This window comes from Microtus oregoni, unplaced genomic scaffold (genome assembly GCF_018167655.1).
Source record: "Microtus oregoni isolate MIOR12 unplaced genomic scaffold, Mior012 000033F_ref0000390, whole genome shotgun sequence".
Lineage (NCBI taxonomy): Eukaryota > Metazoa > Chordata > Mammalia > Rodentia > Cricetidae > Microtus > Microtus oregoni.
In genome coordinates this window covers 23,790,834-24,079,191 of record NW_024543092.1, presented here as the reverse complement: position 1 = coordinate 24,079,191, position 288,358 = coordinate 23,790,834, and the positions used below count along the sequence as shown (strand labels likewise).

At 46.8% G+C, this 288,358-nt stretch overlaps 1 protein-coding gene across 2 annotated transcripts; it reads right to left on the bottom strand.

The window, feature by feature from the left end:
• Positions 1-133,329: 133,329 nt before the first annotated feature.
• Smoc2 (SPARC related modular calcium binding 2) lies at positions 133,330-264,350 on the bottom strand. 2 transcript variants are annotated; one of them, XM_041680126.1, is made up of 13 exons: positions 264,071-264,350; positions 216,821-216,992; positions 204,877-204,983; positions 203,118-203,217; positions 193,994-194,041; positions 190,695-190,778; positions 189,089-189,163; positions 168,977-169,163; positions 163,093-163,175; positions 140,479-140,581; positions 138,522-138,796; positions 136,539-136,576; positions 133,330-134,651 (listed from the first exon to the last, which is right to left on the bottom strand). In XM_041680126.1, exons 1-13 carry the CDS (start codon positions 264,152-264,154, stop codon positions 134,634-134,636), a joined length of 1,374 nt encoding a protein of 457 aa, XP_041536060.1. In that variant the 5' UTR covers positions 264,155-264,350; the 3' UTR covers positions 133,330-134,633. The 2 variants fall into 2 exon arrangements, with proteins under 2 accessions (XP_041536060.1, XP_041536061.1); XM_041680127.1 differs by having other exon boundaries at positions 190,695-190,745.
• Positions 264,351-288,358: the final 24,008 nt, after the last annotated feature.

Here is a 288,358-nt window from a genome sequence, read left to right as displayed (position 1 = left end):
TTACGCAGTGTTAGGCCGTGCCCTGCCCTGAGTGACTCCATTTTACAGCAGTGGTTGGGTCCAAACTCAGAGGCAGGTTTCCTCCTCCACGGTCTGTGCAGCACAAACCAGAAAGCAAAGTTGAATGAGTAACTTATTTATGCAAAAACATTACCACCTATGAACTAGCCCAGCCGTTCTCAACCTTCCCAATGCTGTGGCCCCTTAATTCAGTTCCTCGTGCTGTGGTGACCACCGACCATAAAATTATTTCCTTGCTTCTTCACAACTGTAATTTTGCTGCTGTTATGAATCATAATGTAAACATTTTTGAAGACAGAGGTTTGCCCAAGGGGTCATGACCCACAGGCTAAGAACCACCAAACTAGACAAAACATGCCAGGAAACATGGTATATGAAATCATATCAGGAAAACTGGGCCAGTGAATGATGCAGTCCTTCACTTGGATCATATAGAAGGTATTTGGGGTTGATAATTCTACTCACCTCTCCTGGGGCTGAGTGAGTCAACTTCCTAGAGGGGCATGGTTACCAGAGACCAAACAAGGTACCCTATGGTTCCTTTCCTTGAGTCTTTGCCACTGTCCCTTGTTGTTGGGTTGGTCACCCAGGCATATTTTCAGGGTAGGCATCCTTGATGTTTTCTTATCTGTGGACGGGCAAGGCTGGTACCCCATCTTCCAGTTACTTACACCATTGTTCATTTATGAGGACAGTGCCATTTCTGAGGTGTCTGTTACACTTGAGTTGCAACGTTGTAGTGACGTAGTGACAAAGAGACTTGGGTGGACTAAGCATCATCGAGATGAAAGTGCTGAGCACAGTGCCCCACAGAAGGTGACTGTCCCAACTGATGGGCCACCAGGCTAAGAGCTTTCCCAAGCTGGAGGTAGATCTGTAGAGCCTTGGAGACTGGACTAAGAGAACAGAGCTGGGTGCTGTGCTGTATCCGTAACTCTGCAACATCGTGCTGGTGTTGTGTGGGCCAGGAACGAGTGATGTGAGTTCTGGTCTCACAGGGTTGCCAAACTCAAGAAAGATAAATGGTTAAACTCTACACATCACCTGAGTGCACCATGGCTGCATGGACAATGCTGGTCCTTCGAGATCACCATGTGATGTCATATGAGTCTTAGATGATGCCAAGCCCTGGGTTCCACACCTACCAACTCCAACACAACCAAACAAATTTTAAAGGGGCCTCTATTAGACATGTATAAAGTTACAAGGACCAGGACTGACCAAAACCATGACCCTCAGTTCTGGAATAGACACTTCTTTCTATTCAAAGGTTGGGCAACTGCGACGGTGATTCCACGCCTGGCCACAGTGACTGAAGGCCATAACTTGTGCCTGGTGAGGATGTGGACAGGTGGCACGGCCACTGATGTGTATGTGAGCATGCTCCATGACGTCCTTACAATACCGGCCACTGGTGTTGTGTCCCATCACTCCCTCCTGAGTAGGCAACACATGGCCTCATAGCGCGTGTGTCTAATGAGAAGCCCGTATGTTTTGCTTAGAGCCTCCTCGTTAGAGGAAACCACAGACGGATTTGTAATACGAAATAAATGGAAGGAATTTTTCCTTTCTGAACATCAGAGTGGGGAAAATGCCTTTAAGCGTTTCTCAAACTATGTAAGCAGGTTCCTAATTTTGAGTCAATTTTCAAACCATCTCCTTTTCACAGTTATTCCTTGATGAATAGCTTCCTCTGTGAGAATCTGCTCCAACTCCTGGTTTAGCAGAGTCCCCAGGTCAGGAGGACCCGCAAGTCTGCAGAATTGCCCACTCTCTGTTGTCTCTCCTGGGTTTTCACGGCAGAGGGAGCTCTCCATCACAGATAGCAATGACTGGTTCAGGGCGAGGTTCACAGCATGATCTGTCTTTGGGTCCTGTCCCTGGTGGTTAAAATCTCCCCTCAATCCTCTGTGAACGAGGTAACATCTGTGCACAGATGTGCAACACATTCTCTTCCTTTATCTTGCATTAATATTCATGTATTTCTCTAATCATTCAAGTTCAAAGAAAGCCCTGCTTCTCTGGTCACACTTTTATCCCTGTGTGCACAGACTGGGGAGGACAGGGGATCAGCTAAAATGATAAACTTTCCACTTTCAGCTGTGGGAAAATCCCCCCCTTAAGGTTCCCCTAGAGGCTGCTTTCCAGGGTACTCTGGGATTCATGGCATCCTGTTGTCACCTCTTGTTGGTGGTTTACCACAAGATATGAAAGCTTAGATACAAAAGTGGACGCTTCCTTTCCCACCCATGCAGCCGTGAGAACGTCCTATAGATGGGGGTGCTGAAGTGGATGCAGAGGGCATCGACTCATCACCTGTCCCCTCCTCTCTGATTCTCCACAGCTTCCTCCAGAGAGCACCCCAATTTCCTCCCTGTGCTCTTCATACCGCAGCCAGCTCTTCCAGTGATGTCACCACCACAAAGAGACCAGTCCTTTCTAGTCTCCCTTGATAACAGCACTCTATTCTCTCACAGACCTTGTCTAGATTAGTGATTTTTTTTTTGCTTATTTACCTTTTGTAGACCATGAATGCTTCAGCTAGGATGTTAATAGAAAGTCTATGTACATCTGCATCCTCAGGAGGAGCTCCTGGAGCCTCGCAGACGGCCCCTCACTTGCAAGGAATGTGATGGATTATTGCAGAAAAAAGGAGCCCAAATATTCTGAGTGTTCAGACATCAAAGGTAAGGATCCACTGGGAGTCTTAAGCTCTGAGGAGGACTTAAGCCAGCCTTAGAGAGAAAAGCAAAGATCACATCTTCAAAAAATGTGAGTCCAGGTGGTATGAGCTGGCTCCCTGCAAGACTGCAAACTAAAGCGGAACGTGTCATTCTTGTCCTGAACGCAGTCACAGGCAGGTCACAGAAGCAAGCTTCGCGGCTCGGAACTGCAGGAGTGGCCCATCTTAGGAGGAGAGAAAGAATGCCCAAGGACGTGGCTGGTGTTCACATGACGGGTCCACAGATAATTTCCCTTATTTCCCCTCTGAATTTGTCACATGAAGCCAAAGGTTGTTTCTTTAAAGTGGGCACCATCTTCATGCCTGGCAATGTGTTGTTGGTACATTCCCTGGGGATACTGGCTTATTAGGAAGCCCTGCAGACGGGAAGACAAGGCATTAGGAAATGATGAGGTTCTCCTGTAGGATGGGTGCGAAGGTTTTGTTCACAATGTACCAAAGAGCAAACAACTATTAATTAATTGATGCATTAAAATGGAGGGTTTCTGTTCAGTGGAAGATGACATTAGCTATTAGCCACTGGTCTGGTCTCTCACACACCAGACAGACCCAGAATGGCCTGGGATACGAGGGAGAATGGGTGCTGGCCATTGCTGTATAGAAAATGCAAGTAGGTTGGCAATGAAAACAATTTGCCATAACAAGACAGGAGAAGCTGGAAATGAGAGACACTGTGTGGTAGAAAGCATTCAGACAGAGAGTTCCAGGAAGCGGGCCTGAGATGTACATAGTTATGGTCACCACGGAAAGTGATAGAGGGCTGGTTTTTATCTCTCCTTGCCTCATGACTTTATCTGAGAACAGCATTATGATATGCAGCCTAGGCTGGCGTCAGATGTCTATCAACACACCAACTTCTTCCGGGGTCCTCCATGTGTAACATGACCCTCAGCCCTCACTCGCTTCCAACACCAGAGACAGGACAGATAAACCAGTATCCTAAAGTCCTTGGGTAAAATAGTGCTTCCAGCTCTTTGGGATCCTGGTTCTGCTGACCTTTGAACCACTGTGCGCACAAAGTGTCCTCAACAAAATGAAAGTGTGCCAGCTTGTCACTAGGTGCCCTTGGTTAGGTGTTTCCGTGTGAAATGGTTTGTGTAACCTCAGTGAAGAGAGATTATCCTGCCCAGCCTTAGAGTTCAGCTCCTGTCCCCATCAGCTCGCTCCCTTCCCACATTCTCTTCTGAGGATCCGTTTTCCAGGGGCGTCATTGTTACAACGTTGAGAATTAAATAAAAACACTTGCATGCATTTCCCAAACCAAGTCTGATGTCTCGGGAAGCAGAAGAAATTCAAATACTAATACAATCCAGCTAGGGTCCAAAGAAATTCTCAAAACCACTCCTCAGTGTGGCCTCCAGGGTTGTCCGTAGAGACACCTTCTCTGCCAGGCCCGATGCCCTCACCTACACTAGCCACCTCCGGCTGGCCTCCAGGGTTGTCCGTAGAGACACCTTCTCTGCCAGGCCCGATGCCCTCACCTATATTAGCCACCTCCTGCTGGTCTCCAGGGTTGTCCGTAGAGACACCTTCTCTGCCAGGCCCGATGCCCTCACCTACACTAGCCACCCCCTGCTGACCTTCAGAGTTTTATCTAGGTTCAGTCTTTAATAGAAATGTGTATTTATGTGGGAGACTGTGTGATGGTACTGTGTTTACTTAAAATCAGAACATCAGAATAATGGCTAAAGCTTCAGAAAACCCTTTGGTGGAGAGAAAAGAGCACAGTCCTCCTGAGCGGTGTGCGGGTCCCAGGCTTACACACACTGAGTTCCAAGTGGACAAGACAGAGAGCTGCAGCACTGTGAACTTACACATGAGAGTGTTTGGGGTCTCTCTCCTTCCTTTGGAAGGCCAGTGACTGTCACTCAAAGTGATACTCGGTTGCAAATCCCAATGGTCAGAAGCATGAAGAATGCAATGCCAGCCAGTTCACGTCTAGACTTTTCCAAGGACAATGAGGTAGCAACTGTTACCAGACAGGACAATGAGGTAACTGTTACCAGACAGAACAGCTGAGAAGATGGAATGACTCTCCCTCACCTTCCCAAGACTAACCTTCCTCTCCTATTGGACACAGCCACCAGGACAGTGACGAAGTGTCCCAGATTAGCTTCTGCCAGTGTGACCCGTGGACCAGAACCATCTGGATCTGCTGTATGATGGAGGTTCCCCAGCCCCGAGTGGTAGGTGGTTGTCATATAGGGCCCTAGGTCAGTGTCTCAGAGTTTTGAAGTGGAGGATCAAGGCCACAGCATGGGTACAAAGGCTCTGAGATCTAGGGAAAACCTCCTTCCCCCCCAAACCTTCCCACGGCAGCTCTTCCTTGAGGTTCCTGGTCTGTGGTCTTCATCTTCACACCCTTGTTGTGTCTGAGTGTGGTCTCCTCTTCCATCTCATGAACAAATGGAATTCAGGGCCCACGAAGGCACCTGGGGATTACCTCATCTCAAGGTTCTTACCTGAATCCTACCAGAAGAGAACCGCTTATTTTTGAGGCCATCATTCAGCACAGTACCTGACAAATTAAAGCTGGGGTAGAGGGGAAGAAACACCCAGACATACCAAAGAGGGAGGGGGTCAGACAAGGCATGACATAGGTCTACCCACTGCTGACCCTGGCAGGTAATTATAAACACACTTCTTTACCAGACTCTCAACTATCCACATAGTTGGCAATTTCTTTCTTTTCTTTCTTTCTTTCTTTTATTTTGAAATTCTATTCTGTGTGTATGAGTGTGTTACCTGCATGTGTGTATGGGCACCACAGGCATGCCTGGAACCCGAGGAGGTCAGAAAATGATGTGGAATCCCATGGAACTGGAGTTATAGGTAGCTGTGAGCCACCATGAAGGTACTGGGAACTAACCCAGATCTTCTCCAAGAGCAGCAAATGCTCTTCTCTGCTCCAGCCCCAGCTGTTGAGTATTTTTAAGTGGATGAGTACATGGGACAGTGGTCACTTGGAGGAATTAAACTTTGTCTTTGTGACCAAAATCCGAGTCTGATGGATTGTGGGCTTGGATGGGCATTTTCTTATAATGATCTTGTTCCTCTACAGAGCCTGTGATGAACTCACCCTCTCATTATGGATGGGCGTATTGCCTAGTTCAATTTTAATCCGTGTTTGGATACATTAATTTTGAAACCACTCGAAGTGGTTCCCCTCTGTGAGCATTAGAGCTGGTCAGCCCAAACACAAATTCCACAGCAATAGACAAAGCTTCTGACGGGGTGGGGGAAGCTTCTCTAAAACCGAAGGTCTGGGATGTTGCAGAATATCTGTGGACACTGTGAAGATGTGTCTTTGCCAAGGCGCCTTCTGATTGGTTTACTAAAGAGCTGAATGGCCAATGGCTAAGCAGGAAAAGATGGGCGGGATTTCCAGGGAGAGAGAGGAAAAGGAGAAGGAATGTAGGTGTAGGGATTACACCAGGTAGATGCCAGAGAGGCACTGAAAAGTTCAGACATACGGTACAGAGCAGTATGTAACAGAATTCTCATCTATGGCTGCAGGAGTAGGAAATGCAGACCTGCAGGAGAAGCTCCACCTGCCTGTATTGCACAGTCAGGGGTCATAAACCAGAAAGTACCTAGAGGGTAAGTGGGAGTAAGATGGGGTAGATTAATACCACTAAGGAAAAGAGAGTCATGGCTCAGAGCCTGGCAGGCAGAGGAGACACAGGCATTGCTCACAGTCAGCCCCTCTCCTCAGTGGGTGGGCTGTAGGCTCATTGGTCTAGAACACATGCAGACAAGCCATGCAGGCTGTATGTTCACACACACACGTGCACATTGTCAATATCCAGAGAACACACAGATATGTGCAAGTTGTACACTTGTACGTGCTCTCAAGTGCTCATTCTCAGTGTCTAGGGCCCACAGAAGACACGTGGAGGCGGTGCGTGCCACAGGCGCACAGGTGCCCAATCAGAAGTCAGATGAGCTCTGCCCAGGCATGTGGGAGTCTGAATATTTTCTTAAACTTATATAAAGTACACTCACATGATTCCTTATTAGCATTTGTAAAGTTTATAAACTTCTTAAGTATAAAGGTGATGGAGGAAGGCCATTGATTAAGTAATAAAGAAACTGCTTGGTCTCATAGGTTAAAACATATGTGGGAGGAGTAAACAGAACAGAATGCTGGGAGGAAGAGGAAGTGAGCTCAGAGAGGCCATGCTACCTTCTCCTGGGTAGATGCACACGATGAATCAAGCCGCCAGGTCAGACATGCTGAATCTTTCCCTGTAAGACCGGTGCTACACAGTTTATTAGAAATGGGTTGATCGGGATATCAGAATTAGCCAGTGAGGGCTAGAGCTAATGGGCCAAGCAGTGTTTAAATGAATACAATGTGTGTTGTTATTTTTGGGCATAAGCTAGCGAGGCAGCCGAGTTGCTGGGGACGCAGCCCTGCCGCTCCTACTACTACATAAAGGCCCACACTACGGATAAAAACAAATGCAAACTAAAATGGCTAGAAAGGCCACTTCTGGTTTGGGAGACCCTAAATACTAAAGGCCAGTCTCAGGCGCCCTCTGATGGTCATAGTTGGGTATTACACCACAAAGGGGTAAGCGGCTGAGATTTGTTATTAAAGTTCATTAGATTAAAATATCTGGTCTTTAAATGATGAATGGCATTTTCCTTACAAATTTCTCTGGTAACCCTGATACCACACAAGCTATAGTCATTTGAGGGGAGGTAACCTCAATTGAGAAAATGTCTCTGTAAGATCAGGCTGTAGGCAAACCTGCGGGACATTCTCTTAATTAGTGATTGATGGGGGAGAGCCCAGCCCATTGCGGACGGTGCCATCCCTGGGCTGGTGGTCCTGGGTTCTATTGGAAAGCAGGCTGAGCGAGCCATGGGGAGCAAGCCAGTAAGCAGCACCCCTCCATGGTTTCTGCACCAGCTCCTGCCTTCACGTTCCTACCCTGTTTGAGTCTGTCCTGACTCCCTTCAGTGATGAAGAGTGACGTGGAAGAATGAGTCAAATAAACCCTCTCCTCCCCAATTTGCTTTTCTCATCATGGTAATTTATCTCAGGAAATAGATTCTAAGACAGCAGGTGATGCAATAAATAATCAGGAAAACAACATAAAGTGCCAGCGAAGTCTCCCTCCTTAAAATGCTCAGGGCTTTGGAATAGTGTATCCAAATGCTTCCTTTGTACCCCAAAGTTCCCGTAGTCAATGAGAAAGTCACCTAAAACAACCAAAACAGGCAGAAAGAAAAGCAGAGTTTAAGGGAACCGTGGGAACGAAGGAGGTATATTTAAATTCAGGAAGCAGAAATGCATGCACTTGGGTTTGGGAGGTAAAGGACGTCAGAACTCTTAGAGATGATCTCTCTCTGGAAACATTATTGTAAGAAATCCAGCGTGAGGCTTAGTGTAGTCATGGATGGGCTACGGCTACACAGAGAAAAACAGCAGCGTGGTACTATGGATTACGTGACTCCAGCCACTGTCCCACAGAGATAATACAGGCACAGCTGGGTGGCAACCCCCAGTGAGTGTTGCTGAAATAAACCCATCTAAGAGGTTCTGACTCTACAGTGTGGCAGCGTCAGTATGACTGTTACACGGTGCCACTCTAGAGGAGGTGCCAATCAACCCTGACGGGTGCCACTCTAGAGGATGTGCCAATCAACCCTGATCGGTGCCACTCTATAGGAGGTGCCAATCAACCCTGACGGGTGCCACTCTAGAGGAGGTGCCAATCAACCCTGACGGGTGAGTCTCTGTAGGAGGTGCCAATCAACCCTGATGGGTGCCACTCTAGAGGAGGTGCCAATCAACCCTGATCAGTGTCGCTCTAGAGGAGGTGCGAATCAACCCTGACGGGTGCGTCCCTGTAGGAGGTGCCAATTAACCCTGATAGGTGCGTCTCTGTAGGAGGTACCAATCAACCCTGACTGGTGTGTCCTCAGTAATTACACTGAAAGTTGAGATCAGGGGCAAGAAAGCAGCCAGGCTCCTGGGGAATGTTAGCCTGATTCCTGTGTGTGGAACAAGTGAGGCTCACTAGACTAGAGGGCTGGTGTGGGAATCCTTCTGGATATGTGTTGCTTTTATTGGTTAATAAATAAAGAAGCTGCTTGGGCCTACGACAGGACAGACTAGAGCAAGGTGGAATTCCAAGCAGAGATAGAGCAGAAAAGAAGGCAGAGTCAGAGAGACGCCATGAGCTGTCGAAGGAGACAGACGCCGGAACCTTACCAGTAAGCTACAGTCTTGTGGTAACACATAGAACAATAGAAATGGGTTGATTTAAGATGTAAGAGTTAGTTAGTAAGAATCCCAAGCTAATAGGCCAAGCAGTGTTGCAGTTACTACAATTTCTGTGCGATTATTTTAGGTCTGGGCAGCCAGGACATGAACAGAGAGCCTCCGTCTACAGAGGCAAAGTTATTTATGACAAGCATGGCCAGAGGAGCAATGGATTACAGGGTGGCAGGTGGCTCTGCAGACGGCGTGCTCCAACGTCATAATGAGCCTGAATAGTCACATGACAGGGAAATAGAATGAAAGTAAATGTCAGTGCACCATCATAGGCATGGGCAGGAAATGTTGGAGAGCGGACATTGAGAGGGCCCACCGAACGTAAACTGCTAAGAAAGAGGTTCTTCTTGAGCAGGAAGCAGGGAGGCATACTTCACAGGGTTCATGTGAAGCACACGGCAGGGCAAAGTCACATGTCCTGACTCCCGTCTCAGGCCTGAAGGAACGCCCTGGGAAGGGATTCCCCAACAAAAGCCCAGCTCCAGCGGGGCAGCCACACCCACTTTAGAAAAGTCTTGGTACCACACTAAAGTGATAAAATAATAAGTGACCAAGATATCGATCTTCAATTCCATTTACAGCTCCAACTGTTGTCGTCGGAACTCTTGTTTGACCCAAGGGAAGTGAGGCATGCAGCCATCTGGGGCTTAGAAAGGCCACACAATAGCGGTTAAAGACAGGTCAGGCCAGCATAGATCTCCTGCAGCCAGCTGCTGGCTTCTCTGCCTCTCGGAGCTCAGCCTGCAGTCTGTGTTGGTTCCCAGGTTGGGAGAAGGTCCTCAGCGGACCTCTGAGTTGTGCCGCAACAGTGCTCTACCCTGAAGGAGGTTCTGCAGCTCCGTCTAGGGTTCTCATAGCTCCGTGAGGGTGTCTGGGCCTTTGGTATCCATCCTGCTGTGCTGCACAGACCAACACCCTGCAGACACTGTACGCTGTTTCCAGGGAGAGCTGGGAGGGCTAAGGTGGTGGCGTTTCTTAGGTGGGCCTTCCTTAGGGCTGTACTTCTAAGGTAGTGCTGGTAATGCTGTTGTGATGTGGTTTATTTCCCCAGGGCTCTCTCTTCCGCTAAGAGGAGTTAAGGAGGACACAGCAGGCAGCAGTTAGAACAGCACAGACAAGACCAGCACAGGACATAGTAGGTCCACGAGATGGGCATCCCCTTTCTTGCAAAGCTAGCAAAGCCCACCTCTCATGTTTTTTCTTCACACAAATCCTCTATTCTTCAGCTTGGCACCGGCTCCAGGGCAGCGGGGCCTGAGATGCGCCCAACGCTCAGGCACCTGCGCTGTGTGGGAGCGGAGGGCACACGCCAGCAGGGCTCAGCATCTACTGACTTTTTGCACCATCCCTGCTGGGCCTAGTGGGGCTCCTGAGAGAGCATAATTTGAATACAAGACTTCCTGGGGAGTCAGACCTTGTCTCAGTAAGAGCCAGAGGCCAAGGATGCCTCCTACAAAGCCGAAGGCTGCTGACTATACTCTGTGCCTTCAAGACTGGACTCCTGGAGCAAGACTGAAGTGAAGGTTTGTGGGGTTTAGGCAGGGCTTGGGAAATCTCTCCAACCACCCCAACCACCGTAAAACCCTTCTGAGGAGCGAGACTTTTTTCCAAAACTTAATGTTGTAGAATCTTCCCCCTTCTTACCTCCTATAGGCCCTGCAAAAAGCTCCCGAAGCATCTGGGACACCATCAAGCCCACTGGCCTCTCAGATATCCCCTCTGGGCTGTAGAGGCCAGGGGAATTTCTCGTTTTCCATCTGCACATACCCTGCTCTGGAGAGCTGGCTGAGGGCCAGTTCAGTGAAAGAGATGGATTAGAGCTTGCTGGAGAAGTTCAGGACTCTGCCAGTAGGTGGCAGGCATTCTCCTTGAACAAAGACTGCTTGAAGCTCGTGTCTGAGACCAGACCCCATTAATGTCCAGGTTCTTAAACTATGTTTCAGAAGGGCTCTCAAGATTCCACTAATTAGCTCTGGGCTCTAACAATCAAAGAGCAAACAGAACAAAAAAAAAATACAAAGAAAACAGATTCATCCTCTGTCAGCCCCCAGTCTTCTGCTTAAGAGTTTCTAGGTGTATGGAATAGGATGAATAGGATGGTTTCCCAGCCCAGCCAGCCCTGGGAGCCCTGGCCTCATTTTCCTTGCCCTCAGTGTTAGCCTTTTGTGTTTCCACTGGCGTTCAGGTCTGCTGAGTGACAGAAAATGACCTTTGCTTTTCAGCAAGCCAGCTTTGCATTATACAATTTAGTATGTGGTCGATATTTATCAATATCTGATAAGCCGTGCATAGTGGAATGTTCCTGTGTGGCTGGGATAAACTTAGCTACACCAAGCTGCTGGTTTGAAGGACTGTCCACCCCAGGACCATCTACCCCAGATCCAGGCTCAGGGGTGGAGCAGAAGACTTGGAATAATCCCAGGGCTGCTGACATACGTCAAGTCTAGACCACAGCCTAACAATTGCTATTCTCAGTGAATCTGACACATTCGTAACACATACAGCCAACTTCTGTCTCGCTGAAATAAACCTTTATAAAAATAGAAAAATCAAACCACAGATTTTGCTCTGAAGCATTCTCAAAGCATTTTTTTCCTCTTATTTCTGCCATGAAAGAAAGAAAGCCGCTAAGTTTAGAGGCATGTGTTTAAACAACTCGTACTTGTTGACAAATAAGATTTGAAATAGAACATTGGAAGCTGAAAATACCTGTGTGGTCAGGTCAGACGAAAGGCATGAAGCCAGTCCTGAGGACCGCCTTGGGGACTGTTTGCAGCCTCAGAACGGGGCTTTGGTTTCTGTTTAAGTACGGAGGACCAGTGAAACCTTTCCTCATATTAGGTACATTTGAGTCCTCGGTCCTAGACACAGTCTAAGCTCAGAGTCTCACCCTGGAAAATGTTTACCTCTGGGTTCCAGGATCCTAGAGCCTCAGTATGGTTCCCAGCTTTTCTCCTCACTAATTCTGGATTAGAACATGGATCCCAGATCTCTGCTCTGTCCCCCGTGAAGAAGGAAACGGCACCATTTCCATCATGGGAAACCCTAGTCGATGCGGAGACCCTCAGAGGCTGAAAGAACACTGAAGAAAGGGGTTTGGCCTGTGGTCTGCCGCCCGGTGGCTGGGGAACGTTTTCGGGTGTGTATTAGTTTCCAGTCTCTGCGATAACAGATCCCCCAGGGAGCAGGCCTAGACTCCACAGTCCTGGGGATCACTCATTAAAAATATCCTGGAGTCACGGGATCACATTCTGTTGGGAGGCTCATTTTTCAAACTGCAGCTTTCACAAACACGGTTGAGGCGGTGTGTGGTGGATGTTTAAGGACATAATGCAGAGGCCCCTCCCGGAGGAACCAGGAGAGGTGGGCATGACGCGGAGGTTCCTCCTCGAGACAACAGGCCAGGCGATGAATAATGAGCCTGCCACGCTTGAGGCAGGGGTACCCAATTTTTCTCGAGCTGAATTCAGGCGCACTCCTTTCCACACCTGGTACCACTCACTTAAGTCTCCACTGGGAGGAAGAAGTTCTGCAGGCCCCTTTTCAATTGTCCACACAGTGCCGATGCCGGGATGAGGCTCTGAGCACGCGCTTCCGAGTCCACCTCTCAGCTACAGCGGCGATGGACACACATTGCTCTCACATTCGGGGTGGGAATCTGATGACCAAATGTATTTCTCTCACCCTGTTCACTCCCCAAAACAAAACAGAACTAAACACAAAACCCAACCCCACCCGCCTTCTCAGAGAAGTTTCCCTGGAGAGCAAGCTTCCTCCCTGCGGGCTGAGAGCCTGGCCTTACCCCCGCCCCATGGGAAGAGCCTGTGCTGAGTGCTCCTGCACCCTCTGAGGTGGCGGAGTCTAAAACAGCCATGAGCTGGCACCATGGGGAGGCTGAGGTCTCGCTGGCCCCAGGAAGCAGAAGAACCCCCTTCCGCGGCTGCAACTGGTACTTTGGGGCTCCTCTTGCTTCAAGTGTGTTCCTGTGCGTGCTGAACCTTGCTTTCATAGATTTCTTTTTAGGAGAAATTAAATAGGACCCATAGCCAGGTAATGGAACAAAAGGACGGTGTTCTAGTGTGTTTCCCTCGAGCCTGTGGACACAGCCTTGCCTTGTGCTCTGTTTGCTCTGACCAGCTGCCTGCGGAAGCCGCCTGTGATAACTCTTGCTGACAGGCACCAACCTGCGCCTGAAGGGCCGAGCCAAGTGGACACAAAGCGGTTTCCAAATATTAGCAAGCCCTACCCGGCTCCTAAATCAGCCTTTCTCACCTCAGGGCTGCCTGTGGGGTGCAGAAAAAAGGCCCGCGCTCTGAAGGAGAAAAGTCACTAGCAAGAAAGCCACGTTGCTATTAGGGTATTTCTCCATTCTCACTTGCTGGGAAATGGTAGGTGGCGTGTCACATGCTCTGACTTGCTTTTGGAACTGATGAAAGAAAGGTGGAAAAGAGCAATGGCCTCAGGCAGGGACAGAACTCCCTCTGCTGGAAGTCCGTCCCAGAAGCTAGGTCCCTGACGCTGAGCCAGGTGGGTCCCTGAATGTTTTAGCATCTATCACAGCAGATTTCTTATTGTCCTTAACACCTTCAACTAGATACAACCAAACAAGACAAGTCTTTAACCTCACGTTGCTCAGCAGCCCTGTGGTGGGTATAGGAAGGAGGGGTACCATCTTGTCAGTGGGCACCCACAGAGTGTAAACCCTGTCAGGCAAGGCCTGAGTGGCCAGCCTGTGGTCAGTGTGGAAGAGCCCAGCTCTGCCAGCCACTGTTAGCCTGTCCCTGGCCAGCACCAGGGCTACCTCTGCCCACAGCCTACATCCATGGCCACCACCTAGGGAGGAGGTCTCCTTGATCACAAGGTCCACTTACTGGAATCTGCTGCCACGCCATGGGGTCAGGCCCTGTGAGAGCCATAAATAACGCCCGGAGAAGCACCTTTTCTATTTGTGGTAACCCCTTCTCCTCCCACCCCTCCAAGCGATAAATCAGGTAGGCAGCTTGAACAGCACTGTTGTTCTTCAGACACTGCGGTCACAGGTGACTGACTGCCACCGTGTCCCACAGCCACAGATGAGACATAAACAGATGGTTATTAATCTCTGCCTAATGGAGTAGAAGCCTGGCTGCTTAGCTGCTGGGAAAGGGTCAGAGCCACCAGCAGTGAGCTCTTTATTCCTGAGCTGGAAGATGGAGTTGCACTGTCCCCTGAGAGGAGACAAGGGTCATTACAGATGTCCTGAGATGGCCACACATCACCACAAACAGCATGAATGATGTGTGCCCAGCCCTTGAGCTGGGACTCCAGAAGTAGTTCCCATGCATTGCCTCAGCGTGGAGAGAATGGACCCTCTGGAATGAATGCCCCTGGACCACCGTCTGTGTGACAGCTTGGCCCTATGCGGAGATATACCCGCCCTGGCATGGTGGGGGCCTGTCCTGAGGGTACAGAGGAGAAAGAAAGCCATCTGGCTCTGGCAGCCAAACAGGCGGGCGCTCCACAAGCCTCTGTGGGGCCAGCTCTATAGTCTCTCAGGAAGGCGCCATTTTATACCTCATTTTAACAGTGCAGATGAAAACACATTAAGACTCACTGAAAACTCCAAACATGGTGGGTCACGACTGTATCCCCAGTGCTTGAGAAGCTGAGGTTGGTGTGCCACCATTTCAAGGCCAGCCTGGTTTACGCTGTGAGTTCCAGGCTAGCTTTGACTATAAACTACAACATGAGACACTGTCTCAATACACACACACACACACACACACACACACACACACACACACAGTAAGTTATTCTGCTAAACCCTTGCAATTGGAGGAAACAAGTGAGAGACCCATATCTAACTGAAACTCCTCTTCCTTGGGTCCACAGGCCCATGGTGCCCTAAGTCTCTGAAGGATGACCTGTTTGGGTTAGGGGGATGAGTATATGACACTGGGTCTATACACAGGAAAGTGGACAGAGATTTGCCCCCTATCCCGATACTGCCAGTTACCAAGCAGTGTCCAGGTGGACTCCTGCTGGGTCCTTAGGACCTGCTTCTGGCTCTCTCTATCTCCTCCCAACCTGATGAGAGCTTCAGATGCCTGTTCCACGGTTCCAACAGGGGCTGGGATGGGAGTCCCCTAAGACAGAAGAGGGACAGAGGGAACTGAGGGTATGAGGACAGGAAGACAGGCCCCAGGATTCCAGCTCCTCCCACAAATAAAGAAAGCATCGCCCCCTTGTCTGGTAGTGTTTGCTTGCCTTTAACCTCAGGACTCCCCCAAATGCTGAAGGAGTCCCTGGCCTGGCTCATCTGTGGCCTCTCAGAAGAGTGGTAACGCCAGGGGGCGCTGGTTCACCTAAAAAGAGGACGTGCTACAAGTTGTAAAACTGTTTCTTCTTCATCCCCCAAAGGGCTTCAAAAGTATCAATACACCGTGCATTCAACAGCCAAATGTAGCGTGTGATCTGAGCCCTTAACACATCTCAGCTGATTCTTCTCTGCGCTCAAGGTAGGGTGGGTCTAACACCTACTTCAACACTAGGGAGCACACAGAAAGTTCATTTAAGAAGCAAGCATTCGTCACAACATGGAGACAGATGTCAGCAAAGTATGCATTCTAAGGTACCTCAAGCATAAAAATACTCAAGTGATTTGTTTTATTTCATAGCTCCCTAGAAGGTTCCAAATTCATCTCTCAATTTTTGCATATTATTTAACCATCTTTTCATGTACAAAGTAACTTTTTTTGATGTAATTGTCTATAGAGGGAACAGAAAGAAAATCTGATTCAAGTAGAATCACTGCATTAATTGTGATTTATCAGTAGTCATTCCAAACCCATGCACTCTATCTGGCACATCTGTGACTGCACACACAAATGTGTCATGTATGTTTTCCTCATGTTTTATGGATCAAATACCCTTGACAGGAGAGGATGCTTTAGTTGGAGCACATTGGGCAGGCAGGCTGTGAGCATTTTCCATGACGTAATGCCTGGTCTTGTTGCTTACCCCGCCCCGTTGTCTGGAGGAAGCATTTGCAGTGATACTGGTCCTGTACCGCAGGCTGATGAGAGGAGGGTGGGTAGGAGGATGTTCACTGGGAAGACCCATAGAATTTCCTTGTCTGTAGAGAAGAAAAACCTCAGAAACAGACCTTGTCGCCTCCATTTAACACATGAATGAGCAAGCGGCTTTGCCCTCTAAACTGGATTTAAGACTCTTGAGATGGTTCTAGGGCCACCCGACAGGACGGGTTGATGAGCAGAATGCTGGAGGGGAGTGAGGCGGTCATGACCACTGTAGTTACAGCAGCTTATTCTTCAGACATCTGTAGGTCCGTCCGCAGCCTCTCTTGGACCTGAATGAGTCTGAATCGGGGGCCTGATAGCTCCTCAGCTGTGCAGTAAGTCTGTGTGAAGACACAGACGTGAGACACGTGTGAAATGGCACGGGAAAAGGGTTAGGATCACGTCTTTGTGAAAAAGCCATATCCCCCACCCACCTTAAGCCTCTGTTCACATACAGTTTGCTTCTCCACCCCGGCGGGGCAGCCAGCAGTGTCCTCTCACAGAGGATGTGTTCCTCATGGCACGGCATCACCGGAAGCACAGTAGGTCTCACGGCACCTATGTGGTAGCAGTCAGCACTACCAAAAGTTTAATGTTTCTAATTCAGGCACTGCAGTAACCTTAAAAAGATTTTTTAAAAAAAGCATGCAAAGAAGTCCTGCATCCCATGAATGCCTTCTATGCAAGTAATGTTTAGCATCATCCACTCCCAAGTAAGGATTTAAAGGGGAGGAGAGGGCAGACACTAAAGGAAAAGGCAGTATGGGAGCTCTGCTACGTCTCTGTACACACCAAGGGTATGTTTGGTCACATGGCAAACCCTCTGGCCTGTATTTTATGGCTGTGTTCTTATAGCTGGTAGGACTGTTTGAGTCACAATAGGCTTAAGAACAAGAGAGTAGGCTTGCACAAAATGAGGAGAGACTGGATAGATTATATCAGGGCGTGCCTCCTCCCTTTCCTATGCAACACAAGCAAACCAAAGCCCAGCGTTTATGGTTTCTGTTTTGGAAGCTCTGACTTTATATGCTTTCCTTCTGAACAGGGTCCAGGGCTGTTGCTGTGAGGCCAATAAAGTACATTGTGGAATTAAGCTCTTGGCTCCCGCCCAGAGAGGTTTTCCCCTCCACGTTTTCATGAAATAAACTATTACTGTCACACCTTGATGTAGTCATTGCAATTAACATGGACACATCCGATTACCGCTCACAGGCCCATGAGCTCCTCGTTAGGAAGCTGAAACCATTCTTCTAGATAACTTTGTACCCACCGCCAGGTATATTTCTGCTGTCATAGACCTGAATCAGCCTACTTTTCCACAGTTAGTCTGTATTCATTCTAATATTCCTGTATTGAGTGACTTTACTTTGCTATCTGCCATTCTGTGTCAGAGTCCAGCAATGGAAGAAAACTAACTGCACACCCTCCCTTCTCTCCCAGGGTAAAACCTAAAGCGGCTTCTCCCACTTCTCCAGTGTCTCCAAGACTGAACTCAGAGCACAGATCTCACACACAGAGAGAGACTACTTTTCCTTGGTCCCCATATTCCCCAAACTACTTTGTGCCTAGGATTTTTCTCTCTGCACATCACACTGTGTCCAGGCCTGTAGATGAGTCAGTAGGGCTGCAGGACCCCGACCGTGAGCCTTCCCACTCTCTTGTGCTGCACACTCTGACTGCCTGGGCTCCTTCCTGCCTACCAAGCAGAGTCTAGCTCCACAGGGCTGCAGCTCAGCCCACCCTGGCTTCCCACAAGGTCACACACAGCAAAGGAGTCCCTGAAACTGGAGTTAAATGGCTTGCTTCTCTGGTTTCAAGGTAATTTGCATATATTTTCTCACTTAGCATAGCAACCTTATCTTAATTATGTATTTTCATCTAATTCTCCCATTACAACATGGGCTTCTGGAAGTCCCCCTCCATCCTGCTGACTCAGAACACCGTGCCTTGATTTAGCCAGGTAAGATTATGAGAGAGAAAACTGCTAAGGGCAGGAACGGGCAGATGGACTTAATTGAAATAGACGGACAAGACACTGCCAGACGATGCAGGTCATGTGCCCAGTGATAAGCTGGACCAGTGTTAGAGTCAGAAGAACATTCAAAGTTCTCCGAAGTTACCACTGAATCTCCACAGCCCATTCACCCTCAATTCTGTACCTTGGGTCTTCCAAAGCCCCTGTCATGGTCAAAGACATCAGAATATCCCAGGTAGCAGTGGCGGGCCACCATTAGTTTCGTGGAAGCTTCACAGCACAGGAATGAAGTCTTTGTTTCTGGGCTCCAGGATGAAGAGGGGGCTGCGCACCTTTGGGGAGGGACCCAGGAGTCCACAATGCTGGCCTCCACAGGGATTGTACCATCAAGTGCTAAGTAATTCAGGGAAGAACTGGGTTTGTTTGGGGAGCAGGGAAGGGCAGGTCTACTGGTTCTCCCCAGGGACCCAGATGAACACCACTGAGTCCCCCACCTTCCACCAATATTCTCTCCATTTTCACAAAAGCAATAAAGGTGACCATTTTGGTAATAAACCTCCATTCTGAATGCTAAGAATTGCACTCAGTTCTTTGTGTGTACTTAATTTATCTTTTAAATCTTTGCCAAAATAGTAAGTCTATGGTGTATATAACACCACACACACACACACACACACACACACACACACACACGAGGCAAAATGATTCATCATCTGGCCTAAGGCCAAAGTTTTACAAGATAAAGACCCTTGGGGTCATCCAGAGATGGCTCTAGAATTTTGTACAGGTGGGTTGAACCAAAATGAGGGTGCATAGAAATTCATGTAATATTGAGATGGTTTCAAAGGCAGTCGAATAAGATGGGACAGAGGGGAGACCGATAGGAACATGGGAAGAAGCCAGGCCCAGCTCCGACTGTAAAGCCCTTCACTCAGGACAGTGTGTGGTGCCGGTCATCTATAGTACTGCACTGCCCTGCCCCGCACCAAGCTGTGCCCTCTAGCAAAGCCAACAGAGGCCACTTCAGGAGACCACCGCACCATCCTGCAGGTAGAGATCCAGAGCCCCGATCCGTTTCCCCCTTTGCTGCTCAGTCTCCCTCTCACTGAATGTGAAACAGATGCCGCGGGAAACACGGGGTAGATGTAATTTCAGTGTTGAATTCACCACGATTTTCTGTTGCCAATGCTCCAAAAGTTTATGTCATTTCTAAATATATCTAACTCCTAAATATGTAGGTTACCGCCTCCACACATACAAAAAGTATGCGCAAACACCATTTACCCCAGCCATTAATAGCTGACCAAATCAACCTGAGCCAGGAACTCAGAATGATTCTGTAAGGCTTCATTTATTATACATTGAGATTCACACTCAGAAATATTGGAATAACGTTTGTGAGCGATCAAGTATACTTCTCTGTGTTTAGACACGGTTTGGACTAGTCTTTCAAAAATTGCTCAGATAAGCTGGGGACCTTGGAAACTTCTGACTCTGCTATTAGATTTCATAGCAGCTCCCGTCGGAAAAGACCTTCAGCGTGTACTTGTTTTATAAGAGTTCATGAAGATGCACACATGGAGAGAAATGTGGCCGTTTCACTTTCATCTTTCCTTAATTTTCACGTCGTATGTTGAGACGCCAGGGCCGGTTGGGCTTTTACCGATGGTTCATTTAGGAACGTGTCTGTCTGGAACTGAGGGAAAGGGGATCCTTGCCTGTGTGAGATGGTCAAGCAAGGCTGAGGAAGGGGTGTCCAGGGCCTGTCTAGCTCTCTCTCTCTTTCTCTCTCTCTCTGTCTCTGTCTCTCTCTGTCTCTGTCTCTCTCTTTCTCTCACACACACACACATACACACACACACACACACACACACACACACACCTGCCATATTATCTGTTAATTCCTTTTGATGTTTAAGAGAAAAAAATCAGATGGGATCCCATTTTCTACAGACAAGTTCAGGCTCCACTGGTCTTGGCAGTGCCTAAGCGCTGTTTGTCTCAGAGATGTTCTAGACAATACCAGAAGGTGCCGACTTGGACTGTAGCAGAACACCCTCTGTCCTTTACTTTGTTTTCAATGGCACAGGGCTACACAGGAACACCAAAGAACAACAGTTAAAGGCGTGCAGTGTTCCTTGTCCCCAACCCAGGAGGATGAACCCGTCGCAACGGTGTGGTTCAGAGCCACACACGAGCTCCCAGTTCATAGCTGAGAGCCAACTTCCCTTCAGATTAACAGCGACTCTGGCTCGGGCTTTCCTCGCAGAGTTCTTTCCTCTCAGGGAGCCACTCCTTGGCTGGGCATCCAGCTCATGTCTTAGTCCGATCCACAGAGGAGCCTTGGGTGATTATGGTTTATAGGACCAGCATATTCCCCCCAGTGTGGCCAGCATCTTGTAATAAGAGAGGGTGTTCAGAGCTGGGCCATTCCTCAGCTGGTGGGGCACATTCTTTGGCCTGCTGCCAACAACTCCATCTACCACCTGCCTTTTAAAGGCTCTGCTTTCAGATGGTACGCACCTGGAGGGGTCAGTTAGCTATGACTTCATTGATTGTATCGGTTCTGCAAGCCTGGGCTTAAACACCTTCTGGGGCTCAGTGGTTCTGCAGAACACTAGAGAGTAAAGCAAGGCCCTCCATACCCCAAACACTGGGCAGATTTGGGAACTGGGGACCTGCAGAACTTGAAAGGTAGGGATTCAAACGTACAGTTTGCTCTCCTCTGCCCCCACGGAGATGATTTATTTCCTAAATTCTCAGAATTAGACAAGCAGATATGCAGGGCAAAGGTCAGGTTTAAGTTTTGCCTCTTTGCTTTTTCATTTGAGACATGGTCTCACCGTATAGCCCAGGGCAAACCTCAAGTCCTTAGACACCCAAATGCTAACAGACAAACCACCACCTCTGGAAGTAAATCTCCTTTTTACACAGTAATTTCTAGCTGATATTATTTTCCTGGATGGGTAGAAAGCTGTAGAACCCCTGCAGGAAAATGAGCTTCTCTCTGCCTGGCCATATTGCTCAGCGGTCCTAAGCTCACGTTTCTGTCCTTTGTCTGAAGTTTATGTGTTCATTCCAATTACTTTTGATGAATTTTTCGCACGGTGTCTCCTCCATCACATTACGTGTGATCCACATGTACCTTTGTAAGCCCCACCTGAAAGTGGATTTCTCATAGGCAACAAACAATTGGGTCTTTATTGTGGTTATGCATCCTGATCATCTTTGTCTTTGACGTTTAGACAGTTCTTACCTGTGATAACAGATCGTGGTGGATGTCTGATGTGTCCATAACCATTCCTCCCTTTGGCTGACTTCGCTTCTTTTGCCTTTCCCAGGTATTGGTTACCTCACACTGCTGCCTCCCTCCCTCTGACTGACCATTCATCTGCTCCCCTTGCTTCCTCCTTCCCTCTATTCTAGGCCTCAGAAGCTGACCCCACCCGGCTGGATCTGAAATCATCTGTAAGTTATTATAATCTTCAGACTCATCTTCCACAGCAGACGGTGGGCTCTGAGGAGCCCTTAGATTGGCTCATAGCTCTGGGCAATGGAATCTTGATTTCTCAAGCATCAATCAAGAATGAATTTAAACAGGTTTCTTGAGACGTTTCTTCAGACACATTATGTTCCTCTCTCCCACCCCCGTGCCCCTCTGTCCGATGCCGTGGGCCTTCCCATACACAACACCACCCGCATGCATAGGTTTGCCCGCCATTCCTTAAGCTCCCCTCTGGGAAGAGGTGGCCACAGCTTCTTGGCACAGGCTGAGGGACCCTCCTGAGGGGCATAAGTGGGAACTGGAAACTCTCATATCAAATCACACATGCCTCCAGCTGGGACTCAACTTAGTATTGCACCATGTTTGGGATCCTGGAGGTGACTGCCAGTTAGGGCTGCAGGCAGGAAGCTTCGAGCCCAGGGAGAACTTGCCCTGCCTTGGTTGTCTCTATTAAAAATTTTTAAAAAGAAATTTATCAGGACTCAGAAGAACTTTAACAGATTGCAACTCAGGCCCCTTTATTTACTACAAAAAGTCAAAACAATAGAGTAAAAGGTACCAAGCCAGGGCCGGGCGGTGGTGGCGCCCGCCTTTAATCCCAGCACTTGGGAGGCAGAGGCAGGCGGATCTCTGTGAGTTCGAGACCAGCCTGGTCTACAAGAGCTAGTTCCAGGACAGGCTCCAAAACCACAGAGAAACCCTGTCTCGAAAAACCAAAAAAAAAAAAAAAAAAAGGTACCAAGCCAGGAGTACATGCATCTCTCTTTGCCTTCAATGCATGCCCATAAAATATTTAACTTTACTTTATAAGTGGTATCTCACCCAGAATTTCATCTTTTCTCGAATTATAAAAATTTTAGAACTGAAATTGAAGAACTCCTTCACTTCTCAGGTAGGAAAATGGAGGCTTACTGTGCTCGAAAGGCTTGCCAGAGGGAGAGCCACTTTGATAAACTGTCCAACAGGTTGGGGAAAAGCAGCCACTTAGAAAATGACAGCACGGACTCAAAAGGATAGTGGCCCATCTCCCCCAGGAAGCTTGCCCTGGTCTCCACCAGAGCAGGCCGATATGGGCCTCATGACTGAGGTCTGTTTTCAGCAGACTTACAGGGCTTCAAAAGCAGCGTCTTTCCAGGGATATAGAGGAACCTGGAGGGAGGTGTGGGTGGGCCGCCTTAAGGAGGTGATTGATGGTTCTAGAAAAGTCGTGAATGAGCAATGAAAGGCTACAAACAATACATTTCCCCCCCTCAGGATCTGAGAGTTCTGACAGGCCTATACTTTAGTAAATGATGACAAAAACAAATTACAGGAAAATAAGAACTACTTCAAAATAAAGAAATTACAAAATATAGTCAATTCTTAAATGACCTAAGTAAGTTAAACTCCTAAATGCTTTTCTTAGAAGTCTTCGCTCCCTTTAGTGTGAGAAGCTGCCTCACCAAGTGCTGCCTCTTGACCAAGTGACCTGACACCAGCCAGTGAGACACCGAACCTTTGGTTTAAAGACTAAAACATATTTACACTTTGTATACTTGCACTGTGGAAATCAGAAAGCTATAGCTAATATTTAGCTACTTTGTGACAATCAGAGTGTTCACCAGACACAGCTGTGAGCATGGAGCTGCTGGCACGTTCTCCCTGGGAGCCCTGGGCCACCCCAGGAGAACCAGATGTTCTCCTCCTCTCTGCCATTGGCTCATCGTGGAGAAGGTGGCTGCTTGTTATCCAGGAGAAACGCAGCAATATGTTAAAGCACCATGGAGATGCTGAACCTCTCAGGATGAGAACAGTTGGGGCTCCCTCCCCCACAGTAGTGCTCATTTTCCTTGGGGTTCACATTTGCTGATGCACCCATTCTTTTGAGTTGTCTTACACCAGATGTTTAAAAGGCCACACTTCCAATCGTCATCAGCCCTTACCAAGCTCAGAAAGGGGTGTCCCAGGAAAGAAAAGCTGATAGTAAGAACAAACAGCAAGAGAATCATACAGAAAGTATTCAATCCTTGCTTCATGCCATTTTTCTGGAAGGCCCAGACAGAAAGCAGATCTGTCCCACCTCTGAAAAGTGATTCCTCCCTGTGTACGAGGAATCAAGAGAGATGATTTCCACTATCATCTCCGGAGACTTTGACAATTCCTTCTGATTCGTGACCGTGTTTGAGCAGAGGACCATTAGAAGTTCAGAACCCAAAGAAGTCTGAGTCCTAAGCAGAGGGTTCACGTGCCATGTAAACAGGGGCAAACGCTGGTGCCAGTGTGGCTTCACCATCATGAAGTCATTACTGAGGATTCAAACACCTCTCCCAGCACTGGAGTTACGCCCATCCCATGTGGATTTACAAATGTTTGCACATCTGTGTTTACACAGAGGCATTTAATTATATTCATACTTTTATTTGTAGTTAAAGTTATAAGCCACTTTGTTTCACTAAGGACTGTTCATTTCAAAGTACAGGGGGCTGGGAGCTTAGCTTGCTACTTTAGCAACTTGTCTGGATTTGGTATTTCAATATGATAAAATAAAAATAAATGAACAAATAAACTGTGAAAACCAAATAAATAATGGCAATATAAGCAGTTTAAAACTCTGTGGAGAGCCTCTCCATTTTAAATGTTTTCTTCTCACATGGCTCTGTCAAGTCAATGAGGTACCCCCTGCACAAATTCACAGTGAGTTGAATGTGGCAAGACTTAAGAATACTGCCACATAGAGCGTGGATGTTGGGACGGTTCCATTGCTTGCTTGCCTGACTGCTTCGTAACATTGTATTTGCCCATTGTGCAGCCCAACATCTTTATTCTGGTGGTGAGCAGGGCTCAAAACTTAAATCACAATGCCTGAGAAGTCATACATTTCTCCCCTACTTTCCTTAAAGTAAAAACAAACAGATAAAACTCAAAACACAAACTGTGAAAGCTGCTGCCTAAGCTTTCTAGGGAACACCGCAGGTGCAGCGGTGATGATGCTTAAGCAATCTCTATTACTTATTCAAATTATTCCATAAACGCACCCTATTACTATTTTTATTTACCCATTGTTTTTAAGGTAGAGTCAGAAAGATCAATAGTTCAAGGTCATCCTTGGCTACATGGTAAGTTCCAGAGTCTAGCCTAGGCTACAAGAAACTGCATCTTTAAAGAAGAAAAAGTCTCATAGATGGTTTGTGATTTCTCACGAGTGGAGCAATGGTGAGTCCCATGGCTGTGTTGAGAATGGGTTTGAGCCACACACTCAAAGCTTTATGGTTGTCATTGCTGTTGTTGTGGTAGAATGTTCCCTGTCACACATCATAGACTTCTGGTTCCTAGTCTTAAATGCTCATTTAAACTGGGCATTTCTCTTGGGTTTCCCTCTGTCTAATTCAAGCCCCCATGCTGAGAGGAAACCAAGCTTCCCACCATGATCTCTGACACACAGGACTGGTCCCCAGCTCATCTGACAACAAAAATTTTGGAAATCAGCCCCAAAGCCAGCTGCTCGTTTTCCTCTGGCCAGGAATAGAAGTTGCAGCTGGGGTGCGTTCCGTGTCCTGAGGTGGCTTCTCAAGGCCACATCCCCACATGAAGTGGTCCTCCAGGCCCTGAGGTCTTCACACTCACTGTTGGAGCAGATGGTTTCTTGGAACCTTCTCAGATGGTGGAAATGGGAGCCAGCAAAGGGCATTCCACTTGCCCTGTAACTGGTGGCCTCAGTCAGGTCTTATGGCCAGTCTCAGTGCTAGCCTTCAGCTGCCGATATCACTGTTTGCTATGGACATTACCTGGTCCAAAGCTGCTGCTTTCAGACATGGGTCGGTTGCTGACATTTTCCTCCACTTAGCTTAAATGTCTCTCTCATCCTTTAAAGAGAGCTCACAATTACAACTTGGACCTTCTTAGAGTTTTCAAAAATGCCATCTCTTCCTTCAGTTACTGTACTTCCCTAATAACAAGCTGAGAACTGAGTCTCCTGAATTCATTGCTTTTAGCCACTTGTTCTCAGTTGACTGAAGGGTGGCCCCTTCGGGGCGGTCACTCACCTGGGCAGTAACAGTTTCCCATGAGCCCTGTCATGAACAGAACCCTTGATGATGGCTTATGGCCTAGGTTATTGTGCAGGGAGGGACCTCAAGCCTCAAACCGCTTTCATGGGTGCAGCCCATTCTTTAGTAGGATCACACAGGAGTCTCATGGGTGACAGGAGGAGGAGTGATGGCTCCAAGAGGGAACGGATGGACAACTTTATAAATCTGTCAAGGCTTTGTCACACTGTGATCCCTCTCTGTCTGTCAGTCTGTCTCATATACACATGCACACTAACACACGCATGCTAGCACACACACACATGCTAACACACACACAGTAACTAGGCACAAGCAGGAGATAAGCCATTTAACTTTTATAACTGGAAGATGCCAAGTGTCCACATCCATGAAAAATCAATCATAATGACATCAGCCAGCACTGTGGGAAGCGTGACTATGTACACTGTCCCCAGACACACGTTCTGAAAGAGAAGGCTTCTGCTATCTTATGCTGCTATCCCTTGCTTCAAGCAGCGGAGAAAGACAACTATAAAGAGCATCTCTGTCAAGCCAGGGCTTGTCTGTAAATCCTGGAATACTGGTCATGAAGTCTTGACTTAATCCCACACAAGTGTTCTGTCTTGGGCTAAGGGGATTTGGAAAAATTAACATCCTTTTCCACTAAGTTGAATTTGAATGTAATGTAATTTGTGATCGCCAAGGAACAAAACAAGACCAGGGTAATTAATTATGTTATATATGTGAAGAAAAGTTTGAGCGTGGTTATTTACAATGATTTCAGGGTGTGTTAAATGTAAAATGAATGTAAAAATAGGAGAAAGCTGTGCAGGCTGACAGCTGGTTCAAATTAAATAAAGTCTGACTCAGAATATTAATTTTTGAATGTTACATGCATGGATATGAGTTCTACACTCTGCACGATTCCAGAGTAGCACAAGAGTACTGTAACTTCCATGGTACTTATATCATTGAACATGGAGACATTGAGCTGGCACTAAATAAAAAACTTCACCCCTACTGACTAGCCTTCATGGTGCTGGAAGGTACCTCATGAGCTACAGGACGAGAAAATCAATCATCAGTATCACCCAGCTACAAGCCCTATAACTCACAACAGCAACATACAAGCCTGTAAGATATGCTGAAGCAATAGTGCACAGACGTTATGGGAGTAACCAAATACTGTTTTTTAATTGGCTTTAAGAGCCACTCCATGATGGGGCTGGAGAGATGGCTCAGAGGGTAAGAGCATTGCCTGCTCTTCCAAAGGCCCTGAGTTCAATTCCCAGCAACCACATGGTGGCTAACAACCATCTGTAATGAGGGCTGGTGCCCTCTTCTGGCCTGCAAACATACACACAGAAAGAATATTGTATACATAATAAATAAATAAAAATATTTAAAAAAAAAAAGAAAAGAAAAGAAAAAGAGCCACTCCGTGAGACAGACTCAATATCCAAAACTGCCACAGTAGCCCAGAACCTGACCCTGGGTAGGCTATGGGCCTAGGGGAAAACCAAATGCTGTGATTCTGCTAAAAGTGCATAGCAATAAAATGATTCCTAATGTCTTATTACTATACCCATAAATCAAAGCACCACTCAGCCCTCCTCAGAGATGCTTCCTGTAGTAGAAGGGTATTAACACAGAGACCCACAACTGAACAGTGTGAAGGAAGTGGGGTGTTTTCATCAAACTCCTCCCCCCAAGGCTCAGAGATCTGTGTGGCAGAGGAGTAAGAAAGATGGTCATTCCAAGGAAACAGCATCTTCCAGATACAACAGAACTGATACCCATATTCACAGAGACTATGACAACACTCACAGGACTCATGCAGGTTCACACCAGGGGAAATCCTAGTGCTGAGATGGGGAGGTGGACCCTGAGTCCTACCCCAACCAAGAGCTATTTGCAGCTGATATCTGCTGGGAAAGTGAAAATCATTTTCTTTCCAATATACTGTCACTAGATGTATCAACCACACTGAAAGGCGGATCCCATGACCAAGAGTCAACATAAAATGGATGTCATGTTTTGTTGAGTTCTTTCTGTTCTGTTTTTTCTATTTCCTTTGACTTTTTTTTTTAAGTTAGTTTGTCTGGTTTGAATTTTTGAGAGAAAGAGAAAAATAATATAAAGATGGCAGGGTAGGGAGGTAGGGAGGAGCTTTGAGGACCTGGGGGAGAATATGATCGAATATATGTTATGACAAAAATTTATAGATTAGTAAATATCAATTTAAAAACTTTGGTGAAGACATCTGGAGAAATATCAGAATAATGGCCTTGAGAGAACCATCAAAAATGAAGAGTTCATCCAGTCCTTTAAAAATCTCATTTTAAAATCCAAATGAAAATGCAAACCACCCCCAGAGAGTTGAAGCAGTGTACTACAGTGGTAACTTAATCCTCTGGCCTTGTGTACTTTCCACCCTTGAAGTGTTATGCACCCTCAGGCCAAGTCCAGTGGTGGAGGGGTCTGGATCCTTGTTGGTCTGCCTCGGTCCACAGAGAAGTGTGTTCCTGGAACCCAGCAGGGCTGTGTTTCTGAGGTTGCTGCCTGGCAGGGCAGGATCCCTCTTCACACCATCTGGCCACAGCCTGGCAGCAGACAAGCTGCTAATGTGGGCACTTGCACATTCTTGGTCATAACGTTTAATAGCATAAGCAAGTTGCACATATTAGCTGTGCAGAGACAGTCTTCAGTATGTTTCACACGGGCATTCATGTACTTTGGCCAGTCTGCCACCCTTACCTTACCTTGTCCCACCCAGTCTGACCCTACTCCCCTCTCCAAATGGTCTCCCTGCTACTTTGGTGTCTGTTTTATTATTGTTAAGTCTTAGTTTTTGCAAAGCAGAGAAAGTGTGGGATGTGTGTCTTTCCAAGTCTCATCTACTTAGCTGAAGATGATGAGCACAAGTTCCTTCTGTTTTCCTGAAATGAACATGACTTTGTTCTTAGCTAAATAATAGCGCACTATGTATTCTCACCCATCCCCCTGCTGATGGGCACCTAGGCTATTGGTGGGTCTTTGTGATTCCGCTTCTTTTCTTCTCTCTCTCTCTCTCTCTCTCTCTCTCTGTCTCTCTCTCTCTCTGTCTCTGTCTCTCTCTCTGTCTCTGTCTGTCTGTCTGTGTCTCTCCCCTCTCTCTCTCTCTCTCTCTCTCTCTCTCTCTATATATATATATATATATATATATATGTATGTATGTATCCTCTCTCTGTCTCTGTCTGTCTGTGTCTTTCCCCGCCCCCCTCTCTCTTTATATATATATATATATATATATATATATATATATATATCCCCTCTCTGTGTCTCTGTCTGTCTGTCTGTCTGTCTCTCCCTCCCTCCCTCCCCCCCATCTCCATTTTCCCCCACCACTCAGATTTGTAGGGCAGGGCTCTTGTACAGCAGTTTCCCCAGAGAGCTCTCTCTGCTCTTAGAGCCCTGAGCTCCCTTTCTCTAGAGTCACGTTGCATTCTTCGCTCCTTCGGGCCATATCCAGGATTTTGGCCTTGAGTTCATGGCAATTACCGGAAATGTCTTCCCGCATTTTGGGAATTATCATCAAAGGTTTCGGTCTAATTCTATTTTTATTTTCGTCATCAAAGCAGAAGTGAAAGGCAGGTGTGCGCGTTCCCAGGAGGCGCTGAAGGTGGAGTATCTCCCCGGGGCCTTGACTCCTGAGTTGTTCAATCACTGGAGAAACTGAAGTATCTACATTCCACGCTCAGCAATTTCCTGCCCCGAGATGAACAGAGTGCACCTCTTCCCCTTGGCACAGTAATCTTTTCTCCTGGGTCAGGGTCTGATTGACAGGGGCATGGCAGCGTCACCTTGCCTTACTTATCCGTTTTTAATCTTGTCAGAGGTTGTGTTCTTTCCACCCTATTTTACGAATGTCAAGAAGGCCTCTGAAGAGGCCTCTCCCCTGGCTGCGGGTATTCAAAGCACTCTCTGCAGCTTGTTGACCAGGCCTTCCTCTGTGGAGAAGCTGCCACAGTAAGAAGGCATCTGTGTGGAGTGTGGATATCTAGGATTAGGAGGTGGGCTGCATTTGCCTACCCTGTGCAAAGTCCTGGGATCCTCTCCCAGCCTCGCCCCACAAAAACAATTAAAAAACAGAAAAATGCAAGTATTATAAATTACCAATTCTCGAGTGGTGAGTATCGATCCAGGCCATGTCACACAGCCGACGTCTGCAAAACTGCTGCTTTTCAGGCACCCGAAGGTGGCCTGGCCTGCGCACACATCTGCCTGGAATATTGACAACCCTGCACGCTGCAACCAGTGCCAGAGAAGCCGAATAAATTACAGCTCCATTAATGGGCCCGTCTGCCTCAATGAACGCCAGATGTTGCACAGGTGACCTGAAGGAATGCTGCAGTCCCCTGGCTCCCATAAATAACGGGGAAAGTTGTCAGGAGGAACAGGCAAACATGGTGCACACGGCCCCAGCCAGCATTCCTGATGTTTTAACCCTTTGCCAACAGAATATTCTGCTTTTCTGTGCATGGAGGAAATGGAAGCAGTGCAAGTCAGAAACAAGCAGGGCATGAGGAGAATTTCAGACGTGGCAATGAGAACGGACCGGCTTCAGAGTGAAGCATTGTGGGATGGCGTGTAGGGCTGGGGTGGGAAAGGCTCGGTCCCAGCCAGCATTGTAAGTATGTGCCTCAGTTTCCTGACTCTCTGTCCTGGGTGCTCAGAGGAGACTCCCACCTCATTTCCAACTCTCAATTCTAAGCCTCCCTCTTCATGACATTTAAAACCTTCTGCCCCAGAACCACTTTTGTCTCAAGTCTTCTTTGCTAGACTGTGTCTTGCTGGGTTATTCTTTAAGCCACGAGCATTTAAAAAAATCCTTATTTTTAAAATTTCAAACAGGCTTAAAATGAAATACGATCGTATCTACCACCATTTTTCCTTCCAACATCCCCTTTATCCTCCCTAACACCTCCGTTCCAACTCCATGCCTTTAAAAAAAATAGCTCACAAAGCTCTTAAGTGTGTGGGCGTGAGGCATTCACTGGAGTACAGGAAACCTGCGGTGGCCATGTCCTCAGAAAAAGAATGAGTCTCCTTCTGCGGGAAACGATCAACTGCCAATAGCCCCAACCCATGAATAAGCAGCAAAACAAAACAAACAGAAAACCCCAGCCATATACCAAGCATGTAGGACCCTAGCAGCAACATAGGTGTGAATGGGGGAGAATCCCCAGTCCCAAAACAAGTCCCTGGGGGCCTCGTCCCATTGCGTTCTTCTCGTACCATTATTTGAGTATTTTATTCAGCCGTGACTGACATACAACATATGACACATGTTTAAAATGTACAGTTTAGTAAGCTTGCTGCTGAGTTCTGTACCATGGGAAATTGACATCCAGCCTGGAGCCCGTGGTAAAGTGTGCAGTTTGGTAAGTTCACACCTGTGCTTCTTCACAGCCCCTCCAGTCCCTGTCCCCCTTTGTCCCCTGATGACTCAGCTGGGATGTCTGCCTTGCAGGCCACCCCATGTGTTCTAGAGCTGGTCTTTGCGGACTGAGTGCTGTATACTTCAATACGATTGAGGGTGAAGATACCAACTGGCTGTTTTTTCTCTTCCCCACCTGTCTATCCCTTCCTTTCTGGTGTAGGCAATCTTTAGGGTTCGGGTTTTCCGCATTTGCTGATCATCATTCACACCCTCTGTCTCAGGGGATGCCTCTGCAGGATTAAATGACCTGTGCACTCCAGACACCTCTCCATCAATGAGGGTGGGGAAGAACAGCATCCCCCACCCCCGGATCTTGGGGCTGGGATCGTGCTAGCCTCTGTGTGAGGAGAGCCTTGCTCTGTGTGAAATAGCCTCCTGCATTTTAAAGACGTGTCTTGCTAGGAGAGGGACGTAGACCCTGTCTCTCCCCATCTCAAGGGCTTCAGACTCTTCCCCAGGCCGTCAAAGCTCCACAGGCTCCTCTTGGGGCTATTTTTGGACTCTTGCTGTGATATTGGATCTCCATTTTGCTTATTAGAAGAAGCGTTTCTTCTTCATTATCTCTTGAAGTACGTTTGGGATAACATCCTGCTAGGACCATCTGGGACAATCTCATGGAGCAATACCACCCACCTGGGGTTTGTACCCAGGATACACTTGCTACATCACGTTTACATCTTGGTGGGCAGCTTTGGCCAGACAGTTCCCAGTGGAAAACCAAGGATTGTGTGTGGCTTTCTGCCACCACAGCCAGAGGACTTGGGCTTCCAGCCCTTCCCATGGGGTGGCCTACTCAGCTATGACTGGTCTCAAACTGCAGACTACTGTTCTACAGTCCAGAATGTTTTTCTGGTCCCCACACCCCATCCGAGCCTCGTCCCTCAGACTCAGTCCTCCCTGGTCCTCATTAAGAGTCTTTCTTCTGGGTTTTGCTAGTTGGATTATGTTAGACCTTGGTAAGAGCTCTTCTCTCTCTGTCCTCCATTTGTGTCTCCATCTCTGCCTCTATCTCTCTGTCTCTCTCTGTCACTCTCTGTTTTTGTGTGTACTTTGTTTCACTCTTGGAGTGTTTAAAACACCCTAGAGCTACAGAAGCATAGTTCTCATTAGTTTAGAAGTGATTTTAGCCACCGCTGTCTGAATTCTTCTCCCCTCCCATCGGATGCCCAGGCAATAGCTGTTGAGCTTCTTCCTATTACTCCCAGGACCAGGGAAACCCTGTTTTCCCTGATTCTTTCATTCTCCAACATTTAGATTTGAAGTTCTTTAGATTCACTGAAAACAGGCGGAAAACCCAGATTGTTCAATTTCAAGTACAACTCTCACAATAAATGAAAAAAAGGTATTTCCCTAGAGAAATGGCCGGGGCGTCCGCCAAGGATTTTTTAAAGATTAATTGATTATTTTTATATTCTGTGTGTATGATGTTTTGTCTGGATATATGTATGTGTACTGCTTGAGTCCCTGGTGGTTTCCCAGCCAGAAAAGGGTTTTTGGACACCTGGAATTGGAGTTAGGGACAGTTGTAAGTACCCATGTGGGTGCTGGAAATCGAACACTTGGTCATTTGCAAGAACAGTTTATGTGGGATGCCCCTCTGTATGCTGTGAATATGTTTTCTTATAATTGGTTAATAAAGAAGCTGGTTTTGGCCAAGGGCTTAACAGACTATAGCCAGACTGGAAAAGATATATAGAGAGAGTAGGCAGAGTCAGGAGAAGCCATGTAGCTGCTGCAGGAGACAGAACCCCCTTCCCCCCGACCAGAACTTTGCCAGTAAGTCACGACCTCTTGGTGATGCACAGATTAATGGAGATGGGTTAGTTTAGGAGATAAGAGCTAGCTAGAAATACTCTTAAGCTACTAGTCAAACAGTATTGCAAATAATATAGTTTTTTTTTGTGATTATCTCAGGTCTGGGCAGCTGGGAACGAACAAACAACCTCCTGCCAACAGTTTAAGTGTTCTTGCCCATTTCCAGGCCCATGTGTGAGGAAACTGAGGCTGAATTACCTCGCTGCAGTCATACACTTCCGTGTGACGGCATGAACGACACAGATGACGCCACATGTAACGGCGGCCATGCGACCTGAGGGATCCAAAGAGTCATCTGTCACTTTGTAGGTGTTGGTTTTGGAAACCTGGGATCAGAGACCCTGAGAGGACATCCCGAATAAGACAGAATCAGGTGGTTAGGAACTTGGCCACCTTTCTCACAAGCAACAGGTTTTCCTCGCACTTAAATGGAGAATTTATGTTTCAAAAACTTTCATTCCGTCTCCGTGTTTAATGGATGCCTGAATGTGCACGGAATGTGTCTCCTTCATAAAATCCCACCACACTCCACCGCCTGGTGCAGAGGGGGCTTCTTGGTGGATCTGAGATCTCACGGCTGGATTAACAACACAACACCTGCTGTTCTGGAGTTGCTCAAGGTGTCACCTGTGCCTACTCACACCTGCTGTGAGAACTAACTGGAACTGCAGCAGATCTGATCTCAGCAGACACCTTCTGCTGCCCTATCCCAGGTGACACTTGAGGGGACACGGATGAACTCCCAGCTGGCCCCTCCCTGAGTCATTCATGCCTACCTCCAGCTGCTGTGAATCACCATGAGAGGCTTTGTCACAGTGGTTCTCAACCTGTGGGTCATATGACCCCTTCGGAGTCACATATCAGATATTCTGCATGTCAGATATTTATATCAAGATTCTTAACAGTAGCAAAATTAGTTGTGAATTAGCATCTAGAATAATTTTATGGTTAGGGGTCACCACAACATGAGAAAGTGTATTAAAGAGTTGCAGGATTAGGAAAGTTGAGGACCATTCATTGTAAGGGGTTTTACTGTGGGGATGTCCAATGGACTCTGAATATTTCCTGAAAAAAAACATCACATGAAAGAGTGTCTGTTTTCTACAAAATCTTTAGACTTGAGGCTTTGGACAAGGAGTGGAGAAAGGGCCTGCAGTGTTCACCAACTCAGCAACCACCAGGAGAAACATTCTTTGTCTCTCACACACACATATTCACACAAGCACATATGCATGCATACAAGTGCACACGTGTGGGCTCAAATTCACACATGCACAACCATGCATAAACATATGTACCCATGCACACATGTGTGCACATCCATGCACGTGTGCACTCAGGTATACAAGGGACTCTCCCCTCTCCTCCAAAGGGATGCTCACCACACATCATCTTCAACACCCTCTTCTAGAGTCTCACCTACTTTCTGCCATTTCTCCAGCTTCCAGGGACCCAGAAGAAGTCGAGCCTTTATTGACAATGGCAGTGACATCTGTGAGTTCTCATCATCTCTGTTCTAGGTGGTCTGCTCTTCTCCACCTGTTAACCTCCCCTATTCTACCAGGGGTCCCCATCCTCATTCCATCTAGAAATGGGCACAATATCTGGAAAGAGCTGGGACTGGTCTACCATAGGATGCTCTGTGGATAAGGCGAACATCACCAGCTTCCTGTGTGCAGATGTGGATATAATGGCAGAGGTTATAGAGAAGGTAATGCCTGTGGAATCCAGTGAATTATACCAGAGAGATGGCTTTCCTTGTTTATGATTTATTCTCTCAAGTGCTCTGCTATGTCTTCTGTAGCTTAAATCTAAAAGTACACGCCCTATTGCTGGATGTACCGTTGCTGATGGGTGTCGAGCTGTTACTGTCTTCACTGGTTTCTATCATACTTCATGGGCTCCTATGTAAGAGGAGGTAGATGACAGAGACAGCACCCCCCTGCTGGAGCTGCAGAGACCTCAGAACTGCACCCACTTGTGTGGGAAGATCCCCTCCATCACATGCTGTCAGCATGACATTTGGACCGGGATCACGCTGGAATATATACAGGACTGGCTTCCCTACCGTGAAAGAGGTGAGGTTCTCAGGGAACGAATGGCCAGAGCAGAAACTCCTCCCTCCCTGCTTCGTGCTTGGCCAGGGTGTGAGGCCATCTGTGAGCGAGACGGAGAAAAGGTCTCTCCCTCCATCTCCAAGACCATTCCATGTGTCTAAGGAAAGAACCCACTGTTTTTCCAGATACGTAAGGATGCAATTTCATGCATGGCAGCTCAATAAAGCATATTTAATATATTCAAGTCTACAAATGTAAACCAGACCCAGCCTGAGTGCAGCTTCCAGCGGAGTTTACATCCCCCAAGCCACTGACATTTGTAACTGTTCACGTGCTAACCCAAACCATCCACTCATTCACCTTAGTAAAAGCATATTTTGGGATTTTATGTGCTGGGACTGGACATCAAAGAAGCGTTTTTATTATAGCATGATTGCTAGCCAAGTCTGGCTTCAGAGCAGATTGCTCAGCAGCACATGGCCTGGCCAGCCGTGGCGCTGGGTCAGAAATCAGGTAGACTGTGTCCCCCAACCTAAGACACTGACAAGATACTCGTGGGACCTGGGAAGGGACTGTAGCTCCCCTTTGCCATCAAGGACTATTGTGCCAACCAGCTGATCTGAGCATTCACAGACGTCACCCGTGAGTCGCCCTGCTCTGTGGGGATCTGCAAGGTAGAAACTAGCCCAACCCATTTCACAGTGACTGTCAGCCTTGTCTGGGCTACGGGCTGCACAGTCCTTGGGCACATAGTCAGGGAGATGAACAGAGGCTGCAGATGTGGTACTGCATGACTCCCCAAAACAGCCTGGGCATTTCTCTGCCCTGGTCCTCCAAGATAGCTGTAGGAATTGAGCCTGTGTGTGCTTTGCCTGGGACAAATCAATGTCTGTTCTCCCCTGCTCCCCTCTGTGTGTGTGTGTGTGTGTGTGTGTGTCCCTCCCCCTTTATCTCCCTCCTCCCTCCTCTCTCTGTCTCTCCCTCCCTCCCCATAGCCATGGCTTGAGATTGTCCTGCAGGCTTTCCATGCTCTCTGCCTTTGCTGGCGCAAACAACAGCCTAGCAATGCCAATTCAATGTACCCTCATCCCCAACCGCCCCCCCCCCACACACACCCTGAAGTAACTCCAAAAGGGACAGCTGAGTGTTTCCCCTGGGGTAAGACCAAAACATCTATAAAAGCAAAGCAAAGCATCAGGGCTGGTCTCCCTGAGAGCTCTGGCCACTCCTCCCCTCTCAGGCTTTTATAAGACAGGATCAGAATGACTGAGAAACCACACATTCACAGGGTCCTCCAAACACCCATTAGCTCCCCTCGTCTCTCATGCTAATGGACGCTGTGTGGGCATCGTGTGTATCCAGGGCCCCCACATGAAGTCTGTGCTTCAAGCATGAGGTTCACCGCTCACTCTACAGTCAGAACCCCGCTCAGAATGAACACATCTCTGTGCATAGGTGCTGAAGACCTGGGTAGGAAAGAGAAGGGATTAGAGCAGGACCAGCACCGCTTTCCTGACAATCTGCGCGATGAAGCAATCTCCAGGAGTAAGTCTCTCTCTCCACAGATGTTTGAAAAAGAGGAAATTGGCTTAAAGCAAAGCAAAACAAAGCAAACAAAAATAAAACCAGTTTTAGTTTCACATAAGGAAAAGCTTGACTGAAAAAAGGAAATAAGAGCTGGCCCCGAGGACGTGTTAGCACGTGGTAGGAGACGCGCTGCGTCCACAGCCTGCTGTAGGGGCGTCAGGAGCCTGCCAGAGAACAGAGGCTTAGGCTGGGTGGTCTGCCCGCAGCATCCTCGGGAGTCCGTGCCCACATCAGCAGCTGGTCGGCTGCCAGACCAGAGCGGAGGTCGAATACCTAGGAAAAGGCTTGGCAAGGCTCAAAGGGAGACCTACCTGGTCATCCTTGAAGTGGGTGTGGCCAAGAACCTCCCAAGACTGTGTCCTGTCTACACCTGGCTTGTTCCAGATGCTAAGGGACCCTCGTCAGGCTGTTAAGAGCAGACTCAACTTCCGTGTGTTGCACTTGTTCCGTGGCCTAGCGAAGATCCTGTGCTCAGTCTAATGGATGGGACGGCCAGGAAATGTACTGTTCATCTCTCCAGAAGAGACCTGTTTGCAGTTCTACCGGACATGTGCACTCCAACGTCCAGCACTGGGCAGACGCTCAGAGCAGAGCACCTGCCAAAGAAGTCTCCAGAAACTTCTAGTGCCTGTCTGACTGTCCTCAGGTCTGTTCTCAAGAAAGGAGTCACCTGTGGTCCTCAAGCTAACAACATGAAGGATCCAGAAAGGAATGTAGCTCACAATTTAACTTTAGGGGGTAAAGGTGGGGTACCTACACTTTGGAAGACTCAGATCCCTCTCTCTGGACACACATGCGCTGTGGGTGGTCTTGGTGGTATTATATTACTTTAGCAATAATGCTATTCTTATTTTTTCTCACCTAAGCACCCCTACTCCTGCCCCCCTCCCCCGTTCTTCCAGGGAAGCAGGTAGGTTAAATGCAGATTGCCACCTCCCCCTCATCTCTCTGTCACACCCCCATCTCTCTAGAAGACCACCTGCTGTCTCCTCTTCCCTGCCAGCATCTCCAGCAGATAACACAGATCTTCTCCAACTCTCCTCCCTACTCATCCTGGCATCCCGTCCCCCACCTACTGCAGGCATTCCCTGGGACCCTGCTAGCCAAACCAGTCAGAGAAGTAAGCAGGCAAGAGAAACAGGTAGGTGAGCTTCAGATCCTCACTTGCCCCCCTCTCCTCCATAGCTAACCCCCAAGTCTCATCCCCAGCTGTAGAGCAGGCTAGCTGACATGGCCTCTCCTCATGCTCCACCCCCATTCCCTGAGACTAGATAGCCAGGGGCCTAGGGCAAACCGGATTTCTACTGTTCTACTGAAAGAATGTAGCAATAAAAGGACTCCTCGATACATTCTGCCGCACTCATAGATCAGTGCCTTGCTCAGCTATGGCCAGAGAAACCTCCTCCTGCAGGAAATGGGAACAACTATGGAGACAGCTTCTTGTTTAGTGTAGAGTGTTGTAAGTGCCTCCGGAGGCCAGAAGAGAGAGCTAGATTGCTTGGGACTGGAGTTACAGAAGGTTTGGAGCCACCACGTGGGTGCTGGGAACCCAGTCCGGTCTTCTGGGAGAGCAGGTAGTGCTGTTGACTGTTAAACCTTCTTTCCAGACCATCTGTTTGTTTTCTAATGAAGACGGAAAGAAGATAGATCCATAAGGGAAGGGGAAAGACTGGGAGGAGGACAGGAAGGGGAAACCATAATAAGGCTATATTATGTGAGGGAAAAAAATTATTTTCAAGTAAAGGAAAAAGAACTTTCTCCATAGATTTTGTTATGAAAATCTTTCCATCAGAAAGGAGAGTGCAGAAGAGTGGGTCTCCAACTGCAGGAGGGTTGGTACACCAAACAGCTGCCTCAGATCCGGATCCAGCCAGTTCTGCCAGTTACTGCAAGGACCAGCAGCCGCAGCAAATATAGACAGAATAGGAGCGAGAAAAGGGGCATTACAGGCAGGTGGGGGTGGAGCTGCCCAGTGAAAGGAAAAGCAGATAGCCGTGAAATGCAGGCAGGACATGGACAATGCGGAGCATGGCCAGATAGAAACCTTTTAATCTGCCTGTTTGCGGAGAGGAAGTAGAAAGCTCCCACTTTAGGGTGTTGTTTAAGGGGTACGTAGGCCATTTGTTAGTGCAAAGGCGGGGACGGTTAGGAATCTGTAAGTAAGGCAGAGGGTTTAGCATCTGTAAAAGACTTCCCAGGGGGAGGCTGGACCGATAGTTTCTGAAAGTTTGTTTTCCATGGCTAAATGCAGCTGATGTGGACCCTCGTCTGGAAAGGTGATGGGTGGTCAGAGCCCCGCTGCCCATGATGGCTGTGCCCACACACCTGTCTCCAGCATCTCAGCATGCAGAGCTGATCCTAACTGACTTTCGGCTTTATAAAATCTCATTGGGAGAGGCCAAACTCCCGGTAGTACCTTGAGTCCTAGGTCCAATTCTATACATTCTAAAGATTAGGGAAATTTTATTTTGTTTTCAAAAATGATTTTATTTTATGTGTGTAGGTGTTTTGTCTTTGCGTATGTGTACCGTGTGCATGCCTCATACAAAGAGACCGGGAGAGGACGTCAGATCCCCTGGAACTGGACACCTCAAGTGCAACTTTGGGATAGGGCTTCAACACTTGCATTGTAGGGAACACAGTGAACGTCTGAACTTTTCTACAAAGAGAAGGAGAATGGGAACAAAGCCCACACCAGGGAGCCAAACTGAGGCTCTGGGGGGGAAGAAGGAAGCAAGCAGGACAGCTTGGTGTGGACACGTGTGAGCCACCACGTGGGTTCTGAAAATCAAACCCAAAGCTACCACTTGTAACTACTGAACCATCTTTCCAGCCACATAACTGTCATTCTCTAGTCATTGACTTGGATGCCAGCCCAAGGCCAGCACTTTCCTGAGAGTATTGCTCACAGCCTTCAGGTCTGTATTAGTGGGCAGAGTGTCATGGTTGCACTGGGGCTAAGCTCTGATAACCATCCATGTGGCTTCACCCAGCCTGGCTAGATTGTAGCCCTGGAAACTCTGAGTTCTTGCGTTCTGTTTCCTCCACAAGCCTCTCATTGTGTCTGCCATTCAAGCAAATATATTTTGTCATCATGTCACTATTAATTGAGAGACAGTGAACTCATGCAGTCTCTGCTACCAAGCATATAGTTACTTCATCAAGCAGAGTTAATGAGTAGCAGCCATGGACTCTGTTCATTTTTGCCCTTAAAAGGATATTTCTGGCGGAGAATAAAATGAATCCCTTTCCCAAACTCTTTGAGAGTATTAAGCCTAAAATCATATTTTGGAACTTGAAAGCCACCAGTCACAAGGTTAGAATAAAAAGTACATTTCACGATGTCAGGGACTACTATTTCTGAATGGGACAGAGCTGCCAGGAATGGCACCAAGTGCTGGTCTGTGGGACACTGTGGAGGACAGATGACCACCCAGGCCCCAGGAAGAAGACCATAGGATGCTATGCTCAGCCCTTTCCCAGGTCGATGTGTTAGTAGAGAGAAGTGTGGGTGTGCCTGTTGTTACAGGTGCAATGCCTCAGGGCAGAGTCCAGGGAGACCATTTCTTACCTAATATGCACATTTTTCATCAGTTTAAATCATGTGTGGGAAATAACAACAGAGCCTTTATCCCCTTGTCCCTGGGGTCATCTGAGCAATTTTGTTTCCTTGTGTTTCATCCTTTGCCTTATGATAAAGTTTTTATTCAGAATTTTAAACTCGGAGAAACTAGAGTCAGTTGTCTTCTCAAAAAGTTCTAAAATAAAAGAGTTGGAGTCAAGTTACTGATGCTGTCTTTTACCAGGAATTCCCAGACTCCTCACTGCAGACAAGGCGTGGAAGAGAAGCATGGTAGGTCAGCCTCCTGATTTCATCTGCTGTGTCCCCACACCCTTGGAACAGTGGACTAAGTCTCTGTCAAAGTTGGTTTAAAAGATCTAGTTTTCTGTGGGGAATCTACCGTCACACCACCACCTTCTCAAGTACAGGCAGTGACCATCCTTTTCCTTCCTGACAATCTCCTTAGGGACCTGAAGATGACCAGGGCATCCTTCGCCCCTTGCAACAGAGTTGTCATAGTTGATATTTGTAATCAGTGGAAAGTAGGATGCACGTGTCCCAAGCAGTGACCAGTGGCTCCTTGGCACCTAAAATGTATGAATCTGGAAGAGCGGTCTGAACAGGGCCTGTTAGGGAGAACCGTGCTGCAAAGTCAGTTTTCATGGGCTCATCGGGAATGGTCATCGGGAACCAACCCAGTGGGCTCATCAGGAATGGTCATCGGGAACCAACCCAGTGGGCTCATCAGAAGTGGTCATCGGGAACCTACTCAATGGGCTCATCAGGAATGGCCATCAGGAACCTACTCAAGAGACTCATGCCCAGTCCATGGCTGCAGAAGAATGAATGTGTGCTCAAGTGACAGTCTTCGTTCCAGACAGAAGGGTTCAGTGGTTCAGTCAGCCCCTAGCTCCTTTGCAAAGTAAATGTAGACACTATCTGGGCTCAGATACAAGCCAGTTACCTCTGAGCTGACCTGGAAGGAAGAAAGGGGAGTTGGAGGGTCACTCCTAACCATCTGCTCTTGCTCTGGCTGTGTAGAGATTGGTCCAGCCCTGTGGGTTTCACCTTCATATTGCTTAAAGAGGATGCTGCAGTGAGGATCGCTCCACTAATCAGTTAGTGGGACTGAGGGACTTGGCTGGAAGGGATTCTTAGAGTAGGTGCAGAATAGGAGTCTGAGCGGCCATGCTGCTGAGGGTTTGGTCTCAGGACTCACCTACCTGTTCAGGGTTTACCACCTTCACCTTCTCTGTGCCACCTCACTCATCAAACCTTGGAAACTTTCCACACCTTCAACTTGTCTTTTCCAGTGCCCTCTGGTCAAGACAGCACAGACTGAGACATTAAAGCTTGCTTTGAGGACAACCTGAACTTTGCATCTACACCAAAATTCTGAGCCGCAGGATCAGGGGTGAGTGGCCAGGTCCAAGTTCCCTGTAATTTGTGTTGCACAGGTCATAAATGAGCAGAAATGCACAAGCCTTCTTCCCTGTCTCTACTCCTTACAAGACACCATGCTTGAGAAACCCTGACACTTGCATGTTGTCAGTCCTAGGGGACACATAATTCACCACATGCATTGGGGTGCATTCTCAAATAAGGTAGTATAAACTCGCACATCCAGGGATGTCTGGATTGTCATGTGTTTCACAGAAACAACAGGAGTTCATCTTGGAGCCTGGCTGAGCAAGCCCACCCTGAGGCACCTGCTAGAGGGTAAGAGGTTTTCTGTAGCTTCAACATTCTGCTGACAGCCACAGGACAAGCATAGGCAGGTATCGGGCTGAGGGCTCTGTGTCTGTAATGCGGGCTGCCTCTGAGGTATTCTGTCTGTCTTGACAATCAGGCAGCTGTGGAAGATACTGAAGGTCCACAGGACCAGGACTTCACAGGCTCATATGTTACTGGACGTCTGTGTCCTTCAGATTCACAAGGACTTATATGGAGAGCTGAGGTATTTAGAGGTGGCCAGGCCATGAGGAGGGTCCTCATGGTTGGGTGCCATGAGAGAAATGGAGCCTCCACTCACACCAACAGGGGAGGAGCAACACAGTGAAGTGCTCACTAGAACTCTCCATGAGCATCCCATCTCCACCCCGGTCACCAGACATTGTCTTCACCAGACATGCTTGTCTGAGCCCTGCTCTTTGATCTTGTCCCTTGCAGGCTGTGGAAACAAGTTTACCATGTAGACCTCATCAGTTCACACTCATTGAGGGCTCACAATCGTCCTCCCTTTGACTTCTCCAGAGCTGTTACCCAGCCTGCTGGCATACCCACACAGCCTTCTCAGACTCCCATTCCTGGTGTTTCCTCCTTAGCTCTAGAGTCATCTCTCTCTCTCTCTCTCTCTCTCTCTCTCTCTCTCTCTGTTTCTCTCTCTCTGTCTCTCTGTGTGTGTGTCTCTCTCTCTAAGTGCCCACACCTTGTTTCCCCATTTATTTTCATAGACAGTATCCAAAGGTCATATATTAGAAGACTATGGTCTCCATTCTTCACCAATTGTGTATGACGGCTCCGTGTGTGTGTGTGTGTGTGTGTGTGTGTGTGTGTGTGTGTGTGTGTGTGTGCGCGTGCGCACGCACACGCGCAAGCGCATAGGCACAGCTCCATCATATATCTATAATGAAGAAAGTACTAAAACACCTCTTAGACTTGAGAAACACAGACTAGGCCATTGGAGCTGTCTTTTTCTTGTCTTCCTAACTGCCCAGTATCTGCCTCTCTTCCTTGTGACTACAAGATCTGTCATGTTCAGTCTTGTGTGTGGCTGTGGTCACTGGTCTGAGGTTATGGTGGCCTTGCACCAGTACAGGGTCCTAGTCCCAGATATGTTGGTCTCACTTCATCACATCTACCGCTGTCTGGTGTAGGAGGGTCATCTGTTTATGTGTTACTTTCATTGGTTAATAAAGAAACTGCCTTGGCCTTTTGATAGGCCAGCCCTTAGGTGGGTGGAGTAGACTGAACAGAATGCTGGGAGAAAGAAGCAGAGTCAGGCAGATGCCATGAAGCTCTGGCCCGAGATGGACGTAGCTTAGAATCTTCCCGGTAAGCCACCACCTCGTGGTGCTACACAGATGATTAGAAATGGGTTAATCAAGATGTGAGAATTAGCCAATAAGAGGCTGGAACTAATGGGCCAGGCAGTGTTTAAATGAATACAATTTTTGTGTTGTTATTTTGGGTGTAAAGCTCACCATGTGGGAGCCAGGCGGGATGAAAAGCAGGCCTGCTTGCCTCATCACTACAACTGTCACCCTGCCTCTGGATACCTGGGACACTCTGCTTGGGAATCCTGTATCGAGAGGAAGAATAAAAAAGGCCTGCTGGGAAAGAGGTGGAGCCTTTCTTTGACTTTTAAAAACTTAGCAAACACTGATTTGCTTGAAGGCTGCTGAACCTCTAGGCACTGTGTCATGATGGGATGTGTCTGGGCAGAGTTTTCCAAACATCTTGGGAGGTACAGCATCACCCAAAGGGTGAACCATAGCTGAAGGGCAGGTGTTTAACAAGTCTGTCACCTAGCTGTGAACGTGAATGAGGGCACCCCCTTTCATGTTTGGCTAAACAATCTTCATTCCTTTGATTTTTAAAAATATATACATACTTTGAGGTACACAGAACTATGTTACAGCTGAAACACAAAACAGTCTTTGATAGTGTGTCAAACACAGGACTCACTCTTAACCTCACCATACAGTGGTGCACAATCCAGTCTGTGAGCTCAAAGAGTTCGCTGAAAACCTTTGGCTGCTTTCCCATGCAGTGTGTGACAGGAAGGCATAAACAGAGCACCAAGCATCACAGAGCCCAGGATGCCTGGCCCTGAAGTGGTGCTGAAGATGCTGAGTGTGCATCTGAGCAGAAAAGAGAGGCAGCTCTGACCTGTGAACCCCACCTGCATGAGCTGCGTGATGGTGGAAGTGATGCCGAAAGTCTACACCGGGTGCACGCTGAGAAGAGGCAATGTCACTCAGCCGAAGGGAGTGGGTCCTGAGGCCTGAAGCCATAGAAGAAGCCTGGGCCTGTTAGAGGTCACTCTTCTCATTCCAAGCAGGTCACTGCCAAGTTCAATGTCAGATCACAGTGCTGAACCCTTTGATCTTGACAGGAGGCTGATTGGTGTGTTTTCTAAAGTAGCTGTTGGAACATGTCACCAGATGACTCTCGGCTTGCCAATTTGCAGCCTCTTTGTCTATAATATTTGTCTGAAAACGCTTGCAGACGTAGACTGTTTTCAAATGGAGTTGTGCTGGGGATTCTAATATGAAAACAGCGGTGATTTTCCAATTACATCAAACAGCTCTGTCACTTTTGTAGTACAAGGCTATGATGATTCAGAGGACACTGAGGCCACCCTGGTAGACATTCCACAGTTGGAGCTCAGGCAGAGGCTGTGATGACTGCGTTATACGGGGCAGAATCTGAATTTCTTCCATGTACCCAGGAACTTCTGATTTATTTAATGTAGAGATAGTTGCAAATAGGAATTTTCTTTCAAAAGTATGCTTTCCAGCACAGGGACGCTTTCAGATGGCACCCCAGTGGATGCTGGCAGGACTCTGACCCGGCACAATTTAAGGAAACTCATAAAACTAAAAAGTTGATCCACCACTCCTTGGTATTTACACAAAAGAGCCCAATCAATGTTGTTAAATATAGAAGAGGGAGAGGCCACAGCAGTTGGGTTTGTGAAAAGACTATCATAAAGTTAGCTGACACAAGTGTCCGCCGCGGCATTCTCTGTGAGAGCAAAGTGATGGAACCACGTTAGGTGTCAACAGCAGAGACACGGAGGACACCGTGGCATAGACACATGGAGTGTTTTCCGCCATGAAGATGAAGTTATGTCACTTGCAGGGAAATACTGTTGATATCATCATGTCAAACCAATTAAGCCAGTCCCATAAAGACAGACATTATATGGTTTCTCTCATTTGTGGTTCCTAGATTTTTATAAGTCACATAAAATCATGTATGTATTAAGTGAAGGTTGGGGTGAAGTTGTTTAGGGGGCCTAGAGCATTAATGTGAAGGGTGTGTGTAAGAGAACACATGGGAGAAATGAGGGGAGTGTTCTGTTCATCATATAATTATCGACCACACAAAAGATTGAAAATATAGGGTATTTAGACAAAGATGACAATAAAATTAGCAAGTCATGGATGCCCATTGCCCACCCCTTCAAGGGGCCGTACACAGTGCTTGTTCCAGGATATGTGAATTAACAAAATGTAACATATTATATGGGAGAGATAAAAGTCAGATAAAAAGCATGCAGAGCATGCTGTCTGCACTGAGATTGCCAGTTGCGGAGTTTCCATCTGACTCCTGTTTTGTGACGGAAAAGAAGCAGTTTTTCCAGAAGGCTCTGGAAGAGTTCCCCCTTGGAGCCTGTGACTCCCATGTCCACAGGACTATTCCGTCCATGGGAACTTCTGAGCCACTGCCTGTATATTCATACCATGTTCACAGACAGCAGAAAAAGACAGACAGGGAAGTAAAATCCTCACTTGGGTTGAGAACAAAGCCAGAGGTTTAACCTTGTTCAAGAGCAAAATTATATAAGGTGGATGAATGGATAAATGGAGAGATGGACAGATGATGTCATGTGTGGATGGGATCTTCACTTGAATAGAGTCCGTTCATGGCTGCACGGGAAAGCATAGGATGGTCTTGGGAGCAGGGCAGCCCCCATAGGGACCTTTGGTGTAAGCCAGAGGAACACACATGTAGGAAAGCTTGGAGCTCTATCTGCCTTGCTCACAAGTGCAGCGACTCTTTGGGAACAAACCCCACTGACACGTCCACGAGCTGATATTGCGAATTCTACTTGACATGCTGGTAGTTTCTATCCATCTCATTGTACCTGGGGGTAAATACAAACTGCTGTAACACAATGCTTGACAAGGAACAACTTGAGCTAAGCCTTACAGTAATTATGAGACAGTGTGTTAAATTTTAAACAATATTTTTAGGTGAGTGGTTCTTTATGGTCTATGTCTCCATTTTAGTTTTCACTATGCTGTATAAAAGTACATTTGAGTTTTGCATATTGACCTTATACCTTACAATTTTCATTAGATCCACTTGCTACTTCATTATTTTATAGGCTGCTGAAGGCTTTATGTATAAATCTCATCATAAACTATGAAATTTCTGTACAAATTTCTTGTAAATGTACTTTATGATAAAAAACAAATTTATATCTCTGTCTAGTGTGTTGAATGTTTTAAATCACAAATGGACATCTTGCCAAATGTTTTAACTTTGATTGCTAGATTATCTTACAACTGTTTCGTTTCATTACTCTGACCATTTTAATAGACTGGTTTTCAAATTTTAAACCAATTTAGTCAAAGTGTTAAAGCATTATTGTTGATATATTTGCATCCATTTGTGAGAGTGTTGTGTTGTCTGTAGGTTCTGTACTGATCCCTCCTTGTCTGTTATGTCTGATATTACTAGCTTGTGGTTCTCATCCTTCCCTGGTCAGTGTTATTAGGAGTCTATTAATTTTCTCGATTTTTCAGATTCTTGGCAATTCTATTATTTGTAAGTTTTGTTTTATTGAATTATCTTCTTTATCAATTGCTGTTTTAGGCCAGCTTATTTTGTTTTTCTTTTGGTTCCTTAAGATGAAGGGCAAGTCCGTTGCTCTGTACCTCTCTTTCCCCTAAATAATTAGCTGAAGCCATAAATCCACCCTATGTTCTGCCTCAGCTTCACCCTGCTTCACCACAGAGCTCAGTCTCAGAGATAAGCTGAACACACATGGCTTTTCATCCTTGGCTCCTTTGTATTCTGAATTTCATTATTGAATGATCCAATGTTTGAGGATTTTTAGACTAGCTTAGTAACTTCAGTGTAATTCTCTAATAATCAGAGTTATATATTTAAGTGTTTCAGCTTTCGAATTCCTGGAACCCGTCTAATGACAAATATCAGCCTTGTGAATTTTCAAATCCATCTGAAAAAAAAATGTGTTCTCTGTTCGGATCTAATGTTCTTGAAATAGGAAATAATTGAAATGCTGTCACTTCAATCTTGCGTATCTAAACTAGATTTGATTGTTATTAAAGAGTACTGACTTCCCGATGTTTCGTGAGCAGATGCTTCATTAGCTCATGTTTCAAATATGCTATAGAATAGTTAACAATCTCTCAAGCATTATATTGTTAGTAAGATGTATGAAGACCAAAGATCTCAATCTGCTGTATAAAATATGAAATATGAGTAACACATGTGTATGCTAATATATGACATAAGCATTCACAGTGTCCATGTGGCATGACAGTTAACATATATTTAGCGACTCACAGGTACCTAACATGTCACATACTGTGAGTACATGTGATCTGTGTTTATCCTCCATGCCATGGACACCAGTGTGCAGAAACTGGGAGGGAGCGAAACTTCTAAAAGGGGAGTCCTAGCAGGGAGTAATCATGCCAGTGGGCTGAGGCACTTAGAAGGGTTAATGTTTTCCAGTGACAGAGCCAGAGGCCCCCAACCCTGTATCTAATCCCTGTCTCCCCACATCACTTTTTCAAACTCGCTTTATACCATGATGCTCTCCACCATGGGCCAGAATCCACATTATAAAGGCTTAACCAAAATCAGCAACTTCCGAGCTAGAGAAAAAAAGCAAAACAAACAAACCCCCACAAACACAGGGATCTCCTTGTATTAATACATTAGGTATTCATATAAGATGAAAAGGTTTTTAGAGTCACAAAAGACCAAAATGACATAGAAAATAGGACATTTAGCCATTTCTATGCCAAAGAAAATGAAGTAATGAAAAATGTGCTTCCTGCAGAAACTGAACTCAGGTAGAGTTGTCTCCATGTGCAAACACCTCCAAAAAGTAGTGAAGAAGCAATCCCATCTCCCCACAAAACTGCCAGGAAATAGAGGAAGAAGAAAGAGTTCCCAACTGGCTCTGTGAAGCCAATATTTTCCTGATACAAAAATATCTTTAAAAACAAGCAAACAGAAAACATGGTTCTGAAGGAACACTGTAGACAGACAACCCTTGTGCACACTGCAGCAGAAATCTCCACTTAGCACTAGGAGGCTGATGTCTGAGGCAACCCGTGAGGAGGCTGAGAGAAGTAATGTGTGGTTAGTACAATACTTATATCCATCAATGTGACTACAGAAGACAAAAATACCTTATGTGATAGCCAATGCTGATTATCAGCTTGACAGACCAGAGAATTGCTCAGAAGATAAATCTCTGAGTGCATCTGTGAGGCAGACGCTAGACGGAATTAACTGAGATGAGAAGATTCTAGATAGAGATAACTGATGCTAGAACATACACCCAAACTGTGGGGGCTCAGCTGGAGTCCTGAACTGAATTAAGAGGAGAAAACAAGCTGAGCCCCTACATTCACTGTTCTGCCTTTTCACTGCCTCAGGGTCCTGGTGCCATGTTTTCTCTAGCATGTTGGACTGTAACCCTGAACTGTGAGTTAAAATAAACCCTTCCTTCCTTAAGTTGTTTTTGCTGGGTGTCTTGTCACAGCAGCAAACAAGTGACTAATACATACCAAAACTCAGAACGAGCACAGCTTCAACTACAAAGTGACCCACCATGGTGGACGGTGTAAAACCCTCCACAAGCGGTGGGAAGCTAGGTCCTGTGTCATGGCATTGTGTGACAAAAGCGACAGGTTTTATGTAGCCCACAGTTACCCTCCTACTCTGCCATGGAAGGCTGGAATTAGCAACACAGGGAAGATGGGACAACCTCCACTTGTAAATAAGCCCTACCAGAGAGACCAGGGAATCAAACCTGCACCTGAAGTACGGTTTTCCAGGAAGAACTGTAAAACAGGGTAAAGGAGACCCAAGCACTGCCCATTAAGAAGAGCTGTGCTCTGCACTCTGGCTTGCAAAGATCACTGCTGCTAAGATGGAAATTTGTAAGAAATTTGTTTCTATATTCAATTTGGTGTCTGTGTAAACACCAACAAGCTTTTCACAGCAAGTGACAAACCAATCTGAAAATTTCCATGAAAACACAGAGACTCAAAATAGTCCATATAATTTTTAAAAAATAAACAAAGGTGAGGAAATTTTGGTTCCTGTTTTGAAAACTTATTTAAAATTGACTTAGAAGAAAAGATAAAATACCCATTTGAGGTGGAAACAAAGTGTAGCATTGTCTCATATCCACATAATGCCAATTGTGAGATAATAAAATCCTAAATCATTTAGAAAGAGCAAGGTAGGAACAGAAGTGGAATTCCAAACCCATGGCAGAGTCCTAGCTGGGCCTTTGCTAAACAGAAGTCAACACGCCAGAATCAAATAGGACGTGTTCAGTCTGTTATCAAACAAATGGGAATTGTCAGAGGCAGCAAAATGTGTTTTCCCACGAGGTTAGGAAAAAGTAAAGAGATGAAGCTCAGGTTTGGAATCATTGGGATCCCACATGTTACTAGGGGGTTGTGAACCATGTATGTCTCAGATCTCTCATATGTAGCAGAGCGTAAACGTTAGCCTGAGACCTAGAAAGCCTCCTAGGAGCATACTCAAATTCACATACACACATATACCACACATACACACACATACACATTTACACACACATACACACATATACACTCATACATACACACACATACACATATACACACACGTACACATATACACACATACACATATATACAATACATATACACACATACACACACATATATATACACACATACACACACATATACACACACATACACACAAACACACACATATACATACACACATACACAATACATATACACACATACACACATATATTTGTTTGCATAAATTTCATTCTGCAGAGATACAAGAAAACTACGAATAACTTGACTCCATTCTGTGGCACAAGTAGAATGGACTCTGTGTCCTTTGAGGAATGTGTGCTGCCATAGGATGCTGTCCTCCAGACAACATGTGGGTGTTGGTGTCTTGATCTCTTGGCAGCGATGGTTACCTGAAGAAGAACCGTAAGACGGTGCCCATTAAATTCCATGATGGGGATAGACCATGATGCCATGGCCCCGCCCCAAGGATAGACAAACAAGTGGTTTGTGGTTGCTGTGGGGACAGCTCTGCAGCAGGGAGACCATGTCTAAGGTGGCCATATTACTATAGGAATCTCCTCACCCATGCACCTACAAGTAACCGCAATTAAACTCCCTGGTTCGTCAAGCTAGGCCAGAGGAGGTGTTCCTGACACTGTAATTTGTGTGCTGTCTGGGGTGACTAGACAATTTGTCTCCTTGGTAAAGAAATCACATACTGTAGACACAGCAAGCTACAAAAGAAGTAAGGGGTGTTGTCCAGTAGTGGGGAGCAAAAGACACATAACTGATTTTCTATTTATTTATTCTTAAAAATTTCCACCTCCTCCTCTCCTCCCATTTCCCTCCCCATCTCACCACTCCCCCTTCCCTTCCCTCTCTAGTCCAAAGAGCAGTCAGGGTTCCCTGCTCTGTGGGAAGTCCAAGGTCTTCCCCCCTCCATCCAGGTCTAGGAAGGTGAGCATCCAAACAGACTAGGCTCCCACAAAGCCAGAACATGCAGTAGGATCAAAACCCAGTGCCATTGTCCTTGGCTTCTCAGTCAGCCCTCCTTGTCCGACATGTTCAGAGAGTCCGGTTTGATCACATGCTCCATCAGTCCCAGTCCAGCTGGCCTTGGTGAGCTCCCATTAGATCAGCCCCACCATCTGAGTGGGTGGGTGCACCCCTCACGGTCCTGACTTCCTTGCTCATGTTCTCCCTCCTTCTGCTCCTCATTGGGACCTTGGGAGCTCAGTCCAGTGTTCCAATGTGGGTTTCTGTCTCTATCTCCATCCATCGCCAGGTGAAGATTCTATGGTGATATGCAAGATATTCATCAGGGTGGCTATAGGATAGGGCCATTTCAGGCTCCCTCTCTCAGCTGCCCAAGGAATTAGCTGGGGACGTCTCCATGGACACTGGGAACCCCTCTAGAGTCAAGTCTCTTGACAACCCTAAAATGGCTCCCTTAGTTAAGATATCTACTTCCCTGCCACATAGCTGACTTACAAAATGTAAACGATGCATTTCTCAAGCTGGGGTGGAGGCGTGGGTCCTGGAGCACCAACATTCCTGAATCATATTCATAGTCTGCTATGGACTTCATTATCCTACTTTATCAGGCCATACAGAAAATACAGACATGCCAACGAGGAAACCCTGACACTAGAGTTCACTGTGGCAATATCCATAATAATAAAAAAGGTGAAAGAACAGACACACACTGTGGTTTATCCGCCAATGAGGGCTGATGGGTGACAAGAGCAATGAGCAGTTTGTTTCTACAGGGTAGCTTGAAGACGTTCTGGGTTGTGTGGAGAGGAGGTACATAAACCCGACCTGGGGAAACTCAGCAGGGCCCAGGAAGCTGCTAACTCAAGGGGCGGGGACACTGCTTCAGAAGGGGAATGGACTAAAATTGGATGGTGGTTTGGGTTATACAACTCTGTACTTTTATTTTTAAAGAAATCACCAAGTTGGTTCTACCGCTGCTTTACTAAACCAGCATAATTCCTAACTACATTCTAAATATTTATCTTTATACCCACAGATAAATGTAGCTCTCACCCCTCATAAAAGAAACTTCTCTTTACACCAGATGGAGACCATTAAAGAAAACCACAACCGATCAAACTGCCGAGAACAAGCGACCACGGGGAATCCAGCTCCAGGTGATGCATCTAAAACGCAGCTCCCGAACCTAAGGCTCGGGGAACATCACGGAATAGAGGCAGAAAGATCGTAAAAGACAGGAGTCTGCTGTGACGGAGAAGTTATGCTCATAAAATCTCATCAACATGGCTGCTTAGACAAGACCTGAACCATAACAACACCAAGAGACACTCTAGCCTGCAAGAGGGAAAGCTCACAGGGTCCCAACCCTAAAGTACCCCTGTTCTTTTTTTCTCGTTTTAGGGTTGGGACCCTGTGAGCTTTCCCTCTTTCAGGGGTACAGAGGTACAGAGAATGGCAGAAATAATCTTCCCCAATTGGTTATTCATACGAACTGGTCAACCCCCAAATCATATATGTGCAAGTGACATTATATGGACTGAGTGGGTTGTATTCATGTATTTTAAAATAAACAAACAAATATATATATATATATATATATATATATATATATATACATATAGTTATGTACCAATAATATTCCATGTGTGCAAGTTTACAAGTAAACAGAGGTCATGAATTTGAGAGAGGGCAAGGAAGTGGATGGAGAGTAGAGGGAGGAAATGATGGAATTTATATTTTAACTTCAAATAAACTAAAAAATATTACTAACTTGGGCTGGGTAGATGACTCTGAGTACTGTTGCTATTACGTGGGGGGGGGGGGGGTTGCCAGCACCACTCACCTGGCCAGCAGTGGCAGGGGCCAGTGGCCGGTCCCCTTGACTGCTCCTCATGCTCCCCCATGGCAGCTGGTATACCACATCTGGTCATAGAAAGAGCCGGGGAGGAGCAGCTCCAGTTTGGGACCTGAGGAAATACATTCCGTCTTAAGCATGTGACTCCTTTCACCTTTGTGGTTAGCTCTCAAGCTAGGAGCCACCTGACACTCGACATGACAGGCTATACAGCCAGCCCCTTGCCATCCTCACTGTGGCCACACTGCTCTGAATGCTCCAGTCAGTGGCCTCATTTTGTGTCATGTGCAGCAGGCACCAGCTCAGCTCCTGGGTCTCACTGCTGCAGGCCACACAGACAGGAGAGCTGGTGAGCACCCCAGCAGTTCTGCCCGTGCGGCGGAAGTTCACTGTAACCGTGAGACCACCACTCTGGTGAGACCACTCCCAGAGTTCACAGGCAAACACGGGGACCCAAGGTGAGGTGAGCCTGACTGGCCTGGGGAATCTTCTCTGTCTACTTCTTCAGTGATGGAAGGCTGATAGACAGGGAGAAGGCAATGGTAACACAGGTGGTTCACATTCACAGGCTGATGCTTGGTACCCGTGTCCCTCCTGGAAAGACTTCATGCTTGAAGCTGGTGGCAAGCACCGGCTCCTTCTCTCGGCTCCCTCTTCCCTAATAAAAACCGTGTTGCAGCCGAGCTTGTGGAAAGGCGCGATGACATTAACTTTGCACCACCAGAAACACTTGAAGAGATTTAAGAGATGCTTATCTCAGTTAAACCAAGGGAAATGCTTGGTCCCAGGAAAACAAACAGCAGCCCTGGCAGAGGCTTTTCTTAGCGCCTCCCCCCCTCCCCCCATAGGATCTTCCAGAAAACCCCCAGAGCTACTACAGGGCCTCAACACCCCAGTGTGCCCTGTCTCTGGTGTTCTTTGTTTTATTAACATTTTAAGTGTTTAGCAACGTCAATAGAAAGCCCTGATGATGACAAGCTCCTGGCAGCTCTCGTCTCTGGAGATAGTGAGGACAGTGGGTCTGTCTACAGGTGTGCCAGGGGCCACGCTGTCACCCAACAAGTCCAGCAAAGAGCCATTGGCCTCCAGGTCAGGGCAGTGTGGAAAACGTCTAGCCCAGTCCCCAGAGTGCTGGGCTCTTAACAAGTGTCTGGCAATGATTTGTGAGAGTGGTATAAAGACTCGGTCCCAGCTCCATGCTGTGCCAATGCACTCGAGAAGGCAGAGCTCAGAGCTCAGAGCCCTCCCCCTCCCCCTTTTTATGTTGTAGCTGAAAATGAGCTCTTAAGACCACTTACAACCACGGTGGTTTATACAGCTGAATAAACACTGCATTTAAAAAGAAAAATTTAAAACTATAAAGTATGACATATTTAATGGGGATGGAGTGATGTGATAGGATCACTCAGCTTCGTAAAACTTTAAATAAAATTAACACACATCACTTTTAATACAGCCATGTCAAGGCATCTTAAAATCGCAAGAAATAAACACATACGGTCTCTTAGCCCCTTTTAAAGCCACACTAACATGTGGATCTTTATCTCCATTTATCAGATGCTTTTTATAGCCTGGGCAGATGACAGAGATCCCATTTCAATGCTGCTAACAGTCTCCTTTGATGTTCTAATCCTGGGAGGTCAGAGGAAGACCCTCCACGAGCCTTCTGGCTCTGGTGCTAGCTGGCGCTTGGCTCTGCTGAGGGCTCTCTGCAGGCTTTCATCCCTTCACCTTCAACCTGCTCCTGCCTTTGAGTCCTAAGACGCTGACATAAGTCTGGCCTGTTTCATTCCTACTGTGCCCAGGAACATCCCTCCCAACTAGGGTCTCTTTATGGGCTCACTGCAAGGCTCAGGGTGAACCAGCATAACTGCCTCCTTGACTCAAGTACACTTGGCTTCCATCACCTTCCTCTGTGTTGTCTTTGCAAGAAGTCTTGTCGTATAGCTCTGAATGTCTTGGAACACACTAGGCCAGGCTGGTCACACCATCTTCCTGCCTCAACCCCCTCCATGCTGGGGTTTCTGGCATGTATCACAACCCCAGATTCAGTCTTAATGAATTTTTTGAGGTTTCATTTGTATTGCATAAATGTCATCTGTCTTGAATGTTCAATTCAATAATTTTTATGAATCATTTTACTTTACATATCAGTATTTTGCCGGAATGTATGTTTGTGCAGCACATGCATTCCTGGTGCCCAGATATCAGAAGATGCTGTTGGATCCCTTGAAATGGGGATCATGCTGCAGGTTGGAGCTCAGAGAACAGACGTCAGTTCTCTTCTAGATGTCTAAGATTGGGGGTCAGCAGGCAAGAGTCTGCCTCCTCCTTAGTTTGCTGGTTGAAGTTCCTTGCTATGTCCTAATGCAGCCTCTTCTTGGCTAATGTCTGCCCTGTGTTCTGTCTGTCAGATCGCCTCTTCGAAGACAGATACCTACAACACTAATTGGAAGTAACTCTAGGCAGCCTTGCTTAACTGACTTGCCTCCAAAGACCGTAGTACAGAGGCTGATGTTATGAAATCAGGAATTCAATGCATATATTTGGGGGACATAATCCAGGCCAGGGTACCCACTAACCAGCAGCCACAGAGACAGAAATTGGGGTTTCTGTCTATTCATTCAGTAATTGAATAGCCTGAGGCCTGCTCCTCTGAGTGTCTTAGGATGGAACGAGAGCAGGGTAGGTAGCCAGGGAGGACAGAGAACCAGTGGCAGATTGGTGACCACAGGGTTGCTTGCCAAGTCATCTGCTCTCTCGTTTGCATCCAGACAGGAATTCTGTGCACACCCTGCACCAGCCTGTTTTCAGCTTGTTTTATAGGAACAATGTAGTCATTACAGACTCCCATCCAAGCCAGTACCTCTTATGGCCATTTGTGCCACGTGGGCCCTATTCACTGCTCTCTCCATGATGCTTTTGGTGAGCACAAGTTATTCATTTCATTGCAGCTGAGTGGTTTTTATGTCCTGTTTTGTAAATCATTCCTTCCCCTGAGGCCACAAATATAAATCTGAGGTGTCTCCTAACAGCATCTTTGGTTTCCCACTGTCTTACTTATTGCACAGAGTGGTAGGATGGGTTGAATTCCACTTTACTGTTCCCCGAGGTTAGCCATTTGTCTCAGCAATGCTGGAACTGTCCCTTCTCCACAGATTTGCAAAATTATGTTCCCCAAAGCCTCTGAGTCTGTAGTTCAGAAATTAGCCTTCTTGGTGATGCAAGGCTCCCCCTGCAGAAGGTTTGTGACCCTCTTGTGTATTTTATTATTCCTAGGTGTTGATTTGATTTTGTCCTGGAGGCAAAGTTAGGTGTCCTCACCATTCAACAGCATGTTGTACACATGAAGTTCTTCTTGAGTTTTCTTAGTTTTGAGTTTCTGATGTTGGAAATTTTATAATAATTTTAGATCCTATATCAAGCTTTTTTTATATACTTACAAAAAGCTTGTTTTTCTGCTTAGAGACTCTTAGGCAGCAGAAATGTTTATGTGAGGCCAGTCTTGTAGATCTAGCATAAAGCATCCTCCAGGATCTCCTAGCAAGCGTCCTCTAGGATCTCACAGCAAGTATTCTCCAGGATTGCAAAGCAAACATTCTCCAGGAGGTCGCAGCAAGCATCCTCCAGGTTCTCACTGGAAGCATCCTCCAGGATCTCACAACAAGCGTCCCCCAGGATCTCACAGCAATTATCCTCCAGGATCTCACAGCAAGTATCCTCCAGGATCTCACAGCAAGTATTCTCCAGGATCTCACAGCAAGCATCCTCCAGGATCTCACAGCAAACATCCTCCAGGTTCTCACTGGAAGCATTCTCAACAGTTCCTCATGAAGAGCATGCTGAAGACATTTGAGATGTGCTATGGCAAGGATTTAAAATTGTTTTTTCGCCAGGGGGTGGTGCACGCCTTTAATCCCAGCACTCGGGAGGCAGAGGCAGGCGGATCTCTGGGAGTTCGAGACCAGCCAGGTCTACAAGAGCTAGTTCCAGGACAGGCTCCAAAACCACATAGAAACCCTGCCTGGAAAAAACCAAAAAAATAAATAAATAAATAAATAAAAAAAATTGTTTTTTCTTTGGAGTCGCATTAAAGTCTGGATATTTTTTCCTTTTAAAATTGATTTTTATTGAGTCCTACATTTTTTCTCTGCTCCCATATTTTAAGAGCAAAATAGGTTCAATTATTACACAAATTTAATGAATTGTGTGTGCATATTACCTTGTTATGTGCTTCTTATCCTGTGAAAGTTCATGAGATGAGGTTTCAGTTATTACCTCAAACTAGGCTATCCCTAAGTAGAGCGTGAAGTGTGGCTGTGGTTATGTATAAGTCATATCATTAATGTTTTAATATTAAACACATCAACTGTGGTTGTTTATTAAACACTTACACAGTTCATCCTGTACATTCTCTACTTTACCCTATTTCTTAAGTCAATCACATTAATTGGTTTTCTGAGATGACTTCTTTGTCATAATATGTTTAACTTTATATAGTTTATTTCCCATGCTAGGATGGTAGATGGGCAAGTAGAACTTTCGTCTTTATTGTTCAGGATACTTTAGCCATTCCTCATGTTGGGTAGATTAAGATTATATTGTTTTTGTTGCCTTCAACTTGACAATAAGTTGATTTGACAGTGTCATTTTTATTGTTTCTGCTGAAATATCCTCAATGTTTCAAGTTAAATTCTGTTTATATGTGACATGAAAAAAGTTTAGGTAGAATTCTGTTCATATACGGCAATTTTTGCTCTGAGCTTTTTAGTTGCATTATATCTTCTTATGGATTTAATTTATTTCAAAGTTGATAGACTGGTACTTTCTTATTATTAATAACTATAGCATTTGTGTTCCTCTTAAAGTTTTCAGAGCTATCTATAACATTTGTCTAGTTTTCTAAGCTTATTTTTAAATTGTATACCAGAAATTTTATTGGTTCTTTCTAAGAGTTATGGTCTATTAATTTTATTTCTACCATTGTAAATTAATTTTCTTTAGTCATTTCTGTGATTTTTTTTATTTTCCAACTTCTTTATTTTCTTAGGATTATTGTAGATGAGCTGCCCATGGATATTTAACCTTTTAAGGTACTAGGTGAGTGATTGCTCAGTCAGCAAAGCGCTTGCCTAACAAACATGAGGACCTGAGTTCAACCCTCAATGCACACATGGAAAACTGAGTGTAAGATTACACTTGTAATCCCAGCACTGAGGATATAGACTCAGGTGCATGCCTGGGACTCACAGGCCACTCAGCCTACTCTAATCTGCAGGCCCCAGGTGCCAAGGAGAGATCTGTCTCCAAAAAGAGAGTGGACATTTTCTGAAGATGAATGTCACCTGTGGTTGACCTCTGGCCCCGCCACACACATGCACACATACACAACCTGAACATACACACACTAAAATAAAAAACAAATACTTAAAACTTCCTATTTTTGTGTCTACAGCTTTATACTTTAAGCCTTTCCTTTTTGGAAGTATTCCAGTCAGCTACTTATTTAAATACAAACATTTAAAATTTTTACAACATCAAATATTAATTTTTATTATTATTTATGAATTATTTTATTTCCATTTTATTTTAAACATTTTTTTTGTTTTTTTGAGACAGGGTTTCTCTGTAGCTTTGGAGCCCATCCTGGAACTCACTCTATAGACCAGGTGGCCTCAAATTCACAGAGATCTGCCTGTCTCTGCCTGTCAATGCTGGGACTGAAGAAATACACCACCAATGTCTGGCTTAAACGTGTTTCTAAATTCTTAATCCTATTGAAAATTTTAAATTTCAATCAACTGTAGGGTTTTTTAAAATATTATTTCTATGAAATCAGTTCCTTGACTTTTTTAAGACTTGATTTCCGGCTGGCGTGCTATCTGTTTTAAGTGCTTGCGGAGGGGGAGGGTCCTACAGTAGAGCCTGTTTTCTCTGCTCGGCAGGCAGCCAGGCTTTGCTGTGAGTGTGGCCTTCAGCTTGTTTTCCCATATCCCTGTCGCTGAAGGAAGTTCTTGCCAACGGCGCCCACTATGCTTAGCCATTCTTCTCCTTACACCTGGGACTCTTCCCACCTTCGCTTTATACAATTTAAGGCTTTTTATTGCTCACTGTGTGTTAGTTCAAGGCATAAAATGTCTGATGACTTAAAGCATGCCTCGGTGTGTGATATAGGTTTCTTGTTTGTTTGCTAGATGTCAAATTAAGGACGGATAAGGAGCAATTTAGACTCTTAATATCAACTGACAATTTATGATCAAGTAAATTGAGTAACGGAAAATTAATATAAGCCACAGAAACTGTAATGTAAGCTAGAAAGATGAGTGATATTTCAAATGTTTCATGGTGTTGAATAAATGTGACTATTAAAACAAACTCTAGTGTCACAAAGCTAATCAGGGGTGTGACTGTGACCTGACGAGAAATCCTCACGGGAAGCCTGGCTCCATCCCTGTCCTCCCGAGGTCAGCCTTCTGGAGCTCCACAACAGAGACACACGAGTAACCAAAGACAAGCTCTTCACACACTGGAGATGGCACAGTCTGGTCAGCTCCGGGGGTACTGGGCTCTTCACTGGAGTTTAACACAGTCAGTCACACGTAGGTAGCAGACAGCTTAGCGTCTGGGGTTCTCTAGTTGCAGAAGCTGAAAGCACCAGAGTTCAGGCTGTTTGAGATTGTTGCAGCCTCTGCAGAGATGATGGACAATCGGACCTGAAACACCAAGCAAATGGGATTAGAGACTGTCAGTCACCACATGATGCAAGGCCAGACACTGAGTGCCAGCCTGTGTGTCTTTGTGAAAGATGGCAGGGCTATTGTAATGCCTTAAGTTTAAAGGGCATCAGGGAGAGGCTGGAGAGGCGACTCAGCCATAAAGAGCGAGCACTGCTCTACCAGGACATCCTAGCCCAGTTTCCAGCAAAGAAGATGGTCTCAGACTCATATTGCTGTTCCCAGAATCTTCAACCCCATGCTTGCTCCTCTTAGTGGTAGACAAGGCACAGAGTCAAACTTCCAGAGTACACAAGTTTCATTCTTTCTCCCACAAGGAAAGAACACACTTGTGTATGCTCACAGTTTACTAATGAAAGAGAAAGTGCACATTGGATATCGGGGACGCCTGAGTGATCACTTCAGACAAGACCCTGCTCTGCTCTTGTTTTCAAATCTACCATTTAACATGGGAAAACATAAAACAAAAAGTTTTTTTTTTTTTGGTTTTTTGAGACAGGGTTTCTCTGTGGTTTTGGAGCCTATCCTGGAACTAGCTCTTGTAGACCAGGCTGGTCTCGAACTCACAGAGATCCACCTGCCTCTGCCTCCCGAGTGCTGGGATTAAAGGCGTGCACCACCACTGCCCAGCTAAAACAAAAAGTTTTAAAGCAAGTCCACGTTCTGACTCATGGAAATGTCCCGCTAAAAAGGAATTTGCTTACGTCATGCTATTTCATTATTTTCACAGTAAATACAATAAAAATACTATTTAAGAAAAATAATATCTTTTAGTAACAAGGAAATAAAGGCACAGACAGAGGGAGAAAGAAAGGATTGGACATTTTAAATTGGGAATCAGAAGAATTATATCATGGCAAACATTGAACAATTTAATAGACTTTAAAATGCTTCACCAATAAAATTTCATATTAAATTAGAATTCCCACGCCTAAAGACACAGTTACAATGTTAATTCCATGGGTATATAATTTATTCTAGAAGATTATCCTTGATTTATGTGACTTCCAACACTGTCAGTAACAATGTCTAAAAGAATTTATTTCAAAGCTGATCTCTAATTTGAACACTGAAGAGCTCGTGTGAGTCCATTAGTACCCAATCATTTTAAGTGGCTCTTAGTGCCAGCGGATGCTGTCACCAAAAGAAGGGGGAGATCTGTTGAAGGAGGCCGCTTATTGGTTCTTGGCCGCTTTGCCCCAAAAAACAATCACACAGAAACTATATTATTTAAAACACTGCTTGGCCCATTAGCTCTAACTTCTTATTTTCTAACTCTTACATCTTAATTTAACCCATCTCCATTAATCTGTTCATCACCATGAGGTCGTGGCCTACCAGCAAAGTCTGTCTCCAGCGGCAGCTCCATGGCTCCTCTCTGACTCCACCCTTCTATCTCCCAGCATTCAGTTTAGTTTTCCCCACCTACCTAAGTTCTGCCCTATCATGGGCTCAAGACAGTTTTTTTTTTATTCATTAATGATAATCACAGCATACAGAGGAGAACCCCACATCAGAGATCAGCAGCCCAGAAGTCAGTGTCTGGGCTCAGTCCATGTACCTACATTTGTGAGGGACTGATCACAGGGAATCTTCTTATGACCATGTCAGGACTGCCCTAAACAGGTGTGTAAACTTCCTCTTCCTGCATGGGCCTCAAATCTCAACAGACAGAGAAAGAATGGCAGCTGCCCCAGGTGCTGAAGGTTCCAGAGTCGCAAGTGCCAGTTCCCTGGGTCCACACAGTACCACCGGCTAGCTTCATCCATTCTTCTCTTCCATCGGTAGTCAACACAGTTAGGCAGGATGTGCACACAATACAGCAATTCTCTTAAAGCCACAGTTTTATGGATTCTGAAAAACATAGGCCGATATGTAGGTGCCTCTGTCAAGAAAGAGGAAAATTTCATTGCCTCAGAACAAGTATTTCAGGGTTAGGAGTGTAACATAACCTCTGTGAGGGCCTGGGTTGGACCTCCATACCTCAACAGCAAACAGATTTTGTATCTCCTGTCCCTTCCCTATCCATCCCCATCTATACTGTTGGTACCCCAAAACCATGACTGGATTTTCATTGTCACAGACAGAATTCAGTCTCCTGCTGCATCTTGCCTCATTATGTACACGTGGGGAATGTCCATTGAGATGTTTATCTGACCTGTTCTCTCATCAACACACATGTGCTTTGATGGGATGCTGTACCACATGGCAGACATGCGCGGCAGCATGGTCACCCACCTGTAGTGGAATCTCCTAGGTTCCAGTGTGGGCACATTTTTGCACAGCTTCTTACAGAGCCTGCTTTGGTTCCTAAGCCATACAGATCTAGAGCCATAAAGTGCTGGATTAGAGTTTAGATTCCCAGCTCACCTTCTACAGACTCAGCATACATATCTGACACAGAACGTTAACCTTTATAAGGGCCTTGAGGGATTCTCTGAAGACGTGTAGTCAAAGCATGCTGGCGGCACAGTGCAGGGCAGATTGGCCTTTCACCCTGGAGACCATGCAGCTGACTAAAACTGCAGCTCCCTAGGCTGCCTGGAATTGCCAAGGCTGAAACCCCAGTCAGAAGAGAGACACATTAAAACACGAAGTCCAGTTCCATTTGCACACTCATAAGACACATTCATTTGTATTTGCAACTTTGTAAGAGGCTGCCAAAAGAATTTCTCAAGGATTTTTAGTATTTCCAGCAGCATATAGAACTGTCTGTTACCCATTTCCCTCCCCCTCTTCCGATCAAGTCCCCCTCCCTCATCTGCTCGAAGAGAGGAAGCAGTTGCGGGGAGGAGGCAGAAATCCTTAATAATTGGGCTTCCCACAGGTCAGGGAACCCTGATTGCTCTTCGAGCAGATGAGGGAGGGGGACTTGACCGGGGAAGGGGGAGGGAAATGGGAAGCGGTTGCAGGGAGGAGGCAGAAATCCTTAATAAATAAATAAATTTAAAAAAAAACAAAAAAAAGAAATCCTTAATAAATAAATAATAAAAATGCAAAAAAAAAATAAAATAAACCAGAAGCAAACTTTATTCCAGGAAAAATAAAAATAAAAAAGTAATCTCCCTGGGGCACAAAAAGCTTATCAGATAGCTGGGACCACAACCAGAGGTGAAAGGCTGTGGCAAAAGTCAATTTTCGGACTCCTCTTTTTATAGCAAGCATTAGTCAATAACAAAAGAATTTTGACAATCTCAAGGTAAAACTCAGATACAAATTGCCCTTCTTTGCAATTTTTATTAAAAGGTTTTTTTTTCCCCAGTTTAAAAAAAAAACTGTCTGTTAAAACCCCCAGCATGTGTCTATGCGGTTGTGTGAGACAATCTCTATGTCAATCAATCGGTCACTGTGTGTGTCCATGTGAGCTAGTGACGCTTTCCTGGGAGATACCAAAGCCAGCTGTGATTTCTCGTGTGTATCTTCCATGTAGCTCTTCGCTCATTAAATGTTCACTTTAATTCTTTTTCTGGGTGGCTGTCCTGTCATCTTATTCTTACCTCCTGTGATTTTATGACTTGTTCATTGTATAGGTGTGATATAAGATAGGTAAGTTCCCTACTTAAAGTAGGGATCAAGTGCTTACAGTTGTCTAAAGAAAGGCACGGTACAAGACAATGCATTCCCATTCTGGGGTGGGCGAGAGACACATAGACCTGGAAGAAGAATCAGAAGTATCAAGCCTCTCTCTCCTGTTTCCCAACTAAGCAACATCGTATCCAGTGCCTTCCTTTAAAAGAGCAACTTAAGAAGTAAGATGTGAAAACCCTGGGTGAAGTGTCTGGTGGGCTTTTACCCGGAGTGACCATTGCTACCCTAAGTGTGCACTTAGCCATAGGGGTGGAATGAAGTTAAGATCAAGGCCCTTCCCACTCAAAATGTTGTCATGCCGCAGCTGGTGCTGATTGAGATGCCCAAGTTAGGCAGTAAGAGGAATCTGGTCGTGGGAGCTCACATGCTCCGAGGCCACTCGCTCAGGAGAGGGGATGATCTGGGGAGGACTAAGCTGCAAATCTGTTTTAGTTACCATATTTATAAATTTTGAGATACTTATGTGGCATGTTTGTATTTCACCTAATATTTTATACTTGCCAAGAAGACAACAAATTGAATTATGTTTTTCATTACAAAATGAAAGGAAAGGTTTAAAATATGCTCCATCTAGAAACGTCCATCTTGTCGGCATTAAGCTAATCCCCCTGCAAGGCACTCGCTGTCTTTGCTCTCTTGGTTTCTTAATGTTAATTTACGGACGGTTTCAGGGCATGCTTTGTGCTTCGCACACTAACAACTAAACCAGCAAAGTGGAGCATAAGCTGCAATTTTCTTTACCCAGCAATAATGAAGCCTCAAACAAAACAAGAGAAAATGAATTGCAGGCATTAAAGCCTGAGCACTTCACAGAATTAAATGACGGATGATAAGAGCTGCTGCAAGGTTAGATGAGAGAGCCACAGTTTAACTGTAGCCGTTAAACACACACACATGTGCACACACAGAGCACATCCAGAGACACACAGGCATACGCAAATACACACAGAGGCATACATACTCACATATGCACAGAGAAGCACACACACACACACACACACACGCACGCACACACACACACACCCTTGCACATCTTCTTTAGTTAGAGATGCATTTGTGAGTAAGTGTAGGTCACAGAGAAAGGCCCCAAGTTCCACTAATCAAAGTCACCCTAGGGATGGCTCAGCAAGGGACACTCATTTGTGCTTCTGTGCCATTTCTTTTTCTCTTTCTTCCTCCAGAGACCTCAGGTGAGCTTCATTTCCTAAGACAATAATGAGAGAAACGGATTAGAAAGCTGCAAGGGTTTTACTTAATTGCATTGATCGATGATGTCATTGTGACTGTAATGCAAGGTGCTAGCCAGAAAGATACTGCCTTTAAAGGATGCCATGGTGTCATTTGTTAAAGAACTCAGAGTGTAGTTGAGGGAGATTATACAAAACCAGGAGATCAAACAGCAGTTGGCTTTCCAATGCTAGTCTAGTTTGACACATGAAATAGTAGCCATTTCACTACCAAATGCCGTACAATGTCTAAAACTGGAGAGACAGGGCAGGAGCATGTTTAGTAAAGCAAGGAAATCTATAAATCTGGATTCACCATGTCTATGTGTCTCTGGATGTGCCTCTCTCTCTCTCTCTCTCTCTCTCTCTCTCTCTCTCTCTCTCTCTGTGTGTGTGTGTGTGTGTGTGTGTGTGTGTGTGTGTGTGTGCACGCTTCTCTGGATTCAGTGACTCAGAACCCCCTTTCAATCTACTGCATTCTGGCATTACAAGAAGGGCAAAATAGAGATCCAATGTTTGGTTTGCAGTAAGAATAATTCCAAACTTTATGTAAAGTGTTGATTTGCAAGTTTTAGGAAGTTCAACTTGTTCGTGAAATCTGCCAATGGTAGATGCATAGACATTCTTGCCACTTCTCTGATTTACACGCAGCTAGCTTGAATGAAGAACTTTTGGCTTCACGGTTTATTCCAAGGGATGAATCAGACCATCCAATTTTTCTCGTATGTTTTCTATTGCACAAAAATGGCAAAAATTCTAGTTGGAAAATGAATAGTGCAAAAATCAGAGCTGCAAAAGTTTCTGCAGTAGGACTTTATTGGGGGTAAGAAGAGTTTTCCTACTTTTCTCTGACAAACGTAAGTCAGTGGTGTAGGTTCCTTTCTGCTTTAACTTCTCTGATTGCAAACAAGTCCCGTGAGTTCAGAGAAGGGAAACCTCAAGCACTGGGGCTGCTCAGTCCCACAGAATTCTAAGGCTGTCTATCCATGGCACTCCCATCCTGAGCTCTACAGTCAGCGCAAGGACTGTCATTTTAAACGTCATAACTAGCTACACAAAATGCCAATGCTTTATTTGTTTTTGTAAATATTCACCTAAAGGGAAGAAAATATTTGCATGTATTAGAATCCGTTCAGATGGACTTCACCTACATGCCTTCCGGACATTTTATGCCCGAGTCTATAAGGAAATACATTTCTTTGCAGATGTAGTATACAGTAAATGTAAGACCCAAGTGATCCCAAACTCCCTTTTTCTGTAATGTAGTAGGAGCTAAGGTGGTGAGTCTTGTCAATGTGCAACAGCCACCTCTAGATTAGCAACTACAGAGTACCATGAATACTGACTGCTCTCCAGAGGGCAGTGGGCAGAGGGGCCCTGACTGGCTTTCCTTCCAAAGCCCTGGAAATGTCGCCACAAGCAAAGGAAACAGGCTAGCTAATAATCACAGCAACTGAACAAGACATCAAACAAGCTGGTAAGGTCTATTCAAGAGAATCTTCTAGAACTTGGTAAGAGAGTTGTGTAGATGACATAAACTTGGGGCTATACCAGCCCTCCACCACCAGAGCTTTCCCAGTAGCCAACTCCAAAGTGTTGCCAGTTCTGAAGAAACTGGACTGGAAACAATGTTCCTGGAACATTGTCAGTATTTGTTACCAACTTGGGGAGCCCAGGCCCCTTTTTAACAATGTTCATGTCCAGGAGCTAGGGCAAGGTGGGTTCAGAATTCAGGCAAGTATTACCAGAACAGCAGGGGTCAGACACATCCAAATGTTCAAAACCCTAGCCTACACCAACAGTTCCACCATGTCCTGGACTTCTGAAGGCCACTTGTCTGAAGACCCTGAGCTTCCCGGGGACCAAGGACAGAAGACAAAGGAGGCTGGAGATGGAGGGGCTGGCTCTGCACACTATTTAATGAACAGCCTCATAGACACTCTGAGATACTTGTGAGGAAAAGTCAGAAGCTTAACACACACACATACATGCACACATGTGTGCACATGCACACAACACATGCATACACACTGACAGAACTTGGTATCCATGTGCTATAGAGCGTGGACAATCTACAGAAGTGTGTGCAGAAGTCATAAACAAATGACCAACAACCGCAAGGAACAGGGTACAGCTGTGGGAACATGCCATAGGCCAAAACAGCAAACTGTGAGGGTGGGGCTGAGGAAACTGGCCAGGAAGGTTGTGTTCTATTATCTGAGATGCTCTGTTCTATTAAAGCCACACGGCATGAGAATGGGCTTTATGTGCCTTTCCTCTGTCTCAGTGTCTAACTTTGTTATTGCCATGCCCTTTGGGTGACTATAGCTTTGTGAGGCATTTTGTATCCAAGTTGTATATCAAGATGCTGTCAATACGATGATTACTGTGTAACACATTTAAGATGCTCGGAATGCCAGGCTTCCTTGTATTTTAGAAGAATCCTTTCTCAGACAGTGCTACAATGTACACCTTTGTGTCTGAACACATTTATTGCTTCTTTACTATTTGGGTCAGTATCCAAAAGGAACAGCATGGGGACAAAGAATGGGGCTATTTTAAATAAAATAGAACACTGAAACATAACATCCCCCTCTTTCTAAAACATAGATCAATTAGGTCTTCCACGAGGGGCACAAGGAAGAGTTTGTCTTCTGCTGTACATGGCAGATGAGAAGAAGCCAATGTTTGAAATTCCTTGCTGACTCGGTAGCTGGCAGCATTCCGTGCACATAAAGTTAGCTTACTCATTTTGTCATTTATTTTAGCCATGTGATTTCCCTTATTCATGTCATTTTTCTATGAATGTTTTATTTATGTTATTAATCGATTAATGCTTTTTATATCTTATTGGCTATGCTATGTATTGTTGAAAATTATTTCCAGTTACCATTTGCAACTTAATTTGCCTTATAATATTTAACATATAACTTCCTATTTATAAAATAAAATTAATATTTGTTTTATTATTTCTTGAGTTAAATCTTAGAAAATGTTCTTTGATTTTTAAGGTTATTATTCTTCAACATGTGTGTCCAGTTCTTAAAAATTATTCCTTTTCATATTGGTCTGGAATTAATTTTGAAAAACTGTATTAAATAAATATTTAATTCTATTTTTTGCACAGATAGCCAACTTTGTCTTAGCATAATTTCTTAAATAATCCTCTCCTGGCTTTCCCAAGTGAACTATAATCATCCTTTTATATGAAGCATATGAGAGCGGCTCTATCTGGAACACTGCTCATTTTTCTATTTATTTGTGTTCCCAAATGGAGCGAGCCTCCAAGTCATTATCTGGCCATTATGCCATCTTCGGATTTAGAGGGAGCTCAGATTAAAGTTGGATGCATCATCTTAGCATGATGAGAAAGCAGAAGGCAGATCTGGGAAGGAGAGGAGAGCAAGAGAGAGGAAAAGGAGGTGAGGGACCCAAGGAGGGGATGGGAGAGGTGGATACAGTCAGAATGCATGAAGTCAGAATGCATGAAGTACCTGAGAGAAACCGTCCATATAAAGCCATACCGTGTACAATGAACACGCGTAAACATGGAGTAGAAGAGAAAATAACAAGATTCACAGACCTACTTTGCCCTTGGACTTAAGGCTCCATGAAGTAGAAGCCTGGGTCATGCTGAGCACAGGGGATGCTCACTTTCAAATGGGGTGCTTAGCAGTGTGAGCACGTTTTCAGAATGAGTTTATAAAGGGAGCGGGAGCCTCTGGATCAAGGGGCAAGGAAAGGGTGCTTAATGGAGACATCACTTGAGTTTGAATTTAACTGTGGACACAATGGGATAGGACAATAGCAAGGGACTGAAAGGAGAGACTGGCAGTTAAGAATCATATTTCTCCATGTTCATATGGTCATCATTTTCTTTCTGTCTGCCAAATGCATGTGTTACCAACAGCCATCCCAATAGGAACTCAGTGTGAAAACCGGGATGCTGGGCAGCCAGCAGCAGGGCTGGACTGAGAGAGGTCACTAGGGCCTCATGCTGCAGTACAGGTTTGGGATCGTGGGGAGTCTGTGCAAGATTCATAGTTCTGAAAGACCCATCAGTCATCATACATGTAGTTCCTGATGCCCGAGTGTGAAGTCAACAGCACTTCACAGTAGTGTTTGGAATGGAGCGCAAAGGTGTGGGGTGGAGACAGATGTGACCCATAGCAAGGCTTCAGCGTTCAAAAGTGACTGCTTTGTTTGGAGATTTGTTCTGCTTCTTGAAGTCACACTTTAGGAGTAGGGGGAAGATGGGGTAGGAGAATGGGATGTGGGATCCGAGCAGAGCTTACTCCTGACTCAAGAAGAGACACAGTCTGGAAAACAGCACAGTTCACTGTGGTTCCTCAGCTCAATAAACAGGAGCTACATCTCTCCTAAGTGTCTCATGGCAGAGGCACGGAAGTCAAGGATCATCAGGAAATCATCAAGGATCATCAAGCTCATCAGGAAAGAGTGAGAGTGACAGAGACTGCAGGGGATTCCTGGGGGCTTTTGAGTCTGGGGACTTCCAGCACGTCTACTTGAAGGACAGAATAGGCAGCACACCAACGTGGCTGCACAAGGTGGCTCCCCACAGACACATCTCCTTCCCAGCACTGCAGCTTGCTTTGACTGGAACATGACTAGCTACTTCTGTCAGACTTCTCTAACAAAGGTGCTGGACTCCTCCAGAATTCCACAATGTTCCCAAGGACAGACACCCCCGCCCGTGTCTACATGGACTGATGTCTACCACAGAGGATAGATGGGAGGCTGTACAAGAAGGGTCATCTGCTGAGCTGTCCTGAGGTCACATCTAGGCCAGGCTCTTTCCAACAGAACTTGTTCAATGCCTCTGACAACCTCAGGATTGGCACACTGCAGGCCTGTTAGGAATCTTTCATTTTATCCATCAATCCAAACTGCCTAGATAGAAGGCTGCCTTGCTAGGCTACATTGTAGCAGACCAGGTCATGCTACCCCAAGATGTGGGAGCTCACTTCTGGATGAGGAGAAGGGCTAAGAAGGAGGCACCTTTAAGAGTTTCATGGAAGAGTCTGGAGCCGAGCTTATTAAATTCACGGTTTTTGAAGAAGGCTTCTGAAATTGAATGTTTATGGTTTCACCCGGGGCCAGCAGAGCTGGACATCACAAGCAGTAAAAATAATCCCGGTTAGCTGTACTCTGACCACAGTACCTTCTCCAGCGAAGGAAGCTGGCAGTCTCACTGGGCAGCTGTACAGAAGCAACCTCTGTCTGGGCCAGCAAAGCCTGGACGCGGCCTTGCACAGATGAGAGCTGGCAGTACAATGCTGTACTTTGTTAAGGGACTTGTGTTTCAGCCTGTGGCATACAGATGCATTGTGACCACGGGAGCTGGCGGGGTGTTTTAATTTAATCCTGTAGAGCCAGCTTGCAGAACACAATTTATTGGACTCTGTGAGGAAAATCTTACTTGTCACCTCTGTGTCTCTTCACACCTCCAACACTTGTCCCTGACTACCCGGGGTGTGTTTCAGCATTTTCACTAAAAACTCAATAGGAATTTATTGTCAGAGAATGAGCATCGTGGATTGTCTTTGACCAAAGATGCTGTCCCCAGGGAACTGATCAGAGAAAAATCCCACTGGGACTTAATCCATTACAGGAGAACACTTCCTCACTTGGCCAAGAGCCACATGCCCAATGTCCCTGCTGCGTGACTAGACCACAGTCCGGTGATCAAGATTTGAATTATGGGCCCAGGATTCCTTTGCAGGGAGTGGGCACCACATACACACAGCATTGTTATTTCTAAAAGTGAGGCTCTCAGAGGCTCACACTGCTGTCTGTGCTGTGCACACTGCTACCTACCTGTGCTGTGCACACACTGCTACCTACCTGTGCTGTGCACACCGACACCTGTGCTGTGCACGCTGCTACCTACCCGTGTTGTGCACACACTGCTGCCTTGCTGTGCACACCTCCGCCTGTGCTGTGCACACAATGCTGCCTGTGCTGTACACACCGCTGCCTGTTCTGTATGCCCACAGACTCTGACCTTGAAAGAGCCAAAGGCTCTCCTTCTTTCCCTCCTGCCTAACAAACCCATTCTCTCAGATCTTTCTGGAAGCACAAGGATGTAACCTTGAATGGGTGTTCAAGGTTCTTCCTGATTCTGTCCTATTGTGACACTATTAGCTTCCTAGTTTCACCTTAGCAAGAAACTTGTTACCAAATCTCTGAAATAGTTACCAGAATACAGAGCTTCAAAATCTCTCAGAAAAACAAACAAACAAAACTTTCTTGTTTCCAGTAAGTCCTGTAAGTATGCCCTTCTTCAAAATCCTTGGAAGTAACAGCCACATCCAGGGAGGAGTTGCTGCACTGTAGGATCAGACATGGGAGGGGTGGAAGCTGAAGCCCCCGGAGGGTGTGTTTCTTATCTTGAAGGAAGAGGAAATCATTAGATAATATCAGAAATTGTCACAATTTTATGCGTAGAGTTGCCCTTGTGCAATCACCTCCCAAAGGCCCACCATGCTGGGGGGACAGGAGTGCATTGGTCAGAGGTGTCAGTGCAGACTTCCAAGCAGGGATGAGCTGCACTCAGCACAGCAGGTAGAGACCACATATCAACACAATGTTGAGTCATACAACTCATCAACAATCCAGAGAGCTAAAAAGTAATGGAAACATACCATGATTTTTGGAGAGAAAAACAGAATTTTATACCTAGCTAAATTTTATACCTAGCTAAACAGCCAGCCAACCATTAGTATAGAAAAAAAATGGTGTTGATGTATAAAAAACAAGTCAGGCAGCCTAGTATGTCTTAGTAGAACCTCCTGAAAGAAGCACCCATCGCAGGACAAGGTGTCAGATGTGCTAGGGACGTTCATCAGTTCAGTCAGAATGGAAGGGAAAAAAAATCTGCAATGGGCTAGAAATAATTCAGTGTGAGTGTGATGAGCCCCTTCTAGCTGTACAGGAGGCATGGAACAGCGAGGCCCTGGGGAGAAGTGGGAAGAAGCACAACCTCCTTCAGACTGGTTCTCTGTCCCCCTCCTCCCTCCATGAGCCACTCTGTGGATCACATGATCTCCACCAGAAAGCGCTAACTGGCCAGTGCACTCTGCTTTGCTCTACTGCCCGTCTTCTGCCCCCCTGCACACTGGCTGGCTCATGAGCAAGCATTGTGGAGTCTGTGGTAGAAATGCAATGTGTTTGAAGGCATCTTTCCAGGGAGTACTGATTAGTTTCTGAGCATCCTAATTAGTTCACAAATAGGAATTTCCTTCTGACTCTCTACTGTGAAACAGAGAAGAATAAGAGTGTGTGGATTAAAAAGAAATGCTGAGGTTGAGGGGTACACTGGAGTTGTGCTGGGAAGGAATCTTTTCCTGGTTATCTTCCTTCTATAAACCAGGGGTGTCACTAGGGCGAACCCTGAGATCCACATCTGGACTTCATGACTGCTCGCTGTCAGCCTGACCTTGCTCTGGGAATCTACCCTTGTTAGCTCACGATGCTAAGCAACCCTTCACCTGTTCTCAACTGCTGCTGAATTCACTCAGCATGAGCAAGTAGGAGCTTGTCAAAGGCACATGATGTCCCTGGGTTATCTCCCGCATCTCGCGCTATTAATAAAAGATAGGACATCTTTTGAGCTTCAATTTTCACAGCGATTCATAATTTAGTGGCTCCTAAGTGCAGAGAAACAATAAATATTGTGGGCTCGAGAGGTGGTGCAGCAGGTTAAAAGTGCTGAATTGCACGCGTGGAGGACCCAGTTTCCATTCTTGCACCCACGTCAGGCGGCTCACAGTGGCTGGTAACTCCAGTTCCAGGGCATCAGACACCTCTTCAGTCTTCTGGTTTGTCAGATAGCTCCACTCACGCATGTGCGCCTACAAAACACACACACACACACACACAAATGCATACACACTGCACACACACAGGCATGCATGCACTCATGCATGTGCTCACATGCTCACACAGTTAAATGTGAAGTCTTTTTAAAAGGGTAAATACTGCTTGTTCTTTTAAAAATAAGAACAAGGATGGCAAATTTTCTTCTCTGTCGTAATGAAGAATCAAATCTACCAAGAATCAGCCTGTTCATAAACACACTTCATTTCATGTCCTCTCCAAGGAGAAGTTTACATAAACTGAAAACCTATCTTAAAAATTATCTACAAATGAAGCTGAGGTGGAAAATTGAGGCTTGTGGCCTATTATATATTCCAAAACAATTCCCGCCATGGGTCAAGTCAGAGAAAGTACTTTGTTTGAGTAATTATCCTAATTTGTCACGGTCCATGAGGGTTCCCACCTTCCAACCGTTCCACGCTGGTGGTTCAATGGTTTAGTTCTCTATAATAGTAGGCCTGCTTCCACCCAAAAGGACAAGGGTGACCTTCCTGAAGCGGGGCTGATGGAGACACTTCTGTCCCTGAAGGCATGGAGTGCCCCCTCACTGCCAGTGCCTGGTGCGCCCACTTCAGTCTCTGGGTTCCTTTCTTATGTTTCAGCCAGCAAGCCAGGCTTCAGATGACAGCTGGGACCTTACTCCAAATCTCCTGTGCACAGGGCTGGCTCCTATCAACCTATCACTGCCCTCTTTAGGATCCTGAAAGAAAAGCAAGACACAGCCTTGTCCTGTTTGTGCCCACCATGGCCCCAGACAAAGGGCAAAAGTGGTCTTAAGGAGTTCCTACTCTCTGCCTCTGCTCTTCCCTGTCCTTGCCCCGCCCGGCTCCTGACCTCTGCTCCAGAGGGTAGCAGTTCAGTGAGATATAGCAAGAAGACGTACTCTCCTCGAGGAAGCAGAAACTGCCAAGCATAGACCCTAAGGAAGACATCTGAGGAGAGTTGACTGGATGTCTGTGCTAACAAGGGCCTGTCTCGAGAGCACCCAGCACAACCGTGAGTCTGTGCCAGTGTCTTGTGCACAATTCACGCCCACTTGCCCTGTGTCAGGAAACAAACCTGCTGGCACCTTGCACAGCCCAGCCTGGCCGTCAGAAGGTTGCCCAGGATGGACGCTCTTGTGTGCTATTCTGGAAGGAGAGCCAGGCCCTCCTTATTTACATACTTAAGACTGTTTGATTCATAAACCACAGCCCAAATATTTTCCTTTAAAATCTCTGTAAGTATCAAGACGTACTTCACAGAAAGCTCTGTGTGTTCCTGAGAGCAGCTGCCCTGGAGAATACCTGCCTTGTTCTATAGGAAAACACCTAAATCATTCTTTGAGGTCCAGTCATCAGGGCATTCAGATCAAAATGTCTCCTGAAGAAACAGCCCGTGTTGGACTGTTTTTTAAAAAGATGATGCCCTGCCTAGGCATTTGGACATCCCTCCCACAGCAGAGGTATCAGAGTCCATCCAAAAACTATCGGGTTTGGAATGATTAATTACCCCAATAGACTCTTTCAGAGCCGTGTTTATACTGCCACGATCAACACTCCAGGAGTGCAGAAATGGCTTCCAAATTCCCTGACTTCTTCCAAGATGATTGAGGAGAAACGGGCTGGTGCCAGGTTGACCCATTCCAAGGCAGCAATAGTAACCTATGGGCACCCAGGTCACTCAGAAAAGAGCCCGTGTCCAAAGCTTTCCTCTGCACCCCACTTGCCCCTCTGCCGCTGGCGTCTCCCATCAAGCATGATGTCCAGATGAGAGTGTCCACACGGCTGGATGGAAGCCTGGGGAAGAAGGCCAGGTTTCAGTGACCCTGGGCCTCAGCAGCATCTGTGTAGCAGGTGAGGTGCCAGCCAGTCGCACAGACCGCACTCTGGCTGGTGAAGGGGACTGAATGGCCCAGCCTCCCGCTGCTCCATGCAGACTTTGCCTTGGCCGCTGCTCCCCATTGCCTAAGCTCTCAGTTCACCTCGGCTGCAGCGCTTTCTCTCTTCGCTTGGATAAAACAATCTTTCTCTGGGTAATTTGAGACCCTGGAGGTGAACATGTGGTGTTCTTTTTCTCGCTCTTTCAACAGTCTTCTGGGAAATGGGAAAGGCTCATTGTGTGAGTCTGCACCTAATCTACAGAGACGTTAGTGGTTGACTGGACTTTCTGAAGACCCTCTCCACCCTCACCCTGACTCCCCGCACCCCTACCTCCACCCATTCCATTGCTTTGTTCTAAAATCAAAGCCTGTGTAGTAGCTATGGTAGGCAGAATGACGGCATAAGACACAGATTAGTTACTTGGCTCACCACGGTGACCAAACACCAGCAGAGCCCACTGAAGGAGGCGATCGTCTCCGTTCGGGGGTTCTGAGACACAGTCTGTCATGATGGGGAAAGCATCACCACAAGAGCGTGAGGCACAGCAGCAGCCCAAGGCAAAGAGGGTGAATGTGGGTGCTCGGCCTGTTCCTTTTCACTCAGATCAGGATCACAGCTTGTGGGAAGGTGCCACCTCACTTAATCCAGTCTAGAAACTTCCTCACACACTTACCCAGAGGCTTGGTTCTTAACTGATTCTGGGCTGTATCTCATTGATAGTATCAACTGCACAAGACTCTTTTACAGGTGAAAAGCCAATCACTAGGGGTGGAAGCCTCTGAAACTCAAGTGCGGTGGTAGTAAAGCCACACTTACCCCCCCACCGAAGAGTCTTCAACCCTGTGGCATTGAAAGAAGAAATACAAATGGTGATGAAATTGAAAGGTCAAAATAAAACCATAAAACATGAAAAGCCAAGGCTTGGCTGTTGTTAACTAGGCAGTAGAGTGTTTATCAGATTTTCTCTATTAGTGGGATTCCAAAATTTTGTCAAGTTTTGTTAACATATATAATTGGCAAAAATATGTTATGCCAACTTTCCGACAAGCTGAGGAACTTACTGATGACAGCAGCAAGTGGGAGATGATGTTTGGAAGAGATTCTGGCCGCGTGGCTGACTTGAGCTCTCTGTGTTTCTCATGGCCAGAAGCCCCTTCCCGGGTACCCTGGTGAACTTGGTACTACTACTAAACAGCCCTCTCGACATTTCCACTGGGGCCCAGGTGTTGACCTGCTTGGCAGTTGCCTGATGACCCTTTCCTTCTATTCTCTATTTCTCCTCCTTACTCAACACTGTAGGTTCCGTAGGTAACTGCTGTGCCACGCTTACCCCCAAACTGCTAATATAGTTTATGCTGATGATATGTGCTAATGGTACTACACTGATAATAATATATTAGGTTTGATGTTTTGAGGCTAGACATGGAAAGCAGGCTCTCTACAATAAAACTCAATGAAAGCAGAATGGGATTTTATTGGCCAGGTTCTACTAATGTGTAAGCATCCTGTAGAATTCTAACTTGCCATCAGCAAAGAACAGTGATCCAGAGGCTGTTGTCTCTATGAGCTTGGTGGGGAGATCAGCAGCAAGACTCTAAACACATCAGCACTCAGATCCCATGTCCTTGATTTCGGTGGTCCATCAGTTATAAAATCAGTCTTCAGGAGCAGGATTCTCTGACTGTACCCAACAGAGCATGAGGCTGTACTACCCCTCTTCGCACCTGTCCCAGCTGCAAAGCCAAGCACCCCATCTTCCCTCTTGGGTTATGCAATCAATGTGGAACCTTCTTTGATCCAGAATGATTTGTATAATTCTTTAGTATGTTCATCAGAACAATTATTCCAATGAAATGCCTACCTTCACAACCCTGTTTGTTACCCATTCATAATACGATCTATCCATTTGCTCATCAAGAATCTACTCACCCATCTGTACTTTCACATTCACCCACCTTTCCATCCACCAGTCTATCTATCCAGTTTTCCATCTGTCCACTCACCAATATGTCCTTCCATCCACCCATTTACCCTCCATCCATCTACCTGTACATCCCATTCATCTATCTATTCTTATATCTACCCATCATTCCATACACCAGTCTGTCCATCCACCCATCTATCCAACCTTCCATTCATTCATCTACTCATCTACCTACCCACCTCATCTACCTGCTCACCAATCCATCCTTTCACTTATTTCCACAACCTACCTTCCACCCATCCATCCATCCATCCATCCAACCACCCATTCATCCCTCCATCCATCCATCCAGCCAGCCAACCAGCCAGCCAGCCATCATCCATCAACCCATCCACCCACCCATCCATCCATCCATCCACCTATCCACCTATCCATCCATCATCCATCCAACCATCCATCCACCCATCCATCCATCCATCCATCCAACCAACCATCCATCCATCAACCCATCCACCCACCCATCCATCCATCCACCTATCCATCCATCCATCATCCATCCAACCATCCATCCATCCATCCATCCATTCATCCACTTCTCCATCCATCCATCCACCTGCCTTCCCATCCATCCACCCATCCACCCACCCACCCATTCATCCATCTATTCATCCATCCATCCAACCATCCATCCATCCATCCATCTACCCACCCACCCATCCATTCAACCATCCATCCACCCAACCATCCATCCATCCACTTATCCATCCCACTCATTTATCCATCCATCTCATTAATCTACCCATCCAGTCAACCACCCTTCTATCTGCATCCTGATGAAATTAACATTTCATTGATCCTTGTGTCTGCCAGGTGTAGGTATGACAATAAGTAATAGATGGAAATATACACAGAACAAGTTACACACTTTGAAAAAACTGTTGTTAAATAAGTAACTAGAAGGCTGAGGTAACACATATGAAAAGGACCTTCTGTATGTTGAGTTATAGGGAAAGTCTAGTGGAAAAGATAAGCTGAACCTCAAAACTTAAAATGTTGCATTAGCTATACATTATTGAATTATAAATTAACTCCAAAATTAAAATGTAATGTTTAGGGCTGGAGAGATGACTCAGTATTTAAACCATCTGGTTACTCTTCTAGAGAGGTCCTAGGTTTTATTCCCAGCACCCACATAGTGGTTCACCACCATCTATTAACTACAGTTCCGGGGATTATGACACCCTTTTCTGGCCTCTGTGGCCATAGGCACATATTTAGTACAGAGACAGACAATGGGCTAAACATCCATACACATAAAATTAAAATAAATACAAACTATTTTAAATCTAACATTTGAGGTCAGGACTCCAGTCATGACTGAGCTCCTTGGACAGAATCATGCTGGGGCTTTGATCAAATACTGGCTAAGGTTGTAGTCTGACCTAAAATCGTGTTCTTGGAAGGCTCTGACCGCTTGCAAGCTCTCTTACAGACTCGCGTGCAGGATGGAGTTATGTTGGAGCAGCTACTCAACATCTCATTCGGTTTCCCACTTGTGATCTCTGAGAGGTAAGTCTATATATAAAGAAGGAGGATGGGGGAGTTTTAAAGGGACACTAACAGGAGCACTGCTTCCTCCCCCCGACACCTTTCATCTTCCCTTTGCTTTGAGAACTTGGTTTTGACTCCTCACTTCCTTTCTCACCCACAATGCCCCCACCAGAGTGCTGTGCCTCCACACACGTTAAATGGTGGTTGCTTAGCACCGTATACATCATCAGTTCACAGCCATCCTGATTGCTTTCAGTGTCTACATATTCACACAAAAGAAGGGCTTTTCTTTGCACAGTTGTCAGTAATGGTTAAGACATTCTGTTCAAATTCCTCTTTTTCTCCATTTCTATAAAATTCTATAATTTACAAATGAGAAACTCCCCGCCAAGGCTCATGTGCTTAAACATTTGGCCCCAGCCGGTGATGCTGTTTGGGGAAGTTTGGATATCTTTGGGAGGTAAAGTCTTTCTGGACAAAGTATGTCACTAGGGGCAGGGCTTTGGGGTTTTATAGTCTGGTTCCACTTCCTGTTTTTTTTCTCTCTGCTTTCTGTTTGCAGAGGAAATGTGAGCAGTCAGCTTCCTGCTCTTGCTGTCATGCATCCCCCTTCAATGATGGACTGTAGCCCCTGCGGAACTGTAAGACACAATAAACCCTTTCTCCCTAAAGTTGGTTTTATGGGAATATTTTATCACAGCCACAGAAAATTGACTAACGCAATGACCCACACCCTGAACCTTGCTGTACTTGTAACATTTGGGATATGGCCGATAGTGAGGCTTCATTATTCTTATCTAACTTGGATTGTCTGAAATGTGCATGTGTGCCTGGGAACTTTTCCAGGGACCCAACCCTGAGCATAATTCAAGCTCTAAAAGGTCTTTCTCTGCTCTTCCCCACAGGACATTTCTATAACCTTTGCCCCAGCTTTAAACCCATCCCGGCCCTTGTAATGACTGCCTTGGCGTGCTTGCCTTCCTGACCCCGAGAAGCGGCAAGTGCGTGTGTTGAAAGGGCTGGAGAGTCTGAGTGAGGGTATTTGCAGGGGCCTGTTGTCTCATCCTGGCACACTGATAGGATTAGATCTAACCCGGATGGTAGCGCGGGGCCCTGGGGCTCACCCAGTTGAGGTCGTGGGGCCAGGGGAGGGAGTGATGTCTCAGCCCACAGGCCCAGACAGGGCACAGAGCGGAGTCTGCCTGGAGCTGGTTGGCACAAGGCCCCAGAACCGGATGTACAGTGAACGGAAGGGATTTAAAGAAGAGCAGGCCCAGGTGTTTCATCCCAGGCCAGGCCTATCACTCCATCTCACTTCACTCTGGGAGGTCTTCATTAGCCCCGTGTTTTCATTTTACACAAGCGTTCCATGTGGGAAAAGATCACATTTTGCTTCACCTTAGTTGAACTCAGAGCCTTTTAAAAAAACAGTAGACCTGACCTGGCAGCTGAGTGTCGACCCAGAACCATTGCCTCAGTGGCATCAGAGGCAACACCGCCCCCCTCAGAAATGTTTGGACCCCAACCCCTACCCCCTGAGAGGAGTTCTATACACCAAACTCAAGTTCACAACATCACTTCAGTTCACGCTGCTTCTGCAGCCCATTTTCAAATTCTGCAGGGTTAAGAAGAGACTGACAGTGATTTCAAGCTCAGTCAGATACTTGGTGCAGGTCTTCCTTTGTTCGTTTTAATCTCACAAATGCTGCTTTCAAGAGCTGCCTTGGTCAAATCTCAAGCCTTGCTCAGTGTCAAGTTCAAACAAGCCGCTGGCTTCCCTCTCACATGACTGCAGCTTCACACATTAGGGAGCTCAGAGGCGGGGGTCCACTTTAGGTCTCGGTGGATGTCGAGTCCCCTGCCTTGAGCAGACAAGTCTCGTGCTGTGACTTCAGTCGCTAGATCTGGTGAACTGGTGTTCTTGCACCTCTCTGCTACAGAAGCGTCATGGGAGAAGGATCCTTGCTGTCCTCATAGGTGTATGAATGATGCAGAACAAAAATGCGCCTGGTTCCCTCCAGCGGCAGAACCAGCCTAGACTGCAGAGCCTGGACTGCAGATCTGATATTTCTACTGCTGCCTTGTACCCAGCACCCCGGCTGCCTAGACTACCTGCTACCTCCAGACAGATGGGAGATCATTTATGCACCCAGTCTCTTTCCAGAAGGTGCTGCCACTTTCCCAAAATTTGCTTTCAATCCTGATGGTTTACAGCTGGCCTGACCTACCGTCCTCAGGCCCTGCAGCTGTGTGAACGCTCACTCAGTGTGGCTTCCTTCTGAAACCCTTGGTAACCTGGAAGACGCACATCTTGGCCACATCTTTCCAGAGTATTAAAGCATACCTTAAGTGCTCCAGTGTTTCAGGAGACATGACTGGTGATGTTGGCACAGGGTAGATCCCACAGCTTTGGGCCTAAGAGTTCCTTACGATATAGAAGGTAAGTAAGAAAACACCCATAGCTGGCATGGTGGATCTCCTTAGAAATTCCAAACTGAGGAGGAGGAGGACGCGGTACAAGGCTAGTCTCAGCACACAGTGGGAGCTTTCCTCAGTACACTGCCCTCAGCACAGACAGCAGACAGAGGATTATAAGACTGGGAGTCAGCTCTGGAAAAAATGGTGCATTGAAGGCATACAGAAGCATAGCTCCCACCTTCCCAGGGAAGTGAACCTTGAGCTTCCTTCAGCATCAACTGTTCAGACTTTTTTAAGGGGATAAGTGAAGGTTTGTCAGGTGGAAGAAACTACTCTGGGTGCTGAGCCAGCGCCCGGGCCACACAGGCAAGGAAGAAGGTGCGGAACCAGATGCACCAAGAGGCAGCTGCCTTAGCTTTCTAAGAGCGTGTTCTAGTAAAAGACTCAGGATGAAGTTTGCAGAGCTTCAGATGAATGACAGATTTCTGGTTCTGAGTCTAGACAATTGGATAAATGTACATGGCATCTGCTGGTAAGTTCCAGTGATCCCCCTGCCTCATCCTCTTCTCGTACAGCCCTGGGCTTACAGACTTGCATGGCCACTACTGGCTTCTTACGTGAGGGCTGGGGACCCAAACTTAGGTCCTCATGGGACTCATCAAGTATTCTTATCCCCTGCACTATCTCCTCAGCCCCTCTACATAGTTCTGATTTGTTCTCTCACTGCCACAGTTTGGATATGAGGCACCCCCTCCTCGGTTGAAGTTTTGGTCCCTGGCCGATGGATCCAGTCATTGATTAGTGATTGGATCATGAAGATTCTGATTTAGACCACTGCGGTGTTTATATTTCAATGATGGTTTTGGGAAATGGGTCTCAGTTGAAGGAAGGAGGACATTGGTTTGCATTCGTGGGAGCTACATCTTTTCTCAGGCCCTTTCTCTACTTTCTGGTTCTCAATCTGGTTCTCTCGTGGCTTGGCTTCTGGGCCTCTGGTACCATACCCTCTCCATGTCAAAATGGTCTGCCTGCCACAGACTACCAATATGGAATAAGCTCACTGGGAACTGAGGCTCTGAAGGCACCATGAAGAATTCACATTCCTTACCCAGTGCTGTTCATCTTAGCTGTGCAGCAGCAACCAAAACGGCCTTACTCATTCGGAGCTAGGTTCCAGGCCCCTAACATTTCCATATAGATACGCTTTCCATTATCAAAACAGCTGTTGCCTTCCACTTGCATAGAGTAATTGCTTCCAGAGAGAGGTGGAGAGTTCAGCCAGGTTGAGCAGAACCACTCATTAAAGATCTCTAAATATCCCCTGGCATATAAAGATTTCTATAGACCCCCAGACATAACTTGCATGGAGCCCCTGGACCTCAGCAGTGAACCCTTGCGTGTTATGACAAACAGCCTATGGGCCTCAGATGCTCTCCCATGGCTCATCACGACTGTTTGATTAGACTCTTTGACATCTAGACAGCCACCCCAGCCTTTTCTCTCTGCCCCTCTCCCAGTCACTGCAGAAATCAAAGGATGTGTGTTTGGTTTTCCTCTTAGCCACAGAGTCTTAAGCAAACTCCAATGCAAACGAATAAAATATTTTTAATATTGGAAATCCTTGCATCCAGTTTTTGGAAAGGGTGAGGAAATTGCGTGTAAAAGAATGTTGTATATTAAACTTTTTTGTTTGATCAAGCGTTCCTTCGTGGAGAGTTTATTCAAACTAAATATTAAACAGTGCTGAGTTTTTAAAAGTATAAACACACAAAATATCAAAAAGTTTTCAGAAACAAAATGAACTTGAGAACTATTTTATGGATATTAAGAGAGATGAGATTGCAAGACACACCCCAAAGAAAGCAATGTACTCTGAGTCACGTAAACATGGCAAGTGATTCACAGCACGTGCCTTCCAAACTGACCTTTGCTCCGTAGTCAAGCAGGACAGCAGGTACGAATTGTTTCCACAGCTGAAGAAAGCTCCCCGCTCTCCTGAGGCTGAAGGTGAGGGCAGACACCACCAGCATCTAGCCCTGGGTCTGCCCTGGTATTGATGGTCCTGCTGCTGAGCCCAGTCCCGAGGGCTCCACACTCTGTCCACAGGGTACTTCTGCAGATGGTTCCATAGACAGCGGTGGTCTCCTAGATCACAGAGACCTTGAGGGGAGAGCACCTGTGTTTCTGGGATTCTGCTAGTGGTCACCCTGAATTTGTACCACCACTTGTCTTCCAGTTTGTAAAGAAGTCTCTTCACTAGGTGATGTGGCCTGAAGTCCCTCCTCTGAGCAAGGAGGGCACAGGTGCTGCTTCCTCTTCTGCACCCCAGAAATGCCCAGAACCCCTTTTAGCAGCACAGTAGAACCTGCAGAAAATTTCCCAGATGGGTCTCAGGGCATGCTGCCCTTTCCCAGATGTGTTCTCAGCACCAAGAAGACTCAGCCTGTGGTCTGGAACAGGACTTATGTGGACTTAGGTGAATGAGACCTGCATCCCATAACGCCCCTGGAAGCAGACTGTCTCTCCTGCGTGACATAAAGAGGTCATCACAGACCTGTCACACCCAAGAGTTTGAGGGTAAGAAGTGAGGACGGTTTTTCCCTTTCTCAGATAATTATTCCCCAAGCTTATGTCTTTGTTGTAAGGAGGGGGCCGCTTGTTCATCCCAGCCACTCAGAATCAAAATAACCACACAGAAACTGTATTAATTAAGTAACTGCTTGGCCTATTAGCTCTAACTTCTTGTTGGCTAACTCTTACATCTTAATTTAACCAATTTCTAGTAATCTGTTTATCGCCACGTGGCTGTGGCTTACGGGATAAAGTTCCATCTGGCTCCATCAGGGCTACATGGCTTCTCTTTGACTCTGCCTCCTTTCTCCCAGAATGCCATTTAGTTCCCCGCCTACCTAAGTTCTTCCCTATCAACAGGCCAAGGCAGTTTCTTTATTCATTCCAGGTAATCACAGCACACAGAGAGGAATCCCACATCATGTCTTAATGCCTCCTTTTTTCTGAGTGTTGACATCCAAGAGTAAAAACTCGGGACTTATAAACTGTACCTCAGGCAGCAATGCCATCTGAGACATTTTCAAGGGAGCAGCAGAGTGGACATCAGAGGTCCAGCCATGAGAAAATAGGCGGCTTCACCAGATGTCCACTGTCTGGTGTGGTTAAGTAAGTCCATCACCTCTGCTATTCCCGCTGTGAGCTCCTACCCTGACCTGTCAGCCTGTCAGAGACTCACTGTGAGCTTTCTGACCATGTCAGAGTCCTTGGTCACAACCCTGCCTTTCCAGGGCCACAGTCTTTCCTCAGATGCAGGACTAGGAAGGCTTCCTCCCTTCCCAGACAATGACCGACTGTTTTACTTTTCTGACCTTCAGGTTGAACCCCAATTTCTCTGTCTCTCTGAGTTTTTATTAATCATGCTACATATGTCTTTAAGATATCAGCATAAAATATAAACTTCAAGTATAAGGGAGCAGCATCAGTCTGGTGTGAAAGTGCAGATGGATGCTGCTCTTCAGTCTTTCTACTGCAGGCACTGGTGTGTGTGTGTATGTGTGTGTGTGTGTGTGTGTGTGTGCGCGCGCGTGCACATTAGAAGTTAACCAGGCGGTGGTGGTGCACTCGGGAGGCAGAGACAGGTGAATCTCTCTGAGTTTGAAGCCAGCCTGGTCTACAAAGCGACTTCTGGGAAGGCTTCAGGAAAACCCTGTGTCAAAAAACGAACAACAACAACCAAAAGGACAGATGGAAGGAGGTAGTTCTCGCCTTCCATTATATGATTTCCTTAGAATTTAACTCAGGCAGGTCCTCATGTGCCTTCAGCCTCTCTCTGGCCCTCTGTATCTTTTGTTTTTTTTCGAGACAGGATTTCTCTATGTAACAGTACTGGTGGTTCTGGAACTTGCTTTTTAGACCAGGCAGGCCTGGAACTCACAGAGATCCTCCTGCCTTTCCCTCCCAAGTGCTGGGATCAAAGCTGTGCACCACCACTGCCCAGTCCTAACTTTCCTTGTAATAGAGATTCGCTTTGCTTTATTCAGAATTGTTCTGAAAAACCTACCCACTGAAATAAGACAAGGAAAATAAAAGTATACAGATTTGAAAAGCATAAATTATAATTTAAAGACATAAAACTTTAGAAACCAGAAGAATAATCTCACAGAGATGGTAAGACATTATAGTATTTAGTATATTTAACAAAGAAACTAATAAAGTTTAAAATATTTAATTACATTTACAATATCATAAAAACAAAATAACTTCTTAGATATAAATTTAACAAAGATCATACAAGTAATTTATGTTGAAAAATATTGCATTGTTGAAATAAATTCAAATAAAACTAAATAAAAGGGAAGGCATATAGTGTTCATGGATCTTAATTCCTCTGTATTTTTTTAAAATCTCAGTTGTTCACAGGTCACATATAAGCATAACACAAACCCAGCCAAACCCACAGCTTTGCCATGGAAGTCAACAAACGCTTTCTCAAATTTTAGAATAGTTCAAAGGACATAAAACAGTCACACCAAAGTTCAAAAGGAGGGCACAGGTAAGTCACACAGGATCACTTTATGGTGGACTGTGAGAGTGTCCTGTCAGGAAGAGTGGACACTCGAGGGTTCAAAGACAAAAAGAAAAAAATAACAAATGGAATTTTCACACCTTGTTAAACATAAGGAACAAACTTCACCTTTAACACTTAGGGTCAGACTACACCAGCCTTGCCTTAGAACCTACAAAACTGACCCTCAGTGCGATATTGGGATCCATAGAGGTAGCCATCACTGTTACCTTCATGGGAAGAGCAGAAGGTTATATTTGCAATGCATATAATTGGTAAAGTCTCTATATTAATAATATTCAAGTGTCTTCACAAATAAATAAAATAGACTATTAAAGTGGGCAAAAGTTTTTAATGTTATGGAGAAATATACGCAAATTTCATATAAAATCTTGAAAAAGTGTGTAGTGTTATTAATAAGTAAATGCCAACTGAAACAATAGTAAGCTGTGTCTTCACTGATCCCCCAGGCTATGGAACATATGGCCAGCAAGTGCACCACTGTGGAAGTGTAAGAAGGAAGCTGAACTGCTTGGGGGAAATCTGGCAGGAATTTTATTCTAATGCTTTCTACATAAATGAAACACAATTGTCCATACATAAAAGAATTTATACTGCAAGGGGCTGCTTGTTCATCCCTACTGCCCAGAACTGAAATAATTGCACCAAAACTGTATTATTTAAATCACTGCTTGGCCCATTAGCTCTAGCTTCTTATTGGCTTACTTCTATATCTTAATTTAACCCATTTCTATTAATCTGTATATCACCATGAGATCGTGGCCTACCAGAAAAGTTTCAGCACGTCTACCTCCAGCAGCCGATCCATGGCGTCTCTCTATCTCTGCCTTCTTCCTCCCAGGATTTTGTTTAGTTTTCCCCACCTAGCTAAGTTTTATCCTATCAAGCCAAGGCAGTTTCTTTATTCATTAATGGTAATCACCTCCCCTTTTCTGTTTAAATAAAAAAGAAGGCTTTTGCTTTAACATAGTAAAATTACATATAACAAAACAGGTATCAAGCAAGATTACAGTTACAATATTTATATCTACATTTTATTTATTTTTAACTTCATAAAAGACTTTAAAAGGTAATATAATATTACCTAAGTTAACAGGAAGTGCATTGCAAGCAACTTTTAAAATTTTAGAATTGACAGAGACATCATGCTACCTGGACAGTCACCAAAGTTTTTTTGTACTGTTGGGTATCCATCTACAGCCTATAAGCCCATAGTATCCAGTAAACTTTTTTACAAAGCAGGAAATTTTAAAGACAGTTTTGCCTATATTTGCAGTTTGTCAGTTACATTTTTCTGTGTCCTGCAGAATGTTCAGCAGACTCTTTTATGAAGGAACCCTGAAGGATCGTCTCACCTTTAGGCAAGTTCAGCAGTCATTTTTCTGTGGATCCTGTATGTTCAGTTTCTCTAACAAACTTTATAAGGAGCCTCTTCAAAGCCCATCTTTCTCTTGAAGTATATTGGTGCTTCCAGGAGCAGATGTGTCTCACTGTCATGAAAAATCTTAAGTTTTTAAACATTTTAAATGCTATAATTTTAAAGTCTCTGAAAGATTTGAAGAATACCTATCTAACCGAAATATATCTCTATACATATAGAAAATTTAACTAACATGACTATAACCTTGACTATTATAGATGATTATCTATTAACTTATATTTTTTAATTATACATTACATTTGTAAATGAGCTACACAAACATAAGACCTATATACATACAACAAAATTGACCTTAAAATGTATCAATAAACCAAGATCCATACCAAAGCAAATTATTCATCTCTATAGCATATCCCCCTTTAAATGTATATAAACAATAGTTGGAAATATGAATGGGATGTAGTATGGCTTCCTGCTGTTTGGGGTTGCTGATAATCAGGTCTTTCATGGTATATCCTGTGTGCCATGTTCATCTCAGTAAGCAGTTGAGTGAAGTAATTTTTTTGTGGGGGTGTTTACAGAAACCTTTTAGGGGGTCTTTTTCTATGAAACCATATTGGTCTGGAAGCAATTTGTGCACTTTCACCTTTTGTGGAAACAAGAAAAAAACTTTTTCAAAGCAACAGATCCTTAGACCCACATTTGAAAGTCATGATACCTTTATAATATACATGTTGGTTCAGCTTATACAATGAAATGTCTTTCTGTACTTAGCTCCTTTACAGTTAAAAACTTTAAAGAAAACATAATAATATACATAATTCAGACTCTCTGTAAATTTTTATTTTTATGTGGTTTATTTTTTAAATTTATGACTGTCTGTACACTGTCTCTTTAAATTATTTATTATACCAAAGATCAGACATGATGCAACCATTATGGACATGGATAAGTAAGCTGTGGTATGGCAGAACACAGTCCAGTGGTAGCCAGGAAGAAGAAGTAGCTGACATAGCAGTATGTGGGGGGGGGGGCCTTTCCGGATCCCACCTGATCCTCCAGCTGCTTGTAAAACAATCACTCAGAGGCTTATATTAATTATAACTGTTTGGCAATGGTTCATGCCTATTACTAGCCAGCTCTTACATATAAATTAACCCATTTCTATTAATCTGTGTATTGCCACATGGTTTGTGGCTTACCAGTAATGTGGAATCTTACCCCTTGGGCAGCTACTGGTGTCTCTCTTGTCTCTGCCTCTTTCTCCCTGTACTCAGTTTGGCTTTCCCACCTTGCTGTATTCCAGTCTGTTATGGTCCTGCCCTGCCATAGCCTTTTTTATCAACCAATGAAAGCAATACATATTCACAGAGGTACAGAAGGACATCCCACATCATATGTGAGTGTGTCTGTCCATCTGCTTGTCTGTCTCTGTGTGTGAATGCACTAAGTCCATCCTGGAATTCCCCAAGGATAAGAAATTCAAGAGCAGAAAATCTTTGTCTTCGATGCAAAACCGTTTTGGTGTTTGATAGTGGGAAATGGGATTTGGCATGAACTTCAGCTTGAAGGATTTCATGGAGTGATGAAGAGATTCTACATCCTCATCAGGGTGATTAGAGTGTCTGTCCTTAGGTCATTAGCTTACCTAACAATCACAAATTCTTCACTTATCTAGTTGTAAATTTCTCTCATTGAAAATGTTTAAACTTGACAGTGATTGTCTATAGAGTTGAGGAAACAGGATGTGCAGTGATTCACGGCAGGCCATGCCAAGGAAAAACACTAGACACAAAAGAAAAGAACCTGGTCATAAGGGTTGAAGGAATTCAGGGTTTTCAGAGCAGTTTAGAAAACTTATTTTGTAGGAATAATAATATTTTGTAGTGATTCACGTCTTTGTTTCAAGAGAATTGGACATTGCTGCCCTGCTGACGTGTTATGAGTGAGTGACATTGTACCAGAAAAAGTCTTCATCATGAAACTGACTGCAGGACCAGCAACAGAGTGTGCCAGGGTGATTCTAGGACTGCTTAGCCAAGATTGGGATGTAACAAGCTTTGCAAAATTTTCCATCTTGTGTAATTTGACAAACTGTGTGTGTGTCTGTGTGTGTGTGTGTGTGTGTGTGTGTGTGTGTGTGTCTATGTTGGGGCATGTGTGTGCACATGTGCATATATGCATAAAAAGGCCAAGGGCTGGCCTCTGTCACTCTCCCCTCCTAACTCCTTTGGGTGCTTTGGGATATTATTCAGGCATTATCTTCCTCTTCTCCTAAAGACAGGTAGATGAGTCCTGGCACCTGATTGCTCTTGAATCTCCAAGTTTCAGCACCAATCTAAACAGAGAATTCACAAAGTCAGCAGGCGCAGGGAGAACAGGAGAGGAATTCATGTTTGTCAAGTGTGGTAAAAAGCAACGCCAAGTTCACAACTGCTGCTAACTCGAGGCAGAACACTCTCTGCCTACCCCCGAGTATCTTTGTCTCTTCAAGACTGGAATGGTGTTTTTCTGGAAGAGAAAAGAGAACAAAGGATGAGTAACATGAAGGCTCAGCAAACCCTCCTGAGAGAAGCCGCCAGGGAACTCTCCTGGCAAAGGTGTTTTTACCTTTGAGCTCAGATTTGTTTTGAATGGGATCCCTCAGTGAGTCTCATTCCCTGTCTGACAGCACTGTGTATTATTTTTACTAAGAAGAGAATCTCCTCGGCTATTCAATTTTATGATCTACTTCTTATTTTCATAAAACTTTATTTATTTATTTATTTATTAAAGATTTCTGCCTCCTCCCCGCCACCGCCTCCCATTTCCCTCTCCCTCCCTCGATCAAGTCCCCCTCCCTCATCAGCTCGAAGAGCAATCAGGGTTCCCTGACATGTGGGAAGTCCAAGGACCACCTACCTCCATCCAGATCTAGTAAGGTGAGCATCCAAACTGCCTAAGCTCCCCCAAAGCCAGTACGTGCAGTAGGATCAAAAACCCATTGCCATTGTTCTTGAGTTCTCAGTAGTCCTCATTTTCTGCTATGTTCAGCAAGTCCGGTTTTATCCCATGCTTTTTCAGACCCAGGCCAGCTGGCCTTAGTGGGTTCCTAACTTACAGACAGTGAAAAATTATTCTGAATTAAAGGCACTGTTAGGTATTATTTTGATTTTGTTCAGACTTAGTGATCTACATATTTGCAGTGTGCATACTTCATGCAATGATTCATTAGCCACTAATACATGACAAGCCCCAGGACACTCAGGACTTGGAGAATTTAGTTGCTACTTTAGCTCTTCGGAGTTTATGGTTGCAGTCATATTGTGGTACCAAATAAAATTTTCTCAATGCCAAGTTTCTAATAAGAATAAGGCTCCAAATGAGCCACTGACCTTATGAGGCAAGGTCTGGATACAGAGTGGGGGTCGCCTGACACGGGTGAGACCCCTGGGTTTAAACCACACAAAGAAACAAAGGCCAGAAGTGGATGTAGAAACTATCCCACCTTCGCTCCAGCCTCACAACCAAGAGGACAGCATCAGCTACTGGCTCAGGCACTAAAGCCACAATCCCTCTCTACTTGCCTTTCACCCCTTCTGTCTCCCATCTGGTCCCCACCTTAGCCCTGATATCCATCCATCGCTGCCCCTCTGTACCTGTGATCAACCCCCATGCTCTCTAGAAACATAAACCATTATCTAGCAACCTGTCCCCTCAGTGGCTCCAGTGACTTTTCTCATAGCAAATCAATCCCAGACTCCACTGGGGCAGTTGGTGGCTTTATTGGCTTTGTTGTCCAGAGGTCCTTTGCCCCATCCTTCCTCATTGCTCTCCCTGGCTGAGATCTGAAGATAGAGCCAGTCTGGTCCACATCCATTGTTTGCCTTTGCTATTCCCTTGACTGAAAAAGTCATTCCTCACATCCCTGCATCCCATGCCCCCAGATGAGCAAACATGCACACACACACACACACACACACACACACACACACACACATTTCAAGTAAGCATGAGTCCCTGTGGTCTTAATGGCAAGAATCTCCACTTGTTATTGGCAACTGAGAATTAAGAGCAGCTAAGGCTGCACCAGGCTCACAGCCTTGCATGGCTGCCAGATGTCTGGGTCTGGAGATACTTTGATACATGAGATGGGCTAAGAGGCTCCAGCAGTCACACTTTACTCTCTGAGCCCTAAGAACTAGAGGCCAAGGTATCAGGACTGTGAAAATCAAATGCCAGCTGACAGAATGCACAGCACTGGGGATTCTCACCCATCCTCGGCCCTAACAGAAGATGAAAACGGGAAGCCACGTTTGGCATTTGACAACCTATTGACGACATCCAAAAGTTTATTTGCAGCACTGAAGCAGATGGAGTTTATAAATGGGACCAAACTGACACATTCTATTTAGAAAGCTGTCTGAAGCCATGTCACAAAGCCAGTAGAAGTGGAAGATACTTCTTGGAGCAACCCCAGTCTGTGACATCACACACAGGAGAGAGCAGGCTACAAGAGAGACTTGGCCAGGAGAGTCTGGGACCTGAGAGCTGCTGTTCTCAAGTTCTGCAGCAGAAGGCGGGGGTACTGGAAGGTTTCCATCTTTGACACGAGGAGAAGCAGAAGAAACACATTTATTTGAGCAGACAAGTGAAATTTAGATGTTCTCGTTGCTTTTTTGTGGAATTGTCAGAGTGACGTGTGGCCTCTGGGACTCTCCACATCTTTGTTAGTATAGTAAACCCTGCACCCCTGTTTAGTTGTGTTGGACAATCTTGTCAACTCAATGAGATCAAGAATCACTTTGGAAACAAGCTTCTGGGCAGGTCTGTAAGGAAGTTTCTAAGACTGGATTAGAGGAGGTAGAAGGCCCTACCCTGGGTGTTAAAAGTGAGCACATCACCCCAAGAGCTGGAGTTCTAGACAGAATAAAAAGTGGATCATGAGGTAAGCTCCAGAATTCACTTGTCTCTGCTTGCTGACTGTGGAAATAGCCTGACCAGCTGTGGCCTCTGGCTCCAGCCACCAGGCTGTGATGGACTATCCCTTCAAACCATGAGTAACATAAAACTTTTTCCTGAAGTTGCCTCTGTCAGACACTTCCTCACACCAGTAAGAAAAGTAACTAAATAACAGAGTTGTGTGTTGGAAATTACAGACAGAAGCCTCCTTCTCAAGCAGGAGTGAGGGGCAGAGAAAAACAGGTCAGGCTGTTTGTGGAAGAAGGATGCTGGAGGAATGACCAGCAAGAATCAAATGACAGGAACCTGGCGGTTGTCTTGGCAGATCATAGGGTCTTGAGTTCTGAGCTCAGAGAGTCAAACTTTCTTTGGTAAGTTAGATTTGTGACTGTCTGCGAAGAAGAGTTTCTCCCATGCATCTGAGACTGCGGACGAGCTTGAAGGTTCTCAGAACAGTAGTGGAGGCCAAGGGATGGCAAAGTCAGGATCCCTAATAAGCAGGCCAAAGTCACCAGCAGAGAGGGAGAACCTTTGTCAAACATCAAATGTCTAACATGTTATGTCTCTAGCCATGTTTTTATGTGTTTAGAAGGCAACCATATCCCTGGAATTGCCTGTATCTGCACTTACCGACATAACACACAGTTGTCTTTTGTTCACAGGACAGCTGCTTCAGCGCCACACTTATGTGAGTGGTCTCTGCCGGGAAATGGTGCTGGCACATAGGATGAGGGGGGTATACCACCTAGCCCCTCCTGTGTAAGGAGTCCTAGGTCACACCTCACTGGCCACACTGAGTTCAAGACTGCCCTGAGTTAAGTGAGTTCAGACCTTATGAAGCACAGTCTGGGCAGTGATCTGGTACTGGCCACACTGAGTTCAGGACTGTCCTGATGAGCTCAGACCTTATGCAGGACAATCTGGGCAGTGATCTGGCAACTGGCCACACTGAGTTCAGGACTGCCCTGAGTTACGAGAGCTCAGACCTTATGAAGGACAATCTGGGCAGTGATCTGGCAGCTGCACCTCATCTCTTTGAACTAGATGATTCTGATCGGCACATCCAGTGGTATTGTCCCTCTGCGTAACAGACATAAGATAGACTAGTCACAAGGGCCTGAGAAGAGGCAAGGCCTGGCGGAGGGGTCATTAACTACAGGCCTGTGATCGAAAGAGAGGTGGCCTGCTCAGTGCAGTGGAGTCTGCTGGTCTCTCTGATGAAGGCGAAGTGGAAGGGTAGAGAGCAAGCATGTTTGTCTTCTTCTCCACTCCCTGCCAGATGGCGGGTCCACGGCAAGAGGATGCGTGATACATGTGTGATGATGGCAAGGAAGACAGTGGTGAGCATAGCATGACAAGGGACCTAAAGTCAGTGTCCCTAGAGGTCCCACAGCGGTGTGGGCTTCTCTCCAGGGCCCCATACCTGGGCTCTAGAAACCTAGATCATTCCATAGACATCAATCAGGAAGAGGGGCCAGCAGGGGTCACTCAACTCTTTCCCACCAATGTGCTCTAGAGAAAAGAGAGGAAGTGGAAGGGGTGGAGATTACTCGGGGCCACAGTTAGGAACTGGATAGGAGGGCCACTGGGGAAAACCCAGCCAGCTGCAAAGCAAGGACCCGCATCTTCCCAGAGCCATTCTTATTGGTTTTATTCACCGTCTTGACTAGTTAATTAAAACGAAACACAATTAAAGTGGTGTTTCCAGAGAAAACAATGGCCAATGCGGAGGGGCCTGTACCTGTTGTCATAGGATGTCTCCTCAGGGCACTGAGGAAAGGCCTGATGCCCACATGACAGGAGAACAATGAACTGAGAAGAGGTTCCAGGGTTTCTGTTTGGACCACCAGATCTGCAACCCTTACAGCCGTTGGCACGTGAGACCTTCTAGACCCTTTGTCCTTTGACCCTCGGTGTGTACGGTACCTGATTCCTGGAGAATGCTGGGTAGGAAGGAGGCCTGTTCATTCACAATCCCAGCACAGCTGGTCTGAGAGCCACAGCCTGGCTCATTTTATTTATTTGTTTTTATGAGTGGCAGGAAGAGGTAGGTAACTAGACACATGCTGGTGCTGGACTGTGGTAAAAAAAAAAAAGGGGGGGGGACCATCAGTGCATCAGTCAAGGGAACTCCCGGTGGAAACTGAGAGCAGGAAGTCGGCAGTTTCTGTGTGTTTTCTAAACACTTTATTTCTAGCACACATCGTAGGAGCTGTTGCTCACCTTCCGGGGTAGCTACAGTCAAACCAGGCCATGGTAACCCTAACCTTTGCCAAAATAGGAGTCCTGGGATACTTGTTTGTTTTTTGTGTTTACAGAGGGAAAACTAAGCCCTTATTCAGGTTCTTCTTAACAGGAACCAGAAAGGAAGAGGATTCAAAGTGCCCGAGTATATTCTTAAATATCCCCAATGACTGTTTGTTGTTGTTGTAAGACAGCGTTTACAAAACCAACCTCAGGAAAGCCCTTATCACAGCCAGGACCTCCTACCCTCCTGGTGACCCAGTAGGGAACTGGGAGTGGCATATTGTGCTCCTTGTTCGGATAGCCTGGTGGCTGTCCTGCTGTGTTCTTCAGATCATTTACTTACCCAGTACCTCCTCCTCCATTTGATAGGAGGTTAGAGTGAAGGACATGCCCGTCTATCATGACTCGAGAGCAGAAGGTACCGATGGCAGAGGGAATCACTGGCTCTGGGTGAAGGTTTTAAATGGAGCCCACCATACAAAGAGAAAGACAGACTCCAAGTTACCCACATGGCAACAGTGGAGCATTCTTCTTGTGGTCCTAGGCTTCTGTTGGGATCTTGTCTTTGCAACCCTCCTCTTTTGGTGACAAATTTTAGGAATCTGGAAACTGGAGTTTCAAAACACATGAATTATGAGAACAAGATGCCTGGATGGTGGAGACTCCTCCATCAGAACCAAGTGTGGGCTCCATTGTTGGCCCCCATAGTGATCCAGATTCCAAGTATGCACCAGGCCATAGTTCTAAGTCACTTGGAGCTTCTGCCTCTGTTGGTGACACACACAAATACCAAAGTTCTCCATCACCAAGACTATGTAAGTAGGATGGGCTGAGGACACCCCAAGGTGTCCACCCAGCTCAAACGGCCCAGGTTGGTTAATATTAAGTAAGAATTTGGGGAGATGCCATCATTGTAGAATACAATAGACAGTGGAGAAGCTGCCATGGTAGGTGCTTCCCGGCTCCTTGGCTTGCTCTTGGGCGTGCAAAGGGCAAAGCCTTCCACCACCACTTAGAGCTCACCTCACTGTGTTTTCAGTTTTACTCATCCTCACAGATGAGACAGGGATTCCAAAAATTAAATTGCCACCGTGTTGTTTATTTGCCTCAAAATCAAACCAAATATTTGTCTGAGGTTATAAATATTTAAATAACTTCTCCACTAATGTCTATTTTCCTTCATGTTTGGCACATCCTTTCCCAGAGCCCAGACGGCCTCTCCTCCGCTTTATTTGTTGACTTAAGCATCGTGTGTAAAATTGCCAGGCAGGGAAAGGGGTTTTAAAATGAGAGGTATCATTGTGCGTGGGGAGCTAGTGAGAACTTTACCCCACACCTCTGCAAGTCATGACTGTGGGTCTGTCTGCAGCGTTTGGCTGTGATCTGTCCAGGTGTACACTGGATTTTATCCTGTGTAGTCCACTTCCTTCATCTTTAATTTTTTTTCTTGCCTGAATTGTAATTGGGAGTGATAATCATTATTCTTTCGGGTAATTTCTCCCCAAGCATTGCAGGCTGGGATGGGCAATCTGGTGCCCCAGCTTGAGCTGTGTGCTCAGTTGCATTTTCTGTCTGATGTCTGGGCGGGGTGCTCTGCCTCCGCGTCTTCAGGACACTCTGTGGGAGACTCACTCAGAAACTTCTGAGTCAGTCCTACCCCTCCCCTGGAGCCGCAGAAGGAGGAACTCTCTCTTCTTGGTTCTCTCCCCCTTCAAAAATGCCACCTCCACCGAGGGCCGCAGAGGTGACTGTCCCCTGAATCTCTGATGGTTCCAGCACCCAGACTGTCCTGAGATGGGCCTCTGTTCCTTATCTTTTCTTTTTAATGTCACTGGCCACTCCCTACTTTTTTATTAGCAAATAATTTAGATTCTCCCCAGGACATTTTCCATACGACTTTATGAAAATCTGTGTCCTGTTAAAGCCTTCTGTGTGAGGTTAGATTTTTTACTGACTTTCTTGCATATTCTTTTGCAGTGCTGACGATAGCACTTGGGGCGTCAAGTCTGTCGGGAAAGTGTTGTGTGGCTCCTAACCTCACTGCCTTCAGGATGACTGAAACACGAGATGGGAGTGCTCAGTAGAGCTGTAACAAGGCAGAGATCTCTGCCACGGATTTGGTACTTACTCCTTAGAACAAAATGGTTGTGGCAAGAGCTTTGTTTCTTCAAAAGTTTTAACTATCTTTTTATTCGATAGTAGAAGAGAAAAATTGCACCATAAATATTTTTAAATATAAAGTTCTAATTTGCTTTCTAACAGGGAAGGTGTCCTTTCTTTTTTAAAAAAATAAGTCATAATCACATATAGTTTGTTGGGAGAGCAAAACCCTTCTAGAGCATTACAGTGGGCAGCGCTAAGACATTTGTCGTGAGGTCACTCATTGAGAGTTCAGGCAAGACCCTGGAGAATACAAATGAAGAGAAACAGAGTTACATTTTTCTGCCTGTCACATCAAAGTGCATTCCTTCGGTCAGCTTCCAGGTGAAGCCAAACAGAGAAGGGTAACTCAGTGGCTCAGAGCTGTGCCTTCGTTCAAACAGTAGGTAAGCAGCAGGGAGTCCAGACTTCACAGTCAAGAACTCCAACACATGAACATACTTAAACAGGCCTGTGTGTAATAGTACTTTCTCAGTGTCAACGGGACTTCCAGTTGTAAGGATCCCATAACCTGTATGTCATTTCTCATCTAGGACTGGTGTAGGAGGTCCTTCTGCATTTGTGTTGCTTTCATTGGTTAATAAAGAAACTGCTTTGGGCCTGGTGATAGGGCAGAACTTAGGTAGGTGGGGAGACAGAACTGAATTCTGGGAGGAAGAAAGCAGAGTCAGAGAGAAGCCGTGGATCCTCCACCTGAGAAAGATGCCGGTTAGAATCTTTCCTGGTAAGCCACCGCCATGTGGCAATATACAAATTAATAGAAATGGGTTAAAGTAAGATGCAAGAATTAGCCAATAAGAAACTAGAGATAATGGGCCAAGCAATGTTTTAATTAATACAGTTTCTGTGTGATAATTTCAGGGCTAAGCTAGGAAGGCAGCCAGGACGAACAAGTGGCCCCTCTTGTTACAGAGGATCTTGCAAGAAACTTGAATAAATGGGTCATCTTTTCCCATAACCAAAAGAGAAAGAAAAGCATGGAAATAGTAAGAGAGATACTGGCATCTTATTTGTGTTTCTGTTTCTATTATAAAACACAGTGGCCAAAAGCAGCTTGGGGAGGAAAGGGTTTATTTCATCCTACATTTCCAGGTAACACCCAACACTGAGAGAAGTCAGGGCAAGAACTTGAAACAGGAACTGATACAGAGGCCAGGGAGGAATGCCAGCTATTGTCTTGCTCCCCCTGGCTTGCTGTGCCTGGTTTTTTATAGCACTGAGACCACCAGCCCAGGAAAGGCAATGCCCAGGGAGCTGGCCCTCCCCCATCAATCATCAACCAAGAAAATGCCCCACAGACCAATCTGATGAAAGTGGCTTCTCAGTTAAGTTTCCCTCTTCTCAAATTGTGTCTGGTGACATAAAACTAGCCAGCACAGCTAGGAAGAGGGAGGGTTTCATCAGGAACAGGATGGGGGCAAGAGATGGTAATGGGGTAAAAAAATATCAAAACCCGTATATGAAATGCCATGATGAACCCCGTTGTTGTGTATAGTGTATATATGCTAATGACTGGGAAAGAAAGAAACACCTTGAGAGCACTGGAAGTCTAACAGGTGAATCCAAACTTCAATCTACCTTCTGACCCTTGGCATGCTCTTACTTCTGAAAAATGTTTTCCAAGAGTCCTGGATCAGAACATGCCAGGCATCTGTGATGGGGGTTGTTAACTCTTAACTCGATGCAATCTGGAATCACCCATAGGACAGGTCCTGCTAGATTAAGATTAGCCTCTGAGAATGCCTCCAAAGAACGTCTTGATTGTGTTAACTGATAAAAGACCCTTCTTGAACGGTTCCTTTCATGGGGGGATCCTGAACCATCAAAACCCAAAGCAGCAAACTGGACACTAAGAAACATTCATTCTCCTCTGTTTCTTGACTGTAGATGGGTGTGGCTCCTTCCGCCTTGATTTCTAAACTGCGATGCACTGTAGCCTTGAATTTTGAGCCAAATAAGCCTTTTCTCCCTTTAATTGCTTTTTGTGGAAGTATTTTATCACCACAAGTGGCACCTGCTTAGATCCACCCTCTAAGTGCCCAGAAGGCCAGTGCCAGGAGACAGCCCTGAAGATCCAGGAAGAGGTCAGCATTTCCATTTGTCAAGGGTGGCTTAGAGTGCCCTACCTGGACTGTGCTGTGATTTGAAAAACAAAGTCCTGTATCTGCTTAATGCCCAGGGCAGGACTGTCCCTGACTCTACCCCTTGCCCCTGCCTTATGTCAGCTCTGCTCTGTTCTGTCTTGGTGCCAAGTTCTCTGTGGATCTTCATCAGGTGGCTGTCAGTTTGTTTGCGGTACTGGAGGTTCCTTTTGTCCTTAAAACTAATCTTTCCGAAAGAGCTGTAAATCGATCTCTAAATCACACCAATCTCTAAGACGACTTCAAAGTGGAATATTCCTCTTCTCACCTCAGACGGAGGCCACCGAGGTAACTGTTGCAGGGCTGTGTGCCAAGAGGTCTCTAGCCTGCATTTCATTTCCTGGTACCAGGAGGCCTCTGCCTCCTGGGGCCTTTTGTCTATATTGAACTTCTCTTTTTTCCTCTTCTCCCTCCTCTTCAACTCATCTTTCTGATCATTTTCAGCATTGTCCCAACAAGCAGAGCTAGAGCCAGAGCTGCTGGAACAACATTCAGAGAATGGCATGGTGTGAAGGTCACTAGGGAACCCACCAATTCCAGTGGCCTCAGAGAGAAGATCAGAACTCAAAGGTAGTTCCAAGCTTCTTAGGCAAATGTCTCAAAATACAAAGTGCCTGGATGTCCCCCAAATTTTTTGGCATGGTAACTGTTCAGGCTGCCTAACTAGAGGGGCAGAAACCTGGGTTCTAGCATTCCCGTTGGCTCCCCAAACTTCTGGCTGGGGTCAGGCAGCCCACATTGGCTTGCATCTAAACAGATTCTTCTGCAAGGCCTCATGGGACCCACACAAGTGCTGGACTAGGGAGAGATCCCAAGTGGACTGGGGGTACCCCTGTCCCTCCTCATGCTCCTCCTCCCCTCTGGCCTGTGAGCAAACTTTGCAGCCATCTTCCTTTTATTCAGACCCTGGAGCATGCCCTCTGGCATGTCCCTCAGACTCATCTCCAGTTGTCCAGTCCCTGCAGGATTTTCCCAGACCTTAGAAAATCCACCCAGGCCTCTTCCTGTCTCGGAGGTAAAGTCCAAACTGCCTTGCCTATCGGAGGCTGCCCTGTCCCCCTTTCCCTGACTCTCTCCTGTGTTCTGGTGAAACCTCACAGTTTCCTCCTCTGAGAGAGAAGGTATTTACTGTTTTATGTCCTGCTCATGGAGAAGGTAGGTGCAGAACCAGGGACACAGCCTGCCTCGGGCATCTTCCACGTTTGCACACTGTTAAATGAGAAAGAGGATGGGTTTGGAAGTGGTGTGGCTAAGCTCAGAGGGTACAGAGAACAATCCTTGAGGACAAACTCCCAGGGACCTCAGTGAGAAGAAGGACCAGGGTCTCTTCTTGCTGCTTATATTCAGCAAGTTCAGGCTGTATGTAGGACTGACAAAATAATTTTATCCAGAGATCAGGGTTACGTAGCATTATCTTAAATGAAGAAGAGAGTAGTTTGGCTTTGTTCTCAGACCTACATCTGGCTCCTATTGCTTCCTGTTCTTAAGGTGTCTCAAACTCTGAGCGCCACCGTATAGGAAGGCTATAGTCTTCACTATGGGGAAATCCACAGTCTACACCATATAAGCGGGCCATAGGCTGGATTGTAGAGGAGGACCACAGTCTACACCATATAGAAGGGTCACAGTCTTTATCATACAGGAGGGCCACAGTCTACACCATAGTGGAGGATCACAGTCTCCATAATACAGGAGGCTTTAGTTCCTTTAAGGATAAAGATATTGCAAGTTTCAGTGCTTAGGAAATGTTCATAATACACAGATTTAATAGTTTTAGGATGAGTTTCTGACCCCAGCTCACCCAACCTTGAGACTGTTTGGTTTTCTATGGCATGCAGCTCTCCACCCAGATGATCCAGGTGGGAATGGATTCTGTGCCCAGAATAGAAGTCTCTTTCTTCCTCTGCTGCTAAGGCATCTTGTGCAGCTCTCCGGGTAAGGTGTGGAGGAGCTAATGCGTCCTCTGGCCAAGCCCTGAGCTTCTTCATTCACAGGCCTCCCCCGCTGGCTTTGGGTGGGCACCTGTAGCCACAGCAGAAGCGCACTGAAGCTAGCATTGCCCCCAGCGTGGGGTCAAAGCAGACTCCACCGCACTGAAGAGTGTTGTTCTTACGGACCCAGGTTGGCATCAGGAATGCAATGAAGGCTTGGCAGCCTGGACACAGGAAGCCATGGTGGTGCCCTACAGCTGCCAGCAGCAAGACCAACAACTGAGCAGTTCCAAAGAGCACAAGTTTGCCCTCTCATAGTCCTAAAGCCAGAATGTGAAAGCTGGGGGTCTCAGCAGGACTGTGTGATGGTTCCCGGACAGGGCATCCTGTGCTTCTTCCAACTCCCGGCCTTTAGCCTTGTAGCCCTTGGCGTGGACCACGCCGTCCACTCTCTTCCTCCAGCCTCTCAGAGGGCAGCATCCACACTGCTTCTGGGTCTCAGGATGCAGGCACAGAGCCTCGGACCTGTTTTAAGCCAAATTCCAGAGGCAGATCTAACCACGTCTTGGATGAGCAAGACCTCGCCGTCCAAGACTGGAAGTGAAGAAGCTGCCTGGAACTCCCCCACAAGCCCCTCTGAGCCTGAGCTCTGGCTGGCCTGCTTCCACGAGGACTCTGCTTCCAACCCCCGAGTCCTCTCTTCACCCTTTCCTGGGCAAGTGCTGGAGTTCCTCAATGTTGGAAGCTGGGAGTGTGAACTCAAGCTCTTCCAATCCTGTGGAGCCTTCCTGAACCCTAACTTTTACAAAATGTGCTCCATGGTGCCTCTTCTGTGACCATGAGGATGAGCCTGGCTCCTTGTCTTCCGTCTTTCTCCTTCTGATAACAGCACTGTTCAAACCAGGAACCAACTGAAGCCTCATCTTAACTCATCAATCCACAAAGTCTTTTCTTCCAAACAAAACCATTCTGGCAGCTCCTGGGATTGGCAGAAGTTTGTCAACAATATCCTGTTTCTAAAAAATGAAAGAAAGAAGGAACACATTAATGTTTCATACTCTTACTTGTGTGCAGGGCTGTGTGCCCACCCATCATGTATGTACATGTCTGCAGCTAGCAGAGACCAGAAGAAAGCATTGGACCTTTCAGAACTGGTTACAGGAAGCTGTGAGCCTCCTAATATGGGTTCTGAGAACCGAACCCCTGCCCTCTAAGAGCTTTATGTGTTCTTAACAGCTGAGCCTCTCACAGCACTGTTCCCACAGCACCCTTCCTGCAAAGCACATTCCACCTAGGATAGGTCCTGAGGCTGGGATTTCCAGTGACAGGACATGGCCATCTTACAGCGTCCTAGACTTTGCTCTAACAAGTCTTGACTTTCAAAATAAGGATACACGAATACCAGAGAACCAAACATTGTCATGGAACTTTGTACTGCATAGAGTACTACACTAAAGAGTAACACAAATGGGGCCAGGGAGACGAATCTCTGCAAGGACAGCAAGTGGTAACGCCGTACCAGGCGCACGACGTGTGGGGAGGCGCATGACGTGTGCGGAGGCGCATGTGCGAGAGGTTGAGACTGGGTGTTGTTCTGAGCTCGCTGATTCAGCTAGACTGGCTCTCCAGCGAGCTTCAGGGGTCCTTTTATGTCTACCTCCCCAGCACTGGAACTATAAACATGCACTGCTCTGTCTCGTTTTCACATGGTGCGGGGGATCCAAACTCAGGTGTATGTGTGTATGACAAGCAGTTTACCCGCTGACCGTGCTTCTGCCTTCTCAGTTGGTTCTCCAGGGTCAGGCTGTCCATGCAAACCAAACCTACCATGTACCTGGGATCTTCTCATGCCTCTGCCTCACTGAGAGTCAGCACAGCTCTATCTCCCCTGCAGTTTGCAAGATGGTTATTCCATTGTTTCTTAAACAAGCAGGCTGAGCAACTGCCTGGGAAGCTTTGCAGTGCCAGCCCTGTGTCTGGAAGGCTTCTGTCCTGGCTAATCTTTTGTCAGCTTGACACAAACTAGAGTCAACTTGGAAGAAGAAGCTCAACTGGAAAAAAATGCCTCCATCACATTTGCGTGTAGAAAAATCCGTGGAGCATTTACTTCATTAATGATTGATGTGGAAGGGTCCAGCCTACTGTAAGTGTTCCACCCCTGGGCAGGAGTCTTGGGGTATGAAATAAATCAGGATGAGGGCTGGAGAGATGGCTCAGTGATTAAGAGCACTCGTTGCTCTTCCAGAGGCCCCAGGTTCAAATCCTAGCACTCACACCTGCCCGTAACTGCAGTTTTAGGGGACCCAGCACCCATGACAGACCATCAATGCACATGAAAATAAAAATAAAGTAAAATATATTTAGAAACTCTGTCTTTAAAAACAAAACAAAGATAATTTTAAAAGTAAGACTTAAAAAGAAAAGTGAGAAAGCAGGATTGGCAAACCCTGGAAAGCAAGCCAATAATCGCTGTTTCTCCATGGATTCTGCTCCAGTTCCTGCCTGGGTCTTCCTCAGTGGACCATGCTGTAGGATATGTAAGACAAAGAAACCCTTTCCTACACAACTTGCTTTGGTCATATCCCACAAACAAAAAGCAAACACAGTGTCTCTCCAGAACACTTGAATTTCTGTCTATATAGGTTGCCTATACAGCCCTTCCCTTTATGTAATAGCATCTAAATTACTACCAGACCAACTGTTATATAGTGTGAATCTGAAATGTGTTAAATAAAGTATTCGTTGCCAGATAATTCATTGTTGGAACATAACTGGATCATGAGGCTGAGACCTTGCCAGTGAGCTTATTCAATAATGGTTCCTAACTACAGGAAGACTGAGAAGAGGTGAGAGGTAGGACCTGGAGCCTGGTTGAATGATACATCACTATAGTCTGTCCTGAAAGAACTAGTGTGGTCTTAGTTTCTTCCTGTCTGTTTGCTTTCTAATCACACCAAGGTGAGCAGTTTCCTCCACCAAATGCTGCAGTATCTACCTCACAATGGGCTGACAGCAGGGGAACCTTCTGCCCAGATACGGGACCTCCAAGTTAACTTAGTTTGTGAGCAAATTGTAAGCCGCTCCTTCCTGTGGCTGTTTCTAGGAGCTTGCGGCAGCCATAGGAAGTGTTGGACATAACTGCCCTTCAACGCCGCATCTGGGTGACCATGGGAGCTCAATGCCACGCTGATGCATGGCAGGTGTGGAAGAGAATACTGCGCCAGGGAGGAAGCTGCGGGGAGGCCACTCAGCCCCTCTTCTGTGGGTCCTGTAAAAAGGAAAGGTTTTCTTTGCCACATGGAGCCATGGACTAGACAGAGGCAGCTCCCAGAAGCCAGCAACACCGCAGGTCACCGTGAGGAACCTGCTTTCCCTGGAAAATAACAAGTTGAAGAGGAGAGGAGTGTGTGCTGCTGATGAGAGTCAGCCCTGGAGGGTCTGTGGTGGTGGTGAGCTAGAGCTCCCTCTGGCCTCATGTCCTTCAGGAGTGTGTGTGTGCATTTGTGTGTGCACGTGTGTGCGGGTGTGTGTGTGTGTGTGTGTGTGTGTGAGAGTGTGTGCTGCTGATGGAGAGTCAGCCCTAGAGGATCTGTGGTGGTGGTGAGCTAGAGCTCCCTCTGGTCTCATGTCTTTCAGGAGTGAGTGTGTGTGTGTGTGCACAAGCGTGTGTGTGTGCATGCGTGTGTGCATGTGTATGCTTGTGTGTGTGTGTGAGTGTGTGTGCATGTGTGTGTGTGAGTGTGTGTGTATACCTGTGGGGCAGATCGTGCATGTGGAGGGCAGACGCCAACATGGGGTGTCTTCTTTGACTACTCTCCTTCTTTGGGAGAACATTTCTCTCTGAACCTAGAGCTCCTTGGTTTCACTAGACTGATCAGCCAGTGAGCTCAGGAGAGTCTGTCTCTCTTCCCGCAGTGTTGAGATTACAGACTGCTGCGCCTGATGCAGGAACTTGGTTTCAGGTCTTTGCTTGCATGGAAAGCACTTTCCCAAGGCTCCTCCCCAGCCCCTGTGTATACCTTTTAATGTCCAGTTATCCCAAAAGCCTCAGTCAGGAGACCCAGGCACTGTGGTCTCTGTTGGTCCTCTTTTCAGAGTTTATTTTTATTTCAAAATTGAAAACTATTAGAAGCACTGTAATTGCTGGATTTAATGTTCCATCCAGGCAAGTTTACTAAACGTTAGAACAACCTTTCCAGCCTTGCCCAGCCATTTAACTTTAAAGCTTAATTTGGCGCCTCTGGAGAGACATGGGTTTTTCCTAGACAAGGTTTTTCATGGTTTCATTTTGTGACATTTAACTACATGTTGGATGAAGAGACCACAAAACCTTGCAAGCCCACAGCAATAATGTCAGATGAAATTGCTGATTTTGTTCTGGGCTTCAATATTGCCATATGACTTCAGTCAAAGACCGTACAAATTAAACAAAAGCTAAGCTGGAGACCAAGGAACAATCTGGAGGCTGCACTCATGGAGGTCCCCAAAGAGCTGGGGTGGACACAGTCGTCGTTGCCACCACCACCACCACCATCATCATCATCATCATCATCACCATTGCCACCATCATCATCATCATCATCACCATCGCCATAGCTGGGCCTCAAAGGCAGCCACTATCAGCCTGACACAGCTCGTCTGCATGGCTGGAGACCACAGAAAATGTACGGTTTGGAATCGGTCTGAGAAACATGCCAAGCTCATAAACCAAGGTGGTCTCTTGGAGACTGCCCAACCCTGTCTGTTCCTCCCTGGGGAGAGGGCTCATGCCCACACAACAGCAAGAGAAAGAAGAACCTAGGTGACGCTTTCTGGGTGTGCTTGCTTCCTTGAAAAGGTCATCATTGTTCAAACTCAGTTCACCCACCCTGTGGGGAAGCTGAAAGTCACTCCATGTACAATAACACACCGGGAGCTCATGTGGTTCTGAGCAGCAGCAGAGGCCTATTCAGAGGGAGTTACGGGAACAACACTAATAACAATGCGGGGATAGTCACTGGCACTCCAGGGTCAGCCCACACCTCCCGCAGACTGCTGTCTTCCCTGAGGCTGGTGAGACCTGCCAGGACCTTGCAGACCCAGAATTTCCAGAGGCTGGAACATGGTCTGTGCTTTTTTCCTACTCATACAAATGCTGAGGTTAACCTATAAACCAAAGCACAGCAGGAATGATCACAGCAACTAATGAGACAGAAAGAGCCAGCACGATCTGTCGTAAAAGGGGGCTGCCTCATCTGATGACCTGGGTTCAGCCCCCGGAACTCACATGGCAGAAGGAGAGAATACACCCACAAAGGTCCCTCTGACTTCCACATGCACACTGGGCACACACAAGCACATGCCTATATGCATATAAAAATAAACAAATAAATGTAAAAAATATAACAACTGAGGCACTGTGGTGTGGTAGATGCTGTGATACTGGTTCATGCCCCTACCCCTTTCTCCCTCTGCCTAAATATCTTAGTGTACTCAAATTAATGTTCCTATGGCGATCTGAGATGACACTGAGCCAACGTGATGAGAAGGAGCAAGGTGACAGACACGAGTTGTGTGCTATGTAGCAGTGCAGAACATAGAATACCCATCTGGACAAAGGTGTTTGGCCCTGCCAAGCCAGTCTGACCAAGCCCATTATAGCTCAGTGGTTATCAGGCGGGTAGCAAGCATAGAGTAAGTTGCCCTGACCTAGGGACAATCTGGGATGAAGGGGACTCTGTAAGGGACCAGCCTGAAGTAAAGTACCTTGTTGGTACTTTATTCTCTCTAAACACTGTCTCTCTGAGAGTCACACTTCTACATTCGAACACTCTCTATTCACCCCGAGAGCAGCATCCATGATGCAGAAGTTCCCATATTTTGCAGATTCCCACGGACTTCTACAGGAGCGACCTGAGTCTGTTGGAAGGACCACCTCCCTCTTCAGAAAGGCTGGTGTGTGCCTCGTGTTTACAATCCCAGCACTTAGGAGGCTTAGGCAGTGGAGGATTGCTAAATGCTCAAGGCCAGCTATGTGGTGAGGCTCAGACCACAGACAAGATCCTGTCCAGGGTCTCCAAATGCATTTGTGGATACAGTTTAGCCAGGACATAGCAGCCTGGATGGGGTTCAGTTGCCTCTTGAGCTCAGCACGATTTTATCTCTCACTTAAACACACCCCTGGCTCAAGGCAGAGGCTGCATTGAGGAGGATCAAGCTGACCCTGACGAGGTGCCCAGGGAAGTCTCTCACTGCAGAGGAAACAGACAGGAGAGGGAGCGGGCCACCCTAACAGGCTTCTGTAGAGAGGTCTGTTGTCACTGAGTTTTCTTCTTATAAGAAGGTTTATAAACCTGATCACCCAAAGATGCTGGATTCAAGGCAACTGAGTTTGAAAGTTCAGGCACTCCTAGGTCCTGAGTGGCTGCTGCTTTTTCTTATATTTGAGGAGCAAACAATAGCAACTTCACTGAGAATCAGGGAAAAGTCCCTTCATTTGGTGTAATGAGTTCCTCAGCTTTGTTTACCCAGGCAGCCACATCTAGAAAAATAACATCTCACCTTTAAGGCAGATGGAAGACACGGGTCAGGACTGGACTCCACACACAGGAATATGGACAGGTGTGGTGGTTTGAGTAAGGATGGCCCCCATAGGTTAACATATTTAAGTGCTTAGTCACCAGGGAGTGTCCCTATTTGAGAAAGAGTAGAAGGATTGGGAGGTAGGTCCTTCTTGGAGGAAGTATGTAATTGCAGATGGACTTTGAGGCTTAAAAGTTCAAGCCAGGCCCAGTTTCTCTCTCTGCCTTCAGATCAGGATGTGGAATTCTCAGCTCTTTCTCCAGCACCATGCCTGCCATCACACTCCCTGCCATGATGGTAATGGACTAAGCCTCTGAAACTATAAGATGCCCAAATAAATGTTTCCTTTTGTAGGGACTCTTCACAGCAATAGAACAGTGACTAAGAAAATGGGCACGCCAGTCTATCACACTGCACAGCAGAGACCTGGCTCGGCCAGGAAGGGTTAGGCTCACATCCCTACACCTTCCTGCATTCCTTCACCCAAACTCTGCCAGAGTCCCTTCTAGAACTACTGGATTTTTTTGTTTGTTTTTTTTCATGTATGGCCTTGACAGAGAAAGAAGGTTGTCCACATGGTATCTCTAGGGGATGGGATAACTAGTTGGAAGTGTCATTCACTCCTGTACGAAAGAAACCTTGTGAGTTCAGGGTGGAGACATGGAGGTTTTGAGAGAAAACCTTTTGCTAACGTAAGGTTAGCTCTGAGAAAACAGTTTAAAGTTCAAAAACTTTTGGACATCAGATAACTATTACAAAGCAACATTTAGATGCCTCTCAGTAAGAAGCAGGGAATTAGAAACATATGAATCACAATTTCCGTTAAGACCCACTTGAACTTAAAGATTAAGGTGCAGAGAACTATTGCCTAACTGAGTATGTTCAAGGGCTTACTAAATTCCAGATATTTGAAACATAATGAAGACATTTAGAAGGAAAACAACTACAACATTTATTCAGACCCCTTTAAAGCCACACGAATAAAGTTGGGTGCAGAACGTTCTCAAAGTTATTTCGGGGTTAGAACAGCTTACCCCGCCTTGAGCCAAAACTGAATCCTGAGACGGGGTTTTGTGGATCCTCACCACCTCTGTGCCACGCTCACCTTTGTGCTCACAGAAGTTACTCGAAACCGCAGAGCCAGCAAGAGAAGTTGTGAGAGCTGAAAAATAAAAAATGGCATGGCAGATGTTATCATCCCGCCTGCCATGGGATGTCCTCTCATCAGCCATGGGGTTCTCATTCATCAGCCGTGGGTGTCCACTCATCAGCCGTGGGTGTCCACTCATCAGTCGTGCATGTCCACTCATCAGCTGTGGGTGTCCACTCATAATCCATGGGTATCCACTCATAATCCATGGGTGTTCACTCATCAGCCATGGGTGTTCACTCATCAGCCGTGGGTGTCCACTCATCAGCCGTGGGTGTCCACTCATCAGCCATGGGTGTCCACTCATCAGTCGTGCATGTCCACTCATCAGCCATGGGTGTCCACTCATAATCCATGGGTATCCACTCATAATCCATGGGTGTTCACTCATCAGCTGTGGGTGTCCACTCATCAGCCGTGGGTGTCCACTCATAATCCATGGGTATCCACTCATAATCCATGGGTGTTCACTCATCAGCCGTGGGTGTCCACTCATCAGCTATGGGTGTCCACTCATCAGCCGTGGGTGTCCACTCATCAGCCGTGGGTGTCCACTCATCAGCCATGGGTGTCCACTCATCAGCCGTGCATGTCCACTCATCAGCCGTGGGTGTCCACTCATAATCCATGGGTATCCACTCATAATCCATGGGTGTTCACTCATCAGCCGTGCGTGTCCACTCATCAGCTATGGGTGTCCACTCATCAGCCGTGGGTGAACACTCATCAGCTATGGGTGTCCACTCATCAGCCGTGGGTGTCCACTCATCAGCCGTGGGTGTCCACTCATAATCCATGGGTGTCCACTCATCAGCCATGGGTGTCCACTCATCAGCCATGCATGTCCACTCATCAGCCACGGAGTGTCCACTCATCAGCCATGGAGTGTCTATTCATGAGCCAGTTCCTTAAACCGCATGCTGATTTGAACAATAAGGATCAGGGAGGTGTTTTCTATCATGGCAGAGACAACAATGAATAAGTTATCAAATCAATACGAATAGAATACAAGTTAGAAGAAGTAAGACAGTGCTTACAGAAAACCATTGCTGTGGAACAATGGTCTTTTATCCTGTCACTTGTATTATTTTGAATAAAATTCCGATTGGCCAGTAGCCAGGCAGGAAGTAGAGGTGGGGCAACGAGAATGCTGGGAAGAGGGAAGCTCAGTCTGCAGTCGTGACCCAGTTGCAGAGGAAGCAAGATAACAAAGTGTGCCTGCCTCACCAAAAAGGTACCAGATCACATGGCTAACACAGACAAGTATTATGGGCTAATATAAATTATAAGAGCTAATAAGAAGCCTGAGCTACTAGGCCAATCAGGGCATAATTAATGTAGAGCTCTTTGTGATTTCTTTGGGACATAACAACTGTGGGGACTGGGTGGGACAGAAAACTCGGTCAACAGAATGATGCCCAATGTATGTACAACTGCATCCACATAAAACCTGAAAGAGCTTGGGAAGTATTTCTAGACACAAAAGAACAGTGTTAAGCATGGCTTATTGATAGCAGCACTTTCTTGGGTAGGCTTTGCTTGCTAGAGGCAAGCACTCTCATTTAAAAGAAGCTTCCTGACTCAGCTTTAGCTTCAAAATTTTGCAGTTCTTTCAAGAGGTCCTGCCATGAAACACTTAAATGGTGTTTAAATGAAAAGCTGACTGCATGCTTTTTGGTGGTGTCAGGGATCTTAAAACACCATAGAGCTGTGGCAATAAACATGGCTCCAGCCAGTACCTCCAGCATGAGGCTGGAGTCTCAGAAAGCTAAGAAATGGGCTAGATCCAGGCGTCAAAGCCATGGTTTTAATCCTAGCCATATTACTTAGCAAATTAAAGACTCATATGGTCAGAAAAAGAGAAATATACAGTAAAGACAGGTTCAGATGAAGAAAACCTCTAAATGGTTTAGAGTGTGTTTAAAAATATATGTAGGCTTAGAAGATAAAAGAAAAAGGATAGATGTCCTTAAAATAAAAAGAGAGCGTAGTTAGGTGTAGTTGCAGACACCTTTAATCCAAACACTTGGGAGGCAGGAGCAGGTGGATCTCTGTGAGTTAAAGGACAACTTGGTCTACTGAGTGAATTCCAGGACAATCAAAGATACACAGAGAAACCCTTTATCAAAAAGCCAAAAATTAAAAATAAAACAATAAAGTTTAAAATAAAGTCACGTAGAGATGGGAAACCTACACAGAATCTGGATACTGCATGTTTTTATGTTCTCTTTGAATTGTTTAAATACTGAGGAAGGAGCAACAGCTGCTAAAAGATATTTGTTTAGAAATGCTGCTGAATTAATCCAAGATAGGTATTTTGAAAATGCCTTGACTTCAAAATTGAAGTCAAAAGGTATGTTACTTTGGAGAAGAGGTTTTGCTTTTGTTTCCATAGGAAATGAGTGACTATGGATTCATTCTGCATTCAGAAAATTCAAGTTTGACCAAGGAAGACCACTGAGAAATCTCAGATAGGAGTGAATGATCCAGATGTCTGAATTCTACATCCAGAACAGATTCAAGACTGCTGTCAGAGATGATCAAGACACACAGGATACTCCAGTCACAACTTGATCATAATTCTAAATTTTCATTAGGTTCCCATAAGATTATCAGCATCCCCAATCATCAGAAAGTAGCCTAGAAAACTATGCCCACATTCCCCCCCAAAAAACAGACTATAGATATTTTCCTTTGTTTAGAATGTTGGTTCCAAGTTGTTATGAATAATAGTCAGGAAGAATGCTAAACAAGGGAGATTTGTTTTAGAGTTCTTGTTTTGAAAAAGGGGGGAAGTGCTGTGGGACAATGGTCTTTTATCCTGTCTCTTGTATTATTTTTAATAAAATGCTGATTAGACCTCTGTGTGATTTCTTGGGGACTTAATGACTGTGGGGACTGGCAGGGATGGAAAACTCGGTCAACAAACTATGCTAGAGAGAAAGGTGCATCAGAGAAGCAAGGCAGAGAAAGAAATGAAATCCTTATTAGATTCCTCAGCCAGTTAGAGAAAATGAAACCATTCCTCCAGATGCTGCTTGGTCTGCTGAAAGGAGCTGAGACTGGAAACAATGATGAGCTAGAGTCCTCTGAAAGGAGGCATCAAGCATCTCCAGCAGGAGAGAGGGTAATGGGACCAGACCCCGGCAATTCTGGGATCTCCCCTTTCAGGCCTGCAGGGAGGATGCAGGTGTGGACAGAGAACATCTTGTTCCCCACCCCAAAGAGGCTGTTCGCTTGGCTTTTCTCCATGCCCTTCTTTTCCAAAGACATTCCAGGGCACACCCTCCTGTATTGTTTATGCTTGCATTTTATGTCATAACAGTCAGGATTTTCATTGTTCAGTTATACTGCTTTGTTATTTACTTTGTAATTTCTTTTTCCATCAATGGCTAACTTGGGAACGTGTCTATTCAGTTTCCAAGCCCTTGCTGTTGCACTGTGAATGCCAGTTTTCCACCTGATGTTACGTAGGCATGGTCCCTGAGTGTCAGTGCAACGGGGCAATGCTTCTGTGTGGCTGTGTCTGCCTACATTTTACATCAACATCAATGCTCATAGCATGTTTCTTATTTGTATGCCATTTTTTCCATTTTAACCTTTACTGAAATAATTTATAGTTTACACAAAAGTTGGAAGAACAATGCACAGAACCCAAACATCTTACCCACAGCAGTTAGTATTTGACTACATTGGGGTCCATCTGGATTCTCTCTCTCTCTCTCTCTCTCTCTCTCTCTCTCTCTCTCTCTCTCTCTCACACACACACACACACACACACACACACCATTCCTTTTCCTTACCCTTGTCCAGCATGGTAGCCCACTCATTGTTCTGAGCTGAACTCTATCTAGTCCAGCCAACCAGATCAGACCAGAGCCCCTCATGCTCAGTGCCATGTCACCAAGCAGACACAGAAACAGACCTGTTTTCATGAAAGCCTGTGGTTCCAGTGTACCTGATTTCAGTGAGGTGCATGAACTTTATGCCTGCCTCATCACCAAGTGTTGACTGAGGTTTCTGTCCTGCCTGATTCTGCAGCCATTTAGTTCCAAAGAAACACATAGAGGCTGACATTAATTATAAACTGGCTGACCTATTAGCTTATGCATATTTCTAGATAGTTCTTACATCTTAAATTAACCCATTTCTATCATTTTATATTTTACCACAAGGTTCGTGGCCTACTGGCAAGGTTCCAGCTATCAGCTCGCGTCTTTCTCCTCTGGCTGCTACATGACATTTTCTTGACTCTGCCTACTCTCTCTTCTTCTATTTGCTTAGAATTCCCACCTTGCCCTATTCTGCTAAGCCACTGAAGCAGCTTTATTCATTAACCAATAAAAGCAACACATAGACAAAAGGACTTCCCATACCTTTTCCCTTTTTCTGTTCAAATAAAAAGAAATGTTTTAACCTTACAATAGTAAAATTACATATTACAAAACAAGTATCAAGCAAAAATTACAGTTATAATATTTATATCTACTTTATCTTTTATCATAACTAAGGAAAACTATAACTATTCTTCAACTTTATCAAAGACATCAAAAGGATATAATATAACTTAAGTAAACAGAAAGTACATTATAAGCAACTTCCAAAACTCTAGAATTGACAGAGACATCTCACTGCCTGGACAGTCACCCAAAGTTCTTCTGTACCATTGGGGCATCCATCTTCAGCCTACAGGCCCATAGTATCCAACATACTTTTTCATGAATCAGGAAATTTCAAAGACAGTTCTGCCTATATTGGCAGTTTGCCAGTCACTTTCTTCTATGTCCTGCAGAATGTCTAGTAGACTCTTTCATGAAGCAGAAACCCTGAAGGACTCTTTCACTTCCTTTAAGCAGCTTCAGCAGTCATTTTTCTGTGGGTCCTGCATGACCAGTTCATACAGCATAACATCAAGCAGTCCAGACAAGAGCAGTTTCTTACCTAAATGGCTAGCAAACTCCATAAGGAACCTCTTTGATGCCCATCTTCCTCTTGAAGTAGATTGGTGCTGCCAGGAGCAAATGTGTCTCATTGTCGTGAAAAGTCCTGAATTCTTAAAACATTTTAAATGACATATTCTAAAGGTCTCTGAAAGATTTGAAGAATACTTAACTAACTGAAATATACCTCTAAATATCTAGAAAATCTAATTAACATGGCTACAAGCTTGGCTATTGTAGATGACTACGAAATGAGCTGCACAAACACAATACCCCGATAAAAAGCAGAAATGCACATATAACAAAATTGGCCTTTTGTATCAATAGACCAAGATTCATACCAATGCAAACCTATATAGCAACCAAGCACACCGTTTCTACCACATTGCTGGGAGAACCCTAGAAACAGAATATCACTGACTTTCCAAATGACCATAATCATTGGAGCAGTGGTTGTTGTAGGCCTGATGCTTTGCTGAGGGAACCTTGTGAGTCAAAGCAAGCCTGTGCATCCTGGGCCTGGTGGATCCTCTCTCCTCCTGCCTTGTCTGGTGTCTCTCTTGCTGACCTGGGCCTTCATCCTGTAGATACAGCCTTCACAGCAAGTGACAGAAACCACTTCTCTGGTCAGCAACTGCCCTGCTTTCTCTGGTGACTACATGCACATGGCTTATCCTTCTCTACAGCTAAGAGATGGATTCCAGTTTCCTCAGCTGTCAGGTTGGACGTACCCTCATGAGCTGCTGTATTGATGGTTACCCTGCTATGCTGTGGAACACTGGTCTTGTACCCTGTGAAGATTTGTCACTTGTACTGGTTTAATAAAATGCTAATTGGCCAGTAGCCAGGCAGGAAGAATATGTGGGGTGACCAGCACAGGAGAATTCTGGGAAGAGGAAAGGCTCAGTGTGCAGATGTCACCCAGACACAGAGGAAGCAAGATGAGAATGCCTCACTGATAAAAGGTACCAAGCCATGTGGCTAACACAGGCAACAATTTCGGGTTAATGTAAGATATAAGAATTAATTAATAAGTAGCCTGAGCTATTAGGCCAACCAATTTATAATTAATGTAGGCCACTGTGTGTTCCTTTGGGACTGAACAACTGTAAGACCAGGTGGGATAGAAACCTCTGTTAACAAATCACACCAACATGGACAACTATATCCACACAAAACCTGGGAGTGCTTGGGAAGTAATTCTAGACACAAAAGAACAAAGTAAAGCACAGCTTCTTGGTAGCAGCATTTTCTTGGGTGGGCTCTATTTGCTAGAGGCAAGCACATCTCATTTAAGAGAGGCTTCCTGACTCAGCTTTAGCTGCAAAAACTTTGCAGCTCTTTCAAGAGACCTTGCCACCAAACACTTAAAGGGTGTTTATAAATAACCAACAGCATGTTTCTTGGTGGTGATAGGGACCTTGAAACTCCATAGAGTTGTGTCAATAACTATGGCTCTGGCTAGTACCTCAGCCATGAAGCTAGACTCTCAGAAAGCTAAGGAATTGGGTGGATCCAGCCATTAAAGACACAGCTTTAATCCTAGTCATATTGCTTAGCAAATTAAAGACTCATGTGGTCAGAAAAGAGAGATATACAGTAAAGATAGATTCAGATGAAAAAAGTAAAAAACCTCTAAACAGTTTACAGTGTGTTTAAAAATATGTGTAGGTAGACTTGGGAGAGAAATGAAAAAGAATGAAGCCCTTTAAAAAGAGAGAGAGAGAGAGAAGTTGGGTGTGGTAGTGCACATCTTTAATCCCAGCACTTGGGAGGCAGAGGCAGGTGGATCTCTATGAGTTCAAGGACAACCTGGTCTAAGAGTGAGTTCCAGAACAGCCAAAGATACACAGAGAAACCCTGTCTCAAAAAAAGAAACAAAAATTAAAATAAAAGAAGTAGAGCTTAAAATAAAGCCACATAAAGATGGGAAATACACAGAGAGTCTGGATACTGTATGTTATTGTGTTGTCTTTGAATTGTTTGATGGTTGAGGAAGGAGCAAAAGCTGCTAAAAGACATTTGATTATAAATGCTGTTTGATTAATCCTACCTATGTATTTTGAAAATGCCTTGACTTCAAAATTTAAATATATATACACTACTTGGAGAAGAGGTTTTGCTTTTGTTTCCACAGGAAATGAGAGGCTGTGGATTCACCCTGAGTTAAGAAAAATCAGGTTTAATCAAGGAAGAACCCCTGAGAAATCTCTGATAGAAGTGGATAGCTCAGATGATCCAACATTTTAGAGGACCTCTGTTGGAGTTTCCTCTGAGTCCTAAATCCAGAACAGCCCAAGACTGCTGGCTGAGATGATTAAGCCTCATAGAATATTCTAGTCAGGACTTGATCATAATCCTAAGTTTTCTTTAGGTCCCCATAAGATTGTCAGCACCCCCAATAAACAGAAAGTAGCCTAGAAAATTACTCCTGCATTTCCAAAAAGTGGATTATGGATGTTTGTCTTTGTTTAGAGTGTTGGTTATGAATTATTATGGATAATGGTCAGAAAAAAAAGCTAAACAAAGGAGGTTAGATTCAGAGTTCTTGTTTTTTAAAAAAGGGGGGGGGATGCTGTAGGACAATAGTCTTCTACCCTGTAAAGATTTGTCACTTGTACTGATTTGATAAAAAGATGATTGGCCAGAAATCAGGCAGGAAGTATAGGCAGGGTGACCAGAACAGGAGAATTCTGGAAAGAGGAAAGGCAGACGTCACCCAGACACAGAGGAAACAAGATGAGAATACCTCACCGATAAAAGGTACCAAGCCATGTGACTAGCGCAGATAAGAATTATGGGTTAATGTAAAATATAAGAATTAATTAATAAAAAGTCTGAGCTAATATCCAAACAAGTTTATAATTAATGTAGACCTCTGTGTGTTTCTTTGGGACTGAACAGCTGTAAGACTTGGTGGGATAGAAACCTCTGTTAACACTGTGTGGCCCAACTACCCAGAGCCAAACCTCTCTGCTTAGAAAAAAGGAACACTGAATTTCTCTGTCTGTGGAAATATCACTGCCTCCCTTCTGTACAGTATGGGTAATGGCTCACTTGCCTAAAGTTTTGATACTGAGAAAACATTTCCTGTCTACTATTAATTTCAGCACAATAATGACAATACTTTTTTAACATGCCCTTTGCTTGCAAAGAATGAGAAATTCAGCAAGCATGCTCCCATTCATTTCTTCATCTTTTTTATACACATCTCAAGAGACCTTCTCTTGCATGTACGCCCTTTGCTTTACTTCTTCTGTATTTTGTGAAGCTTCCAGGATATAAAGCGATCAGTGGGTCCAGTCCAGAAATCATCTGATGAAGAGGTGGGAGAAGGAATGCATTATCCACCTCCATTGTGAGGTTCTAAAGGTCCAACGGTCTGGTAAAATATCATAGAACCCTACCCCAAGACCTGCTCCCCCAAATTAGAGCCTATACAAAGTGTGAGATCCAATGGGGTTTTCTATCTAGAGAAGTCTGTCCAGTGCTGTCACTGTCATTCAGTTCTGTGTTACCGACCACAAGAGGATAGTAGGGTGTCTCATGGTTTGCATCTATTCATACCCCGAATGATGGAGATGATGAAACACCATCTCCCAGTTCCTGATACCCGAGCCATGTGCACTTGCTACTTCTGGGCAACTTGGCAGAAGCTCATCAGATAAACTGCAATGACATCATAGTTGAACTGGTAAGTTCTACTCATTAACATTTCATCAGGTTATTCTTGACGTCACTGCTTAGCTCATCAGATAAACTGCAATGACATCATAGTTGAACTGGTAAGTTCTACTCATTAACATTTCATCAGGTTATTCTTGACGTCACTGCTTAGCTCATCAGATAAACTGCAATGACATCATAGTTGAACTGGTAAGTTCTACTCATTATCATTTCATCAGGTTATTCTTGATGTCACTGCTTAGGATGAGTCAAGATGGGTCACGTTTTGTCTGACTTTAAGTTAGTGGTTTAACTGATTTGATCTGAGCACTCAGTGCTAATATTGTTTAAATGCAATAGTCATTGTGCTATAGGGATAAACAGTAAGAGGCAATCCAGGTGCTCCTGAATGGCCACCCAAAACCCAGGTGTCTGTTTTCTCTTAGGGCTAGAACCTCATGCATACACTGCTGATTTTTCAAAGGTTTCTTTCCTCTCCTCTATCCCGATTCACCTTCCCGCTCCCAGCGGCACAGAACAGACCTGAGGCCGGGATCTGAAGACACAGGGCTGACAGAGCAGTGGGGCAGGAGGAGGGTAGGGGAACTGGTCCTTAATACATCCCCTGCATCAGACATGAAGTGGTCAAGCGTGGCTTCTTTGGATCACAGTGTCCTGACATTTGCCCCGCAGACCAAGTGACACCAGAACAACGTGGTCATGAGGATCGAGGCGGCTCTTTCCTGCTCAGAGTGTACTTGTCATAAGAAGATCCTAGAAAAGTGGCGAAGACCCTGTATTTGTGGGGTTTGGCTTCACTCTGAGCGAGGTGCTCTCTTCATGGTCAGTGCTAGGCAGTGGACCCGCGTCCTCAGAGGTGAGGTATCCATGCCTGTTGGTTGCCAGGCAGAGCTGCTGTTTTCAGGAGCAGCAATGGGGACATATTGGACTCAGTTTTGAGATCTCTCCAGAATGTGAGTCCTCTTGGCTTTTGGTGTGTATTTATCTGGCTTGAGAGACTGGGATGCCAAGATCCCCATGGGGTGGGGGGTGCTGTTGGAGGGCTTCCAGGTGGCCTGAACTCCTCTGAACAGCACCTCTCCATGTCTTGCAGGCCCCCTGTGGGAGTGGGATGAATGTGTCCCTTTGTGGGACTTTGGCTTCCAGAGCTCTGGAGGGTGCCACCTGGCACTGTACTCCCCACCGCTCAGGAACAGGGCTTCCATTGCAACACCAAGAACAGTGCAGCTTCTCAGCTTTGCCCAGTGAGAAGCGTGTGTCAGAGCTGCAGGAGTTGCCTGGTCCCCTCTGCAGCTTGTCCCCTCTGCAGCCTGCCCCCTCTGCAGCCTGTCCCCTCTGCAGCCTGTCCCCTCTGCAGCCTGCCCCCTCTGCAGCCTGTCCCCTCTGCAGCCTGCCCCCTCTGCAGCCTGGTCCCCTCTGCAGCCTGTCCCCTCTGCAGCCTGCCCTCTCTGCACCCTGCCCCCTCTGCAGCCTGTTCCCACTCCCCTATACATTAGGAGAAGCCAGGGCCAGTGTGTGTATGATGGCAACACCCACAGATTTCCCATACCAAAGCTGCACCAGGCCTCACTGGGATGGGAGCAGTAGACCTTGTTTTTATTTTTTGAGGCTATTTTTTTAATTTTACAAAGTTTACTTTAGCTATATAAAATGAGAAATGAATGTTCCACTTATTTTCAAGTTTTTTAAAGTAGAAACTATAATCCCACCTTCTGAGGTAAAAACAGCTCATAAAACTGTAACTGGAAAGGTTTTCTGCATTTTAATATTTAATCTGTATACAATTGGTTTAAAAAAGGAAGATGGAAGTCTTGCACGTGGGAGGAAGGAAACTGGGGTCAAAGGGAGAAATGATAGTGTGACCTCCCCAAAGTGATTTCAGGGGAAGGGAATGGGACAGTCTGTGTGGAGGAGAGCAGTTGGCACCTTAGGCCCCTGAGGCCGCTGCCCAGCATGAAGTCTTGACTCCTGCTCCCTCCACTCTCCACACAACCATGAAGGAGGAGCACAAGGTCAGCTGTCTACCCTGTGAGGGTAGCCGGACTCGAACTCCCTGCCGCCTGCTGCCTTCACCTAACCTCACTAGTTTCTGGGACTATAAACTTGGGACAGGTTGGCTGCGTTCGGACCGAGACAGACTGACAAACAGTGCGTGAAATGGAGGAAAAGTGAGGAAACAGGGTAGAAAATCAGGCAGCAGCCCCGTGTCTGGGCAGAATTCTCTTCTGAGAAGAGTGGAATGGGACGGCCAGTGGGGTCCAGCCTCAACCCCACAATTCCATGATGGCTCTCAACAATCTCCTCTTCCAGCTCCTCCCACAGCTCTGGCTCCTTCACAGGTAGACCTGGCAAGACACCGGTGATGGAACAATAATTCCCCTTTTGGACACCTGGGCATGCTTCATGTGAGACCATCCACCTATGTTCTGGTGATTCCAGACGTTGCCTGAGAGTCAAGGAGAAGCTGAGTAGGGGAAGGCAGGAGGCTTGGGGACAGGACTGCAGGTTACTGAGAGCCAGCCTTAGCCATTGGTAACACCTCAACTTTTATTTCCTCCATCTTCTCAATAAAAGGATAGAATGAAAATACCTGCCTGACAGGGCAATAAGGTTCTTCACCTGACCTTGGGTATAAAGTGCCCAGCACACAGCAGGTGTCCGTAACTGTTAACCTCCTCTGCTTCCTGTTGACCTCCTCTGCTTCCTGTTGACCTCCTCTACTTCCTGTTGACCTCCTCTACTTCCTGCTGACCTCCTCTACTTCCTGTTGACCTCCTCTACCTCCTGTCCCCTTCTGAATTCTTCACCCGCCCCCCAGCCAGCCCCCAAAGATCCTGCAGGCCTCTGAACTCTTCCTAGCAGCGGTGTTGCTTGGCCACAGATGCTGGTTGCTCAGCTGTGGGTTCTTCATCCTCACCAACTGAGACGGCTGTGGGAAGGATCATGTGGAGTTTACAACATGTGGAAACACTTCAGAACACAATTGTACATGAAATAGATACAACTCTGCCCAAATGTGGAGGGAGCCTGGCCCCAAATTAAGCTCCAGTTCAGGCCCTCTGTGAGGCAGGGCCTCCCTGTTCACCAGAGGGAGGTGGGGCTGAAGTGAAGCTGGCCACCTTCTCCATTTATCACACATGTATCTAAATGTGGACCAGAGTGCTCTGAGCCCATTCTATGCACTGTTTGTCAAACTGTCACTGTCAGAACGCCATGTTCTTGGACACAGCCTACCTCTTTTCCAAGCTTATAGTCTCGGCAATCACTGAAGTTAGAATCAAAAACACTCAGAATCATTGAAGCTTCTCCAGCCTCAGGTTCTGAGCACCCGAGGTTCCAAACTGAATGTAAGAACAAGTTGAGAGCTTGTTCAAGACAGTGTCCATCCCTTCCTGCTATGACCAGGAGGGAGAGATGGGAACCCAAGAAGGAGCAGTCTGTTTACCTTCCCTTAGGGAAAAATCCATCCGGTGCCAGGCCTTAGTGATCCAAGAGCCTCCTGGATCCCATGGTCCACACATGTGGCTGCTGATTCTGCCCACTGGCTTCCTACTCACTTCGACATTCACCTGTGTTCTGGTTCTGAGTCTCCAGGTGACAACCATATGGTGTGACAAGCTTGACAAGAAGGCAGAGGTGGCAGGTTCTTTATGGCTGCTGCTGTCACTGAAGTCAGAGGACAAACCAGGCACCCAGGGCCGAGTAGGCATACGGCCTTTCAGGACAACAGCAGGAGCACCTGTGGAGCTGAGGGGACTTTAATCCACGGTTCTCAGATGGGTAGATTAACAGTGCCACCTGGCCTCTGTTACTGAGACCTGACGCTTCTTGGCTCTGAGCTACAAATGCTGACTCAAACGCCCTGCATTGGGAAGACACAGTTTGTAGTATTCTCCTTTCCATAATGAACCTGGCATTTCAAGGTCAGCTCAAAGTCACTTCCCTTCAAAGTCAGGATCACTGCTAAGAAAGGGTATATTTGCTGTTCACTGACTTTCACCGTCAAGTAGCTAGCAAGTTTGAAGAGTGTCTCCAGACAGCCCTTGGGAATTTCAGTGATTTCCTAATGCCATACAATGACAGTCCACACAGTCTGTCCCACCACCAGCCAAGCCAAGGGCTGCATTGGGGTGGCCCTCCCTGGCCCCCATGGGCCTGATCATTCATTTTCTGTCAGCTTTGATTTCTTATTCACAAACCATTCACCAGGGGTCCTGGATGCAGCTCCTGTGGTAAGGGGGCAGCTGTGACATACACATGCATAACAAAATAATGTGTACATTGTAGGCAGTGTATATGTATACATAGATTTACCTAAGGTAGATCCATGTATGTTTATAAAGCATATACATACTTATGCATGCACAGTACATGGTCTCCATCTAACCTGCATGTATGTGTGATGCAGTTTATGCTTGAGTATGTGGAATAGATAACGCATACATGGTATTGGTGGTCTCTGGAGAAAGCTGGCTAATACATAAAGAAGGTGTAAATGAGAATTGGAAGTACAGCTGCCCAGTGGTGCCCAGGTTCCACTGCCCTGCCTGGTCTTGGGCCACTTGGGATCACAGGTTCTGCTTCTTACGTGTGAGAAGGACCATTTTTCCTTGGCATAGAGGTAAAGAGGTTCCAGAGTGTGGGAAGTCTGCGGTGAGGTGAATGAGAGTGCCTAGGGCCAACAGCTAGGGGAACACAGGCAGGTACACAAGGCTGGGTACACATCAGAATGGCCATGGTGTCAATGTCACCAATGTCACTGTGAAGACCTCATCCCACTGGCTGCATCTACAGGAGCCCTGCTAACTCCAGCTTACCACTGGCAGGCCTCAAAATGCTACCCCGAGCCTCTGAACTTGGAGGCAGGCAAGGACTGAAGTCCAAGGAGACAGTGTCACCCTGAGTAATGTAGAGGAGCACCTTGTTCACGGTGTCACCAAGGTCTAGCGCCAGTGGGGAAGTCACACTACACTCCTCAGCTCTGGATCTGCAGAAAGCACCTCCAGTGTCAACCGCTGGTAAAACCATTGTACGCAGACACTTCTGCTTTGATTTGAGAAGTACTTTTCTTTTAGCAATGACAGACAACACCTTTGGAAGTCACACAAAGGCCAAAATCAAAAGTATTTTGTGACATTCTCACCAGTCAGCCAAATAAATATCCAGAACCAATTCATTCCACTACCAACCAGAGCTTCGAAGAATCTATTGTTAAAGGAAATGAAATAAAAACATTATGGAATTGGGTTTTGCTTAGATGCTTCATACAAAGAACTTGAGAAGGGGCGTTCACCTCTGTCGTGGCTCAGTGCCCATGTGTTATTGAGATCTGCTATTCAACCGAAGTCCATGTTGGTTCCTCCAACTTCTCATGGGATTACCTTGTCTGCATAATACACAACATGGATGTAATGGAGCCTTCTGTGCGAATAGTGTAAACAGAACCAAGAGCCAAATAGGTAGGAAGAGAAAGGTGCTGACTTCCCGGTGGTGTATGTGGGCTGCTCCTAGGGTGTAATTCCAGGAGCTCCGGTCACACGATCAGTTGTATGTCACTTATACACTCACATCTTGCTCTCCTCTGTGTTGGTTTAATTGAGAAATGTGTCCCATTGGCTCTGGTATTGGAACCATGGTTATTGGAGCTGATAGAGAAGGCTTAGATAATGGAGCCTCACTGGAGGAAGTAGATCTGGCAATGGGCTTGGAGGGATGACAGCCACAAAGCTCTAGTTCCTTCTCTGTGTTTCTTGTGTGTGGTTGAAGATGTGGTCTCTCAGCTTCGTGCCCTGGCTGCTTGCCACCTTAGCTCCCATTGTAGATGCTCCCTCTGGACCCCTAAGCTAAATAAACTTTTTCATCCATATGTTTCTTTTGGTCATGGTCTTTTATCACAACAACAAAAACTGATACATCTTCTAACATTTCCACCTGTTTTGTTGGCTACCATGGTTGACATGTATAGAAACTGCAAATCTGCCATTATCTGCCTGTGTCTGCAATATTTTATTCCATGTTCTTACCTAGCCCTCTGAAGTTCACCGGACATTTTCCAAATTCTGATGAGTTTAATTGTGATCGACTAGACTGTATCTCCCAAATCCGTAGCTTGACACCCTGACCTTCAGTGTGGTGGTATGTGTTGAGTTGTTTGCAGATGATAGGGTTCTCATGAGGTAATGAGAGTGGGGGTTCCTGTAGAGAGATTAGTGCCCCATAGAAAACACCAAAGATCAAGAACTCTGTGTCTGTGTGTCTGTGTCTGATGTGGGATTTCATTGATCACTAAAGAAACTGTCTTGGCCCATCTGATAGGGCAAAAATAATTAGGCAGAGTAAACAGAACAGAATGCTGGGAGGAAGAGGAAGTGAGCTCAGATGCAGGGGAGCTCCACTTTGGGCCAGACGCGATGAAGCAAGCTGCCAGGTCAGACATGCTGAATCTTTCCCGGTAAGCGCAACTAGTGGTGCTACACAGATTATTAGAAATGGGCTAAATTAATACATGAGAATTAGCCTAGAAGAGGCTAGATATAATGAGCCAAGCAGTGTTTAAAAGAATACAGTTTTTGTGTTGTTATTTCTGGTGTAAAGCTAGCCGTGTGGGAGCCAGGCTGTGGGAAGAGGCCCACAGCTCTCACAGCAGAATGGCTGCCCAACGTGTGGACAACTACATCCACAAAAAGCCTGAGAAAGCTTGGGAAAGAGTAAAGCATGTTTTCTTGATAGCAGCAATTTCTTGGGTCTGCTCTGCTTGCCTGAGGCAAGCAAGCGCTCTCATCTAAGAGAGGCTTCCTGACTCAGCTTTAGCTGCAAAATCTTGCAGCTCTTAAGAGGTCCTGCCACGAAACATTTAAACGGTGTTGATGAAAAGCTGAACACATGCTTTTCGGTTTTCAGCCATAGCAGGAAAAAAGCTGAGCTATTTTAAAATGCCGGCTTTGTGGGCTGTCCTGCCAGGGCAAACTCTGACTCTTTGAGGCAGGAGGTCAGCTACAGAGAGAGCATTTGAGTATTGTAGCTTGTTTTCTGGCAAGGACCTTGAAACACTGTAGACTTGTGGCACTGAATGCGGCTCTGGCCGGTACCTCAGAAACAAAGTTGGAATGACAGAAAGCTAAGGAATGGGCTGGATATAGCTGGCAAAGCCACGGCTTTAGTCCTACTGAGATTGCTTGGTAAATTAAAGACTCATGTGGTCAAAAAAGAGACATATACAGTAAAAAAAAAAGATTCAGAGAAAAAAGAAAACTTTTAAATGATTTACAGTGTGTTAAAAATATATGCAGGCTAAAAGTTAAAGTTCTTAAAGTAAAAAACAAAAAAAAGGGAAGAAAGAGAGTAGTTGGGTGTGGTAGTATATACCTTTAATCCCAACACTTGGGAGGCAGAGGTAGATTGACCTCTGTGACTTCAAGGTGTGGTAGCACAGGGCTTTAATCCCAATGCCTGGGAGGCAGAGATGAGTGGATCTCTGAGAGTTCAAGGACAGCCTGGTCTACAGAGTTATTCCAGGACAAAGATATACAGAAAACCAGTCTCAAAAAGTAAAAATAAACAAAATAGAGTTAAAATAAAGCTGTACAAAGATGGACAATAAACAGAGAATTTTGATACTGTATGCTATTATGCTCTCTTTGAATTGCTTGAATGCTGAGGAAAGAGCAACAACTGCTAAAAGATATTTGTTTATAAATACTGCTGAACTAATTCAAGATAGATATTTTGAAAATACCTTGACTTTAAAATTTGGATCTAAGGACATGATGCTTTGGAAAGGAGTTTCTTCTTTTGTTTTCACAGAGGATGAGACCCTGTGGATCGCTTCTATCCCAATATGGTATGAAGGACCACACCCTCCTGAAGGGTTGCTGTGAACACCTTCAAAAAATTACTTCACTGCTGACTGAGATGAATCTAGCACACAGGTTATACCACAAAAGTCCTGAATAACAGTGCCCCCATACAACAGGAAGCAGTTTGGAGAGAAATAACTGCGCCCATGTTCCCATATATTGTTTATAAATGTTCTTTTACATTTAAAGGGGGAGATGATATAGATGTGAGCAATTTGTATTAATATGAATCTTGGTTTATTGATACAAATTTAAGGTCAATCTTGTTATATGTATATGTATTTCTGATATTGATTAAGGTATTGTGATTATGTAGTTCATGTAAAAATGTAATGTATATAGGTTGTTAATGGATAATCATTAATAATAGTCAAGCTTGTAGTCATGTTAGTTAGATTTTCTAGATGTGCATAGATATATTTTAGATAGACATTCTTCATATCTTTCAAAGACTACAGAATATGGCATTTAATATTTTAATAACTTAGGACTTTTAATGGCAATGAGACACGTCTGCTCCTGTCAGCACCAATCTACTTCAAGAGGAAGATGGGCATCGAAGAGGATCCTTATGGAGTTTGATAGCCATTTGGGCAAGAAACTGCTCTTGCCTGGACTATTGCATAAACTGGACACAGAGAACCCACAGAGAGAGGACTACTGAACTTGCCTAAAGGTGAGATGACCTTTCGGGGTTCCTGATTCTTGAAAGAGTCTGTGAGACACTCTGCAGGACACAGCAGATAGTGACTGAACTGCCTTTGAAATTTCCTGCTTCATGTAAATGTCTCTGGATACTATGGTCCTGAAGGCCGAAGATGGATGCCCCAATGGTACAGAGGAACTTTGGGTGACTGTCCAGGCAGTGAGATGTCTCTGTCATTTCTAGAGTTTGAAAGTTGCTTATTTCTTGTTTCCTAAGAAATATTGTATCCTTCTAGAGTCTTTGATGGAGTTGAAGAATATATAGATAGTTATAGTTTTCCTTAGTTATGATAAAGATAAAATGTAAATATTGTAATTCTTACTTGATAACTGTTTTGTTATGTGTAATTTTGCTATGTTAAAGTTAAAGCCTTCCTTTTTTTAAACAGAAAAAGGGGAAATGATGTGGGATTTCATTGGTCAATAAAGAAACTGCCTTGGCCCATCTGATAGGGCAAAAATTAGATAGGTGGAGTAAACAGAACAGAATGCTGGGAGGAAGAGGAAGTGAGCTCAGATGCAGGGCAGCTCCTCTCTGGGCCAGACGCGATGAAGCAAGCTGCCAGGTCAGACAAGCTGAATCTTTCCCGGTAAGCGTACCTAGTGGTGCTACACAGATTATTAGAAATGGGCTAAATTAATACATGAGAATTAGCCTAGAAGAGGCTAGATATAATGAGCCAGGCAGTGTTTAAAAGAATACAATTTGTATGTTGTTATTTTGGGGTATAAGATAGCCAAGCGGCCAGGAGCTGGGCTGTGGGAAGAGGACCGCAGCTCCCACAACATGTGTCTGTCTCTGTCCTTCTTTCTCCACCATGTGAAGTCATGAGGGAATATGGATTATCTGTTAGAAGCAAAGAAAGTCCCCACCAGAGAGTGACTGGATTGGCTCTCTGTCTCTGTATCAAACACCAGTGAGGCTTCATAGCCCCAAGCTGCAGAACTTGGGCAGGTGAAGTTAGCACACAGACTTTACTACAGTGCTAACGCAGTTCAGACTGACCTAAGAAACGAAGGGAGATGTGATCCTAACACTGTCTGAAAGCTGTGCAGAGAAGTGAGCCAGCTCAGCAACACATGGCAGCTTTGCCTCTGCAAAACACATCAGCCTGACCTGCAAGAAGCTGCGGAGGTGACCATCTGCTCATGGTACCCACAGGATGGCAGGATACAAGGCCTCTCTCTTTTGATGCTTGGTGTCATACTTTGCCCTGCCCATGTGGAGTGGCAGAAAAGTATCAGTGGTGTCTGTCACTTAGACCCGGTGCTTGTGGAGGAAGGCTGTGTATGTGGACACATGACAGCAGAAAAAGACAGATGCACCTGCCATGGGAAGGGTCATCAAACTGGTCATGCCTCCTGTTTGTATGTGACATGCACACTGCTTCATCCTTTCGGGCATGATCCTATGAAAGCTCTGCTTTGTGTGTGGACCTGCCGTAAGTGACAACCACTATTTAATGTGTCTTGTGCCTTTGGAGGTTGCTGTGTCACTCCTGATTCTGCTGTTCTTGACGTCTCCATGGAGAGACCTCAAGTGGAGCAACAGGCACAGGATTTCTTCAAATCTGACTGTATGGAAAATGTAAACTGTTAAGAAATGTAGGGTCTTTTTGTTTTTCATTTTATTTTTTGTGTATGTATTTGACTTCGTGTGTGTGTGTGTGTGTGCATGCATAATGCCTGCAAAGGTCAGAAGAGGGCACTAACTCCCCAGGAACTGGAGTTAAATTTTATAAGCCACCTTTGTGGATGCTGAGAATCAATCCTGGGTCCTCTGGATAAAGCAAGTGCTCTTAACCACGGAGCCATCTCTCCAACCACAAGCAATGAAGATATTTTATTTCATTAAATGTGTGAGAATTTTTAAAGAAAGTATAAACTCATAATGAATGCAGACTGTGCCTAAACCATCGCTGGGCTGCCACGTATCAGACGTCCATGCTGCAGCCTCTGTCCTTGGGTCGCACCTCTGCTGATTCTGCTCACACCATGGGAGCAGAGCAGGAGCTCCATTCAGCGCCAAGGCAACCATCTCTTGAGATCACCTGGGATGCTCAGTGTGTTTCTTCTGGTTCTCAACAGAGTGTAGGGAAGGTTGAGTCCAGTTCTCAGGAGCACAGGGTATGTGCTCGGGAGATCAGGATTCCTGTGTCACTTACACCGATACAGTCGCGGGTGAAAAGACTAAGAGAGTGCAGGCGTGTAAAACAGAGCACCAAAAGGGCGCCTTTCCTGTTATCGGCACGCATGTGTGGCATACAAGTTGCTTTGTAAGGAAAACGTGGTGAGCATTGAGTTTATGGGTAGAAAGAGTTCTACAACACAGTGGGCACTTTGACTTGAAGCCCCTGGGATGAACATGTGGGATATACTCCTCTATGCCAAGCACCCACCTGAAAAAAACAAGCGCCAGTCAGTGCCAACATGTTTACTGAGTTATTATGTGTCATGATAGAGCTGTGATATTGATCTAGCTGCTCTAATGAGAAGAGAAGGATGCCATTGTTCAAGCAGTGAATGATCCTCCACCTATAAAAGGGACAGATAAATGAGCTAATGTAAATGTGTCTAACTCCACAGTGAAGAGGTTGACAGTGTGAGGCTTGTATGGAGGCGCAGGAGGAGCAACGCTTGCTGGAGGCTGGCACTCCTGTGTGACAGCTTTGGAAAGGAACTTGCTGCGTGGAGAGCAGGTGGTTAGGTAGGTGTGTATGTCTGATGGAAGGAAGTCAACACCGTGGATGGACACCAGGCAGGTACGGATGTGGGAAAGAAGAATTCCCCAACCTTGGCGGATGGCCACAGGCTTCACTGTGGGCAAGTGGACTGAGAGACACACTGATAGAAACCACAGGACTTACTGGTACAGGGATCAGCCTTGAGGAGAGGTCATCTGTCTGGTTTGAGCCCATGGGTGGCAAAGGGGACATTTCCAGCTCCTGTCTGAAACTGACTCCAAGCTTCCTCATCATAGGAAATCAAGGAAGAAAAGATTTGACGCTCTTTCTGCCACCCATCTCCCCACCCTGGGTAGCACTGGGAGGAATCAGAAGGAAGACCAAGGTGACGATGGCTCTCAACAAAGTGGAATTCCCAGCTCCAGGCTGGCTTGGGGCCCATCGGACCTGTTTTCCACCCATGAGGTCTTTCCATCCTTTCAATAAAACTGACCTTACTGTTCCGGGAACTCTCACCACTGGGCTCTGAGCATCGTGGGGCTCCGTGGTGGGCTTCCACTTTGGCTGAGGATTGGTGGGTATAGTGGGAGGAGATGGATGGATGGGGAATGGCACTCAGAGGGGAGGAGATCCCCAGGGCTACCATGCTTAGAAACAGGAGTGAATCAAACTCCGAGGACTACAGATCCAGCAGCATTTGTATGGAGGTGATGAAGAGGGAACATAGGGGAGGAGGAGAGAGTGTTGAACTCAGAGACTTGAGACCATCCTGGAGAAACAGGAGACTGAAGAATGAAGTCAAGGACTGCGGCCTATCCCCTCTGTCCCATGAAGTGAGATAACAATTCCAAACTGAAATCAGCGAGCAGAACTGCAATTTTTTTCTGCTGTTACTCCAGGGAGAAATTTAAGTCAGGAAAGAGACACTGGGAATCCTGTTGTCAAGGGTCTGTGAAAGAACTGGGGGATACTTTCAAAGGGGCCACAGAGTGATAGTCCACTCTGAAGCCCAGATCAGGGTAAGAAAGAACTTCTGGGCATTGGTGGGCACAAAAGGTGGACTTGACACTCCCCACACACACCCTTGCAAGGAATTTATTTCATTTTACTTTTAGAAATAAGTTTCTTAATATAGAACGTGTTGGTACACAACAATAATCCCAACAGTTGGGGGGGCTGAGATAGAAAAATCATGAGTTCAGAATCCTCGTCTCCAAAGAACGAGGTAATATATTTATTTCATTATAACAGAGTTCGGCTAATAAAGTTGTTCAGGAAGAAGGCCATTTTCTTGTGCACAGAAGTAAATGGTTTGGCATATGTTAATTGATAGGACTTATGACAATGAGAGAACCGTGCATTTGTAAGCTGGAACTCAGGCATGCAGAACGTTGTCCAGGCTCACTGTCAAATGCTCGGAGGGGCTGTGAATATATGTTTCTCTCCTATGAGGAACCTTCTTCACCAGGATGGCCAGCATCAAGCCAGATTGTAGGGAATATCAAAATTCTAATTTTGCAAACAAAAAAACCCAACTTATTATTTATATTATTTATTATTTATTTTCTGAGTGTAATTTCAAGTTTAACTAGAAGATAAAACATTAGTTCTGAAGTTAACGACTGAGCAGGAGGCTGTGGAAAACCTCTCTGCCGTGCACCACACATGAACTGGATTATCTGGCCCCCTGGTCATGATTACTAAGCACTCAAGCATCCAGAGGCAAGACGTAGGAAAGGGGCCATTCACATCACATAAAATACGTAAGACAGATAAAAATCACGTTCTCGCTCCACAAAGAATGAGAAGCTGCCTTCGGGCAATGCTACTCCATCTGCCAGGCAGGCTTCTCCCTCTGCCCACTCTCAGACTCTCATCTTGTTCAGGGCAGCAAACCGATAGTGAAGAAGTGGATGCCGAAACTGCTGGGCAGGGATTTGATGGCCTCCCACCAGCGAGAGCTCGGGAAACTAAGATCATGGAGCACAATGTAGCATCTGGAGGCTTCCACCGCTTCCCTGTACTCCTCGCCTACTCGGGTCCTGAGGCACAATCAGGAACCCTTGGGATGGCATAGGGACAGAACAGACCTCAGAACCAGGATCCAGGGTCTTAGTGAACCACGGACCAGCTGACTGCATCAGCCTGGGCATCTGGTGTCTGCCTGACTTTGGGTTTGCTGAGAAAATTAACTGAGTTCCTAGTCACCACTGTTCCCCTTTCTAACTTCTGTTTCAAAAAATAAAACCCATTCTTAGTTCCCTTGCTCCATTCCTAGTCCTTAGAGGGACTGTCCATGCTCCCGGAAGGGTCTGCACTTTGCAGCCTGATAGACTTCTGGGATTTGGATTTGAGTGTCCTGTTAGGGAAAACATCACAGCTAGAGAGAAACTCATCACCCCAACCATGGAGTGCCGTGGGACAGCATGGAAGGCCCTTGACACCAGGAGCTCCCTAGGAAGAACCCCGCTAGGTTTGCCTGACACTGAGCTGAGACATTAAAAATGCCTGTTGGGGGTTTTGTGATGAGGCTGAGGAGGTGGCGCATCTGCCATTGAACCATACTGTAGGTCAGCGTGGAGCCCACGGCTGCATTTTCCTCAGAGTGCACCAACAAACACTCCCCCTTCTCCCCGCTACCTCGGGAAATACGGAGCTTTGTTACTAGACTACCCTCATATACTGTGTGTGTACTGCAGCCGGAAGTGCAGCTCTATCCTGCATGCCATCCCTGCCACGCCTTCCTGGAGGGTGGTGTGCACTGACCCACAGGATGGGATTTGCAGCATAGACAGACAAATGGACACTTAAGCAGCTGATCTTGGTGTCTCAGCACAGACATTAGGAAAGATGCCCCTAGACACACTCATCCAAAGCATGAGAATCCAGAGCAGTTCTGTGTCCAGTGTGGGGCATAGAGTCAGGTCCAGCAGGGCCTTGACTATTTATTTGGCTCTCCGACGCACTGAGTGACAAACAGGAACAAACCAGAGATGCTTGAGCAACTGAGTTTTCTGGGCAGTTTTATGGTACTGAAGAAAAAAAAAAGATGGTCAGCACCTTTCTAAAGTGAAGAAATACTAAAAATGTCTAGATATCTAATTACTCAAAACGCACTCCAAATTTTGACCTGTGGAGTAGACTATTGTATTAGGAAGAAAATCATCTTCTGCTTCATTACCATGATCATCATCAGCAGCAGCAGCAGCAGCACCACCACCACCACCACCACCACCACAATCATCATCATCACCACCACCATCATCATCATCACCACCATCATCACCACCACCACCATCATCATCACCACCACCATCATCACCATCACCATCACCACCAAAACAATCATCATCATCACCACCACCATCATCATCATCACCATCATCATCACCACCACCATCACCACCACCATCATCACCACCACCATCATCACCACCACCATCATCATCACCACCATCATCATCACCACCACCATCATCATCATCATCATCATCATCACCATCATCACCACCACCATCATCATCATCATCACCACCACCACCATCATCACCACCACCACCACCATCATCACCACCACCATCATCACCACCACCACCACAATCATCATCACCACCATCATCATCATCACCACCACCATCATCACCACCACCACCATCATCATCACCACCACCACCATCATCATCATCACCACCATTATCATCATCATCACCATCACCATCATCATCATCACCATCATCACCACCACCATCATCATCATCACCATCATCATCATCACCACCATCATCATCACCACCATCATCATCACCACCATCATCACCACCACCATCATCATCACCACCACCACCATCATCATCATCACCACCATTATCATCATCATCACCATCACCATCATCATCATCACCATCATCACCACCACCATCATCATCATCACCATCATCATCACCACCACCATCATCATCACCATCATCACCACCACCACCACCATCATCACCACCACCATCATCATCACCACCACCATCATCATCACCACCACCACCATCATCATCATCACCATCATCATCACCACCACCACTATCATCACCACCACCACCATCATCACCACCACCACCATTATCATCATCATCACCATCACCATCACCATCATCATCATCACCATCATCACCACCACCATCATCATCATCACCATCATCACCACCACCATCATCATCACCACCACCATCATCACCACCACCACCATCATCACCACCACCACCATTATCACCATCATCACCATCACATCACCATCATCATCATCACCATCATCACCACCACCATCATCATCATCACCATCATCATCACCACCACCATCACCACCACCATCATCATCAACACCATCATCACCACCACCATCATCATCACCACCATCATCATCACCACCACCATCACCACCATCATCACCACCATCATCATCACCACCATCATCATCACCATCACCATCATCATCATCATCACCACCATCATCACCACCATCATCATCATCATCATCATCATCATCACCACCATCATCATCATCACCATCACCACCACCATCATCATCATCACCATCACCATCATCATCATCACCACCACCACCATCATCATCATCATCACCATCACCACCACCACCACCATCACCAGTATTATAAATACCATCATCACTACCACCACCACCACCACCATCATCATCACCATCATCACCACCACCACCACCATCATCACCACCACCATCATCATCACCACCACCATCATCATCATCACCATCACCATCATCATCATCACCACCACCATCATCACCACCACCATCATCATCACCACTACCACCATCATCATCACCACCACCATCATCATCACCACCACCATCATCACCACCATCATCATCATCATCACCACCATCATCACCACCACCACCATCATCACCACCACCATCATCATCACCACCACCATCATCATCATCACCACCACCATCATCATCATCACCACCACCATCATCATTACCATCATCATCATCATCATCATCATCATCATCATCACCACCACCACCATCATCATCATTACCACCACCATCATCACCACCATCACCAGTATTATAAATACCATCATCACTACCACCACCACCACCACCATCATCATCATATAACTATCACCTTCACTACCGCCATCATTAACACCACCACATCCATCATTTCTGTTATCAATGCCACCATTATGACATCACCATCACTGCCACCATCGTCAGCCGTTCCTCTGATGTCACCCTTTACGTCTTTTTACTGGCTTTCTGGAGTAGCTCTGTTGCTTGTGAGATTTGGTTTTGTGCTTGGCAGTTAGGGTCCCATGACTCATGTCTGCATCAGTTTCAGCGAGAGCTGAAACATTTCACCTTGATCATGGAAACAGCTCAGGTGGGTGTGACATCTGTGCAAATGATTTATGAGATTTTCGGTGTGCCTCTAAAAGCCTCCAAGCAGATTGACAAGGAAGCAGGGATGCTTTTTCAAATAGGAGGGCGCCCAACCCTAAATGTAGCCCCTGCGGGCAGAGAGGGAAGCCAGCTGCTGGTTTAAGTTTTCGGTATTAATGTCTTCAATGAGAACCACATGCAGCTCCTGCCTCGCTCACGATTTGCCGGCCTCCTGAACATCCTGTTCTCTCATGCCTTCTTCAGAACCTGGCCTAAGCCCCTCTCCCCTCTGTGCCCTTCGGTCCTCCTCACCCCTTCCCCTTTTCATGTTGTCGATGCTCAGACTGAGGGTCTCGCTGCTCTGAACTGGGAATCCCTGAGAGGAAGCAGAGATACTGGAAGAGGCTGACCAGTGGAGAAGGGACTTCGAGAGTCTGAGTGAAATATTATTGCAGAGTAGGCCAGGATGGTGCGGAGCTTTGGACACTGGGGTGGAAGAAGGCGCTGTCATATTCAAGGCTCCGGCAATTCGACTCATGGAACAGCATTAACTTTACAAAACAAGGCAAATTTTTGCTGCTACTGTCATCTCTAGAGTGTCTGCAACAGGAGAAGCAGGAGTGGGTGCTGTGGATCCGTCCTGGGGCTCTGCCATGCAATGAAGGAAGAGAAACTTCCAGTGTACCACACAGGGCAGACCGAGGCATCTACAACCCTTAACTCATCCATCCCACCTGCCGTGGGGAATGTGCCAACATGCCTGTCTTAGAGGAGAAAACCTGAGGTTCAGAAAACCTTGGGAACACGTCCCAAGTCGCACAGCCTCAGTGGACAAAATCAGCCCCAAAGCTGCTGGACCGGCACCTGCACCTTTGGCTCCAACTAGTGGATATTATTTTTAAATAAGCAATTATGTAGCACCGTAGAGATGAGTCTGTGCTTAAGAGCACATGTTGTTCTTACAGAGGAGACAGGCTGAATTCCCAGCTCCTCCGTGGCAGCTCATAACTGTCCATAGCTGCAGTTCCTGGAGATCTGATGCCCTCTGCTGACCAAGCACCAGGGATGTAAGAGGAGCACAGACAAACACGAAGGCACAACACTCATCCACATAAAATGCTCTAAACCATACTTGTCAGCAGTAAACAATCACTGATTGTTGAAAAGAAGACTGATACGGTTTTAATAGCATATTTAATGTAATAAAAATGATTAAATTCAGGGTTCAGAAATAAAAAAGATTATCCAAAACAGTTGAGATCATACTTTTTTTTTTTTTTGTAGACCATGTTGGCATGCACGTGAGCCGGTCAGTTCTTATCTCCAGACAGTTCCAATGAGCAAAGGCCTTAGAATGTGGACACACACCCACAGGCATACACGGAGAGGCTGGGGGCCATGGGAGGCTTCCAATTAGAACCTGATCTGAGAGAATTGCCCCAGTTCTCCTGGATCTGCAGTTGTTTCTGGAGACCAGATTCTGGGTCTGAGGATGGCAGCCAACCATACACACAGGTCAGGCCAGCTTCCCCCAGCATGGGCATCCGGTTCCTAACCTTCATCCCATAAGGGCCTTGGATGAATTCCCTCCTATCCTGGAGGCCTCCAGAGAGTGAGAGTGATATTCTTAGCTGCCTGATGTTCAGTACTCTTGGGATGATGCATTATAGCTGCGTCTTCCTCAAGATGTGGTCCATGGTCTCCGCAGAAGACGTGGTTCCCTGGGAAGGGCCACAGCCACTTAGAAGAGAGGCAGGTGGACTGGGTACTGAGTCGGCGGGATGGAGTCAGTCTGCCAGGGTGAGGTTTGTTCTCTGAAGGAGGACTCTCTGGAGTTGGCCCTCTCAGCTCCTTGGAGATTTAACAGCAGGATTGGCTCAAACAGAGACAAAACTCAAGCAGAAGCTCAGACCAGGATACGACAGTCCGGCAGCAGAACCTCAGCCAGGGGCTACTAGAGGTTAAGGCTATGCTCGAGCTAGTGCCTGTGTGACCCACGGTATCGAGTGGCATCTCTAGACAGCAAAACCTCACGGAACAGGCAACCGTGGACAAGGTGACCATGCATGTAAACTGCATGACCCTGTAAGCCTCTAAGGAAGTGATAGTCCTCTGGCTTGCATCAGGAATGCTGGGAGCCAGCCAACAGAGATTGCAGGCAGAGAAAAGGGCAAGGGTACAAACCAGGCCCTCCACGAAAGGACAAGGAAATGAAATGGAAATGCATTCAAAACCCATCCCACCAGCACAGATCTTTAAGGTCAAACAAGGACACATACATTGTATGTGATTAATTTCCTGAAGCCAGCCTTCCATTTTCACAGATCAAAACAGTCTGTTTAAATATCTCATTTCTACAAAGTGAATTTACATTTAAAGTACAAAGTGCAAATACTATACGTTTTTTCGTTTTTAATAGCTCTTTGGTGAGGGATCCCCACATGTCTAGGAACTTCCTTGGATAGTCAGTCAGCTGTTCATCCTTGTTTCCTGGGCTAGAAAAGAAAAAAAAGACAATCTTATGAGGATGTGCCCGTCTCCCCTCTGTGCAGACCAAGGCTCGCTGCTGGAAGTAAACATATTTGCTAAGGGAAACCAGACAGGAAACAATAGAGTAGCTGGGAGGGAAGGATGAGTGGGTGCATTGTGTAGGAAGTGCCTTCTCCCCTGGCAATCACTAGGAAAATGCATCATCTGAGAGAAATTGCATTGACTTCAAACCACTAGAATAGGGCAACCTCAACCGTGCTGTCACTAGACCTCAGCGGGGGTACAGGCGTGTGCCACCAGCCTGGACAGTTCTATGCCATTTAAACACTTCCTTTTAGCTTTCTATTTGCTCTTTTACCTAAGAAGAAATACAGCTTGCATTTGTAATTATAATAGGGGTCTCTTGTTGCCCCTCGCTACAGGGACTTTTAAGGGAAGTCATTTTGTTAAGAAAAGCATCCACCGTTTTTTGCCAAGTGTAGCAATCTGTACAAGTAGAAATTGATCCCATAATACTAAAACTTTGTGTGATGCTTAAAATACTAAACTTTAAACTTGAGGTTGTCTTTCCTCCCTTCTGATAACACCATGAGTAGGTAAATATCTCCTATACTAAGTTGATACAAGTTTTGTCTTAGTTACAGATAAAGACAGTCATTACTGAAGATACGAGTTTTGTCTTAGTTATAGATAAAGACAGTTATTACTGAAGATGACCAGAACCGTTGGGGAAGAGGGTTGACTTTGGCACCCATACCCAGCACCCAGAGGGCACAGCTCTATTCCTTGATGAACAAGTATGAAGCTGCCTAGAAAAACAAGTCACGTTCTGGTTCCTGGCCCACTGACCCCACCCCATGGCATACAGCGAGAATGGTAGGATTCACTCCATGCTTTGCGTTACTATAAGAAAGATGGAGAAACTACACCGTTCCGTCTTTTTCTGGAACCATGCTGAAGTGCAAGGCTCTGTTTTTGAGTGGGGGTATTTAAGACTGCATGACACATGTGTGCCAATGGTTGCCATTAGCGAGAGCAAACAGCCCCTGGGAAGCCTTTGGAGGGAGCTGGGTAATTGCTCTCAGACCTGCCCCCTTCGCAAGCGTAAGTGATTTGCAGTGTAACTGGAAAAGTTAAAACCATAAACATTTGCTAAACAAAGGAAAACGAATTACACGTCTTTTCTAATGAAACGGCTTGCAGTTCCCTCCGAGGTATGTGCCGGAGGTCCCTACTTAAAACCCACATCACACGGAGAGCGTCTGCCCCGCATCAAACAGGTGCAGCCAAAGCAAACAGCCAACACACCAGAGTCATCAGCAAAGCAGCTCGTCTGGCCTTGGGGAAGAACCCTGGAAAGTGTCCCCACTTAGGCTGTGGCTGGGATGTGGGGACCACAGCTGTGCCCTTTAATTGTACATCTAGAAATGTGGCCTCAGAAGCACAAATGTTTATTAACACAGCAGGGAACTGAGAATCTCTTTGGAAGCCCAACTCGGGCCTCTTCAGGTCTCTGGGTGACTGGGCTGTTTGAGGGGCACCCAAGAGTGTCTCCCATCCCGGCAATCTCCTCAATATCTAAGAAAAAACTGCAAAACCAGCTTCCCAAACCACTTTTGCCACACACTCAAAAGCCCGTCTTTAAATTAACAAATTAATTAAAATTTCAAATAATTAGAAAAAACAGCAGAATCTTTAAATGGAGGATTCAGCGGGTCAGTGATCGAAAGCAGGTTTTGTCAAAGAGGCTTCTTAGCTCCAAATGCTCTCACGGGGAGCTGCTTCAGCTAAGCTGCCCTGTTGCCCCTAAACCTACATGCCCACCCCCAGATTTCTCTTGTAAAGTGTAAGTAAACAGAATATCATAAAGTCTGTAACACAGACACACTCACCTGTCTATTGGCTGTACTTTCAGTGTTTCCTCTGGGGGCTGGGAAGGGAAGAGACATTATTGCTAGTTAAATAGTTCTTGTTTAACAACAGACTCAGCATCGTCAGTGGGCAGACTCGGTCAGATGACAATGCACCCATAGAGACCCTGCACCTAGATTTGGCAGCACAGGTTACTTAATCACCACAGACACTGTCTATGATACCAATGTCCCTCTCTGACATTAGAAGAATGGCTTTTTTATCCCAAATCCTAAACATGGGTTCACCAACCACAAAGTGTGGTCTTCCAGAACTTTCCCAGGAATGCATGGATTATGAGCCCGTACTGACCCTCCCTCTCCCGCCACACACACACACACACACACACACACACACACACACACACATTCTGTTCTTTTAAGTATTTCGGTTCAGTATTAAAATTAGGAAACATTAGCTTTGGCTCATTTTACCAAAATCTTCACCTGAAATCACAGCTGAGGGACAGGTGCTGTTTGTTCTTGACTTGGGGGCTGGAGGTCTCCCCTTCCTATTCCCAGTGAGGTACCCACTCCTATGGTACACAAACCCTCTACCTCAGGTGGCCCCTGCCTCACTCTGGCCTCTGCTCAGAGTTCTGGCTCTCACCTGGCCACACCTCCCTTCTTTCCCAAGGTCTCTGGGGTTCTCCAACCTGACTTCCTGCTTTTTCCCGGCCTCTCTTGGCCATGGACAGTTGCCATCGATCCCCAGTGGACTTGCCCCATCTCTCCCAATTCCCTGTTAGTGCCGAGGTAGCATTAGATGACCTGGTGCCTGGTGGACCACAGTACACACAGGTCAGAATCCCAGATACTCCTGTCTCCTCAGCCCATATCCACCTCCAACCTCAGGAACTCACGCGAGTTTTACTAGGCCACTTAAAGGCAGTGAGAAGACTCTACCTTCCCTTGACTGTTGCTTTGTCCTCTCCTTTCCAGGACCAGGTATCCCATCTCTAGGGCTGCTCTGAGCCTGCTGATGTCCAATCGATGTTCCCTCTTTGCAGGGTAGCACCTGTACTAGCTCTGCCTCCAAAGCCTGTTCTGAGTTCAGGATTCCCGGCAAGCCTCTGTTCTGTGCAGGTGAACACCTCATTCCAAGGAACACGCTGACCCCGGTTGCCATTTTCATGATATCCCAACTGTGAGCTGTACCGTCAGGCAAAATATCTCTCTCCATTTGTGGCATGTACTGCATGCCATGGTATGTTATATAACTAAAAATCAGGGTCCAGGCTAGATTTCTGTCATTGAGAGGGGATTCTTGCTAATTTCTAGAAAGCTGGCTCTTTGTTTTCAAGATGGCTACCTAAATATCCTTCAGCCCATTACCGTAACGCTGTCCTGACCACAGCCGCTCAGTTCAGAGGTACAGAGGGAGAAATGCATTCACGCTCTGCATGCTCTCCTGCGTGTTGATGAAACTGGTCACCAAATCATAGAATTGAATTTCAGAACCTGAGGCTCCATCATCCTGGGATTCCCTCTACTCCTCTTACATCTGGGGACATAGACTATGCTCCACAGAGACATATGCCTATCTGCTAGGCTAGCTAAGCCCACTGGGTCCACTGATCTTCTAAAGACGATGATTCCCCTGCCTCTGACCTGGCCTGATGGTTCTGAAGGTTCCGGTGGAGTCTACCGACTGGGCTGGCCGGTTATCACCAATAGTTCTGCTATCAGGAACCAAGGCATGCATGAACAGTTAGCCACTAGGATTAGAACAATAGCTGGTTTGGCTCCAGAGCTACAGTGAGCTCATGCTCCTGAGACTTGCTGTTCTCCCGACCGGGTGGCAGCTTGTGACCACCTGTGATCATTTCTTCTACAAGGGTGACAACAGCATACCATGTTTCTCCAATACAACAGACCGTAAGGCAACCTGTTACATCCAGGAAGTAACCCCATAGACAGGAACCCCAAAAATAACCAAGGTCAGAGTAGTGAATTAAGGCTTACTGTGGCGCTTCCTGGTGCTGGCTTTCCCCTCCTCTCGGGTGACACCCAAGCAACCCATCAGCTCCTGCACGGTAATGGACTTGTCATTGTCCGCATCACAGTACTCCACAAACTTCTTCACACACTTCTTGGGCTTGGACTTCTTCCGCAGGAACCTCTTAAAGGGCTTGATTTCCTTCTTGCCGATGTCTCCGCTGGCATTCTTGTCAAGCAGCTTGAAATACCAGTGCACAACCCTCTCCTCCAGGGTGTGGCTGGGGTCTGGCTCCGGCAGCCTGCATGAGAGACGACCACATCAGGCAGAAGTCTGAAGCTGCCGTACCCTCTGGCTCTGATTCCTTTTCCGAATCCCTGTGCCTGTCCCAGCTCAATGTCTGATACAGTCACTTTCAAATACAACATAGAAGAGTAATCTGTAATGGCCCCGCCAGTGTGTTCAGCACCAGGGACACCACAGCATGTGTGTACACTGTGGTTATTCAATTGGTTGAAGCCTTGGAATGAAAAGTCACTCTCCTGAGACCTGGGTTCCCTTAGCCAATAGGTGGGTTCAGCCACCAGGATCCACCAAGGATGTCTACGCCCCAGAGTGTCTACCTTAATGCAATCATCTCTCTACTGTGTATATGAGATGGACTTAAATAGAAAAGGTTAGTGGAAGGTGACATTAAAATGTTTAAAGTTATAACTAGATCGATGTCTTTTTCAAGCTGGACGTGCTAAAACACAGGTAAGCCAGGCTGTGGGTCAGACCTTGAAGCTGTGTAGTGACCATGTTCACCTGTCACCCGAGGTGGAGGACCTGTGCCATCACTTTGGGCTCTGTGGACTCCATTGTCCACTGCTTTAGATGACTTTTCCTCATTAAGCGTGCAGACACAGCAAGCAGAAGCCAATGGCCTGCAGGGACAGGGCTCCCTGGCACTATCCTGTGTCGGATACTGGAACACATGCCAATCACTTCCACAGTATGGAATATAAAGTTGAAATTTAGGTGATTTCTTTTGCCTTAGCTTATTATGTAACTGTGACATTTTGCCTTGGTGTTACCTTCTCCCCTTATGCAAAAAAAAAAAAATAGCAAAAAAAACCCCACAAGATGAAGGAAGGGTTTTTGCTAAGGAAACTGCATGCATGAGACACCCAGGAGCTCACTGCAAGGCTGGGATAGAAACCACCATTTTCAGGAAGATAAAAGCCTTAAAGTAAAATTTCCTTTCAAAAACACAATGGGAGATTGTGAACACACAGGAGTGAGTTTAAGTGTTAAAGTGCCACAGCTGTTCACCTGGAGAACTCTATCACTCTGTACCATGAGACAGAGGGGGCACAGCACCACAGGTTCTAACATGAAACAAAACTCAGGCGTTGGTGTATCTCCAGTGTGCACAAGGAAAGTATCTCTAGCGCCAGAGCTGTATCGGCAGGATCAATGCCCTGAGTTGTATACTTGAACCTGGATAAGGAGATAAACCTCACATGCTGTGTGGGTTTCTACAGTAAATAAGTCCCAGTACTCGAGAGGCAGAGGCAGGCCGATCTCTGAGTCTGGGGATAGCCTGGTCTACAGAGGGAGTTCCGGACAGACAGGGTTACACAGAGAAACCCTAACTTGAAAACAAAACAAACTATTTTGTTGTTGTTGTTGCAGAATTCCAAAGTATTTAAAACCCAATAGATAACTCCCAGACTCAATTTCAACCTCAACATCCACCCAAAGAAAAGTACATCCCCCTTCACAGCCCTCCCTGGGCCCCAGGACCCTTGACAATGAGGAGTAGGGCCTGTTCCCAAGTGTCTTCCTGGCCTAGAGGGTCCTTTCCTCTAGACCTAGCTACAGCCTCGTGAGCTGCCTAAGCTCTCTTGGCCACTGGCCAGGAAGGCTTCAGTGTTCCAGATTCCTTCACATTTCTGGGCTTCTGGCCAGCGCACGGCTCCGTAGCAAGACAGAGCATACCTGCCAGAGGAAGAAGAGGGGTCGGAGACAGCATGAACCATGTCTGTGGAGAGTGCATCCAGGACGCTTGTCAGAAACTCATGCTTTTTGGCACCAGGACAACCTAAAAAAAATGCACATTTTTTTCTCTGTTAGTGGAATCCATAAAGTATAACAGATTTTTCTGGGCAATGGAAAAAAAGATTAAGTATTCAGAAATTAGTATGTTAGAGGGCTTCATAAGAATGTGCTGGTTTGATGGAGATACGTTGTATAGGATGGTGCCACTGGCACTCCGCAGACACAGGCACTTGGTAATTCACAGGTGTGGACCTTGATGTACAGCAACTATTAGCCGTGTTTCCTAGCGGTTGTTGAATTATGACGTGATACAGAGATCAGCCTCTGGTTGATCTTCAAAACCACGATACAAGGCACGAATGGGTATCCCTTTGTTACATGAGACACCTCTCCCAGCCGGGATCCACACAGGGAGATTTAACCCAGGGGAGTGAGTCCAGAGGTTGTCAGCCATTACTACAGATCTCCTGAAACTCCACATCTGGTTAGAAACAATAAGAGGAAGATGTGTGGTGGCCTCCTTAGGGGCAGATCCACTCTGGACACCAGATCAATACATTTCAAGGATCAAGGGAGTTCACACCGTTGAGGCCCAGATCTGACCATGTGAGATCGCTGTTCTTTCTAAAGCTCAGTTTTCCACAGAGCATTCTACATGCGTGGTAGCTCTTCTTCTTCAGCTTCCCTCTACTCAGCCCCTTGGGGTTCCCTGGACTCCTCTCTGTCAAGTCTGAGATATTATCTCTACCGTGAGTTGTGGCAGCTACACAGAGAGACTAGCATGCTGGTGTGGTTAAAGACATTCTGGTTTCATGGCTTTCCTTTTGAACACCTGGGTTTTTGTTACTATGATTCAAGTCAATGCTAGCTGCCTATGGCAAGGATCTGTGAAAATCTGTTTCGACTTATTAAACATTGTAGCAGAAAACAGATGTGAGTCTTTCATAGAGCTGTGGAACGTGAGACTAGAAAGACTGTGTATCTCTTCTGTGCTCAATTAAAAGAATGGATTAGGATCTATAGTAAAAACCATAACCACTGGGCAAAGATCTCTGAGAAAAGGCTCTGTATCCCCTGAGGCATTCTCCAGGAAGGAAACAGAAGCCTGAGGTGGCAGAGGCTGTGGGTGGAAGCCATCCCTTCTGTGACAATCAGAGATGACACAGGACAGAAAAGATGTAGCAGGCCCATGTGATGATGCTTCCTAAGTACCAGCCCTGTAAAGAGCTAACCCAAGATACCCATGAGGAAAGAGACATCGTGAGGGAGCACAGTGGACCTGTGCAAAACCCTGGGGTGCACCCATGAGCTCTCTAGTGCTTAGAGCCAAAAGATTCAGAGGGTAATATGGAGAAGGTAGCCACTGGTCACCTCTGCTCAGAGAGTGTCCACTGAGGACCTGTGGAGAGCCAGAGATCTGGTCACAATCAAAATCAAGAAGGTCTTTGCTTGGGATGGATGCTTGGGTATGAAGACCTTATTTCCTTTTGTCGGGGGTAACTGATAGCCATAATAGACTCTGCCACCTATGGTTGCTATATTAGGGCTATCAATAAATAGGAAAGGAATACAGTGTCACCTCTGAAGAAGGGAGAATGGGGGGAATTGGTGGAACTGGTTGGAATGAGGACTCTGGAAGGCATTCCTAGGCAATCTGGGTTGAGAGTTAAGAAGGGGTGTCTCCTGAACGTGGGTGTTCAGACACGAGGGTGGAGGTGTGAGACACAGACCCAGAGGAAGGTCCAGCACTGTCTGCAGGCCGCATCTGCCACCACCCAGGTTTGTGTTACCTTCGTCGCCAAGCACCTTGAGCTTATTTTCTCCCTGAAAGAATCAGAGAGCCCTTTGTCCCCATGACAAAGCCTAGGGCAATATCGCCTCTGTGATACATAGAGTGTAAGGTGCAAGTATTTACTTGGAAGGGCCAAGACAAACAGATATGAGCCTTGAGTGGTCGGAAGAGAACGCTAAAACAACCCATAGCTCTTGAAGGTGATTCCTTCAGGATACAGATGTGAAATGTAGCTGCATCATGATGTTAACCTGTGTCACCAGGGAGATGTACTCCAGCAAACATCCAAGAGGATTGACCTGGTTTGGGGTCAAAGGGCAGTGAGCCCACGTTGTGTGGCCTCACAGTGTCTGATGTTGTAGGCAGAAACCCTTAGCTCTGCAGGTACCAGTTCCCAGTCCTCCCATCTTAACCTGTTATCTAGCTCATGAGCAGTGAGCCCTTGTGTTCCTCTGCACCCTTAGGTCTCCACCCAGACACAGGCTGCAGGAAATGCAGGACTCAGTGGGTAATGCTTTGTCTTGGGGCCCGAAGACCTCCAGCAATGCTGGGGTTCCACGGTGAGTGTCAGGAGTAGGCATGCAGGCCTTGATGTAGCAGGAACGTCACTTTACTTAGAGATAGTTCTGCTAGGAGGGTTTTTCCAAGTAAATACAGAATTGAGTTCATAAGTGCAGTTCATAGTCAATGCCTTAAAAAAAAACTTGTATTTTTGTTTTATCTTTCAAAATAAGTGTGTTTTTCACTCTCTATGAAACACTCTCATTTTAAAAAAACAGACTTCTTTTATTTAAAGACTACTAATTTCAGTAATTTTGCTTATGCTTATGATTTTTTCCAGCATGAATTATACATGTTCATGACTCCTTGATTGCAGGGCAAGCCTCCTCTGCAGATCATCACATGAATTTACACTTTCTCCCCACAACCTGCATGGCATGCCTGGCTCCCGCAAGGAAACCCCACACAGAGGCAATGCTGGCAACGAGCAGTTTACGGAGAGAAGAGATTGTGTGGTCCTAACCTGGGTTCATACCGGTGCCAGCCAGACACGACAACGGTGTTAGCCCCGGTCCAACAAAACACTGTGAGATTGGGGCCAGCTATTGGGGTAAGAACACGGGCCTTGAGCTGCTCAACGTCTGAGACCTCATGCGTGTGAGGTATCTGTTTGATGACATGTTTTGTATTTTGAGCTCGTTGATTCTTGATGAGTTTAAAAAGTCTGCATTGAGTTGTTGCATTGCTACCAATTGAACTGGGCTTATAGCCCGAAGTCCCTCTCTCTGCAGTAGTCGACTTCTCAGTGGGGAACGGTCATGGTGATGTTTTCTTTAAGCTTAGAGTTCCCATGAGCATTCTTGAACAAGCATTTCTAGGAGCTAAGGGGTCTGAGGCATGGTGGGAGTATGACATATGTAGGGGTCAGGTCATAGCACCCAGCTCATGGCATGAAGTGTTTGTTTTGAACTTACTTCAACACACAGGTTCTCCAAACCACCATGCCAGCCTTAGAGGCTCGACAGCCTTGAAAAATTGATACACCTCATACTGAGAAAGAGAGAAAGACACAAAGAGACAGAGGCATGACCCTTTCACCAGCTTAGTGGAAACCTGAAGGTGGATGATCTAGGGAACTGTGACCAGACTGGCTTGCAGGAAGCCAGTGTATGGACCCTGTGACTGAACCAGGATTGGAATCCCCTCCATTCTCCTCACCGCTCTTCACCCCACAGGGACGGGAAGGACAGACAGATTTACCCTCCCTGGACAACCGAGGGGAGAAAAGGCTTCAGATGACTTCAGTCTCCCTGCTGAGGGGGTGGGGAGGGGAAGGTAGGCAGCCCCTTGTGAGCAGGCAAGAGGCTGCTGTGAGCCCAGCCCAGCTAGTACCTTTCCTGTGCCCTTTCCTGTGCCCAAGGAAGACTCCACCACCTAGAGGCGGAGGGAGTGGGAAATGGGCCTGGCTGAAATGCTTGATACTTTAGCCACCAGTAGTAATGATCCAGGTCCTGTGGCCTCTGAAACACGGGCACACAGCTATTCCTAGAACAAGACTGTTCCAAGATAATAGCATCTCTTTATTGTGCAGCCACAGACTCATTTAGGGTCATGTGCCCTGGGGCCCAGAACCCATTCCCCATCAATCTCCTGCTGTCTTAACTCAAATCTTCTTATTGTTTAACCTCAGGCCTATGAAAGTAATAAAAATGTAGACATAGGCAACCAACTAACCAGAGCTAGGAAAGTCTGCTGAGGTGGCTTACTACAGGTGTGAAAAGCCGATGTGGTAATCCTCCCTCCAGGCTGTACCCCACAGAGGGATCAAGTCAGAATGGGAAAGCTCTAGTGGAAATCACACCAAACTTCCCAACTATAAAATTAAAAAAAATCCCCATTATTATGTTGACTCTATCTTGCTAGTTTCTGTATTTCTGTACTTGAAATATTTATGTTCAGATCTCATTATTTTCCCCTGTGTTTTCCATCTTTTGAAGTGTAGTTCCTGGGGGCTGGAATGCATGCTGCCAAATTCTCACACATGCATTGATGGAAATCAGCTCTAGCTTAGGAGCCAAGACCCAGGAAAACACCAAACTGGTGTGAAAAATCCAGACATGGGTGTCATATAGCCTGTATAGGACTGCCATCACTCTCATCCTTAAAAGAAGCTATGGATATAAGTCATGGGGCCTCCCTTAAATGACATCCCAGAAAACCTTTGCCTTGGTTTAACTCTCTGTAGGTTGGGCCATCAGATGAATGTACACGAGGAATCTGAGGGGTGAGTCTGAAATAAGGAGCTGCCTAAGCATTTGTCCTCAAGCCTGGCCTGCTGGTACCTGATGTCTCTCTGGGCTTCCCAAGAACAATGGTGAAAATTTGCCAAGGGCCTTGATGACAGCCGCAATCCCAACCTCTCAAGGAACTTGTAGAGGGAACTGTTGCTGGAGATGTCTGGGGAGCATGGTCATGTGAAACACTCAGAGCACTTCTGTAGGACTCCCGTGGGATTTCTCCAGGTTCCTGTCTGTGTCCTTCCTGCCAAAGCTGAGGTCACAGGTATCCTGAGGCAGAGTGAGCATCTTTGGATGTATCCCACCCTGTAATGTGGCACTGGAAGTCTCTTCCAAGAGTCAGAGCCATTTCTGGTGTTCACTTTCCACCCTAGTCTGGCTGATCTCACTCTGTCATGAAACAGAATAAACATGTACTGCTATTTGATGTTTTCCTGAGTTAAGGTTTCTGTGCAGAAACTGCCCAGAAAATATTATCAGGTAACAGCTTTCTAAAACTGAATTATCATTGTTTGTATTTAAAAATAAATCTCATACTTGATTGCAACTCTAGTAACCCATGGGCCATGGACTCAAGGCGGAATGATTGGGTCATGGATGGACATAGAGCTCTTTACTCAGAGACCAGGCAACCAGGAGAGGAATAAAGAACACAAACTTGTGTCGAGCAAGAACAATCTCTGGCTGCACACACAGGCTGAGGTGTCTAAAGACACAAACACCTGAGTGAGGTCTATATAAATCCTGAGTAGGCACATCCCCATTGGGAATCCCTGGAGTTGAGTGCTCACTCAGTTCATGGTTGGCCTCTTCAGGCTCCTACAGATCACCAGGAGTTCAAACACAGAACAGGGAGATCTAAGGTCTTCACAGCTCATGGTGCCTTTACTTTTAGCTTTTAAACAGAATTGAATACCAAGAGAGAAGAGAAAGTGACTCTTGAGATATAGGCTGGTTTGTCTTTGGTAGTGCAGAAATGATGGGATAAAAGGGTGGATTGTTGAGTCTACTTATGAATAACCACTAGTCTCAAATATTTTACATTGGTATGGATTTTTGTATAGTGATACAAATTTAAGGTTATTTTTGTTATACTGTATGTATATTTCTATTCTTATTTAAGGTATTGTACCTATGCAGTTCATTTTTAAAATGTAAAGTTTTAGTCCTTGAAAGCTATTTAAGATAATAAAGAAATACAGGGTAATAGTCATCTATAACAATCAAACTTATAGTCATGTTAGGTATGTTTTCAAGGTCAAACAGATCTATTTCAAATAGATATTTCAAATGTCTTCAAACATGTCAAAGACCTATATTTAAAATTTTTCTAATAGCACAAGGCTTTTCATGACAATGAAACATGTCTTCTCCTGGCAGCAGTAATTTACTTCAAAATAGGATGATGGGTATCAAAGACTGTCCAAATGGAGTTTGCTTTCTATGTGGCAAAGCTAGCTACGGGGTAGATATTGCCCTTGCCTCGACTGCTGGCAGAATACTGTCCAAACTAGATGAGCAAGATGCTAAGAAGGTAACTGATGAACTTTGCCAAAACAAGGCAGGAAAGTCCTTCAAAATTCATGCTTCACAGAAAAGTCTGTCAGATATTCTATGCCTATAGGCTGAAGATGGATGCCCCAACATTGCAGAGGAACGAAACTTAGATGACTGTCCAGGCAGCCAGATGTCTCTGTCATTTCTATAATTTTGGGAGTTGCTTGCTCTATACTTCCTGTTACTCAGTTAATATTATATCCTTCTTGGTCCTCTGATTAGATTGAAGACTAGGTAGTATACAGTTTTCCTTATTACCAAATTCAGGGAAAAAATCTTACAAAAGAGATAGAAAGTTTATAAGGTTGAAAAACATAAAAGCTTAAATTGTTAATCTAAGATAATGTTTTGGAGTATAAAAAGATATTTTAGGATGATAATACAAATTATGATAGAAAATTGTTTAGATATAAAACTTTGGACTCACTAAGATAGAATAGATACTTTCTCCAAATTTGCCAAATACATATGGACTAAACATTTTTTATGTAATTCTTACTTGATAATTGTTCTTATTGTATATAGTTTTACTGGGGTAGAGTTAAAAACTTTCTTTTTTATTTAGACAAAAGGGGAAAATGTTGCAGAATATTTGTACACTGTGTGAAGATGTCACTGTGATTGGTATAATAAAAGCTGAGCGGCCAATAGCTAGGCAGTAGGTACGGGTGGGACTTCCTGGAAGGGAGAAATAGGAAGAAAATTCTAGGCATGTAGGAGATGCCATTGATACACAATTAGACACACAGATTAGGAGAAACTTCACCTAGGATCTCCCTGCTATTCAGTTCTGAGACTCCCCAGAGTTGTAGGGATTCATCCCCAATATTGTGAAATGGAAGAGAAAACACATTCAGAGACCTTTGGCAGGGACTGATCTGATTGGTTCCCAATGGCAGAAAAGCCTAGTTTTCCAGGGAAGAAAGCAGTCATTAGTCACCTAAACTATTGTCTTCTAGAAGTGGGGTTGTCTTGTTTGGTTTCTCACCAACACTCTCAGAAGACAAAGAAGGGCGCATTCCTCTCAGCCCACCTAGACAAACAAGATGCTGGGCTTCAGAAAACTCCTCGGGGGCAGCAAGAGACAGAGGCAACTTCTGCATTTGGAACCCAGGAGGATGAGTTGGGAACCTCAAGGTTTAACAGGGCCACTAACTCAATGACAGAGTTAACTAGCTTACATGTGGATGAGGAGTACTGAGGGATAGCGTCGTGGATCAGTGCCAACCTGGCACAGCCATGCCAGGGAAAGATAAAATTCTGTCTTCATCCTTCTGTGTGGGTTTTTCACAATGCCCTCAATGAAGAAAGGCATTAATTGCCTGACAATCAAGTTCAGAAACAGTACAAAGATGAGGGCTGTTTTTCAATAGGTTGGATAGCCAAAGTTTTAAAAACTATGATCCAAATCATCATGGTTACTGGAACATTGAACCAACATGAAATATGGTAAGCCTAAAGTCCTGCACCTAGGCTTTGTAAGTCTAATATGCCAGCGTTTCTTTCAGAAGATGAATACTCACTGACCTAAAGTACCTAGTGAGTGACAGATGCCTGCATGGTCGTATCACCGACTGGGGACAAAGGCATTTTCTTTCAGGATGGAAGACTGATGGCTTTTATACCTGGCTTCTGTTTGGGGTTTTTTTTTATGCTTTAAAAATAGTTATCTTGTAAAAAATATTGTCAAGTACAGAATAATTATTGGTGTCTGGCACAAACGTATCCTGGAAAATTAGATCTATGATTGTGCACAGCTAAAAGCTTTCTGTAAAAATAACCAATTAAGGGCTCCTTGGTGAGGCACCAATGAGGGACCGTGCACTCGTGCAGTGGCTGCTTCTCGGGTGTCTCTGGTGTGACACACACTGCTGTCGCCACCCAGCTCCGCAACCACTCACAGACTAGCTGTCAGAGAGGCTTGGGAAAAGAAGGTTGAATGAGATGGTTCCCAGCTCACTAGGGCATCAAGCCTGGAAGGACGGAGTGAGGGGGATGTTGTTACGACGTCAGAAAACACCACCTATGCCTACATTTCCAAGTCACTAAAGTGTTCTCTTCTCCAGGTTGCCACTCAAGCAAAAGGGCCCGAGTAATTCCAGGATAAGGGTTCAGGAAAGTGGAAATTCTCTAAGGGAAGACTATGCCTGTCTAACCCATCTTCCCAGGACCCAGTCAATTACTTAGCAGATTTTCCTCTCTGAAAACCATCTAATGCTGCAATGTTGTACAACAACGTGGAAGCATAGGAAGCTTTTCTAAGGACACAGGTTCCCAGGCTTTTGGCTCTCTTCACTCTGAATCCACAGGTCTGGTTTTCTGCTCGCCATCAATGGTGCTGATTCTACTTAGGTCTCATTCTTGTCTTAATAAATTATTAAGACCTCATTTTTTAACAGATTAGCTTGAAGCCTCAGTGTACTCAGGGCACTGTCTTTCGGCTCCTCTGTCCAGGGTTCCCTTCCTATTCCTTAGACTCCAACATCACTAGCCACTACATCCCCACCATGATCCCACACATCCAGAGTACCGCACACAAGGCAGCGCCATCTTTATTGTGTGACCCGGGATGGTGCTTGTTGTATTTAGAAAACCACACCCATCTATATGTGTTTGGATTCTTTCTACCTTAGAATCCGTGGCAGGGAAGGACTACAGATGCAAGCCCCCATGGGGTGAGTGTCCTCACTGCCGAAGAACAAGACGCTTCAATCTCACCATGGTTCACCAGATCCTGCCCTGGAACACTCAAACACAGAGACTTGAAGCTGGGTAGGAGCTGGATGCTCTCACAGTGTGTGACAACCTAATGAGGGCACTCAATGGAAGGGCTTAGGAAGGGAAACAGAGGGGCAGAAAGGGACAAGCCATCTTCCTACACATAACCCTTCCATGGCAGCAGCAGCAGGGAGAAAGATGTAGGTGGACCATGGGCTCAGCGTGAGAATTAAAACTCAGTGTCTCAGTGCCTGCAAATCTACTCCAAACCCAGCCGCTCACGTAGAGATGTGTCTGCTCAGGAAAGGTCAGAACAATCTGTCTCATTTCCTGAGGACTCCTAGGTCCCCCAGGGCTGTAGCAAGGAGAATGTTGTTAACGTAAAAGGTGTATTTGGCTGCAGGGATTCCTTCCTGTGGAAACTTGCCAGATGGTCTATATATCGTAATCTCAAGCAAGCCGAAATTTCCCAGGTGACAGCTGGCCTATTTAATTAAATCTTTAGAGCCCAGAGTTCAGGCAGGCCATGTACCGGAGCAGCCCCGGTGCTCTGATGACCATGTGTGGAACCTTAAACTACCTCGTAAGGTAGAGGGACAGTCACAAAAGGGTAAGGGCTGGGTTGCTCCAGGAGACCTGCCCGTCTAAAGCGGACAGTAGAGGCAAGGTGCCTGTGTCAGAGAACATAAAGACCAGAGACCATCCTTAGTGATGGAGTCAACGCACCCTGGCGGCCAGGAGAAGGGACAAAGTTAAGCACCATGCACAAGTATACAGGAGGCAACAGGTGAGACTATACCACAGTAGCCAACCAGGGTGGTCCTTCCAAAGGAGCGGAGCTGCCAAGAGTGTGTTCACTGAGAAAGGAGGGGTTTTTTACATGACAGGCATCTCCTCATCCCCTGGCCAAATGTGAGAGTGGACCCTCCGTCCTGGGTCTTTTCTGGCCTGTACACTCAGGGATAGGAAAGCATATACCAACAGCTGGCTGTCAGGCATAAGACACACTGAAAGTCAGTTCCAGAAGCAAGGACCTGGATAAGGGACAGTGCTGACACCAGGAAGGTCTGAGAGGGAGCTAGACAGAGCACAGAGTACCAAGGCCTTCTCTCACCTCTCCTCACCCTATGGAAACTGTGAAACAAGCCAGTCTGAGCAGAAAGTGGGGATGAAAGAAATGGGATCGGATACAAATGAAAGAATAGTCCATACTGAGTAACCCCTGCTGGCTTTGCATTGGCAAACGGACTCGGAATACCCCCTGATGATCTACAAACTTTCCCCGGCCCTACTCCACACTCCCCTACCCAGACGGCTGTAACCTGCTGCTGCAGTTCAATTCTGAGTGACATGTTCCCACCTCACGCTTCCATAGTTATGTATATTTATGGGTTATGTTAACAACCTGAAGGGCTTTCTATACCCCTAGAGTTTTATTTGGGAAACAGCCACGGCATGGGGAAACTGGTAGCTAGTGTTTTCCTTTCAATAACGCTTACATCAGCACCAGGCCCTGGGTTTCCTCAGGGAAAACAAGGCACAGCCTGCAAGACGCTGGCACATGTGCCTTGAGTCTGCTTCACACCCTGTCCTGGTAGGCTGGCCCTCAGACATAAAGTCCCGGGTGCGGCAGGACCTGGATGCATACGCTCCAGATGAGGACCGCAGGCTGTGAGCGGCGGAGACCTGATACTTCATGTGTGCGAACATTCTCCGTCTATTCTGCGCCTGGCTTGGATCACAGCGAGCGGTCTTGGCATCTCTGGGCTCTGCATTCTCATCAGCTAGTATCAGAGCAGACCTCCTCCCTTGCATCCCAGCCCCAGGAGCCGCAGCAGCCACTGGCTCTTGTGAAAACTGCCTTCCCTTCTGCATGACTGCATGGTGACCCAGTGCATCCTCCATCTCGGTTGCTGTAAACCTCAGCGACAGCACAGAGCTTGGTGAGCTCAGACCATGCACCTGACGAGAAAGTCGAGAGTCCGGGTTGGTCTGACCCTGCGGGGCTCCAGCCTGGATAACCTCAGGGTTAGGATGATTGCTATGTAGCCCTCCCTTTGGCCTTCTGTAGCCACAAACAACAGCAGGACAGCATCAGAGACAAGAGGACAAACTGGACAGGGCTGGCAGGCTTGGGGACAACAAGGCTGGACTTTCCCAGAGTTGTGTCTACTCAGGTTCTGCAACAGACCTGGCATAAAGTACAGCCAGTGCAGTTGGTCCCAGCCTTCACTCATCACCTCGTCCCCCAAGCAGCATGCAGAATCCTTGATGGACTGGACGATCATTCCCTTAAGAGAGTGTCTGAAGCAACCCAAGACCTGTTTTTTAGCTCTGAGTCATTGGTCTCTCAATGAAGGGTGAGTTAGAGGTGGGGTGTATACCTGGAAGATGAGGATATGCAGGTTGGAGTGGATGAGCGTGAGTGGCCTACATGGGTTCCAGGCAGTGGAGACATGCACATGCAGCCTGCATGGGTTCCAGGTGGTGGGAACTTGCACATGCAGCCTACATGGGTTCCAGGTGGTGGGGACATGCACATGCAGCCTGCATGGGTTCCAGGTGGTGGGAACTTGCACATGCAGCCTACATGGGTTCCAGGTAGTGGGGACATGCACTTGCTGCCTGAATGGGTTCCAGGTGGTGGGGACATGCACATGCAGCCTGCATGGGTTCCAGGTGGTGGGGACATGCACTTGCTGCCTGAATGGGTTCCAGGTGGTGGGGACATGCACATGCAGCCTGCATGGGTTCTGGGCGGTGAGGACATACACATGCTGCCCACATGGGTTCCAGGTGGTGGGACATGGATATTCTGACTGCGTGGGTTCCAGGTGGTGGGGACATGCACATGCTGCCTGCATGGGTTCCAGGTTTGGGGGAGGGGGCATACACATGCAGCCTGCATGGTTTCTGAGCAGTGGGGACATACACATGCAGCCTGCATGGGTTCTGGGCAGTGGGGACATACACATGCAGCCTGCATGGGTTCCAGGTTGGGGGGACATACAGATGCTGCTTGTGTGGGTTCTGGACCTAGCTGCTGTCTGTTTCAAAGAAAACTATGATTCTCAAGACAGTGCATAAAACCTCATAGTAGGTCAACTGGGCGTTTGTTACCAAGCTGGAGAACACACTATTTAATATGTAAACACACTTTTAATATGTAAAGAATGAAGACTGGAAAATGAAAATACCAAAAGCGATTGCCGGCCGGTGTAAAAGATCCCTGCAGAACACGAGTATAGTACAAGCTAGGAATTCTCTGTATTCACAGTGAGCTCAGCACTGCCTAGGCCTCGGGGGCTGAGGAGCTGACCCAGGTCACTCCTCTCAGGTCTCAGAGCTCAGTCATCCTCACAGTGCATCAGAATGGTTGTTTTTGAATACATACGTAATTACCCACTTCTCATCCCCAACCCTTACAGGGGAATAAAAGCACCTTCCTCAACAGGGCAAGATCTGAGTCTGGAAGCTTCTGCTTTTAAGGGTCTGTTTGAGCACTGTGCATGACCTCTGTCTGGTGCAGACTGCCCACTGGCTCTTTTTTGCTTTGGTAGTTGACAGGACACTCCTAGCACAGGAACTGTGTGGAAACAGGAGTGGTGGAAATCCGAGCCGGCTCCTCCTGGGTGCTTCCGAGAAGGTCTCGGAGCACACTCATCCAGCATATGCCAAGACTGACTTCCAGCCGTCTCCACTTTGTGCCTGGACACTGCCAGCCTCCCAGAGCTACCCTGTCCTCAGAGAAGGAAGAAACACTGTCAGAAATGGTCCCATCTGAAGCTACGTGCACCAGCTCTTAAAGTGTCCGCTTCTCCCTCTGTGCAGATGTTGGTATGAGAGTCAAAACCACAGGAAAGGGGTGAACAGCAGAGCTGGGTTGTAGCCCACGTCCTTGCCGATTCGCTGAACACAAAACTACTGACTTAGAAGAAGGAAATACGGCCTTCCAGATGCCATGCCCAGAGGATGTCAGGACAGTGCATTCTGGGAAATCAGTTTGTTCAAGAATGAAGAGTGAGGGCAACAGACAACACGTCATGGCCAGACCAGAGGAGGGGGCAATGATGGAGCTGTGGGTGTCTCTGTATCCTTGGTGTCCGCTCTGTTCTCGTTACTTCAGAAAGAGTTCCCCATTAGAAAAATTACAGAGATAAAATTCCGGCTGCACTGAAGGAGCAACTTGTCTCGCTTTCCAACCTCCCATTGCCCTGGGGAAGGTGGAAAGCAGTCGCTATCTAACAAGATAGGATTAAGTAGCAGTGAACCTCTCTGTGCTGAGCTTGGCAGTGTGCCCCAGAGGTGTCCGGACATGACAGGCATCACACGACCCTCAAGCTTTGAGCTCCTCTTTGACTTTAGGGACCTTGATGACAAGACATCGGAGTGAGAACTGAGAACAGCATCAGCTGGGGACAAGGGGGTCCCACTGGCTCAAGAAGCTCCTTAGATAGGAAAGAGCAGAGAGGATAAGATAGACCCAGCAAGAACACAGCCTCAGACAATCATTTCAGGAATTTCTGAAAGTCAATTAACACCTAAGGGGCAGCCACTTCGCCCCTTGTCAAGGAAAAGGACTCTGTTTCCCCATAAGACTGCCCTCAGTTTGACAAGTCAGACAAGAACTAGAAAAAATAAATAAATCATGTTCTTAGTAAAAAAAATTAGAGATTTCCATGTCATGCTATTAATCATTATAAACCATGTTTCCTTCCATTTTTGGCTACAGGAATATCCTTGCTGCCTATTATAGGTTTATGCTGGTGGGCACCATGGTCTTGGTCTGAAGAAAGTCAAAGGAAGAACATAACCCAGTTTCTGCCACCAGCGAAGCCTGTTGTGGATGTGGCCCAGATGACTGGTTGATATCACCTCAGGGAGCTAGGTGTGGCCTGTCTCCACTCCTGCACTTTCTCCAATAAGTGACTGTCACCTCCCAATGCCTGTCCTTTCCCTCTGAGGAACCTGAGACACAGTTGGGGATGGGCTGAGGTGTTTTAGCCATAATGAATCTAGACAAATCATTAAGAATTCTACCCAAATATTCAGTGGAGATTTTAACAAACACCAGCTCTCAGATTTCCTAATTGTTTTTGTTATTGTTGTTAGTTCTGTTTTTTTTAACTGTTGGTATTATATTGCTCTTGTTTTGTTTGTTTTTTTGTTTGTTTGTTTGTTTGTTGTGTAAGGGCATGGACTGTGGAACAATAAAGCTACAATTTTGGTGTCCAGGTCCCAGCTCCTAGAGAGAAGAGGTGGTCTCCCATGACCTGCACCCTCAGAGTGCTGTCTCTCTCTCTCTCTCTCTCTCTCTCTCTCTCTCTCTCTCTCTCTCTCTCTCACACACACACACACACACACACACACACACACACTGTTTAAAAGGAATAACTCACAAAGAGAAGAGGTGGCATTCTGACCAGTTCTATATTCAGAACAGAAGGGTAATGAGTTGATAGCTTGATATCAAAATGCAAACAGAACAAAACAAAAGGATTAGTAGGGATGGAAAGAAAGACAACAGACAAGAACTAGCAGTGTCTGAGTGGCTTCACTCAGGGAAGAGAGACAGTAGCCAACATGACAATCTAATAGTGTCTTCTCACTTCACAGCTGACCAGCCTGGGACATGTGATACTTGAAGGCTGTCATAACCTCTTGGAATCCGAATCATTCCAGAAATCAAGACCAACTCAGGAGCCGTCAGAGATTGGTGAGAATATTAGTTAGGGCTAGGGCTTAGCAATAACAAGATAAACAGTGAAGAGAACAGAAGTGAGAGACAGCTCGGTCAGAACCCACGTAACAAAAACAGGTGTGCAACACATTCTTGTGAGAATAGGACTGGCTGGGGGATGGGACGAGTGAATCCCTGAGGCTGGGCAGCCAGACAGCTTCTTCAAATATGTGGACCTCGAACCAGCAAGAGATCCTGTCTCAAAATCAAGGTGGACGGCCCCTGAGGCATGGGAGCATGCACCTGCCTGGTGATGCAGGTCCCTCAGCCTTGTCTCTGGCTGGTAGATTCTGCCTAAGCCATCTACTTAATCCTCTAAACAGATGTATTACAGGGAGCTTTAAAACTGGCTGTGGTTGAGTCTTAGCAAATTCACATTCGTTCTGGGAAGAGCCTAAATGAATAATGTGAGCGAGGGCCAGAGGACAGTCAACGGGTCGTTTCCCCCAACTGGGTTATTCTAGATAAATGGTCTTTAAAAAGAGGCAGGAAATATTTGCACTAGAATAAAGACTGTTTAGCAACAGTTAAACATATTTGGTGTTGTCCGAGGACAGTGCGTTCTCATTAAGTTTTTGAGACTGTCTCTGAAATTCTACTTGTGTTATTAATTTGTCTGGATGCTGCCTCTTTCAGGACCGACAGTGATTTACACTTCATTCCATCCCATTTCTTTGTAAACACTGCTTTCCAAGCCTTGGGGTGAAGTAGCTGATTACATAACTGGCAATGTACCTGCCTCAGCAGAAGTAACAAACACACTTCTGAGCAGCTACAGTGCTGATGGAGCACTGTGGGGAGGAGCTGATGGAGCACTGTGGGGAGGAGCTGATGGAGCACTGTGGGGAGGAGCTGATGGAACACTGTGGGGAGGAGCTGGTCCAGAGCCCGGGACTCTCCGGGTGCAGAATTTATTATATTAAAATGTTGGGAAACAAGAAATCATATCAAAGTCAGTAGGAGCTTTAGACTATTTAGATATTTTTCAATAGCTGACCATTTTTAAACACCCTTCCCTGCTAGTGGACCTCAATATCTCTGATTTGGCATCCATTGTGATGGGAAGTGTGTGTTGGATTCAGCATATCCAGTGCTCTGGGCTGGGCCTGCTGCAGGGAGAGAAGATATACTTGATCTTCCTATTGTCCCACCATGCTAGTATGATTCCCATCCTGCTATGCAACGTTTCTGCCCCCCAACACGCAGGTGACTTACTGGAATGTCACCTCTAATCACCGATAGTTGCTAGGTTGGTTCCAGTGTAGAGTCATCCGCACAAGGCTGTGTTTCCAGACTTCAGGATGATGTTCATGGTGGTAAACTGAGAAGGACATCAAAGCATAGGACACTGTCGAGTGCCCAGTCCCTACAGTGAAACTGGCCCTACTGCTTGTTATGGAGCATATACTAGGAGCAGCGTGCGGTCTGAACGCTGCCCTCTTTATAAGATGAGGTCGTTGGGTGGCTTGAGGAGCCTCCCAGACTCTTTTGTCACTAGTGGCCACTACAAGCCTGGTAGCTGGGAGGAGGGAGTCTCCCCAGGGCTTGTCTGGGCAGAAGTGGGGGCAGAAACCATGTTCCCCTTAATTGATGAGAACAGTAAGTGATCTGTTGACAGGATTCCCTGAGTGCTCACTCGCTCCGGTGCCCTGCCCCTTCCAAACCACTCCCAGTCCTGTGTGTTCAGCCTCCTTAAATCACCACTCACGCAGGACCCCGTGGCTGTCGGGGACTGACGAATGCAATCTCTGGCTGGCGCTTATCACTTGGTTCTCCTGTAGGCCAGTGGGGAATCATCTCTTTCTGTATCTTGTCTATTCTTTTTTTTTAATCACAGAAACTTTTCATAATCTTCCCCCAAACTTCGAATTTCTCCTCACTCTCTAAGAAACCAGAAAATAGCCGTCAACGGTGTGCACTATTCTCATAAAAATTCAGGAGCACTCCTGTCAAACAGTACCCTGAATCTTCCCTCCATTCTTGCCCATCATTTACCTTCGACCTCGCTTAGAACTCAGCGTTATAAAAAAAAAAAAAGAAGAAGAAGAAGAAGAAGAAGAAGTGGTAAGAACTAAGATGAAAGTTTGTTCTCCTTTCTCCCTGGTGCCCAGGAGGCTCTTTCCTGGCACACACCTCTGAGATGACATCCAGAGTGTCCCCACAGACTGGGCTCTCTAGTACACCTCTGCCCAACCACTGACTTCTCCGTTCCTGGCTCCTTCACCTGCTGTTCCTATTCCTAAAGCCTGAGGAGGAAGATAAGAGGTGACCCTCCTGACTGGCTGGACACACAGCTGTCTTTCCTCATCAGAACCGATTTAATGCCCACGTTTGCCATGCAGCTGTCTTCTAAAGGACCGTCAATCACATCGCCTACAAGCTCACCTTCACACTTAGTCTTTAAGCCAGTAATCAGAAACTAGGTGTCACTTTCAACCACGGTCACTTAGGAGGAGCCCTTAACACACGCAGAACCATAGCCTGGCTTGTGTCATTGACGTGCGCACAAAGTCAGCCAACAGCAACGCCCACTCGCATGGACTTCCTCCTCCTCTGCCTGGTAGGAGGGTGGCACCAGATGTCGTGTGTGTGTGTGCGTGTGTGTGCGTGTGTGTGTGTGTGTATGTGTGTGTGTCTGTGTGTGTGTATGTGTGTGTGTGTCTGTGTGTGTGTCTATGTGTGAATGTGTGTGTGTGCGTGTGTGTCTGTGTGTGTGTGTGAGTGTGTGTCTATGTGTGAATGTGCGTGTGTGTGTGTGTGTATGTGTGTGTGTGTATCTGTGTGTGTATCTGTGTGTGTCTGTGTGTGTGCATGTGTGTGTGTCTGTGTGTGTGAGTGTGTGTCTATGTGTGAATGTGTGTGTGTATGTGTGAATGTGTGTGTCTGTGTGTGTGTGTGTCTGTGTCTGTGTGTGTGAGTGTGTGTCTATGTGTGAATGTGTGTGTGTGTGTATGTGTGAATGTGTGTGTCTGTGTGTGTGTGTGTGTGTGTCTGTGTTTGGGGTTGGGGGAGCAGAGGGCACAGAGGGACACGCACACAACTTCACCCATATGTTCGAGTTTAGAGGCTGTGTCTAAAGCACAGGGCGGACTGGGGCTGTTGCTCAGTTAGTAGCGTGCCTGTTTAGCACGCAGGAGGCCCTGGGCTGGACTCCCAACTACCACATAAACCAGATGAGACAGTGCATGTCTTACATGTCTGTCATTCTAGAACCCAGGAGGTGAGGCAGAAAGCTTGGGAGTTCAAGGTCAGCATAGGCTTTGTGTGACCCTGTCTCAAAAATGTTTAAAGGAATAGTAAATAAGCCTAAAGGTGCCTTGCTCTCAGCTGACTCATGTCTGAACTTAATCTGACAGTAAAAATCACGGAGGCTGACATTTATTTATTTATTTATTGAAAGGGAATCATTGACATCTCTCACTGTCATGGAACTCTGGCCTTGGAAGGTGCTGTCTGCTGGCTGCCCATCCACTGTGCAAGAAAGGTAAATACCAGCCTCCCCATGTGTCATCCAATATCTGGCAGGAAGGCATAGCTTAGGGTCTAATTACCTTTGGGAAGCAAGCTTAGCTACGCCTAGGGCGAGGCGAGGATCATTTTCTGCTGCCTCGGAAAGTCATAATTAATTTCAAAGCAATTTAAAACGGTGCTAAAATATTGCTTGAAAAGGATAGAAGGTGGCTTGGGGGTTTGTATTTGAGTCAAGGGTTATAATTACGCCTGTAATTGCTGTAGGCTGCCAAGGAGAGAAGAGACTCCTCCACCTCTTCCTCCTTTCACTGGCTGAGAAGAACTCTGAGATCTAAGGAAGGGGTGAACTTCCAGGATCGGTTACTTTCCCCGCACTGGAAATGTTCGTTATTTTAAAGCCTTCTGCCACAGGCGGGGCATACGGCGCAGTTGGTAGAATGCTGGCCTAGCATGCGCCAGTTCCTGGGCTCCGTCCCCAGTGCTGCCTAAATGAAGCGGTACAGCACACACTTGCAATTCTAGCACTTCAGGGACAGAGGCAGGATGATCAGACGTACAAACTGTGTCGTGAGTTAGAGGCCAGTCTAGCATAAAAAGTTAGAGCTTCATAGGGGCCTATTTCAAGCAAAACAAAAATTACAAAAGAAAGAAAGAGATCTATGTTAATTGAAATCAACAAATGTCTCTCAATGCTGGGTTGACAAAGGACAGCAAGAGGAAGAGAAACATGGTCCCTTCTTCTGTCACATTGGTGGGCTCCGTGATGATGGAAAGGAGTTGGAGGGCTGAGTCTCACCCAAGGGAGCCTCTGAGGCACAGGAAAGGGGAAAAACCAGTAATTCCATATCTGCATCAAGTATCTCAGGCCCTGGATGCCAGGGAGCGCCCTGACAGGTGCATGCTGACAAAGAGGCAGGGAGGGTTTCCCTGGAAGACCAGTCCTCAGGGGAGGGAGGGAGGGAGAGACGGAGGGAGGGAGGGAGAGAGGGAGAACATTCCTAATAGGGGATTATGCTGAATTCTTTAGTATGAGTATAGGAGGAGCAGGGTAGGTGGAGCAACAGGCCAGGTACATTGTTCTAAAACACCCATGAGGTTTGTTTTTTTTATCCCATGAGGTTTTTATAGATTAAAAAAATTATTTTTAAGTATGTGCCCGTGTATGTATGTGCCCATGCATGCAGGCACCCTCTAAGATCAGGAATATCAAATTACCTTGGAACTGGAGTAACAGTGTTAAACACGGATGAGAGAGCTGGGGACCAAAGACAGGTCCTCAGCAAGAGCAGGGATCCGTCTCTCTAGCCCCACCCCCCCAGAAGGTATTGTTTTAATTAAAAGTGAAAGAAGATAGATTTGCCAAAGGGGAAAAGATGGCTTTGTGCTTTGTTTAGGTTTCTGTTGATCTGGTTTTCACTTCTCTCCAGGCCAGAAGACAGCCTGACGTAGAAACCTACAACATGAGCAGCCGCTCTTCCAGAGAGCCCAATACTAAACTGCTGGACTCCAAAGGCTGGGTCATCATTTGTCACCAGTCGGCGTGAGCTACAACACAGGCGTGAACTACAACACAGGCGTGAGCTACAACACAGGCGTGAGCTACAACACAGGCGTGAGCTACAACACAGGCGAGCTACAACACAGACGAGGGCTACAACACAGGCATGAGCTACAATGCATGAGCTACAACGCATGAGCTACAATGCATGAGCTACAACACAGGCGTGAGCTACAACACAGGCGTGAGCTACAACACAGGCGTGAGCTACAACACAGGCGAGCTACAACACAGACGAGGGCTACAACACAGGCATGAGCTACAATGCATGAGCTACAACGCATGAGCTACAATGCATGAGCTACAACACAGGCGTGAGCTACAACACAGGCGAGCTACAACACAGGCGTGAGAGCTACAACACATGAGCTACAACACAGGCGAGATCTACAACACAGGCGTGAGCTACAACACAGGCGTGAGCTACAACACAGGCAAGCTACAACACAGGCGTGAGCTACAACACAGGCATGAGCTACAACACAGGCGAGCTACAACACAGGCATGAGCTACAACACAGGCGTGAGCTACAACACAGGCGTGAGCTACAACACAGGTGAGAGCTGTTACAAAGGAAAGAGATGCAACAGTCTTCCCGGTTGACATGGAGAGAAAGGCTGCCTGGCTGGACAAAAGCAATGCAGAAGGAAGAGCGTGTCTTCACAGATGCAAACTCACCCCTCGGGCTGTGTACCCCATGAAGCCTCACCTATGCAGGGGCTGCTGGATGACTGTGGGAAAAAACTTTTTTCCTCCTCACAAAGAACCTGTATCCTGGAGTTAATTTAAGGCTTTCCTGGATTTCTCTCCTAATAAGGATAATAGTTTCCAAATAATGAAAGCTATTATGTGTGATTAAACAGCACTCTCTCAAACAATTGGGACTGGAGAAGAGTTGAACTCTGCGGGGCTCACTGAGGGATGGTGAGGCAGTATCTCCACTGTGAGACTCCATGATCCTTTGTCTTGTGCCAGCAAAGTCATGTGGCTACCTTGGCTCTAACAGGGACCTCTTCTACAGGCTGAATGCTTGCTCCCTGAATAACTTCTTCTGACCTTCAGACAGGCCAAACAGTGATATCTGCCATGTTCTCCATAGTGATGGCCATTGGTTCTCACCAAATTACTTACCACCCCAACCTTTGAATTAAGAATAATAGCCAGCTAAAGTGTGAGATCCCACCATGAAAAGAGGAAATGGGAGTTTCACTGGACAGTGATGTGGTATTCATAGGGGGAAGCCACAGTCTTAGGTGCTATGGGGCATCTTATTAATAATACTAAATCCATGGGTTCTTCAAGGTGGGCAGAGGACGTAATGCAATCCTGTAAGATATGATAAGGACTAGCCAAGCCCAGCAAGCATATTTCTTCAAAACCATGTTGTCCACTGATACAAAAACCTGACTTCAGTCAGCTTGCTGAAGCACATTTATAACCCCAGCACCTGTGAGGCAGAAACAGGAGGACCAGAAATTCAAGGCCATCCTCATCTGCATAGGAAGTTGAAAGCCAGCAGAGTCTGCATGAGCAATGACCTCAAAAGAAAATCTGATTTTAGAGGCCAGATATCTGTGGGAAAGTACTCTGTAAGCCAGACAACATCTGGGCCAGCTAAGGGTCTCTAAGAACACAGCACTCATATGCAAAGGTTCCGGGTAGGGAGTCTGTGCCAGGTTTGCCCTAAACCTTCTCTTCTGCGTCTCAGCTCTGACCCAGGAAGCAGGAGGCAGGGAGAGGAAGCAGGAAGAGGAAGCAGGAAGCTATCCACCAGGAGGAACACGAAAACCTGAAGATGTTGTCTGTCACACACTGGTTCCTAAACCTATGGATGGACAGGAAGTGGTAACCAGCAGGAAGCCTAGGTCTAGATCATCAGAGCAGGAAGTGGGCTACTAGGAGCCAGACCATGTGGTCCACACTGGGAGTACGTGTGGCCTGCTTCCCCACAGCAGGGCTAGACCAGCTGCTGCTCCGCCGTGAGCGTGAGCAGGCTCACTCAGTGTCCTTGGCTGATATGGAAATGTGGGCCCGCTAGCCTTCTCTTTTTGTTTACATAGGAAAACATTTTTTTCTTTCAAAATTACCCTCTCTGTCAATATAGTCTAAACTATGAAGAAAGCACAGAGAATTCCTATAAGAGAACTTTTCCTGACCAGAGGAAACGGGACCAGTCCTGCCTGGCGTGGAGGACACAACACAGTGGCTATCAGAGCCTGGAGACTGACTGAACTTGCATAGTCTACAGATGCTTAAAGGGAAACAACCAAACAGAAGGAAGCAGCGAGCTACTTCCGAGCATGGTGCTGACGGCATCGGGCTCGCCCGTGACGTCAGTGTAGATCCGCTAAGGGCCTCGTGTCTCACCAGTCATAGACAGACACTTGTGTACCTTTTGAGGAAACCAAACACCTGAGAAGTGTCTTCTAGGAAAAGCTCTGATTCATTGTGAGTTTAAGTCTACCCTCTGTTCTATCTCAAATAGTCCTTGCGGTTGAGTTCCCTTGGCACACAGACGGGCTTGTATTTATTAAAACCAACTGCCAGCTTCAAATGCCAGTTCAATGAAGAGTAATATCATGATAGCCACCTTTCACAGAGTTGCTGGAAGCCTTGCAGAGACCTCTCAGAGTTTTGTCGTGGTGGCTCACTTTAGAGACACTTTTTCTTTCTTCCCTAAATGTTTGGTCTTATACCAGTGTCCCTTCCTGTTTAATTGAACTAGCTTTGAGATCAGCTTGTGTCTTACCTGTCTCTTACATGGGCTCCCATGTCTGCTGGGCTTCAGGCCCTCAGGGAGCCACGAATCACAGGGTCCGCCAGGCCATGAGGAAGCACAGGTGTCAGCTTGCTCATGCCACATTACACATGGTCCTGAGTGGTAACAGAACTCCCTTAACCCCAGGGACGCTGTACTCACCCTGCAGTGGCCGATTCTTGTATAGGTCCCGGGCCTTGGCTGGGTGAGCTCTGGCTGTGTTGTCACACTTGGGCTGCTCGTACCTAAGGATGGGGGGATGAGAGAGAAAAGAGTGGAGTTGAGACCCTGAGCTGGAGTGGTCTTTAGTTTCTCACATCTAACGAGCTGTATACAGTGTTCCGCGAACGTTCCATGAGACCCATCTTCGCACGGCAGTCCTGGGATCTGGCTCCTTGGTGGCTAGAGCAAACATTCCAAGATCAGCTCACATTCACAGCCCACAGGACAAAGAGGGCTTGCAGCTCAGCTCACACAGGCTTGAACCCTTCATCTGGTTCCTGAAGAGTCTTGTCTTGTGATTCCTGAACACCTTCCCACCCACATCTTCTCCTTTGTGATGTTATGAAAAGCAAGCGTTCTGCTCAGCAGTCTCTTGGAGTGTTGTCAAACACATGGGTGAGAACGTGGGCGTGGATGGAGCAAGGGTTTGACCATTTGACTACCTTCGGAAAGGAACCAGATCTCAGATCTCGGGGCCCCCAGTGATCTGCCATTGAATGGCTAAGTAATTCTCAATAGGACTCATGGAATTACACAAATTTGTCCAAACATTTAAAAAGAAAAGAGAAAGAAGGAAGGAACGTGCTCTGTGTTCCATCCAGTGTTAGTGAAATGCCTCAGAGGTCTGCCCATACTTTCTGCCTGGAAGTGCTGGCTTCCTCAATGTTTTTTGCCTAGATGAATCTCTGACGCACTCAACAACTCCTTGAAACTGCCCTTGCCCAGGCCTCTGTGAGAGCTGGGGTAAAGGCCTCAATCAGAGATCAGATCACCAGCTTCCTCTCCCTGTATCACACAATACTGTGCTGGGGTAGAAAGTCTTGAATCAGAGATCAGATAATCAGCTTCCTCTCTGTATCACACACTACTGTGCTGAGGTAGAGAAGAGTCCTGTATCAGAGATCAGATACCCACAAAGTAGAGACAGGAGGAGCAGGAATTGTAGGCACAGCTATCATAGCTTATGCATGGAAGCACTTGTCACAGATGTCCAACAACCCGAGTTCAACCCACAAAATCTGCTGTTTAATCTGACCCCAGAATGTTGTTTCCTGGGCTCCATATGCACAATGTGACATGTTTATGCCCAGATTTACACACACACACACACACACACACACACACACACATTTTAAAAAAAGAGTTAAGGTACTTTTGACTCTATAGTGGGTTAGAGGCTAGCCTTGGTTACATGGGAATTTATCTCACCAAAACAATAAGATATATGTTATGGTATGAATAATATAATACATAATAAATGACTTCTGATAGAACACCAGATCCAACAGAATGTGCAGCCTAGCTGTGACAAGACCCAGGGCCCCTGCACCATTGCCTTCTTCCTCTGAAGAACAGCTTTGACACCAGAGAAACCAACACCCTCTTCACACAACTTTATATCTTTCTGAAATGCCGCTTCTACAGGTAGTGTCCCTGAGCACTCCGGCAAACAGCTGAATGCTCACGTCCTTCCCCAAACCACTGGGATATATTCTCTGAGAACACAGAGGCTTAGTGCCAGGCAGCAGGGAACATTCACAAATACAGAGCAGTGACAACTGGGTGGAGAGAAACCTACTCAGTTGGCTTCTACCGCCCAGGGCCACATCATCAGACAGGAGCCAAAATGCATCTGAAGACACTGAGGCATACACTGAGGCTCGGGGGTCAGTACCCACGATTCCTAAGTGACACTAAGTTTAGTGAGAATAAATGCCCCAGGTCCCAGAGCTTCATTCCAGGCACCAGGAAGTAAGAGCTGGTGTCTATGCTACAGTGACCCACAGAGAAGTGTGACTGTGTCTCAGCTCCTAGCTGATGGTATAGAGCCCCACACCAGCAGCCCATCATACGTGGGCCACAGACCGTGTTACAGAATCAGAGAGCTAAGTTCTCTTTTCAGTGCTCATGTCATTCACACAGTCTGAGAGCCAGGCTGTTTGACGCTCCATTCCAACTCATTTGATCTCTGCTCTAACTTGGGCTTAGCTGTCTCGAGCCTTGCAATGGTGCTGAGATTTGAAGAGCACATTTAAGTAACTGTGTTCTGCTCATTTGAAAAAAAAACCCGAGAAGGGCTTGCCAATGCAGAAATGGTAATCTGGAGAGGTGCTCGTGGGTTTACCAAAGAGAACTTGGCTGCAACAACCTTTGTTCTTTCAACAGCACTTATTGCGCGCAAGGAAAACAAAGAACATTGCCTGGCCGTGGCTGCCCATCAGATACCAGGCTTGCCGCCATGGAGAAGTGCAATTTCACGCCCACACAGCCACATGCGCATGGCCACTGTGCAGAGCGCTGGGGTCAGAAACGGAGGCTGTCTCAAGGCCAGACTGTGGCACCAGGCAGGTGGACAGAGCCCGAGCCAGTCCTTACAAGGCTGAAAGGGAAGCCTGTTATGGCACTAATGGAGTGGCTGGCTGTCAGCCTGCCCGAGGAATCCAATAGTCTGCTCCAAACCCCTGCTACTCTTGGCCGGCAGCCAGGTAGAAATCTGCCCCTCCTCCAGCCTGAGTGCCACCAGGCTTGGCAGCAGAGCCTGACTGTATGCCCTAACTCCATGCAGGGTCGCAAAAAATATGGTGAGAATGTCAATCTTGACCCCAAGGGGCAGGAGAAACTGCAAGAGCCATCACCCCAAGGCAGGCTGCTCCGAGGGAAGGTCAGCTTTGCAAGGGTCATAGCACAGGGCTTGTGACTTTGACTCATGTCCATGATAGAAGCACCATATTCCTGTGTGGCACACGAGGACAGAGAGATAGCTCATAAATGGCAAAATGTTTGATACTCATTGCTTCCTGGTTTTCAAGGTCAAGTCCTTGCAGGGAAGCAGGAAAGAAGATAGGGAAAGCAAACGCTGAGTTCAATCTAGGACAATTCCCCGTCAGGGCTGCCCTGTTCCACTCTTTCCTTGCTCCGTGTTGTGCAAAGGCTGCCTGGTGACGCTCTACCTTCTGGTCAGCGTTGGGCCTCACTGTGCGGCCTTCACACCTCACTCCATGACTCCCCCATGGCTCATTCTAATCTCACAGTCTCAGGGACCTCACCCACCTGCTCTGTGTCTCTGTGCCTCGAGCCCTTGTTCTTGCTCAATGCCCTACAGGTTTGTCATTCTCCAAAACATTTCCTCATTTAGCATTAGCCATGGACCCATTCTGTCACCATCACCCGCTTCCCTCCGGAAGCCCTGGTGTTTATCCTCGTCATTCCCTGACCTCCAGCACAATGGCTGGAACACCACGGACATTCAAATCATTCAAGTGTTTACTGAGAGGAAAATAAGGAAGGGACGCCAGGACATGTTCTCACCACCACGGACCAAATGCAGCAACACAGGCCAGCACTGTCCATCAGGGCAGTTGTGGGGAGTGTGAGCCTGACTCTGCTCTCCGCTTTCCTGTGCCAGTTCCCTCTGTACCCCGCATGCTATCTTTACCTCATAGGCTCATCTACCCCAGGACATTGCATTCTACCCTGACTAGAAATTCTGGCCAGCCAGGGACTAGAAAGGCTGGCCTGTCCCTGCCCACCTCTGAACTGCTCTGCACCTTGGTGTTTCCCTGTTTGCAGGGCTGTTGGATGCTGCAGGTGGCATCATCCCTTTGTATCCCAAAGCAGGGTTTATTAGACTGGAACCTGTCCCTGACCTGGTGCTCACCGGAGGAGGCATGGTAAATGGCTCCTTTCCCCAGCCGGGCTGGTGACAGCCTAGGGACGAGACAGCCGTAGAGCAAGTCCATCGGTTCAGAGAGAAAGGTTGTTCTCACTGTTCAAAGGAGAAACTCCCTTGGGGTTGGAGAGATGGTTCCGGTGTTAAGAGCACCAGCTGCTCTTCCAGAGGACCCAGGTTCAATTCCCAACATCCACATGGCAGCTCACAACTGTCTGTAACTCCAGTGCCAACGGATCTAACACCCTCTTTTGGCTTTTGTTTAGTGAATGGAAGAAGGTACGGTTCAGAGGAAGACAGCCTTCAGAACGACCCTTTCAGTTTGGATCAGCCTGAGCCCTTTCCTGAACCTTCCTCTGGGAAAACATGAAAGTGGGGAGCTGAGGTTGTCCTGTTTGTCTGAAACCGAGGGAGAGTCTGCACAGAGGAAAGAGAGTGTCTGGCTTCCTACTCAGTCACAATCTAAACTGCTCTTGGGTTCTCTGGGCATAGCATTGGCTGAGCTCATTGTTTCTGAGCCAGCTGGAGGAGGGCTGGTTTTGACTGTGCAAGGACTTGCGTTGGCCAACTATAAGAAAACATCTGCCGGGCCTTTCTCTCTATGGTAGAAGTATGGTGTGGGGCCAAGGCTGGAGGAGTCGGCAGGAGCCAACTGGTGCCCAAGTGAGGAAGATCACCTCCAAGAGAGGCTGCTCCGAAAATGGTAAATCCTTAGCCAAACCTAAGAACAGTGGCCATTCTAGCTCAGCCACAGCTGAGCTTGCTTCCGAACCCAAGGCTGTCCAGGGCCCTGCTTAGTCTCAGTCTTCTGGCTCAGGGAGAACACACGTTGTCCTCCAGTGTGGTCAGGGCAAGGTGGTGCTGAGTGCTAGAATCAGCTGTGATGTCACAGCATTGCTACTGTATCCAAACCAGCCTCACTCAGGAGCTAGAAGCTGTGATGCTATAGCATTGCTACAGTATCCAAAGGAGGCAGCTGGTAAGACAGCCTCACTCAGGAGCTAGAAGCTGTGATGTCACAGCATTGCTACAGTATCCAAACCAGGGGCCTAGGAAGACAGCTTCACTCAGGAGCTAGAAGCTGTGATGCTATAGCATTGCTACAGTATCCAAAGGAGGCAGCTGGTAAGACAGCTTCACTCAGGAGCTAGAAGCTGTGATGCTATAGCATTGCTACAGTATCCAAAGGAGGCAGCTGGTAAGACAGCCTCACTCAGGAGCTAGAAGCTGTGATGCTATAGCATTGCTACAGTATCCAAACCAGGGCCGCCTGGGAAGACAGCCTCACTCAGGAGCTAAGAGGTGACCAGGATGGGCCAGACTTGCTTTGTCATTTGTGAAAATATCCTTTGCTTATCCTTGGGAGGGGGGGGGTCTTTGCTGACAAGTGCCTCCCACTGAGTGCTAGGTGTGACTCTTGATCATTTAGGAAGCCTTCTAGTGTTCATCCGGGCACCTAGGATGAAACTAGAGTGCAAATCTCGCGATTCTGAGAGAAAAAGATGTTGGCATATTTATAAATCTAGGGAAAAAATTATCAAAGTCAAATGAGAAAAGGCTGCTGACAGATGCCCCCTGGGCACGGGCTCCTGCTCAGGAACACCCTGCCCAGGTATGTACTAGTTCCTGCTGGTTCTCTGGGAGAACATAATTGTGTGCTTGAACTGGCAGAAAAACACAAGCAAATCATGAATAACATTGATCACTCTCATCTTATACATTCTTCTCTTCAAATGATTATTTCTAGATGAAAATATTAAATTCTATAGAAAGCTGTCTGAAGCATTTGGCTTCCTTGGCTTCTTAAATATTTAACCTCTCTGTCTAAAGCCAGCAGGAAAAAGGGTGTGTGTTTAGGCTTTTATGTGATCCAAATGTTCTTTCTTAGAATTACCCTCCTCTGCTTCATGCTTGATGTCCCATGACTGCTAAAGAGGATACCTCCTTTCCCAGGGCCAGAACCACTCTTCCTAATCATCCCAAGCACAGGGAACAGAGGACAGAGTCCCTGTGTGATTGTCACACCCAGAATGTGAGTTTAACAGCTGCTCAATCCGTGCCCGGAAGAACCTGGCAGCGGGACAGCAGGAGGGGGTGATGTTCAGTTTTCCTGGCTCTGTGACCCCATGTCTCATCCTGAAAGAATGAATTTACCTTGTGGAGGTCCCAGGAATGGGCCGCCCAGTGTCCACCAGCACACACCAGCAGTAACCGGTGGATGGGTGGCACTGCACTGGCTTATAAAGGCCACCGTGGGCACACTCGGGGATCACGACGTTGTCATTCTTGGGCTGCTTGGCTTCCTCAAGAGCTGACTGGTGCTCCTGGTCACAGGAGGAGGCTGCAGGGAGAGGAAGACACGTGGTGAGCAGGCATACAGAGCCAGCATTGGCAACTGGTAGACAGTCGCAGCTGCAGCACTATAGTGGGAACCAGGCCTAAGGACAGACAGGAGGTCCCCTCCTACCTTCTCAGCCATCTACTGTGAGGCTGGAAGGCTTTATGCAACAGAACAAGAACATGTGATTCTTCTCAGGTAGCCACACTGTGTGCCTCCTAAGCTGGCACATACTCCCTGAGAAACACTTGTTATTGTTTTCAGGTTCCTGTGAAGGAAACACCCGCTTCCCTACAGGAGGCATGGGCTACAGGACATAAAGTCATCTTTTCTCAGGTTATAGGCTCAGTTTCTTCTTGGCTTTAGCCACCACTAGTTTACATCTGAGGGGCATCTACAAAAATATGGATAGATAAACTGGGAGCAAATATACACTCACACATAAATACACAGATACACACACATACATATACAAACACATATATACACATATATACACATACATCCACACATATGCACACATATAAACATACATAACACATATATACATACACACAGACACACATGCACACATATAAACATACATAACACATATATACATACACACAGACACACATGCACACATATAAACATACATAACACATATATACACATACACAGACACACACAGACACACACAGACACACACACACACACACACACACATCAGCTTTCCCAATAATCCAAATGGGGCCTAAACCAGTAAGAGAAAAGAAACCAAAGACCCTCGAGCAGCCATATACAGTCTCACTCAGACAAAGGGCAGCAAGAGAAGGTCCCACTCAAGCTAAGAACACCACGCACAAGAGAAAATCTCTACAGCTTGACAAGTGGGACAAAACAACTATGTCCAAGCCTGCACGGAAGGCACTGGCTATGGTCTCAAGGGGCTCTGAACACTGTGATGTCCGCAGAACCCATGAGGAAGCATATGGGGCACCGTGGCTTCTGCCTCAGTGCTGCCCCAGTCACAGGCAGCAGGCGTGGTACAAAGGGCGGAACCTAGCCCAGGTGATGCTCTTCAGACTAGGAGACAGCAGTACAATCCAGACATCACCTTGCTCATTGTGACAGTGCCGGGAGAACACTTGGCATTCACGACCTGTGCATGTACGTCTCTAGATACGATAACTAATAGTTAGAAAGCCACAGAGGGGTTCGCTCGTTCAGTGATTCTGAGGCCATATCTATAGGTGCTTCTGCGATCTGTCTATTAGCAAACTACATCACCAAGCACAGTTTCTAGTTTCTGAAAGCCACAGCATCAAGGGATGTGTCTCGCAAATACTCCCCCTAAGCTGCTCTTCAGAAAAACTACCGAACAACAAAGCAGTCAAACGTCCAAACAGACATCTTGTAGGATAAGCTCAGCCTGTGGGGATCATTCAAGCCTCATGGCTGGAACTCAAAGACTCCCTAAATGCAAAACAGAAATTAAGACACTGAGCCTTGACTGACTATTTTTTACTGTTCCCCATGTGACCTTCACTTTCTCTGTAGACTGTGGGTGTACCTGAAATGTACAGATACACACATGAAATGTACCTGAGCTTGCTGGGATCTTGATAAAGTCTTTCCCCAACTACCACCAGGAAGCTGGCACAAAATAAAATTGATACTGGTCTCTCTTCCCAAATCCCATCAAGGCTGTGATTGCCATTCAAGGAGCCAAGCAACACAAGGGTTCGGGCTGCTGTCTCTGCAGGCCCATTTGGGCCATCCTTGTGAGAGTAACTGGAACGGCCTGTGGGAGCAGCAGCCGCTCTGCGTGCAGCAGCTCGGCAGTGCAAACCTCTTCAATTCAGCTAAGGTTTGCTTGGCACTCGTTCCAAATGTCATTAGTTCCTAGAACGTACAGCGTGATTATCTGGCCACAAAGTATTTTCAGTGCTGCATTCCAAGGACAGGCTGTGTCTATGGGATTGGTAATGGAAAATTTTTGAAATGTCCCGATGAGAAATTTATGTCATATTTGAAAGAGCCTCATAAGCAAACTGAAGCTGATTGAATTTAAAAACTCTACAATTTGTTGCACGTATTGTAAAGTACCGAAGCTGCTCTGGCAGAGTCTTCTCTGCATGGGCGTTAGAGTGGTGCAGAGAGCTGGAGCTGGCATTTGACAATGTGTTTACACATTGGAAGTTCCAGGCTGCCAGAAAGATGCAATCATAGTCTCTTGCAGGATAAGCCACCATGAAGGTAGAGGATGCTTTAATAAGTGAGTGAGACCTTCATAAAGAGAAGGAAATGCAAGAAGGCAGTTTGTAAGGTGGTCACCTCCCCTCCTGACTCCTCCCAGGCCCTGACCACTGCCGAGACCTGCACAGGCCGCTCTGGAAGCTCCTGCTGCACAGCCAGTTCACTGTAAATTAAAGGCAATGTTAAATGGAATGGCCATCGCATTGAGCTTAGCCCATGGCTGATTAGTCCTGGTAGGACTAGTCTATTTCTATCTTTTTATTTCTTTGTAAGTTGAGTCTGAAGGAGAAATCAAGTAAAGCTGATTTTCATTTATTACTTAACTCATGAATTAAACCCTCCAAAGTATTGACTCAGTGCAAAATGAGGAAAGTGAGGGTATCATGGAAGAGGCAGTGGGACCCGTATTTGGATTTACCTGGCCACAAGGCTTCATGTTCCTAATGTAAAAGGTGGTCTCGTATGTGTGTGTGTGTGTGCGTGTGTTTGTGCGTGTGTGTGTGTGTGTGTGTGTGTGTGTGTGTGTGTGTACGCACATGTGCACTGTGTATGCCCCTAAATCACCTCTAAGGTGATAGAACTAGGAAATGGGACCTAATAGGTCACAGGTCAGAACCCAGAGCTGGTCAGAAGGGACTCCTCTACCTCTTCCCCCATGTGAGGACATCTCAAGAAGGTGTCACCCATAGATCAGAAAATAGGTCTCCAGAAACAAAAGGGGTCTGTACCCTGAAGTTGAAATAATAGCCTTCCAAAAGAAATCCTTGGGTCATTTCTAAGTGACCTCATCCATAAAGCCTAATTACATCAGCCTAACTAGCAGACCTCCCCCAGCACCTCAAGAAAGGGGGTACCAATGGAACCCCGCCTGTCTTAGGGTAAAGGATTCCCTGACTGCAAAACCGGAGAGGCTGTTGAGAACACTTCAGGCAACACTCAATAACCTTTCCAGGGGTTGTCTGGGTGCTGTACCCCAAGGACAGACCATATTCCTACTGATATGTTTTCATTAGGGTAAATAGCTTCATTACTTAAAGGGAAAACTCTTAGGAAACTGGGAGTCTGAAAAACTTTTTCTGAAGTGAAGGACACATTTTTTAAATGTCCATAACTGACATGTGGAAATTGTGTTCCTCTAGCATCCAAAGACAAGGTCCTGGGCAAGGCAGCAAGGTCAAAAAGAAAAAATAATGAAGATTTTAATTAAAGAAATAAAAATATCTTTAAATAAACCCAACATTATTGTATACATAAAATACTCTAAAACATCTATAAAGAAAAAACTACTAATGAATATATAAAATCATTCATATTTTATATGCCATGAGTAAATTATTGCAAAATAAAGGTAATTATAAATTTGTCATAACATTAAAATTAAAATACTTAGAAATAAAGTCATAATGAGAGGTATAAGTCATTTTTTAATGCCATTACTGAAAAAACAACTTTTAACTAAATAAATGGAGAGGTACAGTATGTAGATGGGTAACAAGACTTGGGGACATGATAAAGTCAGTTTACTCTAAACTAATTAGTGGCGATAATGCATGAAGAAGCTCTTCGGTAGAAACTGACACATGGACTCTAGAATGAATATGGAATTCCAAAACCCTAAGTGAAGCCTGAAGCACCACTCCACAGTTAGGGGGCTAATGTCGCCATGCTTGGAAAGGTACTACAAAGTCATTCACCCAGACGGCAGAATATGATAGCTAAAGAGAGGAATGGAGAAGAAGGAAGAGTCCCCTAGCAACAGACGCGGAGTGATGATCTGATTGATGCTGACAAGGAACGCGGCCGAGCATCACGACTGTAGACCAACTAAAGAGAACAGACTCACGCTGCACAATAACTATGTGAGATGAGAGAGACAGGAATCTAAATCCTGAAATGCAAAGACTTAAAGGAGACATTAGAAGTACCCTACCATGCCACTGCCCCCACCGGGTCTTTGGGACAGACTGACCACAGAGCAAAAACTGGGCCAATAAGGCTTCATTAAAATTTAAAACAATCACCAGAAGATGCAATTAAAAAGTAAAAGGCAACCACAGATTGGGGGAATATTCCTAAGACACACATCTGACAAAGACCCCCAACTCTTCACATCGGTAAAACCACAAATAACCTGATTTGAAACTCCCCGAGACTTGGGAAAGCAAGCCATCAGCTGAAAGACAAAGAGGGTGGCATCTCTAGTCATCATGAAAATGGCAACTCTAACAACACAGAGATGTCACACACATGCATGCTCCAAATTAAAAACACCGAAGCCAAATGTTGGTGGGACATATAGGACCTGGAGCTCACAGGGCCACCTCCCAGCAGAGCAAATTCTGGTACCACTGTCCCATCCTAGACACTGATCCAGAAGTTAAAGCACAGGGTCATGAAGGAGCCAGTGAAAGAACGGACACAGGATCTTCCCCAAGGTCCCAGCCTGATTTTTTAAATTGCTTCTCTATGAATTGAAAAAAATACACAGATAAAGTATTACATATTGTATGCAATAATATAAAGTTGTATGTATATATCACAAAGAGGGAAGAATGCGAGACACATATATCATCATCAAGACTGAATCTCAAAACCACTGTATTAATTTCAAAAACAACACTTTAGAAATGAAAGAAAGAACACTCTGTCACATCTTATGAGGAAGTCTGAAGCAGTGAAGAGTCGTGCACGGTGGCTGAGTTCAGAGCCACAGAGATCTTCCTGGGGAGGCACTCCCCAGAGCTATGGAGTAGCTGTGGGCAGTAAGACACGGGTTGAGGCTCTCCAGAGGCACGTGTGTTTACCCGAGTGTCCCACGGTGCCCTTCCACCTTCCTGTCTCATTCTGTAATACTCTCACATGCCATTACCAAGTAAGCCCCTAAAATTTCTTTTCTCTGTTTTGGCATTTCTCACATCGGATGGCACAGAAATGCCGTGCAGGACAGAGCTTCCTGCCCAGTACACAGTCCGTGTGCACACACAATCTTGTGTTCTTCCAAGAGGACGTGCTGTTCCCCTTCCCCCATTCTACTGAGCAATGAATTCTCCCCATGAACTGCAGACAGAGCACAGAGAGGCATGGACTGCCGTGTCTCTGAATTTGACTTTCTGTGTGCACCTTTCCCTCTGTATAGCATGACACCGTGGGCCCCAACAGGCTGGTTTGGTTAGAGAGAAGGTTTTCATTAAGAAGTGAGGAGACCACCAGAGTGTGTCATTTCGGTTCAGTGTGTGTCCAGCAGATTTGGGTAAAAGCCAGTGTGAAATCACACCACGAGAAGATCTAACTTAGATAGAGCTTTGTTTCCTCTGGACTTGGTCCCACGCAGTCTGGGAGGCCAGAATTCCCTGAGTTCCTGGGCTTCCATGGTGAGCATCATGGTGGCCCCCTGAAGTGCTACTGCCACTCTCTGGCCTGCTACCCCATCACACACACATGCACACACACAGTGTGCGTGTGCACACCTCTACTTGCATCCTGCTTGCTAATCTGGTGAGTGTGGACTGGTTTGCTTACAATGACTTGTGTCAAGGTCCTGGTGGCTATCACAGCACAACCTGGCAGGCTGGAAGTGTCCTACTTCCTTAGCTGAGCCCACAGTCCTTCCCAGCAGTACACTGCAGACCCTCTCCCTGTGCCTTGACAGTGCGTCATGGAATGTTTGTTCCCTTGTTTCAGGAGTAAATCCCAGACTTGATCTTTCCTTCCATCGCCGTGGGAAGTTTCTCGTGCAGCTGGATGCTTTTCGCTACCGGGCCACTTTGGGTAGCGTGTGTGCCTCCACTGCCTAGGCCAGGCTGCAGTACAAGGCCCACACAGGCTGGATGCTATCTGTGCATGCACCTGAGTCTTGAACCTCTGTTGCTGCTTTGAGAAGTACGCCCAGTGAAGGATTAGAAACACAAGGGTCCCACTTACACTCAGCCCCCTATAGGAGCCCTGCATTGGCACCTTTAGAGAAATAATCTGCCACCCTGGTGGTAGCTAGTCCATGCTGGCTACACAGGAAAACTGCTATGTGCACAGTCGGCTGTGCACACATGGGTGTCACGGGCTAGGACCCAAGTCTTCCAGCTTCATTCTTATCTTTTTAAGGCATTTTCTAGACTCTCTCAGAAAATGCCTCCTTAACCCCAGGACTTGTTTCTGGAAGCATCTATTCCCGCTCTGGCATGTGACTGTATGTGACTCCTGACTGCCAGCACACACCACAGGTGAGGTACTTGATCTGTGCAGGTGTGGAATTGTCAAGGGGCACAGGCAGGGTGTGTGGGGGTGGGGTATGGGTGGAGAACAGATACATAAGGAAAGGTCCATGGTCAGGCTGCAGGGAGGCTGGCCATAGGTGGGGCCAAGTTGGCCTGAAGCCTGTGTATGCACAAAACCCAAGTATCTATCATCCTCTCTCACACAGAGCTGGTTTTCAGTCTTGTGATGATTACTAACCGTGGGTATTCACCAGCTCATGACTCGTGCCATGATGGAGCTGCCAACACCCAGTGACCTCAAAGAAAGGCACCAGCAGGAAGCATCAGAGCTGCCCTGAGGCTGCCCACTTCCTGCCCAGGTTTCTGACCCACAGGTCTGGGGGAGGTGAGGCCCCATAATTTGAGTTTCGGAGGGGTTCTGAGATCACGCTGAAATCAGCGATGTTTTCACATGCCAAAGGTTTCTCCGTGTGGGTTTTCAGTTTTTCCTAGAACTGATTACAGTGCTTAATTTTTATACATGCTGTCCTCATCAGTCATGGAATCTCTTGTGGTTCTCTTTTCAATTATACAAAACCTATATGAGATGATCAAAGAATTTGAAGGGAAACAAAAAAATTCAGAACTGGATTTGCTAGGAATGACAAAGGGGAGTAAGCATAGGGGGAGAGGTGCCCCAGAGAATGACATAGGGGAGTAAGCAGAGGGGGAGAGGTGCCCAGAGAATGACATAGGGGAGTAAGCAGAGGGAGAGAGGTGCCCCGAGAATGACATAGGGGAGTAAGCAGAGGGGGAGAGGTGCCCAGAGAATGACATAGGGAAGGGGAGTAAGCAGAGGGGAGAGGTGCCCAGAGAATGACATAGGGGAGTAAGCAGAGGGGAGAGGTGCCCCAGAGAATGACAAAGGGGAGTAAGCAGAGGGGAGAGGTGCCCCAGAGAATGACATAGGGGAGTAAGCACAGGGGGAGAGGTGCCCCAGAGAATGACATAGGGGAGTAAGCAGAGGGGAGAGGTGCCCCGAGAATGACATAGAGGAGTAAGCAGAGGGGAGAGGTGCCCCGAGAATGACATAGGGGAGTAAGCAGAGGGGAGAGGTGCCCCGAGAATGACATAGGGGAGTAAGCAGAGGGGAGAGGTGCCCCGAGAATGACATAGGTGGCAGGAACACAGCCCACTGCTCCTTCTAAACAGTTTGACACAAAGCTTAGGACTCAGAGAGGAGGGAGCCTCCATGGAGAAAATGCCTTTATAAGATCAGGCTGTACACAAGCCTATGGACATTTTCTTCCTTAATTAAGTGATTGATGTGGGAGGGCCCAGCCCATTGTGGTTGGGCAACTCCTGGGCTGAAGATCCTTGGTTCTATAAGAAAGCAGGCTGAGCAAGCCATGAGGAGCAAGCCAGTAAGCAGCACCCCTCCATTGTCTCTGCTTCAGCTCCTGCCTCCAGGTTCCTGCCCTGTTTGAGTTCTTGTCTTGACTTCCTTTGATGATGAACAGAAATATAGAAGTGTAAACCAAAAAGAAAAAAAAAAACCTTTCCTCCCAAACTTGTTTCCTGTCATGGTGTTTCATCACAGCAATAGTAACCCTACTGAAGACACTATTATACCAAAGAACACCAGTGAAAACTATCTGAAACTCCTTTCTCAGATTTGAGACTGACATATGTCAAAAATTACAAGGTTTTCTGTTCTGATAGAACATAAGGGTTTGATTATGGGAAAAAAGGCGGAATATTTACATACCATCATTTCTCAGCCTAAAAGTTTCATAAATGAATAAATATGTGTATGTATGTATGCATACCCTCATCATACACATACGCACACTCAAGCATTATATATATATATGCAGACCTGTACATGTATATAAATTAAGTGGCTTTGTGTAAGAACAGAATTCCTAACCATTTCTGAAATGGTCTTAAATATATTTCTGACATTTTGTATCATATATTTATGAGAAGCAATATTCTCAACACTAACAATTATAAAATCAGAATATTAATCATCTCCAAAAAAAACCTTCAAGGTGCCCCTCTACATCCCACGGTAACGGATGTTCAGCCAAGACTCTATGTAAAACTAAGCAAGCACATCCACAGTACAAAATGCAAAATTTCTCTTAGTTTTAATAAATAGTAAAATCATGTGCATGTCAGAGAACTACATTAAAAATAAATTTATCACGATTACTAAATAACAAATCAGTAAATGTTAGATTTTAATTTCTGGGTTTTTTTAATTTATTTATTTATTAAAGATTTCTGTCTCTTCCCCGCCACCGCCTACCATTCTGTTTTATATGCCTATCTACCTGGGGTCAAGGAGCCCTGGCAGTAAGAAAGCGAGGGGGTCAGCAACTCACAGGGGGACAGGCTGGCTCTCAGACACAAGTAGGCCATGAACACAGAGTCAGCTGAAGCTGGACTTCACTACAAACCAAAACATCTGCTCCCAGGAAGACGCTGCAAAGCAGATGAAAGGGGGCCACACACAGAGAAAATGTTTACAAAGCACATCCCGACATAGGAAGGTCGCTTAAAATGCAGTAAGTAAATAACTCAATGAAATATTTGCACAAGCATCTCACCGAGGAGCACATCCAGGCATGAAGGGAGCCTAGAGAATGGTGCTCGGGCTCAAGCACTGTAAGGGGGTTGCAGTCAACACAATCAGGACACACAACTACACCCCTGTGACAACAGCTAAAGCCCGGAAGGGTGACAGCACCAAAGGCTGGCGAGACATGGAACGTGGCGCTAACACCCTGTCTTAGCTACATCCCTATTGCTTTGATAAAGCACGAAGACCAAGGTAACTCACAGAAGAAAAGGTTTAAGTGGGCTCACGGTTCCGGAGCTCACAATAGCAACGAGAAAACACAGAGATAGCATTTTCATTCAACCCACTCCCTGCTCCTCACAGGCCGTGTCCATATCATGATGCAAAATTTATTTAGCCCAACTTTAAGAGTTCCCAGTCTTTCACAGTCTCAATTTTGTTTAAAAGCCTAAAGTCCAAAGTCTCAAGGCAATCTCTTTATTGTAACCGCCTATAAAATCAAAATTCAAATTACATACTTCCAATATACAGTGACACAAAATATGCATCTCCTTTCCCGAAAGGAGAAAGTAGAGCATAAGAAGTAAATATTGGAACAAAGCAAGACAAAAACTCAGGAGGGAAAACTCCAAATCCTGTAGCTCTGTGTCTTTATGTCAGAGGGCTTTGTTAGCTCTGCTCTTCCAGCCTAAAGTCCCAAAGTCTTGCACGTTTGCCAAAAAACTAAAGATAACATGGTCTGGTCTATCACAGCGATAGTCCACTCCCTGATATCAACCTCAGGATTAGTTAGTATTCTACTATGTGATAAAACACCATGACCAAAGCAACTTATGAAAGATAGTTTAGTGGGCTTATACTTGCCGAGAGTTCACATCTTGATCCACAAGCAGGAGGCAGAGGGGACCATGGGGATGACATCAGTTTTATTCAGGCCCCTCCTGCAGCGACACACCCCCTCCAACAAGGCCGCATCTCCTCATTCTTCCCAAACAGTATTCAAACATATGAGCCTATGGGGCCATTCTCATTCAAACCATTACATTCACCAAAAAAAGTGGAATTTCAGAAGGCCACGGCCACTGGAGGAAACAAAGTCAAACACAGACATCTACTGCAATCCTGTACCCACAAATGTAGCCATGTCATGTGAATATAAATCTACACGGACTTGTATGTAAACATAACTGCTCCACATTGGAAGCAACCAAGACATAAGCCAGAAAGCGAACAGATAAACAGTGGAATAAAAAAAAAAGAGCCGTCATGAAGAAATGGTACTGAGAAACTTCACTGCCTGTTTCTAAATATAAGTGACTAGGTCCTGTCTAAACAATAAGGACAGCAGACGGATCACATGGACAGGTGCAGCGGGGACACAAGGCAGTGAAGCCATGATGTATGATGTCAGAAGGATGAAAACCATCACCACGTATTTCTAAGGACCTCACATCGGATAAGGCTCCAGTGACCATGGCGTGTTTGATGGCAAGACCCATTGCCTTCAGGGGCACAAAGGCTCCTGAACCAACAGCAGCTCCACCAATCCCTGTTCAAGGACCCTAGTCACTGACACTGACCACCACAAAGGACAAAGCTAGGCAAGCATTCTGCAGAAGGAGATTTGACAAGAAATGAAAAAATTTGACAAGATTTGACAAGAAAAACCAAATGAACAGGATCCACCCAAAGGAAAACACCAGGCATCAAAGGATACCCAAGAAAACATGAAGGCAGATTAAAGAATAGGGTGATGTGTCTGGCTATCCTGTGTCAAAGACTCATACCCAGAATGCCTCAGAGGCCTTTCTCTCATAGCCTTCCTGAGAGTAGTGTTATGTTCATATCCAGTGAGATTATCAGAAGCATTCAAATATATTCAGAACTTCACACCAGTAATGGTGAGTTTGGGTTCCTGGTGCCTCATAAATTTCATCATTAAATCATTAACTTCCAACACACCAAGGAAAAGCTTAAAACGTATCATCAGGGTGACTTCAGAGGCAGCAACATGAGAACTAAGAGCTCATGTCTTTCCCTGGGGCTACCTGCAAGAGTAGGGTGGGTGAGCAGGCTCTAGAAGCCCCCACCAGCATCTACAGAAGGTGCATGAGCAGCTGCAAGCACGAAAGATGAACTCTGCTCTCCTCAGCACTGTGAGAGCCTTCTGAGCTGGTGCTCTGCCTTAACAAGAGCATCAGGACCTGGGCAGATGGACAGCTGACTCCCTACAATCTAGAGCCCAAGATCAGAATGGACAGCCTCCATATCTGGTCAGAGTGCATCTTCTCCTTCACACACGATGCCTTCCATATGTTCCTGAGACAGTGGAACAGGGGGCCTGCTGTGGGAACACCTTCAGCCAATAGCCTTTAAGATACTGGCCCACTTTGATCAAAGATGGTCTCATGTACTCTAAGTGCAGATGACAAGAAAAATGTGTATGGCCCCTTTTTCTGCTGGATTCAGTTCCAGTTCCCAGTGCACTCAGAAAACTGTGGGTGGCTACCCTTACTATGAGTTTATCCCCAAATAAATAAAGCTTTGTTATACTCCATTCTGGGCTCCTGTGGAACTCTTTGATACTACTACGGGGCCCCCTTATGCCTTTCCATAAGAGTTCTAATACTACCATAAAGCCCTACCTAGAGATCTAAGCACCTTCCTAGTGGCCCCCATCATAGCACCACCTTGGTGATGTGAACTTGAGCAACACATTCAGATGGTTCTAAACAAAAACATGATCACAACTCTTATACAGTGTTTATGTAGGACATGGACATATCGAAGGGGAAGATGACAGTGTGAGGACAAGAAGGGGTTAGGAAATGTTCTGTCTGAAACAAAAAGATGCCTTTGAATAAATAATGATTTAGCCTATGTTTGGTTATACATATCCATGTGTATGCACAACCACTAGGTGATTCTTGGAAATAAATCAAAATCCTAGCAAATGTTCTATCATGTTTTGGGTATTTATGTATATAGGTGTATGGATGTATGTATACACATGTACATTCATGTATATGAATACGATCATGTGTGCCCCTGCATTTGTGCAAAGGTCAGAAAACAACCATGGGTACTGGCCCTCAATGGTGCTTAGCTTGAGCAGGCTGCCTTTGTTGTTTTTCCACTGTCTGCACAGTCTAACTGGGCAGGGAACTCCTGTCTCAATCTCCCACTTCCCTGTAGGGGCATTGGAATTACAGATGCTCACACTACATATCAGGCTTTTACATGGGCTCTGGGGAGTTTGAATTCCAGTCCTCATGTATGTACATCAAATACTTCTAACCACTTTCTGTTTGCAAATGTGTAGGTTGGTCAACCTGTTGTGACTGTACTGATGCCTCATGCTTGGCACGCATGTTGAATCAGACAGTGGCTTACACGTGATAAGGAAAGACATTTCACTCTGTCCCTTGCAGGGAAGATGGGCTTGGAGAAATACTTGTGACTGATCACAACATTTTCCACTGTCCACCCAACACAAAGTGTTAGCTAGCATCCCCCAGTGAAGGAGAAAAGTGGCTGCATACGCAAGGACACTGACTTTGAGTGAGCTGACCTTTCATGTGAAGGCATGGCAGTTAACTTCAGGTCAACTGTGTGGTCATTTCCTAAAGCAGCCTCCCTTGTTGACGGGTCAGACATGTTCTCCAACTCGAGGTAAAATTTCCTCTGTGAAGCTCTGTTCTCAAGCATGAATGCACACTCGGCCCTTCACACAGCCTGTGTGGTGAAGGGTGGCCTCGCCGAGCTCATGGCTCCAGGTAAATCCTTGGTGCGTTTATCAGAGCACTTTTCACCCTGTCGTTGTAACCCCAACATCTGAATCAGCCACCTTGTCACAGGAAAACACAAGCGTTCCCAGAAAAGCCCTGGTCCCTGCCTTCTGCCAAGCTGGGCACTAAGCTGCGACACACATACCTGGATGTCAGTTCACTTTCTACTTGCTGATTGGGTATGCATGATCCAACAGGACCGAGAACTAGTGCTTCCCTATGGGGTAGACCTCATCACCTCCTCAAGAGGCCACATTCTCTGTCCAGATCCCATGGTGAGAGGCAGCCTCAGCCTGGAGCCTCTCCTCTCTGTGCTTCCCAAGGCCCGGAGGACCCTAAGCCACAGTAGCCCCGATGCCCATCAGGTGAATGGCTCCATTAGCTGGGTGCTGCCCGTAGAAGGAGCACACATCCTTGGGCTGTCCAGTCCACGAGCTCCAGGTGAATCTGGAAAAATCTGTTTTCTGGTCTGCGAGACCTCATCATGTTCCTCTGCCTCTTCAGATGCCTGCCACTCTTCCGGGTTTGATGAGGAGGACCATGGGGCCTGGCTAGCAGGGTCAGCTCTGAGGAGACTGCCTCTTTTCTGTTGTCACACTCAAACCGCTTCCTGTGTCCAGCGGGCTTCTACCAGACCCACCAGAACACAATCCCTGTACTCTCCCCCAGCCAAAGCCAGGAAGCAGAGAAACACCAGCAGGCCATGCTTGTTTAATTCAGGTTCATTCTGCATAGCCCAGACTCCATAGGAGACTCCGGTTGGACCTAGTGATTCAGTGGCAAATTGAACTTCAGAGATTAAAGTCAAACGTACCTCTCTCCACGGAGCGGCATTGGCGTGTTTCCAACCAGCCTACTCAGCACCCGCTCAATTTCACCACCTTTATTTCTTTTCTTTCTGAACTTTGAATGCTCTGATCATTTACAGTTTGATTGGACATTGAAATCTGAGAATTAAGCATGTTTGAAATTAACACACCCCTGTATAGCTAGGGAAATTAAATCAACTTGGTCATGTACATTTTAAGGCAGGATAATGAACACTTTAAAATCATGCATGGTTACAGCCACACTTAATGGGAATTATGTAATTTATAGATTTTGATCTCTTCAAATGACCAAAGCTTTATAACTTAAGGGTCTAAATGGTGTTTTGATGCTTTTATAATGTTGCTTTTGAAAAAAACATGAGGAAAGGGAAAAACCTAAAAGTTACAACAGAAATGTAATTCATATTATTTTCCCCTAGGGAATGCAATTTAGCTTGATTTAAAGCAAAATTAAAAGATAATTATCTTTTGGCATTAATTTTAATATGTGCAATAAAGCAAAAGTTATCAATCCCGGATAAGGCAGAAAATATTTCCACTGATGGGGTCACATAAAACCACAGGACATGGTGACCATCAAGGATGTCCTTTTGGACAGGAGCCATAGAAGTGTTTAGCTGCTGAGGAGGGACAGAGTAGGGGAGGAGGTGTCTGAAGATGACACAACCCAGGCCTCTATGTTTGCTCCAACTTGTGCAAAACCCAGAAAGACCGGGAAAGGTGGGGGAGGCCTGAGGGAGATGGAGCGACTAGCCTTGTCCAGCAGGCTGCAGGCAAGACTGATACAGGGAGCTCTGCAGAGGCTCGGCCTTGAGCTCCAGAGCAGCTGGAAGAGTCAGGGAGGGAGAGAAAAACAAAACAGATACTCAACATCTTCCATCCTGCATTAAAACATAAACAAGTGTAGTGATGTTTCATCTGTATTTTAATAAATAAAGCCTGCCTGAAGATCAGAGAGTGAAACAGCCCCTCTGGTCAGCCTTCCAGACCAGATGACAATGACACACACCTTTGATCCCAGCAGCCACACTAGTTTGTCATAGAAACCGGGAGGTGCATGCCTTTAATCCCAGGGGTGCATGCCTTTAATCCCAGCACTAGAGAGGATTATAAAAGGGGAGAAGACAGCTCTCAGACACAGTGTCATTCTGAGATTCCTGGAGGCAGGATCATCATTTCAGACTAAGGTTGAGGTAAGAGCCAGTGACTGGTGTTTTGCTTTTCTGACCTTCAGGTTGAGCCCCAATTTCTGTCTCTGGGTTTTTATTAATCGTGCTACAAACAAGGCAGGGAGATAATTAGCACCCAGATACACCACCTCTCACTACAAGTGGGAGGGAGGTCCAGCTGCAAACACGGGAGCTGTAACCAGAAGGCCTTCAGTGGTACAGGAGATGGCTGGTCCTTGGCCGGTACTCAGGTAGTGCTGTGTGCAGACAGCTGGAACTAAAGCCACAGCGTCCTGACCTGGGAGGCGTGACTTGAGGAGATTACCCAGTCACAGGGAGCCACAGCCCTCAGAATTCACCCCTGAGTTAGTAGCTGGTGACCATGGACACTCTGCCCACCACAGTTCATCTGCCACAGGCTTTGGCTGTAGCCTTTCACAAGAGGGTTCTCTTCCTGTGGCCAGGCTACTCTGTGTAATGGAGCCTTTATAAGGAGCCTCGAATGATCCTCCTGATGGAGAGAGGAGTCAGGCCACCTCTCTCCTCTCACAGCTAGCAAAGGGGACAACTGTCGATGCTGTACCCCGTGAACTCCATTCTGACCCTGGTAAGTACCACTGGGGTGACTGGCCTGAAGTCCACATGGCTCCCACTTGGTCTGGAGTATTTCAGTGTCCATGTAGGAGTAAGAAAAGTGAAAGGTAGCCACAGCAACCCCAGCTGATGTGGAGTTCCCTTTGGCTCCTGAAGTCCTGAACGAACAAGACCATCTGTGGAGGTCCTGGGCTCAAGCCAGAGTCCACTGGAGTGGGTCCCTTTGAGGTCTATAGGTGTTCATCTAGATGGTAGGAGCTACAGTTGCCATAGACACAAAACCACCGCCCGTTACCTTGAGATTTTGAACTCTAGGTAGAATGGCAAGGCTCAGAACAAACACCAGCACCTCTGCCTCCCTCCAGAGATAAACTCAACCTCACCTTTCTCTAGCCACAGTCTCTGGGAAGAAGCCTCTCCCCTGCTGCCCTTCCCAGGGTTCAGGCCTGAGAAGTGAGGGTGTCTCAGGAGGTCTCTGCCAGTCTGAATCCAGTCTGGCTCCATTTTGAAATGATTCTATCCTTGGCCACAGAACTGAATCTGTCAACCCCCAGGCAATGGACAGTTTATATCACCTTTGACCATGGTCAGATGAGGAGGGGGTAGAGGCAAGGAGCCCCTCCTCCCAGGGCTCACAACCTGGGAGCTTCTGATCTAGACCACGTGAATGCAGAAGACAGCTGCGGTCAGTCTCTCTCAGGCTTTGCATGACTTTTCTCGTCTTAAAGTGGCAGTCAACCATTTATGAGATGCCCTGGCTGGATGCTGATGGTAGTTCTAACTCACACTGGCTAAAAGAGACTGAGGAAGGAAATGTTCGCTATGAGAAGGAGGGAACTCAGTGGAGCTGTGCGGAGTGACTGTGCCTGGTGTCCATCCCGGGAGAGAAAAACTGGCAGGTTGACTTGCAGCTGTCCAATGAAGTCCTCACAAAGAACTTGCAAAATTCCAGAGAGCTCTTGTGCCCAGAAAGCAGGTGCTGACTAAGAACCCCTGCCCTGGCAGAGCCTGTGGGTCCTTTCAAAGGCTCCCCTAGAAGTAACAGGCCTCTTACCTTGGAAAACATCCCTGTGACTTCTCCCAGCTATAGCTCAGGCACCGGGAGCAGAGCGGGCAGAACGGTGAGTTTGCTCCACGTGTGAGCTTGATTCTGATCGTCAGAGAACTCTGCTGACCTGAAGCAAGCTGTACACAGCCTCCCAGCCACCCCTTCCCCAGTACCCCTTCCCTGGGGCACTAGTCCTTCTGCCAGAGCATTTCCATGGACAATTCTTGAGTTCACACTCAACTCCATACTCCACACGTGCCCCATGGCAAAACATCTCCAGCTAATCATTCATTTGTAGACACAGAGAGAAGTTTGAAGCATTGTCAGAGTAAGCATCCAGTTCGTGGTCATTTAGACAAAACCTCCTATCCAAAACACTTTGCGATCAATCAATACATATTCCCATGAATAGAAAAATAAGTATTAATATGTGTAGTAAGATGATTCAGATTCAAGAGTGGAAGGAAGTGAAGCAACTTCCATTTTACATTGACAAGAAAATTTGAAGAATAATGCACTTTTTAGCAAAAATCAAGTTAAGAACATATTCATTCACTTAGTGTACATCAGTTTGTTCTCTTACTAGGTGAGCCAACCAAGAAGAAAAGGTCCAACTATCAAAGTATAATGGCACTGAAAATCTCTCTCTCTCTCTCTCTCTCTCTCTCTCTCTCTCTCTCTCTGTGTGTGTGTGTGTGTGTGTGTGTGTGTGTGTGTCTGTATGTGCAATTTATCTGTTTGTTTTTTGTTTGCTTACTTGCTTAACAGCAAGACAATAGTACCATGAGAGCCCATGGAACACAAGACTGCTAATTTAGAAAATAAATATTTCTTATGTATTTACATAGCTACTATGTGTAAATTTCACAGACTAGGGCCCCCTTGTGTTTTCTTTTCAAGAACGGTTCCTGCTGTTACTCTTTACCCGGAAGCCTGTTTGGTTCACACTCACCGTCTCATACACACCATGGTACCCTACAGATTTTGTAGCAAAATATAATAATTTTAGTATTAGCTCGTGGAAGAAATGCTAATTGATGTGTATAGTTTTCATATAAAAGGAAAGCAGTGCCTTTCCAGTCTGCCGTCTGCTCTAAGAGAGCTTGTGAGAATCACAATGAGATAAGTCAGTGTTTAAATACAGAGTAATAGCTCATAAATTACCACTCTCATAGTAGCTTTGTCACCCTGGGATAAAAGCCTGGTATGAGAGTACTCTGCTGCCAATCTACATTCCAACCCTTAAACGTTTGATTAAATAAACATCTCTACATAGATGATTGTAAGTAAAGGTGGCTTTTAAAATAGAAATGAAACGCAAATAAATCTCTTCCCACGGTGCTAACAATAGCCAGGACACAAAAGGCAAAGAGAATTCACAGCTTTTCTGCGAATATTACGTTTAATATCCTATGATACCATGTAGAGCCACCTTCTTGACCCTCAGAAAGTGGATAACAGTTAAACACACACAAACCAATTGGCTTCACAACCAATGTCTATAAATCAACTTAACGTCTCTGCCTTGAATTCTACTCCTATATAGAAATTTAAAACAAACTATGATAATCTATGCTATTATAGGCAATCTGGACTTTCCTCAGGCATTTTGTTTCAATTCTCAGTATTCGAAGATTAGTTATAATTGGCCCTACACTTGGCCAAAGGTGTCTGAGAGGTGAGCCCCTTGTTCTACAAGTTATCTGTTTAAGTTGAAATTCTTCCCATAGCATAATTAAATGTACCTTCAAGTTACACATTCCCAGTGGCTGTGTTTATAATCATCTCTATGTTTCTCAGGTCACAGTCAGTCATGGCCATATTGCTTCTCCCATGAGGGGCTCTCGAGACCCATCAGTAAAACAATAAGTTGGAAACGAGCAATGATTTAATTATTTTCTCATACACTAATTGGTTTGTGTAGGAGAGTGTTGAATAGGGAAACTTTTGTAAGTATGGGAACAGAATTGGATAAAGGCATTTTTTGAGGTTATGAGAGAGACATATGGGTGGCTTTTTATACATTGGGTGCTCTGGCTAGCCTTAACTGTCAGCTTGGCACAGCCTAGAGTCACTGGAGAGGAAAGCCGTGGCTGAGGGATTGCCCAGATCATATCTGCCCAGTCTACTGTGGGAGGCACCATTCCTAGGCAGAAGATTCCGAACTACATAAAAAGATGCTGAGCATAAACAAGCCTGCCTGCAAGCCAGCAAGCAGTATCTTCCATGGCCCTACCACATTGCTTTGACCTGAGACAAGGCTGTGGGGAATAGTGAGCAGGCACATCTCTAAGTTTATTCTTGAGTTCACTGACTTCCCTCAGTGATGACCTGTGACCGGGAAGTTTAAACTGAATAAACCCTTTCCTACCCTATGCTGGTTTTGGTCAGAGAGTTTTATCACAGCTACAGAAATCAAGCTAAAACAACAGGGAAAGTTGTCTATAGTAATCATTGCTGAGGGGAAAAGTATTTAAAATTTCCTGCCATATGCATACTTAAAACTGGCAGTGAAGTCTTTGAGTTCTATTCTTACTCTGGCAGTTGAAGAGTCTCCATCAGCGACAAGGTGAGGCTCAGCCATTCAGAGCCAGGGCCAGGAGGAAATGGATGGGGAGCCTAGTGGGGTGGTGCCCACTGGCCATTCTGTATAAGTCTTCTTTTGTGCAACGAGGCCCCTTGTCTAACACCTGTGTGGTCCCAGATGGGGTCTCCTGAGGATTTGAGGTTGTACACCGCCAGATACAGTCTTCTTGACAGCCAGTTCTCTTTACACTGCATATGGAGTCAGGTACATTCTTCCTATTCAGAGCTGTGGCACCCTGAGCTTAGCGCTCTAAAGTAGCAGATTAAAAACGCCCTTTGAAAGGATCGTACAGCCCAGACAGTGGCACTGTGTGCCAGGATGCCCTTGGGAGTGCTTGCCTCTCATCCCTGTGAACAAGGTCAATCCCAGGAAATTCCTGTGGTCACCCTGACCTTCCTTGGCTGCCTATCCACTAACCCAGAGGGCAGATTCAGATTCTACAAAAGGCCAGAGGAAACCAGCGGGACACCCACCCACTGAGCTCCATAAACTCCTGAAACCAGGCGGTGACTAAGAAGCTGCATAGCTTGTCTACAAAATGTCAGAGCAGTTGCTTCTAAAGGTCAGTCTGTCACTGCCACTCCGTAAGAGGTACAATCCATACATTTGGAGGCTTTTACCTGGAACAGTCCAGAAACTGCTTCAAAGAGAGCACTCACCAACAACCCCCCCACACACAAATACACACCCACCCGCGCACACACACACATACACACACACACACACACACACACACACACACACGTGCGCGCGCCTGAAAGCACAGCCTACCACACAGCTGCACAGAACTCCTGCAAAGCATGCAGAGAAGCTAATAAAAACATTTAAGAAACTTGCAGAAGGTAAAACTCCTGAATCAAATACTCCCTCACAGAAGGACACCAGGTCCCAATTTACCTGAGTTTTTATTGGTCTTGTTCTGGCGACTTTTAACTTGCTCAGTCCAGAGCGTGGGATAACGGGATGCAATATCTAGAGAAACGACAAGACAGCGAACAGTTCATCAGGAAGCATGGAGTCCTCAGCTATGGAACCCGGTAGATGCCCTGACCGCCCCCACTCTCGCTCCCCAGTATAATAAATAAAGGTGTGCTACATCTTTTTAAGACAGCTAAAAGTGGCTGAATGCACATGACAAAAAAAAAACACAATAATATAAAATCTTCAGTATATTTTTTCTTAATCTGAAAGTGATAAGTAAAAGCTGCTTGAATTAAGACAGGTTCTAAGGGTTACAAAACACTCCAATGTGAGCTGGGAGTGTAGCTCAGTGGTGCAGTGATCTGCCTAGGAGGCCTTAGGTTTGATCCTCCGCACCACTGAGTAGGGGATAGAGGGAGGGAGTAAGATGGAGAGAAGAAGCAGCCCAAGGCATCAACACATCCCATGGAGTAAGCAAAGTTCTCACATACCTAAATGACTCAACACAAAATAAAATATTTAAAATATAACTTTCACATAACACCATTGAGGAAAGTATCCCCTTAACACTGGCTACCAAATGTGATTGACTATGCATGGCAGGGTCATTATACTGCCCTGAGAACACAGGGCCTGTATAGTGCCTGGGTTTCAACCCCCTTCCACATGGGACAGGCAGCCCTGAGTTCTTCTGGCTGGACTGGGGGTGTGCAGGATGGAGGGTTAACGTGGCGGAGCTCAGAGTATCTCCAGTACACACCAACCACTGCTGATGTTTGGGAAGCATGTGGGATTCTGTCCTCCGGTCTTTTGCTTCTTACAATGTGTAGTCCTTATCCATTTTCCCCAAAGCTGGCCACATCTGACCAGAGAACATAACCAATGCCACAGACAATCCATTAAAGGTGAACATCTATCCTTGTCATAGCTGTCATAAAGACCAGCTATGTAAACAGGGAGATAGCACATGTAATCACACCTCTGAAACAATGTAAACGCATACATTTACATCAATAAATTGGCTACCAAGGTATTCTGCTTGGCAGATCCCCTGTGGCAATGTGGAAAATCACCAGGAAAAGCAATGGTGCCTCGTGACGCTGGAAACGACCACACACAGCCAGCCCTCTCTTGATTATTTTGCATCTATATTAAGACAACCTCCTGTTTTCTTGACACCAATGGCGAACTGATGACTGCAGTCAAGCAAAGAGCCTGCTTGTTCTCCACGCTGCGTGTGTGTGTGTGTGTGTGTGTGTGTGTGTGTGTGTGTGTGTGCTGGGACTTCTCTCGGGAAAGACCTAGCGCATAGCATACTATTATGGTCCTCATTCTTCTGTCTCTACACCTACAGAAGCAGTTTGACGTCACTTGACCTGTCTGTTTGCTGACCTTCCCGGTAGCTATCTTTCTGTGTAGAATTTGGGTTGAGGAGTCCTTTTGGTTCACAAGTGACACCAGGCAAAATCCTTCTGTGTGTGTCTAGATTGTGAACAGCATCGTACCCATAGAGACTCGACACCACGTCCCCAACCCTGGCCGTCCTTCCCTGCTCCCTGCCCAGTCCACCACACCAGCTCACCTTCTTCATCTCCTTGGGGCTGAGTCTCCAATGCTGGGGCTGCAGCATCATCTGAATTCAGAACGGAAAAGATTTGCAAGGAGACTACAATTATGAGAGTAAGCTAAGTAAGTGTGCATCCAGGCTGGAGCCCAGGACTTGCAAACCACCCCCACAGACCATCCCCACACAGCCCAGCACAGAGCAAACATTGACCTGCTGCCTTGGGGCTGCTACTCTCAAATGCTACAGGAACCTGAAAACCAAGGCCCCCACGAGGGACCCTGGATGAAATTCTAAACCAATCAGTGGCCATTATCGGGCAGTGAGGGGCAAGTGGAAAACTGTGAGCAGGAGGACCTCATTTTAGGAAAGAAAACCTGGTCGGCAAAGGCCACAAGGTGGGGAAGAGTGAAAAGACCCACAGGGGTCACTGTGGGAGCTGAGAGACCATTCCTGGGTGTGTTCCCTTGCACAGGCCACTTTGGGAGTCACAATCTGGTCCAGCAAGCCCTCGCTTCCCTCACATCCTTCCACAGAGAGGGGACTCAGGAGCAGCATGCATGGGAGGCTGCAGTGTGGGAAGGGTCAAACTAATGCAGGGGTTGGTGGGAGGGCAGCGTGGGCACCGACAGGAATGGCCCCGTTTCTTGGAGGATAATCATCACTGAATGTATTAAGCACCTCCTTGTGGATGCCCTGTGAGGTTCAGGGTCAGAGCACCCGACAGAGCAGTGAGTGGACACTTGGTACCTCCAGCTCCTCCCCACTGCTTTAGTTCAAGTCTGCCCCCGTCATTTCAGAAGCAGCAAATAAGACACGGGCTGGACATGGGGCTCAGCTAACTGTGACCCTACTGTATCCTCCAGCTGTCTAGAGGCCCCACGTGAAGCTTTTAGGGGAGCAAAGGAGAATCCCTTGAAAAAATGACTGCCCAAACATCAAAAATGCAATATGACTTCTATGGAACACGTGAGCCTAGGGTTGGCAGTGACAGCATGGGGGAGTTTGCTGTTCAACTGTTTTGTTTTCTAAGAAAATAAAATTAATGAATTAAATGAATAATGCATTTAAAACAAATTTAATATGCTAAGTATCTTAAAGGATCAGAGGAGAAGCCTATAGGTAAGTCTCCTGGGGATTTGCCCGAAACATTCTTGCTGGTGTGTAATTGCTGAGGAGCAGATCACCCTGGGGAGACATTCTCAAAGCCACAGGGTCCCTGATGGCTGAATGCAGGCCCGGCTTCCCAGAGTAAGGTGGGCATGCTTGATGTCCAGCCTGAAGGTGGAGCTGTGCCCAGGTCTTGTCCAACCAGCCCAGACAGTTTAAAAAGTGGGGGAGCTGTACTTCTTCTCCACATTTCTGCTCTGTTTCTTTTCTCTCTAAACCTGGACTGCTGTTTCCTTAACATGTTCTTGAGCGCATGTGCACACACGTGCAGGCGCATGCGCAGAGAGCAGTGGGGTTCCGTTCAGGGGCCTGTTTCTTTCTTGAGATGTTTACAGGCAGTAGAATCATATACCGCTCCCCACTCTCAGAATTAGGCTAATTTTCTACTAACAAACTGTCACTTATTTTCCTAAAACCCAGCACTAGGAGCAACCGTCATCACTTGTGTACCCATTTTTCTACTAAATGCAAACCGTGCCCTCTCATGCCTTCTGCGGAAGTGGCACAGCTTCCACCAAGATTTCGTCATGGCTCTCCCAGCAAGTGAATTCTGTACTGCACCCTCCCGTACGTCCTCGAGGGTTCTGTACACTGAATGATCTATGACCGTGCCTGCTTCAGACTCCTCGGAGCACACCTCAAGCCTCTGAGGATGTTCTAGTTCTCATGCTGTCCGCCCCGGGTCTCTGTCTCTGTATCTACCCCGGTCTCTCTGCATCTGCCCCGGGTCTCTGTCTCTGTATCTACCCTGGTCTCTCTGCATCTGCCCCGGGTCTCTGTGTATCTACCCTGGTCTCTCTGCATCCGCCCCGGGTCTCTGTCTCTGTATCTACCCTGGTCTCTCTGCATCCGCCCCGGGTCTCTGTGTATCTACCCCAGTCTCTCTGCATCTGCCCCGGGTCTCTGTCTCTGTATCTACCCCGGTCTCTCTGCATCCGCCCTGGGTCTCTGTCTCTGTATCTACCCTGGTCTCTCTGCATCTGCCCCGGGTCTCTGTCTCTGTATCTACCCTGGTCTCTCTACATCTACCCCGGGTCTCTGTGTATCTACCCTGGTCTCTCTGCATCTGCCCCGGGTCTCTGTGTATCTACCCCGGTCTCTCTGCACCTGCCCTGTGTCTCTCTACATCTGACTCTCTATACCTAGCCTCTCTGAGCTTCTTCCATGCATGTATCTTAATGCTGTGAATATCTTTTTTTCCAGAGCAAGAAGCCCAGCTCCTGGCTAACACTTTCAGTTTATGTTATGGGAAAGTGGCTGAACAAACTCAGCTCCCTTTGTCCTGTCTTCATCTTACTTCTCTTTGTCAGGTTTACTATACTATAACCCACAGCAGAATGAAGAGAAATGCCTACAGTTATGCAGAAAAAAATCATTTCATCTTGAAAACCTCCTGACTTCAAAGACTTAAAGCAGAATGTGTGTCCCAGGGACTGGGGTGGGGGACACTGAGGAAGATCAAGGAACAAGGGACAGATCTTCCCAAGCTGTCTCAGAAGAGTGCCTGCGTGGAGAAAAGCTGTCATCTGCTCACAGACACCAGCACTGTCCTCACTAACTTCTACAGTTTGGAATGCTTGAGGAGTCAAAATAATGAACCTCTGTACTCTTGCTAGGTGCCTCTCTTAATGTCCCCTGAGTCACTCAACACACCTACAATAGAACTCAGTACACCTACAGGGACCCTGACACACCTGCAATTGGGCAGGACACACTCAGAGCCGAATGTAGTTCACTGATAGCTCAACCTGACACATCTCCAGTGGTCCTCACAGACCTGTAGTGTTCCCTGATACACCAGGGTAGAACACAGCACTCCTGCCTCCAGCTGAACCTGCCACACCCATGGTGTTACCTGACACATCACAGCTGTCTCGTGTACTGCGGTACTCTCTGACACACCTAAAGCTGAAGATACCCACAGTAGTCCTGAGCCCCTTTCGGGCATCCCGACCAAACTGTACCAACACCCCTGAGTGTGCTGCCTGACCCACAGGAGACTAGCAAAGGCGGGACTGGATCTACGCTGCTGGGAGATCTGGGTAGCAGGTTCCAACATAGCTCATCTTTAAACTCGAGGATCATTTAAAGGCACAATCAGACAGAATCTTATATACCATCATGCAAATTTATTTCAAGATAGTTACCTGCTTTTCCTGCGCCTTCCCGCTGGGGCAACTTCTCATTTATTGACCCTAAGAGAGGAAAATAAAGAATGGAATTAGAATGGCCGGCCGAATGGTTTTCATCAGCTGAGGGAAGCAGCTTCTTCACTGCGTTTTGATAAGTTCAAAGTGCATTCTCGTGTTCTAGTGAAAGTACACATGCCACTTGGCACCAAGGGGCGGGGAGACTGTCACCCAAAGTGGTTAGCCCTGACAGCATAGGAGAGTCCCCATTTCTGAAGGTCTGCAGCTAAGTGTGGAAGACCTTCACAGAAGGCAACTCATGCACCCGAGAAGCAGCCCCAATCTCCCTGTCAGCACGCATCACTGTGACGAGTGTTGCAGCCATGATGTACAGGTTGGGTATGATGTGCTAAAGGAAAGCACATCTTCGGCTTCAACACGAGTCTGATTAGAAGAAGAAAAACTGCAGACTTGTCTTTAAAGAGGACACAGACACTGAAAGACCTAAGGAGCGTGAAGCTCTCAGGACGGGGAGGGACACAGGCTGAGGACTGCTTGCTTTCCGTACAGTCGGGCTGTGGGTGCCTGTGTTTCTACTGAACTCGTCTCTTTCTGTGTGAAGACTTGCATTCACCACACTGCCCATCTGTTGCTTTGTGGAGAAAGGTTTTGCTGCTGCCAAATCTGAGGCAGTGTCCATTTGCTTCCAATGCATTGAAACTGCGCCAGATACCAACTCTCCTGCAGCACCTGCTCAGGGTATCAGAAGAAAAGCTCCAGTCAGGACCGAAACTAGCACAGTGACCCTCAGCAAAGATACAACTTGGGAACGGCTACTTTTTCTTCTCTGTTGTGAACGACAGTGAAAGAGAGATCAGCACTTCTCTTAAAGGCAGAGACGACTTTGCTGGTATTTCTTGAAAAGTGGGGCGACATGTTTGGAGACACAAAAACAATTGATTCTGAGGCTCCTGGAAGGCAGGAGGCAGCTCCGTACATCCTGCCCTTTCTAGATGCTGCTTATGGCACACCTGAGAGACTGTAGCCTGCAACCCTGGCAGTCAGAAGGGCAACGGACTGCCTGGCTCATCTCCCTGCAACCCTACCAGCAGCTCTACCTTCTCATTCCCATCTAAATGTTTCTCCCACTAGGGTATGCAATCATATTCTGTGGCTTCTGGAGCCAAGGTTTACCAGAACGGCCACTCTGCATTCCGGCCCCCTAGCTTACCTTGGCTTCCTGGCCTGACCCATCTGCAGGGACTAGCTTCCTGCAGAGCTCCTTGGCACATCCTTGCACACATGGCATGTAGCTGTGCAGAATTTACACTTTCCCTCTTGACTGCAAATGACAGGACTTGGGTACTAATTCTGAGCATGTAGGTTTTGATTTTTGAGTGAAATAATAATATTAGTGGTAAAGAGGCCACGCCCTCTTTGAAAGGGTTTCGGGACTGGATTAAGATAATCTTTCATAATCTGAGGAGGAACAGATCAAACTGTTGACCAGAAGCTGATTAGAGACAAGATCAGGAAAAGACATGGCAGCTAAACCACCACTCCTGAGGGCGGTGGGGTGGGGGCAGGTTCCCTCTGAGCACCCAGCGCTCTCCCAGGGCACCCAGGTTCTCACGTCAGGCTCTTCACTCAGTCTGAATCTACAGCTAGTCAAAAATAGTTCTATCTTGATGTCCATCCGCAGGAAAGAGCTGTGCTACAGAACCAAGGGTCCCTGATCACACACTCTGCCATCCAAACACTAGTGGAGTCTGGATTCTGTCCAGGGTCAAAGACTGTGCAGCTTTCCCTCCCAGCCTCTCTGCAAGGTGCCAGCCTGAAGGACTGGCAGGCAAGCCGGGACGTGGGCAAACAAAGGGAATCCAGGGCCAGCTGTGACCTGGATTCCACAGTGCTTCTCTTTGGTGTCCACAGTGGGATGGCCCTGCTATGTCACTCTTCAGGCCAGCACCAGAAAGGGACGCTAAAAGTCCGCTATGCATGAGCTTCTGTCCCATGAAGGAGGCCTTTTAAGGGGATGGCTTTTTTATTGGGCGCAGGGGCATTTCTAGTGAAGGAAATCACAATTAAGGGGGTGTCGGTGAATTACAAAGGGGTACCAGACTCTTGATCTCATAGCCCAGGTACTTGGTTGAGATATAAAACCAGTCTCTTTCCCGCAGCCTCGCCGAAGGCAGTGCCCTGACGACACACTAACTCTTTTCCCAAGTAAGAGATGAAGGCATGTGGTGTGGACGCCAGGGGAGCAGAGGTGTGAGCAGCTCAGCTGAGAGAGCCGATGTCTCCTCCAGAGCACAATTAACAGAGCGTGAGCTGTCCCTTCCAGAAATCGTGGACTCCACACGTTACGTGGCTTTTCTTGGGAAAGGGAGACGGGAGGGCAAGGAGGCTAGGGAGAAAGAAGACAGGACTGTGCTCTCCCTGTTCGGACGAGGATTGAAAGGGAGAGGAGGAGGCAGGAGGCATCGAAAGGGAGACAAGGAGGTGGGAGGGCAGGGAGGCTGGGAAGACAGGACCTTGTTCTCCCTTTATCACTTAGCAGGGGCAGTGGCTTCTGCTCTCTCAGTCTCTAACAGGACAGCATGAGCATAGCCTGAAAGGCCAAGTCAGAACTAAAGATGCAGCATGTCAGGAGAGGAGAGGCTATGGGCTTTGGCGCCTCCCAGCTCCACAACCTGGGAAGATGTATGAGGACTGTAATCCTATCACATGGCTGAGGCACGGGGAAATCTCAATTTCGAGGCTGGCCTAGGCTACCCAGCAAGATTGCCTCTGGAACAGCGGTAACCACAGAGCACCAATGGCATTGCTCCATGGCTCTACATGTAGAGATCCCAAGGCTGCACCACTGTGGCCTCAGCTATCAGCCTCCCCCAACTTGTTTGCTCATTTGTGCAATCATTCAACACGTCATGGTGTGCCGCTGGATAAACACGGCACCAAAAACCCCAGTCTAAAGCAGGGAGAAAGCATTCGGAAGAGACACAGACACCCACCCACCGCATGTGGAAAGGAAGCACCTGGGCAGCCGTCATCCTGTCCTGATAGCTAACAGCATCTCAAGACCGCTTCCTGTTATACACAATACACAGATGAGGAAACTGAGGCCTGCAGCCAGCAGGGCATCAGAGGGGAAGAGAGAGGGAGAGCCTGAAGCAGGGGGATGGCAAATGTGAAGATACAGGGAGGGTTGTTTCCACAGTCTTTCTCCATGCTCCAGAGACTCATTCTGCAGCCTCCCCGACAGTCCAGCTACCCACAAGGCCAGAGCCTGGAGTGGAGCCCATACAGATCAAGTCCTGCTCCTTAAAGTAACTGAGGGACCCTCATGCCAACCCCTTACTCCTGGGACTGCGGAGGGAACAATGCACCAATAGTCGCCATCTGCTCCCTTCCATGACTGGGACCGACCTGCCCCCGCCCAGCTGCGGGCCTCTAGGCTGACTATGGGTGTCTCCTTTCATGCAGCCTGAGCCAGAGCCACATCCAGAAGTCTGCACTGTCTTCGTCAAGGCAAAGAAGAGACCGTACCTTCTTGGACCTGAGGCCCTCTTGCTCTTCTGGGTGCTACAGAGCGGTCTGTCTCCAGAAGTGCCCAGGTGTTGCTCTTTATGAGTGACATAAACTGGGACAACTTACTTATAAAAGGCCTCTTAGTTTTTTTCAGAAAGTTTATTAAAGAGCCCTGTGTGCACTATGTTTGGCAAAGGGAAGTTCACCAGGGTTCTGTTAAATTAATTTTATGAAGACTGTGCTGGCTGAGGCCGGGGACTATCTTACTTCTTAATCAACATGTTGCAAGATCATCTGGGCCCATCTAAAGCCCTTTGCAGCTTTTCCCTAGGTCACCTGTACCTGGAGTAAAATTCTCTAAAAACACATGGTAGCAGCAGAGATGGGTGTGAGAAGATTCCAGAAGAGACCACGAACCTGCACGGTCCTTTCAGAATGGCCACGAAACTACAAGCCACAAGTCTGAACATTTAAAACCTTGCTAGTGAATGGACAGGAGGTGGGTGGTGACTGTCAGCTCCTCTGGCAACTTTGGTGTGGTTCTGTCTTGTTGGACAAGATCTCTGGCCTCTTACAGAAGCATCTGCCTGCCAGCAGGGCCCGGGGCCTTGGTGTAGGGAATAAAGGGTACAAGCCATCCTGTCTCTGCCCCTTTCGTGATAACTGACATCTGAAACCTACTTCAAAGGCCAAGCTCTGCCTAAGGTCCAAGTGGAGACACTCAGGGTATAGTGGTGCTGAAAGTCCTACAGGCAGAGACGGGATGTCTAAGAGGTTATTGCATTCGCTGCTCTTGTAGAAGACCTAAGCTCTAAGCACCCGGTCAGGCTGCTCACAACTACCTGAAACTCCAGCTCCACGGGATCTGACGCCCTCTGCAAACACATGCACATAAACACCCAGGCATACACATATACCCATAAATAAAAACAATAAATCTTTTTTAAGCCTTTGCAAGAAGGGTCAGCCTACGATATCTTACATCTCGGTCAGTACTCAGGATGGAGAGATGAGATTAAAACCTAAAGCTGATTCCAAATCACAGATTTCAGCCAGCTACAAACATTCTCCTTGGAAGAAAAAAAGATCTTTGTTTTTAACGTCCGAATGTGTGTCAATCTGTGTCAGTCTCTCAAAGGGAAGAGAGACTGGGCAGGAGGAGGGAGAAGGCAGAGGAAGAGGAGGGGACAGAACAAATAAAACCCCTGGAGCATAAATATGGCCCGCTGAATGCCAGCCGCCATCTGGAGGGCCTGTCCCTTCAGCACAGGACACAAGAAAAGGAGAATGAGTGCCTTGCCATTTTTCTTAGACACTTCTGGTGCCGGAGAGGATCTGCAGGCCTTGGCTGCAGACCAGGAGCCTACTTCTGCAGGGTTCCATGGAACTCCTCAGTCTCTAGGCACCCACTCTCAGGAGGGGAGACGGGTATCATCTGGAAACAGCTTGGTACCTCTCTTCCACCCCGAAAGCCTTTCTGAAGACCCGCTCCCTCTTTCTCTACCTACCTGTGGGCAGACATACTCCAAAAGGCATCAGAGTCAATAGCACTCAGTCACGAGACCCTCTCCTCTACCCGCCAGCCCGTCCTTATTTATGGGAACCACCCCTCTGAGGTGCTTTTCTGCGTTTTTCTGGACAGAGCAAAGGGTATCCTGTATGTGCCTGTAGGGCTTGTTCATTGCTGGTCCAGCCTCCAGGCTATGCCAGGGTCTTCCAGGCTCCACTCCTTGCTGGCTCCCTGGTGACCCATGCTCAGTGATGGCTGCAGTCACAGTGAACAGCGAGTGGGCTTCTTGGAAAACAAGTCTAGACAGGGGTACTGCAGGAACTGGCCAAGCACTGCCCTGTAGCGAGACAGAGGCCACTGGCTCAGGGATGCCCACTGAGGAATGCGCCAGAAGGAGGAGGAAAGTGCTAAAGGGGCTTGGCCTCTCCAAACTGTCCCTTCTGCCTGAGCCCTTTGCCCCCACACCTAGAACTCCACCAGGAATCAGGACAGGGATGTCACTGTTACTGGCTAACTGTATTAGCATAAGCTGTGGCTTTCAAGGGAGGTTGGCGTGATGGAAGCCTGTGAGGGAGACATTAGACCTTTTCTATCCTGATCCCTCAAGACAATTGCGGGTCAGTCCTAATGCAAACAAAAATGTTCAAGGCGAACGGGGTGTAAACTGTGATTGTCAACTTCACTGGCTCCGGAAGCAACCGAGACCTGAGCCACTCAGGGTCACCTGTGAGGGTTTTTTTTTTAACGGAGTTTTGACGTGGGGCTACATCTGAAATGTAGGCATCAGCTTCCTATGATAGTCAGATAAAAGGAGGACTTTTTGCCTCATTATCGTTTGGTGGCTGTGGCCACAGTTGCTACATTCCTTTGTAGATGCCAGAACCCAACTTCTAATGTGTCTGAAGCCTAGTGACGATCCAGGAATTCTCCATGCCTTTGGCGCCAGCTTGGAACTATGGAGGAATCCAGCCTCACGGACTGATCACTTGCTGAGTTCTGAAGACAGCCACTGTAGGGCTACCCAGATCATACAATGTAAGCCGATCTGATAAACCCCTTCTGCTACACGTCCGCCCTGTCAGCTCTGCCCCCTGTGGTCACTACAGGACACCCCTAGGCTAGAGGCTTTGTCTGCTCAGAGTTGTAAATTCCCTGCCCTGTGTTGTACTTTACTGTGACTCTTGTGACTCACACAGATGTCAGCACCGTGGCACCAGCAAGGGAGACAGGGGTGTATCTGTCTGCACTGCTATTTATCCCGCCATGAGTCTAGCATCTGCAGTGTTTTATCTGACAGACACCAACAGACCCATTTCCAGGGTTTGCTTTTTACAGCCAGGGTTTTTACATATCTGCAGCACCCAGCTGTGTTTCCCCAGGGTCCACCCCAGAAGGAAAGAGCTGGACCCTGAGTGACCAGCATACACACTGCCTCAGACGGTCCGCAGAGCCACCTGTGGTGTTCCTGTCTCCGGACCTGTGTTATGAGAGTCCCACTGGGGTTCTAACCTGCACTGCCCTGCGCTAAGACACAAGGACACCGTCCTCCAGAAAAATGCTACTGCTTTGATCACTTTGCAACTGAGATATTCTGCCTGCAAGGCTTTCAACATACAACTGTGGAATGACTGCTCATGCCTCCCTCCAAGGTCTTCTTGGCGTGACTAAGGGTAGAAGGACTTGGGAAGGGCTTCTGCTCCGTGAGCCGGATGAAAGCCCAGAAGGGACATCCACTCCATCTGGCTACTATAGAGCATGTTTTCACATAGTCCTAATAAGCACACCTAGACACAAATTCATATATACACATACATATACAAGTGTATGTACACACATACATACATACATACTCCCAATGCAAACATGCACATACATACACGTACACACATCCACACACATATATATGCACACTTTCTAACAGAAATTTACTATAATCTTCTCACTTCTCATTTAGTATTTGGCTTCCAGTTTTATAGAGTGTACCTATATGGTAAATTTGGTGTGAATTTGAGGGGAGAAGATACATACTGAATTCTGAAATTCTACCTGATTTTAACAGATGATTTATAGCTGGAGGACGGCTCATGCTATGCATCGGCTGGTTGCTGTTGATGTGGGCATATTCAAAGTTTAAGATCCCTGAGGTTTGCAGGTGAAACCAGGGCCACCCTAGCCTGCTGTCAGTCCCAGACGAAAGTACAGTGACACCCATGGCTCTACTACCCCATGGGACAGTGTCATGGTGTAAGAGGGAGTGCATTGGATTATGTAAAGGTGCACTGTGAATTCTATCCCTGTGGGGTAAGAGTCGGGTGCTCAACTCCCCCACAAACCCCTTGGTTGTTCATCACAGCCCAATAATGTTTCCAGAAATGTTGGCAAATAATGCCCTCCCTCTCATTCCTGTGGGTTTGTGGACTAAAAAGCCTAGCGAGCTGCTCTGTGGGAGACACAGATACATCAGTCATTCCGACCTGGTGGGGACGGACATCAACCGCACTGATGAGGGAGGGGACAGCCAGCCGACCACAGGACACACACACACACACACACACACACACACACACACACACACAGCACTCCCTCAATGTGGGGCAGCCATCCCAGGGAGCCCTGCCCTGTCCAACTTGCATGTTTTGCCTGTTTTGTCTTCATACAGAACCCAGGCCTGCCTAGAACTCTATTCTCCTGCCTCTGCCTGCAGAGCGCTAGGGTTGCAGTCAGGGGGCACTACCCTGGTCTTAAACTTTCCACCAAATCCATTTGCTTCTTACTACACACCAGGCTTTTAAACAAAGGGCCAGACAATTCTCTCATCTGGAAAGTCATTGTGAACCATGACAATGGGGCACTTGCATGCGGTCACACACCGCTGACTCCTGGCAGTAAAGCTGGTGCCATCTGTTCCAGAAGCAAAGGCTGTTCCAGCAGCGCCCAGCAATCTTACACACCCTTAGGGCTCTCTTTCACACAGAGCTTAGCTTTTCTGACAACATGGATAGGATCGTGAAAGTCGTCGTGTCCTTCTCCCCGGAGAGCAGGCTCCACACAAAACACTCCCACTCGGGTGAAAATGGGGCTACATGTGATGGGAGTCCCACCAAGGTCCGTGTGACACTATCCATCTCTTCTTCCTGTCTTTTCCTCCTCGGGTTTGTGCAGGAACTATTCAATGTAAACATTCGCTTGTGAAAAAAACAATTAGTGCTTTCTAGGCGTCAGTGGCAGAACAGCTTAGAAATAAAAAAAAAAACGTTATTTCCATTCCACATGACACACATCACGTGGGCTTCAGGGATGAACGGTCATCGAAATACCGAATTTGCCACATGATACCGAGGTCACAGAAATGAGCTCTGACCTGTGCCCAGTTCCTCTGCCTGGCTCACAATAACAAACAGAATCTTGACAGGCAGTGCCTGCCCTTAAATAGAAAATGAATCTGACGCTCAGACCCAAACACTAACATTTCAACCCTTAAATGACAGACTTGTGTTATGTTGCTAACCGCCGATAGGTTTGCCTGTTTTCATCCCACAGCCCAGAAACTCTGATGACAAGATCATTCAGCTTCGTCAGACAGTCTCCCCCAGCAAGTTCGTCAGGTCTGGGCTGGAGAGCGGTTTCACATAAAAATGATCTGAATCACTAATAACCTTTTTTGGTAAAATATTAATGGAAAAGGGATGATTTTATAGACTGAGCCTGCCAGCCCTGTTCCTCTCAGTACATCAAGCTCCCGTCTGAGTAATAAAATATCACACATAAACGTCTGGACACTGCGCGGTGAGGAATGATCTACTTTCTCTCTGAAAACCCATGTATGTAAAAGCGGGACCTTTTGCTTTTTTTGGCCAAAGAAAACAATGGGCCATTCAAGCTGGTGACTCGAGCCTGTGAGGTTGTATTTTCAAATGACTTAAGCCCAGGGTGTCCCGAGGGTGAGCTGTCTCCTGCCCCAGCTAGACAACAGTCCTCACTCTTCTTCAGGTCTACATGGAGTGATGAGTCCAGCGAACTCATCCCCACTCTCTAAATGTCCACTTGATTTGTGGATAAATATGAGCGACATGACCAAGAGAAACAGGAAGTCAGACCTACCAGGGCACCTGGGCGTCTTGTGGGCCACAGCAGTGCCACTGATGGGCCTTCCATTTGGCGTTACGCACCAACAGTAACCCGTATAGCTGTGACACTGGACCTGCAGAGAAAGAGACAGGAAGGTGAGCTAACCACGGACAGCTCTCCTGCAGAGTCACCCCTGGAGCCTTAGGGTGGCTGAGACGCTTGGGTGATGCATTGGGCTACTCGGTGGGAGCCATGTGCCCAGTCTTGCCACAGATGTGTGGAGGAACACGGAACCAATACGCTTTACAACATACATGGCCGTGAGAGCTGGGTCCACTGCAGGGAACCTCACCAGGAGGTTTCCCAGCATCTCTCAGTGAGCCCATGGCTGACCAGTGTCCAGTGGTGAAGATGCATCTCTACAGCACCTTCTAGGTTCCCCAGGACCCTCTGTCTGACCTTCAGGTGACTACAGCATAGGCCATATCAGGCAGTGCCAACTCCTCCCCGGGTCTTTCGTCTCTCCTTGTGTCCCAAATGGCGCATGATTATGTTGAGACAGGTGGATTCACGTCCCATGAGGTCACTGGTGTTAATGACAGACTACTTTTACTGATCCCAGAACCCACAAACTGGTGGAATCCTGCAGGCAGCTCGCTCTCTCTCTTTCTCTCTCTCTCTCTCTCTCTCTCTCTCTCTCTCTCTCTCACACACACACACACACACACACACACAGAGAGAGAGAGAGAGAGAGAGAGAGAGAGAGAGAGAGAGAGAGAGAGAGACAGCACTGACTCTGTCAATCAGAACCAAGCTATTTTTGGCACTGAGTTTGGCTAACAGCATGACCATAGGCAAGCCATGGCTTGATGCAGCAGCATCCAACGGGGGACTCAGTGAGATGGCTGAGTCATGGGGCTTATGAAAGAGCTAGGCTACAATCAAAGCCAGAGTTTGGCCAGCTGACCAGGGCTGATGAGCTCACTGGGAGAACTGCCCATGCTATATCTATACAGCACAAGGATGCACACACCAGAGCTGTGATACAGACACCTGTACTAGCTATGGTCTGGAACCTTCCCTCGCATACCTAGTTACCCTGTGAGGCTCCTGAGCTCAGGATCTCAGGAACAAGAGGACTGTTTTCCACTCAACGGCACTGGCTCCTTTCCCTTCCTCCCTCCCCCATCCCTGGTACCTCAGCCATACTGGCCCAGGCTCAGACTCTGTCCCCATCTCTGGTACCTGAGCCACAATGGCCCAGGCTCAGACTCTCCCCCCATCCTTGGTACCTCAGCCACACTGGCCCAGGCTCAGACTCTCCCCACATCCCTGGTACCTCAGCCACACTGGCCCAGGCTCAGACTCTGTCCCCAGCACTGACCCAGGCTCAGACTCTGTCCCCATCCCTGGTACCTCAGCCACACTGGCCCAGGCTCAGACTCTGTCCCCATCCCCGGTATCTCAGCCACACTGGCCCAGGCTCAGACTCTCCCCACATCCCTGGTACCTGAGCCACACTGGCCCAGGCTCAGACTCTGTCCCCATCCCCGGTATCTCAGCCACACTGGCCCAGGCTCAGACTCTCCCCCCATCCCCGGTATCTCAGCCACACTGGCCCAGGCTCAGACTCCCGCCCCCATCCCTGGTACCTGAGCCACACTGGCCCAGGCTCAGACTCTCCCCCATCCCTGGCACCTGAGCCACACTGGCCCAGGCTCAGACTCTCCCCCATCCCTGGTACCTCAGCCACACTGGCCCAGGCTCAGACTCTCCCAGGAACATGAATCACCTGACTGTAGGTACCATCATCATTGCATTCTGGGATGAACACTTGTTGGAACTCCTTCCGGGCCTGCTCCTGGGTATACTTCCTTTCGGCCACACACCTGGACACATCTGTGGGAAGACCGGGGCAGGAGGGGAAGACAACAAATCACTTCTAAGAGACAAGCACACGCTGTTGACGATGCTGCCCATCCCCACCCCCAGCACAGCACGTGCCTCCCTCTGTGCCACAGGAACTGGGAGGAGCATGTTCATTTCTCACACTATGTTGAAAAGGAAATGAAGACCGGGGACACCCCCAGAATGTGTCTGTGGGGGAGCAGGTAAGTCTGGATGCCTGGAAACAAGAGGCAGGCTCTGTCAGGTCCTTGGGATGCATTCAGATGTAGATGGGAGTCCAGAGACACAGTTCATCTCAAATCATAGGTAACCAACCTGGAGGCAGGTACTGGGTCCCTCACGGCTTGGGGACTGATATTCCATTGTAGCTCAACACCTGGCAGAGCTGAGGCCACCTTCCAAATGAATCAAGATTCATGTCTTTCCTCTGCACCTGGGTTTCTAGAGTCTCAAAATCTGTACCTAGTGGTCAGGAAAGCATGGTAATAAGAAGTGAGACACCCCACAGCCCATGTCAGAAATGAGGTTGTCTCGGAGATTTGCTCGGTGATAGGAGCCATGAGGACTCCAGGAACTCAATAACTGCTGAAAACAGGAAAGTTGGAAACATCTAAGCGGGTTAAGCAAGGCATTCAGCGGTAAAACGCTGCTTCTGCCCATCAGGCGCTGGGCTCAAACCCCCACGTGAATGCAAAAAGTATATTTAGGGCCAGTGTAACATGAGGGCCGGCTTGTTGGGGTTTCTGTCCTGCCCGGTACCCTACAGCTGTCAAGCCCCAAAGAAAATCACACAGAGGATTCATAAGATTATAAACTAATTGGCCCATTAGCTCAGGCTACTTATTAGCTCTTGTAACTTATATTAACCCATTATTCTTGTCTACGTTAGCCATGTGGCTCAGTACCTTTTTCAGTGGGGCAAGATTACATCTTGCTTCTTGGTGGTCTGGGCAGGAATAGAAGGAATGGGCTTCCTCCTTCCCAGAATTCTCCTGTTTTCATCACCCTATCTCTACTTCCTGTCTGGTTGACCCGCCTATACTTTCTGCCGGGCCAATCAGCGTTTTATTAAAATACATGATTGACAGAATAGACTATTCTCCCACACCAGGCCAGGAAGATAGTTCAGTGGGCAAGGCACTTGCCAACAAATTCGTTGACCTAAGTTCAATTCCCAGGACCCACATAGTGGAAGGAAAAAAAACAACTCTTACAAGTTATCCTTTGTACTATAGGGTGTGTGTGTGTTTGTGTGTGTGTGCACATGCGCACACACACACACTCGCAACTCGCACACATCATAGATGAATGGATGGATGATGGTAAGACAGATATACATGCAAATAAATATAATGTAATTTTTAAAAATTTAAAATACATTTGATTCCCATCTAGGGAAAAATGTATCTGAACACAGGAACACTGATGAGTTAAGTTCTCATGGAGGGAGAGCGAATGTTTTTGTTTTAGTTTGTTTTTTTCCCTCTTCTGTTGAGCAGAACAGGACCTGGAAGGCATCTGAGAACCACAGGTGAATTCCTGACTCATTCCAAATGCCAGCAATGAGGAGCTGGGGGTGGGTCTAACATGAACTGGGACCCATCCCATGATGCTGCAAAGAGGGGAGCAGTCCTAAGAAGCAAATCCTCCCAAACACGGCGAGGTCTGCCGCCATGACCTCCAGCCTTCTTCTGTTTAACCGTCACACCAACCACAGTGAATTCAATCCCGGAGGAGGATCAGCTCCCAGCTTTCCAGCCTCATGGTTGAAATACACTGCAGCCTCCAATAGACACCGCATTCTAAACTGCCCATCCCTCTTCTCTCCACACTCACTCCCTGGAGCTACAACCTTCATTGTCACTGGGGGAACTGACCAGAGGCATCAACTTTACCACAGCAGCTCCAGGGGACATGGGTGAATCTGAAGAAACTTTTCAGACAGAGATCATGGTCTTCTAGACTTTCTCAGGCCCTTTCTTGTGTCATTGGGACATCAGACACAGTGTGTAGCTGTCATAGACCTTCATGTCTGAGAGGCGCCCTCTGCCTGCTCAAGCCTCCTGCCATCTTGGCCTCTGGCCTGGCATCAGGTGACCCTAGTATATGTTTTAATTTTTAAATTGCATGTGTGTGTGTGTGTGTGTGTGTATGTGTGTGTATGAGAGAGAGAGAAAGAGAGAGAGACAGAGAGAGAGGAGTGTGAGGGAGTACAGAGTATATGTGTGCATAAGAGTAAGAGAACATCTGTGAGACAGACAGACAGAGACAGAGGTTGTAGGGGATACCTCAGCATGTGAAGGTCAGAGGTGACATTCTTGTCCTTCTTCCATCGGTCTACCTGAAACAGGGTTTCTCTCTGAACCTGGTGCTTACACCCATTTGACTAAGCTGCTTGGCCAGGAAGCTCCAGGCATCCCCCTGTCTCTGCCTTCCCAAAGTGGGGATCATAAGCATAAGTGGTTATTTCCAGGTTTTATGTGGGTAGTGGGAATTGAACTCAAGTCTTCATGAGTCTAAGGTATCCCTTTATTGAATGCACCATCCCTTTGAGCCAGTGCTTGGTTTCAATGCACCATAAAACCTGTGACATCAGAGGGTCAGAGACCTACCACCCCTGAGGGCCAAGGCCACCTGCCCTCCATGCCTCCCTTCAGACATTTGCTGTCAAGTCTGTTCAAGGTCTCCACCAGCGAGACCCATCCTCCCATGGCCAGGTCTGTGGGGGATTTGCAGCCCGAAATGGCAACATAGTATTGTGGGATTTCAGTCCTTTTAGCCAAGGACTTGGGGCAGCAAGCTCGGGGAGTGGTCTCCACTGCTATGTGACAACTGACAGGCTGAGGGGAAGGGTCTCTTGCTCTAGGAGAAGAGCAGGCAGCTTGCTGTTGACGCTCCATCTCCTTAGGGCAGCATCTAACCTGTTCTGAATAGTGAGTGTTTATCCTATTGCACATCTAAATCAGTTCTTTCCGACCTCTCCCAGACGCTCATAGGTTCACACTAAAATCTCCTTGTATTCTTCCCCTGGCCCTAAACTTCTATGCCCTGATGTTCCCAGCCACACAGAAATCAAACTCTTACACACCTTGAACATTGTATTTTCTCCAAACCTAAATTTTGAGTCACTTTTGGCAGAACAGAATAGAAATATTCTTTTAGCAGAATTTCATTCACTGGTGTTTAGCTTATCTTACTGTTTTTTATTCTTTGCACTCATACAGATTCTTTAGACAATAAACAACTCTCCTGTCCAGGGCCCTTGCTGAGAGAGTTTACCCAGGGCCTTTAGTTTCTGTCTGAATCTTAAATCCTCAAAACCTAAGCAAAATAAATATCACCGTGGTACCACTGAACGGCACATAAAATCTCCCCCCTCAGCCATTTTCCAGTTCAGGTCAGTGGCATTTACTGCATTCCTGATGGCGGGTGACCACGGCACTCTGCCGCCTCCATCATCTCCAGCTTCAGAATGGGACTGCCACCCTGGGAAGACTTCTGTGTGCAGTACACAGACACCTTCCATCCCTGCCCCTTTCCTCATCCATAGACTTGCCTAGTCTGGACATTGTCTATGGAGAACTACATGCCTATAGTTTATCACAGCAAACCCCAGCTTCATCACAGACCAAGAACCAAGCATTTTCAGGTTTGCTCACCCACGGACGGCTTATCCCATCTTGCGGAATCACATACCTGCCACTCTGAGTATTGGCAGGTCAGCTCTGAGTACCTACTCTCATGTCCTCTGGGTTTAAACTCAGGGGCAGCATTGCTGTGCCACAGAAGACCTTGTCAGCAGAGGAAAAGCTGCTGAGACCTTCACACTGGCTGCACTGCCTCACGTCCCACAGGCAGGACGAGGGTTCCAATTCTTCACCTACATACTTGCTCATGCTTATCTCTTCTCTCCTTTTAAATGGCCCTGGCCATCCTAGCAAACACAACTCTTGGTGCTTTTAAAACTATGGATAATTTCTATGTCATAGGAAAATAGCTAGAACTGGAGGGATGAGTTAGCAGTTAAGAGCACTGGCTGCTCTTCCAGAGGGCCCAAGATCAGTTCTCAGCACCCACACTCGGCAACTCACAACCATGTGTAACCCCAGCTCCAGGGATCCAATGCCCTCCTCTGACCTCTGTTGATAGACACACAAATACACACAGACACACACAGAACAGAGCATATACTCATACAGATACACATACACAAATATAGTCACAGAGACACATGCACAAAAGAAAATTTCAATTCAATAAATGCATTAACAATTTAATCACCTAATTGCATATAATTTACTTTTCACTAGAACAGAGAATATATCTTCGGTGCAAATTTAATTAGACATTCTGAGACCTTTTGCCCTGACCCAACAGAGCCAAGACTTTACAAATAAAACAGCCAGGCACCACTAACAATATCCAAACAGAAGATTTTGGTAAATTGTTAATTCCAATACATTTTGGAAGCAACTTTTTCCCCAGTCTCAATTGAAGAGTAAAATAGATCCCAGGCAATCACACGATTGTTGGCATATACATTTATATTAGCCCGGAAACCGGCTCTTGCTAGGAAGAAACACAGAGGGTTGCTGTGGTTATTTCTGCTATTTCTTTTTAAAAATCGGAAGCAAATAATTTCCCTTCTTCCTGAAGCCACCCAAACAATAACCAAGCAATGGTTATTCTTCTACCAAAGAATCTTGGTGAGAAGGGTCTCAGACGAGAAGTCAGGGCACATTTTCATGAAGCTTGTGTGAAGAGGCAGCTTGGGGTCTCTGGGCACAGTGGGCGCCTCCTTCAGGGACTCCTGTTGGGGAGCATGTGAGGACCCCAGGTCCCTGCTCATGCCTGCCCATGCTGAGATGTTGCGTGCCAAACTACAAACAGTGCCTCTGTCTTTGCTTTTTCTATCACTGTGATCGGCACATGCGCAGGAGTAACTTGGAAAGCAAAGGGTCTATTTGGCTTAAACTCCCATGTTACAGCCCATCGTTGGGGGAAGCCGGGGCAGGAACCTGGAGGAAGAAACCCAAGCAGAGGCCATGGAGGAATTCTGTTTACTGGTTTGCTCCATATGGCTTGCTCGACCAGCTTTCTTATAGAACCCAGAATTACCTGCCCAGGGGTGGCCACACCCATTATGGGTTGGGCCTTCTCACAGCAATTATTAATCAAAAAAATGCCCTCACAGCCTTGCATACAGGCAATCTGATGGAGACATTTTCTCAACTAAGGTTCTTCTTCCCAGATAATTCCAGCTTGTGCCACACTGACAACAGTAACAAAAACATAACAGCCTCTAACAAGTGTCTTGTGAGCCACCAGCTCCTCTCGGAGGTGGGTAAATGCCTTGGTGCCTTCTAGCATGGGACAGGGCAGCCATACCAGATTTGGAACTGGTGTGGCAGATGAGGACACAGGTCTGAGTCTGTGGGCCACTCAGTTGCCATAGTTACTGCAATGACTGGCCATGTGAACTCTCTAGAGTCAGAAGCAGTTTTCCCTGCTCTTGCCTGTGGCTCTGTGTAGTGGTCACAGAAATGACAGACAAGGAGAGCCTGCCTTTGATTTTCACTGCCGCAAGTAAAGGCAGACACTGTGTTCCTACGCTGTAATACTTAGACTTTACCCACTTGCAATTTAAGGCCAGACTGAAAAAAAAGAAAAAGAAAAGACAATACTACTGTGACCCTTGGTTTGGAGGCACACTTTCCATCCATACAGTGGGGTGCTGTGGTAGGGAGCAGAGGCAGATCACTGTCGTCTCTAGTGGCAATCAGCTAAAACAACTTGTCCTGCACCGATGATAGCAGAACAGTTAGTCCTTCATATGACAGCGGGGGAAAAAATGATTACAGAGCTAGAGGAACAGAGACAAAATTTCATCCTAGATTCATAAGATAGAACATAAAGAATATAACTGGGAAGTGCCACATACAATCGGCGCTGTGAAGGTAAGCAACGAGTCTCCCTGCCGTGTGGTAAAGGATCTAACACACGTTTCTACAGCATGTAAATACGGGGCCTCTGATCATCACCGTCTCTGCCACAAGAAACTACATCACTCCCGCACGTCAAAATGGATGATGTGGTCCCTGGTTCTTTAGAGGGAAGGTTTGACTCCAGAGGGAGAGCCTGGCTGAGGCTGTGCCCGAGGGCCTCTGTGTCCCCATGGAAGCTGCACCCTGAGGTCGCAGTGGAGCAAAGAGGAAAGGCCGTTTCCGGCTCAACATTCCACAGCTTTTGCTTGTGCTCCTGGCCCAGGCTTGGCTGGGAAAGAGATGAAGTTCCTACGGTGACTTCTCAAGTCTATGAAGACAGCAGCAATGGAAACTAAGCCTGGTGCAGGTAGGGATGCAGGAAGGGACCAACTGGCAGGGCTAGGGACTCCTAGGGCAGAGCTGATGTCTCAGAGGACTGTATATATCCTGGGAAACAAAGAAATCCAGGCCAGGTACAGAAGAGAGCAGAGTAACAGACTCTCAGGCACACTCAGGAGCAAAGCTAAGCACACCCTCTCTCTCACACTGCACACACTGCACCCACACTTGGACCTGTGTGCTCACATGTGTACTTGTGTGTGCTCACACCTGCATTCATGTACACACATGTACCCTCACCCCTACACAGAGCTCTTGTGGTCAGCTAATTTCCTCAGTGGGATGCTGGTGGGTCCACCCATCATGGCAGCGGCCAGCAGAACCATCCAGGCTATTCCCACAGGTCAACCCAGCCCCACATGAGGCTGCATGCTTCCCAGCCTGTCGGTGTTTCCTGAGCATGGGGTTGCCGTCTTCAAAGGTGGGATCATAAATGTGTACAGACAAGAGGTAAATGTTGGCGTTTGTGATCCAGTTTTTAGATTGCTAGTTGTCCACCAGCAGAAGTGGGTTAGAAAGAGGAAGCCTTCAAGTGGGAAGAGCTCCCATTCAGCTGCTCTTACTGCTCGTTTCGGAGGGAGACAGAGTGTTCTCCATGCCACTGTGGAAGGATCCTTACTCCTGGGCCTCTCCAACTCTGGCTTCTCCATCTTGAGGGACAGAGAACAGCTGGGGAGCTGAGCTTGGCTGGAGGTTCAAGAATCGGTTTTTAATCTCTGTTAAATAATAGTGGTAAGGGCACTGTGACCTGTCCTAACAGTGAGAACCCAGAGCAAGGACAACCTTGTATCCCTGTCACGGGTCGTCTGCCCATGGCCAACCGTGAGCCCAGGCCCCTTAGGCCTTCCCAGAGACCGGGGTTATATCTCTGCTATGTCAAGGATCCTGGCACTGATGGGCAGTGGGCACAGGAGGACGAGGCTAACAGGCAAACACCTGCGTCTCCCTCTCACCCCACATGAGTCCACATCAAGCGCTTGGTCTAGAGACCTTCAAGGGAGCTGTTTTCAGAAATCCATTATATCTTTGTTCCCAGAAACCTCAAAATAACTCCAAGACTTCCTAGCATGTGGCCTTTTCCTTTATTTTCCTCGTTTCTCTCCCCTTTTTTTCTGATTCAGTTCCAGAGATTTTGTTGAAAAGAACAGCAGCCATATTGGTCTCAGATCAAAAGAAAAATATTAATGTGTTTTCTGAGTTCTGAAAACACAAACTCCACAAATTTCTATGAAAACACAAGAAAAATCCATCAGCCTAAACCACTGCAATTCCAGCCAGGGTCAATGTCAAATCGTGACATGAGACGCGGACAACATTTTAATCCTATTTAATTAAATGTGGAATAAAATATTTTAATCGTTGTTTCCAAACCAGCACATGCAAACGAGACAGTCTCACAAATCTTTCACCCACAAAAATATGTAAAAATGGCCTCAAAATACAAATGCCAGCTGTAATGGAACACTCTACAGTGGAGCCAGCTTCCACACCAGCAGAACACAGGGAAAGGCTGGGTGAAAACTTCATGAAGGGGCGAAAAGGAAAACTTGATCTCCTGACTCTTCATCTCTCTCAGGGGAGCCGGGCTCACAGGGGTCTTACAGAGTCCACAGCATTGGTTGTCTCTGACATAGGACAGAAATGATCAGGCTGATACAACTCACCCTGGGGCAGCCAATGCTGTGCCTGGATCTCAGGCTGTGGGGTCCATTCCCATAAGCCATCTCTCCCCTGGTTGTCATGCAGGTCAGGAGAGGTTACCTACTGGCCTTTAGGGATGGGATAAGCAAAACCTGGTGGTGTAAGCCACCCTAGGCAAAGATGCCAGCCCTTGTGTTATTCCTTATATCCATGTCTTAGGTGAAGATATAACCCCAGCAAACAAAATTCACTGACCACAGATGGGCACAAGTCAGAGCCTCTGGGGGTTTCGCCTGTACCCTAGTGTGCCGGAGGTGTGTGATGGCCACCTGTCTTTAAGAATGCATGTGTGGACGGTACCCTCTCCTCCAGCTCTGTGTTTGCTGCCTGGGCTGGCTGCTGCCCCACATAAACACAGATCAGAAAACTACTGGAGTCTGTGGTATTTTTATTGTAATCCTTTCTATTTAAGTTAAACTTATTTGGAGAGGTGTCTCATCTGACTGCCTCTCCCCATCATGTTTTTAGAGGTCTCACGTTTATGATATAAAATTTCCCCTGTGAAAGGATGAGAACTCCACCGAGGAAATCACCCAGGAACAGAGGCTGCCTGTAAACTGTACTGACACGGGACACGCTGAGAAGATATCTTTGTCCACTTCTAGCTGGACACTGTCACAAAGAAATCAAATTGTGACCAGAGCCAGCGACAGCCCAAGTCCGGGGAGACACCTCGCCCTGGGGACAAGAGAGCCCCCCACTGTCATTTCGCCACCCTTGAGATCATGAAGGGCCTCATACAGCTGTCCTCACATTACTGGTCCTCAGAAACCATGGCAGCAGCTGCTCAGTCTGACCACTTCCTTGCGATCCTTCAGCAGGACACCCAACTGGGGTCATCCAAGAGAATGTGGCAGGAAGCAGGAACAAAAGATGGCCAGGCTTTGTGGCTCTACATGACCACCGCAACTTCCCACCACGCTCATTTCTGACCTCCTAGACAACTGCTTCTAGAAGTTTCTCTCAGGATTATATCCTGGTATTTAAAAGAATTTTTCATGTGTTCCTCTTCTTCTATGCACATCTCCGAGATGAGTAATCGTCAAGGCATAAAATGACACCGACATTTTCTTGAAATGTACATTTAGACACCGATGAGGGACGGACATGAAGCCAGGTGTTGACTGTTGTCATCCCAACTGCCCGCAGCTCCTGGCACAATGCCCGGAGGAAACCCGTTAAACCCGAGGACACTGTCAGCCGCACCGTATTTTCAGGTGTGAGAGAATACCGGGAAGAGCAGTCTGGGACTGGAATGCGAAAGTGGAATCATACACGGGACTCCTTGAATTTGGAAGTATTCCTAAAGTAAACATTTGGTCTCTACAGTAAGCAGATTCTGGAGTCCAGATAGGGATACGGCAGCAAGAGGCAGTCTTAGCACAGCTCCACATACTAACACGGAGAACCCTGCCTCTTCCTGGTACCATAGGCACCATCCTGCCAGCATGAAACCAAGCCACCTCAGGAGAAGGTCTGGGGACAGATTGGGTAGCCTCCATATCTGAGCCCAGCTGAAGACCCAGTCAGAAACCTCTCAGAGCACAGAGGAGGCGCTGTGAGGAAGCACAGATTACTGGGATGTCCACCAGTACCACCTCACGCTCAAGGGCCCACGGGGTGGAGCTGAGTGGAACCATCAGGAAGGATTCTCTGAGACTGCAGAGCACTGTTCGAGGAGTCTTTTCAAGAAAAAGGAAACAGTAACCCATCAAAGTGATCAACTCTAAGCAAATGTCGAAGCCTAGTGCAAAGCTTGGTGTGATAGAAGCAGACAGGTGTAGTGTTCATTAAAACAGAGTCACCCATGGCCTTCCGGAATGTGCTGAGAGCGTGCATGTGTGAACAAGTACATACGCAAGAATCCATGTATATGGCTGCATGCTCATGGGACATAGATCACGTATAAGAATCATGCATGTGACTCCATGTGTGCACCAAATGATTAAAAATTAGATTTTTCTCATTCAAGTTTCCTCTGAAGAAGCTAAAGCTAATATTCAGTTTACTATAAGCTAAACATCCAGAGACAAAGGGCAATGATGTGGGGTTTGTATGCCATGTCAGGTAGATGAGAGTCAATACGTTATTTGGGTTTTTTGTTTGGTTTCCCAATAAACAGGAATGGATGTTTAGGGGTGAATAAAAATGTCATTTGTGCTGGGCGGTAGTGGCACACTCCTTTAATCCCAGCACTTGGGAGGCAGAGGTAGGCAGATCTCTGAATTTGAGGCCAGCCTGCTCTACAGAGTGAGTTCCAGAACAACCAGGGCTACACAGAGAATCCCTCTCAAAAAGAAAATCTTTATTTTCAAATGTCCTCCTTCCCTTGTAACTGCTACCAAAGGCCAATGATCACCAACGGGCTTTCTGTTTGTTTGTTCCTTTTCTGCAGTCCTGAGTATTTTTGCTGCAGTATTGGGTTTCTGTCTTGTGTTTGTTTTGATGAAACAGTGTCTCACCGTGCAGCCATATTGGCTTTGAACTCGAGGTGTTCAAGATAAGGATTAGAAGCATGAGCCCCCCTGACTAGCAGTCCTGACCCAGCCAGAGGCAGTCCTAGCCTCAGTTCTGGGCACTGAACCCAGGGCTTTTACTCATGCGAGGCAAGCACACTACCACTGCACTTCCTCCCAGCCCTCTTCTCGCTTGCCACTTGCTGTGTGATCTTGAAGAAGTCTCACTAAGCAGCCCAGGCAGGCCTCGACCTCAGGATTCTCCTTCCTCAACCTCCCGAGTACTGGGATTGCAGGTGTGCCCTACCACACCTGACCAAAGTGGAAACATTTGGCCTTGTCAGTAGGAGAGCACTAGGAGCTATCGGACAGCCTGTCTGCATTATCTGCAACAGCAATGCAGGTCTGCCTACCAGTACCGTGGACTGCGACAGCAAGAATAAACAGTTCTGCAACTTGGTTAATTGCAGGCAGAGGCAGGGCCCTGGTGGCGGTTGGTGTGGTTGGGCTGTTTAGATGGGAGGCTTGTCGGGGTTAATGGCTCATCAACTACATCTTCCCAAGGCCAGTTTAGTCTGTGTGGTCTTGTTCCCAGAGATTCGGAGAAAGTAAATCCCCTTTGAAAGCTCTGTGTGTGCTTGCCACCAAGCTGAACCCCTCATTACCGCAGGAAGCTTTTCCAGGCTTACTCTAAGCCTTAACTCTGGATCTAGCTGCTAATCAGAAGGCTGACGAGTCCATGGGTAAAGTCTACACCAAACTGACTGACGGGGTGTGGACCTCACTCACTAAGAAGAGCTGGCCGTGATTTTAGAGGCACTGTGAGGGGAACACAAATAAGCCTGAAGCACTGTGGTAAATTTGTTTTACAACAACATGAAACACTCTGGGAGCATTGGACAATTAGTAAAAATGACTGCTTTGTGGCTGGACGTAGGCTGGTTGGTAGAGTCCCTGCTAGTATGCAAGAGGTCCTGGTTTTAGTCTCCAGCAGACCATAAGCCAGGTGTGGTGGTACCTGTCTTTAACCCCAGTACTCTGGATTTGGAGGTGCAAGGGTAGAAGTTCAAGGCCAGCCTTTGCTACATAGTAAGTTCTAAGCTAACCTGGGCTACCTAAAACTCTCAAAAAGATATTATTACTTTGAAATTCATAAAAATTACTCTTCACATGCTCTGAGAAGTAATAACCAATATGAGACTTTCGAGCTGTTAGGTGCGAGAATAAGTCAGTTACCCTCGCCCTTCCACGCAGGCCCTCTCTTCTGGCTATGACCGTCACGGCTCACCTTTGCAGTTCCCACGGTGGGCGATCTCCAGCTGTGGATCTTTGCACTTGGCCCGCTGGAACTCACATCGAGACAGGAAGGTCCTCCCGTCAGAGGCGCAGAGGGGCTTCTGGGAGGAGCTGGGGCAGTCCAGGCTGCAGTCTCTGTCTTTGTCTTGGTCAACTCTCAAGAACTTGGGGGAGAGAAAGAAGCAAGAGAGATTTAAAAAACTCTTCCTGGGCAGAAAGCAGTCTGCTCCACAGGAACCCAGAGCACTCAGAGAACAGACCAAAGAAATACGGCCTCTCTGAGCTCACACCTGACAGAAACCACAAGTCAACCTCTCAAAAGGGTAAGTAGTCCATGTCACTAGTAGGTGATCACTGGCCGCAAGTTCAAATCTAAGGTCTAGTGGGAAAACACACGCAGCCCTTTATGAGTGGGAAGGTGCTCCTCCACTCCACTTGCTTCCCCTGGGAACCTGTAAACACAGGAAGGTTCCTTGCCATCCTCTTAAGAATCTGTAGATGCTCAAACTCCTAGTGGCCAGCTTCTTAATGTAAACTGAGTGTCCCCCCCCCCCACCTGCACCCCACAAGAAGCCATCAGCTGTGGAGAGCTACACTTCAGCATCCTTATTGCAATTTTTAAGAGTCCTCTTCTATGGCTTCCTGTCTAGGCTGCTACTTTGTGTGTGTGTGTGGGGGGGGGGGGGGGTAAGAGTTGTCACAGATGGTTTCTATGACTCTTTCTCAACTATGAGTCTGCAGCCATAGAGACCACTGCAAAAGTAGCTTCCTCGCCCTTACAGGGGATCATGGATCGTGAACTTCTGCATGGTTTCTGGATTCAGGGTAGACTGTGGACATCCACATTGGACTTGAGTTTATTGTTTTATTTTGTTTCTTTCTTCTTCTTTTGTATGTGTGTATACCCCAATGAACTAGGATCTTGGTTTTCTTTTTGATTTTTGTTGTTGTTGTTTTCTTGAGACAGTGTGTTATTATTCCCAGGGTGGCCTCAAACCTGCCATGGAGTTGAGGGTGGCCTTGAACTCCTAATTCTCCTACCTCTACCTTCTAGGTTCTGGGATCCCTGGGGCACGCCACTATGCATTGTTCATCCTGCAATTTTTATTCTTATGTTTTAAAAGTTTTTTTCCAACAAATGTTTTGTTGAATAAATTTTTGGTCCCATAATTGAGAAGCTACTGTACCCCTGAGAAATGTTTTGGACTCCACATGCCACACATGGTCCCACTGCAGGAAGAGCAGGGGTCAAAGTGGCCACCCTTCCTCACAAGTTCTCACAAGAATGGGTAGCACTGAGACCCTCTTAGTAGGGACATGGGGGTTACCCACGGACCATTTTGCATGTAGTTCCCAAGAGCAGATTTCCCAATCCATTGGTTCTTCCTTTCCTCTTTCATGCCCTTGAATCCCCTGACTCCTAGGGAAATCTCGATCCAGACACTCGGCCCTGCCTATTCTCCTTGGATGAGGGATCAAGCACCCTGGACAGCACTCATCTTGCTTCTATTCTTCATGCCCATGACCCTGTCATGTCGAGGCGTGCATCAAGCCAGATAGAAGAGCAAGCACAATGACTCCCAAATGACAGGAACTAGGGCCACCACCGATGCCATCACTGCCAGGTATTTCCTGATTTAGCATTAGCAATGCATTAAAAGGGAGAAATCTTTTTAAGGGTGAAGTGGAGAGAAGAAGGGGAGGGGAGAAAGAAGAGCGGGAGGAGAGGAAGAGAAGGAGGAGTGCTGGGGTTTTATGCATGTGCCACACACCCAACTACACAACTCACTTTCTAGGCAGCTGCTCGGGGTGGAGAAGCTCTTTACACCTGCCTCTCTCCTCCCAGCAAGAACTCTTAAGCGCTTATTCTTTCCATCATGGATAACCCAAAGCAATTCAATCTTGTGCTAGAAAAACCATAAAGAAGGCAAGAGCACATGGGAAAACCCCAGAGGTGCACAGGTTAGAGCACCCTGAGGGTCCGTATCAAGCTTGCTGTCTTACACAGGTCAGGACCACCTGCCTAGGAATGGTGTCGCCCACAGTGGGCTTGGTCCTCCTACATCAATTCATCATCAAAGCAACCCCCCTCAGACATGACATAGGCCAATCTAATCTAGGGCTTTCTTCTGACTCTATGCTTGGCCAAATTGGCATCTGAAACTTAACTAGGGCAGTGAAGTTCTCATGAATGTCCAAGTTTAAACTAAAACGAAAAGATTTAAACAAAATCAAGCCAGGTAAGAAACAGGGGTGAACACTCTCCACATCCTAATATAGAAAAATCCCTGCTACAGCTCTGATCAGACTCTCGTCAGTCACGATACAGGGGAGCTGGGGTAGCACCTGGAGCAACAGCATGTCACCAACAATGCACACAATGGCTGTAAGATTCCACAAGTTCTTCCTGAGCCACGGTCCTCCACAGTGCTTGTGAGTACTTCTCATGATGCAAAGTCCCACCTCTGTTATCGAGACCCATGTTTCATTTAGATACAGATCCTTAAACAAGGCACCACCAGGGAACGGGGCTGAAGCGAAGACAGTGCTGGATAACTATGAGATTTCCTGGAGATGGGGATTCTCAGAGCCCACGGATGAGTATTCATTGCCATTCTGCAGCTTGAAGTTTATGGACAAACGGTACCACAAGGTCTGATCTCAAGGTTTGCAGCCCCACATAGGTCCTACACTGTCCCCAAGGGAAATGGTCCCCATGAAGAAGCAACATAGGCTCTCCTTCCTCCTCATCTCCAAACAAGGCAGGTCTCCAGAGTGAGTGTAGATCTCAACTGTGATAAACAAAGCCTTTAAGATCGGGATTTAGTTCCGACACCTCAGCAAGATGGGAGGAGCAAGAGAGCCTCGACACCTCACTGCCTCTGGGCTACACTTGCAGACTTCTGCAACGAAGAGAAGCTGCTGAATGAGGTACATGTCGTCATGAAATACAGGACTAGATGGAATCTGGGGGCCGGAAAGGCACCTGTGTGGCCAGGGCAGACATGGGGAGACAGTAAGACAGGCTCGGGGTCTAAAATAAAGGATAGGTCTTGGTTTCAGAGGTTGAACAAGCATCGTGCCCTGGGCACTCGCAGCCTCTTCTTGTGTGAGGTGGAGATGATAAAACAGCACCCATTTTATAAGGATCACTATGAGCATAAATGACGGCGCTCTGGAAAACATCTTGACCAGACGTGAAGAAGTCACTGGCAACGAGCCCTAAGAACCTGGAGTCCGTTATTTTAAGATGTACATGTCCGCTGTGGCTTTGTTCCAACAGTCACACAAAACCACTACACCATGTGAGCGTTGGGCAACCCTCCCATGTGTGGTTATTTTCAGGTAGAAGATTGGAAAGTGCAGAAAAAAAAAAGAGTAAAATTAGGTCAAAAGGTGATAATTAAGTCTTTCAAGAAAGGGTTTAAAAGATGTAGAAAAACTCAGAAAACAGAAGCTCAGCTCTGTCCCAGGGTGGCTAGAGTCAGTTAAGGGACATCTGGTGACAGGTGGACAGGGAGAGGCCAAGGCTAGAGGTCAGTCTCTCAGGACCAAGGATGGGGAAAATGTCACCTTGCATGAGGAGTCAAGCAAGGCCACTCAGGATGCAGGTGCAGTGAAGAACCCAAGCCCACCACCTTGCTGGAGATCTCTGAGCTAGAGTCCTAGACCGAGGGAGACATCAAGACGTCCAGTAGTCATTCCCTCCCCCACCCACTTTCTCTCCCTCCCCTGATTTACGGTATTTGTTTTAGTGGACATAAAACCTTGTTTGCATATTATAGGCATATTAGATCTGCCCATTTTGGGCACTAGGATGGCATTTCCTATCATTCTCTCAACTTCTGCTGTGTTTGGTCAGGAATACACAGCCTGGGCTCAGGTATGGGTCAGGCTGTCCTTCTTGTTCTATGATTTTCCTTCTCAAACCCCCAAACATATCTCTTTCTCTTTCTCTCTCTCTCTCTCTCTCTCTCTCTCTCTCTCTCTCTCTCTCTCTGCCTCTCTTTCCTCCTCCTCTTTTTCCTCCTCCTGCCCCTCCTCCTCCTAACTACTCTCAGTGATGAGAATAGATACCTTTGCTTGCTGCCAGCTCCTCTTGAATGGAATTTAGCTCATCATCGCTACAGGTTGTGTTTACAAGAGTCAGTGGGAACTTCATTATCCCGAATTCTTCCTAATAAGATACCATACGGCTGTTGTTACTTCAATACAAGATTTGCCTTTGGCAATAAGGAAATTACCTCCCTCTGCATTCAGTCATTCCTCTTTGGGGTCAGAGGTGATGTGTCTGCAATCTCACTGTGCATTCCTTAGACAGACTGGGCTTCAGACGGACCTGTTCTGTCTGAGGCTACTTCACTGTGGAGTGTTTATGGAAGGCTCCGTGGGCCATGGGCACTGTCTTCAGTGGCAACCGAGTAGCAGTTTCCTATCCAAGACCCCAGGAAGAAGCCGAACATGCCAATCAATACCTCCCACTCCAGGTCACAGGTCTGGGCCAGCACACAGGCTTGGGACATGGAAGACCCCCACAGCAAAGACTTAGCAAGCCAATTTGGAGCCCTCCAACTGGAAATCACTGGGAGATGGCATTTCCCCATTTATGTAGCCTCCTATGGCACTGGCGCCATGTTGGAGCTCAGTACTGGTGTATTGCCTGAGGAGCCATGTCACTGTGGCAGAGAGAAGGGCAGGGGCCAGAGGAGGAGTTTGGAAACTGATGTGGGACTCCAGGATACCGAACAGCCAGGAACCCTGCGGGAGGAACTGTGCGTCCTCCTATTCTCCACGCCCTCATTTATGCTTCCCCCTTTTACTCAAGCCTTGTCGGACATCATCCTCCAGGCTGTCTCCATGCTTAGAGCACCAGAAGGCTGTTACTGTGCTGAGCCAGGCTTTGCAAGGTGCTGGAGGCCTCGCTGGTCTGGTGCACTATTCCTTTCAGTTAGACCCTTCTCGTCAGCTGCGACCCGTAGCCGACCTTGCAGAGGAGACAACGGGAGTTCTAGTGATGACCATGCTGCTGTGGTTTCACAGAAGACAAGGGTAGGTTTTTCCAGGGGCCAGGCTCAGCAGCTGTTGCTATGGAAGAGCAAACCATGGACCCTATAAGGTGTCTCACAGAAACTACGTTAAAACGTGATATATACGAGTTGAAAGATATTTTTAATCTTTCCTCTAATGTTTCCTTTTATTCCCAGATGATCACAGCCTTTCAGGAAAGACTCCCCCCCCCCCCCCGCAGTCATTAGCAATTACACATCAGAGAAGGCCTCACCTGGAGCATAAGTGACCATATCCTGAGAACCACCTTTCCCCCTCCAGCAATAAAGCCCCCTTCAGGCCACCCTGCAGAGCTGGGGGGAGCCGAGACAATGATGGGCCAACAACAGACAGGACCACACTTGGGTCAGGCATACTGAATTATTCATACCCTTTCCACGTCCCCTGGTTCTGTCTCTATTTAAACTAGAAGCTCATGTCTGCACCCTGAAGATGCTCTCAGAGTCATCCGTCCCTTTATCAACTCCTCTTCTCAGTATGGCCATATTAAATAAGTTTCTTGAGATGGGTGACCAAGCCAAACATGTTTGGGGTGCTGGAACCAGGGCTTTTGCCCTAAAACTTTCAGTTATATCATCAGTGAGGAAAAGTCCCAATAACCAGATAAGTTGCAAGGATCCATAGGTGGAGAGGACTTTGTGAGAAAATGGCTCCTTTCCTGCCTGATCCCCTGTGCAAGGAACCTGTAAAAGAAGTCACATCTTCTCCCTGTGGCAGAAAGGGTAAGGCCTTTTGTCAAACGCTCAAGGGTCAATGCAGAAGCCCTCCAAGTGGGGCAATGTTGGTGGGGACAGAGGCCATGGCTCAATCAGATCAAGAAGAAATCCATAGACCACCAGTAGATGAGTGCCGTTCCCAATGGTCACCCAGTGGGTCAGCAAGGTCACCAGACCCAAACTCAGGGCTGAACCAACCTTCATCACAGTAGCATCTGCCAGGATGCCAGGCTGGGTCTTCCTCTTCCAAGAAAGCGAGTCAGCTCACATTCAGGAATGACCCAGGAAGAAAGTCAAGGCAGGATACAGTGAGAAACCTGGGGTCTGGGATTGATTCTAATCCCTGCCTGGGAACTTCCTCAGACAGCACCCCTGCTCTCCCTCACCTTGCTTCACATATGGGAAGGGATTCTTGGAATATTTTTAGTTTTGTTGACACTGTGAGATAGATGGCCAGGTCATGGAATTCTGGAGAGAAAGCTCTCCCATCTCTGCACCTCCAGCAGAGCTACCTCACTCCTGAATGCTCCCGTGCTATCTACAGCCTTGGGGGAGGAGTACAATCTTGGAGATAAGGTCTGGTGCTGAGCACCACAGCGCTGGACACTGGCCTGCAGTCCTTCAGCTGACACCTCCCTACCGGGCATTGGGCACTCTTCTTTCAGATGCTACCATGCTGGACACTAGTCCTGTAGCAGGGTCTGTAATCCACAGAAACAGTCAACAGTGAGGATTCTTTCAGGCCTGTCTCTTTCAAAAGAACCCTCGGTAGCAAAAATATATTTCTCTCCAGACCCTGGAGTTCAATAGAAACCACTGACATGTGGAACTTCTACAAATAAATTAATTGCAATAAAATAAAATTAGAAATTGCATTGCCTACTGGCCCCAGCCACACGTTGAGGTCTTGGTGGTCCCCTGTGGCAGCTGTTGCTGTCCTGACAGTAGAGGCCATAAAATCTATCAACAGAGGCCATTCCTTCCTTATCTAGAACAAGATTACCTCCCTAAACTCTTTCCCTAAACCTGAGCTTCCCTTGGCAAACGAGGAAGAGAGGAAGAGTTCTCACTAAGAGAGTGGAAATGAATTCTGCAGCGTGTGGCAAGTTAAACATGTCAAAACTGCAGAGAAAAGAACAATTTTAAAGAAATTACCTTGAAATTCACACTTAATTATAGAGAAGAAAGGTGTGTTTTAATTACAGGAAGAGAATCTGGGGCTTGTGTGGAGGGGAGACTTCAGAGGGAGAGGCAGAATGGAGAGGAGACTCCCATGGGTGACTTTGAAGGAGAGAAGCCCTGAGAAGGGGGGTCCTTGATAAAGGCTCGCTCTGAGAGAGAGACTCCGACAGGGGTGGCTCACAAAAGCTGGCTCCCAACTCCCAAAATGGCCCAGGACAAAGGCTCATTCCTGACATTAATCCAAGGGAGGCACAGAGAACGAGTCATAAAGTGAGGCTTCTGCAAAGAGAAACCTATTGATAGACCAGCATCCAGGAGATGTAGCCTAGTGATGGACAAGCATCCAGGAGATGTAGCCTAGTGATGGACCAGCATCCAGGAGATGTAGCCTAGTGATGGACCAGCATCCAGGAGATGTAGCCTAGTTATGGACCAGCATCCAGGAGATGTAGCCTAGTGATGGACCAGCATCCAGGAGATGTAGCCTAGTGATGGACCAGCATCCAGGAAATGTAGCCTAGTGATGGACCAGCATCCAGGAGATGTAGCCAAGGGCTGCAGGCATGGTTTGGAGTTGGGAAAGAGTCTCAGCTCTGTCCTAGGAGGCAGCTCAGCTTTTCCTAACAGTAATTCCACAAAATGCTTGTCAGGTCACTGGCAAGCACAGGGCTTCCACCTTGAAGTTAATGTACATTAGTCTTCACTGAAGAACCCAAAGAATTACATCTATTTTACACACATTACAAAGAATTTAGATGTTACACACAGACATAAAGAAAACTCAGGTTCTCAGAGGAGATGGATGGGCTGTGGATGAGACCCCAGGATTCTTCCATGAGTCAGCATTAGAAAATATATGGGCTGGAAGTTATCAAACTGACTACCACCAGCTTCCCAGGTACTATCTCTGGCAATGCAAGTGACATTAAGGAAGAGCTGGGTGAACAGAACCCAAAGGTTGACACATGAGCCCTCTTCTCTATCCATCAGGGAAGCTTGCCTTAGCCCGGGTACCCTGTAACAACAGGAAGCACAGTGATTCTTGTCAAAGCATTCAGCTCACCAGCAAAGCTCAGCTCGCACCTGGGGTGTTGGGAGAAAGACCAGCACGACATCTAGTCACTGCACAGTCTCACAGAGGAAAGTGAGGTCTCTACATGTGACAGAGTGGAACAGCCAGTGAGCAGTGTTCCTTCAGGGCTCTGCCTCTGCTCCTGCCTTCACATACCTGTCTTGAGTTCCTGCATTGTGTCCTTTGATGATGGACTAAGTCAATCCTATCCTTCCTGTGTTGCTTTTGGTCATGGAGTTTATCACAGAAACAGAAAACAAACTAACCTAAGACTTCCTTCAGTTCATATCCCCAGAGCCACCAGCTGAGGGACATGAGGCTGGGGGAAGCTAAGACTCAGTCAACAGTCTATATGCGGCCCTGTCTCTCCCTCCAGATTCTAGAGAACCCATCAGTGCCCTCACAGTTTCTTGGCCTCCTGCGGCTGGGTGGTACTAGAATCAGCCTAGGCTTACTCCCACCCTTAGGAAAAAGAAAGACAAACTTGCCTGCACCCACCTACCTAGCTGTCTGTCTCCCTGTCTTAATCAGCAGCCACTGCATTTGCTCAGAAGGCCAGAGAAGAAAGCCCCTCTTCACATCTGGTACCACAGTAACAATTGTCCAGAATCTAGACCAGGGTGCCTAGAATCCTGTCAACCAAGAGAACCACAGGGCTTACAACAGAGACCGAGGTGTGACTAATTTAGGACAGTCTGATGACAGTATGACTCCTTAATCGTACCTTCAAGTTCCCAAGCCTACGATGTGGGCAGTTCAGATATTATAAGAATGTCAGACTACAGAGGGCGTTACATTGCCTCCGAGAAGGCAATGCATGGGAAGAACCAATGAAGACAGTTGAAACATAGTACACAGAGCTCAGAAGTAAAAGCTCAGATGGAATGACCTCGTCGTCATCATTAATCTAAGATTTATATACTTATTGATAAACAAATATATTGAATTGCCAATTTCTCCAAAACTTACTTTATTTACTAATAATTAGCATACTTTTTATTATTCTATTATCATAAAATATTTTATCAGGTTCATGTAAGTTACACTGTGACACTGTGACAGCCAACTCTCGTGACAACAATGGTGTCCACCCCTATGGTATGGTGGCCTTCCCACCTCAAATGTCATTTTCTGGACAGGAATTTTTTCTTGGTTTTAGAGGTTTTAACCTTTGCCCAGCACCCACACAGAGCAAAGTCACACAATCTCATACAAGGTAAAGCTATAAAGTGACAGCCATCGGTGTCCAAGAATGTGTGCCGGTGCAGTTGGGGCCATTCTCTGTGCAGGTAGCGACACCAGAGAAGTGAGGTCTTTTGCTCAGAATGGGAAACACTCTTCGGGGGCGGGGTGGCTCTGAGAGGGCTTGGAACATGTGTCTTTGTCTTGGTCCTCCCCACATGTTGTCCCTGAGTCTGTCTCTTAGACTGTCATCTCTTAGGTCACTGTCCCTTCGCCTCCACAGAAGAGTCTGCAGTACATCTGCCCCGCTCAGCAGCAGCTCCAACTCAGTGTCAGTCACAAACAATGGCACTGACCCATGAATGGGCCCTCTTTTCTATAGCATGATATTATCAGGGTGGGAAGACCACCAAGTCCCTCCTCCTTTAAGAGGAACTTCCCTGGGGTTAGGTTAAGCACAGCTATGAGAATTGGGTCCATTTGTGCCCTAAGTACAGGGCAAGGAACAACGTGAGTGGTAGTCTTCCTTGCTGTCTGTGTCTGTGTCATCTCTAAAACAAGGAAACAAAAGCCACCAAAAACTAAAGCAAAGTCCCATGGGGTGACAATAAGCACACACATTTGGGTGTTTGTATATGTCTACATGTGTGCTGTGTATGTGTGTATCCCTGTATGTTTGAAAACATCCCCCATGTGTATGTCCCTCTACAGTTGTTATCAGTGTGTGTGTGTGCCCCTGTACACAATCACAGTCGTTGCCATTCTCGTGTGTGTGTGTTTCCCTGTACACGCTCACATAATAGTTGTCATTTGTGTATGTGTGTGTGTGTGTGTGCCTGTGGAGGGTGCACTAAGGACATACTTGAGACAGTGAGAAGCGGAAAGTCCCATTTAAATCCCCTTGACTTTATGGTTTTGAAAGGCAGGGCTGCATTTTTGCTGTCATGGGAAATTATCTTTTGAAAAACAACTTTTAATTGTTCTGGACAGGAATCACCAGCAGATCCCAGGAGCTGGGGAATGAACGTCAGGGGTAGATCTTCCTGCAGGGGCCCACACCGCATCTCACTTTCCTGCGCGCTCATAGCCCTTGTTACAACAACCACAGGCTCAGCCACCTGGCTAATGACATGAAGGATCCGGCTCACATCTCTCCTTGCTCACAGAAGTCAGCAGCAAACTGTGCAGTGAGGGGGAAGAATGCCTTGTGGAGCTTTAGCTGCAGAGCTGGCCCGCGTGGTTTCCCTTCCCAAAGCCACTGATGGTAGTGGACACTTCCAAACCCACTATGACTCACCATGGACCAGTATCTGTGGGCAGCTGAGAGGAGGATCACGAGCATCTGGTGCTTGAGAACATGATCAAGTGACATTGAGAAGGTCACAGGTCACAGGTCCCGGAGTAGGGGTTACTCTACTACCACCTAAACCTTCCTCACAAACAAGTTCCAACCTCAGGAGAGAGGAAGAAGGGAGCACAGCAGGTGGCTAGGGCTCCCTAGGGTACTGGAGCATGGAAAGCTTTTTCTCCACTGTCTCCCTAACCGACCCCTGTCCAGTACCCTTTTGTGCAGTTCTAAAGAAGTTAAACTTAAAGGAAGTCAGATCACCAGCTGTCTTGCACCATCTTCAGCTCCCTGGCTGCCATAGAACTCACCTACTAGTGAGTTGCAGGAGCTACCACAGCCCAGAGCACGAAGACCATCACCCTGTCTCCAGGAGGCAGGACTGTGAGCTGAGGTTCCCCCCACCCACCAACCCTCCCTCTAATAAAGTTACAGGGTTTGGCTCGGGAGGCAGAGTTGGCACTGGCCATATACTTGAAGCAGCAGAATATGAACACACTAAGCAGGGAGACAGATGGTGTCCCCAGATCAGCCTCTAGCTCATCACCAAGCCACTGGTGAGTCACCGTGGGTTTGGAAGAGCATCAGCTTTGGAAAGGGACACAAGTGGAAGCAGCTCTTCAGCCCATAGGGCAGATAGCAGCCTCTCCAGGGCAGAATCTCCATCAAGGCGACCGTCCTACCTCACAGAAAGGCTGGCTGTTTATTCTGTAGAGTGGTAAATCAAAGCATGAGGCAAGCCCCTCTTACTTGCCTTTCTTCTGCTCAGCTGCAAAGAAACGTGTGGATATTTCATAAAATTTGGGCATCAGAGTTTCCATGGCATGGGACAGAACCTGAGCAGGAGGGAAGCCACATATCATGGCATTTTTTGATGGGCACCACGCTGCCTCAAGTGTGGTTGTGTTTTCATTTCTGGTTCTGCCATTAGGTTGTTTTTTTTTTTTTTTTTTCTGACTGAGAAAGACGCTGAGTCTACAGAACTCATTCACTAAATTGGCTGGAATTGGCTGGGGAAACACAGAACCTATTCACCTATTCTTCCTCCCAGACCAGGAATGCTGACGGATAGTACCCATGGTAAGAATGGTGGTCAGTCTCTCTAGCCTCTCTCTCTCTCTCTCTCTCTCTCTCTCTCTCTCTCTCTCTCTCCTCTCTCTCTGTCTCACACACACAGAGAAAGACAGAGAGACAGAGAGATTCAGAGACAGAGAGACAGAGAGAGAGAGAGATGCTATTGAAACCGTCTAGCAAGTTCTCCATTTCTGTTACATCACTATGCAGCCCCAAAACGTCTTTTGTAAGGTTTCTCTTTGGTATTATTTCTAGTTTGTATGTACATTGGTTTCATGGCTTCCTTGATATTTTCCTTGAGTTCTTTGAGTATCTTTAGGATATTGTCTTAAATGGTTATCATGTGTCTCTACCTTCAGGCAATATTAGTTTTCCTATTAATTATTTTTCTTTGAAATGTTCCTTTGAGTGTATTGTGATTTTTGTTTGTTTGTTAAAACTGTGGAATAAAATCCACTGGGGTAACTCCAGAAGTCAGATTGCCCCACCGCCCCGGGGTTAGCCACATTAATGTGTGTGCTTCTCTCCTGTTGCAGGCGGGCTGTGCATCAGTGCTCTGTCTGGTGGATAAACTTAAGATCTTCTTACATCTCTTCTGAGCAACTTTCTCTGGTCATGAGTAGACATGGTCTCACTTTTGCATATGAGATTAGCTCTGAATCCCTTATCCTTGATGTATCTCAAAACAGAAAACAGAACAATAAAGAGGCCATGTGTATTGGCCCTTTCAGTACCCTGGAGGTCTCCTAGAGGAGTCTTACCATGTTGGGAGGGTGCGATACTGTAGGCACAGTAGTAATGACTACCAATTCTTCATCTCTATCCCTCTGATCTGAAGCAACAAATGCTAATCTCAGCAGCGAACCCAGTATTTACTGCGAGGCCCCTTTCCCAACACCGTATCTCCCACCCAGTCTCTGTATATGTCGACTATAGTATCAGTCATATCTACCACTGAGAATTGGCAGGATTGGTGAGACTGCCCTGTGCTGGAGTTAGAATCAACCTATACTAACCACACTTCACTGTGGAATCCTCCCCTGAAGTCACAGTCCTCAGGAAAAATACAGAGTCCTGAACTGCCCTGGCAGGGCAGTTGGTGTCTATGTGGAGGAAGTTGTGCGGGAGGAAGCCCTGGGCTCCTCCAGCATCTTCACCATACCACATCTTTAATTTCTTATTATCTATGCAGACATTCCTTTCAAATGTATTGTAATTAAGTATATAAAATGCACCAATACATAGTCTTGCCGCATCTTATAAATATAACTCAGACGTGGCATATGAAGTTACTAATCAGAAGCAGAACTGCTCTCTCTACAGAAGGACCAGTTTAAAAGCAGACACTGCGTGCAGTTCGGTGCCCTTGCTCTCTTATGTGAAATAAGGGGACAGCTTGACCTCACCCACACACAACTGTGCCTCCTCCCGTGGACCAAGAAGCAACAGGGTGGAAAGCTATGCCCTTGTGCAGATGGCATGGCAGAACAGTCTGCTTCAGACAACATCTCTTTAGAGTCCTTTGCCTGCCCTCAGGCCCTTCTCCTAGCTCATCTCATGATGCTGCAGAGGCTGAAACCGGCCACCTCCTGCAAATGAGAGCACAGCAGAGAGCACAGCAGAGGACCCTAGTGGGTGTGTTTAACCCTCTGCCAAAGTATGGGGACAGCCCATGTGCTCAGCAGGTGCTTGAGGAGAAATCAGGGGTTTGCAGAAAGGGGAGGCCATGGGTAATAGTGACCTGTGGTTTGCAGAAGCACAAGTACCCTGTAGATCGCATGGTCCTGGAGATCAGAAAATTTCTGTTAGAGCTGCAGCTCTTAGCTCACGTGAATCCTCAAAGACAAATAATTCCCGGAAAGGCTGTTAACAGGTTCTCACCTCCCCAAAGCCCACGACTCACACACACTCATGCATACGCTTCTCTCACACAAGTGCACACAGACTCAAATAATTCACACACGTGGTCTTTCACACAGAGTCGCTTACACAAACACACTCACATCACACACTTGCGTGCACAATGTTTGCACACACATGTAAACACACACACACTCCTACTCACTCCATGCTCTTCTCCCAACAGACAGCAGGCAGGGCTCACAGAACCAGGTGACAGGCTTTCATGTTCCTTGTCCCACCTTCCTTTTCCTTTTAAAACTTGAGAAATGACAAAGCAAAGAGCCGGAACTCTGTCTCTCCCTCACAAGGTGCCCAAAGTGATGTCAGTTCTCCAGAGCAACAACAACAACAACAAAGCTTATCTGAACATCCTCAGTCCCAGACATGTTTCTACAGGATGACAGGCAGAGAAGGCAGTGGAGCCAGAGTCAGAGAGACCGTGAACCCAGCATAGTGCTACAAAGAGTGACCTCAAATGCCCAAATGACACTGAGTGCCCATCTAAGCAGCGGGCTGAAGCTTCCCCAGGAAGGAATCCTCCTGCATCTGAATCCATCTGGTCCTCGTTGACACCAACACTTGAAAAGTGCAGACCTACAGGAAAATGAAACCACACATACTGCAAATTTCAAGCTAACCGACCTTAATTGGGACTCAGAAGACTTCTAACTTAGCTCAGCCTCGGTTAAGGGCTCGCAGTCAGTGCCTTCATAGCACACTGAAGTCTGTAATGAAGGCAGATGTTCAGAACAGAAACCAAGGAAAACAAACTTTCTGGTTGTGAACTCTCGGTGGTGACTGACTCCTGAGCCCCAGGGTTTGACAACACAGAAACCCAGGCTGATTTACAGTGTGTGCTGGAACCAATGCCACGCGGACGGATGCCTCTCCACCCAGCCATCCCACGTCCAGACACCATGAAGTAAAACTTAGCACTGTACAGAAATACATGTGCAAAGTCACCCACGGAACTAGTATTCGAAATAGCAAAGTAAAACTGAGGGATGCTAGGTCTCCAATAATAAAGCTTCAGCCACAGAAGTTACTGCAGGGCTGAGGTTGTAGCTCAGCAGCAGTAGCAGTATACACAAGGCCCTGGGTTTGACTCCACGCAAAACAAAACTTGGTGGAGGCAGCTCATTCGTGGCCATCGTGGTCAACTATATCCACATAAAACCTGAGAAAGCTTGGAAATGAATTCTAGACACAAAAGAACAGAGTTAATCATGGCTTCTTGGTAGCCGGCATTTTTTTTCCAGATAGGCTGTTTGCTGACAGCAAGCAGAGACACAGCTGCTTTAAGAGGTTTCCTGACTCAGCTTTAGTGGCAAAAAGTACAAGGCTTCTTTAAAAAACAGCTTTCTGGTTCATGCTGCCAGCATGAACCCTGGCTCTTTCAGAAGACGGAGCACTTGAATGGGGTTTGTGAGCAGGGTGTTACAAACTGCTTAGTGGTGCAACATAGACCGGCAGCATATCTGGAACTGGGGTAGTGTGCTCAGCTCACAGAGGTGGTGAACATGCCTCCACCATGTTGGACTAGGCGGAGTCAAAAGGCAAAGCAGCCTGAGTCCTAGTCATGTCGCTTAGCATTTTAAGAAGTTGTCCTGGTCAGAAAAGGACCAGAGATATTCAATAAAGACAGATTCGGATGAAAAAGACCTCTAGATGGGTCACAGTGTTGGATAAATGTAGGTAGGCTGTGGGGGGGAGAATATAAACAATTATAATATAAAAGAGTATAGACAGTCATAAATTATAAAAGTAAAGAAGCTCAATAAAAATCAATAAAAAAGAATCAAAAAATAGAGTAACCAAAAAATAAAAAAGTAAAGAAAATAAAATAAATATTAAACATGTAGAAAAAGTAATAAAGTAAGAAAAATAAGTCACTTACAGATGGAATATACATAGAGAGTCTGAATTATGTATATTATTGTGTTTTCTTTGACATTTTTGACTGCGAATGAGCTAAGTACAGAGAAACATTTCATTGTACTGGCTGCTAAGCTAAACCAACATATATACTTTAAAGGTATCTTGACTTCAAAATTTGAGTCTAAGGATATGTTGCTTTGGAAAAGAGGTTCTACTTTGTTTCCACACAGGATGAGAACCTGTGGATTCCTTCTAGACTAATGTGGTTCGACAGAGCAAGACCCTCTGAAAGGTCTCAAAACCCCTAAAATTACTTCACCAACAAGAAGCAGGAAGGAATTTGGAGAGAACTACAAATTCCCTAAAAAATTGTTTATAAATGTTTGTTTACATTTAAATGGGAATATGCTATAGAAATTTGCTTTGGTATGTATCTTGGTCTATTGATACAAATTTAAGGTCAATTTTGTTATGTATGTTTCTGCTCTTGATTAAGGTATTGTGTTTGTGCAAATCATTTAAAATGTAATATATAATTAGGAAATACAGGTTAATAGTCATTTATAATGGTCAAGCTTGCAGTCATGTTAGTTGGGTTTTTTTTGATGTATAGAAATATATTTCAGTTAGATAGATAATCTTCAAACTTTTCAGAGACCCACAGAATATAGTATTTAAAATGCTTTAAGAGATTAGGACTTTTAATGACAATGAGACCATCTGCTCCTAACAGCACCAATCTACTTCAAGAGGATGAAGGGCATCCAAGAGGCTCCTTATGAAGTTGGTTAGCCATTTGGGCAAGAAAATTCTCTTGCCTGGACTGCTTGATGTTATGCTGTGTGAACTGGACATACAGGACCCACGGAGAAATGACTGCTGAAGTTGCCTAAAGGTGAGACAGTCCTTAAGGGTTCCATCTTCATGAAAGAGTCTGAAGGACGCAGAAGAAAGTGAATGACAAGGGGTCTGGAGAGATGGCTCAGTGGTTAAGAGCACCGCCTGCTCTTCCAAAGGTCCTGAGTTCAATTCCCAGCAACTACATGGTGGCTCACAACCATCTGTAATGAGATCTGGTGCCCTCTTCTGGCCTGCAGGCACAGTACTGAGAATACTGTATATATAATAAATAAATAAATCTTTTTTAAAAAAAGTAAATGACAAACTGCCAAAACAGGTGGAGCTGTCTTTGTAATTTCCTGCTTCATGGGAAAGTCTTGATAGAAAGTCTACTATGGGCCTGTGGGCTGACGATGGATGCCCCAATGGTACAGAAAAAACTTTGGGAGACTGTCTAGGCAGCAAGATGTCTCTGTCAATTATAGAGTTTTAGAAGTTGTTTACAATGCACTTCCTGTTTAGGCAATATTGTATCCTTCTGAAATCTTTGATGGGGTTGAAGAATAGATAGTTATAGTTTTCCTTAGTTATGATAAAAGATAAAGCAAATATAAATATTATAACTGTAATTCTTGTTTGATACCTGTTTTGTTATATGTAATTTTCTATGTTAAAGTTAAAACCTTCCTTTTTATTTAGACAGAAAAGGGAAGATAATGTGAGAAATACTTCTGTATATGTGTTGTTTTTATTGGATAATGAATGAAGAAGTTGCTTTGGCCTGTGATAGGGCAGACTAGAGCTGGGCAGGAAGACCGGGCTGAATGCTAGAAGAAAGAAGGCAGAGTCAATGAGAAGCCATGTAGCCATTGGAGGAGAGAGATGCAGGAACTTTGCCTGATGGCAATACACAGGTTAATAGAAATAAGTTACTTTAAGATATAAGAGCTAGCTAGAAAGATGCTTAAGCTATGGGCCAAATGATATTGCAAATAATACAGTTTCTATGTGGTTTATTTGGGGTCTGAGCAGCCACAAAACAAACTAGCAGCCTCTGTCAACACAAAAATAATAGTAATATAATAGTAATTATATTTGCATATATCAGAACTATACTAAGTCATCAGGTAAAACATTGAACAGTTCAGTCTCATATTGTCAAAATATTATTAAATGTAAATTTAGAATACGATCCCAATTTTCTATTCACAATATGGAACCTCTCTCTCTTACATACACATATATATAATATACATACACACACATATATATACACAACACATATTTATATATACACACACCACAATACACACACACACATACACATATATAATACACACACACACACACACACACACACACACACACAAGCTCCATGCACAAACGACTGTGAAATTCTCAGTACCACGAAACTGTCAGAGTGATTGGTCTGTGAGTCACAGCTTTGTGCTCTCTTCCCTGTCTCATAAATGCTCCGGATTTCTTCAGCCAACCTCAGCGGTTTGTTTTTAAAGTCATTCATTTTTGATTCACCTTAGTTTTCTCGTTTTTTAACTTGTGTAATACTGAAGGCAAACAAGAATATGGTTTGCACCCAAGAGGATGGGGATCAGTGGTAAAGCCAGAACAAAGCCTTCATTATGAAAGCAGAATCAAACTGAAGCAAGCTAGACATCTGAAGAAATTCGGCCACCACATGCTCTCTGTGCCCTTCCCATGAGAGGCCTTTCTTCCCTGCTGAGTGATCAGTTATAAGGGAGGAGGGGGTCCACTGCATATTCCCAAGGCTGCCTCGTGCTTGAAGAACTGAAATCAGCAATAAATTGGTTACACCCACAGCCCACACTCTGTCTGTGTTATAGCTGCATTCTGACTTTGGCTCTCATCTGTAAGAACTGAGTGCCCGCCCTACCCCATGGCCAAACTTACAGATTTGAGACAACACTCAGGGGCTTGGCATGTACTGTCACTCAGTGAGCACTGGGTTTATTTACCTTCAAAGCTGCCTTGTCCCAAGCCTGTCCACTATCCCCATCCATCTGGTTGACCCTGCCCCAGACCCAGAAGGCTGTGGGAAGCCTTCTGCCTGTTAGAGGGCCTTTCTTTACAGCCTCCTAAACATGCTGTGTACACAACCCAGTCCACCCTTTTCTTCCCTCCCCTCTCTTTCTTCCTCCCTCTCCTACCTCATTGCCTCTCCATCCAGCATGGCCAACACCTCCTTCACTACTGTTTCTCCTCATGGGGATGGCCAGACATACTTGCCCACTAATGGGGCTCCATACCAATGCCTCCTTCATCCCTGTATCTGGGATGCACTGGGACTATGGGCAGCTGGGTACTCAGTACTTGGAAATAAATGAAAGAGTAGACTCAACTGGGCCCACAGAGAAGAGATAGCAAAAGCACTCAGACACTCAAATATGAGAGAGTGTACAGGGCCACACCCAGACTGCCTTTCCCGAGCATAGTCAGGAATGGAGTCCAGACTTGAACCTCAAATCTTCCTGACTCTAAACCGCCCTCAAAAGTTGAACATGATTATAGCTAGTTATCAAATAGACACATCCAAGATGGGCCATTTATTTTCTCTCTCTCTCTCTCTCTCTCTCTCTCTCTCTCTCTCTCTCTCTCTCGTGTCTGGATTCTGAGTTGCAGGATGAGGTACCAAATGGCCGCAGTCACCAGTGTAGTTAGTATCATTTAAGAATAAGCCAGAACCGTAACACTGGAAAGTACAGTCTAGATCCCAGCCTCTTTGCATCCAAATACCGAGAGCTTCTGAGATATCACCTGTCACCTGTCACCTGTTCCACATTTTCTAAACCCAACAGCAGCAGCAGCAGAAACGGCCATTTTAAAATTCTTTGCCTGAGCTAATAGCTGCGATACGCTGTGTTTCTAAATGGTGCCTTCGGGGGCTGGGCAGCTGCCATGAAGTTGTGCGTAGTAGCCTTTCAAGGAGGCTAGTGTATAAACATCAGGAGACTTCATAGGATAGATACTAAGGAGAGTCGGGGGTTAATGGCACAGATGATGGCTGCTGTGACTTAGATGCTACCCAAAGGCTGTGTGTTGAAGGTTTGAACAGAGCCTGCAGCACTACTAGGAGATGGTGGAACCTTCAGCAGGTAGGGCCTAACAGGAAGTATCACTAGAAATGATCCCCTGAATGGACCACTAGGACTCCCACATCTTCCTGCCTCTTCCTGAAAGCTTGGCCCTCTGTGTGATCCCACCATGATGTTTGGCTTTATCACAGGCTGAGAGCAAAGGGACCTCATCATCCGTGGACAGGAACTTCTCGACTGAGCCAGCCAACTTAGACATTTGGTATCACTAACAGAGTAGCATATCCAAGAGGGATTTTTGCAGAGAGAAAGGGGAGAGAGATAGAAAGAGATGAAGAACTGAAATCAGAAATAAATTGGTTACTGAGCCCAAGATATTGCCTGAGCCTGGGAGGGAGCTGACCAGGACCTATGTATAATGGTGACGCCAGCCAGCCTGGAGTGAGGAGGGAGCTGACCAGGACCTGTCTATAATGGTGGCGCCAGCCTGGAATGAGGAGGGAGCTGACCAGGACCTGTCTATAATGGTGGCGCCAGCCTGGAATGAGGAGGGAGCTGACCAGGACCTATGTATAATGGTGACGCCAGCCAGCCTGGAATGAGGAGGGAGCTGACCAGGACCTGTCTATAATGGTGGCGCCAGCCTGGAATGAGGAGGGAGCTGACCAGGACCTGTCTATAATGGTGGCGCCAGCCTGGAATGAGGAGGGAGCTGACCAGGACCTGTCTATAATGGTGGCACCAGCTGGAATGAGGAGGGAGCTGACCAGGACCTGTCTATAATGGTGGCACCAGCTGGAATGAGGAGGGAGCTGGTGCCTTGAATCAGTCCCTTAAAGGACTGCATAAAATGGATATCTGTGTTTGTTTTTACTGTCAACACACAGAAGACAAAGCTCCTGCATGTGGGTAAGACTGCTTCCTGGGTCACTACAAGAACTCACCATTGCTGGAGAAGGCATCAGTCTGTCTATGCACAAACATGAAGAGGAAAGAACCATCTTTACCCAGCATCCTCAGCAAGCTCACGTAGCAAAGGTAGCAAGCTGTTTAGCTGAGCCACTCCAGGCTGTGTAGAGACAGAGCCATGGAAGGTTCATGGTCTCCTGAGAGTGAAAAGCAGAGTGCCCCAGGCCCTGGATCCACCAGTCACCATGTGCACTGTGTTCTATGGTTCCCTCTGTGAATGCAGTCCCCCCACCCCCAGCACTCACCACCTTAATCAGAGGAGCCCCTTGGACCACATGTACTTGCCCTAACAGTACCGGCTCTGTACTGAGCATCCCCTCCTGGGCCTAGGCGAGCAACTTCACCTTAACTATTATTTCCCAATAATATGAGCCAGCATGCATTTCTCAAGATCTGCCAGTGTCGGAAAGAGGCTGAGGCAGCCTGATGTCCATGTACTTCTGAGTTCGGCCATGCAGGCAGGACTGGGATCTTCAGAACATGGTCTCTGGGCACTTTTCTGAGGAGAAAATTGGGAAAACCACACAAAGTGTATGTTCCAGGCCTGCTGGAGACTGGGAATACAGGCAGCCCAGGGATCCAGACACCTCTCCTGGGATTCACTAGGGTCACCAGCTTCTTTGATGGTGACTCGTATTAACAGGCCCACAACCCCTCAACGAGCATCTTCTCCAGCCGGTCAAACTGCCAAGTTCTTTGTGTTTACCCGCCCTTCCTCCACAGCCACCCTGCCTGGCAGACTTGGAATTATTGTCATATTCAAGGGAAGGGGCTAGTTTTTGTTCACTTCTCAACACATATGAATTTCAACCAAAGGATGGAAGACTTTCATAGTTGGGGAAGGGTTTGTATGCAAGAATCTGATGTGATTTCTTGAGTGCCATGAAATTCCAAGCATGCCCCTGGACAGGAAAGAAAGAGCAGGCACCTTCAACACATCCCTCCCTCCTGTGTTCTCCGTGTGGATATCCAGGCTAATTCTTTCCAGGAAGGAGCAAATCTTTTTCCATCTTCCCTATAGCAGTAGCAAAGACCCTAAGCTCTCTGGGCAGTGTGACTGCCTTGTGCTTTGGGAAGGAAATCTGCCTATACCCATCTTTCTGCATGAAAAATAATATATTAAATATCAGATTTAGCAAACATTTGTCAAATTTTAACTAAAGAAGCAGGTCCCAAAGGCATCAGCAATTCAATGTGTTAGCAGCGAAGATGGTGTGGTCTAAATAAATACACTGCTGTCTTACGTAGTCACATCCATAACACAAAAGCATTCTTTCAAAGGATTGCTTTAACATCTTTAACGGTATGGCTAGTGTACAGGCAGCTCAGACATAGGGACCAACAAAAGGAAGAGAGGCCAGAATCCGGCTCCTACATTCACAGCCAAATGATTTCCCACAGGCGTGGAAAGCCAGCAAAGGTGAGAGGGCAGTCAGTTTTAGCAACAGGTGTTGGGTGAATCGGGAGGCCCCGTGCGAAAGAGTGGAACTAGGCACTAACCCAACACCACACATGGAGGTTAGCTGAAAATGAAGCGAAGAGCTGCCGTGAGACACCAAACTCTTGAAGGAAGCACATGGGAGGGGGGTGACCTTGGATTTGACCACAGTGTCTCAGTTGTGACACCAAAAGCAGAGGTGGTAAAAATAAAAGTTGACAGGTTGACTGACATCTGGATTAAAGACCTGTCTCCATCAAAAAAATAAAGTAAAATGCAGATCCTCAGGGTGGGGGAAATGGTCTGTAAACTACGCATCTGAAAAGAAGCTGAAACTCAGAATATACACAGAACACGCATCCACTAACACTAGTCAATGCAAGCAGAGGAACACGTGGGTGTGGGGCTGAATGGACACCTCTCCAGAGACAGTGAGATGTCCAGTATCACGGATGATTTAGGAAATGCAAATCAAAGCCACATAATAAAACATTGTATTTTACCTATAAGAAAGCCTGCTATCATTTTGTTGGTGGTGGTGGTTTTTCAAGACAGGGTTTCTCTGTAGCTTTGGAGCCTGTCCTGGAACTAGCTCTTGTAGCCCAGGCTGGCCTCAAACTCACAGGATCCACCTGCCTCTGCTTCCCGAGTGCTGGGATTAAAGGCATGCGCCACCACCGCCCTGCTCAAAAATCTTTAAACGGGAAATAACAATCACTGGAAGACAGAGACAAATCAGGAATTTAGTGAAATCAGGTGGGAATATTTAGTGGTACAGGCAACTGGGGGAAAGGCTATAAAAGTTCTAGATGATCCAAGTTTTACGTGTATAGTTCTTGGTGAGCCAAGCTTTGAGTGTGTAGTTCTAGGTGATCTAGGCTTTGAGTGTTTTCTAGGTGATCCAAGCTTTGAGTGTGTAGTTAAAAGAACTGAAACAAGATGCATCCATTACTTTTTACTACTGTGATAAAATGCCCTCACCAAAAGGAACTTAAAGAAGACAGAGTTTGTTCCATCTTAGGGAGGGTCTGTAATAGTGGTGGGGTTATAGTGGTGCCTGGTGGCTGGAGGGAGAAGTTTGGAGAGAGCAGACTGGAAATGGGGCAGAGCTGTGACTTCTCAAAGCCTGCACTCAGTGACATAATCTTCTTCAACAAGACCACACTCTCCAAACAGCACCGTGAACCTGAGACCAAGTGTTCTAAAGTGTGAGGCCAAGGAGGACTTTTGCCTTTCAAGCCATCACACCAGGGTTTGAAGAGCTATTTATGTATTCTCCATACAGAGCCAGGCTATTGATACGTAAAATATAAGCCTAACTCCAGTTCCCTTCAGCAAACCACAGATGAACGGCTAGGCCCATCAGTCTCTCCACAATGGAACATCAAGGATGTAAAACAGAAAGGAAATTCTAGGATGCACTGCGGCATGAATGCATCTTAGGGATGACGTCGAGAACTAAGCTGGGAAAGGCCAACGGCTGTGTGACTCCTCTGACATGTGGGGGATAGGGAGCTGTTTAATGGAGAGAGGTTTGAGATTCTGGCTGTTGGCTGTATAGCAACACAAATGTGCTTCACCAACATAACTAGAATGAAAATGTCCAAAACAACCAATTCATTTTTTTATTCTTATTCAGACCACCACACTGTGTTTAGTCTGAATGCAGGCTTGTCATTGAACAGCATTATACAAGTTTTAGGCAGATGACATAATTCGGAGGTGGGAGGTATCATGTTCCTTAATCCTCTTAGCTAGCAGAACTAAGCACACAAAACTGCTTCCTGGGAGAAGCCACTGAACTTAAGATAATAAAATCTCACTTGATACTCTAAAAAAAAAAAAAAAACCAATTCATTACCGTTTGCCTTAACCTTTACCTTGAAGCCGTTGGACTGGAGAGATGACTCAGGGGTTAAGAGAGCTTGCCTCTCTGTAGCAGGTAAGGGTTTAGTCCCCAGCACTGGCTTAGAGGACCACAAATCAAATGCAGCTCTAGTTCTAGAAGATCCGACGCCCTCTTCTGGCCTCTATGGACACTGCATGCATATGGTATAGGCATATATGCAGCACTCACACACATAAAATAAAAATTCCTCATTTTTAAAAGCCTTAAGGAATGTGTGTGGGTGGAAATTTCTATGTTATTTAGCAGATTCGATAGCTTCTGTAACTAACAAACTTTCTGCCCCTTATACTTGATTTTCCTTACCTACCCTGTATCCTGGTGCCTTGGAGGAGAGCAGGGAACAGCTAGCCCACAGTCAGCCCCGGGTTTGGGCATCCTTGGCTTTAGATGTATCTAATATAACTTCATGTGTAATTTCTTTAAGCCAGAATGAAGCTCTTATGGAATCGTAAAACTGAAATACCTTTAAATATTATTTTTTTGTCTCTTCTTTTTAAAAGAGAGCACTCTGATGTCAATGGAGGTCATTTAAAAACTAGATTTTTAATATAACAAATTGTACATTCATAGCAAGATAGCTTAACTGTTTGTCTATTTCATGAAAGAGCAAAGAAGCAGCAGGAGGAAGGAGCAGGGGTCCTGGGTACCAGAAAGACTCACTGTGGTTCCTGATACCTGGTGTTGAAGCAGGAGGGCTGGTTAAAGGGCATGGCCACAGAGAAACTATACACCATTTCTCACCACGTGGAGCAATCAAAGACCACAAGGCAAGTCGCAGTGGGTCTATGAACCGCTAGAAGAAAACAACAGGACCCACAAGCAGATTCGAAGCCAGGAACAAATGGCAGGGGGTTGTGCAAGCTGTCTACGCCCGCCTGGCAGTTCTGATGGTGGCAGTCTTAACTCCCGTTGGGCACAGAGCATCCATCGCAGCCACTGGCAAAGTGTGCTGCTGGGGACATGGACCTGTTTGAGTTTCATGTGTATTTTTTGAGTGGATCAAACAGAGAAAATGATTGTTTCTAATTTAGTCTCCCTGCCCAAAGGCAGGGCCGAGACACACACTGCTCACTGAAGGAACTGGAAATTTCCGTTCTGGTCTCTCAGGGGGATGAGAAATGGTTTCTAATGAGGCTGCAACCAGGCATCTTGGCACACTGGTGCTGTGGCGAGCACCCTTTGTCTCTGTAAATGTCAGTAGGCTGACCAACCACTGGTCGGGAACCAAAGGCCCTGTTTATTTCACCACAAGTGCTTGTGATCCTACCTCCGGACAGGCGCAGCATGGGAGCTGGTGTGCTGAAGTTTATTGATTACAAGGCCATTTACAAATAAGGAGATTTAGAAGATTACCCAGTTCTTAAGTCCTGACCCTCCACACACTATTGATCCCTGCTGGTCAGCCAGCCACATCTGTTTACACCAACTGGCAAACCCATATCTGTTTAAAAACCACTCCATTATCCAGCAAACTGATCTCTCTACTCAGCTTTGCAGACTTTCCCCTTCCAAAAACTATTCCCAACACTCAGGAAGCTTCCTAGGAAGAACCTCAAGAGGTCTCACAGGGTTTAACCCCACCCCATCCTGCCCCCACCCCTACCCCAGGCCTCCACACACACCCTGTCACAGGGAAGCCACTACCAGAACCTGCAGAGACAGCTCTTATCTCCAGCAAAGATTATTTTCCCCCACACTTAGGGCAAGGAAAATCAGTCCTGTGGAACTAAACAGAAGGGTCCAGGTCATCGAATGCTGCTCCTTCCTGGTCCGGGGAAAGCAGGACTTATGGAAGATATGAAAAGAGGTCAGCCCAGCCAGAATGCCTCCTGTGACTAACCAGAAAGCGGATGCTTGTATCCTCAAGGCTGTAGCGTGTCATAGCCAGGGATTCTGAAACTAGAAAGTACTTAACTTGTTAGACGCCCACTGAACACTTCAGAAACATCTGGTGACTTGGGGCAGGTATTCCCGAACACACCCCAGCTGTCAGCTGTAATAATTATGGGAGAATAGGCTAGAACCCAGTGTGCCCAGCAGGTGCTGTACCCCAGAACCCAGTGTGCCCTGCAAGTGCTGTATCCCAGAATCCAGTGTGCCCTGCAGGTGCTGTACCCCAGAACCCAGTTTGCCCTGCAGGAGCTATACCCCAGAACCCAGTTTGCCCTGCAGGAGCTGTACTCTAAAACTAAGTGTGTCCTGTAGGTGCTGTATTCCAGGGCCAACGCCAATGAGAGATGCTCAGCAGATTTAACTTAATTACAAGAACCAGTGATTCCTCCAAATGGAAGTGGATTAGTATAAGCTTCATGTCTATAGTTTTATAGCCATGGGGATTTTCACAGATAATGCGCTGAACTGAAGAAAAGTCTTCCTAGGTCTGTAGTCAGTGGAAGAGTGATCATCTAGCATGAATGAGTCCTGGGTGTTATTCCCAGCACGGAAAAAGAAAACATCTTAGCAAGGGGAGTCATGTAGAGATAGCAAGAGAAAAATAACCCTCGATTAGCAATGAAACAACTAAGGAACTCTAAAATCAGCTACAAACAAAACTTTAGATGGCCTTGCCGAGTATATGAATATAAATATACACATATAAAATTATTATTTAGCATAATTGTGCCATTTTGGTGGTTGGTCATGTTCATTCTGCCACTGGGATTCAGAGACACTAGTAAGATTCAACCATCATGATAACCAAGGGGTCGCTGCAAGAGAGGCTCAGTAGTGTTTTCACCTGGGAGCCGCAGGGACCTCGGAACGCCCCCCAGTCTTACCAGCACTGTGACCGCAATGCTCAGAGCAGATGAGCCTCGCTGAGCTGGAACCGCAGCTCTGAAAGGAATGCTGGAGATGGACAAGGATTTACTGTCCCTCCGCGCCAGTCACCATTCCTTGGCCAGCCGATACATCCGGCAAGCCAGACATCCAGGATGAGTTCTTGTTGGCCTCTCTTCCCAGCCCACTTCCTTCCCACACAAGGCAATGGCTCACATGGAAACAAACACATCGCAGGTGCACCCTTTGCTGGGCTGGAGTTGGAAGAATCTGTCCTTTGGGGCAAAGGCTGAGCAGTCAGACTGACTGTTGGACACATACTATAAAAAATATGCTTTGTTCTGAAGACTTTGGGTAATAGACTCCCTTAAGATCAAGCAAGGGGGGAGGGGGAAGTCACTCCCTTGTGCCTCCTGCATGAGCCAATGCACCGTTGCCTGATCGCCCACCATCTCCCTACCAAATGTTGCCCAGGTTTCCATGAACCCTTCCCCAGCTTCCACGGACATCAAGCATCCTCACATTGTCTCTAGGTGCCCAAGATCTGGAAGGAAGGAGAGGGCCCAGGTTGGGAGAGGGTCCTTCCACCTAACCAAGAGCACCTTGACTTCACCCAGATGCAATCCACAAAACACTGCGTGAACTTGGCAGAGAAAATTATTTGTGTTGACTTTTTTTTAATTACCAAGTAACAAGACAATTTGTCCACACCAGAAGTTCTTTCTGCAGGCAATGTCTACAAACCTTCCCTCTCTCAGCTAATAGCACACTAGAACAGATCTTTAGGTCTCTATGCTATGTCTTATCTAGGCCATATTATACAGTCTAGTAATTTGGGGGATTGTACAAAGGTGTCCCTGAGTTTGTTTCTATAACAGTCAAGAACGTGAGAGTAAAGCCAGCCTACAGAGTTTTAGGGGAAAAGAAGCTCCAGAGAGTGGTTCAAAGATCCTATTTACTATTGAGTAGAGGATATATATATAAATAGTATATATATATATATATAGTAAATAGTATATATATATATAGTAAATAGTATATATATACTATTATAGTATATATATATATATACTATTAAATAGTATATATATATAGAGGATATATATAGTAAATAGTATATATATATATATATATATATATATATATATATATATATATACCAAGGTGACCATTCACTGTGGGGTTTGAAAAAATGAATATGTTCAATATTTGGCAAAAGTGACTGATTCGAAGCAGAACGGAGACCCTGGGAACTAGCCGGGTCCCCGCCTTGGATGGGGGGACAAACCCTGGTGGATGAGATCCACTGGAGGCACAAAGGTCTTTCTGAAGTGTGTGTCCACCAAGCCTTTGAGATCTCTTGGAACCTTGGTCTACCTGGGTCAATGTCTGGAGGCCCCGTGTTGTGGAGCCAGTGGAGGGATGGTATTGTGTACCCAGTGCTCCTGCCGGGTTCACACACAGTCTGACTTGGAGCCTCCTCCTCACCTCATTAAAGAACCATCATTTCTCCTCCAAACGGTTTTCATCAGTATGACATGGTTGTGATTTGAATGAGAAATGCCCACCTTGTACTCATGCATTTGAATGCTTGGTCACCAGGTGGTGGCACTGTTTAGGAAGACTGAGAAATCTTTAGGAGGTGGAGCCTGGCTGGAGGAAGTGGATCACAAGGGGAGTAGCCTGGCCCCACTTCCTTTGCATGCTCAGCTTCCTGAGTGTGGATGCATTATGGCCAGTCAGCCTGTCACCAAGTCTTCCTGCCTGTTGTCACGTCTTCCCTGCCATGACAGACTGCATCCCTCTGGACAATGAGCCACAGCCAACTCTTTCTCCTGTAAGTAGCTTTTGTCAGAGTACTTTATTATCACAAGAGGGAAGGACCCACGACCAAGCTTGTACTGAACTTGCTTCCATAACGACAGGAAAAAGTCTCAAAAGAGAGAGAGAGGGGCTGGAGAGATGGCTCAGTGGTTAAGAGTATTGCCTGCTCTTCCAAAGGTCCTGAGTTCAATTCCCAGCAACCACATGGTGGCTCACAACCATCTGTAATGAGTTCTGGTGCCCTCTTCTGGCCTGTAGACATACACACAGACAGAATATTGTATCCATAATGAATAAATAAATAAATATTTTAAAAAAAAAGAGAGAGAGAGAGAAGCAGAGATGTTAAAATATGACTTCTGCACACGAGAAAACAGTGTTTTCAAGAAAATTGTGGCACCGGGTAGCCTAGAACTCACTACATAGACCACGCTGTCCTCAGACTCTTGGAGATCCATCTGCCTCTACCTCCCAATCTGCTAGGATTAAAGGTCTACACCACACTCAGCCCCAAGGAAACTATGTTATGGACCCTTGAGTACAGTATTGTCAGTCTGGATAGCTTTGATTAGTGGAGATAGCACAGCACTTGGATTTCTGGTACTAGGCATGAAAAGCCTGCTAAACCACAGAATAGGTGACATGGGCGCCCATCACCCTTCTGATCCAAAAGTGCTCCCTCCTTCCTAGAGCAGTCCAGACAAACTGATCTCTGGCAGATTTCAGGACTATGGCATTCTCAGTTAACTCTTCTGGAATCATCCAAGAACAGGTGGCACACTTCAAGACCCAAACTAGATCTCTATCAGTAGTATCTCTGCAGAGAGACCAGCAAGAGGTCAGCATTCCCAACTGGAAGTGCCACCCCTGGATCCCCAGATGCCACGCCAGGATTCATGCCTGGGCCTCTGGGACTATACAGAAGAGAGAGTAAAGGGGTTTCTGTTATATTAGTAACATATGTCAAGAACAGACAACTGGATACCACAGCACACTAAGAAATCTTCAAGTGGCCTCGAGACCGTTCTTATAATATTTTGGCAAAAAATGTGATTGTTTTTTGTCCTTATCCTAAAAATCTGTGTGAGGCTAAACTGAGGAGTTTTGGATCAATGGCGTTAGTGAAGGAGACTTCAAGACAGTCTAGTAATCAATAACTCTCTTGCAGATCTATAATAAAAGGGAGCAAGCTGGACAGAAAGAAACACAAAGTGTACAGTGTGAACAGAAAAGGAGCACCAGGCAGTGAGATGGAGCTGAATCCAGTGCTCAGAGATTTAAAAAAAAAAAGTTTAAAGAAAAATCGGATCCTCATGAAATAACAGAGTGGTGACCTCAGGGAAAGACCCTACCAGCTAAGCTTCCAGCTTGTGACAAGGAAGTAAAGAAAAGCTCAAGCCGTGAAGAAAATCATCAACAACAGAAAGGTGATGAAAATATAAGTGAACAAGGGCCAAATTCCAGCCTCGATAATCAGTAGAACTTGGCAGCTTCAGTGCTAGGGTTCTTCAGAATCAAGAATACAAGAAAAAAGCCGGGCGGCGGTGGTGCATGCCTTTAATCCCAGCACTCGGGAGGCAGAGGCCGGCGGATCTCTGGGAGTTCGAGGCCAGCCTGGTCTACAAGAGCTAGTTCCGGGACAGGTACCAAAGCTACAGAGAAACCCTGTCTCGAAAAACCAAAAAAAAAAAAGAATACAAGAAAAAGGTTGAGAGAAATCTCCCTCTTCTGCTAAACAAAGCCATTAAGGACAGGTGGGTTTCAGAGGTGTCCCTACACAGACGCTTAAAGGCCATTGCATGAATTGTGAGGGAGAAGCCTGGATTTTATGGAGACGCCAAGATGTTGGAGATGCCAGGGCTGTAGGATACCTGCTGAGGAGAGCTGCTAACAGGGAATGGAACCAGCCCCAGAGAGAGAAGTGTGCTGCAGTCAGCAAGGTGGAAGGAGATGAAGCTCTAAACAGCACCATGAAAGCAGACATGGAGATGCAGAAGTTTGGAGTTTCCCCTGCTGGTTTTTCAGTCTTGTTTTGGTCTAGTATTTTCTCAGTAAGCTCCATTTCTCCCCCTTTGGAACGGTAATGTATGTCCTCTGCCATTGTATGTTGAAAGTATGTGATCTGCATTTTGATTTTACAGGGGCTTGCAGTAAGAGATTGCTATGAGTTTCAGAAGAGACTTTGGATTTTGAAAATGTTGAGATTGTGAGAGACTATGGGGAATTTTGAAGTTGGACTGAATGCATTTTGCATTATGATATGCCTACAAGAATATCGGGGCCAGGGAGTGGAGTGTGATGGTTTTAATAAGAATGGCCCCCTCAGCCTCATAGAAGTGTGACCTTGTTGGAGGAGGTGTGGTCTTGGAGAAAGTGTGTCAACTGAAGGTGGGCGTTGAGATTTCAAAAGCCCACTCTAGGGCCAGTCCCTCTCTTCCTGTTGCCTGCTGATCAGGATGTAGAACTCTCGGCTGCTTCTCTAACAACATGTCTATTGGCTTGATGATGATGAACTAAACCTCTGAAACTGAAAGCCAGCCCCCAAATAAATCCTCCCTTTTACACAGCAGCCTTGGTCGTGGCGTCTCTTCACAGCAATAGGACACTGACTGAGATGCCTCTTACCAGGCTGGCAGTAATAAAACTGTAAAGAAAAGACACTCAGAGATTCCACCTCAGTCTGGTTGCTTCAAACGCAAGTGCAAACCTCCAAGTCGCCCTGCACGCTGTTTCTAAAGATGCCCGGTTGAAGTGTGTCTCCTGGTGGCTGCCTGGCATTTCCCGTATGCTCAACACTAGCAATAAAGAGGCCCCGAGCTCGGAGCCTGCATGTCTCTGCGCTGAGCCTGCATGTCTCTGCAGACACGCCAGAGTATCTGCAGGCTTCCCACTCATGATTAAATAGATATCAAAATCAAAGCCAATACACCATGCAGCTGATACTTTATATATATATATATATATATATATATATATATATATATATCAATTTTAATGAATAAAGTCATTGCCTTTTAACATATTTCCCCCCGAAATAACCCTGCATATGAACACAGGCACCTTGAGTATCTGAGGCTGTCCCTGTTTGAGGTCCATGCTAAATATGGCCTTAACATCAGGTCATTTGTTGAGCCAGCAAAGGGGTACAGCAGGTGGTAGAATCGACTAAATGCGTTCCATCCCTGAGTCCCCACCACTGTGCAGTCTCAAACGTCCCCCTTATCAAATGAAGGTACTGAGCAGACAAGACGCTAAACCTTCCAGAGCCAGTGAGGCGAACGGGAAGAGATCCATTCTCTCCGTCCAGGTCTCCTGCCCGACATCTCTCCTCAGGGACAAGCAGTTAGGCAGTATAACATATTCCTTGTAAAACATAGAGGAAAGCCTGGCAGAGACCTTCCAAAATCGCTAGTGTTGGGAAGGCTGTGACAAGTTGGAGCTATTATTTTGCAAAATGTCTGTTACGCTATTGCGTCACTTCTAAGACTTCTTTTGATTGCCTGAAAGGATACCCCATAATTCTGAAAAACTGCCTGGAGGTTAGAGTTCAGGGATGAACTTTGCGTCCAGGGTTCGGTGGTCAGTTAAGTGAGTGGTCGCCATAGCCCTGTCTGTAAGTTTGCACAAACAAAATCTTCCTGAGGAACCGCTGCTATACGCCAGTCAAAGCACATTTCATATTTTATGATAAATCAAAAAGTCTTTTAGGGGTCTCCAAAGAGTTCGAGATTCCAGGGACAGACACTGTTCAGTAGAGACTGTTGAAGCCAAATGCCTGCTATTGGAACGGAATACCCGTGATTCAGAGTCAGGGGAGCCAAAGAGGCTATGCTGACCACAGTGGCCTGGGCCGATCCCAGCTCGGCCTCCGTCCCAGCTCTTGATGCACGTCTGCCTGCATCTCCCACAACAGAGTCCAGCATTGCCTAGCACTAGCTCCCCCAGCCTTCCCAGGCATGACCAATCTGAACTCCTCTTCTCATGTCCTGAGAATCCCCTCCAGATGTTGCAGACAGATCCTTTCCAGGTTGTTCTGGGACCCAACACTTCCTGCCTATGACCCAGATCCCTCCACACCAGTCCAGCGAGCCCGTGACCCTGACAGGAACACAGCAATGGAGCGCTAGCATGAGGTCTAGGCCCTGGCCCAAGCTCCTGACTCACAACTTGCATTGCCTGTAACTTTCCCACATCATACATCAGGGCTGGGCACTCACTCGTCCCATGAGCCTGCTGTGTCATTTATCCAGCCATATCTCAATTTTCTTGTCTGTAAGATGGGCATGGTGAAGGTACCCATTGGTAGGGTGCAGTTCAGAGTATCCATGGATGGGGTATCGTTAGAAGCATCTGCTCCTGGGAGTGCAGTAAGATGTACCTGGCACTGAGGGTACAGTTAAGAGAGCCCACTGCTACTGGGTACAGTAAGTTACATTTACTGTTGAGTATGAAGTTTAGCATCCACTGCCTGAGGGTGCTGTGGTGTTTTGAATGAGATGTCATTCCTAATCTTGGGCATTTGAATAATTGATTCCCAGTTGGTGTTGCTGTATGGAGGGAGAGGGGGCTGAGGAAGTGGGGGCTTGCTCAAAGAAGCATGTCACTGGGAGTGGACTCTGAGGTTTCAAAAGCTACATGCCATCCCCAATTCACTTTCTCTGCTTCCCATTTACGGTTTAGGATGTGAGCCCTCAGCTGCTCCAGTCACAAGGTCTGTCTGTGGCTATGCATCGTCACTATGGTTGTGACCTGTTCTTCCATGCATGGCTTTGGTCATAGTGTTTTATCACAGCAACAGAAAAGTAACTAAAGCAGAAATTGGTAGCAGGCAGGGGGTGCTTCTGTGAAGAACATGAACATATTGACACTGGGAGCAATGTGAACATCTTTTCACTAGAAATGCAACTGAAGATGGTAAGCCAAGTTTAGTGGGTTGTTGGGGTAGTTCTGATGGTAGTTCTGAAAGTTATATGATGTGGACTCTGGGGACCCGGCTCACACGATTTCAGAGAGAACTGGTCTAGAGACCATTCTTGTGATATTGTGACATACAATGTGTCTGCTTTCTGGCCTTGTCCCAAGAACTTGCCTGAGCCTAAATTTAAAAGTAATGGATTAATTTCCTTGGGAGAGGAAATTTCCAGGCAGCCTACTATTGACTCAATCCTATGGTTATTAGTAATCACGTTCGCGTAGGTCTACAATGCAAAAGAGCAAGCAAGACAAAGAGAAATACAAAATGTACAGTTTGAAGAGAAAAACAACACCAGGGAATTTAATGTTACAGCCAAGGCTTATGATAAAAGAGACTGGAAGGTTAGGAGAAGCCTGGTTGCATTGGAACAAAGGAAAGAGGTTCCCTCGGGACAACACCAAACCCTGCTAAGCTTTCTGTCTGTGAAAGGAAAGACCTAAGGATTTTCTGCTCTTCCAAACAAACAACAAAAGCTGCTCAAAATGTAATTCAAGAGGGCCAGGGTCCATCCCAAACTAGTAGGCAAAGTTGGCAACATGAATATCATCCACCTGGTGCTGGCTTTCAAGTCAGGAAGGATACACAAGTCACAAATGATAAATCTGCAGTCTTGGATTCCTCCCCTGCGGCCTCAGAGAGCCACTGAGATCCTGCAGTGTATGTCGGGGAAAACCCTGCACAGCGGCCATTGTGTGAAGTTATAGAAGTGAAACCTGGGTTTGCATTGGAAACCCAAAAATGCTGCAGATGTCAGAGTCATGGGACATTTTCTAGGAAAAGGTGCACACAGGAGTGGGATCAGCCTGCGTAAGAGATATCTCCTGTAAGCAGTGAAGCTGGAGGGCCAGAGCCATCTAAGGCAATTTATACCAGAAATTAAACTGGAGAATTGGGTGTTCACCTGCCTGGGTTTTGGTCAGTATTTCCTCACTATGTCCCTATGCCTTCCTTTTGGAATGGTAATGTATAGTCTATGCCGTTAGACATTGGAATTATGTAATTTTCTGGGGAGTTGCAATTAAGAGATTGTCTTGAGTTTCAGAAGGAATTTGGGACTTGAAACTTTTAAACAGTGTTGAGACTGAAAGCCTATGGAGATTTGTGGATTGGACTAAATACATTTTGCACTGTGATATGGCCATGAGCCTCTAGGGCCAGTGCTAGAATGTGGTGACTTGAATTAGAATATCCCCCATAGCCTCAGACACTTGAATACTTAGTCTTCATTTGATGATGCTGTTTGGGGAGGCTTAGGGGGTGTGGCCTTGTTGGAGAAAGTGCATCAGTTGGGGTGGGCTTTGAGGTTTCAAAAGCCATGTGCTATTTCCAACTCTCTCTCTCTGCTTTCCGCTTATGGTTTAAGGCGTGGGCTCTTGGTTTGCTTTTCCACTGTCATGCCTGCCTCAATACTTCCCTGCCATGATGGTGATGGACTTTTGTCCCTTTAGAACTGTTAGTACAAATAAATCCTTCCTTTACAGGGAGCCTCTGTCATGGTCCTTTATCAGAGCAGTAGAAAAATAGTTACTGAAGGTAGAATTAGATGCAGGTGCTACTAGGGGTGCAGCTAAGGGTGCTCATTGCTAGGGATAATGGTGAGATTTAGAAGATACATATATATGCATGTATATACATATAGCACACACTGCAGAAATGTTAGCCATTGCTGCCCAAACTACACCCCTGTTAATTAGTGCCAAGTATTTAATTCCACAAAGTTTTGCTTCCATAGTACACTATTTACAAAGATGAGCAAGCTTTTAGTCACTAAAAATGAGAATAAATATACTAACAGGCACAACCAATGACCAGTTTACCCACAGAACAGAGGCTTCAGCCACGACAAGCCAAGAGGCTTTCCTAGAGAAAGGGAGGTTGTACAAAGTACAAGGCATATGCTCAGAGAAACATCAGGCACTGAACACTGGGAAGAGGGAGCATGGGTAGCCAAGCCCACCAGCCTGGTCAACCTTGGCTCTGAGAGCCTTGCTATCACTGGGACTCTAGTTCTAACATGTAGCAATGAGACACAGGATGTAGACAGGCCAGACTGAAGTCACAAGTGTGGTCACTGATGTCCCTCTTCCTATGTATAACACAGAGGACTAAAGTTCAAGAGCAGGTCCACCACAACACACATTGAGACCACAACACACAAAATGCTGGCTCAGGAAACAATAAACCTGGAGTCCATGTTACCTCAAGTTCCTGAACCACCCATATGGATCCATGAGGACTTAGGGAACTGGCGCCTGGTGGAGACCTTTAATGCCCTGAGTCTTCCACTGCCTGATCTGTAACACATCAGATCTTCCCAAGCTCTCCTCGAGTTAGGTATTTTGGAAAATGTCCAAAAGGTCCCTATTTCACTATATGGGAACACAACACACCAGATACTCACAGTGCCCATTTTATTATAAGGAGAGCAGACTGGGGTGGGATGCCACCCTCCCCAGGGAAAGACGGTAAAATGACAATCAAAGAGGACATGGAGGGAAGGAATAAAGCCAGCCCATTGCTATCAGCTAAGAAGACAAGCAAAAGAGATAGAACCATTAGGAAGTGCCATAGTTTGAAAGAAAATGGAGTGGCACTAATGGGAGGTATGACCTTGTTGGAGGAAGTATGGAAGTGGGCATTGAGGTCTCATATATGACCAAGGTACTGCCCAGTGAGACAGTCCACTTCCTGTTGCCTTCTGATCAAGATGTCACCAGAACCATGGCTGACTGCATGCCACCATGCTCCCCATCATGATGATAATGAACCGAGCTGCTTGTAAACCAGATGCCCAAATTAAATGTTTCCCTTTATAAGAGTTGTCAAGGTCGTGGTGTCTCCTCAGAGCAATAGAAACCTAACTAAGACAGGTGTATGTCCCGGCTTCCCCTGGGTGACAGCTGCTGAGCTTCTGAACAGAGGCCACACTGTGAAGGAGAGCCAGCCTGGCACAACCGTGAGAACCATGTGGAACTCCCTGTCATCTGTCACCCACTTGCTTGCAGACCTCATGCTGCTGGTTCTGTCTCACACGTGTGATTAGAACACACTATTCCTCACATTTCCGTGACAGCTCCAGGTCGTTTTATAATCACAACACTGTCCTTTAGGAACCACAAAAGTGAGCTGACTTGAGGGAGCCACACAGAAGTGTTCTTTGTGGGCTGTGCCTGTGAGCTGGCCCCTGAGGCCTCTAGTGTGTGTGCAGAGGGGAGCTAGGTCCTGAGGCCACCAGTGTGTGTGTGTGTGTGTGTGTGTGTGTGTGTGTGTATGCAGAAGGGAGCTGGGTCCTGAGGCCACCAGTGTGTGTGTGTGTGTGTGTGTGTGTGTGTGTGTGTGTATGTGTATGCAGAGGGGAGCTGGGTCCTGAGGCCACCAGTGTGTGTATGTGTGTGTGTGTGTATGTGTGTGTGTGTGTGTGTGTGTGTATGTGTGTGTATGCAGAGGGGAACTGGGTCCTGAGGCTACCAATGTGTGTGTGTGTATGCAGAGGGGAGCTGGGTCCTGAGGCTACCAATGTGTATGTGTGTATGCAGAGGCGAGCTAGGTCCTGAGGCCACCAGTGTGTGTGTGTGTGTGTGTGTGTGTGTGTGTGTGTGTATGCAGAAGGGAGCTGGTCCCGAGGCCACCAGTGTGTGTGTGTGTGTGTGTGTGTGTGTGTGTGTGTGTGTATGCAGAGGGGAGCTAGGTCCTGAGGCCACCAGTGTGTAAGCAGAGGGGAGCTAGACCTGGAAGCCACCAGGGTGTATGCAGAGGGGAGCTAGGTCCTGAGGCCACCAGGGTGTGTGCAGAGGGGAGCTAGGTCCTGAGGCCACCAGTGTGGACTAACACACTACCGAGGGAAGACCAGCATCAACGGAGACCAGCGCAGTGCTCCATATCATAGCTGTTTTGTTCCTGACATCCTTCAGCATGTCAACTGGCCTCCTCCAGTGAGGCCACAAGACGGATCTGCAGGGGGTCTGGCAGCCTACAGAGTGTCTCTAGGAGCAAAGAACATCCAAGACAGCTTCTGCCGCTCCTAGCACACTGTACATCATTCCCGACAAAGAACAACCTGCTTGAGGTGTGAAGCTCAGCTCCATTTGCTCTCACAATTCAAGTCAAGCTGCTGCCATGTCCTGAGAGCTCTAGATCCCTCAGCTAAAAAATAACCAGATTGTGAGAAGCTTTTTTGTTGTTGTTGTTGTTGTTGTTGTTTTGCTTTTTAAAAGTTTAAAAGTTACTATTTTGGGTTTTGCACTACATGGAAACTCAGAAAGTATTTACAGAGGGAAAGGTTTTTTTTTTTTTTTTTTTAGGTGATTCCAAAATAAAAGGAGAATAGCTAGGTTGTGGCCCTGAGTCCCTGTTAGTCACATGTCCCGTCACAGCGAACACCGGAGAAAAGAACCGTCCCAAGGAAAGGTTTGTTTCAGCTCATGGTTCCGGAGGCATCATTCTGTGGTCCCCTGGGTAGCGCTGAGGCAGAACATAGCGGCCAACAAGCAAAGCAAGCAATCAAAAGGGTCCAGGGACCGATATACCCTTGAAAGGCACGTTCCATGTCCCAAGTAGCCTTCTTCCTCCAGCTAGCCCTAATACTCTCCTAATAACCCATTCAGGTAAACTAACCCACTCACCAGGTTAGGGACCTTAGAATCCAGACACCTCTCAAAAGCTGGTCAGCTGTGACCTTAACCTGGAACCTTCAGGACTTTTTCAGATCCAAAGCAGAACAGACGGGCTCTCTTGGCTCTTTCATGCACCTTTCTCTTATTCCCTGCCTCAGTGACTTGCAACCCCTGCCTCTCTCTCTCCATCCCACCCTGGAGCTTGTGATAACCTCAGCGGTACTTACTAGACTCATCAGCTCCTGGAGCCAGGCAGAGCCCAGCTGTAGATCTGGTCCCAGGGTGGGGGTGGGGCAGAACGGGACTCAGAGTGTGCACACTGGGGAAAGCCTAGGGGAGAAAGAGACAGAGACGGGGACATAGAGCCAGGGATGGATGGAAGGAGGGAGAAAAGAGGAAATAAGGGTGGGAAGGATGGACTCCCTTCTCCCGGAGTGGCTCTGAGAGTCAAAGCAACTAGACAGCGTGCAGGTATGTTTAACTCATTTCAAAGAAAATAGAGAGAAAAGAGGAAAAAGCAATAAAAACGCCGGAATGGTGGCATAAATTTGAGTGGGGGCTTTAGTGATATTTAATTTCCTTCCTGTCTTTGGATGAAAGAAATGTAAACGGTTTTTGAGCCAGATGCCCAGTAAAGTCTCTGCAAGCACGTGCTTGAGAGTATCTCCTCAGAGCCTCTGTGTAGAGTACAGCTGACAAGAAGAATGGCCCCAAAAAGCATGTGGAAGCATGCATGCAGGCATGTGCACACACACATACACACACGTAGTAAGAACATGTGTTTCAGCATGTGCTTCAATGCAGCTCACCTTCCCAAAGGACTTCAGAAAGCACATCTGAACTTGCTGAACTGAAAAGGAACGAAGTTTGGCAATACTGGGCATGGAATGGTGACAGCTATGCTTTCTATTGTAGGTTAAAATCATTAAAATGTCATGTTTTGGAGCTTCATTGTGAAGAATGCAGATAAAATATTAATTTAGCAAAGAAAATAACTCCAGTTGCTTTAAAACTAGCAGAGTAATTAAGCCTGCAACAGAAGAAACAAAATAGTAACCCCAGTCCTTAAAATAGGCCCAGCTCCTGTTCCCTCCCCCAGCGTGACTTGTTTTAAAGCCAACCTTCTACCCCCATCTGATATTTGGGGAGTAACACTGACTTTAACATGAATTCCCAGACTTCTCCATAAAGTTATTAGAGGCATCGAATACAATGTCCCTGCTTTTTAATTCCCTCAGCTGGGATTTTGTGCCTTGAGTTAAATGTCTAAGACTGGAAACTTGGAGTGGCAGCAGGCTAAGTTGCAGAGCCTTGGAATAGTTGGAAGCTGGACCCCGCTGGGGTGGGAATCCCAACCCAGCCTTCAGCCCCTCTGAAAGACAAAGTTTGCACCCTTGGGCTCCCTCCTGTGGTGAATTCAGAAAACATTAGCAACACTTTCCAAAGGGTGGAGGGGGTGGTCGGTTCTGCCCAGCAATTGCACCTGGATGTCTCTGGGAGAGACGCCAAGCACACAGAGAGGGAACTCTCAGCTCCACCTGGATTATGTCTATGAATAGAAAGATCTGTCTTTGGCAACTCTGCCCAAAAGATAAACCTTTTAGGAGCGAAGCCCTGATTGGCGTAGCACCTATCGGTGTATCCGCTTAAGAAAGAACTTGAGCGTGTATGTTCAGGTCACAGCTATTGCTCACTTTCCTTACCCTTAGGGGATTTCAACACTCTAAGCATACATGAAGCCAGGACGTGTATTTATAGTCACCTAGTAGGGAGATGGTGATGGAAAGTGAGATGTTATCTGGCACTGCTCAGAAAGCTGAGAGAACAGTGGAGTGGAAAAAACAGTGTTATTAGCACAGGCATCTCAACCCCGTGTACAAGAGACCCCAAAGACTGTGAGTTATGTGTCCAGGGAGGAAACTGTCCGTGTGACGAGGGCTGGAATCACAGTTCACAGCTTTGAACATCCTCAGCTAACCATGCAGCCTCAACTACAGTGTGAGTCCCCTACCTAGCAGCTCAGTGCAACTTAGGGATCCAATTTAGCATTTTATCAATGGCCGTTGTTAATGGTTAAATCACGGGAGGACTGGAAACTATGGTGCTCCTGGGGCTTTTTCCAGGCAGAGTGAAATCTGAGCCTCAGCTGGGGGCAAGCGTCTGTTATGCCCACCCCAGGGGCTAAGGAAGCCCCTCTACATGAAGAAACAGGAGCACACCACATTTGCATCATCTGAAGGATATTTCCAACCCAAAGTTAGGCATCCAAGGGAAAATACCAACGAACAGCAATGATAAAGTCCCAGCAAAGTTGACCAACAACAACACAGCTAAGGGTGACTGGCTACAGTCTCAGAACATCACTAGGAATATTAGCCAGACCCCAACATCTGCCATAGATCAAGGCTGTGTTTATGATCATGAATTCTGACACTTGTCTGTATGGATGTCACGTTTTAGATGTCCAGTAACTCCTCTGTGGGAACCAATGAGGGAAACCAGTGAGGGTCACTGTCCCACACGAAGCGCTGAGAACTTCAGTATCAGCTTCTCAGGTAACCCACACAAACCCCGCAAGCACTGACAACAGACACTAGGCCCAAGAACACAGGGTTAGGGACAAGGAAGGTGACCCCTGGCGAGCCCTGCCATCTCCTTTCAACACTAGAATGAACAAACCGTTCTCAGAGAAAAGGAAACGACGTGGATTGTTGTTGATGGATGAGCAGGCAAAGGTTTGAAATGAAAGAGTCTATCCCCCACTGGACTCAAAGTCCCAGAAACACTCCTGCAGGCGACTCCAGACAGGTTGTCCTGGAAGGGCGCCTTGCCATGCAGCTAACCCCAAGACAGAAAGCAGCAGAGTTCGGGGTTTCACCCTCTGTTTCAGTGTTTCAGTGTTTTCAGTAACGGCCTGTTTCGTCCACTCCAGAGGCAGCAGGGCTGGCCAAGACTGTCCCGGAAAAAGACCGGGATCATCTGTATATCTGCTTCAATAGTAGGATGGATCCGCTTTCTCTCTCTCTCTCTCTCTCTCTCTCTCTCTCTCTCTTTCTCTCTCCCCCTCCTTCACACCCCTTTTAAGAGATGAGTTTCTCTAGAAGGGACAGTGATGGCGTGTACTCTAGAACTCACTTTTCCTCCAGAGGCAGGACGGACAGGGCAGGGCCACTGTTCCAACCCAAACAAGAGGAATATTCTTTGCCTATTCGTTTCCCTATAAAGAATGCAATGGGTACCTGAAAATAGACCTCATTGTTGGTTGGACTCTTCTTTGACACAGAACTATGATGGAATAGCACAACATGAATTTCATACTCTCCCAAAGCTCAGAAAACCACACAGACAGCTCCAGGGAGCAGCTTCACACACAGGAAGTGTCATTGCCTGGAACCCCAGGCCATAAACAGATGAAAAACTCAAAAATACTTCTCTTCTTCCCTCTCCCTCATTGTGCCAACACCAGAAAGTAAAATAACAGTTCTCTTCCCAAAAGCCAACTCACGTGTGTATGTGTGCTCACACACAGATACACATCTATGTGTGTATGTTTGTTTATGCAGATGCTCATGTGGGGGGATGAATATGCATGTTTGTTTGTACAGAAGTCAAAGGGCAACCTTCCATGTCATTCATCGGGCGCCATTCATTCATCTTTGTATGCCTGAGGCCCGTCTCACATTGGCCTGGAGCTCACCAAGGGGGCCAGGCTGACAGGCGACAAGCAGCAGGCATCAGACCCACCCGTCTCTGCTCTCCAGAATGGCATGCATCGGACTGTCTCAGCCTCTCCAGCACTGAGATTCTAAGTGCATGCTGCCATGCACAGCTTTCTAAAAACATGGATTCTTATGCTTGTAAGGCAGACACTTTACTGAATGATCTATGTCTCCAGCACTTAAAAGCCAAGTTTTAAAATACTTAGGAAAATTTTAACTATACAGGTCCAAATTCTCTGCTGAATGAATTAACCAATAATCAAAACTAAGCTGCCCAGTAAATCATTTTCTGTTAATTTTTTCTAGAATTATTTTCTAAAATAAGAGCACAGATATGATTTCCTTCATTATTGTAAAATCTCTGTTTATGTTTTGTTTGTTTGTTTGGCAAGACAGGGTTTCTCTGTGTAGCCCTGGCTGTCCTGGAACTCATTCTGTAGACCGCACTGGCCTTGAACTCAGAGATCTGCCTGCCTCTGCCTCCTGAGTGCTGAAATTTAAGGAGTGCATCACCCACTGCCCAAATCGTGAAATCTCTATTTCGTATCAAAATAGTTATCAGTAGAGATGACTATATCTTCTTAAGTCTGTTTATGTTTACCTGATCTCTAAGGAAAGATGCTGTAGTAAGAACCTAGCTGTGAGATATGTCTACGCCGAGGTCTCTCCATATTTCAGATGGATACGTCGTTCTTGCTATTGTCATAACATGTGGTGCAGAAAGCAAAGGGTTCGTGTGTGGACAAAACCCACGTGGAGGGAAAGGAGTCTACATGGAACTCCTAGAGACCAAGACAGGCTCCAGAAAGCAGAGGCTGCTTTCCCATACTGCATGTGACCAAAGAGAAAAGAAAGGGCTGGCATGAAATCTTAAATGTTGGGGCTGGGGTTTTACTTGTGCAGTATGCCTGTAACAATGGATAAAACCAAAGCACAATAAAGTAATGAAATTGAAAAAGACTCAGATTTGTCAACTGAACTCCTCAGGCATTCACGGCCTTGCTGCCCTGAAGCTTAAAGGTACCTAGGAGTGACAATCACCTAGCTACTACCCAAAAACACGCTTCCATTACTGCTCAGAGTGCTGCCAACTCTGCTGGTTTTCTGAGCTCCTGGTGAAAGCATAAACTCCAGCAGGTGTGCACACACCTGTACGGCCAGAGAGGCATGGCCACCATAGTCCTCCTGGGTGCACCAGGAGGGCTTCAAGTCCAGCACCCTGGAGTATGTGACAACTTCATTGCTGCTTCGAGACACAGCCCTCATCATCATCAACCGATAACTGGTTCTTTTGCACAGATGCTGAGATCTCAGTCTGGGGATGCATGCTTTCTTTTCTGGCCCTTTGTGGTAGCAGACCATCTGACAAGGGCAAGAAATGTCCTGGACCATCAGGCAATCTAAGAAGCAACTCAACCCTGGCATACACCCATCTGGGGCTCCAAGTGGGTTCCTTGTTACTATTGTCTTTGTTACCGGATCTAAAAGATAAAACACCAAATCTGGAGGGGAAATTTACATGCACCAGTTGTATTTGGTTTTGGTTGTTGCCAACAAGCTTATGGTCTTATTTCTTTAAAAGTGACTGTAGTCCCTAATTGAAGACAGGCACGGAATGAGCCTAGTAGAGAAGCACTCACTAGAATCTCCAGACATCCGGCTGACCTCACCTCCACTGGCCCCACTGAGTCCTCATGGCTATTAGAGGTCACTTCTAAGAATGACAACAGGACTCTTCCCTGTCCCTGATAGGTTCTGGGGAAAAAAGGATCTTGGTGTCCCACCCTGTTGAGAAAGCCCCAGAACCACAGACCCCAGTGCAGGAACACAGGGCAGAGAATGTGAAGGACAGAAACTGACTGAGAACTCCCTCTGGGGCTACAGGGAGGGCCAGGAGGAAAAGAAACAGAATTGCTATAGGTTGATGAGAAGGGAGACAAAAGGCATCAAATGTAACTATTACAGGAGTAGAATGAAGAGAGAGAGAGAGAGAGAGAGAGAGAGAGAGAGAGAGAGAGATTGCATATGTATACGCTGTAGCAGTTTTACTTTAAGCTGCCCTGTGAATATGAATATACTTGTGTTTCATCAAAGTGAAGCTGTCCTGTGACCTTCTTGGTGTCGAACATCTGGCTAATTTGGTCAAATATTTTAGTATATAATTTCCATTTGTAATTCCTTCTTGATTCTAAGATATAAATGTGAGTTGACATCTTATTCCATGTTGTTTATTTGTGTTGAATTACAACCTTTGCTTTTTGGTTTTCAGCCTGAAACTATAAACCACACAAGAATGTACCCATGGTTCTCACTTGGAGTAATTTGGTTTCAGATCATGTGAAATTAGAATTCAATGAAACAGTAACTCATATTCTGAACGTGTCGTGTGGGCTACAATCTAATGTTTGATATACAGGTGGATATTCAGTGTCTAAAGACACACGATTAGGGACAGAACCCTGCCCCCTACCTAACCACACACAGAGCTGTCCATTCCATCTTTTGTAAATGAATTCACCCACAACAAGAAATTATCTCTTAGTTTTCTTCTCTAGCTTCAAAGTACTAATGGAATCTAGTTATAAGTTTGTGCTTGTATGTATGGAATCATGTGTCTTTTAATATAATTTTTAACCTATAAACATCTCCGTCCACCTCCAACCCCACAAACCACAGCCAGTCTTTATGGCCTCCCTATCGTATAGTCTTGGCTGGTCACACAGGTACAAGATTTCTTAGCCCCTGAGTCATAGTAGCCCACATGCATCCAGGCTACCATGTATCCTATCAAGCTTGAAGTTATTCACGACCTGAATTTCAAATCAAAACTAAATGTTTGGGTTTAGACGTCATGTACATGAGTTTCTGGTAGGAAACATTGTCTCTAGGTCCTCCTTCAAAACCTTCCAGTCTGTCTTCTGTCTTCCTTGCAGAGCATCGGACACAGTCAAAGTGTGTGGCCAGGTGAGGAAAGAAAGGTGATGACTTTGCTTATGACCCAGACTGAGGGATGAAGTGTCACAGCATGGCCCACACACGCCACTCCTCCATCACTCCAGTGCAGAAAGGAACAGGACCATCACGAGTAGATCCTGGGCTGATCAACAACCATACTCTCCTGAATCCACACATGCAATGCTGTCTTCCCACTCTCCTTCCCTCCAAAGATCCAAGCTGAAGAACACAGAGCGCACAGCAGAACACCTGCTGCTTACTGGAAAGAACACCAATGTCTGTGCACAACCAGGCCATGCAGAGTGGAAAAATCCACAGGCTGGCCCTGTACATATATACTTCCTCTCCAAGAGGTAAATCGGTTTACCTGCTTCTAGGGGAAATACACAGGACAAAAGGAGGCAGAGAACGAAGACTTCCCATCTGCCTGGACAGCCCACAGAATTCATCTCAACTAAGCCAGGCAAGAGGTCTGCTCCAATAGCATCAATATCCAGACACTCCTTAATGGCACCACCATGTGTGAACTGGTGGCTATGGTTTCTGAAAATCTCTTCCATGAACCAACAGCACAATGTGGAATGGAGAATGTGCATGTCCCAGGTGTACCAACTGTTAGCTCTAACTCTCAGGACACGCTAGGTAGGCTTCATCCCCACTCTACAGGTAAGACCACAGAAGACCAAAGAAGTTCAGTCCCCTGCATAAGATCAGACACCCATCAAGATAAGACCTGGTTCTCAAACATCCCCATGAACTGTGAGTCCCACACACCCTTGTAGACTGAAAGTGTCACACGCTGTCATGGTCCGTGAGTCCCGTGCACTCCTGTGGTCTGGGAGTTCCAGGTACATTGTGAACTGAGTCCCAAGTAATCCTACAGACTAACACAATGCTTCTACCATTTACTAGAGGTAGAATTTAATCCTTGTGCAGAGGAGGTCATTCTTTAGGTTAAGCTTCAAAGACCCAAAGACTTCTCCAGCAAACAGAAGGTAGCTTGAAAAGAGATTGGCACCACAGGAAAATCCAGAAGAGCTAACACTTCCCAGCGGCTGACCACTCAAAGCTCAACTTTCTATTGCAACCACAGTCTTAATTGTCTAGATTGGGGAGGGGGGGTGAGAGGAGAAGAATTATGGCAATGGTTTTCAAACTATCCTCATTACCAATCTAACGCAAGCACGCACGTGTGTGTGTGTGTGTGAGAGAGAGAGAGAGAGAGAGAGAGAGAGAGAGAGAGCGCACAGAGGAAGAAATGTCTATATGGTTCTTCTAGAAAATGTGTAGTAACTGCAGGCAGCTACTGCTTGGAGCTCACAAAGATGGTGCTAAGATCTCCCTTTCGAGAACTGGTCTGTTTTCCCAGGGACTTTAATTTACTTGGAGTGTGTGCATGCGCCCTGTATATACATGCACATCTATCCACACATCACACATCCATACATGAATGTACACATGCAGTCCTTCAGACTTCTTTCAGGATAGGGCAAGATTGAGTGGGTGAAAACTCCCTCCTGCTTCTATCTATGGCTCTAATCTATCAGTCACTCATGAGACACAAGGCAGGGCCCTAGGACTGCTCCAGAAGAATTTTAGGTATGAACAATGAACTCACTCAATCTTCCCTCTTCAAGCTGCTGAAAAACAGAGAGAGAGAAAGAAAAAGCAACAGGCTGGCCAGCTTGCTTTTGCAAAGAGCTCATAGGCAAGCCCTGGTTTTCCATAGGATAAGCACACTCCCTAGGGCACTGGCCTCTGCAGCACTCCTCTCCACAGGGGCCTCCTCACCACCTTAGTGTTTTCTCAAGCACTTGTTCAAAAACACATTTAAGTGGAATGCTTTCGTTTCGGCAGATTGCATTAATTATGGACTCTCTAGCGCGCGCGGGCCACACAAGGGCTGCCCGCTGGGATCTGCAGACACCGGCCTGGCAAAGTGGCCGCGGTTGTGTTGGCCTGAGGTGGACGGGCTCAGCCCCCATCCACAGCTCGGCATCTGGCACCTCACCTCTCGCCTTGGCGTAACCAGTACTGCTACTAAGAGAGACAAACTTAGAGTGGTCAACCGCAGTGCCACATGCGCTCGGGAGCGCGCCCTGGCGCGCACAGCATCCTGCCTCTGAGAGGAGGACCCGATAGACCAGGGACGGTCCTCTGTGCCTCCTGTGGCGCAGACCATTCCTCCTCTATGAGTTCTTCAACAAAAGAAAGATGGTCTTTAATTTAATGTCGTATCTGCTCCTTCTCGGCTCAATTAAGTGTCTCAGCGACGTTCAGCCACAAGTGGAGCCCATGGGCTGAGGCCTCTTTCCTCAGCAAAAAGGGAACAGTGGGTCCTCGTGGCGCCCAAGCTGAAAACGGCCCGCTTCCTAACCCCAAGAAGGGTCAGCGTTGGCAAGGTGGGTGCCCAATTACTGTGAGTTCGTCCTGAGACGATTGCAGTACTTTGGTGGTCCAGATACTTGTCCCTGTACTAGTCCATTCCCACCAAGGGGTGGGGGTGGGGGGTGCTCCGGACATCCCCGCGTGCCAACTCCCTTCTATCCTGTACTGATAGGACCCGCAGCCCTTCACATGCGAGTAGCTATAGACCCTGAACACCCATGCCATGGGGCTCTGTCAAACCCACCTGTTGGAGTTCACCCGGCCACCTGCTCCTAGAGCCTTGTTCTACAGGAGAGTATGGGTTCCGAGAGAGTGGGGAAGGCAGGGGTGCAGTTCCGGACTTACCGTGAGCGCCGAGAACTTCTGCGCAGGCACAGGCGGCAGCAGCGCGGCTAGCAGAGGCAGCCAGTACAACTGCGGCGGCAGCATGGTGACGCTAGAGAGGACCAAGCGAGGCAGGCGCTCCACGCGCTGCGCCCTGGCACACGGCGGAGATCTAGTGTAGAGCGCGAGGGAGGGAGGGCGAGCTAGAGCTGCTCCGCGGTCCTGCGGCCGCTGGTGGAGACCGCACGGCCCCTCCAGAAGCGCTCAGGCCGGCGCTCCTCGAACTCTGCGACTGCTCCTGGTGCTGTCAAATAGCTCTAGCTTCCCGGATCCACCCCTCCCGCCCTCTCCGCCCTCCCGCCCGCAGATCTCCTCCCTCGGCCCCACCTCCCTCGGTCACCGCGCCCGCGCAGGGGCCGCCCGGCGCTCAGGGCTGCGAAGGAGAAGGCAAGGGATACTAGGGCCCCGGCAAACGCGTATTGGTGCTGCTTGCACACCTCCTTCAAGCGAACGCAAGGGCACACCTTACAGGCGTGCACACTCACACAGGCTCCAAAGATGCACTGCCCTCCGCCCTCCTGCCTTTAGGCGCCTTCTATCCTCGCCTTGGCAGATCCCCACTGTGCCCGGACTCTCCTTTACCAGAATGCTGCCCTCTGAGATTCTGATTGGTCATTGGCTCTGTTGTAAGGCCTCTGAGGACACCGCGAAGTCCAGCAATTTTCCTCAGGTTAACCCTAGGGATGAGAGGGGTTTGGACAGAGATCTGTGAGACTTATGACTTTCTTCACTTGGGCAAACTTAGGGAAGGTGAGCGCGCACACTGATGTAGCCGCTTTAAACAGTTTGGATAAGCTTTTCAGGTGTTCTGCAACAAACCTGGTTGAGCAAGCTGTTGACTATGATGGAAACGAAGAGGATTTTGCACACTGGGTTCTTCAAAAGGACAGAATTGCTGAAATAGTTTAACCTTGACTGGTAGCTTGTCAGAAAAAGGCCCTACCTTACACAGAAAGCCAGCAGGGAAGACTTTTGAGAACAAAGAATCAATTGACTTGTCAGGGGCTCTCAGTAGGGAGCAAAACAGCAAAGTGGCCTCCGACTTTTCTCTCCTCTCCTCTGCTCTTCCGGAGATCCGTGTGAGCTCTAAGACTAACGGAAGGCAGCTACCCTGCCCGGACTGTGCCCTGGGTCTTCTGGAGAGGGGCAACATCGGGGCTGTAGACGGATGGCGTTGTAGAATGAGGTCCTCCAAACAAAACTGTCCCAGCTCCTTCAGAGTGTCTGTCCCTCCTTTCAAGGGGCCGTCGGGAGTGAGCCTGTGGACTGTTGACATTGTCTCAATGGAGAGAGAGTGGGAAGTGTCAGGGGACCCTCACCTGAGATTCCAATTGCCCAACCCTAGTCATTCTATGCAATTCTCCGTAATAGCACTTGGCCTTTTGGTCTCAGGAGGTGCACATGGTCTGGGAAAAATTAATTGAGAGGGGCTCCATAGAGGTGGGTATAGGGATGTCGACATCCAAGTTCTACAAAGACGTTCCAATAGGGCTGCTTTGAGGTCAGTCCCGTTCCTGCCAGGAACCCCTCACCCATGCCATGTAGGTAAGTCCAATAAACTCAAATTTCTCCAAGATGAACTTTGGTGCAATCATAGTTTGGTTTGCCGTTGGCCCTCATGAAGAGGGGTAGACCTTACATATGTCTCCACAGAGAAGGAATTCTCACAGCCCATGAGAAAGGTGACTCTCCAAGAGACAGCTGCTAGCAGAAGTCTTCAAACACCAATCTATCAAGTATTCAACACCCTTTCTACATGGAGAACATAGGGGAACATTGAACCAAAATTCTTCAGTCCAGGGAAAGGCACAACTGAGTAAGCAAAAGACATAAACATTTAAGTAAAAAAGACACTGTGTGCTGTTAACTTTACAGCATCTGAAAACACACCTTCAAGAGACAACTGATACAAAATATTTTCCTTTTGCCTTTAATTCCAAGGGCACACAGTAGTCGCTGAAATGTCTGCCCTCTTCTTAGGATTCAGAGTCTGAAATACCTCTTTGTCCACCCTCTTCCACTGTGAGTGCTCAGCATGTAAAGGTTTCATTTGCTCCCATTTTACAGATGAGGAACAAGTGAAATGGCCACAGGTCCTAGCCAGCCCCAAAATCAGAGGCCGAGTCCAGATGTCCTAACTTGGAAGTCTCGCAAGTCTACTCATGTCCCCTGGAGATGCAGATGGCAGAAGAAAACTCCTTGGCTCTCACTGCCTTGAATCCTCGAATCTCAACGCATCTTTCATGTGTCCTCTGGGATTCCAGGAGGATCAAGTGTAAAAAAACACCCTTTTCCAAGACACTGACAGATGGGGCGGGTGGGAGCCTTCCGAGACCCTCTAACATTTGGAGGCACTCAGATGGACTGAAGGCCAAGTTCTGTTTCCTCAGAGATGCTAGAGTGGAATTTGGAGAGGTAACCAGTTCTCACTGTGTGGAAAAAAACAGAACATTTATTAAAACCACTAAGAAATGATTGTGTGTGTCAGCCACTTCCTTCACAAAGTTAAGACAGAAAGTAGCCAGCGCACACTTCTGAGACACCCCTACAGGAATGAAAAATATCCCCTTCTGGAAAATGGGCTCTTGCTTTTAGGCAACAAGTGTGGCAGACTCACTTTTGGATGTGCCCGTGAACCCCAAATTTACATTTCTGCCATTAGTGAAAGCTGCAGTGAAGATGGGCAAAGGACAAATGTGCCCTAGAAACATCTTACGCCCCCCTCTCTCTCCTGAGAGAGGCTCTTGTTGGCCATTAGCTATGCAACTGTATCACTGTTCTTTTTCACTGTGTTAAACTGGAAAATCATTTTACTCTTGTGGAAGAGATCATTCTCCATAACAATCATGTCTGGCTTAGTTGTGTTTAACTGGGGCAGGGACGGGGGTTATACAAAACACAAGTAGAGTTGAGTATTCTTCTCTTGTTTGGTGACTCCCACCATTCACCTCAGCTGTCCTCTGGAGGCTGAGTTGGAGCAAGCAGCTGACCACTGTGCCTATGATGCATGTCATGGTCACCCAACAGCCAGTTCTTTCCGTAACATTTTCTTCGGGTTTCTACTTAGTGCTAAGGGAGGCCTCTTCCCAGATCCCTGCCAGGGTTTGGGAAGTCTCCATCCTCCTTTTGGACTGTCCTCACCTCCCTACCATGTCCTGTAACGTTGTCACCCTTGGTCCCTGTGATAGTGTGGAAATCGAGGTCTCCTCTCAGGATCTTAGATTTATTAATAGAAGAATTTAAGAATGACCCCTCAAACAGAAGTTTGAAGACAAGTTTAGCAGAGTTTAAAGGGAAGGAACACCCCCCGGGGCAGGCAAGCTGTAAATCCTAGCAGCTACACAGAGGAAGGGAACGAAGGAAAGAAGGGAAATTCTGAGCCAGCACAGAGGACAAACACAGAAGACAAGCAGCTTCGTGGCAGTGAGGGGGCCTTTAAAGAAAGAGAAGGAAGCCCAAAGTGTTAGGGAAGAGTGCTTAGAACACACACAGCAAAAGGAAAAGGAAAAGCCATGCTTTCCGGAGTAATTCAGTAAAATGGGCAGATTTAGGAAGCTACCTTGCTACTGCTCTGTAAACTGCTTCACTGGGAGCTGAGATTCTGTGAAAATCATTCCACTTGTCTCTTTAGCATGCTTAAGGTAAGCCTGCCTTCCTAAGAGCGGTCCCTGGGCTGAGTGAATGCACAGTTCAGGACAGCGTCGATTCGCTTGACCGGGAATTTTCCCTTGATCAGTCTTCATTGCTGGTCTAACACACGTAGCCTGAGGTCACATGTCCATTCCTGGCCTCTACACCAAGTTCTTCAACTCCATACCCTACTCGTTCGAGAAGAATACACCTTGACATTGATGGTGTTTCAATGGTTCTGGGAAGAGAATCCTGGTTGGGAAAGCAGTCATTGCAGGACACAGTGGACACTATTGCCATGCTGAGGTGTCAGTACTGTATACTGGGGAGAGACAGTGTGGCTGGGCACCTACTCTTGGCTGGAGTTAGGGCCGCTGCTGTAGTTTTGTGCATGCACCAGAGTTGGGATGAGTTTTTTTGTTCAAACATGTAAACAAGCCTTCTTGTCCTTCACATGACATATTTCATGTCAACACTTCCCATCACTTTTATGGAGATAGCGCATGATCAATTGGAATGTGCTGGCCGTCCCAAAGCTAAGGCATTCCCACAGGAGCTCTGAGAGTTTCAGTCTTCTGTCAACGATGATCATGACCCAGGAGGTCACAGAGCATGCAACACTGAAGCAGGCACAGACTTGGCTTCACCTCAATAGGGTCTTCTTCTTCTCAGAGTCTCCGGCTTTTGAAGGGCTTAGAAAAGGTTCAGGCTACAATGCAGCCTGGTCTTGAGACGCTTAGACCTTAAGACTCAAATTCAAGTCCTCTGAGGGATGATGGAAACTACAGGCATTTCGCCCAAGAGAGCGTGTGAGCATGCGTACATGAGCACACGCTCACTGACTCATTCTGCATATTGTTCGAGGTCTTACCTCAAAACAAACAAAAGCACATTGTGGTTGTTTCTGGATTATTGATGGTTCTTCAGCCCCAGGACAGTGTTTCACAACTTAAGGCTAATGTTTCCAAATGAACGCTCTGTCTCACGAAGCCACAGGCAGAATCATCACCTTCCTGAGACATCCAACCTTGCAGCATTGCTGACAGATGCCAGAGCCTGCAGAAAGGGCACAGTCCTGGGAAGGAGAATGAGCAATTCATTCAACTTAAATAATGGATCTTACTGAATGCTCAGAACACCCTGTGAGGATTACTGGCAATACTCAGGCTCCATGAAAAATCAGCCTATCCCCTCCTGGAACACGCTTTGTCAGGGTGTGACTCTTGCAGAATGTACCAACTTCAGAGCTAAGAAAATCCTCCAAGACCATGTGTGTCTCCGTTCACAGAAGCAGGGTAGGAGCTGAGTGAAGTCAGCCTCCTCCAAACCCACATGGCCTGGACCACCTCAGGACTGGCTCTTCTTCTTATCCCAGCCTAGACAATCTTAGGATCATCCCTTCTCATCAGCCCATCCTTCAATCTACCCTACCTCACCTACCTCAGGATCAATTCCTTGTCAGACCAGCTTAAACTACCTCAGCAGAGAAGGATCAGCCCTTCCTGTGAACTAGCCTGGCCTACCTCAGGAATGGCCTTCCTTGTCAGTCAAGCCTAGACCATCATCTCAGGACCAGTCCTCCCTGTCCACCCAACCTAGAGGGTCCCTTCTTCCTTTCTTCATGGGAGACATACCTTCAGAAGAGGGGGAGAGAAGACGTTTTAAAATGGAGAGAGAAATATGGCTTGCCGGGAGTCCTCTAGGGCAGTGTGGACCACACAGAGTTTATACGGACAGAAAACGGTGTAAGAAGATACTCTATTAAAAAGAACTCTCCGTTAACATCCAGGGATTCCTGCTTCCTCTCAGCAGTCCCTAACCCAGCTGCATGGGACAGAATTCCACACACCCTCTAAGCCTTAATTCCTCCCTCTTCTCTGGGCATTGAAATATATCGCACAAAGAGAAAATTCTCTTCTATATTTCAGACAAACTGTTTCATGCCGAAGCTACCTGGCAGTGGAAGCCTACGCTGAGACGTCCCCACCCCCGCTGCTGTGTGTCCCCTAGACAGCATACTTCTTATGCAGCTGTACTTCATCAGCTGGCTCTGGTTTGTGTTCCTCTCGCTGCCTACAGCCCAGGAAGCCAAAGAAACCTGTTTGGTCCTGGCTGGTTTTACCTCCAGCCTGTGCAGTATCTTTTGTCCCTAGAAAGCCACACCTAAAAGAGATTCAGTTGTGTGTTCTGACATTCTGCATGCCCAGAGGAAACCACACTTCTTCTTTCATTCCCGTAAGGTAGTTTAGTTTCAGCACTGAGAGCACTCAAACTGGAGAAGCTTACAGCTGGAGAAAGGAAGACAGAAAGATAGTCTTCTACATCTAACAAAGCTGGCCTTCTGTAGGCACCAAACGGCCACTCCGTGTCCCAGGCTCACACACCACATGGGGGAGGGGGTGCAGATCCAAGCACAGCAGCATAGGGGCAGTGGCACAGTGCTGATCTGCTCCCTTTAGCTCCACCCTCCCCGGTAAGTTCCTTGTTCAAACCCTTGGCACCTGCCTCCTCCATAACCTGAGTCACTCACCCTTTCGCATCTGCCCACATCTTTTAGTGCCTTTCTAACACCAGCTCAACGCTGACCCTGGTCACTACAGCATCTCTGGCGGAACAGGTCGTGCTTCGGATGCTCAGGACACACAGCACCTGTTTCAAAACTTCCAGGGGGTCTCCATGGAGATGCATCCGGACTTTCTGGGATAAACAGAGTTGTGACTTTGGGCTACGTTTGTCATTTCAGCAATTGTACATAATTCAGCACCAAAGGTTCCCTCACAAGAATGGTGAGTTCTGCAACGTATCTGATCTACCCAGTGTCTTAACGGGCAGCTGGGCCACCCCACAGCTTCCTAGGGGCCTTGAGCCTCTAAGTGGACTTGACTTGGAAAATAGTCAGTGTGAAAGTCGGAAAAGAGAGCCTTGAAGTTTATTGGTTAGTTTGAATGATCAGAATTATCAGAAGCAGTCACGTGTGGTGGCATACACCTTTAATTGCAGCACTTGGTAGGCAGAGGCAGGCTGATCTCTGTAAGTTTGAGGCCAAACTGGTCTTCAAAGTGAGTTCCAGAAAACCCAGGGTTACACAGAGAAACCCTGTCCTGAAAAGTATAACTATAGCTGTAATCATTTTTAAGATTTTGTAATTTTATTTTAAGAATTTTCAAGTATTTAAAAAATTTTCAAATTTGTTTTCTAGTGAGAAACTATTAGAATTTACATAATACTATTAGGAGGAAGTATAATCTAAGAGAAAATATTTCTAACCAATTTATGATACAGTCTTCTCTTACAAATAAATATCTTTTAGGACCACCCCACCTTGTGGATGGAGCTGCAGGAGTGAGCTGCAGGAAGGAGATGCCCTTATTCTCCAGGAATGACAACTTGCAGGTCAGAAGCCCCAGGGACCCAGATGCTGGAATTCCTTTCACTGGATATAGGACCTTTGAACACACAGACACACACAGTAAGAGAGAGAGGAGGTGGGATGGAGAGACAGACAGACAGACAAAGGGAGACACAGATCCACCCATCTGCATGCCTCTTCCTCAGAAATGAAGAGGTTGCAGGATCTCCAGACCCTTGAAGACGTACCCAGTGAACATGGGAATCAGAGCCTCTGTGCTGTGTGTCCCATAGAGAGCAGCCTAGGAAGTCTACTGCCCTAATCTTCCTCCCCAGTGCACACAGAAGGCAGGACACAAAGGGCAGAGAGGAGAGGAGGCCTAACCAGTACCAAAATGAGATATCAAAGAATGGGCAAGGCAGAGAGGTAAGTAGGAGAGAGAAACAGACTGGGGACTTACTCTAAACTAGACCCTACCACCACCCTAATAAACCTATATAACTTTGTAATGGCAGTCTAAATGCTTATCCTTAAATCTGCAGATAAGGTAGCTCTCACTTCTCATCAGTGAGGCTTCTTCTTACATCAGGGGACCATTACAGAAAGCCACAGGTGGTTAAGATGCCAAGAACACCTGACTGGAGTCCCCAGTCCCAGATGTCACATCTACACCACAACTCTTGGGCCTAAGGAAACATCACAGAAGAGGGGGTGGAAAGACCGCCAGAGGCAGAAGAAATCTGCTGGGAGACTGTGCTTTCTAGCTGGGATAGTGAACTGGGCACTTTTCTATTGCTGTGATCAAACACCATGATCAAGACAATTTACAGAAGGAAAGGCTTATTTGGGGCCTTACAGCTTCAGAGGGTGAGTCTACAACTGTCATGGCAGAGACCATGGAAGCAGGCAGGCACAGCCCTAGAGCAGCAGCTGAGAGTTTACATGCTAAGATAATTTCCGTGAGGCAGAGAGACAACTAGAATGGTGTGGACTTTTGAAACCTCAAAGCCCACCCTCAGCGACACATCTTCTTCAACAAAGCCACACCTCTAATCCTTCCCAAACAGTTCCACCAACTGGGGACCAAATATTCAAACATATGAGTCTATGGCCATTCCCATTCAAATCACACAGACAGGGAAGATATACCCATGAAATCTTAATAACATGGCTGCTTGAATACCATCTGAACAATTCCAGCAGCAGTTGACATCTCAACCTAGATGAGGGAAATCTCACAGGGCATGACCTCCAGATGAAGTCATTTAAGAACTTCTGAAAGAGGGGGAAAGAGTCTTTCCCTGGAAGATCCAGTTGGTTCTTCCAATATCAAGTGTTCAGGCCTCATGCAGGCAGACTGACTTACTCAACTGTTTGTATTTACATATTTGTTCAATTACTTATATGTGTACGCAGCAACAATGAAGAAGAGACTATAAATTTGGGAGGAAGTCGGGGATACATGGGGAGGGTAGGAAGGACTAAAGGGAGAGGTGGAGTGACATAATTATATTTATATGGTAAAAAAAAGTGCATTAACAATAGGACCCTTGGATTGGGCTGCTCTAGGCAGTGACGTTTTCTTAACTTTAAAAAGGATGGGGCCAGCTAGATGGCTCAGCAGTTAAAGGTGCTTGTCACCAACCGTCTGAGTTTCATACCGAAGATGCACAAATTGTCTTCTGAACGCCACACTCTTGCCATGGCAGGCACACGCACACGCACATGCACACACATACACACACACACACACACACACACACACACTCACATAATAAAAATTTAGAAAGCATATTAAAATGAAATAGTCAGGTAAGTCAGCACCCTCTGTTCTCCCTGGCTCCCCCGCTGTCCCCACAGATCTCCAGCTCTGGTCTCACAGCTCCAGGAACACTCCCTCTGATAAAAGCAAGCAGACATGAAGAGAAAGGTGCCCCATTCCAGCTGATCCAGCTGGCAGAGCAGGCACTCCAGACTCAACTTGGAAGTCACAAGGCTCCATCGCCCCAAGCACTAAGCACTTTTGTGTTCTCTTTCCACTAAACACCAAGCTACAATGGCTAGACTTAACTACAATGGCTGCCTGAGTAGGGGATCTTTGTTCCTCCACCTCCTAATGAGCTTCCCTAGCGTTCACCTGCAACCTCCTTAAAGGTGGAAATTCAGAGTCGGGTGCCCCAGGAGCTTCCCGTCAGAAACCTGGGGTCAGAGTGCCCCCTTACTTCAGCAATCCCTGTATAACAGTCAACCCAAACTTTAGTAACTAGAAAAAAATGGCCTGACGTCAAACACCGGTGGTGGGGGTGGGTACGGCTTAACTGGCTACCTTGGTCATCACTACTGGAGCCTTCCTGGAGGTCAGAGCATTTTCACGTGCCTTGTTCCCTGTGGTCTCTTCTCCCAGGCTGGCCACTGGATCCATGAACAGACTCCTAGTGGCTCTGCAGCATCCCAATAGTGTCCAGCCTAACTACACGCTGCTCATTGCTAAATCCCATGCCCAGGTCCCCAAGACCGGATGCACTAGCTTTGACTGAACTACTCATATGCCCACACTATCCCTGGAAGGCCCAGCGGAGAAGCCAAAGATTCTGTGGATGGCCTCCAACTCAATGAAAATGAATGCTTCTTTCTCAAAGTCTTCTTCCTCATCCTAGGGCTTGCAGTGTTTGTGAGCTCATTCATTCCTTCTGCTCGATTGAGCTCCTTGCCTAAGGGGCGTGGGTGAAAGAGAAAGAATCAACACCATAGGAGCAGCCATCTTGTACGTTAGTTACCACGGCACTGGGAGCATGCTCACAGGTACAACAGTGATACCTTATACCTATTCTCTTCCTAACAACACACACACACATGCATGCACGCACACACACACACAAATGCACACACATCACCCTGATGCCTTATAGCTCCATTTGTACACCTGGACTCTTGGATGCCTAACACACACCAACTCGGCAGAAGAGACTTGAGAACGTAGATATTCCTATCTCCGATAAATGAAAACAAAACAAAACAAAACAAATCCATAACACAGGTTGACACATGTCTAGAATTTACACTTCTCTCCATGTTTTAGGTTTCTGGCCCTTGACTTTTGGCTGCACCCCAACTCAGAGAGGTTGTCTTGTCAGTCAGTGATTCTGCAGAAGAATATTTACTTGCCGTGAGGGGCTCCCCTTGTGTCTGATTGTGGGTCATTTAGACGTTCGTTAAACTTAAGGCCTGGATTTATTTCCCCTGAATTTGACTTTCAGAAAACCCGTCTCCCTGACTTATCTGTTAGAAGCACAGACTTCACACCAGAACGCTCACAGCAAGACCCGTCCCCTTCCTTCTCTGGTGGCTCCTTTTTCACAGTCTGCCCCAAGCACCTATGCATCTTCTTTGCCTCCTGCAGAGATGCAAGGCCTGGGTGTGCCTAGCACCTGGCATAGTCTTTGACATGTGTTCGGCCTCTTAGGTGGCTGAGTTAAACAGGGTGAGTCACGAGCAGGTATGGGCTAAGGGGATGGAGAGGTATTACAGAAAAAGAGGAGGTGGGCAGGTCGTCATCCACAGAACCTCCCGGGCTCCTGGGAAGTGTGAACCTTGGTATGTGGCTCATTGCACGGTAAAGCTAACATGCATTCACAACTGTGGCAGCCTCCTACCCTAACCAAGTATTATAAAAAGCAAAAGGGAGTTGTTACATAACTCAGCACAGACGGGGAGATAACGGAGTTGGTTTCTGCAATACTGGGAGCTGGCAAGCCTGGGATCCACAGGGAAAACAGCAAGCTGACCCTGGAAACAGCTGGTCCCACAGTCCAGAGGCATTCTGCAGGCTAAAGGTCTGCTGTCTCGGGAAACTCCCCCCCCCCCCACACCCACACCCCATTGCCAAGGTTTCAGCGGACTCGTGGAGGCCCACCTACACAGCACAAGGTCATCTGGCTCAATGTTCGTAGCATCTTCAAATGCTTCAAGGCCACAGTAACATTGTGTTTGGCCAAACAGCTGGGCATGTTGGCCCAGACACACTAACACAAAAAAATTGACCATTGTGACTGTTCCCTGTCTCTGAACCACAGAGAGACAACTAAAACAACATCATAGTTCAGAGTAGACCAAGTATGGCCTTTGGAGAAAGTTTTCAGGCAGCACAGCCTTTATCAACATCATCATACACAGACACATATGAGAACATTCCTGCTCCCTGCCTTGCTGCAAAGGGGCTGCTGCCTTCAAAGGGAAGACAGGACAGATAAGGAAATCAAGCCACGATCAGTCTAAGTCAGAGTGGGCAGCATAGTCCAGGATTATCTGCGTCTTCTGCGCCTTCCTCCTTTTCCTGTTTCCTGCTCTTTAAAAGTTTTAGGAAGGGAAGGACAGAGAAATTTAAGAGATCTTATCTAGATGGCATGTCTGCACATACCCCGGGCACACCCACTTCCACGGAAAGATAGACCGGATGAGAGGCAGGTAACAAAGTCATCCACAGCACCTGCTTTCAATTACTCCTGTCTTGTTTCATAACTCATAGATAAGTCTGGCTGCAGAAGCAAAAGAAGAGCCACACCGCTTAAAGTATACAAACGTCGAGGTCCTGAATCGGCTGCCTTGTAAGGAACACGCAGAGGCAGATGCTGCCAAGAGACCAGGGACCGCACAGGAGAGGGGAGGCAGGGCTCACAGCGACGGGGGAGGGAGGAGTGTCTTCCGTCTAGCTGTGGGCTATGCATGTTTATTTCACAATTTTAGCTAAAAGTCTGTCCTGATTATTTACTATTCTCTCATCATTCTTCTTTCTCTCTAGATGGCAATTTCTTCCCCGCACACTAACAGCAATCAAGTTTTAATGAGTCTGCCTTGGATTGTGAAGGTGGAGGATAAAGATGGACAAGGATGCTTTTCTGGTCCTGGACTAGGAGACTTCCTCCCACCCGGCTGAAGCTCCTCCTACCCACTGAAGCTCCTCTGGCCTTGCAGAATGTGTGGCCTCCCAGCGACATATTCTGATTTGTTCTCTCAGTTAGTTAAAGCCAAATAAAGTCAAATATATCGGGAACATTTGAAAGTCAAAAACACTTTCAAAGTAGGCTGTGACCTTCCCTCACGAATGCCGAATGCCGGTGACAAGCCCCCTGAGTTCACGAATCTTCCCTGCCCCTTACCGTGCCCAGCAGCTATCAGGAACCTGGACCCCACTGGGTCACGCCCAGCATCTTTGCGCACCATCATCTCCGTGCCTTATTCACACACAGGGCACCCAGCACTTCCTTTTTCCCAGTTATACGGGGCAATGCCCTAACTGCATTGCCCAGGCGAGACTATCTCTACCGTTTGTGCTCTATGCACCCTTGAAGCTTGTTCCACGCACATTTATCACCTGTTCAAACATGAAAGTCGATTCTTTCTCAGGCTCGTTGTGATGCAGACAACGGTGATTCTCCATCTGTCAATCACTGCTCTGGTGGAAGGTAGTGTCTTTGTTTCTTCCCGCCCTTGGTTGTCTTTTTTTTTTTATTTACTTATTTATTAAAGATTTCTGTCTCTTCCCCGCCACCGCTTCCCATTTCCCTCCCCCTCCCCCAATCAAGTCCCCCTCCCTCCTCAGCCCAAAGAGCAATCAGGTTCCCTGCCCTGTGGGAAGTCCCAGGACCACCCACCTCCATCCAGGTCTAGTAAGGTGAGCATCCAGTTGTCTTTTTTTTTTTAATTGAGAAAAGGAGAAAAAAAAAAAAACAAGTTTCCACCTCCTCCCAGCCTCCCATTTCCCTCCCCCTCCTCCCACTCTTCTCCCCCTTCTCCCACCCTTCTCCCCCTCCCCCCACTCCTTTCCCCCTCCCTCTCCAGTCCAAAGAGCAGTCAGGGTTCCCTGCCCTGTGGTAAGTCCTAGGTCCTCCCCCCTCCGTCCATATCTAGGAAGGTGAACATCCAAACTGGCTATGCTCCCACAAAGCCAGCACATTAAGCAGGATCAAAACCCCGTGCCATTGTCCTTTGCGTCTCATCAGCCCTCACTGTTCGCCATGTTCAGAGAGTCCGGTTTTATCCCATGCTTTTTCAGTCACAGTCCAGCTGGCCTTGGTGAGCTCCCAATAGATCAGCTCCACTGTCTCAGTGGGTGGGTGCACCCCTCATGGTCCCGACTTCTTTGCTCATGTTCTCCCTCCTTCTGCTCCTCATTGGGACCTTGGGAGCTCAGTCCAGTGCTCCAGTGTGGGTCTAAGCTAAGTAAGAAGGTGAACCCAAGGAAAAACATATAGTTATCCTCTTGACTAAGGGAAGTAGACAAAATTGCCTGGGAGAAAATTGGGATCTTGGGGGTGGGGTGGGATGGGGGTAAGGGGAGATGGGGAGAGAAAAGTTAGAAGGGAAGGAGGGGGGGCCTTGGGGAAACAGGAGGATTGGGATAAAGGAAGGTTGGACAGGGGAGCACGGAACCACAATTCTTAGTTAAGGGAGCCACTTTAAGGTTGGCAAGAGACCTGACCCTAGAGGGGCTCCCAGGTGCCCAAGCCGAGGTCCCCAGTTAGTTCCTTGGGCAGCTGAGGATAGGGAACCTGAAATGACCCTATCCTAGAGCAATAATGACGAATATCTTGCATATCATCATAGAACCTTCATCTGGTGATGGATGGAGATAGAGTCAGAGATCCAGTTGTCTTTTATGCAATATTCTCATCTGATCTTTTGAGGTTTTCACAATTCTCAAGCACACTCTGATGCTAGCACTATTTGGGAATAGAAGTTACCTTTCAGAAAAATATTTTCTTTCCCTAAATACAGAAAGCTATAGAGCATTTTTGAAAAATAATTGAAGATGCTAAAACATGGGGAAATATTCAGGGGAAAATAATACAGCTAACTGTGCCTGATATTCAAAGTGACTACAGATTCTATTTCATTTTTATCAGGTGCCCAATGAGATTCTCATTAAAATAAATTATTTAAAATCCTAAAATTCAAATGGAATTTCAGAAGAACCTACATAGCAAAAGATGGGGGCGGGGGGGGGGAATGCCAGAAAGATTGTGCTTCCTAACTTCAAAGTACAATGTAGTGCTACAGAGGCCCCAAACAGTATGGCAACCTGCCAGAAAGCAGATACATATCATTTAAAACAGAAGAGAAAGACCAGAAATAAATCCACACATTTATAGTAACCAATTTTCCCCCAATGTGCCAGAAATACACAGAAAAAAAAGCAAACAAACAAGAACGACAATAATAGTCTCTTCAAATTATCTGTTCCAGGAAATCTAGAAATTCATATGCAGAAGAACAAAATCAAATTTTTATGTCTCACTTGGTTTTCTGTTACTGTAATAAACCCTGACCAAAACCTACTTGGGGAGGAAAGGGTTTGTTTGTTTGTTTGTTTGGAAGCCAAGGCAGGAACTCAAAGCAGAAGCCAGAAGCAGAAACCGTAGGGGAGCACTGTTTAGTGGCTGGCTTCCTCTGTCTTGCTGAGCACCTGCCCAGGTATGGTACCTATAGGCTGTGGGGGGCTGAGCCCTACCACAGTAATCAGCAATCAAGGGAAGGCTCTGATGATATGCCCACAGGCCAATCTGATAGAGGCAATTCTTAAATTGAGATTCCCTTTTCCCAGATAACTCTGGGTTTGTGCCAAGCTGATAAAGTAACCAGCCACTCACTATGCATAAAAATACACTTGAGTAAAGACTGAGACGCAGGAAGTGGAGCTGGAAAACTCCCAGAGGGAACTGTCTGGAAGAAAGCTTGGGGGTCCTGAGCTTCAGAGAGAATTCTTGGGACAAAGTACATAATGTTTAAACGAAAGGTTCAGCACGGGATAAAAGGAGAGGAGAAAACGTTTGAAAGCCAGGCATCTCATATGTGAGACAAAGCGAAAATGGGCAGAGACCCTGAGCAAACATGTCTCAAAAGATGTGGCCAATGGATAGATTTATCAAAAAGTTTTCAGCGGTGTTAATACCGGGTGTTTTATTAAACGCCCTGACAAAGAAGCAGCTGGAGACCCTTCAGCTCACCATACCAGGTTTTAGTCCCACAGAGGGCCTTAGGACAGTCATGCAGAAGGCTGAAACCAGCAGTCACCTGACAGTCGTGAGCAGAGAGACACTAACAAATCCATGCAAGCTTAGTGCTCAGCTTGCTTCCTCCACTCTTTCTGGGTCCAGGACCCAGCCAGGAGATGGTGCTGCCACGTTCAGGGTGGGTCTTTACCTCAATTAACTCAATTAAGAAAATCCCTCTCAAGCATGCCCAGAGGCCAGCCTTATCTTGACAATTCCCCATTGAGACTCCCTTCCCCGTGAGTCTTTGTCTTGTCAAGCTGACCCTTAAAACTAGCTGTCACCCAAGAAAAACGCAAATCAGAGCCTCAGCAAGGTGTCTCTGGTTTCTTCCAGAAGGCCACCATATCCACCAAGTGCTACGTGAAGGAAATCTTGCTGCTCTTGAGAAGAAGGTACGTTGGTTCTGCGACAGAGAGTAAGGGACAGCACGGGGAGTTCTCACAGAGCTGAGGCTCCCAGGAAGGTGGCTCCATTGTACAATGGATAGTACATTGAACACTCAAAGGACCCAAGGGTGCCACTGCCAGGGACACAAGCAAAGAAAACGAGTCAGAGGTCTGAGGGGATGTAGTCCCCACCCCCCTCGCCACCACTGGGGCACTGCACACGTTAGCCATGCCAAACTCAAGGGAAAGATGACAGAGGACAGGATTAGGAAGGAAGTGGGGAAGGGAGGGTATGATATCTCTATTATTCTGGAGTCACAAGCTCTGAGAAACCAGCTCACAGCCTGGTGACCCCAGGGGACAGCGGACGGGCTTCAAAAAAGCACGGTGGGATGTGTGACTATATCCACTCCTATGGCCAGAGCAAGAAGCTGGGGTTTCCATAAGCTAGAACCTTCTCACTAGGCTCTGTGTTCAGCAGGTTGTTCAGGTGCTGGGAATCAGGAAGGTCCCAGGTCAGAATCAGCAGGAATGCAATGTTAGCACGGCCTACCTGCGGAAAACACCCAGAATGAAGTGGACATTTTTCAAGCAACTTCATAACAGACTGAGTCAGAATCGAAAAGAAAGGTAAAAATCAGACACATTATGAAGATTTCTGGTGTGGATCATGGCACAAAAGAGATGGGCAGCTCTGGAAAGGAGCAAAGGCTACATTCAGGGAAAACAGGGTCTGAGGTATCCCATCAGCTATGTCGATCGGAGTCCAGGCGAAAGACTTGGTGGGTCAGCTCATGAGAGGTCAGGAAGAGGCAGACGGCCTGAGGGACACACCCAGGTGAGTTCCCAAAGAGTCCCGAGATCTCCAGAGTCAGTATCTTCAGCTCACAAGGATTGGTAGAAGCAGAGATGTGTGGCCTGCGTGGCTGCCAGCTCCGTGCAGAGACCTCCAACCCCATCCATGGGAGACCTAGTTGGCTGGCCTCGTCCCCTTTTTCACGTTGCTCTCTGATCATCCTCTCATGCATTTTTGGTTTTAGACGAGAGACACCTGAAGACATTGACTCCCCTCTAAAATATTAGCTGTCTCATCAACATTCGGGCTGGAGTTCCCGGGAGACCCAATCTATTCCAGCCCAGGCTCCAGAGCCCGTCCAGAGAAAATGGGAGTGAGGCTCACCACAGCTGTGAATAGCACCTCTGTGTAAGCCAGCATAACAAACACATTCAGAAAGGGCCAGAGAAAAGCCCTGCTTCACCGCAGGCAGCCAGGCAGCCAGTGCCAGGTGCATAATCTTACCTTTCATCAACAAGTGAGAATTCTTGGCTCCTTTTACACCAGTCTTCCCTCTTCTCTGGCCCACCTGGGACATGCACAACTTTTGACATGTCTTAAAGTACGTTTGCTTTGCAAAATTGATGGTAGTTGAGGGAGAGAGAGAGGCAGGCTTCATGAGGCTGTACAGGCTGTACTGCGGAGCTTGGCGCACACAGCTGCACAGGGGAGTGCAGCCTCGTCCCAGGCCAACCCAGGGCCACCGTCTATACTGTGGCAGCCCACAAGTTTACTCTAGGGTTCCAGAATGATCTGATACCCTCTCTTAGTTCATCCCATGTCTATACAATGTGAGGGTTTCATCCACCACAACTAAAAGATTGGGTCTCCCTATTCACACCCTTGATGTCCACACCTTAGGAGGCTCCCGAGGTTCAACATGAAACCAATAAGCAGCATCCTTCTTCTCCCAGTCTCCTGCATTCCCAGAGTGTCAGAACACCAGAGACGCACTCTCTAGGGGCTCCAGCTATGAGCCCAAGGATAAAGAAATGGATGCAGCCTGCAGGATAAATGATTTAAGGTCGTGGTAATACCCAGAACCACCTCTGTTCACACACCTGTCTTCAAAACTAAATGCTGACTTGATCTTCAGCTCTGAGTTACACGCTTCTCCCTCTGTCAAAAGGTAGCTGTGGGACATGACTGACCCTCAGAGGGCATAGTCAGTCACGTTACCATTCTGGGTTCTCATTCCATTGTTAGGACCCTTGCTTTCTATGTAAAAAGGACAGCACTGCTTGCCACCCCCTCGGGACTCCGGTAAGCCAGGTTTCCTGGTCACATCTCAGAGATAGCCTGGTGACCATCTTCACAGGTGCTTGTAGAGGTTCGCACTGCTCACAAGCTGTGTCCTTGGAGGGATAGCATGGTGGGTATGCACGTGGTTCCCAGAAAGCCGCACCGCTGAAAGACCAGAGTAGAGCCGGCCAACACTGCTTTCCAGTCCTCCCTTTTATCTGGCTATCAGGGAGCTGCGCAGTAAATTACAGTTGTTTTGAGCCAACTTTTAAATTATTTGATAAATATCTAATGAAGTATACATGTGCCAAAATTGTTTGTATTTTTATCACAAAGGTGTTTTTCTTCTTTGCCGGAGTTGATGGTGTAATTCCTGCTCAGGTTTCCTGAGTGTGTTACATAGATGTCTGGTGCTCTGCCAGAAGCTTCTAGGGGGTCCAGGAGCACATCCAAAACGAGAGCAGAATGTCTGAGGAAGACTCGGCCCAGAAGAGGTGGAGCGTGAGGCCCAGACAGAGGCTGTGCTCCCAGAGCTGTGTCCTGAGGAGTGTCCCACAAACATCCGAGCGTGCCATGGCTGTGAATCTGCTCCCGATGTTCCTCCCTTTCACATTAGTATAAGGAGCAGTGCCTGAGCACAAGCGTGAAGACCAGACCTTGTGTCATGATCTCCTCCCAGGCAATATGACACAATGGTGTGACACCCAGGAGCTGGGCCAGGGTGCCCCTGACTTGCTGGGATGGTAGAGTTATCCAGCAGCTCCAACTGTCCTGAGTGAGACAGCAGCCAGGCCTCGCCGCAGCATAGGGCTGAGAGAGATGTGGTCCCACTGAAGGCAGTCATAGCTCCTAAAAGTAGAACTGTCCCCAGCTTCCCTCCAGAGCTGGGAGCTCTTCCTCTAGATGGAATGGGTGCCTCTGAGACCCCACTCTCATCTGGTCGTCCTTTTGCCAGGTCTCCTGCATCACCCACAGAGGGTGGATGCCTTACCCTTCCTAATAATTGTCACAAGTGCCACAGACTTCCAGAAAGAAGTCAGTGAGGGGCAGGAAACTCAGGCTAGAGCCCCGCAGCTTGTAAGTTTGCCCTCTTAGGTTTGATGTGTGCCTGCAGAAGTAGAAGCCTTTAGTGTAGGGTTTGCCCGGAGGGACTAGCACACTCCCCTGCTACCTTGAGTAGTGTAGACTCTCTCCAAGTCCTTTGGACTCGAAGCTGATCTCCTGTGCTTCTCCCATGGCTCCCTTAGGACAGTCACAGTGATGGAGAAACCTGCTCCCCATGGCTGCGCCATCCTGACTTCCTGTTCTATCTGGGAGGAGCCAAGTACCCCATGCCATTCCTGGAGCAGCCATCCAATCTCATTTATCAGTAGAATAGCCACAGCCTATGCTTGCTATTTAAAAATATTTACACGCAGTATGTCAGCAACTGGGAAGCCACCCAGTAAAGAAGAACTAAACTTATCAGGTATGGCCGGGGATGAGCAGATTTGGGATAGGCGCTACGCAGGAAGGCTGAGCTTGATGGGTCTTCCAGAGATGGGCTTGGTTCAGCCTTGTAAGAAAGACAGACATCACACAGAAGTAAACACAGCCCATGCCTAGCTCAGCACCTCTGTCTTCCATGTACCTGCACATGCACAATTTCACACAAGCAAAACAGAACAGTGTGCCTCAGTGAAGTCTATCTACAGACCACCAACAACCGACACCTCCACCACTACCACCATTATCACCACCACCACCACCATCACCACCACCTGCACCTCCACCACCACCACCATCACCACCTCCATCACCACCACCACCATCACCTCCATCACCACCTCTATCACCACCTCCATCACCACCTCCATCACCACCACCATCACCACCACCACCATCACCACCCCCACCACTACCACCTCCACCACCATCACCACCACCACCACCATCACCACCTCTACCACCACCTCCACCCCCACCACGACAACCACCACCACCTCGTGACCTTCACTCGGTGACTCATAAATTTCTGAAAGCCCTTTGGCTGAAACTATTTAGTCTTTTTTTGTTTTCTACCAAAGAAATGATTTTGTGTGAATGTTTAAGACTGAACAAAACTGTGTTTTAGTTTTGAATCATGGAAGAGGATATTTTTAAAAATAGCCTTACATACCAACATTATTTTTAAGTGGCAAAGTCAAATGATTCAGCTTTTACACGCAGCCACAGAGTACCTGGGTCCCCACAATGGCTAGCCCAGCTTGCTTGCGGCTGTGGTCTTTCTGTATATCTGCTAAAGGAGTGACCAAATCTTTCTTTGCTTAAATGTGGAGACAGTGCCCCTGGCGGAGGAGCTAGAAGCCTCTCTACTCACCCAGCTTGGTGAGACATTGCAGAATTCCTACATGGTAGCAAAACGAGATCCCAGCAGTACTGACAGTGCTCTGACTTCCCAGACCCAGTCCTGAGGATCACGTGAATGACTGCAGTGTCGGCTGGGCGGGTTAAAGATGGGGCGTCTCCAATGCGAGGAGTGGTATAGGTGTCCCTTGTCTTCCCTGACTATCACAAAGCATGTCTGGGGACCAAAGGCAAATGCTGACTTCAGTCTGGAGGTCACTGGACAGTATGGTCAGAAGGTAGCTGGACTGGAGGAAGCCACAGTGAGAGGCAACGAAGTCTGTGGCTGGTGGCGAAAAAGCTTAGGCCTGCCAAGTGCCGCTCTGCCTGCTGTCCCTGAAGCCCAGTGAACCACAGAAGAGGATGCTAGACATCTAACTTGCTCTTGTCAAGTCCAAACTTATGAGGGAAACACCTAAGAAACTGCACAACCCCAAGCACACAACCTAGAAGCCTTCTATATGAAGGGCATGCCTGTGGAACTCAAATCACGAGGGGAAATCAGATCCTATGCCTCGCAAAGGAGCAACTTCTCCAAGCTGCACCAGGGTCCAGAATCATCCCTACAGTGACAAAATCAGGTGAGAAACAGCTTCACGTCCATGTTAAAAACAGTTTCTACTCTAGAAATCTACACCCTGACCAGCGTCCCTCTGACACCAGAGGCGAAAGAGGAAGGGGTTTCTGAGGCTGGTCTCCACTTCTAAAGGCAACTGGTGCCCAGGCTAAGAGAAGCGCCCACAGAGAAGGTCCTCAAGGGAAACCCACCCCCAGTTCATCCTCTGGTAGACAAATTCCAGCCTTCCCAACTCGCCTGAGCTGCTGGGACACGGCTTTGAGAAACTTCCTTGGACTTCAGCTTTCTCCCCTGTGCAGGGGAAGCCTGTCTCATAAACTCTACTGTACCCCCAAAATGCAGATACTACTACATCCCTGCCTCATCACCCTGTGTCTGGTGATGGAGCAGGTGAGGGAGATCAGGCTGGAAGGCTGGGACTTGACCTGAAAGAGAGCTAAGGAACATGGGAACACTGACTCTCTCAACACAGGGGGAGGCCATGAGGACCCAGTGAGGGAGCAGAGTCCACTGTCCACAAGCCAGGGAAGAATCTTCCACTAGAAATCAATTGCCTCAGTATCTGGACTGGAGACATCTAGCCTCAACTTTGGCATTAAATACATGTGAGTAGAGGACCAGGCCAGAGCGGCACAGTGTGATGATAGCCCAAGCTACTGAGACAGGCTGAGGTGTGCCCCGGATGGGTTGCCATGGCCAACTGAGGTGCAGAGAGATCTCACACTAGTTTCGGTTCTTCCAGTACCCCCAGCTCAGCCCAGACCCCCTGATGTGACCCTGTATCGTCCAGAGTCTAGCTATCTCACTAGACAGCCATCAAAGCTCTGGGAGTGTCAGAGGCCACTGCCCTGGGAAACGTAGGCAGCAGAGAAGTGACATTACCTTGGTTACCATGAAGGTACCATCGGCACGCTGTGTCTCTAAGCAACCAGGCATCAAGCAAGGGAACTTTTGATGGCAGAAGAGCAATAGACTGTTTCCAGAAGTGTTTGCTTTGAACCATGCCCTCACTCAAAATTCAGGGAAGCCGTAGGACTCGTTCCCATCTGGAGCCTGTTTCCTAAAGAGCGCGAGAGAGGCCAGTCCAACCTACCACAGAGGTATTGGGAGGTCAGCACTCATTGACGCTACACAACAGTTATGATGGGACCAACCTAGGTGTCCATCATCAAAGGCAAAGACGATTGGTTCGTGTGTGTGAGGAGATGGTTTTCAGCCCTAGAGAAGAATGAAGTTGGGCCATGTGTAGACAAATGGTTACAACTGGAGACCGTCGTACCGAATGACTGACGTCAGTCTCAGAAAGGCGGTTGCTGTGTGTGTTCTCTCATTTGTGTTCCCTAGACTTCACATATCCATAAAGTCCTGTGTGTGCAGATGCCATGAAAGGAGCATAGGCAGGGGAAAAGAGAGGCAGAGGTACACTGCATACATACACGCAACTGCATACATGCATGCAAACATAGTTGCGCAAGTATGCATGCTTAAAATTTTAAAAATAATTAAAAACCAATTTCAATAAAAAGATAGAGATTGTCTCAACTTTCCTGAGTGTGAGATCCACTGCGTAAAACATGCAGGAAGGAGCAGCCCATGGAAGCCAAAGCCTCAACTGCCCAAGAACCTAGGCACAGCACAACACAGCACCCCACCACCACAAACCTCAGTGATCTCCAGACCTTCTGGGAGAAGCAGCCAGCGTGAGAAGAGCTGGGAGGTTCCTGGGATGTGAGGTCAGAAAAGGGCCACCCCTTGCTCAGAGCCCGGTGGGAGGGACAGCCCAGCCCAGGGCCTCGGTGCGCATGGTATTCTGTGTTCTGTTCACCCTCCTGGTGAACTCTCAGACCGCACGGCAGGGGTGAGCATATTTTTAACTTTGTCTATAAATATTTGAGCTAAACCTTTTTAAATCTCATGTGATTCATTCAACAATTACGGTTCCTCTCTGTGACTCTTTCACTGTTAAATCATTTCTAGAATTAGAAGAGGACTCCCAGGCATGAGTCGCTACTTGAGACACCTAGCCAGACCCGAAGAGCTTGGGCAGAACAGTCCCCCACCCTGCTTCGGGAGACTCTGGGCTGGCTCACCGCTGCCCTCATCCCCACCAAGTGCCTCGGACCACCTGCTCAGCTAGCCACTTCCTTCCTAGTCACCGAGGGAGGACCAGAGGGCGGCTCAACCTTGGTGCCTTCTTCTCCTGCTTGTAAACGTTAAATCCTAGGCTTCGGGCATGGCGGATGGGAAAAACAGCCTTCTGGAAAGGCTGAGAACCTGGAGCTACATTTCAGGACAGCAACAAAAGAAACTTAGGTAGATGGCGTATTTCACGCCAGAGACAGCTCCTGGGCTAGGCCAAACAGAGCTATCCGGGGGCCCCAGGAATTGAGAAGGATGCCTGTCCACCCCAGGACACACACCCCCCATTGTCCCCCTGGCCCTGTCCACTAAAGAACTTTGTCTTGTTCCCCCAGCCATGACTTTTCCAACCCAGCTACTTCTCACGGCTACTTGTTGAAGGAACGGTGGGCTCCTGCATCCCGCCACCCGGCTAGCTTTACCCCCGAAATAATTACACGGAAACTGTATTTTTAAACACTGCCTGGCCCATTAGTTCCAGCCTCTTATTGGCTAGTTCTTACATATTAATCTAACCCATTTCTAATAATCTGTGTAGCCCACGAGGTGACTTACCAGGGAAGATCTTAACCTGCATCTGTCTAGGGTGGGAGAATCATGGCGACTCACTGATTCAGCCTCTTTCTCCCAGCATTCCGTTCCGTTTTCTCCACCTACCTAAGGGTTGGCCTATCAATGGGCCTAGGCAGTTTCTTTATTAATAAGAAATCACTCCCACATCAGCTACTGATTCTTTCTTCTACCCAAAACCCTGTTTTCAAAATCTCTCCGATATTGGGCTGTCTTTACTACTCACATCCTCTGTGACGGGAACAATACCCTCTCCTGTGGAGAAGAAGAGTTACAGCACCTACCCAGACACACTGAGACAGAAGGCAAAACTCCCAAAGGCTACATGGCACCTGCCATTGCTGCCTTATTCTTGAGGCTGCTGCCCCTGACTGTGTGTTTCACGCCACTGACTCTGTGAAGCCTTTCACTTGCCTCGGGCTTGTTTTATCTTATTTCATGTTTACAGTCACTGTGAACAGTGCCACTGTCATTTTATGATGGAAATGTGCTTGCTCAGAATGCCCCAGGTGTGTGCACACGCACACACACGCACACACGCACATGCACACACACACGCACATGCTCACACGCACATGCACACACACGCACACACACACGCGCACACACACGTGCGCACACACACGCGCACGCACACACGCACATGCACACACACGCACACACGCACACACACGCACACACGCACATGCACACACACACGCACATGCTCACACACACACGCACACACACGCACACACGCACATGCACACACGTACACAAACACACGCGCACACACACACACGCACATACGCACACACGCGCGCACACACTCACATGCACACACACACGCACATGCTCACACGCACACAAACACACACACACCAAAGCCACACTCAGAGTTCCAGGACATTATCAGCTATGAGGGCTCTTGGCTGCCGCCGTCCTTAAAGCAAGTGAGCTCGGCCCAGCACTGAATTTATGGAGGACCACTCCTTGATAAACTGCACAGTTGTCCCGACTAGCAGAGGGCAAAAGTGCTGTGTGGGGCAGAAAAAGGATGACCCAGCCTCCACACACTGGTTTCCAGCAGGCCATTTGCAGGGTGG

Bases quoted from the DNA above. Each gene is read 5' to 3' on its own strand.
- Smoc2 (XM_041680126.1), bottom strand. From the start codon at position 264,154: ATGCTGCCGCCGCAGTTGTACTGGCTGCCTCTGCTAGCCGCGCTGCTG. The intron at 204,984-216,820 runs GTGAGCCGTGAC...GTCTTCCCACAG, and splicing joins CCACCGTGGGAACTGCAAAG to ATGTGTCCAGGTGTGTGGCC. The intron at 194,042-203,117 runs GTAGGTCTGACT...TTCCTCTCTTAG, and splicing joins CAAGACGCCCAGGTGCCCTG to GGTCAATAAATGAGAAGTTG.